Consider the following 242,165-nt stretch of genomic DNA (forward strand, 5'->3'; position numbering starts at 1 on the left):
CACATCCAAGTCAAAACAAAACTATGTCATACATATTATATATAGGCTTTGGTTCATTTAAAAAGGACTACATGTGAAAACATCCTCAAGTGGGCCTGATTGGACCCTATGGCGGCCGGTTCTGGCCCGTGGGCCACATGTTTGACACCCCTGGTTTAGAAACCAATGAGCTGTTAAAAGAAACTGTGGTGACTTATGAGAAGCAATACTCTAACTAGCAAATCATGTGTGATTTTCAGCAGCACGTGCACAAAATGGCCACCAGAGGTCCTGCTTTCCTTTAATTTTCCCGAAGAAGAGTTGAGGGTGTTTGCAGCAGCAGGAAATTCAGCTCAGTTCAGTCGTGGTTAAATGTGGGAAGCATGGATCCCTCCGCTGCAGTCTCACTTTACCTGTAACACAGAAGACAACGGACTTTGATTTGTCAGTGGGTGAGTTTGATGTCTTTTATTGTGAAAAGCTCTAGTTATAGCCTGAATAACATCAAGTTTTAGTAACTGTAGTCTCTCTTACTCAAACTAGGAATGTCAACACACCTAAATTAGTCTGACTTTAAATGTTAAAACTCTTCAGGACCTGCCTATAAAGATATGAATATTTTAAAACTTGTAACTTCTTTGAGAGAAGTTTTGCTCTCTTATAATAAACTCAAATACCTGTATCATTGAGCTACACTAGAAAATAAGTTTAAATTGATGAACATGCAACTTAATTTTTACTTGTTGCACCTTTTTTTTTTATAAACATTTCTGAAGCATAGTTGGTATTTTGTCTGTAGAAAACACTTTTCTACTATTTTTGGGTAAAATTGTCATGTTCTTCAGTGTGTACCTTTTTAATGAATTTATTTTTATTTCCATGTAGGAAACCTGCCCAAAGAAAGATTTACCTCCACAAAAAATGGCTTAATTGTGTGTGGGGGGGAAACCGTAAATGTGGGAAAGGTGTTCAGTTTTATGCTTTCTTTCCTCGGCAATCTGTTTAAGAAATCTCATATAACATCTGTCTGTTACTTGAGACTGAACCAGCTGTGGGGAAAATGTCCAGTGCACATGTGGATTTAGGGCCAGTTTTTAGGATCCAGGTTGGCAGCCTGGTTTCAGTCCGCCTTTTGGCGAACATGAAGTACTCAGCTGTCCTGACTGTGACCCGTATACCTTCCTGAGGTTCCATCTGCTGGTGTTTCACATTAAAAGCCTGAGGTTTTGTAGTGGAAAAGTGGTTTAACTGTTGCCCAACAGGAGCAGGCTGCATGTTTGAAGCCAGATGGTTGGCACTGTCAATGAGCTCAGAATGCCCATAAAGCTCTGAGGTCTGGACCTGCTCTGTCCTGTGGTTTTTTAGGTGGTTGGGCTGAGTCTGATCAAAGGTGGATTTGTGTCTGATCCCTGCTGTTTGCACCTTTTTGTCTAGGATATAGAGAAGTGACTTGAGAGGATATTTACAGCAGCACCTTTCCAAAACATACCTACTGCTGGGCTCGGCTGGTGTCTGCACACACCCTTACACACAAACTTACTCATGTTGTGATCACCTAATCCCTCTTTATCACTTCCTGCATCATCATCCGACCACTGTAATTTCTTTGCGGTTGGCTCTCAGGTATAGATTTTGAAATCTCGAGGTTGACACGGTCTAGACATCAAAGTGTGGCAGCTTGTTTTGCTGCTGGATGATTGTGGGTTTACTGCACAGGGTGTGCATGCTTCCCATTAACATGTAAAACCTCCAGTAGACCCCAGGTGATGTTTCATGAAGCAGCAGCTGCTGTTGTTGATGCTTACACGTTGTATTACCATGACAACTCATGTCCCAAAGCTGCTGCAAAAAGTGTGTATTTCCTTCCCTTGTAAGCAAAGAGTAATCTCTTCTGATGCTGAGACGATGCTGTCATTGCTCATGTCATCCTCTGGCTTCATGTTTCCCATTACAGCACACAGTGTGTCAGTAAGATGCAGCTACGACTGTGCTGACCGACAGCAGCTCAACAAGTCACAACACTGGACAGCTGACGAGGTACATCTGCATCGCAGTTTCTCCACTCACACTTGTTTCATCTCTGATAGCTTTATTTTTATGTAACCACAAGCTAGTTGTGGGGTCAGGTTGTGGTTGAGGCTGTTTGAGCGCTCTGACAGTGTTTGTGTTTGCAGCTGCAGCGTGTGAGTTGGTAACTCAGTCTCAGTGTGCCATGGGTGGACCTGCCCTGCCCCTGTGTCTGCTGCTCTGGATAGTAGGAGCGGATGTTTCCAGGACGCAAGGTATGATCTGGATTAGATTAGCGAATAATCTGACTTTAGTGGGTTCAGTTTCTCTGCTGTTAATAATTATTTTGGCAGCGGTGGGAAGTAAGTACATTTACTTAAAGGTCCACTGTGTAGGATTTAGAGGCAGATATTGGCTGAAATAGAATATAATATAGGTTTTCTTTAATGTATGATCACCTGAAAATAAGAATCGTGTCAGCCACCAACATTAGCAGCCCCTCCGCAACTAGCAGCATAAAAAAAAAAACAGATTTTTTTTTTAACATGAAACTGCTTTGCTCAGTGTTTTTACGGGTTTAAATCACCTGGTGTGTTTGTTTTGGAGAGGAAGAGACCTCTGCGGATGATTCGGCTCTTGCAAAAAACCTCCTGAACAATGAACACTGAAGGAATTCTAACCGGAAGAAGTTTCAGCTGGTTGCAATCCGTATTTCTTACCACTAGATGCCACTAAATCTCCCTAAATCTCACACGCTGTTCCTTTAAGAATGGATCTTAATAATACTTTCCGCTACTTAAAATTTCAACTACATTACCTTTTCGAAAGAAATATTGTATTTTTTACCCACTGTGTTTATCAGGCAGGGACCTGAAAGATTTACTTCAAAAGACATATCAGTGTATTGTTACAGATAGAGCCAGTGGTTTCCAGCTATTTCTGGCTTGTGAGTTCTTACAAAAAAGCAGCGTCTAGTTGGGGCTCCTTGTAATGGAGTTTCTTATGTTGTTGAATGTGGCACTTTTACTTATTTCTGGTCTGAAATCTGGTCTCTGAACTCAGGTCAGGTCATAGCTCCGGCCAGTCTCAATGCAGAGGTGGGTCGTTCCCTGCTGCTCGGCTGCAACATCACCATGGAAGCAGGCAACACAGTCCGGCAAGTGCGCTGGCTCAACAGGCACAAGAAGGTTGTCCTGGCGTACAAGCAAAGCCAGCCAATCCGCATCAGCCATCAAGGACCCAACGTGGAGCTCACCGCCTCCAACAACGATGCCAGCTACATCACCATCAAGAGGGTGCAGCCTGATGACGAGGGCTGCTACCTTTGCATCTTTGATGTTTACCCCACAGGCTCGCTGGAAGGCAGGACGTGCATCAGCGTCACTGGTCAGTCTGGAATTTTGGATAAGCAGTTTTCAGTGCTGCAGCTCACATTTGAATCTTTGTTCTTATTTGCCGCAGAGACAATTTAGGGTCACAGAGGGTGTTTGTTTTACTTGCTAGACCCCTGATGAGACAGGAAGTAGTAGGCTACAGTCTGAACCTGCAGACCACCCAGCCAGCCTTCCTGTTGTTTCTATTAAATGTGCATACACACATCCTCTTTTTATCCCAGCTCCTGCACACTACAGCATTCCTCATTTTGACGCCAGCAGAAATAAATCCACACACAGCCAACACACAATCACCTCTGTTGACTTGGTATTAATATCATGAGCATCTCTTTCGTTACAGGTAAAGTGCGCCTGGAGGGCAACAAGACAGCCGTGAGCGGGAAGCCGGCCACCCTGTCCTGCTGGTACAGCCTCCCCGAGAAGGTCAAACAGGTGCTGTGGAGGAAGACGGCTGAGCAGGGTGACACCACCAAGGTGGCCGCCTTCGCCAAGGGCGGCCACCAGTCCATAGAGGAGCAGTACAAAGGTCGGGTGACCTTGAGCCAAACGCTGGGCGACACTCAGCTGACCATTCAGGCGGTCAGGACGGAGGACGAGGCCTGCTACACCTGCGAGTTTCACACGTACCCAGATGGCACCAGAAGTGACATCGCCTGCCTCTCTGTTTATGGTGAGTGACTGTGTACTCTTTCCTCATTGTTAATCACACCGCATATGAGCCAGAATTTCAAGTGTGAATGTTTGTAGATTAGGATGCTTTATTTAGATCCTTTAATTAGTCTTTGACATGTTTAAGTGATGAAGTGCCCCTTTCGCCTTGCCAGGTGATGCAATCACAAACGAATGGTCATGTTTGATGAAGCTGTTTTGGAACCTATGACTGATGTTAGGTATTTCCAGGCATTGTTCTAAACCAGTCTTATGAAGATAGACCAATGTTGAGACGTTTCCGTTCATTCCACTCCTCCTTACTGTCATTTACTGAAAAAAATGGTGTGACTAGGGTGTTAATATCAGACGAACTCCAAGCTTTGAGCTTCCCAGATGTGTTCATCAAACTGATGGTACTATCCAGGGTTAATGGTGCATGATCCAGCATCTAAAAACGTGACATATTGCCAAAGATATACAGGTTTATGATTTAAAGGAATACTTCACCCCCCCCAATGATGTTTTGTATATCAATTACTCACCCCATGTTAGGCTGAATTTGTGAAGAACACTTTGTTTTTCTTGCATGCCTCTGGTAAAAGAAGAATCCAAAACCAGAAAAAATCTTGATGAATTAAAGTCGTAGGGGTCCACGCATAACAGCTGCAAAACTACATCAAACATCCGTTTACGTACTCTCACACAACTCGTGCAGTATAATCCGAGTCTCATTTGTCAAGTCATTCAAAACAAATGCATTTTGGCTAAAACGTTACTCTTTAAAACCAAACTGAAAATGAAATGTATCCATGCTCTCTTCAAAGCCAGACTCCATTGACAAGAACAGTAATTTTACCTCGCTGAAGATGGGAGCTGCTGGTCTACCACCGCCTCGATCAGTTAGTTTGTTACTGTGGGACTTTACTGAATTAGAACTAACCCTTTTGAAACACCCAAGTAAAATAAGACAAAAAACTAACTGGTTGAGGCAGAAGCAGATCAGAAGCTCCTGTGTTCAGTGAGGTAAAATTAGTTGTTTTTTCAAAGGAGTCTGGCTTTGAAGAGAGCATGGATAAGTTTCACAGTCAGTGTAGTTCTCCGTCGGAAATGGGTGTCTGTTTGGGAAGTACTGAGCATACAACTGGATAAATGAGACTTGGATTATTAATTGTTTGGTCGATTTTTATTTGTGTCATGCACACTTACATGTGCCCCACCCTCATGGGTTTACAAGACACCATTACAATGACATAGCAGTAACAATCAAAAGTTTAACTATTCAGTCCAGAAACAGAATAATCTGCCTTCTATCCCAGGACAGGAGAAACTCAAATAACCCCAAATAAAGTCCTTTAACAGGGAAAAATGGAAGAATCCTCAGGAAGAGCAACTGAGGAGGGATCCCAAGTGTTACGTACAGTACTGCACCACAGCATTTATAGCCAAAGCTAGTTTCCAATGGCTGTCCTCTATTGGCCTTTATACAGATACACAAAAGTCAGTAAGAAAATGCACCAAAAAGCAATATTAAATTGTGTTAGACTAATACATTTGTATTTTTATTTTTAGGGAGCATCAAAGCAGTAGAGTTCAGGCTGAATAAACTGGACAGCATTGGGATTATTTTTCAAGTGATCTTGACTTGGAGATATACTGTAGGCTGAGAGGAAGTGAGTGCTACTGTGTGTGTGTCTGTGTGTGTCAGACATAGCTCAGGAAAGGGAAGCGCCGTGTATAAACAGACCCTGAGGTGAGAGTTTCTAGTGGGTCATTAAAATACGTGTCCCTCGCCAACACTCCCTTTCCCCTCTCAAGGCGGCTACTGTGCCAGAGAGGTGTAAACCACAAAGAGCGTAACCTTTCTTCGACTTTTAGAAGTCGTAAGCAAATGTTCCAGGACTGTGAGTGGCTGCTGATCCTCCTCCATGTGTGTGTGTTTTTGGAGTGATAGTGTTTGCAGAGGGAGGGGTGTCACTGAGGGGAGAGGGGTGATTAATTTGGGAGAAAGCCCAGGGGGATGAGTGGCTCACTGTTTCCCCAGACACAAGGCCTCAGTGTGTGTCCTTCTCCCTGCTCTGCTAAACAAGCTTTGTCTCAACTGACAGGAGATCCAGACACAACCACACAGAGTTAGTAAAAGCTGCTCTGCCTCTGTTCCCTGGCGGCCCATCGGAGGACAACTTGTGTCATTGTGTCCGCGGGGGAAAGAGATTGACAGGCGATGTGCTCTGTCTCTCCATCTCCATTATAAAGGCAGAGGAACAGAACTCTGCTTTCTGTCGTCTGTGATTGGCAGCTTCAGACAGAATACAGAACGGCTGCCACAGTGTCACAAAGAAAAACAATGTTTGCTCAATTTACTGAAGAAAAAAGTAAATCATATTTACAAGCAGCCACTAAACACAATCTTTCTCTCCCCAGTTTTACCCAAACCAGAGGTGAGCCATGTGACCTCGTCCTCAGGAGTCACTGAGGCAAACTGCACCGCCCAGTCCCGACCTGCAGCAGAGATCATGTGGAACATTGGCGGGGAGAACCGAACACTCGGACCGCCCATTTCAACCTCTTACGAGCAGGGTGATGGCACAACCGTAGTGACAAGTACGCTGGTATTCCAATCGGGGCTGCTCAGTGACCTGTCTGTCAAGTGCATTGTGCACCACCCGGGTCTGGAGAAACCTCTGACACTGTCCCTCAACAAAAACGGTGAGGAGATTAGTCCTTGATCCTGTTTCAGTGGGGTGTTTTTTTTATTGGATTAAATGTTGTCAGGTTTTCGTGATTGACCAATTAACCTACACTGGTACATCTCACGTCTTATTATAGTACTGCAGTTAGAAATCTAATCCACCTCACTGATCAACAACCTTATCTTAAAGGCCCTGCACACAAGTGTTTTCACATTTTCCCGGTAGTTGAACCTTGACCTTGAAGTTTAAATGGAGGTGTGCTGGAAATGAATGTGAGAAATAAGAACAGTTTTTACACCCCTGCACCAGTGAGGTTGTCCATCAGTCCGTCCATCTGTCCGTCCCATTCTCATGAACACGATATCTCAAGAATGCCTTCAGGGAATTTTTTCAAATTTGGCACAAACCTCCACTTGAACTCAGTGATAAACTGATTCAAATTTGGTGGTGAAAAGCCAACGTCCTTGTGACCTTTGCATCCGTCTCATTCTCATGAAAGTGATATCTCCAGAAGGCCTTGAGGGAATTCCCTTAAATTTGGCACGAATGTCAACTTGGACTCAACCATGAACTGATTACATTTCGGTGGTCAAAGGTCACTGTGACCTGGTCAGTCTTGTGAACACGATATCCCAGGAACGCCTTGAGGGAATTTCCTCAAATTTGGCATGAATGTCCACTTGGACTCAACAATGAACTGATTGGAATTTGGTAGACAAAGGTCACGGTCACTGTGACCTTGCATCCATCTCATTCTCATGAAAACAATTTCTCCAAAAGGCCCTGAGGAAGTTTCCTCAAATTTGGCATGAACGTCCACTTTGACTTAACAATGAACTGATTAGACTTTGGTGGTCAAAGGTCACTGTGACCTGGTCAGTCTCATTCTCGTGTAAACAATATCCCAAGATCGCCTTGAGGGAATTTACTTAAATTTGGCGCAAACATCCACTTGGACTCAACAACATACTGATTAGATTTTGGTGGTCAAAGGTCACTCATTCTCGTGAACACAATAACCCAAGAACACCTTGATGGATTTTCTTCGAATTTGGCACAAACCTCCACTTGGACTCTATGATTAAGTGATTGGATTTTGGTGTTCAAAGTTCAAGGTCACTGTGACCTTGCATCTTCATACGTCTCATTTTCATGAAAGAAATTTCTCCAGAAAGCCTTGAGGGAGTGTCCTCAAATTTGGCACAAATGTCTCCTTGGACTCAACAATGACTTGATTAGGTGTTATTGGTCAAAGGTCCCTGTGACTTCACAAAACATGTTTTTGACCATAACTCAATAATTCGTACACTAATTATGACAAAATTTCACATAAATGTCTGCTAGGATGAAGTGATGACACTTTATATTCAAAAAGTCAAAGGTCAACTTCACGGTGACATCATAATGTATTGCGAAAACACTTTCTTGGCCGGTGTTCCATGCCATAGCTACTAAACACTAAATTGGTGACACCAGTCTTTGGTGTCCAACACATTGGTGATTGTCATGGTTATATATGATTCTGATTCTGGACAGACATGGATGTAAACTGCAACTTCACTAGTTGGTGGTGGCAAATAACCATGAGGCAATATTTTTTAGACAGACTGTAAGGGAAATGTCACTCAGCATAGGTGCAATGGTGCTCTTTGTAGTACAACAACTTAAAATTGTTAATGGATGAAATTTAGACATAAAAACTTGACAAAGCAAGCGAAATTAAGTTTAACCACAAAAAAACCCCTGCAATTAACCAGGTGGACTTATAGTGGACTCATAGTGTTTTGTTCATGATATCTGAGCTCAGATTATGTGTTGCAGCAGCACGAGCAAAAGGCCAGAAGTAAAAGTACCTACCAATGCTGTCTCGAAACATTTCCAAACTGTGTAGAAACCAGTTATATTTGCCAACTTTTGGGTGCTGAGGTGCAGCAGAAAGAAGCCTTTTGTTTTCCACATGTGTGTATTCTCAGCTATTTTAGTCACGGGTAACTGTGGCTGCTTTGATGGGGTCCTGAATCCTGTAATGTTGCGGCGTATGAGAGGGATTATTTTGCTCATAAAGTCTTTATGCTCCGACCACGTCACCTAACATATTTAGTCCAGATGTCATAAAACATAAACAGTGTTTAAATGTAAGTATGTGTTACAGTGGGTCCGGCCATGGTCATCCTCCTTTCAGTGTGCGGTGTGGCAGCGGTCCTCCTCCTGTGTCTCTGTGTTTGTCTCTGCAAGTGCTTCATCTGCACTGACGGTGAGTCCCAGCTTCACTTCCCACAGCAGTTTACTCCTTTAAGCCACGTTCACTCATCCTAAATGACTTAACAAAATGTATTTCTGTTAACATTTGTTGAAACACAATTTGATTGAATCAATCTAAAACAGAAAACAGTGCTGGTGAAGCAACAGTCTGCAGCAGCTTTATGCACCAAGGTCATGCGTGGTTTCCCAAAGGCATTTTCAGAAGTGCACAGGCTGGTTGCAAAAGACTAAATTACAGCATGTCATCAAAAATAATGCAACTGCTGTTATAAGAGTATGTGAAGGTGGATGTTTACTTTTAAGGCTGGTAGGAGTTCAGGAAAACGTGGGTGAGGAAAGTGAATGACAAGCACTTTGCGCAGTTCAGCAGCAGACTGAGGTGTAACTATAAAAACAGGCTGAGAATTTTGAGATAATAGGTCTTTTCTACGGGCTTTTCTTTAGTGCAGGATCCCTGTCATGGAGGAAAGCCCTAAGCCGATATGCAGCACATTGTTTGTCCTGTGGCCTGCTGTACTGGCAAAGTTTTGAGAGCTCTTGTCATTGTAGTGATTATGGTGAAGTAGTCACATTTTTTCTGGTTACATAAACATCCTGACACACCAAAACAACCCCAGAGAACTTGAGCAAAGACTGACTGATTAAACACTTAAAAGTTGTACTTAAAGCTGCTGTAGGCTGTGTTTTTATATTAACAATCGATCACATGACTGGGGGAACATGAAAAGGGTTGCTCACAGTGACCCCACCGAGAATTATCACCCAGCTCTGCAGTTCCTCTGCAGTTCAGTTTAGCTCATTGCTTCAATTTTCCGGGCTGTGTTGGTTCATTCTCACTGCTCTCATCAGCATCATTGCCAGGTGCACCAGTGAAAAATCCTATCCTACCAAACAAGACAAATGTAACAACTATCTGGTAAACACAATGGTGCATTTAGAGCCAGATATTGCTCTCAGGAGTTGGTGGAGACCAAAACAGAGCTAAAATAGGGTAAATATTGGACTTGTGTTCGTTGGGTGGATGAATGCTAATGTTGCTCCATATCTGCTGGATGTGTGAATAAGCAGCTGATATGTTCTCATTGGCAATATGGCAAGTCAAGTTAATTTATATAGCATATTACATACAAGTATACATTAGAAAAAAAGCGAAAAGTAAAAACAGGCAAAGATCATATGATAAAAATATATAGGATAAACACACATAAGAGGATAAGAAGGTATTACTATGAAAAGTGAATGATCAAATGTTATGGATGAACTCGTTGAAGGACATTGGGATGTATTAATCATTGACAGTGTTTCGTTTTTTAAACTTATCAGGTCCTATTGATCCCAAATAGCTAGGAGAAATTAAAATGCATTGCAACATTGGAGGAAGTGAATATGGTGATGATGATGGTACAGGGTGGAACATTTCTCAGAAAAACACTCACAAGGTCAACTAACAGGGCTCAGCGTGACTTTCCACACAGAGGTGTCGTGCTTGGTCATGTGTGATCAACACTCCCTTGACTCCTGATAACACCTTTCCCACAATCCTCTCTCGGTGTCACGGACACAGTGCGGTGCCAGCGTAATGTGGCGTGTGGACCTCTGCCCATTTCCCCCTTATCATAAATTTTCTGCCCACCGAGGAGAGACAGGGAAAACCAAAATTATCGCAGCAGTGACTGAAGCTTTGGCTGACGTTGGCGCTTGTGTCGGCCAAACTAAAGTCGTAAAGGAAGAAAAACAAAAGTGGGAGCTGATGAGTCAAGGTCAGGACGATCCCACAGCAACTCTCGATTTGGGTCTAATGTTGTTAGGTTTTTGTGTCACATGAGGCAACCAGAGTCATCCAATGATTATAGTTGATATTATTGACATAAAAAGTCACAGATTCTTCCAGAGCAATGCATTTCCTAAATAACAAAGATTAATAAGTTTCCTTTTCCTTCAGCTCCTCCTCGTCTTTGTTTTCTTGCGCGATAAGAAAGCAGAGGGCATGTACGCCCATTTTCATCCTGTCTGAAAGATGGAAACCAACTGACACATCGCTTTAATTCCCGCTTTCTTCGTCACCTCATTTTGTCGAGTTCCAAAACCAACATTCGCCCACATGGGTCGCACACAACAAAGACCTCAATCATGCAGTTGATTTAAGACTGTTTATCTTTCTCACATCTTTAGCTCATGAGACATTCAGGGACAGTCTCCTAAACACTGTACTCGCATGTGATTGATGGTGTTGTGTTGCACCAGAAGCATCTGTGGAATATTTTAGATAGATTGCAGCTGGGTCGGTGCAAAAATAGATTTTTCTCAGGGAAGAAAAAGCTCCAGTTTGCTTGCGACGTTCCACATTACTTGAAAGTATTCCCTTATTTCCAACTCCCTGGATCCTGAGCAGAATAACAAGTGGTTGTGCTGATTGTTGCGAGTTAGCAGCCAGAAGAAAAGACCCTCATTCTCTGTCTAATCCCTTTGACTGTGGTGGGGGGAGACATTATGAGCCTGGAGGAGGGAGCAGTGACAAGGAGGAACAGTGCCCAAAGTTGAGAAGCTGCCCAGCTGATAACAACACTCGACTGTACAGACGTGTACGTACTGTATTTCCCAGTCTTGGCTCGGCTGAGATGTGCCAGGAATACAGGCTTTTACTGTGATGTGATTCAGACTGCAGTTTAAGGGACGAGAGCTGTGTCCATTTTTAGACCTGACCTCATTGATCTTGACATATTTTTAATGCTTTTTATTACATCACACACAACGACTGCTTCCAGAGACTATTCTGTGAATATTACTCACACACTGGACAACGACAGGCATTCACATCTCTGGTCTCACTGGGTATGAGTGATCCAGTGTGTTAACTTGAACATTTGCATCAAATTTAACATTAATGCAGTGGCAGGTGATACACAATGAAATATGGTAGCTCCAGTTAAAGCATTGGTTCACTAAAGGTACAAAAACACCCACTTAACCCATGGGGTTTTTAGTCTTGCAGATAGTTTTGGTCTTTCATTGAAGAATTACATTCAGAATGTTCCAGAAACAGTCCTGGTTTGTGTGGATAATCCTGTTGAAGTGCTTTTTACCAAAGAATAGTCCTGATGGAAACGTCTTAAAGCCCTGAAAACTTGCTCTCCAATACTTCCAAAAAAATATTTTTCTAGAATGTTAAATATTCGTAATGAAATCAGCAAGTTCAAATTTTAGACCCAAAAAGTGTTCTTCATTCAAAAACTCAAACCCAACATCACCCGTTTTTCTTCCAGCTTCAAACCTGTAAGAGGAGCAGAGGAAAAAACATAAATATGAAAACTTCCCATATGAAATAACCAAAACTAGCTTTGGAATTTGGCAGATTTTTTTGCTTTCTTGTAGGACACATTGCTCAGAGGAAGCAGCTAACTGAAGGGAAACTTTGGTATTTTTCAACCCAGGACCCTGTTTTTCCATATTTTTGTGTCTTAAGTGATTAATAGCGCTGCAGCTGGCAGCCATGAAACAGGCTGCGGTGTAACCACATGCTGTATTTGGTGCCGTCTGTGTTAATGTCGAAAACTAAAATGAAAATTTTTCATCATCTACCTTTTTTCCATACCGAAAAGGTGATGATGACGAGCTAAAAATAGATCCTGATAAATAAGCCTAAGACAAAATCCATGCTTTATTTTTGTTGACGAGATGTGACGAAAATGTTTGTGGTGGACTATTGAACATTGAAAGACCGAATGGATTTGTGTAGTTTGTCAGTTGGAGTGGTGGCTGTTAGCAGTTAGCTCCGCTTGTTAGCTGCTGAATGGCAGCGGAGCAAGCAGCCACTGGCCACTGGACTTCACAGCTGATCCCCGTGGGACTCCACTCATTCCGGGCTGTCTCAGGAAGGTTTATGGGTTAGGTAGGAGGCTCAGTTATCTGTGAGTGTAGCTTTGCTCGAAGTTAACAGTCTGAACTCTTATGTCTGACAGGGATAAAAGTTTAGTTTTAATCACCAACTCTGTCAGACATGAGTTTAAACCTCCAGACTGTCATGTTGCAGATTAAGAATTCGAGCTTTAATTAAGTTATTTTTCTGCTTTTTAACAGTTTGTAAGTGTTCAGAAATTATTTGTATATGTAGAAAAATGTGTCTGCATGAAATGTTTATACAACTGGTCACCTTGATTCTAATTTCTGATATATTAATTAGCCTGACTGGGTTAGTTTGAAGAATAAAAAAATATATATACTGACTAAAAGTATTGACTAAAATGTCATTAATTTTCGTTGACTGAACATTTTGATTTTTCGTTGACTCATACTATGAAGGATAAAAGTGACTAAAATGTGACTAAAACTAATAAGCATTTTCTTCTTAAGACTAAATCTAAAATCACTGTCAAAATTAACATTGGTGTGCATACCATGTGACTGCTGGCGTACACTGGGCATGCATGTGCGAGTGTAAACAGGAGTTTCAAACTAGAATGGGGAATATATGCTTTTAAGTAATTTGGGTGAACTGATCATTTAAGCCACTGCTGGAGTATACTTGTTATAGACCAGAACACACCTGCAGCTCAGAGCAGTCTGCTTTCAGCGGAATTTATCTCAGTATTTATTCCCCCTTTTTTGGGGGGGCAGAAATGTGAAAACCCTTGAGTGTCTAGCAGCTGCCTGAAACTAAAACTCTATGTTGACAAATATTTAAAGTGAGTCTGAGATGTTCAGCTGCAGAGAAACCCACTGTGGACAGCCCGAGAAGTTGTGATGTCTGCGGCTGAAGCTGAACCACGAGCCGGCCACAAATAGGCTTTTGTGGTTCCTTCTGATTCAGTGGGCATAATTCAGTCTCTGCCTGCTTCAATCACAGCTGGGAAGTAAGGCCGAGGCCTGAGGTTCTTCCAGTAAAATGCTGCTGATCTATTTGTGTCTACGTTTCCATGTTTTCTTTGGTGTGGCCGGGCGGAGATGTACAGACTATAAGGTGCGGTGGTGGCGCAGCAACAAGGACAGGAAGTTAACCTCAGATAAGAGGCATTTATTCATGTTTTCAGTGGCACCTTTCAATCTGTAGCACCGCAGGAAGTACGGGGGGAGTGACCACATCCGGTTGTGAGGGCAGAGCGGAGGGGAGCACTGATTGCTCCTCAGAGATTAGAGGTCGGAAAACATGATATCCAGAATGAAAACTGAGCCGCACACCAAGTGACCAACATGATGAAAGTGACACCTGCTGCTCGTACTGCAGTTTCCTTTTTCCCAAATATTTTCTAGTGATTGATTTACCAGGTTCTCCGTCACACACTTAACTTGTCACTCTGGCTCTAATTGGTTTCTAGGCCACATGTGCCACCTCAGCTTCGGCGCTATAGGCTCAAGTCAGCCACCGCTACATAACTCACATTGCTGCCACATGTACATTGAGGCGTGGCAGGCATTAATCATGGCTGAGGAATTCCTGCAATGTTTCATTATTTTGTGCGTGTGGTCTTTTGGATGCGAGTGGGAGTTTTAGGGATACAGGCGTGTATGTGCTTGCTGTGTTTATTTTTACATTCTTGTGTGGGATTTAAATCAAGAAAATGCAACCTCTGTCTATGATGAAGAAACTCTCTGTCTTCACTGGGTGCAACTGTAGAAACAATAGGGATGTAAGAAAATACTGATACACTTGAGTATCAACATAACATTTGTGATATTGATTCTGATAAAAACTGTCAATTTTGAATTAATAGCTTACATGTTAAGATCCGTGGCAGTGGGTCATTTTGTGTTGTGTGGATAGCAGTGTTGACGTCTATCTTCAGGCATTTGACTCTTCACTCCAAAGTAACAACACATAAGCGAGTGTCTTTCAAGTACTGTTTTAAATATAAATGCAAATCCCACTGCTCTGATTGCAAACAAACTTGTTTTCTGCATGTGGTGGTGTACTGACAGTTTTCCTAAAATAAGATTTTAAAAAACATTGCATACAGCATCACAGTACACTGGAATCATAACCCCAGTACTGTGATCCGTATGAAACCACCAGATTCTTGCCAATACACAGCTTAAAGAGTTTAGAAACACCAATTACTTTGATTAATTTGAACTGCCAGCCTTAACACTTTGAGCCTGTTCACACCTGGTATGAACATGTACACAAATGGACACCACTAAATACAAATGTAAAGGACCGCATTTCAGTCAACCACTCAAACAACTTGCGTAGCTGGTCATATGTTTTACCCTAATACGTCCTGATTCATTCCTGACAAGGACTATGTCATCAATGCAGGATGTGGTGGTTATTTTGGAGACAGTGCGCTAACGCTCTGTAAGTTGCCCATTTTACGAGTTGGATGAAATGTTGTGCTATCGACATGTTGAATTCTGCTGACAGTGATATCTCTAGCTGTACTAAAACAACTGCTAATACGACAAACAAGCGAGCAGCTAGCGAGGTCCCTCTGACCTTCTGGCATAAGTGACGTAGGCAGTAACAAAATCTTAACACAACTGATCAGCTCACACAAGTGTGAGTGGCAGTGCGTCTAAGCTGTCCACTTGTGTTTGGATTACCAAAACGCTTATCCGGGGCCAGGTCGCAGGGGCAGCAGGCCAAGCAAAGCACCCCAGACGTCCCTCACCCCAGCAACACTTTCCAGCTCCTCCTGCGGGATCTTAAGGCGTTCCCAGGCCAGACAAGCAATGTCATCACTCCAGTGTGTTAAGGGGCTACACTGAAGCCTTCTACCAGTGAGATGTGTCCAGAACACCTCTAATGACCTTGATGACTCTGCAAATTTGGACTGCTAGCGAGTATCTGGTGGCCGGGCCTTGGGCTGTGGGACATGGTCAGGCTCAGCCCAAACAAATAACATGGAGTGGCCACCCTATGGGCCCACCACCCGCAGGGACAGGAAATGGGATTGGGTGCGTTGTGTGCCGGGCGGCAGGCAGGTGCAGGGCTCCAGGTGTACTCTGGGGATGCGGGTTAATACCAGGTGTAAACAGGCACTCTGCAGCAACTTGTTGGAGCTGTAATCTTCATGGTGGCTTAAGTGCAAAACATCGCAGTTCCTGTAATGGCCACTTGAGGCTGGCTCCAAGAGCAAGTCAATCACCATAGACCCCCATGTTAAATTGCCCAACTTTACAGCAGAAATAAACAGCCCGGTACAAAATATGTTTTTTGGTCTCTAGAGATGATACTCCTTAATGACAACTGTAGGGGGGTGAATTTTTATATAACTCACCAGTTTATGTTTTTTAAGGCTTAAATTACGTACACATAATTAAGGTCAGGGAAGCTTTGAGTGACAGGCTGTCTGTAAGGCAGCCTGTAACAGGGCTGCTGGCATGACTCTAGACTATTAGTCTTGTCTAGATTTATGTTTAGCACATCAATTGTATGAACAGTGGCATCATATATCTTTGACCTGGGTTTACTGTTATAAGGATAAATGGGCCAGTTTCCTATAAACCTGATGTCTAACCTTTCACCAATAAAATCTCATGGGTGTTCAGTCAGGAAAAGGCTGTCACAGCCCGGCAGGACATGCAGACTATTAAGGGAAGGATCTGTGTTGATTAATACAAAATGGGAAATGGTGGAAAGTTTTTTGGGACAAAGCCGTACAGCTAACTGTGTGTCTCTTCTCTCGTTCTGTCCAGACTGATTTGGAGGCCGACGTCACTGCTGCTTTGATGAAGGTCCAGCGGAGCTCTGAGGCTGACCTAACTGCTCATCACCGTGCCCTCCAGCTCAGCGTGCAGAGGAAGGGAACAGAGCTGTCACAGAACGGAGCCAACATGGCTGGTTCTGCTCCCATGAGCTGGGAAGATCACACATTCCTCTTGTCATTTAATACAAAGTAAACAGAACTAAAACTACATTATTTAATGCTAGATTTCACACTTAACAGTAGAAACGTTGCTTCGATGATTGATGAAATCCTTTTGATATGAGCAGAGGTTGTAGGATTTGCATCAGTATGTTTAATGGAATCATGGAGGTCCAGTTGTGTTGCTGTGTGTGTGTGTGTGTGTGTGTGTGTGTGTGTGTGTGTGTAAGGTCAGATCTTAGATGTTGAACAGAGTAATAAGTTATATATTTTTTAAAGTTTTGGTTATGTCTAGCTTGAGTACAGTTTGCTCAGTTGAAGTGTTTTTGACTTTGTTGGTTAGCTCATTATAAAAATTTTAACAAAAAATAATTATTGTAATGTTGAAATAAATCAATAAATAATTTATCAGTGCGGGATTTATTAGTTCCCATTTAAACTGACACAAACATGGCCTTAAAAACTACTTTTCCATATTGCTCAGTGAGCTCCTTAAAAGGTAACTTTGGTATTTTTCAACCTGGCCCCTATTTTCCCATGTTTTTGTGTTTAAGTGACTAATGAGAACAAGTTTTGAAATTAAAGAAGAAGACATACTTTATTGACTGATATATACACACATGCCCGAAATACACACACATGCACAGACAGGACCTATACATGCACTAAATGGAGAGATGTCAAGCGAGGTTCCTTGGATAGGCCCCCAAGCTGCTGGGGGTTCAGTGCCTTGCTGAAGGGCATTTCGACAGTGCTCAAGAAGTCAACTGGCACCTCTCCAGCTACCCGTCTGCACTCCACACACTGGGGACTTGAACTAGCAACCCTGAGATTCCCAAGCCAAGTCCCTATTGGCTGAGATACTGCTGCTGGAAAACAGACTGCATTGTAATCTCTAAGGGCAATTGAACACCATCAATTTAAGTCCATTAAAAGTGCTTGTTTTTGCCACTGACAGGCTCACATTGTTATTCTAGGTGTCTGACAACATTATGGAAAGGATCCCTACTGAGATAGACTTTTTTGCTCCAGAGTAAGATCTATTTTGTTTAACTAGAAATAGCCCCAAAATTGCTATCGCCAAACTCACCAGACCCCATTTAAACAGCAGTTTTAGAGTACATAGAGCCAGCATATTTTTGCATCTAACTGGCCGAATTAAGGGTTTATTCGAACCAAACCACAGTTGGCGAATGGTGGAACAGTGGAAATATGAACCAAGATGGCTTTTGTATGTTTTATTTTGTTTGTTGACTCTAAATGAAGTTTGTTTTGCAATGACAAAATTACGTTGTGTGTTGGTTTGCTTTGTAATAAAAAAGGTCTGTCTCTGTAGGGATCCTTTTAAAAATGTTGTCAGACACTTATTTTAACAATCTGAGCCTGTCAGTGGCAAGAAAAGCACTTTTGGTTGATGCACATTGATGGCGCACAGATGCCTGCAAGAATTACATCGCAACCAATTTCAAGAAAATGTTGTCTCCATCAGTCACTTAGACACAAATATATGGGAAAATAGGGTCCAGGCTGAAAAATACCCTTTAAATCATGGCTTCAACTCTTCTTTCTTTCTTTCTGTATGTCATTAAACTCTATCCTGGTTAGTGCACAGATGCATGTAGCAACATAGAAACTCTCTTAGGTTTGGAACTTGGCTCATGTAGGATGCCATCACTCACAGCTGATTGAGAAAATAGATTTTCAGGGCCTTTAAGGTGGCTGAAACTTCAGCTGCTGCCTGATTACAGTTGACCACCTAAATGGCCACCACAGGGTGCTACGTCACCTAAAAACCCTCTGTTTGTGGTTTTCAATGAGACAACGCTTGGTAAACTAGAAAAGAGGGATGATTAAAGGATGGCAATTCTGAGCTAAGCTTACAAGTTACAGGAAATCAAAAAGAAACGGGGGACTGAGGCTAACATGTGACTTCTAGTGAACCAGCCATAGTGTGACTCAGACTGAAGGGATGGCTGTGAGTGGGAAATAATGAAAGGTTTGTTATTTATAGCTGCTGTGTTGTGGGGGCAGAGAAGGGTGGTCGATCTGTAACGTTCATGCTCTCGGTGGTTAACACCGCCCAAACGATTCCTGTGCAGATAAACCCTGCAGCTGTAAATCACTGCATGTGTGAGAAAGTGTGTGTTTGTTTTGGAAGCGAAAGAAATTTGGAGTGTATCTGTGTGTGTGTGTGTGTGTGTGTGTGTGTGTGTGTGTGTGTTGCATTGTTGTACAGTATTTCATGACTTACGGAGCCGAACTATCAGGAGCACCAGTGTTAAAATTTAACTTATGTGAATAAATATTAATATAGGCTTACATGGGCTGTGTACAGTTAATTTTGTAGAACATCTCTATCAGGAAAAATGTATACTATTAACAATTAAACACCACTTATAGGTTATTTTACAGTAAAGTCAAATATCTGTATATAAAGATGATTATAAGGATTAAATGTCAATAAATGCCTTTCAAGTTAAAAAAAACTAAGTTACCTGCACTTTCATTTTTCTTTCTGTTTAATAACGCACAATGTGATTTTACCAAGTAGGACATGCTCCTGGATCAACATCCCATATCACATTCCTGGACCAACATTGCAATCAACCAATCACAGCCCTCTGACATCATCACTGTGCTGCTCTCGGGCTTCTTTCCAAGTTTCTTTGTGCTGCTTCAGAGCTAAGCTAGTTTAACAAATTGAAGTTAATTAAACAAAATCCTCAGTAACATTAAACAAAAACCTTATAAGATTCTTCGTCTGGCCTGTATCCTTTCATCGTCCAGGTCAATTAGACCATGATCACCATTTGGTGGTCGGTGTTTAGGGCAGTTGGTCCCTCCATCTTGCCATGACCCAGGCAGCCTTGGAGGTATCACATGGTGTTGTACAGAGCAGTTCTTGGGCATGTGTGGCAAAGGGGCGACATGGGCGGTTGTCTTTGCCTTGACACTGACCAGGTGTTGTTTGAATGATAGTGTTCTGTCAAGCTTCACACCCACATATGTGGGGAAGGGCTGGAACTGTAGTCTGACGCTATCGATCATGATGTTTAGACCTTTTAAGTCACTAAAGGGTTAGCGAATTAGCTTGTTAACTCAACTGGCTATGCTAATGAGTTAACTTGCTGATAACAGGCTAGAATATTGTTCACTAACAAAGAGTAAGGATACTAGCATTGCAAGCTAATTTGCTAACCCTGCAGTAGCTTATAAGGTGTTCGTTTAATGTTACTGAGGATTCTGTTTAATTTATTTAACTTCAGCTTAGCTCTGAAGAAGCACAAAGGAATTTTTAAAGAAGCACAGGAGCAGCACACTGACGATGTCAGAGGGCTGTGAACGCGATGTGGGATGTTGATCCAGGAGCATGTCCAACCTGGCAAAATCACGTTGTGTTTGTAGTAATCATGTCTTCAGTGTTGGAACAGTATTGACTCTTTAAGTTAGTGGATCTGAAATAAAACTTGAGACTTTATCTGCTTTTGTTTCACTGCTTATTTTTATTATCTGTGTTTTAGGGGTATATTGAGAGTAAATATCAGATATTTCTTCACAAATAACACCTTAAATTTGTAACCAATCCTCTAAACTTGCTTGGATTCTAAAGACATTGTTGGGTTGTGATGTATGTGGACTGTGGGTGGTACTGTAACCTCACCAAAACCTTTCACAATAGGAAACTCATTTCCTCCACAGCCCACTCTGGTGACTTTACCATTTCACCCTCAGACCTTGTAAGTGGCATAACGGCGTCGTTGTGCCTTTTTTTTTTTTCAATAATCTATGACTAACCCATGTAAATATTCAAAGCTTAAAATACCCTTAAATTAACACGTCTAGTTCCACAATTGTTGTTTCAGGTATTTGAGTGAGTCACTTGTGAGTCATGGATAGATTTTAGTTTCACGCCAAAACAACATCTTTTGAAAAACATTTTAAAGTAATTGTTGGCATGAAATTAAAGCACATCATGAGTTCAATCCAAAGTCCATAGGATGCAGTTGCTTTTACTGTTCCCTAAATGTTTTAGAAACCTGCCAACTTTATGGTTTAAGTCAGTACTTGCCAACCAGGGGTACCTCTGCTGTTCCCAAGACAGGTATATGTAAATACTGAGAAGTAAGCTCAAGTAATTTGCTGTTACTCCTGGACCCTAACTTAGAGAGCATGAAAACTATTACAGTAAGAAATTAAACAAAAGGGTTTTTTTGGGGAGTTTTTCCTCATCTGCTGTGAGGGACCAGAGGACAGAGGGATGTCATATGCTGTAAAGCCCTCTGAGACAAATTGTGATTTGTGATATTGGGTTTTACAAATAAAATTGAATTGAATTGAATTGAATTGAATTGAATTGAATTGAATTGAGAAGTCCAACCAGTTATCTGAAGGTTATTTTTTTCCTGCCTCTGTGCCATCAATACCCATTACAAATTTGGGTTGTATGTCCTCCTGTGCCATTCTCTTTCACACGATACCAAAAGAGCAGCTTGAGGATTTTTTTTTTTTTTTTTTAATTTGGCACAAATGTCCACTCGGACACAATGATGAACTGATTACATTTTGGTGGTCAGAGGTCAAGGTCATAGTGACCTTGCATGTGCTCATTCTCGTGAATGCAATATCTCACGAGGGCCTTGAGGGAGGTTTCTCAAATTTGGCACAAACGTCCACTTGGACTCAAAAATGAACTGATTAGAATATGGTGGTCAAAAGTCAAAGTCAATGTAACCTTGTTCACATTCTGTAAACACAATATCTCAAGGACACATTGAGGGAATTTCTTCAAATTTGGCCCATTTTAATTTAGTCAAAGGTCACTGTGACCTCACAACCCTCCATTTTTTTGGCCAAAACTCAAGAATTCATACACTTATTATAACAAAATTTCACACAAATGTTTCATAGAAGAAAATAATGAATTATGCCATTTTATATCCAAAAGGTCAAAGGTCAACTTCACTGTGACACCATAATGTTCTGCAAAGACACATCTAGCTATTACTCAACATCATATCCGAGGAACAGAAGGGGAGACATCTGGTCAAGATACATAATTGGTGACACTAATCTTGGGTGTCCACTTTGAAACTGTGCTGATTGTGTTTATGCTGCTGGAGGGAAGATGTGTGTGTACCATCCATGTTTTTACAGACACAGATGTAAACTCTAAGTGAAACTTGACTGGTTGATGGAGGCATTAAACCACAAGGCAATTATTCTAGGTTTTTGTTTTTAGCAGAAGCTAATGAACACTTGAAATAGTTAGCTTAAGAGAATACACTCAAATAATTAGCTAAAGCTTATGAATAAACATTTAAAATAGTATTATAAGTATGCTGAAAATATCATGAGCTATCATCTGAGCAGATACCTAATTATATCAACACAATGTCCCATAAAACTCCTCCCTACCTCCCTCTCTCCTCCCAAACAAAGAAGAGGTAAATCTCACTAAATTGGCCCTCTGGGCTCCCTTACATTCAAGATGGTGGCACAGATAACAAAACTGGGATATATTTATGCCTCTCATGCCTACATATCAGGTTTGGAATGTATCTGCACATGCTCCAGTTCAAATTAAAACCAGAACTTTTCCATTGATGTGAGTTTTTGAACCACGTAAAAGGCCGGACTTGTTTGTTGCCATTTTAGGCTAGCTGATTGTTGGTGTTGTACTGAAGCTCTAGAACTGTATCTGTTTCCCTCCTGTACACCAGAAATGCTCTTTGCTCTGTGCTTTTACTTAAAGATTTAGCAGATTACCTGCAGCCCCTATCAGTCAATTAAGAATGAGGAGTCAGCAGTCAATAAAACAGGGTTTTCAAGATTACCTTGAGCATACAGTCATAAATGTGCACACAAAATATTAGGCTGATTAGTCCAGTTGTATGCTAGATTAGCTGTGGAGAAATACACATACAGACTTAACCAAACACATGACTGCCTGCAGGCTTACACCCAGTGGAAATACTACATAAAAACTTCAAATGGATAATAAATAAATAGTCAGCTGGGCTAATGGTTATGACATATATAATTGGTGAATAAGCTAAAACGAATGGATAAATCAGTTTATCTGGTTAATCTTGAGTGGATTTCACAATAAAGGCACAAGTGTGTTTTTCTTTTGCCGTTTGTTGTTTATGGAGTCACACTGATGACTTTTTTCCAAACTGAATTCATCCTGTTTTGGAACTGAGCTCTGCAGTCTGAACTAAACCATTGTAACATTTTCCCCAAACTTTCATGTAAATAGACATTTTTTCCTCTCTCAGTTTCCACAAACCTCACAAAGACAGGAAAGGGTAAGTAGTTCTTTTGTTACTCGGGGGCACTTGTGGCATTTGACATATTTATTTTGAGTGTTATCAGTGATGTCATTAGAGCAAATAATTTGACTATTAATAAAAACATTGAGGCTTATCTGGAGGAAACTGTGCTAACCTTGAGTCACCTTCACAATAAAAGCCTTGTTTCCTCTTGTTTTGGTCCCGATGGGGCTTTTATGGTTTATGGAGCCAAACTTGTAGGAAATAATAATAATCTACTGCTTTGTTTCACTTAGATTATAAATGGCCAAATGCCCTTTAAATTCAGAATCCAGAGTTTTGTTTTGACTCCACTAGATGGCAACCTTCTTTAATTTGCTTTGAGGGAGAGTTATCAAGTTTTCATCTTGTCCTGTCCAGCTTTCATACTTTTTTGTGCACATTTTTTTCTCTCCCACATTCCCAGAATAACAATACTGAGAAACTAGCAACGCTGTTAAACATCTTGACATCTAAAAACAGCTTGAAACAGACTGATATATATAAAGCTCTTGCACTTCCTTGTTTGTCACTCAAAAGGGGCAACAAGTGTCTGTACCTGCATGTGTCACTTGAGGTGGTGGGCGATGCAGGGTGGGGTGTTTTTTCGAAAGTGAGCACGTCTGTGTGTGTGCAAGTGTGTGTGAATGCTTGTGCCAGATTGTGCAAGCAATGCAGCGACGTACGTCAGCTTTTAGCACTTTCAAAACCACAGAGGTAGCACATCCCACAGGCCACGCTGCTCCATGTGCTATGTGCAGCCCTGCACTGTACGGCTAACTCCCTGCTATCACTGATCCACTCTCCACGCATTTGACAAATCACTTCTGAATTGTGTTTGTGGCCATTTAAGCAGCTGCAAACTACTTTGCTTTGACACAGTGCCTGTTGCTTATTTTGTGAAGATAAGAGTCAACAGAGCATTCTCAGACAGTCAGTGTGGTTACAGCTTTGATGCCACAAAATCACTCTGAAATCAAAATGCTAAATGTAAATGTAATGTCATTGCATTCTAGGTGTCAAGCTTATTACCTGTGGAAGATTTGATTCACTTTCTAAAAGTAAAATGTTATGTTCTCAGAGACTCTCAGAGTCAACCTAAAATGATGGGTAACACTTCACTTGAAGGTATCTACATCAGAGTGACATGACACTGTCATAACTATGACATGACACAATCCTGAACCTGTCATGAACATTATGTACATGTCATAAACGTTTATGACTGCTGTCATTAAGCTTCATTCAGTTTTTCTAATGACAAGTTGACACTGTTTGGGTTGTCTTGATTATGACAACTTGATATTAATCAAAGTGACATTACCAGAAGTTGTCTTTGTCATGACAAGTTGACATTAAATTTGTTTGGGATGTCCTTATTATGACAACTTGACATTAACCAGGATGACATTACCAGAAGATGTCTTTATGTTAATGTCAAGTTGTCATAATAAAGACATCCCAGGACATCCCAAAGTGTCATGTCACCCTTATGTAGATACCACCAAGTAAAGTGTTACCAAATGATGTCTTTTAATTACCCAGTAATCCTTGTTATTGCTGTCTTTAGCCTTGTGCACTAATTCTAACCTAAAAACAAGATGTTTTTTTTGTTTGTATCATGACCTTCAGGGTTTACCTTCACATGAAATGGAGATTTTTGGTTCACTTTTCATTGACACCGTAGCTGGTTTCAGTCTGAAGTGAAATGTGCCATTTCCTGGATTCACTGTGGGAGAGAGCTGATCTTGTGATGAGGTGAATCAGAACAAAAAGAAGGGATTCCCCCTGTCTGTGTGCTCCAAACATATGCTTCAACACCTGTTTATTAAAGGTGATTCATACTGAAATGTGACAGACGCCGATTTATTGGAAATATGTGTCAAAATCACAGTGGAAAACATTCAGATGACGCAACAACATCAGGATGAAACAAATATTTGAGTTTAGTATGCGGAAACAGCTTCATGATACATTAATTGCACCTGGCATCCCTGCTTTTCATTTTAATTTTTAAACTCTGCAACACAATTTTACATTTGTGTGTATCAGTCAATAATGCACAAATTTGTGCTCATCAGTTTGCTAATCCTATCAGCTAAGCTAACATCCACCCTTGTGAATGCAGAAAGCTAATATACCATAATGTTTTATAGCCTGGTTGTTATTTACCCACTGATACTAATCGGATTTCTCAATAATCATTAGAGCGAATACGTATTTTCCAAAGGTAATATTCAGAAATGCGATATTTTTTTCTAGCCCTGCTACAGCAGCAGGATCGGGGGCGGTTATTTGTTTTGTAGTATTGTTCACACCGCCATCCAGGGGAATTTCACCCTAAGGAAATTTCCAGAGAACCTAACCACTCAGAAAGGTCACACAGATTTCCATAACTGTAAATAGTAATTTTATTCAACAAGATTTATTTTAAAGGTCCAGTATGGCCAACATGAAAATGCAAAAACTTAAATGACCCTATCTGGAGCCAGTGTTTGATTTGTCCGTTCCGGGATACTGTAGAAACAACATGGCGGACATGGCAGGGATTGCATAGGAATGCACATGATCTACTGTTGGACTCTCTGTCTTAATGTTTCCAGTCTGATGATGAGTGGGGATGTGAGTTTAGGGTTAATATTCTTCACTGTAAAACCACTTCCAGCCTTTGTTTTCATATACGTTTAAGTGACGTGTGGTTTAATTCTGCTTCCTGTTCGTCAGTTGACAGTGTGTCTGCTCCCAAATGCACAACAGATACTGTACCCAAGAAGAGACGCTACTTCAATCGATATTGAAAGAGAGCACAAAGAACAGAGGTGCAAACACACACACACGTGATTTACCTGTAAATGTGTTACACTCTGCACACACACTGGTAGATTAGGAAATTTCATTTCTGCTTTTAAACAGCTTTTTTCACAGGAAGTCAAAAGAACAAAACAGAGCCAGCAGTAATATTCAATGTTATTCACATCAGTAAACAATATAAAAAAGATGTGATTATTTTAAGGCCATAAAAAGCCAATCAATTATTCCCAAAGCATATTACATAAAAATGCATAAAGCCAAAGCTGAGCGTTGATAAACACAAACCAGGTACAAGTTACAGGTAAGAAAATCTTGGAATGAATACAATAACATGTTTTCATATTCATCATTCTGACTCAACAGACTGATTTCAAGGCACAGACATCAGCCGATCGTTTTCATGGATATGAGTGGTGTCAGCATCATGGGAGTTCTGGCGGCTCAGATCTGGTGTCTCCCTGGATCTTCCTGCACAGTTGGATTGACATCAGAAGAGGTTAGTTACTGTTCTCAGGTCCTCCGCTGCCGTTTGTAAAAATTAGAAATTCTCACCTTTACACCTCCATCTCGATGCAACATATAGAGTCAGCATTATGATGACCAACGTCACAAACCCGACAATCTGGCTCATATATATCCAGATAGGTTGAGGTTCTGGCGCCGCTGCAAAATAAAGAGGATATCAGACTCAGCATCAACACAGAGTGTAAGCCATATAATGCATATGAAACAACGACATCACTGTGAGAGAGTGAATTAAACATCAGTACAGACCAGTTTAGGTTTAATCTGCTGTGCAGAGAGGATCTCTCACCTTTGACTAAGACACTGATGTTACAGCTCACACTGCCTCCACCTTGACACTGATACACACCATAGTCGTTTCTGCGTATCATTTTAAAGATCAAATACGATATCCTTTCTTGGTTTACAAATGCCCAATCTGTACTAATGTGACTGCCACTGCTGACATTGACAGTGACACGTTTAGTTCCCACATATTTATACCAGGTGACATTTTTGTTGACTGAATTGCTGCAGAAAGCAACTATGCAGTGAATCCTGAAGTCTTGTCCAGAGACAGGTTTATAAACGGTGCTGTCTGCCACTTTAATTTTGACTTTACAGTTTGGATCATCACCTGTGAAAGGAAAAAAATGGTGACAAATTAGAGATGACCGACAGTGTGATACCAGCTGATGATCACAACAAAATATGAAAGCAGAGAAAAGTTAGCTACCCTTTTAAAAATCAGTCTGTAGGCAGGACTCAGAGAAGAATTAGATCAGAGAAATAGTTATATGTTTTTTTTTTCCATGCTGCAGCTGCAGCCATCAAACTGAAAATTCAGGTCAGCAAGTTGTGTGGTTAAAACACTTTTTTCTTTTTTTTTTTTTTGCATTTGGTTCTGTGCTACCAGAAATCTTCCAAACTAAATATGTTTAAGTTTGCATTACAGACTGTTAGAGTTTGGGTGTTGCAGATCAGGTTTGACAAAGTAGAAACAAATATATCTTCACATCAATCGGCCCGCCTGTAGAAAGATTTTAATGCTGGCTCGAAATGTTACACAGCATAAAAATTCTTCTAAAGGGAACTACATCTTTGTGTGCAGATCTTTTTAACTATTTAAACTTTTCTTACTGTTATTTTTTTTTGCTTTAAAAAGACAAACTTTTTAAAACGTCCCCTAATCTTTTTTTTATTATTATTTTTGCATTTTTAAACTTTTTTTTTAAATTACCTTTTTTAAACTTTTTTTTTTAACTTTTTTACTTTTTAAAAACTTTTTAAGTGTGAAAAAACTTTTGTTCATTTTTTAAAAAACTTGTTAACTTGTATTTTTCAAAACTTTTTTAAACTTCAGAAAGAAATATTTTACATTTTTCATTGTTTTTTTTATTTTACATTTTTTGCATTGTTTAAAATGTATTTACTTAATTAAATATTGCATTTTTTTGCTTTTTCCTTTATGTGAAGTAAATTGAAAGCAACAACATTCACATTCAATCTAGTTCATTTAATACTGCGTCGTTGAGGCTTTTGGTGTGTCTGTTCACCTGCTCTGGATTTTATGTGTAAGCTGTACTAAGTATATTTGAAACCTTTTCAGTCTTTACAACATTGAATATGAGAAACATAATGTATGATATCTGTGAATACGTTACTTACTGAAGGAGAAACAGAGGCCGTAACACAGACCTGCTCAGATTGAGAGTGAGATACGCAGATAGAAAAACATAAACTTACCATCAGCATCCAAAATGAGGTAGAGCACTGCAAAGATGGACACTTGAAAGATGTTCAGACAGTAGTTTGGTCTCATGGTGGAAACACTTCAAGAACCAGCTATCCACTTCTGTCAAACATGTATCACTGTAGGTCTGCTCTAGATATCACAGTGAATGATGTGTGGTGTACTGAACTTCCTGCTTCTAATTACGTGGTCTTTACTGTATGTGTACCCCCGTTAAACTCAGCAGATGTGTCATAGTACAGAAAAGGACATTTTAGACACACACACACACACACATACACACAGAGCTTTTTGCAACCTTTCTACATCTGAAACATTTATGTTTCCTTGGTTTTAGATTGTTTTAATGTTAAAACAGTTAAAAGTGAGTCTCAACAGTGATGCTGTCATTTCATGTTGACTGAAATCAAACCATTATAGATACACATTATGTTATCTGATTACACACACACACACACACACACACACACACACACACACACACACAAAAGATGTGATTATTTTAAGGCCATAAAAGCCAATCAATTATTAGCAAAGCATATTACATGAAAATACATAAAGCCAAAGCTGAGCATTGATAAACTCAAATCAGGTACAACTTACAAAATCTTGGAGTGAATACAATGACATGTTTTTATATTAATTATATTGACTCAGCAGACATCGGCTAATCATTTTCATAGATATGAGTGGTATGCCAGGCATCATGGGGGGGCTGGTAGCTCAGATCGGCTGCATCCCTGGATCTTCCTGCACAATAACAACATCAGAAGAGGTTAGTTACTGTTCTCAGAATCATTAGACTGAATGTGTACAGTATTATATATTTGTTCTTATTGTTTTGTGGCATTTATCGTGTTTTTTACTGTTTTATTTTTCAGATGAGACCTTCAGCAGTCTGCAGAGGTTCTCTGCTGCTGAACTACCAAAATATGCAAAAATCAGAAATTCTCACCTCCACACCTACATCTTGATGCAGCACATAGAGTCACCGATATCATGAAAATCATCTTGAGCACAACATAACAGATCATACATGACCCGAAAACTGTGATTCTTGGCGTTGCTGCAAAATAAAGAGGATATCAGACTCAGCATCAGCACAGAATGTAAGCCATATAGTGCATATGAAAATCAGTCTGTAGGAGGGACTCAGAGAATAATTAGATCAGAGAAATAGTTACATGTTTTTTTTTCATGCTGCAGCTGCAGCCATCAAACTGAAAATTCAGGTCAGCAAGTTGTGTGGTTAAAACACTTTTTTTTGTTTTTGCTGTTGGTTCTGTGCTACCTGAAATCTTCCAAATTAAATATGTTTAAGTTTGCATTACAGACTGTTAGAGTTTGGGTGTTGCAGCCATGTCTGAGATCAGGTTTGACAAAGTAGAAACAAATACATCTGTACACCAAGTAGATCCTGTTATGTTAGCTCAGAATGCTACACAGCATTGAAATCTGTCTTTGATCCAGCACCCACTCCATTAAACACTGGGTTGAAAATTTTAACCTTACTTAAATTCTTTTTGCTTTTTTTTTTTTTTTTTTACATTTTTCATACAGCTTTTTAAACTTTCTTACAGTTTCTAAATATCTTTCATTTTTCCTTTTTTTTTTAACTTGTTGAATTCTTTAAAATGTTGTATTATTAAGGTTTTTTTTATATTACCTTTTTTTTTTCTCCATTTATTAGCTCAGAGTCTGTCAGTGTCAAAGAAAGAAATCAGATTTGGGAGGAAGTGCTGACCCAAGAGGCTAAATTTAATTTAAAACAACTGCTTCAATGTATTTTATGGTGAATCTACATGTTCACACTGCTATTCTGCCATGCAGTATGTGGCCTGATTTTTTTTTAAACTTGTAATCACCATTATCCAAAAAAAAAAAAAAAAGCTTTGTGTAAGGGTTAGGCTAATATTTTCCAACAATCATCAACACATAGTCTATTAAATCCTCTTGAGGTGCAAACAAGAACTAAAATTACTGCATTAAAGCATCTAAGACCCAATTTTTTTTAACATATTGTCAGTTTAACATCCAGTCAGTGGTTTACTTTACAAAGTAAGGTTGTACATTTATGACATGGTGGCTTATGTCCTTCACTTTTTCCTTCATAGGAATTTAATGAACTGACCCAACATTCACATTTAATTTCCTTGTTGAGTTTTAATACTGCGTCGTTGAGTCTTTGGGTGTATCTGTTCACCTGTTCTGGATTTGTGAGGTATAACATTTATTTGAAACCTTCTCAGTCTTTATAATATTTCACATTTCAAAACATGATTTACCTGATTCCTGTTTGTGAATATGTTACTCAGCAAAAGAGAATCAAAGGCCAGAACAAAGCCCTGCTCAGATGGAGAGTGAGATACGCAGATAGAAAAAAACCCCAACTTACTGTCAGCATCCACAGTGGAGTAGAGCGCCGCTAAGATGGACACTTGAAAGATGTTCAGACGGTAGTTTGGTCTCATGGTGGAAACACTTCAAGAACCAGCTATCCACTTCTGTTAAACATCTATCGCTGTAGGTCTGCTCTAGATATCACAGTGAATGATGTGTGGTGTACTTAACTTCCTGCTTTTGTTTGCCATGGTCTTCAGTGTATGTGTACCCCCATTAAACTCAACATATGTGTCATAGTACAGAAGACGACATTTTAGGCATACACACACACACACACACACACACACACACACACACACACACTTTTTTTCAACCTTGCTTCATCTGAAATTCGGGGGATTTTCGAGTAAACATCTTTCCTTGGTTCAAATCAAATCAAGTTTATTTATATAGCACATTAAAAAACAACCGCAGGACACCAAAGTGCCGTAGAAAATAAAATACAAGAATAACACACAAATATATACTGTAGCAATATAAAATGTACACAAATATAAAACAGGATAAAATCGGTAAGAACAATTACATACGTAAAAAAGATTCTAAAATACTAAAATATTGAAACCACTACAGACAACCAAAGGCCATTGAAAACATGTACGTTTTAAGATTTGTCTTAAAAGTGTCAGTGAAGGGGCAGGACTTAATTGAGACTGGGAGGCTATTCCGGAGCTTTGGAGCAGCTTTCGCAAAGGCACGATCTCCATACCCACCAGCCTCGATCATGGGACAGTTAAAAGACAGTGTTTGGAGGATCTAAGAGGTCGGAAGTTGGAGTAGGGGCAGAGAAGTTCAGCAATATACCAGCCCACTTATGGCTTTAAAAACAAATAAAATCACCTTAAAATCAGTCCTGTATTTGATAGGTAGCCAGTGCAGGGACGCTAGCACTGGTGTAATACTGTCTGTTTTTCTTGCAGCAGTGAGGAGTCTCACTGCAGTGTTCTGCACCAGCTGCAAGCAATACTAAGATGACTGGCTGGCACCCAGGTACAGAGAGTTACAATAGTCCAGCCTTGAGCGGATTACTGCAGTGTTTACGTGTTTCATGTCATTGTGAGAGATGATGGACTTGAGTTTTACAACGTTTCTAAGTTGGAAATAACAGCCTCTCAACACAGTGTTGATTTGTTTGTCAAATTTGAAAGCAGAGTCGAAAATGACACCAAGACTCCTGGCATGGGTATGAACGTAAGATGTGAGTGGTCCTAAGTGGCTGACTATGCTGTTTGTGGAGTTGGGGGACCAAAAACAATAACTACTGTTTTGTGATCATTTAACTGAAGACATTTTTTTGCCTTCCAGGATTTCACATCCTGGAGGCAGTTCAGGATGGATGTGATGGAGCTGGAATCCCCTTTGGTTTAACGGAAGATAAATATATGTGTCATCAGCATAACAATGAAAAGAGACTTTGTGCTGGTGGAAAATGGAGCCTAATGGAAGCATGTACAGTGCAAATAGAATGGGCCCTAAGATGGAACCTTGAGGTACACCACAAGTGACACGGGCAGCGGAGGAGAAGTGGCCACCAATCTTAACAGAGAAAAACCTGTCTGATAAATAGGAGGCAAACCACTTGAGGGCAGTGCCCTGGATGCCAACCAGTTCTTGAAGACGGTTTAAAAATATACAATGATCAACAGTGTCAAAGGCCGCACTGAGGTCTAATAGAATTAAAATGGCACATTTACCATTAACTGAAGACAGCAGTAGGTCATGTGACACTTTGAGAAGGGCAGATTCTGTGCTGTGTCAAGCCCTAAAACCTGACTGAAATGTCTCCATGATGTCATTGTTGGCTAGATGAGACAGAAGCTGTGAGTAGACAGTTTTCTCCACTACTGTGGTCAGGAATGGGAGCTTGGAGATGGGACGAAAATTGTTTAGTACAGAGTTGTCTAGGTTTGGCTTTTTATGAGAGACTGGATAATAGTATGTTTAAAACAGGATGGTACGGTTCCATTTGTGAGAGTACTATTTACAATAAGGGAAATTGTGGCACCTACAGTCTCCAACACATCTTTAAAGAGGAGTGTAGGAACAATGTCCAAGGGGTGGGTCGTGGATTTAGTGTGTGAGATTATGTCATAAATGTTGGCCAGAGACACAGGCTGAAAGTCAGTAAAGATGGCAGAGCAGGTGGACACCAGAGAGGGATCACTGGCAGGTGATGAAATATTTGATTGAATGGGATAAATCTTTGAAGGAAAAAAGTTTTTAAAACTTGCCTGTTGTTGCTTTTTTTGCTCTTTTTACTTCTTGTTTTACCTTTTTTTTAGAGTTTGAAACTTTTTTAACTTTTGAAAATTTAAAACTTTTTTGCTTTTTTTCCCAAAACTTTTTGATTTTGAAACTTTTTTTTTCTTTTTTTTTTTTTCTTTTTTTTTTTTTACATTTATTTAACTTTTTGGAACTTTTTTAAATGTTGTCCAATAGAGTTTTTCTTTGCATTTTTAAATTACCTTTTTTTTTATTATCTCAGAGTCAGATTCAGGAGGAAGAGCCAACCCAAGAGGCTAATCTAATTTAAAGGAGCTGCTTCAAAGTATTTTATTGTGAATCTACATGCTCAAGCTGCTGTTCTGCCATGCAGTGTGAAGCCTGATTGTTTTTATTTTGTAATCACCATTTTCAGAAAAATGCTTTGTGTAAGAAGTATGGCTAATATTTTCCATCAACCATCAACACATACTCTATTAAATCCTCCTGAGGTGCAAACAAGAACTAAAATTACTGCATTAAAGCATCTGAGACCCTTTTTTTTTTTTTAACATTTTGTCAGTTTAACAGCCAGTCATTGGTTTACTTTACAAAGTAAGGTTGTACATTTATGACATGGTTACTTATGTCCTTCACTGTTTCCTTCATGGGACTTTAATGAACTGCACCAACATTCACACTTAATTTCCATGTTGAGTTTTAATACTGTGTTATTGAGATCTGTTCACCTGTTCTGGGTGTATAACATTTATTTGAAACCTTCTCAGTCTAATGAATGGTGGAGGGCCACAAGGCAACTACGCTCAGCTAGCAGTGGATCTGGTGCAGATGAGGGGGATGGGAGCACGATTGCCAGCTGTAGCGGGGTGTGTCAGTATGTCTGAGATTTGGGAAATTTTATGAGTTATTGGTTAGAAATAAGTCAGTTCAAGAATAAGAGTGATGAGATGGTGAAAAGTATGAAAGTTTTATAGCGGTCGGATGCTTTAGTTGGCAACACTCGTTGTTTGCTTCAGTGCACTCCTCAAATACCGCCACATGATAGTGATTTTGGCGTCAGATACCAGTGCAAAAAAGCACCTATCGTGATGATATGACATATCAGGTGGCATCAGCTTGTAATACCACAGAAAGGCATCAGTTTGTAATGCCACTGGCAACTACGTAATATAAAGACTTCGAGACCGCAGGCAGGAGGGGAGGTGGATGGGTCCAAAACACCCAAACCGTCACCTGGGAGCCCACTGTTAACACTCTGTGTGAGTTTTAGGCCAAACCATGATGTTTTTTTGAATCTTGACCACATGCTTTTGTTGCATAAGGAAATAAATGTCAAAACAAGGTGTTTTACCAACATTGTATGTGTATCTTGGAAAAGACTGTATGTATGTAATGAGCAGAAACTGTACATGGGGCAGCTTGAGTCCTCCAACCCATTCGACTAGTATGTACCGACCCACAGGAGCATTTCCCTAAGTTAGCGCAATGACCTACCTGGATGACAGAATAGCTTGTAAATGACTATTAATTTTAGGCACGCACGCACACACACACACACACACACACACACACACACACACACACACACACAAACAAACAAACACACACACACACACACACACACACACACACGCACCTTTTTTTCCAACCTTGGTGCGTCTGAAACTTGGGGGATTCGAGTAAACAATTGTGTTTCTTTGTTTTTAGATTGTTTTAATGAAAAAAAAAAAACAGTTATGGAAACAAATTATGTGACAAAAAAGATATGATTATTTTAAGGCCATAAAAAAGCCAATCAATTATTCCCAAAGCATATTACATGAAAATACATGAAGCCAAAGATGAGCGCTGATAAACACAAATCAGGTACAAGTTACAGGTTAGGAATTCCTGGAATGAATACAATGACATGTTTTCATATTCATCATTCTGGCGCAACAGACTGGTTTCAAGGCACAGACATCAGCTGATGGTTTTCATTGATAGGAGTAGTCAATAAAAACCAAGGCATCATGTAGACATGTATGTAGGCAAGGCATCATGGGAGGGCTGGCGGCTCAGACCGGGTGTGTCCCTGGATCCTCCTGGGCTGTAATGACATCAGAAGAGGTTAGTTACTGTTCTCAGAATCATTATAGTGTTTATAAACTATATTGTCTGTTTATTCTTATGGTTTTATGGCATGTCTCATCTGTTCTTTTACTATTTTGTTTTTCAGATGAGACCTTCAGCAGTCTGCAGAGGTCCTCTGCTACTGAACAACCAACATATGTAAAAATCAGAAATTCTCACCTCCACACCTACATTTTGCTGCAACACATAGAATCACTGACATGATGGCAAACAGGAGCCCAATAACACGTAACAGCCAGTCATCTGTCTCCACTGCAAAGTAAAGAGGATATCAGACTCAGCATCAACACAGAGTGTAAGCCATATAATGCATATGAAACAACGACATCACTGTGAGAGAGTGAATTAAGCATCAGTACAGACCAGTTTAGGTTTAATCTGCTGTGCAGAGAGGATCTCTCACCTTTGACTAAGACACTGATGTTACAGCTCACACTGCCTCCACCTTGACACTGATACACACCATAGTCGTTTCTGCGTATCTTTTTAAAGATCAAAGACTATATACTTTCTTGGTTTGCAAATGTCCAATCTGTACTAATGTGACTGCCACTGCTGATATTGACAATGACACATGTGACTGTTTTGTTGACTGAATTGCTGCAGAAAGCAACTATGCAGTGAATCTTGAAGTCTTGTCCAGAGACAGGTTTATAAACTGTGCTGTCTGCTACTTTAATTTTAACAGTTTGGATCATCACCTGTGAAAGGAAAAATCACTGAATGCATAAATTAGAAATGATCCTGACAACATATGAAAGCAGTGAGAAATTGTCTTCCCTTTTCAAAATCAGTCTGTAGGCAGGACTCAGAGAAGAATTAGATCAGAGAAATAGTTATATGTTTTTTTTTTCCATGCTGCAGCTGCAGCCATCAAACTGAAAATTCAGGTCAGCAAGTTGTGTGGTTAAAACACTTTTTTCTTTTTTTTTTTTGCATTTGGTTCTGTGCTACCAGAAATCTTCCAAACTAAATATGTTTAAGTTTGCATTACAGACTGTTAGAGTTTGGGTGTTGCAGCCATGTCTGAGATCAGGTTTGACAAAGTAGAAACAAATACATCTGTACACCAAATAGATCCTGTTATGTTAGCTCAGAATGCTACACAGCATTGAAATCTGTCTTTGATCCAGCACCCACTCCATTAAACACTGGGCTGTGCCTTTCTTTTTTTAATTTGTTATACTTTTTTTAGGTTTTCATACTATATTTTCTTTTCATTTGGCTGTTTTTTTTGAAGAAAAAACTTGATACTGTTTTTTGTTTCTTTTTGCTTTCTTTTTATAAAAACTTTTTTGTTTTAATGTTTTTACTTTTTTAAAAACTTTTTTTACTTTTTAAATATTTTATTTTAACTCTTAGTTTTTTTTACTTTTTAAACTTTTCTTAACTTTTGTTACTGTTTTTTGTTGCTCTTTTTACTTTTTATTTCAGTTTATGGTTTTTAAAACTTTTTTTTTTTTTTACTTTATTCCCTTTTTAGATTAAAAAAAGAGCCTTTCTTAACTTTTATGTTTATATATTACTTTTTTTACTTTTTAAAAAAGTTTTTGCTTTTTTAAATAACCTTTTTTATTGGCTCAGAGTCTGTCAGTGTCAAAGAAAGAGGTCAGATTTGGGAGGAAGTGCCAACCCAAGAGGCTAAATTTAATTTAAAACAACTGCTTCAATGTATTTTATGTTGAATCTACATGTTCACACTGCTGTTCTGCCATACAATGTGGCCTGATTTTTTTTTTTAACTAGTAATCACCATTATCATAAAAAATGTTTTGTGTAAGAAGTATGGCTAATATTTTCCATCGACCATCAACACATAGTCTATTAAATCCTCTTGAGGTGCAAACATCAACTAAAATTACTACATTAAAGCATCTAAGACCCAATTTTCTAACATTTTGTCAGTTTAACATCCAGTCAGTGGTTTACTTTACAAAGTAAGGTTGTACATTTATGACATGGTGGCTTATGTCCTTCACTTTTTCCTTCATAGGAATTTAATGAACTGACCCAACATTCACATTTAATTTCCTTGTTGAGTTTTAATACTGTGTCGCTGAGTCTTTGGATGTATCTGTTCACCTGTTCTGGATGTGTGAGTTATAACATTTATTTGAAACCTTCTCAGTCTTTATAATATTTCACATTTCAAAACATGATTTACCTGATTCCTGTTTGTGAATATGTTACTCAGCAAAAGAGAATCAAAGGCCAGAACAAAGCCCTGCTCAGATGGAGAGTGAGATACGCAGATAGAAAAAAACCCCAACTTACTGTCAGCATCCGCAGTGGAGTAGAGCGCCGCTAAGATGGACACTTGAAAGATGTTCAGACGGTAGTTTGGTCTCATGGTGGAAACACTTCAAGAACCAGCTATCCACTTCTGTTAAACATCTATCGCTGTGGGTCTGCTCTAGATATCACAGTGAATGACGTGTGGTGTACTGAACTTCCTGCTTTTGTTTGCCGTGGTCTTCAGTGTATGTGTACCCCCATTAAACTCAACATACATGTCATAGTATAGAAATACACAAACACACACCTTTTATCTGGGGCTAGATGCATAAACAATTTGTATGCACAAACCATGCATTCAGGAGCCACCCCCTTGCCCACTTTGCCTCCAACTTCCTCCCCCTTTTGCCCTTTCATGAATATTACAGATCATGTTGTTTGTTTGCAGTCGTAGCAGTTCATCTATTTGTACACATATTAATATGGCAGATCATAACTGAACTAACGTAGATGTGTGTCCACTCATACCTGCACTTCACTGCACTTCACACATTAAATCATGCATGTCTGTATGCATTTTATATAAAGGATATCACCCAGTCAGCACCTACACCACCTTTTGGAGAACCTCACACAGTCTGTGACATTGCACTTTCTTTTTCATTTTCTTTTCTGGTCTAATGAATGGTGGAGGGCCACAAAGCAACTACGCTCAGGGCACCCAAACAGCTAGCAGCAGATCTGGTGTGGATGAGGGGGATGGGAGCACGATCGCCAGCTGTAGCAGGATGTGTCAGTACATCTGAGATTTGGGGAATTTTTGAGTTATTGGTTAGAAATAAGTCAGTTCAAGAATAAGAGCAATGAGCTGGTGAAAAGTATGAAAGTTTGAGAGTAGTCGGATGTTTTAGTCGGCAACACTTGCTGTTTGTTTCAGTGGTTTGACCTGCCTGTTTTCATCCTCAACTCCTCAAATACCGCCACATGTCAGTGATTTTGGCGTCAGATACCAGTGCAAAAAAGCACCTACCAGCTTGTAATACCACAGAAAGACATCAGTTTGTAATGCTGCTGGCAACTACATAATATAAAGAGTTTGAGTATAGGGCAGGCAGGAGGTGAGGTGGATGGATCCAAAACATCCAAACTGTCACCTGGGAGCCCACTGTTAACACTCTAACACTCTAACTCTCACACTATGTTGGTAAAACAAGCTGTTTTACCAACATAGTATGTGTATCTTGAAAAAGACTGTATGTATGCAATTACATGTATGTAAGGCATACACACGCACACACACACACACACACACACACACACACACACACCTTTTTTTCCAACCTTGGTGCATCTGAAACTTGGGGGATTTCGAGGAAACAATTGTGTTTCTTTGTTTTTAGATTGTTTTAATGAAGGAAAAAAACAGTTATGGAAACAAATTATGTGACAAAAAAGATGTGATTATTTTAAGGCCATAAAAAAGCCAATCAATTATTCCCAAAGCATATTACATGAAAATACATGAAGCCAAAGATGAGCGCTGATAAACACAAATCAGGTACAAGTTACAGGTTAGGAATTCTTGGAATGAATACAATGACATGTTTTCATCATTCTGACGCAACAGACTGGTTTCAAGGCACAGACATCGGCTGATGGTCGGTGAGGCATCATGGGAGGGCTGGCGGCTCAGACCGGGTGTGTCCCTGGATCCTCCTGGGCTGCAATGACATCAGAAGAGGTTAATTACTGTTCTCAGAATCATTATAGTGTTTATAAACTATATTGTCTGAAATCAAACCGTTATAGATACACATTATGTTATCTGATTACACACACACACACAAAAGATGTGATTATTTTAAGGCCATAAAAGCCAATCAATTATTAGCAAAGCATATTACATGAAAATACATAAAGCCAAAGCTGAGCATTGATAAACTCAAATCAGGTACAACTTACAAAATCTTGGAGTGAATACAATGACATGTTTTTATATTAATTATAGTGACTCAGCAGACATCGGCTAATCCTTTTCATAGATATGAGTGGTATGCGAGGCATCATGGGGGGGCTGGTGGCTCAGATCGGCTGCGTCCCTGGATCTTCCTGCACAATAACAACATCAGAAGAGGTTAGTTACTGTTCTCAGAATCATTAGACTGAATGTGTACAGTATTATATATTTGTTCTTATGGTTTTATGGCATGTCTCATCTGTTTTTTTATTGTTTTGTTTTTCAGATGAGACCTTCAGCAGTCTGCAGAGGTCCTCTGCTACTGAACAACCAACATATGTAAAAATCAGAAATTCTCACCTCCACACCTACATTTTGCTGCAACACATAGAATCACCGATATGATGGAAAACACAAGCCCAAGAACACGTAACATAAATATCCAGTTATATGTTTCCGCCACTGCAAAATAAAGAGGATATCAGACTCAGCATCAACACAGAATGTAAGCCATATAATGCATATGAAACAACGATCAACAATCACTGTGAGAGAGTGAATTAAGCATCAGTACAATCCAGTTTAAGTTTAATCTTTTTTAATATTTATATACTTTTTTTTTGCCTAGTGGTTTTTTCAAAATTCCTGAAAAAACTGCGTAAAATTTCCCATTCAAAGTGATTCGAGATTGTCGAGCAATTGACGTAAAATCCCTCCTCTTTGAGGCCACATCAAATCACCATACTTTGACATAAAAACAATGATTCAAAGCTTAAACGACTCATGAGACTCTCCACTTTATCGGACCAAATGAGCATTTTGATATCTTGTACTGTTTTTAAGAAATTTCAGTTTACATAGCATTATGTTTTCAGACATTTCAGATTTTATAATGGGTGTCTGTGGGAGAGAGCTAGAGTGGTGACATCATTGCTAGAGAGTGGAAAAGCTGGAAGATCTTAAAAATTTCAAAACAAATTGTTCGCACTGCCACAGTTATCTCTTACATACACAATTTATACATCAAAACATAGGAAAATTTGTGCTGGTCGCATAAATGTGACAGTACAATCACACACACTTACGCATGTGGCTCAGTGAGCTTCCAAGCGAAGGGAGAGACACTTTTTTTTTCTCATTCACTTTCATGTAAAAAAGCTGGAAAAGAGCTAGGGGCACCAGATTTTTCTGACCTGCGACCATGGTCACATTTTTGACTCCACAACCACAAAAAAAGACATCTGTGCATTTGGGAGAATCTCCTTTCTCTAAGGGTATCCTTATGTTAATGATTGGACCCATGGTTTCGGCGTTAAAAGGAGGTGTTTGAGGAGTCACATCTCCATTAAAAGAACAGCCTGCTCTTAGCTGCTCACTGCCACTCAGTGACAGCAACATTTCCTAGTTTGTTTGTTTTTTTCTGTTTTTTTTAAATACTTTTTTCATTTAAAATTTTTCTATTGTTTTAAAGATTTTTTTTTTTTTTACTTTTTTATTTTTTTTTAAAACAGTTTTTCTTCACTGTTTTTATAGGCTCAGCATCTGTCAGTGTCAAAGGAAGTATGTAGTCTGTGCAGAGCGGAACCCCCCCCCCCCCCCACCACCACCACCACCACAAGCGGACCGTGTCATTCTTCATACTGCGTTGGCTGACTTCCTCCTTTGCTCCTGTCAGGGAGGACAGTCTAGAAATACACCTTGTATGGCTAATATTTTCCATCCACCATCTACACATACATAAAGATCCTCCTGAAGTGCAAACTAATTAAAATGACTGTATTAAAGCATCCATTTTTTTTTTTTACATTTTGTCAGTTGAACAGCCATTTATTGGTTTTATTTACTTTTTCTTTCTAAAATGAGGTTTGCTTACATTCATAGGAATGTAATGAACTGCACCAACATCCTACATTCACATTTGATTTCCTTGTTGAGTTTTGAGTCTTTCAGTGTATCTGTTCACCTGTTCTGGATGTGTGAGGTATGATAAGTTTATTCAAAACCTTCTCAGTCTTTATAACCTTTAACATCTTAAAAACATGATTTACCTGATTCCTATTCGTGACTTGTTACTCAGCAAAAGAGAGACAAAGGCCGTAACAAAGACCTGCTCAGATTGAGAGTGAGAAAAAAATCTAAAACTTACTGTCAGCATCCGCAGTGGAGAACAGCGCCGCTAACATGGACACTTGAAGGATGTTCACATGGTAGTTTGGTCTCATGGTGGAAACACTTCAAGAACCAGCTATCGACTTGTGTCTATCACTGTAGGTCTGCTGTAGATATGACAGTGAATGATGTGTGGTGTACTTAACTTCCTGCTTTTGTTTGCCATGGTCTTTGGTGTTTTGTGCGCACACACAAAACACCATCCCTGAATGTGAACAACACATGCAAGAGGATACCCAGCGCATCATATTTAGATGTGAAAGTCCACTGACAAAGCGAAGATATTTGACGGGTTGGAATGAGAATGCATTGGTTTGGAAGTTACCTGTACTCAGACGAGTTGTGCCCATTCAAGCTGGTGGGGTACTGAAAGTTTTGGCTTGTATGACATGGCTTAGTTTGCCATCCATGCTGTCAGCTGCCTGTCACTTTTGTTTTAGGCTTAACATGTTTATAGTTTTGGTAACTTGGCCTGCAAGTTAGATTAGAAAGCTCATATTCCATAAACTATTGAAGTTTCTATCATTTTTGGTTTCTGATGATGAGTGGAGAGGTGAGATTATGTTTTCTTTGTTTTCATATACGTTTATGTGATGTGTGGTTTAATTCTTCTTCCTGTTCGTCAGCTGACACTCTGTCTGCTCCCAAATGCACAACAGATACTGTACCCAAGAAGAGACGCTACTTTGATCGACATCAAAACAGAGCACAAAGAACAGAGGTGCACACACACACACACACACACACACACCAATATAGATTAAAAGACAATCACATTTAAAAAAGGGTATCTGCAGCAGATGTGTAGACACTGACTGTCACCTGTACAGGAAACAAAACTATTTACCTGTAAATGCGTTACACTCTGCACACACACACACACTGATGGATCCAGAACTTTCACTTCTGCTTTTAAACAGCTTTATTCACAGGAAGTCAGAAGCACAAAGCGGAGCCAGCAGTAATATTCAACGATATCCATGGCAGTAAACACATCTTTATGAAGAGACACATCATATTGTTAATGTAAAAAGGATTTCATTATTTTAAGGCCATGAAAACCAAATCAATAATTCACAAAGTGTACTACTTATACATGAAACCAAAACCGAGCTGTGATATGAATTATTTTGACTTCACAGATTGATCTCAAGGCACAGACATCAGGACGACTGTTCCTTTAGATCTGAGTGCTGGCAGCATCACGGGAGGGCTGGTGGTTCAGATCTCTTGTGTCCCTGGATTTTCCTGCACAGTTGGATTGACATCAGAAGAGGTTAGTTACTGTTCTCAGAATCAATATAGTTAATGTGTACTGTATTATGTATTTATTTTTATTGTTTTGTGACATTTCTCATCTATTTTTTTATGTTTTGTACCTCAGCAGACCTGCAGAGGTCTTTTGCTGCTGTATGTAAAAATCAGAAATTCCCACCTTTACATCCACATCTTGATCCAACATATATAGCTACAACTATGATGACAAACGCCATGATCCCGACAACACGGTACACACATGGCCAGAAAGTGTCCTGAGCTGTGGGACTCTCTGCAGCATAAAACAGGACATTTGAATAAGCTTCAAAGGTGCATGGATGTATGAAAAGATAATTCGTGTAAAGAAAATATTTGTTCTTGATCTATATGTACAGTGCGTGTGTTTTCTTACCTGGTTCCAAAGTCTTCCATGTACCTGTGGTGAGTTTGACATCTGAAAAGCATTCAGACAGTTAACATGTCTTCAGTCTGATTATTTTGGAAATAATAAGGGCTTCTCAATTAATAATGTAGTAGTAGTAAGAAATGGTTTCCTGCATCTGCACAGTCCAGTATAGGTTTAGTTCTGCTGTGTGTATATAAACATATGCAAACATAAGGAGTGTAGGCCACAGTGTTTGAATAACAGGATTCAGATTCATGTGGAGCAGCCATGTCCCAACATAACAAAACATATACTCTTCTTACCTGTGCTGTTCATCCCCGAAACATTGGTACGCCCATCATCATCTATAAAACAATACAGAGCAGCTGTCTTAAGTCATAATAATATGGAGATAGACATTGTCGATAGAATTTGTATTGTATTTTTTGGTAGCAGTAGATAGGGTCAGTTCAGTCCAATATAGATGTATTAAATTGTATAAAAAGTCACTCACCGTGGACAGAGACGCTGATGGTATGACTCACACTGCCTCCACTTTGACACTGATACGCACCTGAGTCGTTACTGAATATTTTTTGGAAGATCAAAAACGATATTCCTTCTGAATGGTTTACAAGTTCCCACTTCGTTTTAATGTGACTGCTGACATCGACAGGGACAGCAGTTTTCTCTTGTTTATACCAGGTGACTGTTGGTAGTGAGTTATCGCAGAGCACAACAGTGCAGTTAATCCTGAGGTCTTTTCCGATGACAGCTTCATAAACTGTGTCACGGGCCACTTTAAGATCAACATCACAGTCTGAATCTTCACCTGCAAAAGGACAGTGACACAAAGCACAGATCAGAAATGACAAAGCGATACCAGCTGATGAAGACACAACATGAAAGCAGTGAGATGTTATCTAACAATTGACAACCACAGAAATAAGTTGTATGGGTTTTATAGAGCTGCTGCTGCAGCCAGGTCACCAAGACTTGTGGAGTGTATTTGAGGTTAAAGCTCTGTTTTTGGTATTGGGTTCTGTGCTTCCCTGAAATCAGTTCAGTCCAGTTCAGTCCAGTTGTTGGACAAAGTTGGACTACCCATCACACTGATCCTGTACTAAGAGGTGGAGGTAGAAACACTGCAGTCCGTAGACAGATCGAGAGGGAATTGTCACTTTTGCTTACACACCTGCTATTTCTTAAATATCCAACTGATTGTGAGAGACAGTCTAAACACTCCAGCCTGTTCTTTTTTGTTCTGAAAATGTTGGCGCACAGCCTCGTTCTGTAGACAATCAGCGAGGTGCAGACGTTCCTCTGTATCGTTGGCAAAGAGGAAATACAGGAAGAATTGGAGCAGTGATGTGGCTACTACAGTTCTAAGGTTTAGGTACATGTCCGTATGAGTTACATACAGTTTCAACTGATAGTATTAATTGTTCAAAATTCTTGTTATTGTGGGTTAATAACGGTTAATTGTTAACATCCCTAATACAGTCTGGCATGATCTGGCTACAAATGATATGATCTTGTACTTGGTTGATATTATATATTAAGTTAGCAGATAAAAACGAGCAGCAAAATGAGGCACAAGCTTTAAATATGTTCTGTATATAGTGTTGTATTGTTTTGAATCTGCTTTCAGCCATCTTACTGATCACAGTCCTTTAAAACAAGCTAGCTGGATGGAGAGGGTGAGACAGCAGCGCCCACTTAGGAGACAGGAAGTGTATATGTCGCACTTTATATTTCATCGCCTGACTTCCTGCTTTGCTCCTGTCAGGGAGGACAGTCTCGAAAAATGCATTATATGAAGTACTGATAATATTTTCCATCCACCATCTACACACAGTTTATTAAGATCCTCTTAGGTGGAAACATGAACTAAAATCACTGCATTAATTAGTGTTAAAGACCCAATTTCTTCACATTTTGTCAGTTTAACAGCCATTCATTCATATATATTCATATTTTTTTTACAAAGTCAGGCATTTACAACATGGTCGCTCATGTCTTTCACTTTTTCCTTCATAGGAATGAAACTGACTGCAACAACATTCACATTCAATCTAATATATTTCCTAGTTGAGTTTTAATGCTGCGTCATTGAGTCTTTGGGTGTACCTGTGCGCCTGCCTATTTTAGATTTTATATGTTGGATCAGACATGTAATATTGATAATGATAATGATAATGATAATGATAATCGAAACATTTTCAGTCTTTATAACCTTGAACATTTGAAAACATGATTTATCTGATTCCTGTTTGTGAATACGTTACTTAGCGAAAGAGAATCAAAGGCCGGAACAAAGACCTGCTCACACTGAGAGTAAGCGATGTAAATAAAACAACAAAAACTTACTACCAGCTTCCAACCTGAGGAAGAGCGCTGCTAAGATGGACACTTGAAAGATGTTCAGACGGTAGATTGGTCTCATGGTGGAAACACTTCAAGAACCAGCTATCCACTTCTGTCAAACAATTATCACTGTAGGTCTGCTGTTGATATCAAAGTAAAGGACGTCTGGTATACCTCACTTCCTGCTTTTGTTTGCTGTGGTCTTAGATGTGTGCTTACCTCCATTACCCTTAACATATATTCCATATCAAAGCACAAAGAGCACACCTTTTTTTTAATCTTGGTACATCTGGCACTTTGGGGGGTTTTGAGTAAACATTTGTGTGTCTGTGGTATTAGATTGTTTATTAGAAACACTGAAATCAAACAGTCATGAATACACATTATGTTCTTTGATTGCACAAAATAATCAGATTATTAATACATTCTCCATTTCCCAGTTCAAGAAACACAATAATTCTAAAAAGGAAATTACAGAAGCTCCATAGTCATTCTTATCGTCAGAAAATGAGACAGTATTTAAGCTCCAAAAGGTTTTCCAGGTGAGTAAATTCAAGTCATGGATGTGCAACAGCACAAAGTCACAGTTTTAACCTGCGGTGAGTGCATGACACAAAACATTCAAACCAAGATCACAAACAAATGCAGATTAGTTGAAGACAGTTTGCAAAAATCCTGTGAAAAAATACATTTAGGCTACTTTTGTAGCCTGATGAGCCCCTTTCCCACTGATATGTAAGAGGATGAGGCTGATATACTTCTATATTTTTCTTATTGTCAACAAATCCTATGAAATACTAAAATCCAAAACATTAGTCTGTCTTTCAGTACTCTCTGACTCCCCATCCTGTCTGTGGCTCCGCTGGTTCTTAAAGTCCCCATGAAATGCTAGCAGAGTGCTATGCAGTTACGCACGTTTATACTTCTAGGGAGGGACTTGTCTTGGTATCCAACAGACATGTAGCCCAAATGGTGGAGGCTAGTGCTAGCTGCGCTAATTTAAAACACAGCAACAGTGCTGACAGAGGGAGGCGTAACACTGAGGCCCCCAGGAAGTGCGACAGACTTTGGCGCCAATTTCACGTAGTGGCCAAACTGTGTAACTACAATTTCATGGTCCATGATGTGATGCCATTGGACCCAAAAAGATTTTTTCCTATAGACTTACATTGTGAAAGACACATCTGTGAATGGCGGCACAGTGGAGCAGTGCTAAGTATTGTTGCCTCACAGCAAGAGGGCTCCTAATTCGAACCTAGGTTGGGGGAGCCCCTCTGTGCGGAGTTTGCTTGTTCACCCTGTGTCAGCGTGGGTTTTCTTCAGGTACTCCAGCTTCCTCCCACAGTCCAAAGACATGCAGGTTAATTGGTGACTCTAAATTGTCCGTAGGTGTGAATGTGAGTGTGAATGGTTGTCTGTCTCTATGTGTCAGCCCTGTGATAGTTTGGCGACCTGTCCAGGGTGTACCCGGCCTCTTGCCCAATGTCAGTCGGGATAGGCTCCAGCACCCCACGACCCTCAAGAGGATAAGCAGTTATTCCATAAACTACTGTTGAAATTTCTTTCATTTTTTGTTTCTGATGATGAGTGGAGAGGTGAGATTATGTTTTTTTTGTTTTAATTCTGCTTCCTGTTCATCAGCTGACACTCTGTCTGCTCCCAAATGCACAACAGATACTGTACCCAAGAAGAGACGCTACTTTGATTGACATCAAAACAGAGCACAGAGAACAGAGGTGCGCACACACACACACACACACACACACACACACACACACACACACACACACACACACACACATAGGTAGATCCAGAAATTTCACTTCTGCTTTTAAACAGCTTTATTCACAGGAAGTCAGAAGCACAAAGCGGAGTTAGCAGTAATATTTAACGATATCCATGGCAGTAAACACATCATTCTGAAGACACAGATTATATTTTTGTTAATGTTAAAAAGGATTTCATTATTTTAAGGCCATGAAAACCAAATCAATAATTCACAAAGTGTATTACTTATACATGAAACCAAAGCCAAGCTGTGATATGAATCATTTTGACTTCACAGATTGATCTCAAGGCACAGGCATCAGGACGACTGATTGTTTAGATATGAGTGGTGGCAGCATCACGGGAGGGCTGGTGGTTCAGATCTCTTGTGTCCCTGGATTTTCCTGTACATTTGGATTGACATCAGAAGAGGTTAGTTACTGTTTTTTTATGTTTTGTACCTCAGCAGACCTGCAGAGGTCTTTTGCTGCTGTATGTAAAAATTAGAAATTCCCACCTTTACATCCACATCTTGATCCAACATATATAGCTACAACTATGATGACAAACGCCATGATCCCGACAACACGGTACACATATGGCCAGAAAGTGTCCTGAGCTGCGGGACTCTCTGTAACATAAAACAGGACATTTGAATAAGCTTCAAAGGTGCATGGATGTATGAAAAGATAATTCGTATAAAGAAAATGTTTGTTCTTGATCTATATGTACAGTGCGTGTGTTTTCTTACCTGGTTCCAAAGTTGTCCGTGTACCTGTGGTGAGTTTGACATCTGAAAAGCATTCAGATTGTTTACTTGTCACAATTAAGTCTTTAATCTGATCATTTGGGAAATAATAAAGGCTTCTAAATTAATAATGCATAATAGCCTCCTGTCACTGCACATTCCAGTATAGGTTTAGTTCTACTCACCCAGGACAAAGACCTTGATGTTATGACCCACGCCACCTCCACTTCGACACTGATACACACCCGTGTCGTGTACGAGGGTTTTGTGGAAGATTAAAAACGATATCCCTTCTGAATGGTTTAAAAGTTCCCACTCTGTTGTCATGTGACTGCTCCTGGTAAAATTGACAGGGACGTCCATTATCTCTCGCTTATACCAGGTGACTGTTGGTGGTGAGTTTTTGCAGAACGTAACAGTGCAGTTAATCCTGAGGTCTTCTCCAGGGAGAGATTCATAAACTGTGTGTCGGCGCACTTTAACATTAACTTCACAGTCTGGATTTTCACCTGCAAAAGGACAATGACACACAGTACAGATCAGAAATGACTGGGACAATGTGATACCAGCTGATGATGACACAACATGAAAGCAGTGAGATGTTATCTGACAATTGTCAACCACAGAAATAGGTTGTATGGGTTTTGAAAATGCTGCTGCAGCCAGATCACCAAGGGTGGAAATCCGGGGGGACAGGGGGGACATGACCCCCCCTCCAGTAAAGCTGTCCCCCTCTAGAATAATTTGAGACACAATTAATAATTTTTGAACAATGCAGCAGTATGTATTGAAAACACAATGTAAGCGGTGCTCATTATAATTGCGCAATTATGTGCTATTTAAATCTTAAAAGATTTAGTCCCCCCCTCCCATTCCTAGTAGTGGTTTAGTCCATCCCACACTCTTTCCAGTGGGCGGGGCTAGCAGCCTTTAGTACTTGGCAGCAGTAGCAGCGTTTGGCTGGTCCCTGCTGTACCCACATCGCGGGGTAAGATGTGCACTCACACAGACACAGTTTAACTTACCCAAGTTACAACACATCCCATTTACAACAAGTTGGAGTACCATAGTACTACGGTACCTCAGGTACCACTACTGTGGGATAAGTTCAAAGTCCAATCGCTAGAGGGTGAGTGTCCATGCGCCGTCCAATAACGGCGCGCGCTGGCCAATAACGGCACGCACTGGCCACCTGGCACTCGATTTGCTGCTGCAGTGGTTTGTATCCAGTGACATTTCAGGTATTAGCTGAGCTATTGAGTATCTTTAAGCAGTGAAAGTTATTATTAATTTATTTTTACTTGTAGGGTAGATTTGTTTATATATGCTACAGTGATTTGTTTTCCACTACAGAGCTCTATGGTGCGAACATTTTACTCGCATTTGCAACTAAAAATAGTTTTTTGCGAGCAAAAGAAATCATTCAGGAGCAGCTGTGCGAGTACAGATTTTCAACCAGCAGCACAAACGAAAGGCGAATCCTGCTGGTTGTGGGTTGAACGGGGGTCACAGACACACACAGTAATGTATTCCTGTCAAATATGGCAGCCATAGTGCTCCGCGGCGCAAGATAACAGCTTACCGGCGACGGAGAAGTCCGGCTCCAGATCCAGTAATTTCCTGTTTCATTGGTGTCATGACTGCCCAAAAGTACCTGGACAGCCGAGCTGTGGTGGCACACAGGTATGTGACGTGTCAGAGGACAAACGAGCCGTTCACATTTCTCTCTTTGTGGCAGGTAACGGTCCACAAACCTCACCGCACTTTAGGGACTGTTCTTTACTTATGGAGGGACTGCTCTTTACTTGTCAGGGGAGGAGGGTGGCTGGTTGATTTTTATTGTATTTATTTATTTTATTTTGATCCCCCCTATGTTAATCACTTATTGATGCTGTTTTTGAAGTATGAATAAGTCAATAAGTAATTTATTCCATTGAAATATCATTGACATATTATAGAAAAGTGATTTATCTTTTCATAAATGACAAAAGGCACATCTGCCTCATTTTTGCTGTGGTATCGTGATACTACTCAGAACCATGATATTTTCATTGGTATCGTGCAGTGGGATCCAATTTTGGTACCGTGACAACACTATCTGCAACATTTCTCCTGCATTGTTCAAAAGCCTACTCAATAACGAATGCTGCTAAGCTAAAAGCTAATGACAATGCTTAGAGTTCAATGATAGTCAGAAAGGACAGGAGAGAAAGAAAAGGGAGAGGACAGGACAAGAGCAGTAATATTTATTTTTGTCATTCTAAAAGACTAACTGTTTGGATATTGATGTCAGAAATAGTTCAGATTTTACTGACATTTTAGATTTATTTCCAGGAAGGTTTTATCCAGGTTTACGAATTGTTTTGTCTCCAAAGGAAAGTAGCCTATTTTTACTGTTGGCTGTTCTGTCCTAGATTTTTGAGTTATTGCCTTGATATATGTTCAGTTACCCAGTAGATATCTACTTTGTTTTTAAAACAGATTTTTTCATTTCTGAGTCAAATGTTGCAGTCTCTGTCAGTCTCCAATTAAATCATCACAACTTAATGAATTTGTACATGTGTACATGTTAATTTGATTTCAAACATTTTGTTTTAAATCTGGACATGTACAGGTGGACTCAGCCAGTGCTAAGAAAGGTCCTATGCCTGCCTGTTGGAGAGATAGAGAGAAGATTAAAGCATCAAATTGCGGTAAAAGATACTGTATAAAAGACAGGCTACAACTTTTTTTCCTTGTACCCCCTGGAATTATTCTCTAAAATTTTACTGTTTATTGCCCCCCCAAAATGAGGCGCAAGCTTTAAATTTGTTGTATATATAGTGTTGTATTGTTTTGAATCTGCTTTCAGCCATCTTACTGATCACAGTCCTTCAAAACAAGCTGGTTGGATGGAGAGGGTGAGACAGCAGCGCCCACTTAGGAGACAGGAAGTGTATAGCGTCCATTTTATACCACTGGTGCAGCTTGTAGTGCATTAACCATGACTACAAAGCATCTTTGGTTACATTACCAACGTTAACTTTGGTTTCACACAGGACACTAACACCAAGTCTGCTGGATGAAAGTCCTTTGTTTGTTAGACCCATCCCCCTCACCACCACCACAGGCGGACTGTGTCGCACTTTATACTGCATTGCCTGACTTCCTTCTTTGCTCCTGTCAGGGAGGACAGTCTCAAAAAATGCATTATATATTAAGTACTGATAATATTTTCCATCCACCATCTACACACAGTTTATTAAGATCATCTTAGGTGAAAACATGAACTAAAATCACTGCATTCATTCAAGTTAAAGACCCAATTTCTTCACATTTTGTCAGCCATTCATTCATATATATTCATATTTTTTTTTACAAAGTCAGGCATTTACAACATGGTCGCTCAATGAAACTGACTGCAACTACATTCACATTCAATCTAATATATTTCCTAGTTGAGTTTTAGTCCTGTGTCATTTGGGTGTGCCTGTGCGCCTGCCTATTTTAGATTTTATATGTTGGATCAGACGTGTAATAATGATAACGATAATGATAATCGAAACATTTTCAGTCTTTATAACCTTGAACATTTGAAAACATGATTTATCTGATTCCTGTTTGTGAATACGTTACTTAGCGAAAGAGAATCAAAGGCCGGAGCAAAGACCTGCTCACACTGAGAGTGAGCGACGTAAATAGAAAAACAAAAACTTACTACCAGCTTCCAACCTGAGGAAGAGCGCTGCTAAGATGGACACTTGAAAGATGTTCAGACGGTAGATTGGTCTCATGGTGGAAACACTTCAAGAACCAGCTATCCACTTCTGTCAAACTACTATCACTGTAGGTCTGCTGTTGATATCAAAGTAAAGGACGTCAGGTATACCTCACTTCCTGCTTTCGTTTGCTGTGGTCTTAGATGTGTGCTTACCTCCATTGCCCTCAACATATATTCCATATCAAAGCACAAAGAGCACACCTTTTTTTTAACCTTGGTACATCTGGCACTTTGGGGGGTTTTGAGTAAACATTTGTGTGTCTGTGGTATTAGATTGTTTATTAGAAACACTGAAATCAAACAGTCATGGATACACATTATGTTCTTTGATTGCACAAAATAATCAGATTATTAATACATTCTCCATTTCCCAGTTCAAGAAACACAATAATTCTAAAAAAAAAGAAATAACAGAAGCTCAATAGTCATTCGTATCGTCAGAAAATGAGACAGTATTTAAGCTCCAAAAGGTTTTCCAGGAGTGACGTCACTCAACAGAGTAAATTCAAGTCATGGATGTGCAACAGCACAAAGTCACAGTTTTAACCTGCGGTGAGTGCATGACACAAAACATTCAAACCAAGATCACAAACAAACGCAGATTAGTTGAAGACAGTTTGCAAAAATCCTGTGAAAAAATACATTTAGTTTGGTCAGAGAAGGTGCTGCTTTTAGCCTCTCACACAGACTGAGGACTTTGTAGCCTGATGAGCCTTTTTCCCACTGATATGTAAGAGGATGAGGCTGATATACTTCTATATTTTTCTTATTGTCAACAAATCCTATGACATACTAAAATCCAAAACATTAGTCCCCCCCCCCCCCCCCCCCGAGACCCTCAAGAGGATGAAGCGGTTAGAAGATGAATGAATGAATGAATGAATGAATGAATGAATGAATGAACGGGGACCCTCCAAAGCTGTACCCAGTTTTCTTCATAAATCCAAGGTTACGTTTCTGTGATGCCACCATCACGCCACCTTGAGCTGGGACAGCGTTATCAGGAGATCTTTTAATTGGACACAAAATTATTATACGTCCCTGAGTGCAGGATGAATCATCAGATTTTTTTTTTTATCATTTCCAGGAAATGATAAACTCTACAATACTGTTGAAAATACCAACTAAATTACTTTTTTATTATCACTGGGCCAGATACTGGTGTGACCATCAGTGATAAAACAAGTATTTAGATTTCATGATGTCTTTAACTAAAATGGGGGCACATATATACACTTTTGTTGTTGAGAAGTAATTTCCAAAAAAAGCTGGGCACTGTAGATTTCAGCAGAAGTTACTCAGACAGCAGTAAATGGTGAATTTGTTGGGGACTATTTTCTGCTGTGGATTAATCCACATTTGGTGGTCTAGTAAGTATTTACAGCTGCAGGACTGTGTTTGTGGGATTGACTCAAAATAAATTATTGTATGTGTGAAGGAACATGTCTTGCAGTGCAAGTGGTTTTCAAGTTCATATTGAGGAATAACTTATGTCAGACAATACAGTAGGATCAGTTTTATGGGATTTGTTGACAATAAGAAAAATACAGACTATCACCGGCCTTATACTTTAACTTTACCTGTAGTTTAGTAGCTCACAAGCTCGTATGATTTGAAGAAATCTCGTACCACAGCTCCAGCGAGATTGTCAGTAACATTTCCGGGTAAACAAAAGAAGACGTTTTACTGTTTTATGATGCAAACAAGGCAACCTTATGGCTATCTGTATCAGTACCGAGTTGTCTTCAGTCCTCTGGCTGAATTGAAATAGACTGAAAACCACATGTGCTTACCCTCCTTCTCAGTTTGGCGCATTTGATACATGATGACCTCACAAATTCCCAGCAAACTTCAACTTCGGCAAAGGTCTAAGTAACCAGAGTCAAAAGTATTGGTGTGTAGGGCCTTTAAAGTATTGACCAAATGGTGGAAATGCTAATTTAGCATTAAGCAAAGTCTCATGTGGACTTGGTGGGTTGTCCATGCTGTAGCATCCTCATGGTCTGACAAAAGCGAGCTGTTTTTACCAAAGAGGGTCAGTGTATCAAATTTTAATTCTCCTCCAACATTAAGACCACATTACTCCACTTAACGCAAGCTGTCGTCCTCTTTGAAGTCACTTAATCTCATGGGTGATGGGTCTTTCACACGGATAGCCGCGTACTCTGAAGTCTCCTCCATTGGCCTCCGCGGCCGAGCAGCAGGTCTCGCTGGCACCTGATGGTTGAGCGCAGCATACACAAGAGAACTCCCCTCTTCCTCTGCCTTTTTCCTTGGTCTCCCTCTGTCCTCCTTCACCTTGCTGTAAATGCGCTCATTGTCTCTCGGTAACGGCAGCTCATTGGGTTGTGAGGGCAGTGGCTTTCTCTGAGTGGACCTCCGAGGTGGCGGTGCAGAGGGGCTTCCTCTCGGCGAGGGCTGGAAGCCGGCGTGTGGGAAGGGTTCCATGGGGATTGCAATGTACTGCAGACATCAAAAAAAGCACTCTGCAGTAAAATATTTAAAGAACTAAGAACAAGATGCAAGTTTAAAATGTAGCTTTGTCTTACCGGATTTTCAGATTGCGTCTTTTTCTTTGATTTCTCTGCATGATGACAGTTAAAAATTATTTCCTGTTTTTGGAGTCACAGTCATGTCCTATATTGCAGATTTATTCAACATCTCACCTTTACATCCGTGCATTGATACAATGGAAATAATTATCACTACAGTGACGAATGCCACAATCCCAGCACCAAAGTAGATGTACATAAACAGATCAGATGAGGTTTCAGGTTTCAAAGTGGGTGCTTCTGCGAGAAAAAGAGAAAGTCTGACTAAATATGAATGTGTTTATGTATATAAATATATATATAAACATATAGACACATAAGGAGTGTAGGCCACATTGTTTGAATAACAGGATTCAGATTCATGTGGAGCAGCCACAACATATAAACTCTTCTTACCTGTGCTGTTCATCTCCGGAACATTGCTACGCCCACCATTGTCTATAAAACAATACAGAGCAGCTGTCTTAAGTCATAATAATATGACAGGAGATAGACATTGTCGATAAAATTTGTTCATTTATTTTTTGGTAGCAGTAGATAGGGTCAGTTCAGTCCAATATAGATGTATTAAGTGGGAGAAAAGCTCACTCACCGTGGACAGAGACGCTGATGGTATGACTCACACTGCCTCCACTTTGACACTGATACGCACCTGAGTCGTTACTGAATATTTTTTGGAAGATCAAAAACGATATTCCTTCTGAATGGTTTACAAGTTCCCACTTCGTTTTAATGTGACTGCTGACATTGACAGGGACAGCAGTTTTCTCTTGTTTATACCAGGTGACTGTTGGTGGTGAGTTATCGCAGAGCGCAACAGTGCAGTTAATCCTGAGGTCTTTTCCGATGACAGCTTCATAAACTGTGTCACGGGCCACTTTAAGATCAACTTCACAGTCCTCACCTGCAAACAAAAATGACAACAAACATTAATTCATCCTTATTTTTACTACAGTTTACTGTAATGTCTTAATGTAGCAATCGTATCTGATACCAGCTCATGATGAAAGAATGAGACATTCGATCTTAAGATACACTTCAGGTGAGAGCTTAGCCCCATATGTGTTGTACAACACTCATTTTTCAAAGACGGTTTCTGCAAGTCCACCAAGTTAAAGGCTTTTTAATACCAGAGGTATTAAAGGTCCCATAAAGCAGGTTTATGTGCAACATAAATACTATGAAAGTATTAAATGCTCAATGCTCTAACTTTAAACAGGCTGCCGGCTTATGTAAAGCTGTGATGTCATGACAATACTATTGACCGAATCACTGTGACGTCCTGCTAACACTTCCTGGCAATTGATATGAAGCAAACTCAAGACCGACCCTTTTAGCCTGGCTTTTAATTGAACTGTTTTTCATTTTATTTATGTATTTTTATTTTTTAATTTTTATTTTTAAAATTGTTTCTATGATTATTGTGTATTTATTTATTTATTTTTATTTTTTTTAGCTGGCATATTCTTCTATTTCCTTATTCATTTATTTTAACCATAGACTGTATTATTTACGGATCTATTCTGAGTTTTTATCCCACCTCTGGTGTTTCCCCACTCATGATAGTGTTTCCTCAGTTCCTGTTTTTTAGTTGTGTGTGTGTGTGTGTGTGTGTGTGTGTGGGGTGGGGGGGGGGGGTTGGTGGATGGGGTGGGATTATTGTTTTTATTGTGTGAAACACTTTGTGTTGCATTCTGTTTGTATTAAAAGTGTCAATGGAGTCTGGTGGTTTTGAGATAACGGCTTCAGCTCCCTGTTGGAAAAGGCTGTGGTTTGGTTTTGGTCTACTCAGGCCACGATCACACAGAAAGCATTTTGCAGGTTGCAAACCCGAGTCGCGGCACACTACCTTTTTTTTTTTTTTTTTTTAAAAAAAAAGAGTGCCACTATTGAAGAAAAACGCTCACTGCAGCTTTTTGTTGTTGCCAGGTAGCCACTGACTCACCTCCTCATTCAAACGTTCCCATGTAATCAATCTACCATTTATTTTTTTACTTTAGTTATTTGACAGTAATTAGTATCTAGTTACTAAAATGTTCAGGCAGAGGGTACTTGCAGTAGCTATGGTTGAGGGTGAGAGGCTGTCAGCAAATAGTTTGTCGGGCACAGAGAGACAGAGATCTGTGTGGGTACATGAGACACTAAAAAAGAGGGTGGATCATAGGGAGTACCACCAGTTGGTCCAGGAGCATCACCTCAATGATGGCCGTTTCCAGGCATATTTTAGGATGACCTGGGGGCAGTGTGACAACCTGCTGTCGATCATCAGGCCATACAGCTCTGAGTATCCCGCAACCGCTACTACCAGTTTCTCCTCCATTGTTTACCAACTGTAAACTCTCAAATGAATTTTTTTCAACTCAAGGAGTTCAGAGCGCTCCGGCAAAAGTGCCACTCTGTTACAGTCATTCCCTGGCTGCAGTGACATTGCAGAGATGCTAAAAGCACAGATGTGGAAGACCTGGAAACACTGACAAATCAGAGCAAACTGAGCTTATTGGGAGGTGGTCTTAAAGAGACAGACACTGAAACAGAGCATTTCAGACAGAGGGTGAACACAGATATATTCAGGCAGACATTATGAGAAAAATAAAGTGTTTTTTGAACATTAAACCATGAAAACATGTTTTAATAGAAACCCAAAATACAAGTTTGAACCTGAAAATGAGCGTAATATGGGACCTTTAATACCTGTTGATGTAATACCAGCCAAATTATATTGCATTTTGTCAGTACTACAGTACAACTAATGAAATCAATTAATTTAATGTGATCTGGACCTGAATAAGCAGCAGAAAAATCAGTTTTCTAAAATCAACACACTCAATTGTAAATTAAATTTAAGACTTTTTAATATCCCTTAAGGCTTTTTAAGACTTTTCATGACTTGCAGATACCATGAAGAGAATAGTTTGATGAAGTTTTTAGTTAGAGGACGCCAGACATTTGGACTACACATTAGCAACCTAAAACTCTCTGAGTAAGTTAAAGAAGAAAAATTATACAAGATCAAAAGACAAGTAAACCGTACATGACTTAATACAGTGAAAACGAAAACATCTAACAGCTAATTAAACACTCCTGAAACTGACATCTCATTTTGCGATGAGTGGAAACATTATTTGCATGAGAGGGAACTGATAGTGAACCCCACCTAAAGTACGGCGTCTCTTCGTTACACCGAAATCTGCAACATTTGTTCTTGCACTTTTCATGTAATTTATGGTTTATATTGATAAACTCCTTTCAAACTCCTGGTTAACTCCACTGGTGTAACACATACATAGCCTAGAGGTAATATTTAACGTGAATGAATCTGATTTTACTTTGAACAAAGTCCATTTTTAAGTGTTGGTTGCTTTCAACTGCCAACATGAGTTGTCATTAAATAATAGCTCTTCTGCTGGCCTCAAACCACAAACAACATTGAGAGCACAATGAAACCACAGTAGCTAAAAAAGTGTGTGACACAGAGGTCAGCAGTAGTAAATAAAGTAATTCATACAGCCATTTCTCTTTTTTACACCCATTGCATGTGGCATAGACGTAGATCTTGGGCGGGGCGCAGGTGACACATTCCCCTCAATATTTAGAAAGTGTGAACATCCTACTGATAAACATTAAAGTAGCAGAGGACTTGTGTTTTGACAGTTACATTGATGCAGAAAATGCACAAACTGGTGCATAAACAATCACCAGAATGCAGGAAATTAAGTGTTTAATGCTCAAAACTTTCTGGTGGATGACGACCAAATGCCCCACTTCATATTTGTCCCCCCAAATGTCGAAATAAACCTACACTTATGGCAAACGGGGAATTATAGAAACCAGTAACACGAAGTGGGTGTAAGGCTGATAAAGCTAATGAGTATGCTCTAGACATTTTTTTGTGTCATCTTCAACATTTCTGCCTCTTTAATGTTTGCATAAAATCTCTAATTGTTTCCACTGAGCTCCTACACGCGCCAAAAACACCCTCCTGTTGTGGAAGAAATTGCCTAAAAGTAGCATTTTTAGCATCTGAAACCGAAATTATGCAGTTGTTTTGTCAGTTCCAACGACATCCATAGTACACTTTCATAATAAGATTATTTTTTGGTATGCTCAAGGAAGAATAACATGAATGTTTTACACCAAACTGAGGCACTCAATGGGTTTTGGAGATGACTTAACACCGACTTCATCTTGTAATCGCTGCCTGTATACTTATACTGCGTAGACAAGTACATGGCGCTTTAAAGTTCGTGACTTTTACAGTAATCAGGCCTCCAACCTTTACCAGAGAATCTGGATAGTGGTCACATTGCCAACTTTTTAGTAACCTGACAGACCTAGAGAGGAAGAAAAAGTAACACCACACAAATACTGAGATAGCAAAATATGCAGAAACAATAACTTACTGTCCGCATTTAAGGTGAGAAGCAGCGCTGCCAAGATGGACACCTGCAGGACGGTCCAGCAGTGGTTAGGCCTCATGATGGGAACACTCAAAAAACCTCCCGTCATCTTCTAGTTGCAGCCAATCCAAGTGGGAAATGTTCCTCCGAGCACATCATTATTAAGTTAAGTAAAACAGAGAAGTGCTGAAGCTGAGGTTGGAGCTGCTTCGCTACATGCTGCTTCCTCTTTCTACTCTCTGCTCGCTCCCTACCTTCCCCTTTAAGGTAGTGAGTGCACTGAAGGGGAGAGAAGATCGGTGGGTGGTCTTGCTTCTCTAAATGTTGCAGGTCCAATACAGGGAAACATCTCAGATCAGGGGGTTCCCACAGTTTACCATGCAGATACTGCTCCGACACAGCTACAGCAAAGATCTCATGCTTTACACCAGCCTTCCTTTCTAGCTCTTTTCATTTCCGAGTCTTGTTTCAGTCTGTGCACCTTGACAGCGACTTCATCATTTCTTGGCAGTGTCTGTGGTTCACCCTCTTCAAGCTGACTTCCTCCCCCTTCTCCCTTCCTTTCATCTTTACCTTGTGCATCTCCTGCAAGCTTGTGCGACCTTGTGCACAGCAGTGTGGCTTTAAGGGAGGATATACTGTAAGGTGCATGAAGGAGAAGATGGAGATGCTGTGGCCTCTTTTAATGGCCACTTTGTTGATGTGTGGTTGTAGGCAGCACCGTCAGCCTGTCTGTCAATGAGTCGGCCTCATTCAGGTTTTTAAGGGCGAGACAAATAGATAAGATTGAGCTGTATCATTGGAAATGTAGGAGCCACTGTTTTGGGGGCTTGTCTGAAACTGTTTTTAAATGTATCTCTTGTAAGTCCCCCAAATTATGTCCCTTTAAAACTCTGAAGAAATATGTACAGTGAAGGGAAAGTACCCAAAACTGGAAAAGACCTGCATTCAAAATGTTACCAAAGTTAAAGTGCCTAAGCAGTTGAAAAATGTAGGCCCACCTTTAACACACTGTTATATTATAATGTAGTGGCCAGGCCCTACAATGGATTTTTATGGAGAACCTTATTCTGTAGGCTTACACGCTCCCTTCAATATTTACAAAATATGTGTTTTTCTCCTTTAATAAAGACAGAAAGTAGCATTACATGTCTTTAATTTGACATTTACACCATAAACTGGTGCAGAAAATGCACAAATTGGCATAACATTTCACTAGAATGCAGAAAATTATGTGTTTGATGCTCAGATTTTTCTGGCAGAGGACCCCCAACCCCTTATTTTATCTTTGTCCCCCCCCAAGCATTAAAATGAAACCTAAACCCATGAGTAAATGTGACAATACTTCACTGTAAAAATAACCCATTACAAGTAAGTGAAAGTACAGATTTAATATCAGCGACATGTACTCAAGAATAAAAGTACTCTGAATAGATGGTGTAAAGGTGTTATAGTGTTATATATCCTATGTATATTTATCACTTATTTGGGGGCTGTTCATTACTTATTAGAGGGAAGGGGGTGGTGCAAAATAGGGGAGGTACTTTAAATAGTTTTTAAGCATTGGGAAGGAGGTTATGGTTTTAGATTTGCATAGGGGAGGGACATTTAGCTTTAAGTGGTGGTACAGTGGTGGAAAAAAGTTTTCGGACACCCCATGCATTTGTGAAATATTGCATTAAGAATCACTCTTAGGTCTTCAAGTGCAATTTCTTTTAGAACAGTCACAGCCAAAATACTAAATAAATCCTAAAAAAGCCATTAAAAACTTAAAATTGATTGGTTCCATAAAAATACATAAGAGATTTTGAGTATTGGGTCATTTTGGCACCACAATTTTTGTTGCCAAGCTTCGTGTCTACATAAAGCCAGCACATTTGAAAGTTCTTCAGACACAAAAATGGCTAAAACAAGGAACCTAACGCAGGAAACACGCCTGAAGATAAAGATTCTCAACCAGGAAGGGTACAGCTGCCGCCAGATAGCCAGGAAGTGCAGATGCAGTCCTTCAGCAGTTGGATACACTCTGCAGAAATACAGACGAACCAACAGCTTGGAAGACAAACCAAGATCTGGGTGTCCAAGGGTTTCTTCAGCAAGAAATGACCGCATCCTGATCCGCATGTGCAGGCAAAACCGCCGAATGACATCACAGGAGCTTCAGCAGCAGTGGTCAAACCGAACTGGTGTCCAGTGTCCCGACTTTTAGATCATGGCTTAAGGTCCTACAAGGCTATCAAGAAGCCCCTGATCAATGAGAGACAGAGGTTAGCCTGGCGTCGTTGGGCCCAGGCACACAAGAACTGGACAGCCAGGAATTGGAAGAAGATTTTGTGGTCAGATGAGTCCAGTTTCCAGCTTTATCTTCCTCCTACTAATGTGAGGGTACGCAGAAGGCCAGGCGAAGCATTATCTCCAGCATGTACAGTACCTACTGTCAAGCATGGTGGAGGCAGTATCATGGTTTGGGGATGCATGAGTGCTGCTGGTGTTGGTCATCTCACTGTCTGTAATGGCACATTGAACTCTACCAAGTATTGTACCATTCTCGAAACCCACATGCTCCCTTCTGCACGTGCCCTGTTCCGTTGAGGTAAAAACTGGATGTTTCAACAAGATAATGCCCCTTGCCACACATCCAAGGCCAGTAGAACTTGGCTGCAGGAGCACAGTATCCAGGTCTTAGAGTGGCCAGCTCAATCCCCGGACATGAGCCCCATTGAAAATCTGTGGTGGATTATCAAAAGATCTGTTTCAAAGCATAAACCAAAGAATTTAGAAGAATTAAAAGCAGTAATTCAAGAAGAATGGGACAAGATTACCCCTCAACAGTGTGAAAGGCTCGTGGGGAACATGCCAGCCAGGATTAGAGCTCTACTACGTGCCAATGGCAGGACTACTAAATATCAATTTGATGATGTGATGGTTTATTTATTTTTTGTTCAGTTTTGAACACATTCTCTGTTATTTGTTGACTTTGATACCGACAATGTTGAGAACTGACATATTGAAACTGTCAAGAATTTAATTTTGTTAGTTTTTCTTGTAAACAATAAACAAAAAAATAGAATTTGTATTTGTTTGTATCTGTCTAATGCAGCCACACCTTTTGAAACACAAAAAAGATTTTTTCCACAAATATTTCATAATATTTGAGATTGTGTAAAATTTTAAGGGTGTCCAAAAACTTTTTCCCACCACTGTATTTTGTATTTATTTGTATTTATTTATTTATATGTGTGGGTTCCAAGGGCATGTTTTGTTTTAATCTCCAAAACCACACCACTTATCATAACCAGAAACCGTGAAATATGGTTATTTATGGTGAAGGGAGAGTGGTGCATTTCCCCTAGTCATTAAATATTTGTAGCTCTGGGTAGGGTCATCATATATAGCTTATTAAAAAAATGAAGGCACACTGCAGCAACCCCCTTACTCTGATAAGTAAAGCTAAAGTTGCCTAGTTTATACCCTGAGTAGTTTTATCTGCAACATGTACCTCAAATCTGTACATAAACAGTACCTAATAGTTACTTTCCACCTCTGGATACTCACCTGTTGGGAGAAGACAGAAATACAAAATAACGAGTAAAAACAGGGAAAAAAGGCAATATATTGAGGGGATTTTTTGAACATGCAGACTTTTAGGGTTGCTCGTGATAAGAAGAACTTCATTGTCGTTGAGCAATAATTAATATTTTCTAGAGCAACAGCGCTGGCATGTGGCCTTCAGGGTCATTACAAGTTGTCCTTACCGCGCGATCGCCGTCCCTTTACGTAATGACGTAACCTCTACGCTTCCGACGAGCCGAAAATGGCGGAGTACCTGGCATCCATTTTCGGCACAGAAAAAGACAAGTAAGTTTTATTTAATATTAACATTAAAAGTCGTCAAACGACGAGTGTTTTATAAGGTATGTTTGCAGCGGTTTTTAACCGCACCAGCGGGGCTCAGCTTGTAGCTGCTGCGCTGCTGAATGACTCAGTCAAGCTAACATTAGCAACAGGAAGCTAACGCTCAGCTAACACATTGAATGAAACTCAGGGAAGCACCTCAGCTAACCTGCAGCTGCTGTGTTTTATGTGTTTGCATCAAAAATGTGTCAGTTTACAAAGTGTTCACTAGTATGTTGGTACACGTAAATATTATAAGCACAATATGGAGGTCATTAAATGTAAAGGCAGCGTGTAGCCTGGTTATTAATAAGCTTGTTAGCAGGCTAGCTGGCTAGCTCAGGCGGATTGTTGTGTTCCGTTTCACCAGTGGAGTGCAGCTTAATGCTTCCTGCACACAGTGAATTGTTTGCTATGCACAGAACTGAATATCGCGCGACATGACAAATTTACATTTACTGCACCAGTGTGACGAGTATTTGGAGGAGGGTTGTAGTGCCGTTTGTATAGGGGGTGGTTCGTGAAACTTAAAAACAACCGGTAATCAACAGCCAAGCAGAGGCTTCTCTTATCTAATAGGCAATACAATATTGGTGTAACTTAACTCCCAAACAATATTTAATTGATATTGTCTAGTTCTAATACTTAAAAGGGATCTTCATACAATTTCAGTATTCATATATGTTATTCCAGTGATCTACTACATTATGAAACAGGAGTAAACATGATCTTCTCTCCCAAATATAAAATAACAGAGTGCTTAAATTCAAATTAAGTCTGGAGCTGCTCCATAGACAATGAATGGTGAAAGATGTTACAGATGACACTGAGAGCACCCAGAGGAATGTTCTGAGTATGCAGGTTCATTTTCTATTTCATTAAATGAGCACATTGGGGTGTAAAAGATAAAATACACACTGTGTGGGTCCTCAGAATCAGCCTCCCATTCATAATCTGTGGAGCAGCTTCAGCTTCTGATGTCCACAAATACAGATTGAACTGTTTTTAGACCCTGTTAAGAGCACAATGGAATTCTTAATTGAGGCGGTGATCCCATTTCAGTAGGTAACATAGCTCATAAATATGTCTGGTGGTTTATATTGTAAACAAATACTGGAGAAAGACCAGAACCAACAGTGACTTGATGTGACAAACTAGTGTTGCCTGTTTATTCAAAGCCTGATATAGATATGCTTCTGTTCCATAGAGCTCCGTCGCTGTCAAGACAATATTATAAATACATCAGTGAGCCATGCGCAAGAAGTTCCCTCCTTACATGTACAAATTGTTCCGTCGAGGAATACAAATTGTATTTTATTTATTTTTTTATTTTTTTATTTAAAAATTTCAGATTTTAATTTTTCAGAGCTGTAGGGGCTCCATAGTTTTGGGAGATTTTTGAATTTTTAAAATACAAGCATTATAGGCTCTTGACCTGTTCTGCAGCCATAGATATGTTGATTTGGAAAGTCTTAAGAAACAATGATGCATTATTGGTGTGAGTCTGATGACACTTTTCCTTCTTTTCCAGGGTCAATTGTTCCTTCTATTTTAAAATTGGTGCTTGCAGACATGGAGACCGCTGCTCGAGATTGCACAACAAACCAACCTTCAGCCAGGTGAGGATCCCACCACAAGTTTTTCTACCAAAATAATGGCTCTTTATCCCATGGTCTCGTTGAATACTTGACTCTGATTGGCTGCAGGGTGTCCATTAGGTAAGGGATAATGCCTGACAAGGTGTCCATTATCAGAAATTAATGGCCGGCGTGAAGGCATGAGCCGTCTGACATGCAGACACCTCGTTGGGCATTTTCCCTAAATAAACTGCACGAACATGTAACACTTTTCTGCCTTAACAGATGAGGCGATTTTCAATTTGCCTCTCATTCACCCATTCACACGCGTACTGACACACTATTCACACAAATAATACAAAATTACATACATACAAAATTAAAGTATCCTAATCAAATAAAACAGCAGTTTTTTTCTGTTTGTTCGGATAAGACGCTGTGAAAAAAATGCTTTGGAGCTGCACCCAAGCCTGTTCTGGCATCCTGTTGGCTAAAATGTTGGTGACGTTCTAATGTAAACAAACACAAGCAATATCGTACCATATACAGGTGTGACCTAGATAATTTTTGTCAACCTCGATAAGTTCATAACCCAATTATTGTGACTCATCGAGGCACACACCCAAATCACAAGTCATGTTGCAAACTAAACCAGTGAAGACTGTGTGGAAGCTCTTAACTCATGCAGCCGATCTGTTTGAAAAAAAATGTCATATTCACTTATTAGATGAAACGCTGAATTGGGATATTGACTGTGTAATCTCTCAGACATGGTCTGCTTCATGTGGCATTAGAGTTAAAAGTGTTCATATGCACTGTAGATGAGTTACTTCAAAAGTTTGTTTTTAGTTGTTAAGTAGGAGTACTGTGTGTGCAAAATGTTGTGTTCATATTTTGCAAACCTCTGCTAATTTTCTAGTTAATGTGTCAGCAATTACTTATGGTTAAAAAAAACTGCCCTTATTCTGAAACAAAACTGTACCAGACATGTCATTATCGTAGCTTTCTCCTCAGTTTCAAGGATTTTGTACGTGCGTGACTGTCATAAAGATGTAAACAAGCTAAAATAGAGTTTGATATAATCAGAAATAGTGCACCGCTAGACATTCATCAAAGAATCCTGTCTGACCAAATGCGTTTTTGTTCTTTCCCCTGCAGACTATCTTGATTCAGAACATCTACCGTAATCCCCAGAACAGCGCACAGACGGCCGACGCTTCTCGCTGTAAGTTAAACATATGTCAGCAACCTCCCTTTGTATTACCTTGAAGTGGTGTTCACATATAACAGGTGTGAGGTGCTGCTTCAGCCCTGTTAGCTGGAGACCCAGCTGTGACCTTTTTATCTCCTAAGTATCCCAGACTAAATATTGAGTCATGCATCGGTCATTACCTAATACCAACGAAAAGCACACATGCTTCTGTTTTTCAACCTTGTGTAGCCGAGCATTCACGCCGATACACAAACAGTACATACAGCCTGTGTAGATTATGGCAGAACATCTAGAACTGTGTGTTGTTGGAGTGCGCAGTAAATACGCTGAGCCCAGTCGAGTAGAGTTGAAGCAGTACCTCGCACACAGGTAAGTGTGTAATGGGCAGCGGGGCCTTAGTGTTTTTATATTGGGCCCCATAATTGAATTATGCCTCCAGTGAATTTGAAAACATTGCATTCACTCTGCCATTGACACAAGAGGCGTTCTTTACTTCAGCATCACAAAATGACTGTTGATCCAGTGAAATGTCCTCTGTCAGCACCCTTCTTTGTCCCTTAAATAATCCACAGGTGCCGTTATATTTCATAATCAAGTCTAACAATTAGAGTTTTATTTTAATTTAGGTTGTTTTCATTTAAATGTGCCACAAATTAGGACAATTTAAAGTCTTAGGAGGTCATTCTCTTCCTTTCAGCACAGGGCTGGGCAATAAAATGATCTCAAAAGGGGATCGTGATAACATTTATGTCAATATTGATGATAAGCTTTTGACAATTTTACTCCATGCACCGAAACAATGTCTGTATACAGGACAGCTGGCAGGATGGGATCATGGGCAGCATGGGATGTTTTGACGATGTGTTACGTGTGCGACCCATCACAGGAGATTAAAAAAAGGAGCTTTTAGCAATTAGCAGCTAAGAACAGTGGTCGAAAATTATCACAAATTGGGGAAACAATGAGTTCAAGGTGCCCCTTACCCTCTGAGCAGAGGACAAGATCAGCCGCCATGTAACAAAGATGATAAATTGTTGTTGCTGGTATGTTACGCCATTGTTATAGTTTATTAAGCGCTGTCGATCCCTGTGTTCTATGTCACACTAGTTTCCGACACTGTTAAATGTAATGTCACGTCTCTTTTGATTACGCAGTGCTGGCATGCAACCTAAAATCACACACTGGGGCAGAATGATGTTGCCGTCATTTGGTCCTGTGTAAAAATGCAAATGCGGTATGAGGAAGGGACTTTGTAGCAGCCTTATAGTGCAATCTCTGTAAAACTATCATTATCCATATGTGCAACCAATCGATCAATGTGGATAATTATCGTGAGACTATTTTTGCCTTATTGTCCAGCCCTATTTCAGCCTGTTATTACATAGACAACTCTGGAGACTAATTTACCAGGGAAGGTGATCCATTATTGTGAATGAGTGAATGAGTAGCTCATTTATAGCTTAGTTGTGTTTTGCAAGGTTGTGTCCGAGCAGTAAAGTTTTAAATTAAGTTTGGTGTTTTATTTAATGCATTAATCAAAAAACAAAAAAACCCTGAAAGTTATTTTACCTTGTTTGTATAGATCATAGCCTCCTCACTCTTAATCAAATCAAAATCTTTGATCCACAATCTCTTACATTAAACGGGACTTAAATCTAGTATACACACTTAGAGCCTAAACTTGGAGCCCATTCTCAGACCTGTAATATTAAGAAACGTAAAACAAACCCTGAAAGTTGGGTAAAAGGAATGAATATCTGAAAAACAGTGAGGGCTACAGACACTGAGCTTCAACTTTATCCATCACATATTTAATTACCCAGGACTTATGATATGTGATAACAAAGGGCCGCAATTTACTGATAGAAAAATTTCTAATCAAATTTTTTTCTTCCTCAGCTCTTTATTTTGATTTATGTCACAGAAGTTTACGTTTTGTATTTCAGACCATTTCCCTCTTGAACATTTACCTTCATAACCTTCAAAACTCTGCCCAGTCTGCTGATGGTTTACACTGTAAGTTCTCCCTTCATCCGCAGGACCCTCCAGCACTGACTGCACTTAATTTACTGTATCACACCTCCCCACATATAATTTGGCTTAGTGCAGGAACATGTCCTCTAGAGATGTCTAGCACATCACATCCTTTCCTGGAGAATAGAATAACAGGCCACATGCTGTTCTGCATGTTTTCCTGGCCGAACTCACTACCTGAGTCTGTGTCGTGCAATAACGTGCACAACTTTGTGTCAGATCTTTTCATTTTGCTCTTGTAAAGCAGACGTGTTAAAAAGCTTTAAAGCTATGATTAACTTATTGTTTCTTTGTTCCTTGCATTACACTTAAAAGGGTAACCTCTGTATTTTTCAACCTGGACCCTATTTTCTCATGTTTTTGTGTCTAAGTGACTAATGGAACAACAATTTTTGAAATTGGTTGAGCACTGAGGGAGAGCACTGCAGCTAGCAGTCATAAAACAGGCTGCAATGTAATCACTCCAGGCAAATAAGCACTGTCAATTTACGTCCACTGAAAGTGTTTGTTTTTACCACAAACGGGCTCAGATTGTTGTTTTAAGTGTCTGACAACATTATGGAAATAACTTCAACAGAGATAGACCTTTTTGTTTGAGTAAGATTATTTTTGTTTAACCACAAACAGCTTTGAAATGGCTATCACCATTCAAATAAACTGTACTTTTACTGTGAATAGAGCCAGCATATTTTCACATCTAACTAAATTAAGTTTTTTTAGTTAGTAACTTAGCACTAACTTCCTGAAAAAGTTAGGAAATTAATAGCATGGTTTTCCAAGCCTGGAAATGATTTGGAATTAAAAGAATGTTTGGGAAAAAAACTTAAAACATGTTTAATGTTACACTAAATATGTCCCTGTATTACTAAATTTAAATCTAGACCTGCGTTGTGTGCTCTGTCTCTGTAGGGATCCTCTCCATAATGTTGTCAGTCACCTAAAATAATCTGAGCCTGTCAGCAAACATGCTCCAAGTGGTTACATTGCAGCCTGTTTTGCCCCTTCAGCTTCAGTGCTTCAAAAATTGTTGTGCCCATTAGTCACCTAGACACAAAAACATGGGGAAAGAGTATTCAAGTTGAAAAAACAGAAGTTTCAGTACACAATTTTTGCTTCTGAGTCATGGAAGCAGGTTTCTACTAGTGTTGTCCTCAACCTAGGAAGATGTCCTTCATGTAGTAGCCAGAGATTGTCATGAAGTAGTTGATAAGCTAGCCGTAAAAACACAACATGATGGTAATGTAGTTACACAAACAGAGGGTAAAATACTGGCAGATCATTTGAAGTAAAGCAGTTAACCAGGAGAAGGCTAAGAGGGGCCACCTGTAGTTCTTACTTTGCTTCTGTAAAATAGGTTTAGAGAGAGTAGACTGTTTCTCCGGCAACAAATAACATACAGACTCTTCATCTTTTTTGATCGATGTTTGCAGGGTGTCACTAACATAGCAAGATGTATCAGTTAGATTTGTTTGCTAAAAGCTACACGGTCCATTTGAAGACTCTTTTGCCACCAGCGTCCGCTTTGCCCTGACTGTCCCTTTGTTGACATTCTGTAGGTGCCGTCAGCGATGTGGAAATGCAGGAGCACTATGATGAGTTCTTTGAGGTGAGCGACCTTTTGTGCTGGCGTCTCGTCTTCACTCCACTTTGCACGGTGTGATGTCACTACTGCGTTATCTGCTTTTTGTTGAAACATTGCAACCAAAAGGAGCATCATGACATTGCCAAAATTTATTCAGTTTGTGCTGAGGCAAGAGTCATTTAGGAGCCAGTATGTACTCAGCTGGAATACACAACAGCTGCTTTTGCAGGTGGACAATGCCAGGTAGTATAGATAAAAAAAATAAATTATAAAAATTGTGCTTTTATTGGTATAAAAAGTAGCTATTTTCTTCATTTTATTTTCTTGTTTCTTAATTGTGACCGTGTTTTTGAGTCCTGAATATAAAGCTAAAATCTTTCTAGATAATCTGTGGATAAAACTACCTATGATGACATTGCTCAGCTTCATTTGCAATGAAAAGAAATGTGTTGCTGAACCAGGCGGTCTGTCAATACAAAGGTCATGCCAAAACATAATCTCCAAACCGTTATATAATAAACTCACCCTTCATTATAAAAGGATGTTTTAATAAGGGGTGTTGGCTGAACTGTTACAGTAACTCCACACAACAGTCACTCACTAATATGCAGTGTGTGTGAACCAGTTGCACATAATAATTGTTTATTTTCGATATCCAGCCTGTGTCTGATCATTACATCTGCAGGGTTTCACCCACAGGAAACTGGTCAGCAAACAAATGAAGCATTATTTTGATGGATTTTGCAGATACTGAGCTTTGGATATTGCATTTGGCCATATTGCAATTTCAGTAATATTTTGATTAATTGTGCAGCCCTAGAGGGAAAAAAAACTCTCCATTCCAGCAGGTGGCGGTATTCTGTATTCTTCATTCAAAAAGGGAAACCAGAGGACCAGCAGGACAGATTCAAGACGCTAGATCTTTTGTATTATAAAAGGACTACAACTTGCATGAGTGGACGAAAAAAAGAACCTTGATAAGAACCTGTCGGAGAGATAATTGTTCCTTCTGTCTCTTATTCCCGACACAGGAGGTGTTCACAGAGATGGAGGAGAAGTACGGAGAGGTGGAGGAGATGAATGTGTGTGATAACTTGGGCGACCACCTTGTCGGCAATGTCTACGTCAAGGTTGGTGATTGATCTGAAATGTATTCACAAGACAGGTGGAGCTGACACAATTGAGATTGTACGAATGGATGTGGTATGTGTGCCTCCTGTGTGCAGTTTCGCCGCGAGGAAGATGCAGAGAAAGCGGTCATGGACCTGAACAATCGGTGGTTCAACGCCCAACCCATCCACGCCGAGCTCTCCCCCGTCACTGACTTCAGGGAAGCTTGCTGCCGCCAATATGAAATGGGGTGAGTGTAATAGATGTTTTTAATATAACAAACTGTACAATATTGTGCTGAGATAGCAACTAAACAACAGTGCAAAGGGCTTAATGTAAAATGTCTTTATTGCAACTAGTGCAAAAGCGTCCTCCAATTACATAAAGTGTTTAAATAAATGTAATGAAATTTTAAGTTGGTGCAGGGCAGAGGAAATTTTGTTGATTGTCTTGCCTGCATTTTAACAGCAGCCGAGCAGAGAACTTCTGTTTTTCCTCTTGCGTTGCCCAATCAACAGATAGAAAACTAGAAAAACGGGAAATCTCAAAAGGATATTACACAGTCTGGACACTGTTCTCCACTGGCTGAAGTTTCCATGCTGACGTCCTCCTGATATTAGCAGTAATCGCCATATGAGTGCAGTTCAAAGCAGCAGTGATGAGCTAGACAGTGGGATACAGACACGCACTAGTCTCGCTCACCAGACCTTTCTCAAGAAAAGAAAGGTCTGGCTGGGCCGACTCTCACTTTGAGATTGGAGAAAAAAATGCCCCGACTGCTTGTATTTCTTTCAACCAATCACAATCATTCTGGGCGGTGCCACAGCAACGGTGCGCTTGCAAAAATATTGCCGGGGGGAAACAGGTTTTGGTGTAACACGCCCACAAAAATATCGCCTACAGGACGCGAACCATGGCAGAAAAATGGCTACGTCCCCGCAAGATCAAACACCGCAAAAGTTAGTAAAGGAAGTGTTGAAAACGGTTGAAAACTGCTACACAACCGGAGGTGGTAGGGCGGGACTTCAGCGGATGGTTCGTTCTGCCCAATGAGAGGCTGATCTATGCAGCGAACTTCTGCCCACTCAGACTAGACACGCACTAACATGCATGAACAAAAGGACCGGCAGAGAAGCTCAGATTACAACACACACAGGTCGTGTGACATCATTCTCTTCTCAGGAAGTGTTACTCCACTCTCTTTACATAGCAAATAGTTGTTTGCTGCAGTAATAGTGCTCTGAACATTCCAGCATACAGAATTTTTAACACAAATGGATTATAAAACAACTAAAAATCAATGCTTCTGCTGCTTCCGCCACACATTGTTTTACTGGAGAAGCTTTTACACTTTGTGCATCTGTGTGAAGGCAGAAAAAGATGTGTTGCAGGCAGCAGGGTAGTGAGGTGGGAAGAGAGTCAGCCCTGCAGCTATCCCAGATAAAGCTCCACTATTCATCCTGCAGCTAAGGCTGGATTACTAACCGGGTAAAGAGGGCAGTGGAGGGGCCTCGAAAGCTCCAGACTTACTGGGTGTAAACTGCTTTGTGCTCATTTAATTGCCAGCTTGTTAGGGAGTATGCACAACTGAAGCACAGTATCAAGAGACATGATAAGAGCCTGGTAGGTAAAAACGGCCATGCCAGCAGCTAGATAAAACTTCAGCTCGCACGTGTGTCCTTCAGCGAGGCACTGAAACCGTACCCAGCTGCATGGGCACCGTGTGATTTATAACATTTTGTTTTAAATGCAAGATAAACTTTGTCCTTGCAAAGTGGGAGGAAACTTGTGCCCCTCTGCTTTATGAGACTCTGTGTTTTTCCGTTGGATCAGGAGTTGTTTGCTCTGCCAGTGATAGGACCAAGTTAGTGTGAGTGTGGGGGGAGATAAAGATCAGATGTTCTGCTTGGTGGGCTGCCATGCTCCTCAGTATGTGTAACTAAGAGCCAATTTTTACTCATGGCACAGCTACACCAAATGCAAGCCAAGCAAGTGTTAACCCTTTATGTGCTGTTTGCCTACAGAGAGTGCACCCGAGGTGGCTTCTGCAACTTCATGCACTTGAAACCCATATCGCGGGAACTTCGTAGGGAGCTGTACGGCCGCCGCAGGAAAAGGTACAGATATCTTGAAACGTTTATATTCTGGGATCAGTCAGAATTTGTGGATTAATGTTTCTGACTCTCCCATCAGGCACCGCTCTCGCTCGCGTTCCCGTGAACGACGCTCCCGCTCCAGGGACCGACGGCGGGACCGGGAGAGGCCAAGACGGTCGAGGGACCGAGAGCGCTCTGGAAGATTCTGAAGGAAGCCAAGACTGACCTAATGTCCTACCAAATCCCTCCCTCCTAACCCCAGCAGTGATGACAAAGTTATTTTCTTTTTTGGTGAATTGTTGGAAGTGTTTTTCTTTTATTCCCTTTTTTTAAGACGAGCTTGTGTCGCTTTCTCAATAAAACAGATTTGTAATTCTGCACTGGCACCACTTACTTACATGAACCTAATAATTGATTACAGAGAGACCTTTTATACGTGGAAAGTGCTGATTTTTTGGTACACTTTGGTAGCATTCTTGCACAACTGTTGAATCATTAAAAAGAATTTGGGTTAATATATGAGCCTTTAAGCAAGAGTTATGAGTTTAGCTAAGCTGTGGGTCAGAATATAAAGCTACCAGCTACTGTATTATTCTGATGCTGCTGCTAAAAACAAGCACCAGTTATTTTTCAAATGCAACCCAACCTGGAGCTCCTTTTCAGTACTGTCACACATCTCTTTGTCACTGTCGTCGTCGTTAAACTGGTATAACTGGTAGTGACAGATCTGATGAGCCATTTCAGACTTGGCATCAACCACATTCATAAATAGAGTTTTAAATAAGAAATGAATGCACTTCATTATGGATGAATGCAGACAACTACGTCGCTGTAAATGTATCTACATTCCCACCTCCTCAACGTAGCTTACTGTTATGTTTATTCATTGTTGCTTTAATCACATGGTGAATGATGCAATGTTAACAGAAGTTTTATCAGCTGTGGAGCTCAAAGAGTGATAAAGCTCTGGCATGGAAAATAATTTTAGATTTGAATGACAGTTTAATTTTTTAATTAATTCTGATATTCTTTTGCATTCTGATATTTTTCAATTACATCTTACATCTTTTGATTTTGTGTTTATGTCGCTCTTCAATGTTTTATTAAGATGATTTTTTTTTTCCAGTTCCAATTTTCCGTCACTACTGGTGTGAAAAGAAACCTAAAACTACAAAAAGTGACATGAAGTGAAAATCGGGAGACTGTCCTTGATTGTCCTTCTTTTGAGTTTCATCTTATCAATGTCATTTTTTCTTACTATTTTTTCACTTAAAAAAATAGTAAGAACTAAAAGAATAGTGACATGATGTCATAGTCAAAAGATTGTGGTGAAAAAACATCAGAATGTAAATATATATATATATATAAAGAATACTAATTGTAAAAAGTCATTTTAATGGCTTGCTTTTACTTTTCATTAGAAATGTGAGTGTTTCCGGCTCGAGCTCCACAGCTGATCAGACTTCTGGTAATATTGCATCATTCACATGGTAAAAAAGAAACTTAAAGTCACCACACTTTCTGTTTAAAAAAATGGGGATATTCCATGGGGACATGGGGATATTCTTAAAGAAGAATATAGTTACACACTCTGATATGTGATATATGAAAATAAAAAATAAGAATATTGGAGAACAAAAGTTTAAAACCCCAAACTGGCATATGTTTGCCAACTTTTCCAAGACCATGTCAACAGTAATATTTATATTATGTTTATGTACATGTAATTTAATTCTGTGTGAGTGACAGTCCACGCATGAGAAGCTTTCGAGATGTCACATGTGTGAAAGGTACACGGAGTGTGTTGGGTCAATAAAAGGTAAACAGATGGGGTTGGTAACTTTAACACAGCGTTTTCCCGAACCCTTATTAAGAAATCTCTGCTCTGATTGGCCGAGCGGACCAAACAGACGCCCCCGCCGCAGCCAATCGGAGCGCGCCTTAAACTTTGACCACCTCCCCCTCCCTTAGGTCCACGTGTTTCGTCACGAATACCGCTGTCTCTCGGAAGTTGCTCACTCCGCATTGTTGTCCTGGGTACGCGTGTACATCAGGGCTGTCTGTGTTTCTGTCTTTTACAGGTCTGTGAGGCGCGTTTGAATCACAAGGTGAGTGGGAATTATTAATACAGAGGATGGAGACTGAAATAAATCATATACAGATATATGAGGGCACGTGGTGGTCTGACGTTTGATGACTGAGAGGCTGTTCTGATGCAACACCGTAACTGCGCAGTTCACATTTTTCTTGCTCCTTTTGTCTCCTAATATGTACTTTGTATTCCCGTGTATTAGCTGCTCACATTAAACCTGATAAATCTTATTTTTACGTAATTATTTTACGCTAATTCTGAAGGTTACCTTGACATTTGTACCTTTAAATCACTGCTGAATCATACATATTTTCCCTTCCCTTATTCCCTCAGTTCATTTATTTCTATAAATTAGCTGCCTTTTATTCTGCCATATAGGTTTCTGATACATTTCTACGGGATGTAATGCCTAGCAGGTGTAACGAACGATTAACTTCCCCATTATTTTAACAAGGAAGCGATGAGTCATCTGCAGTAACAGTGACGAATCAAAATCTGTGTCTAAAATCTACATTTTGTTCGACCAGGTGTCAAAAATCTAAATATATTTATCTTATTTTTGTGGAAAATCACAATTAAGGTACGAATATTTTCATTGGCGCAGGGGCGTGCGTTTCCTTTCAGCAATGTGGGGGTAAAGAGGGGGGGTCACACATTTAATTTTCTGCCTTCTGGTAAATTTTCATGCACCAGTTTGTGCCTTATCGGCATTAATTTATACTGTAAGTGGCACAAATGTACATTTTCTAAATGTCAAGGGCACCCCAGCTGGCTAGTGATGTCGTAATACATTGATATTTGGTTGAATTTATGTTGTGACGTCAGATGACCAAAAGGACAACATCTAATCCCAACGGACCCTTAATTTTTTGCATTCTGGTAAATTTTTATGCACCAATTTTTTATTTTTCGGCATCCATTTGTAGTGTAAATGGCATAAATATACATGTTCTAAATGTCAAAGGCACCCCAGCTCGCTAGTGACGTCGTAAAACATTGACATTTGGTTGGATTTAGGTTGTGATGTCGGTTGACCAAGAGGACAACATCTCATCCCAACGAACACTGGTAAATTTAATGCACCAGTATGTGCTTTTTTTCGGCATCGATTTGTCGTTAAAATGTCTTTAATTATGTCAGAATAATAGTGCTCTGCTGTTTTCATGTTTTTAGTGGGGGAGGGTGGCGCACAAATGTACACTTTTCTAAATGTCGAGGGCACCCCAGCTGGCTAGTCACATCGTAAAACGTTGCTAGGCTGACCAAAATTTCATGTCAGGCCAACGTCTAATCCCAACACCAATGTGACGTAGAATGTTGATGTGAGATGACATCGATGTTTTGTTAGTTTTAAGTTGTGTTGTAAATGAACCAAAATCCAACGTCTTCCAAACGTCTCATGCCATCGTGGTCTTGATGTACATTAATGATGTTCATTTGTAAGGTATAAAGAACAAAACCTAATGTCTGCAAAATGTTGTAATGTTAACGTCCACATGTGAAATTCTAGCGTTGTTAGACGTTTAAAATATCGTCAACCCGATATCTGACGAGTCCAACATCTTTCTGATGTCATATTAACATCCAGTGCCAGCTGGGACGTGTCCCCTGCTCGCTGCATTGGCGATTAATCTGCCAACGATCATTAATTTACTATTTTGTAAGATAAAAAAGGTTTTGCATTTTTTTCTTGTGTAGCTTCATCTTCAAAATCTGAAAACGTGTGTCTTCATTCTCTCTTGATCGACTAACTGACTAATTGATTGGTCGCCTGATCCTCTTAGCTCCACTACAGTACCTTTATCACTCCTCACTCTTTTCCCCACACATCCAATCACAGTGAGATTACACTCAATTACTTTTTAGCTCCTGACCATGTGCTTTTGGGTTTCCAGGTGTACATGCCTGCTGTTTTACATTGTGATTCTAGTGCCAGCATTCCTGGTGTTCACATTTGGCCTACCATTTGTTATGGCTGAGTGAATATCTATAGTCTGCTCTTCTTGTGCTATTGACCAGCAGATACTTTGTTGCTGGCAGAGCAGTTATCTGACCAACACTTAACCTGCTGCACAGTGATTATTGTGCTTTGAGAGCACAGAACATACCAGAGGAGATTAGAAATGCCACAAGTTAAGCAGATAACTGAGTCTGATAAGGTAAGAATATTACAGGGATTTGTCGTTAGATTGGGTTTGATGTTGCCAGGTTCGGATCAGGTGATTTGTGCACTGTATTCCCTCAGCCTGGTAGGTATTTGAGGATTTGATTTCTTGGCTTATTAAGTGTGGCTTATTAAACAAAAATTGAAGTTTTTCCTTGTTAAATCTCCTTGAAGGTTTTTACTGCCAGGCGGCCTGGGCTCAGCGCCGCATGTACTCTCACGTAGGATCACATTGCCCCTGCTGAACCCTGTAAGGCCACCAGATACCACCTACTCGTTCCCACAGTCACCACAGCAGTTGTGAAACCTTAATTAACTGTGGACTTCTAACGGCTGCACAGATCTAGTGTCAAGAATTTAAGTAACTTGTGGGCAGGAAACGAGAATAAACACGTAAAACTGGTTCCTGTGGTTACTCATTTTGTCAAGAGATAGTAATCCAGTGGATTTCATCTGTCTGATGAAAGTTAAGCAAGGAAAAAAAAAGTTTGCAGGGAGATGGAGTCTAACATTTTATTTACAAGGGTGTGACTAACTTAAAAGCAGCGCGTCTCTGGGAAGTTTTCTCTCCCATGCAGAGTTGTTTGCGTAAGAAGATGTAGTTGTTTGACTGTGTGCACATCATATGAACCCTTGGGGGTTTTAACAGCTGGCCTCGGTGTGTGCACTGCGTATTAGTGAAGGTTCATCTGCTGCTGTTTCTGCCAGACGGTGGAGAAACCTAATGGATATGTTAACAAGCTGAGAAAACATCCATGTCAGAATGTATAGGCGCTAAAGGATTGGGAGGCATCTAATTCTTTGTGTTAGGTACTCTGTAATTTTTTCAAAGCAGGGAAACCAGGGAAAAGTTTGGGGAAATTTGGGAAAAGGGGCCCCCAGATTGCCACTCCACCAACATTAATACATGTATGCAGGTTTTTTAAACATGGGAAAATCTGTTAAAAATAGGCAATAGACTACCTCTTGTCAGCCTCTGCAGCAGATGAGTATGCCTTTCTATTTATTTCTTTTACTGGTGCGTCACATTTGACGTCAGGGGCAGGTCTGAAAACAGGGTAGTAAACAGTAGAAAGCCAGTGAAAATGTTAAAGTGGTTACTTCTTTTTTATATCTCTTACTTATTTAGTCTCCGCAAACTTGGTGCAGGCTAATTTCAAACAATGTTCAATCAGTGCTTGGATGGAGGCGCACGGTAATTTGTGGCGGCCCATCATTGCATTGTGCCAGCAAAGGCTACCGATCCTAACCGATCAGAGCTGGAGCCGATGTTAGCTGGTGTTAGTGGGCTTTTTTGTCGAATATGAAAGGAGCTATGTGGGCAGATTTTGAAGCAACAACTAAAAACCCCTCTAAACTTCCTGTAAAGGCACCATACAGTGCAACCCTGCACCCCAAAAAAACCTTCATGGGGCCCTGTCTAGCTACTGTATGACAGGTGGATAGTGCCACTTAGGACAGTCGGCTGTTACCGCACCACAATAAAACAAGCTTAAATTTCTAGGCACCAGAAATGACAGAAAAATTGAAAAGAGGAAGAAAAACGACACCAGTGGTGTTGTGAGGCCGTGTTTAGCATCGCCACTGACCTCATGTCTAATTCTGTCGTCTGTAGGGCTGCACCTAACAATAATTTTCATTCGCAATGAGCCTGCAGATTATCTTGTCAATTAATCAATGTATTATTTGGTCATTATAATGCTGGAAATAGCGAGAAAAGTTCCTCACTATTGTGTTGTTGCTGCTTGATAAATAATTAAAACTATAAATCAGTTACCAAAATAGCTGCTGATTAACTTTCTGTTCAGCCGACTAATCCCGCTGCTTGTCTGCCAAAACCTGTCCAATCAGACTTGTAGTATTAATCACCCCGCAGTACTTAACTCCTGTTTAAAGCTAATGTTTAACATTTATTGACTTTTACGACATTTTACAGCTATAACAACGGAACATTAATTCATTTAAGGTTTACTTTTACAATCACAATAATCTGAGGTGGATGCACATCTGTATTGTTAGCAGTAAAAAGTAATTTGCTCTTCATGTCAATCAATCAATTTATTTGTCACATAAAATTCTATTAAATAGAATTTAATTGAAATGTTAGTTCCATTAATTTCCGCATTAAAATAAAACAACTTTAGTGCAAACAGGATTGGGCAGTCCTAGGCAGGGTCTTCATTTAGGATCCTTGTTTCCTGAGGGAAGGAGCTCTTCCTGAACCTCTAGTGTAACCAGAATAAATGACATTGTTCTTCTTTCCACATTGAATGGATGATGCAATATTTGCCAAAGCTTCATCAGCCAATGGTCCAGGCCTCTCCTCTACTCAGTTCTGTTTTCTCACGTAGCACTGACTAATTTGCACACTACTACTTTAAATGTGTGACCTTATCATGACTATGTCGAAATATTTAGTCATTAATGGTGTAGGAGTGCACATGATGAGGAGGGAGCAGTCACAATTCCAGGTAAAGGATGACAAGGCTTTGTTTGTCGGTGGTAATATGACTCAGCATTAAGGAGGAAAGGAGAGGGTTTGTTTTTCACTTGGAGCTGCTAACATGTGGTGATTTATCAGTTTAGTAAGAAATACATTTAAAGGAATAATTCACCAACGAAATAATCACGAGTGTATTAGTTATTCATTTCGTGTTACATTGAAATTATGAAGAACACTTTTTTTCTGCATGCCTTCAGGGTGAACGAAAAATCCAAAAACGTGCCAAATTCTCAGTGAATTGAAGTAAATGGGGGCCCATTTCACATCAAGTTCCACTGAAATCCCGCTTCGTAGCTCATTCTTCTCGCCAAATGCTAGTTAGCCACTTAGCACATTAACAGCATCGCCTGATGTCGAAAGAACAAATGATATTTAGAGTGCAATAGTGAACAATGACACAAACAATTTGGGCAATGTTTCTGCTGAAGAGCTCAATGGCTAAGAACAGAATATTACCGAAAACAACAAGTGTGTCACTGTCATGTCCGCTGTTTGTTTGTTTTTTTGTCATATCTCCGTTTCTGAACTCCATCTCATCTGCTGCTAATTCAACATGTGAATCAGCCAAAGAATAGTAGACAAGGGCCAACTAGCTCAAACGGTGCGGGACACATCGCAAAAACTTTGGCAACAGACGCTAACAGATGACCTGGCGCTGACCAGTGGCAGCTCGCTAGCTTGGTTCATTAGCAGTCTCAGGATACTTTAAACTAGTATGGCTTGAGCAAAAATGCATGTGTTTGGGAAGGACTGAGCACATGACTGGATAAATTAGACTTCTATACTGCCTTATTATTACTTAATATACTGCCTGAGTTGTGTGGGAGTTTGTAAACAGATGTTTGACGTAGTTTTACTGTTGTTAAATGTGAGCCTCATACAGTATGACTTCAGTTTAATCAAGATTGTTGTCTGTCTTTGGAGTCTTTGTTGACTGTGTAAGCAAGAGAGAAAAACAAAGTTTTCTTCCTAGATTCAAGGTTACATGGGGTGAAGGATGACGTGCAAATGATCATTTTATGGGTTAAGTATACCTTTAGGCACGACGAGGCTTTATTTGTTAGTGGCAACATGATGGTGCGTTAATGGAGGAAGGGAGTGGCTCTGTGTTTGTTTTCCAATGGGTGCTGCTGACGTGGTAACAAAGCACTGGAAGGAGAAATAACTTAAATGTCAGCTTTCAAATGGCTGGAGATGGCATAAAAAAATACCACAGTTTGTCACGTTAACGTATTCCTTGTGTTTTTTCTCCAGTATAAGCCATGCCGTCAGTTCCCTCAACCAAAGAGACCACGGTCAAGAGCCCCGTGTGCCCTCATGCTGCCAAGATGCTCACCCACACCAACGGAGAGGGCAAGCTCCGGGAGGGTTCGTTACCAGTGAACGGGGTTGACAAGTCGCCGCCAGCGGACACTGAGGAAGGGAACAGAACCATTCAGATCAACACAAAGAACGTCGCTACTGAGAGGAAATGGATCCGGCCTGACCTTCCCAGCCGCTGCACATGGAGCCTGGGAGCATCGAAAGCTGACTCCCCTCACACACAAGTTCCAAGGTCAGAGTGATGTTCAAATTTCAACCACTTTTGCATGGGAAACAATCGACTGTGCTGTTAAAATGTCAGCTTCAACAATGACCGCTTAAATGTGTTTGGGACTGAAAGTTGTTGTTGCACATATATAAATTATCACTTTGTTTTGAACTGGTGAGAACCAGTTTCAACAAACTCACGGGGAGTGCCACTCTTCAAACAAACATCTCATATAAGAAACAAGTGAAAACAAGTGTTGTAATCTCAAACTGTTGGTTAGAGTTGGCGAGATAATTCTTGCAGTGCATCTTCCCACACAAACATGCGGTTTCTGGATGTTTTACGGACTTTGCTGAAACATTGTTTTTGTTCCACTTTCTCCTTCCAGAACGATTGCTCCAGCCATTCTCCCAAACATCCTGCACAGGATCGGAGACACTCCCATGGTTCGCATCAACAAGATCCCCAAAGCATTTGGACTCAAATGTGAATTATGTAAGTTAACTGGCATTCAAGCCGAGACACATCCTCACATCAGACAGGTGTGACTGTTGATTACTCATAGACACTATGTAATTAAGTGAGAGGTGGGTGGAGATGTGTTATATATGTTATTGTTTGGAATTATTTCATTTTGACTGCGATCATGAATGCCACAAATAAAGGTGGTTCAGGGTCAATTGAGTTGTTTCAGCTTTCTGATCTAACTCTTATCAAAATGTCCTTTAAAGGAATACCTTATTGCTCAAATGATCTTTTCTGTATCAATTACTCACCCCGTGTTAAGTTGAATTTGTGAATAAAACTTTAAAGCCTCCGTGGTGAACGAAGAATCCAAAAAGTCATAGTGGTCTGCGTTTAAAAACAGCAAAACTATATCAAAACATCTGCTTCCAACCTCTTACACAGCTCATGCAGTATAATACAAATCTCATTCTTCCAGACGTATGATCATTACTCCCCAAACAGACAGACCTTTCTGACAGGGAACAGAACTAAAAATTAAACGTATCCATGCTCTCTTCAAACCCAGACTCCATTGACAATAACAGTAATTTTACCTTGCTGGACCCACAAGCTGCTGGTCTACCGCTGCCTTGGTCAGATTGTTTGTTTGCGTTATTGTGTGACTAATGTTGGTGATTTAAAGGTTTAGTTTGGCTTCACCAAAGTCACACAATAACACAAACAAACTAACTTATAAGGCAGAAGTAGACCAGCAGCTGCTGTGTTCTGTGTTGAAGCAGAATTACTGTTTCTGTCAATGGAGTCTGGCTTTGAAGAGAGCATAGATAAGTTTCTGTCCGATCAGTTCTTTTGCAGAAAATGTTGTCAGTTTTGGAAAGTACTGATCATACGATTGGATAAATGAGACTTTGATTATACTGAGAGTTTGTAAATGGAGGTTTTGATATAGATTCATTTATTTAAGAATTTAAATAATTCAAATAATTCAAGAAAAACTTTTCTTTAAGATTTCAACTTAACACAGGGTGAGTAGTTGATATGCAAATGGTTATTTCCGGAGTTCATTTTTCCTTTAAAGTAACAAATCTTTCTGTTGTGCATTTGCAGTGGCCAAGTGTGAGTTCTTCAATGCCGGCGGGAGCGTCAAGGACAGGATCAGCCTGCGGATGGTGGAGGACGCCGAGAGAGCTGGCATCCTCAAGCCTGGAGACACCATTATAGAGCCCACCTCTGGAAACACTGGTAATTAACTGCATGTGTTGCTATAGGGGGAGGACGGTATGTGAGGGTATGAGTGGTGTGTTGTTTATTTGGAAGCTGCAGTGTTGTAAAATTTCTATATGTGTGTGTGTTTTACAGGTATTGGACTGGCCCTGGCCGCAGCTGTGAAAGGTTACCGCTGCATCATCGTCATGCCTGAGAAAATGAGCATGGAGAAGGTGAGTTGTGTCATATTGAAAATATCACTCTGTTTCAGTGCCCTTTTTTGCATTCTTTTAAAGGAAATCAGTGTCTCACTACTTCCTCTAAATGCAGGCAACTGATGCCTTGCACTGGCATATTTTAAACGATTATTATTGGCTATATGAAGGTGAATAACAGTACGTGACCTCAGATTTTTTTGTGGTGTGTTTGTGTCCCCAAATTCTGGTTAAGGTGGTTCAGAGCATACAACTGATATGAGAAGTGCACCTGTTTCCTTCTGTTATCTGATCATTTGTATATGCAGATGGCCAAAAAAAGGCCAAAAACCACCCATTGTACTGTGAACAGCGTGTATAGTAAGTGAGGGCTATAACCGACATCACTGCTTTTTGCTATCAGCTGAGTGAGACTTTCCATTTGAAAAACAATACCAATGGACCCACCCATTGATGTTTGCTATGGAGTTATATAACATGTCTCTGTGTGCCAGTGTGGATCTGTTGTGGCATGAAGGTTTGCATATGATTTGGACAAGGCTTCTCCATTTCTAGCACGAGCAAAAGGCTTAAATCCAAATGCAAATATTATTGATCGGAGGCATTTTAAAGGCTTGACATACACAGGTTCTGGTGCTTTAATGCTGACAGTGTCAACATGTGAGTTAGGAAAACATTAGCTTACAATACTGCACAGCAGAACTAAAGTAACGTGGCATCGACAGCATTCTGTGGGTTTATATGTTGTAACGACATCGTGCAGAAACTTGTGTCAGAGGTGAAAATAGCATTTTGACTCTTAAACATTTGTATTTCAACCAAAATTTGAACTTTTGGATTTGAATGCACAAGGAACACTACTGTAAAGTTGCAGAATGATATAGAACCTCTAAAACAAATAATTAAATAATGGAGCTGCCCTTTAAACAGAAGCTGATGCAGCTGATATTTTATTTATGCTGAGTTTTATAGTTTATAACCTTTGTTATCTAAATTGAAGAAGCTTAATTATAATCTAAGGGTACTATATAACCAATAAATAGTGGACTTGGATTTGGCAGATAATCCTTTTATGACACAAATTACATGTGCCAAGGCCATTGTCTCTGCAGGTACAAAATTAAGATACGTGAAAAAAATATCTATATTTGATATATATAGATTTTAAATTTATACATTTTTCGGTTTTTGCTCTTTTTAGGTGGATGTTCTGAGAGCTCTTGGAGCCGAGATTGTCCGCACGCCCACCAGCGCTCGCTTCGATTCGCCAGAGTCTCACGTCGGCGTGGCCTGGCGCCTTAAAAACGAGATCCCCAACTCTCACATCCTGGACCAGTACCGTAACCCGAGCAACCCCCTGGCTCACTACGACACTACAGCTGAGGAGATCCTGGAGCAGTGCGACGGTGTGATTATTTTCCTCAAGAATACAAATGTACTGTCCGATTTTGTCTCCTCTTTCCAAGAACATTTTTATTCAACATTTCTCTGGAATCCTCCATTCCTAACAGGCAAAGTGGACATGCTGGTGGCAGGAGCAGGCACAGGCGGGACAATCACAGGCATCGCCCGCAAACTGAAGGAAAGATGCCCCAACATCAAAGTAAGTGTCTGTCCTGAAGTCAAACACGACAAGTCACTGTTTCTGAGATCATATGTCTGATTGTTTTGTTGTGAAGCTATGAAGCAGAGGAAGTGGAATAATGGCCTGCTGAGAGTCTCGTGTTTATGAATGGTGTGTGTTGTGTGCAGATTGTTGGTGTTGACCCAGAAGGCTCCATCCTGGCTGAGCCAGAGGAGCTTAACAAGACCGATAAGACCCAGTACGAGGTGGAGGGCATCGGGTACGACTTCATCCCCACCGTGCTCGACAGATCAGTGAGTTCTAGGGGTCTTTTTTTGTCTATACCTCCCTTTTTCTTATGTTTTCTGACTCTGCTGACTCTTGCGTTGACAAGCCGCCTCCATCCAAGCACAGTTTGAACATCATTGCAAATTGTTCAGCATCAAATTTAAGAGAGACTTACGTAGTAACATTTTCATGGGCCTCCATGCTGTTAACTACTGTTGACTAACCTGTTATCCTGCATGTTCGTGACATCAAATGTGAGACACCAGTACAATAAACATAAAGGAACACATTTTGGTGGAAAAATCGAATTATAATATGTCTTTATTTTTGTCAGGTAATCGACACCTGGTACAAGTCAGACGACGAGGAGTCCTTCAACATGTCTCGCATGCTGATGAGAGAGGAGGGCCTGCTGTGCGGTAAGTGCTCAGGGTCTCACTGACACAAGGTTGACTGAGGTTGTGAAGTCAGCTCACCATTTGCTCCTTCCCACAACAGGTGGCAGCTCTGGGACGGCCATGGCAGCGGCAGTAAAAATGGCTAAAGATCTGAAGGAGGGCCAGCGCTGTGTGGTCATCCTGCCAGACTCCATCCGCAACTACATGTGAGAATCCACACGTGTCCAATAACCAGTCTATTTCTGTAACTTGCAAAATGTGCAGGGATAAGACAGCACCAACTAGTTTGTCTGACAACTAGGGGGCAGATTATTCTCGTATTTTGGCTAACATGTTGTAAGATAATTTTAAACCTACACATCTAGTAGGAAGAGAGCAACATGGGCCTCCAATTGTTGCCCCTGTTGCCAGAAAAAGTAGTTATTTAAATCAATTTTTAAACAGCGTGCAACAAATATTTTAAATTGTTTAAAAAATAATTGAGCCAAAAAAAAATCTAAATTGTAGGAAGTTTTTGGACTTTCATGGTCGAGTCCAGGGATACTCAGCTTGCTTTGCCCAGGGGCCACTTTTGCACACTGACAAGAGGCCAGGGGCCAGTCAATAAACAAACATCAATATATTTATCAGCGGCCCTGTACAGGTCAGGTGCACGCAGGGACGTTTCAGGGATTTGAGGACATTTGGGGCTTAGCTTGGACTTCTGTCAGGAGGTCCAGGGGATTCTTCCCCCCCCCCCCTTAGATAAACAAGATCTATTTTCTGGCACCTTACTTACATTCAAGTTACAAAAACAACATAATCAATTTGTTTTCAGTTTGAATTAGAAAATGGGTTGTGGGCCACCTGGTACCCTATCACAGCAACATTTGGCTGTAAGTTGACTTTTTGCGGAGAACAAATGACTTTATACAGGAGCAAAGTTTCTTGTTTCAGTTTAGATTTTTTTTTAGCCACGTTTAGCTCCCCCATGTGGCCAATCAAGGTAATTTGATCAGCATGATAAGTCACACTGAGAAGCTGTATGGATCAAACACACAGAGCTTCTCAGGAAAGATGTGTAGTTACTGTGTGGTCTGATGATTTGAGCCACTGCTGCCCAAATAGCCTCAGAATACAGGCAGTAAAACAAAGTTAGAGGTCACTTAAGGTCATCTGGCCCTCAGATCTTTATTGTCTAAACACAGCTAAAGAAAGTTGACTTTGTTGTTGTTGTTCTTTCTTCCTTCAAGGTCCAAATTCCTGAGTGACAAATGGATGGTCCAGAAGGGCTTCCTGAGTGAGGAGGACCTCATGGTGAAAAAGCCATGGTATGTGTAATTATAGGGTGTATTCTCTTCTTCTGCAAATCTCCTGCGTGTGTGGTTTTATAAGTCCCTGTAATTTCCCTCTGTCTGTCAGGTGGTGGAACCTGAAGCTGCAGGGTTTGAACGTATCCGCCCCGCTCACCGTCCTGCCTTCCGTCTCCTGCCAGCGGACCATCCGGATCCTCAAGGAGAAGGGCTTCGACCAGGCGCCCGTGGTGGATGAGGCTGGGTCAGTGTCACGCTCAAATACTACGTGTCTGGGTCCTTTAATTGTAGCGCTGCTCAGCACCTTGTGCTCTGCAGAGACTTTAACCTTAACCTGTGTGTGTGTGTGTGTGTGCAGGTTAATCCTGGGCATGGTGACTCTCGGGAACATGCTGGCCTGTATTCTGGCAGGGAAGATCAAGCTGTCGGACCCGGTCAGCAAAGTGCTCTACAAGCAGTTCAAACAGGTGAGACACTTAAACAGATCGGGGTTTTTGCTCTTCTATTCAAGGAGATGTGGAAAGGTGTGAAAGTGATGCACTTGGATGTGTACTGGCTGAAACTGAGGACTAAGCTCTTAAATCTGATTGGCTGACAGCAGCAGCCAATGAGATAAACCAGTTCAGGGGAGGATCTCCAGGTGAAAAGGCTTGACTAAAGGGATTTTGGCAAGTCGGGTGTGAAACAAGACAAAGTCCAGTTGCAGTGTTTTGACTGGAGTTTGTCCAAAACAGATTGTAAAACCAGTTGGTTATAAAAACATTCAGCCAAGCAGTAGTTAAAGATTCAGTTGTGAGAACAGTTTTATGACTTAATGGACTCCTTAAGTTGTTATCTTTATGTTCTTCTTAGATCCGCCTGACTGATAATTTGGGAAAATTATCCCGCATTCTGGAGACTGACCACTTTGCCCTGGTGGTACATGAACAGATCCAATGTAAGTACATTTTCACACTGTCAGATACACACACTCTTCCATAATTCTTGTGCTCTTATTTGCCGTTGCTCCCAGTGCATCTTTCTTTGTCCCAAAAATCTGATAAGCTCACTGACTATGTTGACATGCACACTAATATTCCACTATTATTTTGAATATGAATGAAATAGGGATTCTGTGTCCGCACGGTCAAACAACTCAGCCATCAATGGAAACTTTCAAAAAATCCTATAGTAATGCAAGGAAACAAAATGGCAGGAAAACAGAGTCTGCACACAAGACTATGGTTACATAAATACTTTCTTGAATTAGTACTGATGCGACGCATCAGACCATTTTTTCCGTCGTATGCATGATCTCTTGTCCTGCAGCTAGTCGTAGTCGTCTGGGCGTGCATGCTTTTGTGAACTTAAGTAAGAAGCAAAATGGCACACGCGGCTCCAGCTGTTCCACTTCTCCATATTTTGACAAGATAAACGACATGTTAGGGCACACAAATCAACGTATGCACAGCTGCATGTGAAGGGGAATATAAGTGGAATATTCCTTTATTAACTATGCTTGTCTGCAAAATTGTAACTTTAGCTCCCCCTGGTGGTATCACAGAGAAACACACTGTTGCGGACAGCGGTCATTCTAAAATCAAAAATCATTCTAAATGCTAAGATTTGCAACATTTGATTTATTTAATGTGACTCACATTCACAGTCAGACAGCAATCCGGGGGGGGGGGTGTCAATGTCTATCTCAAGGACACAATATTGACTGCTTTAGCCCGATTATGAACCCAGGACCTTTCCACACCCACATTTTTATGATAACATCGGTCTCTCAGTGAGCTGACTGATCATTCCTCTCTGATACAAGAGTGTCAAAGTCCAGCAGAATATCTCTGAATATGTACATTATATAAACAGTTGCTTTAATTGTTTATATTTCATTGATTATCAGTGTTAGATAGGAAATCAGCAAACTTAATCTCTAGATTTGAACATGAAGTAACAACCTGGTCTTATCTCACAGTTAACTGAATTTATTCTCAGTCTGCAGGACTTAGAAGCATTTCCTCCTCTCTGCAGCAGCTCTATTGTAGTAACCCCTGAGGTGGTGTGCCAGGGGATCAAATCTGGACACTGACCTACAAATATTGTGTAATTGTTTTTATACACACTTTATGAAGTCAATGGCCAAGGTTGATTTTGTTTACACTGCACAAAAATTCTTCACATAGCAAAGGTGGAACTGCGTCATTGTTGTGCAGGTCAAAGTAAATCAAGTCCAGAGTCAAGTCTCAAGTCCTAAACTTTGAGTTTCAAGTCCTCAACAAGTCATAATGCCATTTTAATAACACAAATATATTACATTTACTTTACTACCATTACTTTGAGCAAGTATTTTAAAGTCAAACGGCTCAAGTCCAAGTGAAATCACGGGTCACTGGTGTTTAAGTTGAATTGCAAATCCTTTTTGATTTTGTCATGTAGTCTAAAGTTATCAAATTTGTGACTCGAGTCCAAGTCATGTGACCCGAGACCACACCTCTATCACATAGCAGCTTTAAATATTGAATTTGCAGCTCCACTTATTATAAAAGCAAAATAAAGCTTTTGGAAATGAAACCGGTGACAAGTCCTCGAGCAGGTCGTCATTCTCTGCAAACACTCACTGCCATCCTCTTCCTCCACCAGACTTGACGGACGGCTCTCCGACTCTGAAGCAGATGGTGTTCGGCGTGGTGACGGCCGTCGACCTGCTCAACTTTGTCACAGGCCGAGAAAGGAGGGAACGATCCATGTCGGAGTCCACCGACGAGCTGAACTGAAGCATGCAGTACTCACTTGTACATTACTTACACTATCATAAACACAATGATGAGTTTAGTGTCTGAATGATGGAGAAAAATAATCTTGTGAAGTTTTTGATTGAGGTTAGCTCTTTTTAAGATACTTGTTCCTTTTTTGTATGTTTGAGTCTTAAGGTATGATAAGCAAGGTATGTGGCGCCAGTATGTTTGATAGGGTTACTTATTTTATGAAGCAGTTGATTATTACTTATGATATTTGCTTTTAGAGCTCAAAGCAAATCTTTTATAAGTTTGTGAATTGTAGAAAGATTTTTGTTTTGTGTCAGAGTCTCAAATAGAGACTTCTGTCTTTTATTTGTCTGAAAAGTGCAGATTGTTCCACCGTGGCCTTGTGTACCAATCAAACGTTGGATGTAAGACATAGAATAGTATAAAAGCAACATTTGTCTCATTTGTGAAGATTAGATGAGTAGAGAGCTGCTGTATATAAACATATTATCTTTCCAGTGCTGCTCATCATGTGCTACTTTTTCATTTGTGTATTTGTACACAAAAAAAAAAGAAATCCATGCAGTGTAATCAAATTTCTTGAAAGAAATTGTGGTGTGGTTTTTTTTTCCTTTTCCTTTTTCAACACAGCGCTTGTTGTGTAACTGTAAAGACGTCTTGACTATTTAATCTTAGCTCTGTTTGAAAGAAACATTTTGTATCGCATCATTTTTCCTTAATTAATGTGTATGATCAAATAAAGTTAAAATGCTTAAAATTGCTTACAGCCCATTAGCTTAAGAGTGTTTTTATTCAATAGGTTTTTGCACCTAAATTGCACAGAGCACTATTTTATGTAGAAATATGTCAGAAATATAAAAGAAATTAAAATATAAAGGGACATATTTAGCTGCAAAAACAATTTTCACGCTACAGCGACATTTAAAAACATTCAAACATTAACCTCATTTTATTTTAGCCATCTTTTTAACTAAGTCTTGTAACTTTAAGGGACTACAAGATGACCAGAAGGATAAGACATATGAGGAAAAAAGAATAAAACTGAATTTGCTAAGTGCTTTGACAAACAAAGCAAAGCAGAAGCAAGAAACTCCAGAGGCCAAGGTAACAATAGAAACCAAACACTACTGCCAAACAGCCCAGACAAAAATTAATATGCAAAAACATATTAGATTGAAGACAGATGATAATGATAAAAAGAAAAAAAAAAACGTTAAAAAAACACCAATTAAGTAAATACAAAAAATGACAAAAGTAGCAAATACAAAATATAAATAACAATATATAATACACATCTATGCATAATATAATAATATACAATAATGTATATAAACAATAAATAAAATATGACATCACATAAAAGCAGGTCTATAAAAATGGGTTTAAGAAGTGATTTAAAAGAAGTTACTGATGCTGCAAAAGACTTCTATTTCTGTTCCTCGAAATTATGTTTATTTTTAGCACCTTTTTCTGCTGTTTATTTTTACTTATGTATTTTTTTATATTTATTATTTCTACTATTATTTATTACAGTAAAAAATATTCATGTTTTATTATTATTATTAATTTTTTTTGTCCACTTCAGACCTCTTATTATCCTACTAACAAAAAATACTGTTAAGGTGATTATGAATCACCTTAATCATGTAAATATAGTGCAATATAATTGTATATATCATATAAATAGCATGTAAATCATCCTTAAAACATAATGACAATCGTATTAATTAATTAATTCATATGTATGTATTTTGCGGTTATTAACATTAGAATGACCCTCTAAGAGCTCCGTTAATCATTTTTCCAAGTTTATACAATGGGCCGTGAACGCAGATATTAACAGTCATTAACGCGCTGTGTTTGTGTCTGCCATGTGGTTTGTGTCGCACGTAATGAGTCACTTATAGCACCGTCTCTGCGGGGCTTCATTTGAGGCAATCTGTTTTAATTGCGGAGCTCAGACTCCGCCCTAACAATCTCTCCTCCGGTGCACGCCGGGTTGGGAAAGGAGCAGTTGGCAGTATCCAATCAGCGCTGTCAGTGCTAGTTGTTGACCGTGGCGATGTAGCTGCTACGAGCGAGGCTAGACAGGCAGTATGGCGGAGGAGGGCTGTGTGTACGAGTTAGAGGGGCTCGACAAACAATTGCAGAGTTTGTTGCGCCGCTACTCAAGTGATGAACTGCGGACCGATAGTAAAGCGTTCTGCTCTGACTTTAGCAAGGTAAGGAGCCGTGGCTGAAGTTGGTGACAGGCTTGTTGTCGAAGACAAGAGCATGTATGTTAGCCGACTCCCCTCCCCCAGAACTGGCCGCTACACGGCTAGCATTAGCGGTTAGGCTCGTTAGCATCTAGCTAACGAGCCGTAGTCGCTTTTAAAACAAATATATCACCGTAACGCCTGTTAAACATTATGTCAAATAACGCAGTCTCATATTTAAGTGATGTTATCGAAGCGTCCAAGACAGTAAATCAGTCATATTTTAATAATGGTTGGTCAGTGTTCAGCTAGCAAGCTAACTGCTAATCGTTTGAGCCAGTTAGCCTAGAAATTGCCTTCAAGTTAGCTTAGTTACTCCGCTGCATGTTTACCGAACTGGCAACTGAACAACTTTTTGCACGTCTTCAACGCGTTTGGTAATTATATAACAAGCTAGCAATTTAGCAGATATTAGCTAACCTCTAACTTAAAATTGTTATGCAATTAACAAAATTAGCCTGCGTTATGAATCACTTGCTACAAAGCCAGACTTCGGAAATGGCAAAGTTATACGTCTTAACCAGCAACAGGACATGTAACTGCAAATGTACCTTTGCAGGGATACATAACATCATTTCAGGTATCACAAAATGACTTCACATCCTGAATATTTTATAGTACCATGAAACTAGGCAAAACATATAACGAAAAGGTGCATTTGAATGTCAGTTGTCTGTGATTATCAGTATATCTGTGATGGTTATTGAAGAGAGTCATAAGCAGTGTGCTAAACCTAAGTGCTAACATTGGAAAACAGTCAGTTTCCTGTTAACACATCCAATATATCATTTCTTATTTAGCTGCAGAGCTATTGCCCATCCAAACTGTAAATTTGAGGTTGAGCCTTTTGAATCATATAACCTGCGAAACTGTTGTGATGCTTCATTATCTACGGCATTGTAATTTAGTAGAAAACTAGTGATTGGACAAAGGCCTGGGAGCAACATTGTTGACATTCAAAGGATTCCAGTGGTGTACAAGAGTGATGTCTTGGGTCTTCACCATTAGAGGGCAATGTAAGCACACTGTATTCCAGGGATTTGACAGGTCAGCTGTGAGAATCTGTAAAGGAGCACTACATGTCCCATTTTGGTTGTGCACTGTAGTGTCATGTTATAAGGTATCTATAAGGAATAGGTAAGCTATAAGGGATCTTGGGATCTTGAAAGACCAACTTATAATACACTCTAGATTCAAGTAGGGCATGAATAAGATCAGCAGATTTTTGTAAGTAGACTTAACTGTGTAAGGAGTGTTTATGTTTTCTTTCTTTTATATATGTGGAATATGATGTGACAGAGGATACACATGTTCCTGTCAGTTACTGAGAATCACACCCACAGCAGGTTACCAGTTGTCCCACACCTGTGCACATGAAATGGGAATATCTATTTAAAATCAGTGTCGTAAAAAATGGTGTAAATATGTGTTAGTACAACCAATAATTTGTTGTGCTGAGCAAGAGCAATGTGTGGGATCTCCCTTGCAAGACTCAAGAGAAAATTTTCAACCCACCTGCATCTGGGATAGCTGGGTGTGCGAATATCTCCCTTATTAACAGGCTGTGCATTGTAGCAAAGGTGTGTTAATGGGGAAAGCTGCAGATGTACCAGGTTCTCCATCACTCCATCAATATAATAAAAGATGTGGCTCAGCCATGCTGATTATCCCCATGTATTAGGTGCTGTTGGGGTAATGGATGAGTTAGGCAGCAGTCTGTTTTCTCTCGTCTTAATTTAATGTTATCTAGATATTAGTATTGTCACGATACTAGAATGTCCAACTTCAATACAACACCTTGAAAAATATCGATTTTTGAATACCGTGGGAAAGTACTGACACTGAGGGCATACTGTCATTAAAAGATGAAAATAACAAAGCTATAACGTGTCAAAGGCTTTTCTTGGTTAGTAGCTGAGAACAGCAGAATGACTGCAGTGAATATTCACAATAAGGAGGAGCAGGAAAGTGTAGCTGCTGCCAGTATCAAGTGTGGGAAAATATGAAAACTGTTTGTGATATTCAGAATTGGCATTTATTGATTAATCGCTGTTTTTGACAACACTGCTAGGTATTGGTTGTATGGCTGCAAGGGGTAGGGCTCCAAGGTCCTAAAATGTATTGTATTGTCTAATCAACACTCCAAATTCCAAAGGTGTTAGATTACAAAACAGAGAAAAACAGGAAATCAAAGTATTTGAAGGCTGAAAACAGAATTCTTGTGGCAGCACCAAATGGTTTGTATTGGTAACACTGGGTAAATGTCACTGGCATGAGCCTTGTTTCTGTTGTGTCACCATCATGCTAGCCTCACATAGCCAGACCTGACTCATGCTGTGCCAGTGCTGGAGAAAGGACTGACTGAGCCCATCATAATCCTGCAATAAGGGTAAAAATGCTGTGGTTGTCTGTATTTCTATAAACCATCACAGTTGTTTTGGGTGGTGCTAAGCCCAGGTTGCAGTGATGGAAACTTGTTTTGGTGGAGAGGTGAGTACTTGCATTTAAAGGTCTACATCCTCACAAAAGAAAGTGATGCAAAAAAAACCCATTAAAAGATGTTTTAATGTGTTGGTTGCAGGCTCCAAGGTTGTTGTTGCTTCTTGCATCGTGCTAAAACAACATGTGAGATAGATCTGGCTATGTGAGAGTAGCATCATACCTGCAACTGCAGTTAACATAACTGCAGACTTAAACATGCTAAAGAGCACAAACTGTTAATTGTCCTTGTAATCTTGTCTCTGTTTTGTCTTCCCTCTGTGCAGCTGGTGGAAGAGTATGCCTCTCGCTGGCAGGTGCCGCTGCCTCAGCTCAGGATCCTTGAGATAAGTCTCTGCCACTTCACTCGAGCCTCCACCTTCTTCACACCAAACTGTGATCACGTGCTCCACACACTCAGCAGTCTGGCTTTGTAAGTAAACAAAGACCCCTCCTTTGACTCGCTGCTTTTAAACAACTGCAGTGACAATAAATCAGATGAAAGCAATGACACTTAAGTGTTGTGATTTAGAGCTGTTTTCCAAAGAGATTATCTGTAACTGTACTTGTGTTTGCTAAACAGTATTCCAACTTACACGGCAACATATATGTGTTGTTGCAGTCACTTCCTCACAGTGAAGGAGTCAGGTGGAAGCTTGTGGTTTCCAGCCACACACGCATTATTGTCACTTAGACTTGCTGCACCAGTTATGACCATGTTACTGCTGATGGGAATACACCTCTTTAAACAACTAGGTGAATTTGCAATAGCATCTCACTTTGAGGAAGACAGTAGGCTGGAATTACATTTTACCGTTGTTTTGTGGTTTCTGCTTTCTCAAGTTTTGCTTCACAGCCAAGTTTCACATCAGTTTAATTGTGAATCAGTGAATGGAACCCTTTATTGCCCTTTAGGGAAGTGTCCTTGCACAATGTGCCCTTGAAAAAGCACACATAATTCATCAGACATCACACACCCCCAGGAAAAAAAACATGAGACATTGATAAGACAAGGCATTAACTCTATATACTTACACACAAGTATTATGTAATAACCACAGGAAAAAATCCTTTTAAATCACTTACAGTTCACTTGCCACTGTCATTGAGATGGAGACTTAAACTTTCAAATCTATTACATACAGAAAACAATAAGAATATTCATATATAAGTCAAATAAAACCTTTGTTTTTATACATTTAGTCGTCCACCTCTGAAATAGTCTTGTATATCTGGGGACAGTTGCTGGCAACTTTTATGGGATTTAAAGTTGATTATGTTTGTTGGCTCAACCAACCACATTTGTGAGCCAGGAAAACCCCCTGGCATGCTGCCAGCTGTTGACCTTACTCCATCCATGAACCCTCCATCCTCCATCTTGTCTCCCCCGGGGTTTCCCAAAGCTTCTCAATTAAGTGAATTCCTGTGCCTCTCTCACAGTTTGTGCTTTTACAACCATGCAAATAATTGAATTTCTATGAATACTCAGATTAAAGTTGTAAAGATTCTGTGTGAAAATGTGTATGCATATGTGGAAGCTAAACCATTTTGATCTCCTCATAGGAGCATTTTTGAGTTGTTGCTGTTCATTGACCAGAAGGACTTCCATCAGGAGCCGCTGAAACAATTCACTGTTACATTCCAGGTGAGCATGAAGTGCAGATCATGTTCTTAATAGAACAGTGTTTTTTATTTTGCGCTGTACGTGTTTGGATTATTGTAATACAGGATTTTGGTGCTCTTAATTGAAATATTAGTGCTTTAAGAAGCTCCTTTTGTCCTCATGCCCTCTCAGGAATGTCACAACTTGGCCCTCGCGAGGCATCAGAATGTTCACTTACTTCAGGTGGAGCGTTTGGTTCAAGGCGGTGGGCCTTGGGCCGGCGCAGCCTTACAGGCAATCCTCAGTGAGTCCAGTTTACCTCAGAGTGAAGGTAGGTAACATAGTTGTAATATGTCCAACACTGACTAATTGAGTTGGCAAAGTGTTTTTATGTCTCATGTTGAGGCATAAATCAAAGCTGTAGACTCCAGTTTGTAGCCAAATTGGACTCCTCCTCCTCCAAAGTGCAGTTTATCGGAAAACCTTTGCTTGAAATAGTTTGTCTTCATTGATTGTTCCTTGTAATTCCTGCTAATCTCTTCAGCAGTAACAAAGTAAACTCAAACCTTATCTCTGTCCTCTGGTGTCTTTACTGTTCCTTAGTGGATGGGTACATCAGCTCTGAGCTGCCGGTGTTCTTTGAGCTCCGGGTGCGCTACCTCTTATCCTGTGAGCGGGTCAGCGAGGCTATGTCCCTGGCTAAGTGTTGTGCTCAGCATCCCACTGCAGGGCAGCACTTGTTCTTCCTCCAGGTCTACCTCACGTGGCTTTGCAAAACTTCACAGCATGACCGCCTACATAAAGAGGTGGGTGGGGTGACTGAATACAGAAGACTAGTGTCTTTCAGTCAAATGGCGAGAATTTTAGCTTCAGTCTGTTTTAATCGTTGTTGCTTAGCTACCACACAATTATACCAATATTTTATGTGTGAGACCTATATTTGGCCGAAACTAATGCTTCCATTGTCCTGATTTTCAGGTGGCTGAATTTAATGGAAAAGATGCAATTCACATCATCTGTAGTTTGGAGTGTGAGGAAAAGGATGAGTTGCTACTCGCCCTCAGCAGAGCCTTCCTCTCTCAGCAGCTCCGCAGGGGAGACATGTACTATTTGTGGTAAGTAAATCTGATGCTAATTTAATGAGAAGTCATTTTTAACACCAACAAAGGCCTCCCCATTTAAGTAAGCATTACAGGCCCAAACACACTAAAAGCAAGAATGGATGTGCCACAGAGATCTCTATTTGAGAAGCCTAGGATGTTACATAAGGCAGGAGGGCCACTGTTGGGTGCCTGCTTCTGCTACTTTTATTCACTGGTTGGCAACATAACACCAGTAAAAGCCACTGTGAGCCAGCCATAACGTTCCCCTTTTAATTTTTTCTTCCAGGTGGGTGAAAGTCACTTAAAGGTCGAGTGTGTAGGATTTAGGGGTAAATATTGGTAGAAATTGCAAGTAACGCAATAAGTATGATTACTTTAGTGTATACTCGTCTGACAATAAGAACGATTGTGTTTTCATTACTTTAGAATGAGCTGTTTAAATCTACATTGGGAGCAGGTCCTCATTCACGTAGTCTGCCATGTTGCACTACCATGTTTCTACAGTAGCCCAGCACGACTGAACCAGATACTTGCTCTAGACTGGGGCCAGAGTCTCTCACTGCAGCCTGTTTTGTACAGTGAATGCTGGACGGAGCACTGAGTGACAGTAACCTCGCCCGCATTTAAAAGTACAGTTTGTGGTGGAAATGCTAGGGTCTAGATACAGTGTCTGAAGGGCCCTTTCAGTTCCAAAGGTACCATACTGAAAATGTTTGGTGGAAACGGGGCTTAAATGTTCATGATGATACGGGGTCGGTCTGTTATGCTAACATAACTGCCAAGGGTCTAAACTTTTATTTTTTTCCTATTTTTAGTATCTAAAATGTGGCAACACAATGGTTAAGATCTATAGTAGAACAGCTGTGAGCAGTGGTAGTTGCTTTCGTTCAGCATTGCAGAATTACACTAGTGTTGTTCATAAAGTTTTAAGCTAAGCTAACAGAGCTAATGTCAGCTGTTGCCCAGAAGTGCCACTCTGTCTCTCAGTCCCTCCTCTTTGTCTCACTGCCTTTGGTCACTGGGTCCTCTTTTGGCAATATAAAATCAGGTTACAGGAGGGGCATCACAGCAGTTTGACGTGCCTCATGAAGCTTTTGGTGCGTGTTCAAGTCACTTAAAACAACAGGTGTACTTTAAAAGGCATGCATCAGGAGCTTTCAGTGCATTTAGACCTTATGAACAATGTTTAACCCTTTTCTTTGCAGTGATCTTGTCTTCATATGGAGTAAACTTCACAGTCGGTTGAATACGTCCAAGCAAGCTCTGCTCGAGGATAGTCATCAGCTGATGCTCTCTGCCACCAATGTCAACTCAATCTTCCCATTCATCAGAGCCATACTTCAGGAGGTGAGACACATTTGAACTGCAGTGCATTATTTTAATTTCCATACATTTGCTAAGATGTTAAGATTTGAATTGATTCAGCCTTTGTTTGTATCTCACTAGCTTGGTGAAGATGGTGTCCAGTTCTGTGTGGAGCTTTGTGCTAATGCCCTGGGGTCTTGCTTTCCCTGTGATGTCATAACCAAGTCCCTGATCTACAAAACCATTGCTGGCCTGCTTCCCAATGACCTGGAGGTTTGCAGGGCATGTGCTCTTCTTGTCTTCTTCCTCGAACGCACTGTTGAGACATACAAGATGGTGTACCTTCTTTACATGCATCCAGATCAGGAGTACCATGTGGAGTACAGCCCAATCCCAAATCATGTTCGCTTTGAAACCCTGCAGGTAGAGCACCTTTTTAATAAATCATGACAGAAGAGGCACTGTTTTGGACTCTTTGTCAGTTAAGATATGCATTGTTGCTTGGGTTTTTCCATATTGAAGTACCAAAACATTTTCTTTTTCTTTTCTCTTCTCAGGTCTTGAAAAAGGACCTGTATTTTGACCCAGAGTTTTGGAATCTCATTGCTTTGCGGACCAACTGTTTGAAGCTGATGAGTGAGAAGGTGGTCAGTGCTGCCCTTGAAGAGATCATGGAGGACAAATGGATCCTGAGCTATTGCACCAAAGAACCTGTTTCCCGATCAAGCACATCAGTATGTCAGAGAGGACGTAAAGGGGTGGCAGCTAAAAAGCGGCACCTCAAAGATGACAGCCATCATAAAGAGGACACTGCATCCAAGAGACTTAAGGTGGGTCAAGGCAAAACACAACTAAATGTTGACCACACTGGAAAGAGGAAAGGCAACCAAGGGGCACAACCTTTGAAGGATGCATCATCCAAGCCTTTGAGGCGTTCATTTTGGCAGCTAGACAGACTGCAGGACAATGGTGAACTGAGGCGCACTACTCGACTCTCAGAGAAGAACCCGCCAAAACGGAGGATTAGAAAACCCAGGTGGCTTCTGGAAGACTCGGGAACTCTTGGAGAGAATAATGTTCTTCCAAACATCAAAAAGCATGGGTTGAGACATCAAAAGCACCATCGGTCCTCTGTCATGAAGAGGCCTCATAGTGGTGAGCTCAAGAACAATGCAAAACACAAACCTTCAATAAATTTGCATTTAATGGCAAGGGAAAACAACAGCAAGCCCCAGAAAGGATGTTCTTTGGACTCTGTTAAACCAGCTGCCTTGCCACAGGTAATTCTTGAGCTCTCCCTTCCAGACAATGAACTCATGGGAACATTTACTGAGGACTCTTGCAGCAGACAGAGAAGTATCCCTCAAGTGCTCCTTTACAGACCTACGGTGAAGATTCCTGTCACATCACAACCTGTAAAGACTGTACATCGCAAAGAGGTGATTCTTAGAGCGCGGGATGCAACTATGCTCATACAACAGTTGCACTGTTATACTCGACGGCAAAAAGGAAAAGGTAACATGTCGAATATTCAAGGCTCAGTATCAACAATCACACGTTCCTCCGTGCAAGGAAGTCCTCCAGTAGAGCCAGAGAAAGAGTGCTGTGAAAGGCCTGCTGCTGAGATGAAAGGTGGCGTTGCCTCTCAGACACGAGCAGCAACTGAAGTCACAAGATCCCCAGTTTTAGAAAAAGTCCCTCAGGCTCGGACTACAAAAGCAGCCTCTAGAAAGACATTTTCAGGAGGAGAGCTTTCTGAAAAATCTGCTGCTGAGATGAAAGCTACCAAAGCGTCACAGAAAACAGTAGCAACTGAAGGTACAGAAACTCCAACTTTGGATAAGGTCCTGCAAGCACAGTCCATAGCTGCAGCAAGGGAGCTTTGCGAAGAGTCTGCTGTTGAGATGAAAGTCACTATTGCATCAACAGCAGCAAAAGTGACTCAATCTCCAGGTTTAGATGAGGTCTCTAAAGCTGTTAAAGACACTTCAAAAACCACAACTTCAGCTGAGGTCATGCAAACCGGAACTGTGGACAACAATCAGATGGTAGCTACTGATAAAACCTGTCCAGTCTCAAGTATGACCAACATTTCAAACACTGGAGCTGCTGATCCCACAGCGTCACAGTCTCAAGATGTTCCTAGAGATGGTATGCAAGAACTGAAGTCACTACCCTCTCAGGCTGAAACTGGCAAAAATCCGGTAGCTCAGGCCACAGCAGACATTCCAGAGGTGCTCACCACTGTCAGCAAGAACATTTCTGAGGTGGACATCACAGATGTGTCACCCAAACTCACAAAAGGAAATGTGTCTTCTGAAAATGACTCAGGTGGGGAAACTACTTATACACTTAAAGATCAGGACAGTATAAATGACATATCTGCTCTGACTTTAGTAACAGAAATGGTTACTGAACTTGAACCTGAGGCACTTAGTCGAGATCAGGAAAATCACAAACAGCCAGTTCCAGAGGACGGTGCTTCTAATGAGTCAACAGCAAGAAGTGAATCTAAAGTTCCTCGCAAACGCACTACCTCCAGCTGCTCTGTAGTAGCTGATGTGCAAGGGAAGAAAGAAGCAACTCAGGATATCGATCAAGAAACACCTGAAAACAGTGAACTACCGCAATCAGAGGAATCCAAGTTGGAATACTGTTGTACCTTCTGCAACAAGGACTTTAAGGGAAGTCGCGTAGTTGCACATGCTATGTTCCATTATCGTAAAGACGAGTGCATGTTCTGTGGGATGATCTTCAAAGATGACCTCTTGGCCATGATGCACCTGTCTGACCATATTGAGAAGCTAAAGAAGATCAAAGAGTCAACTGGTAACAGAGCTCAAGAAAAGTCAGTCTCTGGGGCCAAAGACATTTTCACACCTAAGACTTGCGCCAAAGCAAAGACCTCAACTGTGTCTTCTGGGCGCCGTTCTAGTGGGAGGCTGAAGAAATCTACTGACTCTTCCAAATCTGTAAGCCTTCCAGATTCAACACCATCTGGATCTAGAACGTTAAGATCCAATGAAGAGCCTGTAGATAGTCAGTCTTTACATGAAAAGAGACAACATCCATCAAAGCACCTTAATAGCAAAACTCCTGTTCACAAGGTGAATGGACATATTGGCAAAAAGAAAGGGCTTGGCAGACCACGAAAGGACACATTTAACTCAGAAGCTAAGCAGCCTCCTTCACAGCAGATCTCTAAAGAAAGAACAAATAATAGAGCCGAGCATTCCAGGTTGCAAAAAAACAAAGATAAAGAGATGAATTCCTCTGCAACTTCAGTGCAGGTAGATTCTTCCGCTCATCATAAAATGAAGGAGATGGAATCTCAGCGGGTCCCGAAGACAACCACAAAGCAAAGTGGGAAAGTTGCTGAGGAGAAAAATGTTGAGCCGCAAGAGAAACTCTGCTGTCCTGCAGAGGGTTGTTCGTGGTTTACAGACCTGTCAAAGAACCGTGTTGCACTCCTTTACCACGCTCTTGAAGAGCACTATGGTGAGGTCAAACCTCTAAAACTGGCGTTCCATGTAGGAAACAACAAATGTAGTAGTTGCATGAGGGTTATGTGGAGTTTCAAACATTTTCAACACCACGTTGAAAGACACAGACTCACTCCGCGGCATCCTTGCCTTCATCAGGGGTGTTCTGCGAGGTTCAAAACTGGAATGGAAATGAGACGCCATGCCAGGAGGCACAGTCCGCTGCAGGCAGTGTGCTGCCTCCCTGGTTGTTCGCAGCTATTTATTTGTCTTTGGGCACTGAACCTTCACGAAAGAGAGCACTATGCTTCCAAATCTTCTAAACCAGATAAGTATACAAATGAGCAAACAGGTGACAAACATGATAACACACCGGATGGGAAGAAAAGGACCGATCATAAGCCAAAAGATGCAACTGCTACCACTACTGAAAAGACTGTGAGTGAAAAGGCTGTTCGTAAATTGAGAGAAGCTACACATAACTCATCAACAGAGAAACATGTCCAGGCTCCTCCTCCCACCACTGTCAGTGCGTCTCTGTTGAAAGAGAGAAAAGAGTCACATGTCTTGAAGAATCTCTCTAATAAGGACACATCCACACAGTCAGTCAGCCCTAATCTGAGATTAAGGCAAACATTACGAAAAGGAACAAATACAATGAAAAGTGACAGAGTCATCTCATCGTCATTGTTAAAACACAATATCAGAGTGCGGCATAAGTTCAAGAAAAAGCAGGTCAACGTGAACACAAAGTTTCCAAAAAGAAGAGGGCGTCCTCCCAAGTCAAAGGAAACGGTGCATGATGAAAACAAGACCACAGGTCAAAACAATCAGGCTGTTATAATAAAAACTGCTCGGCGTGGTCGCCCTCCAAAAGCAGCAGAGACATCAAATATGACAAACGCAAAACAAAAAAAGGAAAAGAGTCAGCTGGTCCAAGATGTAGTCAAAACTACGGAAACATCAATCAGTGAACCAAGGTCTAAGAAATCAATGAACAGGCAGGTGAAGAAGAATCATGTCAAACATAAGTGGATTTCACGTGGTTCCTCTTCAGCTAAGGTGTCAGCTGACAGTTTAAATCAGTCAGTCAGCTCAACCTCAGCAGACAAAACACAGAAGGTAACAGCTGACCAAATGAAGAAACAGCATAAAGTGAAAAAACGCTCCACTCCTAAAGAAAACAGTAGTCAACCAGCTTCCTCAGACTCCAGCAAGTCAAAGAAACCCACGGTTACAGATAACGAAGCCAGCACAAAGATTGTTAAGAAAAAATGTCCTCTCAAAGAACCAGAGCCTGCCTTGAAAAAACCTGCCAAGCCGACATCTGATGTCCCACAAGTCGAGGCCAAAGCAGCTCCAGCTGTAGAAAGTTCTGCCGATGAGGGAAAAACCAAGGCAGAAGACACCAATTCAACACATAGCAGCTCGGGTAATGCTGTGCCTGCTGTCCCCACGAACAGTTCAGATGTGATAACTGCACCACCCACCATCTCAGGAGAGAAAACACAGAAGGTAACTTCAAAGAAATTACACATAAAAAAAGAAGGAAAGAAAGAAAAGAGTACGGCTTCTTCAGACTCAGGCAAGACAAATAAGAAGCACAAAGATATTAATAAAAAAAGGGACAAGAAAACACTCGAGGGAGGGCGGCCATGCAAAGATCCAAGCAAACCACCTGCTTTGAAAAAGAAAGCTACGTCAAAATCTTCAGACCAACAAGTGAAGGCTAAAGCAACAGCAGTAGTAGAGGGCTCTTTTGATGTGGACGGAAAAGCAAAAGAAGGAACAGATGCAACAGTCAGCAGCTCTGGTTCCTCCACCCCTCCTGCCACAGATAGTGGCTCAAATGAAACAACCTCGCAACTCACTGCCCCAGAAGAGAGCACGGAGAAAGGAATAAAAAAGGAAAAATCCAAGAAATCTCATGTCAAAAAAGACTCGGACCCCAACAAGGCAAATAAGAAGCGCAAGAATGTTCAAAAAGAAGGTGACACAAAGATTGTCAAGAAAAAATGCAAAGTTCAGCCTAAGGTGGAGAGCTCTGTAGGTGAAGACGGAAAAACTGTAGTGGAAACAAAACCAGTTAACAGCTCTGGTCACTCTCCAACAATGAACGGACAAGCAGCAAGTGAAGATGCAAAATCGACAGTGTTGATAAACACTCTTGCAGAGTATGGCAAGAAGCCATACATGCGTCCACCACCCACAGCATACCTGGATGAGAAGTACATCACCATGCCAAAACGAAGGAAGCAGCTGTCGTTCCTCCCGTTGTTTCAGAGAAACCCGGCTCCTCAGGAGAGCTGTGTTATGACAGCTCCGCAGAGACATCGATGTGCCAACTGTTTTGCTACGTTCAACAGTGCTGAGGAGCTGCAGAGTCATCAGCAACTGCAGAAGTGCTCAAACGTCTTTGGATTCGACTCGGATGAAGAGGGTGAGTCATTGTTGGTGGAAAGTTTAGCAAGTTGAAATCTAAAGCAGATTAAAGCATATATAGATACAAGATTCATATAAAAAGTACTGAGATTTGTGTCAATATGTGCATATGAGATTATTTACAATACTAAAATTTTAGATATAAATCACTCAGTACGTTTTCATGCACAGTTAAGTCGAGATACAGTTATAGCTCAACTAGGCAATTTAATTAGACTGCTGTCCTAGTCCCAGTATACGAACATGGGAGGGGAGTCGATCTATTGACTAAGGTATGTCCGACTCCACTACGATAGGTGGCAGTATGCCCCCTTACAGCTTGTCAGTATCGGACCTTTTTCTGGTTAAGCTATTTCGTCACAAACCAAACAGTCAACAAACAAGTTAGCTACAGTTAGCTAGTGGCAAATTGGTACCCTGGTAGACAAGTTTCACAACTGTTCACATTTGGTACGTCCAAAAATGCTCGGCCCTAGATTTAGAATTCACAATGTTGTCACTGCTTTTTTCTTCTGTTATGCATTTAATGCTATTTGACTTCCGGGTCAAAGCCTGAGGCAGACACTGTGGAGCATGGGCAGAGCACCTCGGCCAGCTTGGATGATTGACTGTATACATGCAGGAGTAATTCAACTCCCAATTGCACTTTGAGAAATAAGATTAAGTACGATTTCAGTTAGACTTACTTGTTTACATGTATTTTGAAAGTCTGGTTTTAGTCATACTAACACAATAAATTGTTTTTCTGATTGTTAACACTAAAAAAAAAAAAATCACTTTACTAACTTTAATCAAGCCTTAATAGAGTGCCTTAGGGGTGACATTTTTTATGTAGGCCGACACAGAGGTTAGCATCGCCCTGGTTCCTGAACAAATGTTTATGATACTTACATGTTCATCAGAAGTAAAAAACTAACATCAAGCTATAAACGAACTACACCATGGTGGCATGATGAAACATCGCCACCACAAGGCTGTAAAGCAGTGTTTGGCATGATGATCTTCTGTAGTCTCATTTAGCCACTTGTCAGGGACTGCCTTTCTTAAGACACATAAAAGCGTCACAATTTGCGAGTGGGGTATTTACTGATGTGTTTTATGTCGAAGAACAAAACATAAAACTCTCCTCAGCTTGTGTTAACTGCAGACCTTATTTCAGGCATCTAACCAAAAACTCATTCAAATACCATATTGACTTCAAGATGAGGGAGCCAGGAGTGCTAAAATGCTGACTCATGTCCAGATTTTAGGAGTCATTCCTGGAGCACTCTCAGTCCCTCCAGGAATGTGTGGGCTTTTTAGGGGGATTTAAAATTTTTTCTTAATCTCGTGTGGGTGAGATAGTAACTTACATGTACAACATATTTACCTTGTATGCCAAAAAAAGAAAAAAATCACCTTTAAGGACCTTAGGGGCTCTGTAGAAAATTCCAAAAATAGTTGTGTTTTATATACATGTATGATAATTTTTAATAGTTGTGAAACAAGATAAGTCATTCCTACGGGATAGAAAGTCCCAAAAGTAGTTGCTTTTTTTTTTTATAAGTCATTAAAAATCTAAGTCAAAAGATAAAATTACTACCCTAATCGTAACCGCTCTGTTCTGAGTTTGAGATTTATACCACACTAAAGTTACCACCGAACATGCATATTTAATCTAACTCTGCTTGATTCAGCATGTGTAACAATAGATCTGGATGCAACAGCCTCTGTTGTGATGATTTGTCTTTTCTCTGGGTGTGTTTTGCTGTTGAAAATATTGGTGTTTGTGCCGAATTTACGGTGATAGGTTGAATTTGAGTTACTGTTGCAGTTGTGACATCACCACATCCTGGAAGGGCTGCACACTGCAACACAATCTGTAGAGGATATTCTGTTAAAGTTGTGTAGTCTTTAAGTATAATACAACCCTCACCTTCTGAATGTAATTTCAAGAAAAGGAAAGTTTTACAAACTCCTTTATTCTCTCTTTTTTCCTGTTTCAGGCAGCACTTGAACATTTCCAATTGAGTCCAAGTGAATTGACGTTTTGGATGCATGACAAACTGACCTGTGGACCTGCGTGGAGCCCCCAAACAGATCATACCTCACTGGATCAGTGCTCTCTGGATGACCTGTTCATTACTGTGGGCAACGACTGGTGCGTCTGGAGACTTGGAACTGAAGGGGTTAGCTGACATTTCAGTGCAGCATGTGCCTGTAGCGCAAGGCCCCGGGGAGCGGCCAGAACACAAAAAATAGCCAATCAATAAAAGACATCTGAACTGAATCTCAGTCACTGTTAGCGGAACAGCTAGTACTGAAGTGCCTGCTCTGGAACCGCTGTGCTGTTTCCAGCTGCTTCACCTGGAATGGAGATTAAGGATTGTGGTTTAAAGACTGGACTTTTGAAAGCTGTGAAAAAAAAAAAAAAAAAACTGACGCAAGACAACAAGGCTGCTCCTGCTATCACTCGGACCCATATTTTTCACGTCACTAAGCCATATTATGCCATTTTTTTTTTTTGCTTTTTGCACTCTTCTCACAAGATTTATCAGTTAATTTCTGCTTAAACTCTCAAAGGGATGGGGATTGTACGATGAATGAAGCATCTAAAAATCATGCTTTTTTAAAACATCCCTAGGTTACATCTAATTTTCTAAACTTTGAAAAGTTGTGAGATTGCTGTATCAGAGTCTTCTTTGGGAAAATGTTATGTATAATTCTTGTTTAAATACTAATTGTAGTTCTTCTACAGAGTTCCCTATGGGCTTGAGTAAGACTGTGCTTGTCCTCACCATCAGTATACAGTAGAGGGCAGTGTGCACCAATCTCTTCATTATGTTAACAGATTGCTTTTTTCCTCTTGCAGAACACAAGATGTTACTTGCTCGTTTTTGCAACAGACTGATTTCTACCTACAAAACTGCTCTGCTGTATTTATCACTGGACAGGCTCACATCCATCATGTTGAATTTCCTTTAGCAATAAGTACGACCTACCACAAAATGTGCCAGTATCCGCCTCATATTGTGTTGGATTCTGTCACCAGTCATGTTCTGCCTATTATAATTATGTCAGTGGAACAACTGACACTCTGGCTTATATTATATTTTCTCACTTACACATAGATTTTATCTTTTACTGAACTGTCCAAGACCATAGAAACATTGTGATTTCTCTTCTAGGCTGTCTCTTTCTTTTGGAGAGAAAGTTGTAAACAGCCACAGTTTTAAGTGTTACCGGGCGGCCGCACCAGTTTTTCATGAGCAGCAGCAGGTTATATTTATTTATGTTTTATTTTCTATCTTTTGTAAATATTTGAAGAGTTTCGATGGCTTATTATATAAGGGGGTGTTGGAGCCGGGTTTATATTTTGTTCTTGAGGTTAAAATAAAACTTATTTGAAATGGCATCTATTCTGTTCTATTCTGTTGCACCAGAGACTGGCGTGTTTTCATCAGAGGAATGAGCAATTTATTCCAGAAGTAGGAAATAAAATGTTTTAGTGCCTTGGCAACAGATAAGACGCAGTAGTGTTGGGTTGCAGAGGAGAAGAGAATATTGAATTTTGTAGACCTGATCACTCATAAAGATAAATCCTTACCTTTGCCAACCTTTAGTCTGTTACCTTAACTATACTAAAGCTAGCATCCAACATGCCAGACTACTTCAAAGGCAAAACCAGAAAGGGCAACCCAGTTGCCAAATGTGTGTAAGCCAGCACTAAAAGGTTCCACGTTTTCATGTCTGTGCCAGAGGTTGCCATGGCAGGAGGCATTATGTTTTGGGGTTGTCTGTCTGTCCGCCCCATGCCGGGGAACACAATGTCTCAAAAACTCCATGAGGGAGTTTTCAGATTTGGCATAAATGTCCACTTGGACTCAGTGATGAACTAGTTGGATTTTGGTAGTCAAAAGCCGAAGTCATTGTGACCTTGTGTCTTATTTTCATGACCTTGAGTGAATATCCTCAAATTTAGCACAAACGTCCACTTGGACTCGAAAGGACTGATTTAAATTTTGATAACATTTTCCTGATTTGAAAAGGAGCTGAACTCATTATAGCTGGCAACATGAACACATTTTCAAGCCTTATAATGAAGTAAATCCTGTTTCTTCTGTCAGTAGAGCAGCCAAAGTGGATAATAATCCTGCTGAGACTCAGTCAGTTGTATTATTTCTTAATTTGGCACAGTTGTTGATGTTCACACGCGTTGTACTAAAACAGTCCGAGATTAATTACGTGTCAGGTAGCTGAGGATTCCTGTTGCTGATGACTGCAATAACCGCTCAGTCATTAATCACTGTAATCATGCACTGTAATGAGCCAGTGATGCAGACAGATCAGACAGTCGAGTGATGAGGCAGTTCGGCAGGCAGACGGTCACAAGGGCCAGACAGAAAGGCGATCTCTTTGTTTTCCATTTGAGTCAATATTGTTTATTGTGGTAGACGAAGACAGAGGAAGAGAGAGAGACTGCCGGAGAAGAGGGAGAGGAAGAAACAGGAGACCACAGGAAGAGTCAAGTTCCCATCCACAGGTGTGTGTCTTTGTGTTTCTGTGTGTCCACGTAAGAGCTGGAGGGACTTTTCATTGGTTCGTTGTTTGAAACATGGCCAAAATGCATTTCTTATCCTCTACTTGCCAGAGTTAACATGCAATAGGTGCAGCGACACATTTTAAACTATAATTGTATTTAAGACTGTATTGAATAGTTTGAAGTGCTGAAGCTTCATTCAATAATGATTCATTCTGTTTCAACCCATATTTCTGCACAGTTGTAGGTAAAGAATGGGCCACACTAATATTTTAAGTACTATACTTTACTCATTAAAGAAAGTACAGCAAATACGACTGAACATTTAAAGTGAGACTGCAACTTTTAAAGTAAAATAAAATGTTCTTCCTTTTATAAATGAGAAGTGGAATTTATGGGCCATAAATGTATCATTTCTCAATTCATTCAGCCTTAGCTGGTCTATTAACAAGGTTATAGGGGCTAATGTTAGCAAACAAGAAACCAAGGATAATGTAGTTAATGTTAGTTAATTGAACATATAGTGGCTAATGCAAATGCTAGCAAACTTTAGATATTGGGGGGGCGGGGGGTAATTTTATCAAATATAAGGTATGGCCATTTATGTTTGCAACTTTTCGATATGGGAGTTAATGTTACCAACTCTAAGATGTGTGAGCTAATTCTAGCAAATTTCAGAGTTAATGTTAGCAACTTTTAGATATGGTGGCCAATGTTTGCAACTTTAAGATTTGGGAGTTAATGTTTGCAAATTTTAGATATGGGAACTAATGTCTGTAAATTTTAGATAGGAGAGTTGATGCTTGCAACTTATGGGAGCTAATGTTAGCAGCTTTAAGATGTGAGAGCTAATGTTTGAAACTTTTATATATGGTGGCTAATGTTAGCAGCTTTAAGATGTGGGAGCTAATGTTAATGAATTTTAGATATAGGAGCTAAGGTTAGCAAGTTTAAGATATGGGAGTTAATGTTTGCACCTTAAGATATGGGAGCTAATATTAGCAAAGTTTAGATAACATTAAATATTGCTGTGTAACTGACATTACTGAGTCAGTTTATGGATGTTTTGGCTCTTCTGTAATTGTACTTTTCTTTTTTTTTTCTTTTTTTTTTTTTCTTTTTTTTTTTTTTTTTGTATTTTTGGTATGACCGTAACACATGGTAGCTTATGTTTGCCTGTATGGAAGCACACTTTACCAACTGGGTAGGCTGATGTTTGCTCACCGTATGAATGTGAAGCCAAACCCTGTTGTTTTTTTCCAGACCTAACCATGTGCTTTTGTTGTTGAATGAAAAAACTGTCAAATCACTGTGTTGTACTACATTTATTTTGAAAGAGACTGTATGCAAACTATACATTTCCTTTGAAAATGGAAGTGTATTTTGAAAAGACCCAATGTATGCAACAGGCTGACATTGACACTGTGTTCCAGAATGTCAACAACAGAAGCACCCAGGCAACGTTGCACGTTACGTAGACGAGGAACGTTCACAACCAAGCAGCGATATGTGACGAGGCTGGAGTGAGAATGTGTAGGCTAAACAGTAGTTCTGGAAACAGTAGCATAGCATTAATCTCATAATTAATGTGTAGCCATGGTCAGCAAAAGTTATAGTGTTGCTTTAAATGAAACTATGGCGTACAATTTAATTATTGTTGTATGAGTTTAGTTTGTGGCTAAAATTTTGAATGTTTTGACTATAACATACAGCAGATGCTTTTTGCAGCCTGTTTTCCAGAGGTTGTAGCTGCCTGTATACCCTATTAATATATAATATTTAACACTAACAAAACAGGGACACAAACCATCAGTCTGGCAAGGCTTTTAATCAGTACTTCAAATTAACTCCTTTAAATATTTAATAGTAGCATGGTCAAGAATTTGTTATTCTCTACATATAGCACAAACACTAGTCATTTTACACTGCAGTGTATCTTCATCCTAACATTAAATGTCTTTTTGAGCCCATGTTGTTGTTGTTTTTTTAATTTTTTTTATTTATTTTTTTTATTTTAAAGCTGTAGCCTATAGCCCAAAAGAACTGTTAAAATTAAATTTGCAGTGCAGGCAAAATTGACAATTAAAAACAAATCAAATTCTCCATAATGATTCAAACTGCTGCAGTACAAAGACATGAAATAGTTATATCACTTAAATACAGTATTTTACAACTACATGATTCCGTCTTCAAAATATCAGTTTTAAATATGAAAAAAAAGATTTAAATATTTACAAATAATATTAGTTAGAGTGTGTAGAATTAAATTACTAGAAGATCCAGAGCTGTACCCAAGTGTTACCATCAACTATGATGGATTCAACCTCGTATGAGTGAAATCTTCAAAGAGCAGCGCTAGAGTAGAGGCAAGTAGAAACTGGAGGATATAATAGCTGTTTGGGAGTGTTTGAAGTTGCGTTTAATTAAACAGGATCTGGCATTAAACCCTTTCTCTTTTGGAAGGAATGCGAAGGCTGACGGCACCAGTTAAGACTTTTATGTAAAAAGACATTTTTATCTGTTACAAGAGCCTCACTCTGTCCCTTTCAGTATAGACGCTACAATCTAAAGCTAGTGCCACCAAAACACACGCTCATTATTTCCATCTCTGCCACAAGAGGGAATATAAGGCCTGGCAACATCACATTACATGATTCCTGCAAAATAAATCCTTCAACCCCTTAAACATCTCATGTCTGAAGCCTGCCAAAGTGCCTACAGGTATTTAATCTAAAAAAAGCATGTCTGGAATTTGGTATGTTATTATTTTATCACTCTTTCCATTTCACACAGTCATGAGTGGTGTCTCTGCAGCAGGTCCGTGGTTGAATATCTTGCTCGAACACGTTGCAGCGGTGAAAAGCGCTGGCTCAGAGTCTGATTGGTCCATCCTGCACTTGCTGTCATGCTTTCAGGCAGCTGTGATTGGTGTTGATAGGGTACCACAGAGTCAAATATCTCTTCATTTTCTCTTTGGCTGACATTACTCCACTCTTATGAGTTTTACTGATGGCTCTTTGGCCTTATTGTCTGACTGGGAATCACTCCCGTCGTCCTCCAAGTGCTGCTGTTGTAATCCAGTACATGCAAATGTTGGGTCCAGCTTCCTGTCAAGAGGCACTTCCTCCTTATTGCCCTTTGTTTTCAGGCCCAAAAGGTTTGTTCGCCTTGTGTTGAAGGGTAACACCTGCAGTCTTTCTCCTCTGTCTGCCTGTGTTTGGTTAATTCCACTCAGGTCTCATGTAGTTGGGGATGCACTGGCAGACTTGGTGGCTGTAGTAAAAACCAGCCTGGCACACACGTCTTGGCTTTCTGCAAGGCAACCTGTAACAGCTGGACAGAAGGACGAAGAAGGAAGGAGATGGGAAGGGAAAGCCAGAAAAAACAAGATCAAGAGAAGGATGGGAAGTAGGAAAAAAAATGCAGAAAATTAGAGAGAAAAAGCAGCGAGAGGAAAAAGTGAGCATAAAAGGAAGATTAAAAGGGGGAGTGAAAGAAAGATTATTGAGAGAAGGGTGGAGGGAAAGAAAGGGTGAGGTTGAGATGAGAAGAAATAAAAAAGGAGACACAGGGGAGATTATACTCGCTTGGCAAAAAATACTGTCAACTATTCAGATCTTCACATCCTCTTTGGATAAACCACTGATCCAAGTTTTGCTTTTTTGTGTGCATCAAACGATTCTGTGCGTGAGAAAAAGAGGGAGTATATCTCCAGAGAGGGAAGAATATGGCCAAACTCTGGGAACTCTCATCTTCAGAATCACAGTAGGTGTATTGTCTTGTGTGCACCACCTTCTGTGACCAGATGTTGTATCAAACTTAAAAAAATTTGCGAAAACAGTGAAAAGAATGATGGGAAAAAAGTAAAAGTATTCTGCATACTTGAATACTAACATCCCTTACTGTATTAAAGAGCTGGTTTTGGTTGCACCATTGACTATAATATCTGTATCTCTATATACAGCCTGTGGGTTGCACCAGCTCTTTAAAATGCTTGTCATTCCAGGAGATACATTTTGCTGAAATAAAAATGACTGAAGTGCGATAACCAGACTGAAAAAAATATCTCATTAAATAAAACAGATGTTTAATTTTCTTTTGGGGATATAATTTGAAATTAAAAAAGGTAATACATTGCAATACATCGCTATAATCTGCACATTGCAACATGTTTAAAATCACAATATTGTATTGTGACTTAAGTATTGTGACAATATTATATCATAGGACCTCAGGTGATTCCCACCCCTACTCACTAGTATCAAAGTAGTGATTTGATAGAGCGGTTAGCCCCATTAAAACTTAGAAGAAAGAAGTGTTCCTGCCCATAGAGCAAGCACATTACAGGCTTCCACTGGCCAAGTCAACTACCTCCGTTTTACCGCTTTGCTAAACTGAATGGGGATAAAATTATTAAATTGTGCGATGCTTCTAGACTTTCCAAATATCGGACCAAATGGATTTTGCGGGGGTTGTGACGCTCGTAAAAGGTGTGTCCACTGATTTATTCTCGCTCTTGCTATTGTGAGTCTATGGGAAGAAGTCTTTTCAGGCACAGTGGCGTCATGTGATGGGCTCGGGAGGTGTAATTCCACTGTTTGGCCACTGTGAAAGTTAGCTTCAACACCTGGCGTGCTTCCTTGGGGTCTGGATGGAACCTGTTTTAATTAGGAGGGTAATTAATTAGGGTTTCCTTCTGTACGTACTTACGAACATCTGTCTGTCCCATTCTCATGAATGCGATATCTCAAGAACACCTCAAGGGAATATCTCCAAACTCACTCAGATTTTGGTGATCAAATGTCAAGGTCAGTCTGGCGTTAAAGAACATGTTTTTGGCCATAACTCAAGAATTCAAACACAAATTATGATGAGAGAGAGGCCAGCTTTGATTATAAGGATCAGCTGGGCAGGTGAGCTCCTTTGTCTGCAAAGTGTGGCCTGCAGGGAGAGACAAGCCAGGCAAATGTTTGAGCATCAATGCATAGATGACTGCAGAGACGCTACTTGTATGTGTGCTTTTGATTGGTAATGATTAATTTGATCTGCACAGGTAAAATATATGTTTGTGAGATGTGCTGTTATTAGGGAAAGTGATCAATCCATTAATAGTCATTCACTCATTCATTCATTCATTGTGGTGCAGGTTATTTTTTGGGTTTGTGTGATGGCATCTCATCAGGTTAAAATGTTTGTTCACCTCATGTTGTGTGTGGTGGCTTAAGATGGTTTAGTTTGTTAATTCTGTTGATGGATTAAATTTGATTAGTTTAATAGCATAATCTATAGTTCAATGGTGTATATATACATTTAAAGGTTTAAGTTTGATTAAGATTTGATTTGTTTCACACTTTTTAAGATGAGTTAGTTTAAGAAACTGTGTATGTCCGTGAACTTTCCCACATGTGTAAAGCCACAATTACAAATCACTCATATCAAAGCTCATGTCTGCCTGTGTGTTTTTCCCTTTCACTCCATCTGTCACTGAGCCTGCCCGCCTGTCTGATCGCTGCTCTGTTCACTGTCATCAAGTTCACCCAGTCTCCCTGTCTGTCTCCCTGCAGGCCTCTTGGGTCAGAGGGAGGTTGATCTCTCGCATGCTAGCTGTGGGAACCGCGACACGCATGCAATGCACACACACACGCAGCTGAGACCGCGGTCGAATGTTTTGGACGCCCTGTGTCCATAAAAGGTCATACAGAAACATGTGAGCTAAAGAAAATGGAGGAAGAAAGTTTTTCTTTTTGGAGTTTGGAATGTATGACATGTCCATTGAGAGTTTGCGTGCTTTCTCCCCCTCTGACTGCCTGTCTCTCAAAGCTGCGGTTCTCACTGTGTCCTCACTCCCTTTCTCTTGTAGAGATCCCAGGGTGAAGACTTGTGAGGGTACCCCAAGGGCCAACAAGGCTGAGCGCAGCAGACAGGACCAGTTTACCCAGTATAAGCCACCAGTTCAGGTGAACATGATGAACTGATGTGCAGAAATGCTGCATTTGAATTAGCAAAAATGGGAAGCAAATTGAAGTTACTGTAACACGGGAACTGTCATGCCCTTACAGTTCCAAAACACTGTGTTAGAGCTTTAAAGAGTAAACTTACCACAGACCACAGATTGGTTTACCAGGTAACAAGCAGGGATCATCAAAACACACAATCATGTGAGAAAGCTTGCCAGTAAAACCTGCTTTAAATCAGTCGTGCTAATGCAGTTTTGTCATTTTTGCCAAGTTGTACGTTTTCAGACAGGATGTACTGATCAAAGTCATCACTGTCCAAGAGATCAGGACCTTCTTTGGCCCTCAAGCCAATGTTACATCACCTGCTCCATACCGCGAACAATATTTCATGCTCCCTTAGAGCTCTTTATAAGGAGTTTGAGTGTGTTCTTTGCCACCTTTGGCCATCAGTGCTTTCATGTAATGCAGTGAGGCTGTTGGTATTATGAACAAATGCAGTGGAGCTAAAGGATTATGGACTGTGGCTTTACATTAGGTCATGAATTTTTTACTTTTATTTTATGCAACTGTGGAAGTGGGAAAAGAGGAAGTGATAACACCAGTGAATTTCTTTGACGCAGGCTTAGAAACCACACTGACAATTGAAATTAAGTTTTCAGGCAGCATATCCATAGGCGTATATTTCAGGAGGGATGCAGGGGATATGTCTCCTTCAATATTTAGAATATGTGCATTTGTCTTCCCCCCATTAAAGACATATAAGTAGCAAAAGACTTTTATTTTGACAAAATTAAAGACATTTCCACCATAAACTGATGCCTATAAGTTCACCAGAATGCTGGAAATTAAGAGTTTAATGTTCAAAATATTCCGGGGGAGGAAGTTCCCCCCCTTTTCTGATGTACTGTCCAAGTATGACTGAACAAAGGGGAAGTAGAATCACTGATGTCAAATCGCAACCAGTGCCACATCCAGCTTCTATAAATGCAAAAATATAGATTAGAAATAATAATGCTCCAAATTTAGGCTAAATTTTGTCAAAGAGAAACCTGGCATTTCCGTTTTTAAAAGGGTCCCTTGAACTCTCACTTGAAGATGTCAGAATGAAAATGATCTATGGGTACCCACAAGTCTCCTCTTAACTTGAGAAGGCCTGTTTCCAGTAATTGTTTTGTTCCTTACAATCAATAAACTCCTTCAAAATAAAATTTGAGCACAGCGTTAGTTCAGGCAGGACATGATTTCAAGCTCAGTTCACATCAGAGCTACATGGCTGATCTCAAACAGCCCAATCAACTGATAGAAGGGAGTTGATGCAACCAATTGGCAAATCTCATTCAGGACGCCCTATATAAACTGCTGCTGGCCTTACTGCTTCCTCTGCAAGCTGCTTTGAAACCCACCTCCCCTCCACCCCAGCTCCTCCTTTTCATGCTGTGTCTGACTTATCAATGTCATTTCTGTTTGTCATTGATGCTGCTCTGCTCTGTTCCCGGGGATCTTTGCTGCTGCACATGGAAGGGCAGGGAGGTGTGCTCTCTCTGCCTTAAGGCTTTCCATGTAGGCGCGTGGAAGGGCGGAGAGGTGTGTTCTCTCCGCCTTGCGCTTCCATGTAGGGCGCGTGGAAGAGGCTTTCTGCACAGGCCTAGGAAAGGCAGAGAGGCCCCAGAACAGAGCCATACCACAAAATATAACGCTGCACATGGAAATAGTTTTCTTTAACTAAAGTGGTCCTGATAAAAATGTATGTTTTGTCTTTTTAAAGAAGAAAACAACCAGCTTATTTCCAGTGGCCCCATCTGGCCACCCCTATGAAATATTTCTGGGGACACCACTGCTGCAGAGCTGAGAAGTTCAGTGTTATGCTCAAGGACACTTTAGCAGGATGGACACTTGCTTGAATTTAGGCTTTAAAACCACAACAAGGACAGACTCCCGGCCCTCTGGTACACCTACCTGCAAGAGTTGGGGTTAAACCTCTTGCCCTGCCGCAGACACGACTGCGGACTCTCTCTGCACTGACACAGGCAGGTGTCGGGGTTCAGGGGCTGGTTCCCGGGACACTCCGCAGCACACACACAGCCACACAGCTCCTCATCCCACCGCTGGCCCGTTGGGCACCACTTCCCCTCACCTTGACCTTCACACTGGCATTCACCTGAGAGAGGAAAGAATTCATGAATTAAGACCAAACCTTATCAGATATTACACTGTGCACATCAGTCAGTGTTGTCAAGCTAAGTATTAGTTAGTCAGGTTCTGACTTGTTCGATATTTGCATAAAGGCCTACTTCCCAAAAGTTCCCCCTATCTGTGTTTATCCTGTCTGGCTCTGTCTTGCCTGGTTACTTTCAGAATGACGCCACTCTTCTGAGCAGGTAGGTGTTTACAGTAAATTAATCGGGTGCTACAGGAAAAATAGATTGTATTGTTGTAGAGAAGTACATTCAGGTTTTCTCCGGTTTCCCCTCATACTCATCTATTCTGTCTTTACATCTTCAAAAAATCCCGGGCTTCGTCTTGTCACTTTGGGGTTTTTATTCTCGTTCAAACAACAGTACAGGGTTAAATATTTTCAGTAACTGAAACTCTCTTACAGGTGTTGTGGTCCAGTTTCCAGCCTGGATCGCAGCTGTCCTCGGTGAGTCCATTACGACAAACACACTCGCAGGTGGACTCGTGTAGAACCCTGTTGGGTCCACAGAGAGCCAGCAGGCCTGAGTCCAGCCCCTCTGGAAGAGAAAAAGTAAAGGAAGGTATTTAGTTGTATGTACATCTTTGTCTTGTCTGTCTGCAGCCACACCACTTATACATGGCAGTCAACTGTCTGTAATCATTCAGACTCTTTCCCATCTGTATCTATTTTCAGTCAGTGTGATAAGTACGGTTTGTTTATTATTAGCAAAAGAAGTAGCTAGAGAAGGAAGGCACTGGAGTTCACTACATGATTGTACAAGTAACATGCCACAAAGACACTTTCGCTTCTCAGGTTACAGTTGAATAAACATTCCCTCGGGGGGAAGTCGTTTCGGATCATTTTATTTACCACTCAGACATCATCTTTATCATCATCCTTTGGCAGTGGTGGTGGAGTTTTTGAAAACATTTCTTTACCATCATTTGGCTCACATCCCAGAACCTGCTCGGGGCGCGTTTAAGTTCTAGCCACATTTTGAATGACTTTGCATTCTCACTCAGAGCTGGGAGCTCTGTTCACTAATTACAGACAAGTCGACAATATCTACTTTTTAAAAACACACTTTTAAAATAAAAGCATGTTTCTTTAATAAGATTTGTGCACTTCACATTGCAGGGTAGGTTACACTGTGCAGGTTTTAGACTCCTGCTAAAACTCTGCAGCAGGTGAGTTCCACTTCTATCAGTGAAAATACCTGGTGCTGTTGAAGTCTCTGCTGTTTTGTGTCAGATGTCCCGTCCTAAACCTGCTGTACTATTAAAACACTTTACAGATGAGGTAAATCCTGTTTTTTAACGCAGCATGCTGTTCGATTTAGACTGACATCCTGGTTTACATTACATTTGCTATAAATTCTTCCAAAATACTCTGTTTTCTAGCATTTGATGAGTGCAAAGGCTGTTCTTTATTTGTTTAAAGACGTGTTTCACCACCGAGAGGATGGCCCTTTAATGATACTTTTAAAATTAGTGCTACATGACCAGAGAAAATAGAGAAAAAGGAGGCTTTTGCACAAGAGGGAGAAAGCCTACAACTCCTAGCAGTGGTGGCCTTAGCACATTTGGTGCCTGTACTGTACTGATAAACGCTCCTGCTGGTGGATGATGTAGTGGGAACAAGTCCTTTTGAAACAATCTTGCATTACAGTTTAACAGTGAGCTAAAATATGTTTCTGAAAACTTTTGAGATGAGAAAACGGCAACTCAGTAACAGAATCTTGATTTATATTTGATCAGCGCTGCCTAGTTTAACCGTTTGATCTGAGTTTTTTCAGCCTCTGTTTTCACTGTGCAGGAAGCAGTATGGTGCCCACTTCTTGTTCACATTTAGCTGTATTACAGCTAAACATGACACTAAATATGTTTCTAAAAACATTGCAGGTGAGTAATAGGCAATATAGTAACTTAATTTCAATATGTATTTGAGTACCGTCTGGTTTTGCCTAGAATGGATTTTGGTCTGAGTTTGAGTTTACTCTTTGTTCCAGTGGTGGCGGCATGGGTGGCGGGCAACATGAAAATGTGAAAAGCAGAGACTGTAGTTCGAGCAATAGCCCAAGAGCCTACAAAACTCCATTTGGAATTTTGTTGGGGGGCGAGCAGGGATATCTCGGCACTGGTTAGATGGAGGACTACCTACTTTGTTTTGACACAGAGCTGGTTGAAAATCGGCAAAGTACCCTTTAAGTATTGGATAAGAACCCAAAATAGAGCCAGCCTGACTGATTTTCTGCTGGATCCTACAACAGCGGTTCACAACCTTTTTGGCTTGTGACCTCCTTTAAAATGCAGCAGTTTCTCTTCAAGACTTATTTGGTGGATATGAGAGCCCCGATGAGCTGCAAGTGTTCAGTATTTCACAGAAAACAAGCAAAAATTTGAGATCCATTTGTTAAACTATTTATCTTAAAGTCTCAAGGGTCATCTTAAAGGATTACTTCACCCACAAAATGACCATTTGTATATCAATCACTCATCATGTGTTATATTGAATTCATGAAGAAAACTTGGTTTTTCTTGCACACCTCTACGGTGAACAAAGAATCTAAAAAATACTAAAAATGGAGAAACTTCTTGATGAATTGAGGTCATAGGGGTCCATTTTTTAACAGCAGCAAAACTGTATCAAAACATTAAATTCTCACACAGCTGGTGTCACATAATCCAAGTCTCATTTATCCAGTCTAATGCTCAGCACTTTACAAACACATGCATTTTTGCGAAAACCTCCTAGTTAAAACATTTCCGCATCCCACAAACGGAAGTAGTATGCCTGGGGAAGTGCGTGCATTTGAACTCTGCTCACTGGAATGCACGAGCAGAGTTCAAACACATGTGCACTCCCTGACATAAATGTGGCTTCCCATGACTTCATGAATTTTCTCAGATTTGGGACTTTCTTTGAGAAGTACTGAGCAGACGACTGGATAAATGAGACTTGGATTACAGTGCACGAGTTGTGTGAGAGTTTGTAAACAAATGTTTTGACTTCTATGACTTCAATTCATGATTAATATTTGCCTTTTTTGGATTCTCCACAGGAAAAACAAAGTTTTCTCAATGAATTCAGTGTAACACAGGATGAGTAATGGATATCCAAATGATCCTTTCATGAGTAAAGTATTCCTTTAACTGAATAATTTGACCAGCATGACTCATGCACACTTACCTGTCTCTCTCTCAGAGTAGTTTATGGCCTCTGTAGAGACACACACACAGTTCACTGGATCCCATAATGCCCCGGAGGCACAGGGAAGTTCAGGTGGGGAACACCTGTACAGACGCACATGATATAAATGCATGGATACAGGACAAATGATTCAGATATGTTTGTAAACACACACACACACATCACTCCTTGCTCTCACTCACAGGTGATCTGTCGCAGCTCGTCTTATGATGGAGTGGAGCGGCCGCTTGGAAAGGCATTCACACGAGGTGTGGTTGACAAAGGTTACCATGACAACGGTACGATCCATCCTGGGCGGGGAGAGTTCCATCAACTGGCAGGAGGACAGATTGAGGTTAGAATTATGTATGTGTGTGTGTGTGTGTGTGTGTGTGTGTGTGTGTGTGAACAAAACTGTAGCTTGTGGAAGAAATTTAATTTTCCTCGTCTTTTCTTCTGCTGCTTTCGTTGCAGCATTATGGTTATGATTTAGTGTTACGGCTGATGTGTAGAGGTTGACGTAATGATTCCAAGATTGAGCAACTGTGCGTGACTGTATTGTATTGACTTGGTGTCCAGTTGTAGCCAAAGGCTGTCCCACTGCAGTAGGGCGGGTTGTGATACACATGAGCTCGTAATACAGCTCAGTAGATTGGTTTCTGTCCTCTTTCCTGAAGCGGTTTGAGGTGTGAGAACACAAAATACCAACACGATCTTGTAATGTGAGTGAGTGTTAAATAATTAGAGTGCTAAAAAGTGTCTGACTTTCAAATAAACAGCTCAGAGACAGGAAAGGATCCAGCTGCACCACTTACTGTCTTGTTGACAAGCGCGTGACTTGTGTTGGTGCAGTAAAAGGCCTCGTTGGTGCAGCAGCCGCCGCACCGATGCAGCGCCACACAGCGAGGGAGGTAGAATTGACTGGTGGATTCTGGGTATTCCTTGGCGACCTCAACACACACCTCTCTGGGCTGGCATGAGGTCCGCTGGATCTCCTCTAAGATGACTGAAAACACATGTGATTGAGTAACTGAATCTGAATACAAGAGAGCTTTGCGGTCTTAATGTATCTGTTATTAGAGGTTCTGAGGTGACGGCAGGAAATCATCAACTAATAATGTGTCTGATTTTTATTTTCCAGTGTTCTTTCCAACGTGTACCACCTACTTTTGTCTGTCTCCGGTGCAGTTAAATCTGTCTAGCTTTCTAACAAGTGTTGAAGACTGACCCAATAAAGAGATCATTAAAAAGTCTTAATATTTCAGGCAATCACAACTAATTTACTGGCCTGTATTTTGTAGTAAGTATCTAAGCGTTTACCTCCCAGAGTCCCGTCCACTTTGAAAAGCGCCTCCTCCCTTGGCTGACCCCACAGATCCTCATTGTCAGAGTGGACCAAAGGGCTCGCTGAGGAGGTGGAAAAAGAGGGGGCAGAGGAGGCTTGCCATGTTTTCCTCCTCAGGCAGTGCTGAAGCAAATTGTATTCGGGGTACAGAAGCTGTAACAGCTGATCCACACTCGTCACTGACTCCAAACTGGGCTGGTCATCTGACAACACAGGAGCCTGGAAGATAGGAAAGTGTCGTAACAGATCAATGTGGCTTTAATAACACAGTATATCCTCAGTTTGAGTTCTTCGTGAGTTGCCAGAAAGCTTCTTATTTGTCAACAACATCGCTAAGAGGGGGGAAACAAGGGTTAAAGCATCTATAATAGATAAAGTGTACGCTATATTTAGAGTATGTTCACCACTTTACCTTTCTGCCTTTCCATCAGACAGCCCTTTACGACAGGGAAGCCATTAATGGTTTCAGTTCCACATCTATTTTCTCGTCAAAATCACCAGACTCCATTTACAAAAACAGTAATTTTACCTTGCTGAACACAGAAGTTGTTGGTCTACCACTGCCTCGATCTGTGAGTTCGTTTTGTTATTATGTGACTTTGGCGAATCCGAACTAACCACTTCATATGCCATAATCACACAACAACAACAACAAACTAACTGATCGAAGCAGCAGTCGTCCAGCAGCTCCTGTTTTCAGCGATGATAAGTCATTGTTTTTCTCAATGGAGTCTTGCTTTGAAGAGAGTGAGGTAACGGCTTCAGTTCCCTGTTGGAAAATGCTGTCTGATGATTGTTTTAGGTGGCTAAAATACGTTTTGCTGTGGCCCCCATTCACAGCAGTACATTGCTTGGCTTCTGTGCCTTTACCCCTGCCTGCTTCTCCAAACTGTAGGCGTACCGACCACCATCTACTGTAGGTAATACACTGACTATGGGTAAGTACCTCATACAACCCCACTTCCAAAAAACTGAACTGTTTCTTTAAGGAGACAATAAATGCAGGCAAAAAAAGGCATTTGGCTCTTATGTCACAAAATTGAGGCCCATGTCCCATTGAATATAATAAACATTAAAATTGCTTCACTTTTTATATTTTAAAATGTTAGAATCGAGTCATTTGTTGCGAGTGTTAAGGAAAACTATTACATATTGTAGAATTTACTGTGTCAGCTTTGCTGGTTTGAGTTGGATAAACAGTGAATACCTCAGCTACCAATGTGTTGTAACATGTTGCTGTTGGCTACTGTTAGTTATTATGTGTCCTCTCCTCACCTACACGCACATCCTTGCCTTTGAGCACCAAAAAGAAGCTGCAAACTCTGCGTTTTCTTTGTGCGTTAGTATTGCTGTTCTTGCTCTTTTTTTGTGGTTCACTTTAAGGCAATGGGATAAAATTGGAGGATACCTGCTCGACTGCTGCAGCGCTCTTGAGCAAGACGCTGTAGTCTGACCCAGTTTAAAATGGGGTTCAGTAACTGAAGAGGACTGTAAGTTCTTTTGGTTGCTTTATCAATTTTTGGGTTTTCCTGGTACCCTTCCTTAATGTGCCCTCCATTACAAGTTAAACCACCACCTTCGAGTCTCAAACGTAAGAGCTTCTGAGGAGTCCTTAAATGCAGCATTAGGCCTGCATAAACAAACCAAACAGCTCAGCCAACACCCTCATTATTATTATTATTATTATTATTGTACAGAGAGAGCTTTATGTGGTGGACCAGGTCTATGCAGGAAATCTCAGTTTACAGTAGCTCTGTAAACCATTCCCGCTGTGAGTCATCCCCATAATGATTTTTCTGCCGTCACGATAGATGACTCTGCTCCACTCCGTAGAGACACAGAGAAAAGATAAAAGGTTAATTGTGTATCAGAGTGGCTGCTATGTCATCTGTGGGGACTGAATGTCAGCTTGGAGTCGGGTGTTTGAGTATCACATATTAATTCTTCCTCTGGGGAGCGAGTGTGGTTGTTTAGTTTCTCACGCTGAGAAGGAGCAGGCTGGTGCGGCTGGTGTTACCGAACAGAAACCAGATCTCTGTTGTTATCTTTCCATTTATCTCTTTCTGTCTGTCTGCCTCTCCCTCCTTTCATGTGTCTTTCTAGCCATCTCAGAGGCCTGTGTCTCGACATATGTGTGACCTGTGAATATGAAATTAGCTATCTACTCTTAAAATGCTTCCAAAACAAGAATTGTATTGAAACAAGATCATATAGAATACTGAGAGACTGAGAAGCAGTAGCTGTTAGAGGTGTGTGGAATAGAGTCACGTGACTTGGACTTGAGTCAGCCTCAAGTCACAAATTTGATGACTTTGGGCTCAACTTGACAAAATTTGAAAAGACTTGCAAGTCAACGTGGACTTCAGCACCAAAAGTTGGTTTTCCATCCAAATGTAGTGCAAATTTTAACTGAACTTTCAGAACATTGGCGAAAGAAAATATGAATTTTTGCTCTTTTCCATCCACTACTGTTATGTGAATATTGGGGAGTTGATTCATCGATAAGAGCAGCAATGGATGTATAATAACAGAGAGCACACCGGACAATGCAAAAAAAGAGTTTGAATGACTAATACTAGTTGAGTTTTGGTAAGAGCCCAAGTGCACAAGCATGTTCGGAGCCATCGAGAAAAAAGATTAAGAGAGCTTGCAGTGGCCTATACCAGTGGTTTTCAAACTGTTCATGCCCAAGGCACACCAAGCAGCAAGCCAAAATCTCAAGGCACACCTGTATTTATATCTGTGAGAATTACGGTAGCTTCTATAACGTGCCTTATCACTGTTTTTTTTTTTTTTTTTTTTTTTTTTAATTTGTCAGTGTTGGCAATCAGTTGATGCCTAAATTGATATGTGCTTAAAAAGAGTTGGATGGAAATGCACCTGCAGACTTGTGACTCCACTTTGATTTGAGTGTTTTAACATAAAAATACTTAATATCTTCCCCCAAGCCTGAAGATTAAAAGTATTTCATTTAAAATGTGTGCCATGAATTAATTTATTTCCTTTCATTTAAGTTCACTTGGACCTGTTTAAAAAATATAAATTTTGAAAAGGATTCCTAATTTGTTTTAGTTTAATATATTTTTTTTTACATTGTTGTTAAAATGGAATTACATTTGGTTTTAAGCGCATAGACTTATTTTGGACTCGAAACTCAAAGTTTAGGACTTGGGATGTGACTGAAGTGCAAAGACTTGAGACTTACTTGTGACTTGCAAAACAGTAACTTGGTCCCACCTCTAACAGCCATGCTCTGTGAGGCTGTGAAGCAGTGCTTTAAGCTAAAAGCTAACATCAGCATGTTCAGTGACAGTCATGCTGATGTTTAGCAGGTGTAATGTTTAACATGTTCACTGTCTCTGTTTAGCATTTCAGCATGCTAACATTTGCTGCTGAGGCTGATGGAAATGTCCTAAATTACTTTTAGAGTAAAGCAGAGGCTACAATTGTGGATTTACACATGTAACTATTATTGGACAGATTTTAATATTTGAGCTCAGCCACTTCACTACTGGAGCCTCCATAAGACTGTCAGACATGACTGTTGGCAGTGCAGAGACACAATCTCTAGATAATGTTGATGGACAGTTGTAACTTTGACTTAGAGAACTGACTGCTCTTCTTTCTGTCATGGTCTTTTGCTCTTCCTCTCACTCTCCACTGAGTTGTTAAGTGATCACATGACATGAGGTCATCGCTGTGGGACCATGAAGTCATGATGGACCAATGACCAGTGCTCTAGGCTCCAGCATTAGATACTGCTGGCACACAGACACACGCACATGCACACACCCATGCTTTAACCCCTAACTCTTTCCATCAGTTTAAACATGTTATGTCTGAAGCTAATGGACAAACACACTATTTTATTTAATCTGTTTTACATGTGATGACTGGCTTATCCCATCAGAGTATGTCATTCATTCATTCATTCAGTTCCAAGAGGATCAACAACGTTTTTAACAAGAAGAAAGCTTTCAGCTCAACCTCAGAGACACTTCCACAGAAGAACCTCAGAGTTTCCTGGTTGGATCGTAAACAGCATTTACAGTAAAGACAGCTGAAACCAAAAGATGTTTATCCTGGCAATGCTTGGAACGACGTCACAGAAACAAGCTGTAACTTTACACATGGAGCTGGCATTATGTAACAAAATCTGTGTGTCATAATTTCATGTGAGGAACTGATTTTAGGAGCTGGGGCTGAAATGAAAAACTCCCTTTAATTGATTGCATTTCAGCCTTTGGATAATTACTACTACTGGGAGTGTTTTACCAGGTAATTTTATTAAAATTTTAATGTAAATTTAAAAATAAAAAACGACACAAATCGTGCAAGAGATGATAGGATGAACCCATTACACAGAGATGGTTACACTTGTGACCTTATCTAAGCTGTCCTGTCTGTCTGAACTCTTAGTATCACACTGCATACCTCTCTGAATGAAAATATTATCACTCCGCCGCAGCAGTAAGGCTTTAGACCGGCTCATAGTACAATCATTGCTGCAGCTGGTGTTGTGGATGACATTATTAACTCTCTTGGTAAAAAACAACAGTGTGCTGCAGGCCTCATAGATCCATCTGAGGCTCTTGATACTGTTGATCATTATGTTTTGCTAAATGAGCTGCTCTGCATTGGTTTGAATTATTCTTACACCTGGTTTAAATTATATCTGTCTGGTGTGGACTGCTGTGGCCAGTAGTTTAATATTAGTTTCCACATGGTTGATTTAAAGTGTTCCACAAGGATAGTCTCGGAGCCCATTAGCGATTAGTCTGACACATGCATTTATAAAGAGAACTGGATACAGTGTTCCTATGAAAGGTGCTTAGCGGTGCATAAAGCCAAAATAAATTCACCTCTCTGAGTCTTCTACTTTGTTGGGCCCATAGAGCAAGTACGCTAGAGACTTTGCCAATCGAGTAGCTAACTTCCAGTTTAGCCTTTAGCTAAACTGAATTGGGATAAAATGATTTAATCCTGCAGCTCTTCCAGACTTTCAAAATACTACCAGACCAAATGTATTAAATCTTGATAGTCAAACAAGTCGTTTTGTGGGGGCTGTGACACTCAATTTTTTTTCCCACTGATCTACAGACACTCCTATTGTAAGTCTTTTTGGCCCAATGGCATCACGTGATGGACCTGGAAATCATAATTACACACTTTAGTCGCTATGTCACAATGGCTCCATAGTCCAGGACACATCCTTGGGGCTTGGTCGAACCATGATAAGCCTCTGGTAGCATCAGCCAATATTTTGGGGTTGTGGTGTAGCCAGCTGATTTCCAGGCCAAGACTTTGTTCCGTGTGCTGATCATTTTCAGCTAGATCTCTATAAACTGATATCTGCATATGAATGCAGATGAATAAAAAAACAAGCTTATATAAAGCTAAATTGTTGTCAGACAATAGCTGATGGGTTTCGAGATTTAATTTCAGCCAATGCATTCCACCTCATTTGCTCTGCACATGAACTCTTCATCTGCTGCTAAAACATGATTGGTCAACACTCCATAATACAAATGGAAACTAGAATGCTTTGGATACCAAAATCTTGTCCCAGTCTTGTTACCAACAGATTCTGCCTTCATATGCAGATGTCCGTTCACAGTGATTACACAAGGATCTTTTTTGAAACCTACATTTCAATGTCCGTTTTTATGCTGATGATACCACCTTGTATGCCATCAGCTCTACCGCAAAACAGATTACAGGCTGCTTTTGTCTTTACATCATTTTGTAATCAATTCAAAGCTTGTTCTAAACTCCAAAAAGACTAAGCCTGTGTTTGAAATTCTTTACTAACATGCTATATAGTATGCTAAAACACTATTTAAGGTTTTTTAGTAAGTCTGAAACCTTGGTATGAAACCAACAGTATGTAGCTAGCATAGTATTTCCGGTGGAATATTACAGTATGCAAACATTAGGCGAGTAAATTCATAACAGACAATTGACACTGATCATGACAGCTTTGTGAGCCCAATTTTGACATCACATTTTACGGCCCTGTCATCTCCACCTGCAAAGCACTGCACAGAAAGCTAGCATAGCATCAGCTAACTCAGCTCAGTAGACCAGCACCACAGCTAGAGACAAAAATAAATGATTGTTTGATAATTCACTGTAACTGAGCGTGTCAGACCCGTCGGCAACATCAAGTGTCAGTTTGTAGCTTCATGTCACTAGCTTCCATTGGAAATGACTTGTAGCCTGTTGCTGATTCTCTCCTAGTTGCAAACACAGCATCAGATTTCACTTGGGTAGGTGAAGCACCACAACTAGAGACAAAAACATATGATTGGTCGACAATTCACCGTGATTGTAGCGCATCACACCTGTGGGCAATGTCAGGTGTCAGGTGTCAATTTGTAGCTTCATGTCACTAGCATCCGTTGAAAATTAATTGTAGCCTGTTGATGTTTCGCTCCTTGTGGAAACACAGTGTAGGATTTCACCTTGGTAATATATTTTAAAGATTAATTTTAAATGGCTTGCAGAGCTGAGGTTGGCACGGGTTACCATGGTTACACGTCTCCAACAGGCATGGAGGCTTTCAGGAAGTGACATACTAAATTACAGCTCCTTGAGTCTGACAAAATACATGCTACTGCATATTCACACAAAAATTTAAAAACTCTTGTTCCACACCTCGCTCAAAAGGTCCAAATTGGATTCTTGTACCAGAACAAATTAGAAAAAACAACATACAATCCTCTGTGTACTGGATTATAGATATCCTGTCTGCTCATGCTGCTGCCACTACCATTAAATCACAAGATGGATTACTGTGTGACTGAACTGTCTTGTTGTGATGTTTTATATACAGGCTTTGTTTGTCAGGTCTCTCTTGTAAAAGAGCTCTTAATCTTAATGAGACTTCCTGAATAAACAGAGCTTAATGTAAGAGGTATTGTCTCATCTGGTGTTTGAATGATGGTGGAGAGTGTACTGTGTAACATGCTGCTCCAGAATCTTAATGTGGTGACTGTGAAGGCCATAGTGTGTGATTCAAATGATTTTATGTATAGCAGCGTCTGCATCTGTTATTTTTCTGTTGTAGACATTTACAAGCTGTAGAATTTGGCGAAACAAATGAGTTTTTATAGATGGCTGATATATTAGATGTCTCACCTCAGTGCCCATGTCTCCAGGTTGGTAATAGTCCGTATAGTCTTGTCCTGAGCACAAACTGCTGATATTAAGAATCCATAGGAGCAAAGCTGGTATCCACATAGTGAGGAGATGGAGAGGAGAGAGGAGAGAGGAGGAGAGGAGATATCAGGGCAGAGGAGGAGGAAGTTGATTTAAAACTGGGTGTAAAGTGAAAGGAAGGAAGGAGGAGAGGAGGAAAAGGAGGAGCAGGAGGGTATCACAGACTCGGCAGGTATCTCTTTGCTCCGTGTTTCATTCTATCCTGGGACGAAGTTGCTCTTCCGGCGCAGGTTGTTTGAATTTGGGAAACCAGCTGAATAAAACATGATGAGGAGATCTTTTCTTCGGCCTGTCGAACACAGCTCCTTTATCCTTTTCTTTCACATCAGAGGAAGTCTTCCCTCTTGTCCTGCTGCGTCTCCATTCTGTTGATGTCAGGTGTCTGTTTGCCCTTTATCTCCTCAGTTTTTCTTGACCTTCAACTTGAATTATCCCACAATCTGACTCTTTTATCCGCTGACTCTCTCTCCGTCTTTCCAGCCTTGGTCGTCCTCGTCACACTTTTGCACCTCCTCGCTTTCTTTATCTATATTTTCCCTTCACACAACAGCTGTGCTCTTCCCTCCCTCTCTCAGATTATCCCTGCCTCTTTATCTGTCTCCCGTTTCTTCCTCATGAACCTCCGGGGCAAAGCTCTGTCTGTCTCTCTCTGGACTTTTTTTTTTTTTTTTTTTTTTTGCAGCTTTCTAAATCTGTCACAACTTTTTCTGTCAGGCTGCCTGATCCTTGGAAAAGCATCAAAGGGAGACAGAGAGAAAAAACGAGGGGAGAGCTTATTCCAAATCCTGTTTCCAAATGAGAAAAAGGTTTTAAAAAGTGTCCAGCTTTTGGTATTAAGTTCCTGTCCAAACAGAGTGTGTCCTGCTCACAGACGTCCTGGTGGAGTGAATGAGAAAAAATACAAGAATGGAAGGATTGTATCTTGTGGGCGGGGTGAAGGATTTGAGAGATTCGTGCGTTATAACTGATTATACTGGCACACTTCTTTTTTTTCCCCCCCAGAAATTGCAGGCTACATAGTGTCTGCAGAAGCAGGCAGCGCCGTGGCACTGACACGCTTCCTTTTAACACATGCCATCATCCTCCTTTTATGTGATCTAAATTCACTGGAGAGGTTATTTCTGCTCCTTGTAACTTCTCAGAAAGACATTCATTCAAGGCAAACAGAGGTTATAAAATCAAATTACACTCACATGCTCCTTATCGCTTCACCCTTTATCACAGATTTGTTATCTTGACGTCTTTCCGCCTTTGTAATTCCTCATAATGGCAGCAGCTGCCGCCGAGACTTAAAAAATGTGTGAGTTCAGTAGCAGCCACTGGTGATGAATATGTGAGTTGCTTAACTGCAGCTCTAAGTGCCTTTTTATGAGCTGCTAATACCTTCGCTGTCTCTCCCTCTCTGCTGTTTCTGCTTCATGTCAGCTGTCGCCAGCTCCTGCGAGTTTCTCCTCAGCTCAGCAAGCACCAACGTCGAGACTGGTCTGTGTGTGTGAGAAATAAAACCCCGAAATTGGCCCCACACCTGCAGCTCCAAACACCTTTCCTGCCTTTGCTCCTTCACGCTGTCTCCCTCCCTCCCCCTCTCACCTCTTTTCTTGTTCTTTCTCCTTCTAGTTTGCCGTTCAAGGTCCTAAAAATGACAAACTTTAAATACCTCCTTAACTCTACTGCCCTAAGGCTGTGGGCTGTGTGTCTGTGTGTCATGAAGGATGAGGATGAAAAGGGGAGGGCAAGAAAAGGTGAATAGCAGCAGGAGCTTTGTCTAAATTATATCTTTTCCCCCCCTGTCTCAGGGCAAAGCAGTTACAGACAACTGTCATATAAATTATGGGGAAGATGGACACAGACTGACGGGAAAGGAAGAAGTAGTAGAGCAGACAGGAGGCCGACGACGACGAGGAAGGAGAAAGAGGTGTGTCTGGGAATGAGAAAACATCCGATTTTTGCGACCAGTCACCACCAGCCTTTTCAAGGATTAAAGACGCACACCCCCGCACATACACACACATACACACACACACGGTGGCAAGTGTCTGCTTGCAGTACGCTTTATGTGTTGAAATCCGTGCAACCGTATTCCACATTCCAGTCATTGCTTTCTCCATTTCATCATGTGAGCTCAGAGCGTAGCATTACAGATGAAAGAGAGGGAAGCTTATCAGATGGTAATGCCAGGATTGATCCTGTTCTATGGATGTTTAAGGAAACCAAGAAACCAAGAGGCTCTCTGATATTTTTGACATTTCATTTTCATGTTTAAGAAGAGAAAATAAATCACCTGCCGCTTGAAAATGAACTCTGAGTACATGTGAGAAGGCATTTGTCTAAGAGTAAAGGATTAACTGTTTCCTTAGGGGGTAAAGGGGAGAATTTAAAGGGACAGTTCATCCCCCAAATCAAAAGCACATATTTCTCCTCTTACCTGTAGTGCTGTTTGTCAGTCGAGATAGTTTTAGTGTGAGCTGTAGAGTGTTGGAGATATCGGCCGTAGAATTGTCTGCCTTCTCTTGAACAAATGGCACTTGGCTTGTGGTGCTCAAAGTGCCAAAAAAATACATTTGAAAAACTCAACAGCAATGTCTCTTTCCAGAAATCATGACCTGGTTACTCAAGATAATCCACAGACCTTGTTGTGAGCAGTTTCATGTAGGAACTATTTTCTTTCTACTGAACCACATCCACCACCCATATCATTGTGCAGAAGGAAGAGTGCATCTACTGCTAGCTCACCTCGCACCACTGAGCTAGCTAACATTACAGCTCAACCAAGAAGGAAGCCATTAATGTTTACAACTCATGCTGTCACGAGCACGAGCCTCTTGTCTATGAGTAGATGCACACTTCCTTTTTCACAGTGATACAAAGTTTGTGTTAAATCATTAGACTTAAGAACGGGAAATTATACATTTGCGCTAGTCATAAGGTTAGTAGTGCATTTTGACAACGAGAAACTTGTGAACTGTCCCTGAGTAGCAACACCAACTCATCTTATACTTAAACATCTCACCTGGAAAGTGAGAACTGGTTTTTAACTTCTTAAATCTTTCCCATAAGAAATACCCTTAAAATTATAATTGAAAAACTAAAACCAATACTGAAACTAATAAAAACTAAACAAAAATTTTAACAATTTTAATCAATAAAAACTAAACTTAAACAAGCAAACAAACTCTGGAAACTAACTGAAACTCAATTGAAATGTAAAAAAAAAAAAATGAAATAAAAAATTTGCAAAATACAAACTATATGGGAAACCATACTGTTGTAATATTAATAACACAATTTGTCATTGCTCTCTGAAACAGTTTTATTTTTTTTATTTTTCCACATTTCCTTTTCCAGTCATTAGCCCAACACCAACACCCAAATAAATTATCTTTAATAAATTATTATCTTCCTAAAACTAAAGGCTCTTAAAGTGCTTTCAGGTTTTGAACAACATCAACAATCATTGCTGTATTTCTAATGGGTTGGCTTTAATGTAGAAAATTAAAAAAAACACAAAAATATATAAAATTATATTTAAGCTGAACAGACTGGGTGACAAATGGCCTGAAATGTTACATCTGCACAGTATCACAGTCAGCAGATGTGCATTTAAAGGCGAAGCAAACTACAACATGTAACATTATTTGTGGCTCAGTTTCTCTCTTCCCCCTGTCGTCCTTGCTCGCCTTCGTCTGTTTATCCAGCGTCGTTCCTCTGTCACAAAATCCTGTGCCCTGCAGTAGATAGAGTGCCCTTTGCACCAGACACTGAGGGAGTCCACACAGCAGCGCCATTGTGCTCCATAATTGTGGAAAACCTCTTCCTCTTTTTTTCAGCAGTAATGGCATCCTCTGCTGCTACTGAGCTGATGCTGACTGAACTGGAGGCTCTTCACTGGGTTTGTCTGTGCTGGTCTTCGTGTTCTCAACTTTTAGCCCTGGTTTCGCCAGCGTGCTGTAAATAGTCATGGCCTGAGGGCAGGAGAGCAGGATGTTAAGTGTTATCGCCATACAGCAATAGTTAAAGGGATAGTTCGGATTTTTAAAGTGAAGTTGTATGATGTACCTATCCATACTCAGTGCATTATATACAGTAGATGGCGGTTAACGGACGCTGAGTTTGGAGAAGCAGGCAGGAGTACTGACACAGAAGCGAAGCAATGCACTGCTGCGGACAGCCATTTTCAATGCAGAACACAGGAGCTGCTGGTCTACAGCTGCTTCGATCAGTTACACCCTTTCTCCACCCAAATTAGTGCATGTACGCAGGTTTTTTCAACATCGGAGCAACTGTTAAAAATAGGTAACAGACTGCTTCCCATTTCCAATCCATCCGGTCCAGAGCCATGTACGGTTTCAGTGTTACTTATTCAGTCTCTCTTTCAAACTCGGTGCTGACTAAATTTTGGGTGCTGTCGGACGGAGATAGATGGTATTTTATGGCGGTGTGATATTGCATTGTGCCAGGAAAGGAGCTAAAATTAGAGTGTCCACCCGGGTGTCATATTTCCATCACTAAAGATGAGGGGTTAGGTGACTAAAATACATTTTGCTGCTGCCCCCATCCACATGAGTACATTGCCTAGCTTCTGTGGTGGTACTCCAGCCTGCTTCTCCAAACTGAGGGCACACTGACCGCCACCTACTGTAGGTAACACACACCCCACACTTCAATAAATCCGTTCAAATAAGTAATATTTAATGACGAAATCATACCAAATAATGACCCTAATCCAAGATTTATAATATATTTTGAGGACAAATTCATTTTCAGAGTAAATTCCAAAGCTTATTAGTGGGCAGAAACCAGTATACCTGTGTGACCATTCCACTAACATCCCCAGTGTTGGCGGGCAGCAGCACAGTGTTGGACTCTTTGGCGAGTTTGGAGAAAGCAGAGACGTACTGTTCAGCAAGACTAAGTGAGGCTGCAGCATTTCCGTTCTGTCAGGAGTGAAACCAAAATGATGGTTACTGAAAGATGCTGGGAATAACGTCTCCAAATAACTCTGGATCATTTCTAATCCTTTAATAACAAATGAACCTGTCGAATGTACTTCATACCTGTTCAGCCAGAGCCGCTGACAGCAGACGAATCGCCTTGGATTTAGCTTCTGCTCTAGCTAACACAGCCTGGGCCTCACCTGGAGGCACACGGCATGTTTTGGATTTACAGAATATTGTTGGCTTTAACTCTCCTTTTTTAACATTCCATTAGATTCTCTTGTGCTCCAAACTGTTTGCATGTTTGACTGGTTTAAAGTCTGAGTCCTTGTGTTGTGTTGTAACGCAGTCTGCAGGCACGTAATTAAATGCTTTGTGGATTTAGTGTAATGACGGCCTAAGTCCTACGTTAACAAGACCTTCAATTACATACGTGATCACATGGTTCATGCATGTCAGCGAGTCAATGGAAAATCCCAGTTAAACAGTTGCTTTTCTTTAAATCAAAAGTAAAATGCACAAACCGGCTGCTCTGTTTATCTGCTCAGTCTTCTCTCCCTCTGAGGCCAGGATGAGGGCTTGCTTGTGACCCTCTGCGATGTTGATGCCCGCTTCCCGTGTCCCCTCAGACTCCAGCACTGTGGCTCTCTTCCTGCGCTCGGCCTCCACCTACACAGGAAACAATGTGCAAAGAAGGATGTCAAATATTTCTCCTCCAGGGAAACAAAATAATCCGAAAATCACCCAGTGTGGGTGAGACAATTTTCATAGCTCTGATGTGTAGTCACAGTCTCTGATTGTCTCACTGTTTATATTCATACATACTAGACATGGGACCATATGGAAATTTCATGTCACAATTTTCCTAGCCAAAATAATTATGATTCATGATATTATCCCTAAAATCATCAAAATATGATTAAAACTCTTGAATGTACAATATGAAATTTTCTGCTGTAAGGACTCAATCAGAACAATAAAAAAACAGAGCAATGCTATCGTTGCAGTCAGTTTCTCCCAGTGTTCATCAATTATGAGGTTTTTACCAGGAGCCGAATTAACTGCAGAAGTCTCTTCCTTTCCAAAACCAGCAGATCAGGTGATTTAAAATGGTAAAAACACTGAATACAGTGGTTTCATGTTAAAAATAAGTGTTTCTCCAATGCTGTTCGGCAAGGCAGGGTCTGGAGATGAGCTGCCTCTAACATTCGCTCAGCTTGTTTCTCTGTTCAATGACTTAAATCTGTCCTCCGGTTAACATAGTTAAGGACAACCAAGATCTAAAAAGTGTATTATAAAAACGTGGCTTAAAACAGAATGATAAGTCAATTTACGACAGCTTCTGGCAGACAACCACTGACGGGCAATGGCGACAAAATATCATGGATTGTGTCGTTGATTAAAGTTACAGATTTTTGGGGGGTTTGTTAGAAACGTTACGGGTAATGTAAGTGGTCTAACTGTTTGAAGATATTTTAATGCAGAAAAGTTTTGTATTATATATTTAAAATGGCACTAAAACATACTGGAATCACTTAACCTTCCATTTTGTGAAGAAACAAACACTTTTCTGGCATCACAGATAGAACACACATCTTTTTTTTGGTAAACAAAAAAAAAAAAACACTAAAAAAAATCTACCAAAGCCAGGCTTTTCAGCAATTTAAAATGACATCATATCTTTTAAACACAATAATGGGTCACGAGCAGTTTATTGTGAGTGTTTTTCATCACAGTCAGCGATAAAACCACAGATGTTTACAATACAATACTACAACCCTGATTCCAAAGAAGTTGGGACACCGTGTAAAACATAAATAAAAATGATTTGCAAATCCTTCTTGAAACATATTCAGCTGAATACAGTATAAAGACTAACTTAAAGACATTTAATGTTCAAACTGATAAACTTTGTTTTTTGTACATATACACTCATATACACTGCAGCACCTTCCAAAAAAGTTGTAACAGGTGCATGTTTCCCTCTGTGTTACATCCAGTTTCATTGAAAACACTCAGTAAGTGTTTGGGAACTGAGGACAATGATAGTTGAAGTTTTGAATGTGAAATTTCTTCCTGAAGATTCACAAGCAGGCCCCCCCAAACTCTTCAAGATTTAAAGACTGTCTGTGTGGAGGAGTGGGCCAAAATCCCACAAGCTGCATTGCAAACAAAAGCTTCTCCAGGTATTAGATAAACTTCAGTTGGCGTGTTCGATACTTTTTCCCCCTGTCATTCCACTTCACTGCACATCATTTTTATGGACTGATTTATTTATTATTGTAGTTTTATTTTTTATTTTAATATCAATGTCTGGTCTAAACCTCTGTGAAGCCATCCATCCATTTTCAACCATTTATCTGAAGCTGGGTTGTGAGGGCTGCAGGCCGAGTAAAGCATTCCAGACATCCCTCTCCCCCTGAGGCATTCTCAGGCCAGCGTGTTCTGGATCTGCACCGGGGCCTCCTACCAGTGGGATGTGCCCAGAACACCCCTAACAGCAGGCACCCAGGAGGCATCCTGATCAGATGCCCAAACTACCTCCACTGACCCTTTTGACACGAAGGAGCAGGGGTTCTGATCAGAGCTCCATGAGCTTACCCTATCTCTAAGACTGAGCCTGATCACCCTTCTGAGAAAACTCATTTTGGCTGCTTGTATCCTCGATCTCATTCTTTCAGTCACTACCCAGAGCTCATGACCATAGGTGAGGGTTGGGACGTAGGTGGACCAGTAAATCGAAAGACTGATGTCTTGATTACGTATTACCCCCACTTTATGATTTGCAAATCATTGCATTCTGCTTTTAGGTGCATTTTAAAGAGCATCCCAATGTTTTTGGAATCAGGGTTGTACTATGGTAACCTGAGAACAAGATAGTACTGTAAAGAATATTACAAAATGCAGCATAAAACAGAAAGTTGGCCATTATGTGTGTCTGACCTGCATCTGCATTGACTCTTTAACACGAGGTGGAACTTGTATGTCTTTGATTTCGTATCGCAGGCAGCGGATCCCCCACTCGTCTGACGCCTGGTTGATGGAGTGGACGATGTTGGAATTGAGAGACTCCCTTTCCTTTAAAAACCAGAGAGACAGCAGCAGGTTTAAGGTACATGCCTTCATCATCATTTTGTTGCAGTGTAACACACACCAAGGCAGTGCAGCTGTTTCTTACCCTGAATACTTTATCCAGGGTGAGTTTGCCCAGTTCTGAACGCATTGTGGTTTGTGCGAGCTGAGTCACAGCATATTCTGGATCCTCTACACCATAACTAGCCTGGAGAGACACACAACTCGTCAGTCTCTGTGTGGATCAGTTAATGGATAAGCCAACTAAGTGGCGCCACCTGCTGGCAAAACATAGAACTCATTCAATGCCACAAACCAGTGTTCATATGTCAGAGTACTTTTGGGTGCCTTCTTTTTACCAGCATACCTTATATGGATCTAAGATTTTCAAATAGAGGACTCCATCAATTTGCAGAGTCACGTTATCTGTGTAAAGACAGAGAACACATCAGTTCATTTAGCAGTGAAGATGGTTAATTAAACCGATAAGCACGACTGTCAGGTTCCTATGCAGTATGGTAAAATATGGAATTTAATTTGAGTAATTTTTAGGTCTAGATAAACATGGTAAAATAAGAGTATGGAAAAGTATTTATGTTTCCAGACTATTGCCCCTTTTGTTTTCTAAAAATCAGAATTTCTAAAAATAAATTGATCGTACAAGCAGAGTTTGTATATGACCACCTACGACCAAATTAGTTCAAAAAGAAAATGCAGCAATCTCTTTGAACTGCATATATACATAGCATCACAAATAACCAAATATTGAGCTTGTATGAACATTTGTGAGTTATGAAGTGATGTAGTCATCAGAAAAGACTTTTTTTCTGTGAAAGGAAACCTTAATAGCTGTGTTCACTGTCGTTTCCATGAACACAGTGACAAAACAAGGCTCCACAGACACTGTGAAAAATAAATTATTTAACTTTTTCCACATATTTTTGGTTCTTATTGATAAAGAGACGTGGAATGTCGTCCGACTTTCTGCCCAGGACTGAAATGCCACAGTGGGTGAATGCAAGGGTGCAAGGACTGGTTTTTATCATCAGATGTCAAAAATGGTCTGGAAATTGCAGTCCAGATTTGGAATTATGAAATTCTGGAGTGGAAAACTTTGTAGGAACCCTGTATTGTTTACGGAATTTGTTGCCTTCACTTTTTCCAAGAATGCAATGGAAAAGAACATACCTAGGGTCACAGCTGACTGTTCAGGGATGTCAATAACAATCTCCTTAAGGCTTTGAACATAACGAATTTGATCAAGTATGGGGATGAGGAAGTTCAGTCCCTATAAGACAGGACAAAAAAAGTGCTAAATGTTCATTAATATACACCTAGATGATTTGTGGTCACAAAGAGATAGATATTATTGAAGCTAAAATAAGTACCGGCTCTAACATGCGGTGAAAGCGACCCATCCTCTCGACCACCCAGGCCTCCTGCTGCGGGACAAACAGGACCACAGTGTTCATGGGTAAGCGAGATGCCCATCGTTGCTGGGTCAGCGTCATGCACAGTCTGGGGACAGCATGCTGGGAGATCGAGAGACACAAATCAGTTAATCTGTTGCAGTGGCACAGCAGCCCTTCTTCCCTGGCGTGCTGAGGAGGTTCAACATGGACTCCAGGATACTCTGCAACTTCTACAGGTGCACCATCGAGACTATCCTGAATGCCTGCATCACCGCCTGGTATGGCATTTGCACTACCCTCAGCTGTAAGGCTCTACAGAGGACTTCTACACCCAGCAGTGCAGAAACAAGCCATAAGGATGACCAGAGACCCAGATCAAGCCAGCCACAAACTGTCCAGCTTGCAGTCATCTGACAGACAGTCCCACACCACCAGGCTCCTGGACAGCTTCATCCCTTAGGCTGTAAGACTGATTTAATTTTAGTTTCAGCCTTTTTATTTTATATTTTACTTTGGTGACTTCATGACATGTTTGTTTCATTCTCCTCGTGTTTTAAATGTGTTTATCTTTATTGTCCAGCACTTTGTAACTGTGTTTTGAAAGATGATATATAGACAAAGTTAAGCAGTGGAAGTGCAGTGCAAAAATAAAACAAGGTTTAGATACATTATTTATCCGTAGGATATGTGCGCATTATAACAGACCAATTAAATAACACCTGTAATCACTGTCACACCTGTTCACACCTGCTGATTACGGGGTCACCTGTGGACTAACAGTATACTGCATTACAACCAGGGAGGAATGGCCACCTTAGCAACAGCTACTGCTAGCTAGCTCCGGTTCCCACAGGTAACATTGTCTGTTTATGTCATGGAGACACCGCTGTGCTTATTAATATAAATGCACATAAGCTTAAACATCAGATGCTTCCAGCTGAATGACCTGGCTAATAATTAGTAACTGCCGGCTAAAGTTAGCAAGAAGCTAGTTAGCCAACTTATCACAGACAGGCTGTTAGCGCCTGATAAACAGTGTCTTTACCTTAAAAACGGCCCCACCGCCTCGACACAATGTCCGCAACATGTTTATATAAACGTAGCTAAATGTTATATAAAGTTATACAGACATTTGAAGGTTAAAAGTCACGTCATTTGATAGATAAGCTGTCCCCATTGCTTTAGATAGCGTTAGCCATTAATGTTATGGTGCAACACCGCCCCCTGCTGCTCCGGATGGCGGCACTGCAGCTCAGTGTGCTTTGAATGAAACTGAGATTTATGCTAGTGACACGACAGTGACTGTACAGGGAAACTTTGACTCCTAATGGTATCATGGCAGGCTTTACGATTATTTTTCATTATTATAATATGCTCATAGTGATAATCTAGTATATGTTTTAAGGGACTTATTAGGGCTGCATGATACGCAAATAAAAATCATTGACTGGAATCATATTTTCACTGGAAAAAAATATAAAAGTTCTAATTATGGATTTTTTTCTGGGGCCTGTATCAAGCAAGCATAATTATTACCTTATGTCGGGACTATTATTTTCACGCCAGGGTGTCTCTGTAGCACCACAGAGCCTCATTTATAATGCTCCGTTGGGACCAATTTTACCTTTCAGAATAAAAATGAAACAGAAATGAAAATGTATAATACACACATTAGATTTAAAACGATATTTAAACTAAATATGATTAACAAATATCAAGGATGAACCCCAAAGTGTACATGAAATGTGTTCGGGGTATTTGGGCAGACAGTAGGCCTATATAATGTACATATACTTTAGTTATGTCAGTTTCTTATTCTTCTGTATAGTTTAAAGGGAGCTCAGAAAAACAACAAATGTTAAAATAGTAGGTATAATAAGTTAAGGCTTCAGCTGACACCTTTTTGGTCCTGTTTTGTTACTATAATGCCAAAAAATGCATTAACTTAATGTTTGTGTCTATCAACCAGGATATTTGTGTTTTATAAGTTGGAAAATGACTGAAAAAAATGCAGCTTGATATTGCACTTGGCCATAATGTGATTTTGTTAATATTTCTATTAATTGTGCAGCTCCAGACTGCACCAAATAAACCTGGCACTAAAATAAACCTCAGAAAAAAATTCAAAAGCCCTGCTTTCTTAATAAACTTGTGGGTATTTATATTTTTCCATTGCAAATACAATTTAATAAGCATTTATCTCATTCATTGTGATTTACAACACCTGAGGAACCCAGCTTTACAGGTAAGCCTATGGATTACTAATAATGTTGTTACTGTAGTGCCAGTTTTTGCATGGGAGTAATTTAAATGTCAAACAGGATCAGAGCATGACAGAGTGAAAATTGCAGGCTTTTATTTTCACTTTTTCATTTGACAGCATGTTTAATGCAACAAGAATTAAATCATGCCAGAATTAATAAGGCACACTGATGTTTAGCTTCAAAGAAAAGCAGGCCATTAAATCTTTGATAGAAAATAGAAAATATCATCATTTATCATTTATACAGTGCTTATGTTACAACGTGCTTTTAAACACTTTAAAAGTTGTGCAGCTTTGGTGAAAATGGAACTACACATGAGAGAGTAACATAGGAAAAAAGAAAATAGTGATAGTTTTTTTTATAAACAATAAATCATACAGACTGTAAATCCTCTAGAAGACATGATGCTGGATGTAAACCCAACTAAGGTCATGAGGAAGTTCAGAAACTAAAGTCATTATTCTGCTTAATGGCATTGTATACACTTATCACATACTGAATCACAATTAGCATTATTTGTGAAGCTCTGATAATATATTCATGTGGTTTTCTTTGTGCATCTTGTCATTGGGCAGTAAACCTATACAGTATTACCACTGTGCGACATCCAGTGAGTAATTGTGCATTTCCACGTGCATAAGTGAGTCACATATAAACAGTATTAAAGCTTCATCACACATACATTATGTATTCATTGTTTGTGACTGTCAGGCAGCATATTTTTACACTGCCAATTACACAGATGATAAACTGAGATCTTGCCAAAGCTCCTATATGATGAAAATATGCTTTGTATTATTGACCATTATTTTATGTTTCAATATTTTTATATTAAATGTTTTTCTGCAGCATGTGTGACGAAACGAGAAACTCTGCAGCTGAGGCCACTGGTATACTGAATACACGGTGAGTCTGGCCAGACAGCATACACACACACACACACACACACACACACACACACACACTCACATATACACAGGTGTTACAGACAGCATGTTTCATTCGTGCTGAAAAGGGACCAAGCACTGGTGATTTAATCTACAGGATCTTGATCTCCCGGGAGTGAGGCTGCAGTATTTTCAGTGTGAAGATGAGTTTGATAGCTTTTCTAAACCAGGGGTAGAACAGAGCATAAATCAGAGGGTTTGCACAGGAGTTCAACAACATGATCCAAGACAACACTGCAAAGTATGACAAGCTCGTGGAGGTGTCCCCACCTGCTAGAGCGGGATAGTAATACGGGCAGAAGCACAATAGAAACACAGCTATCACAATGCCAAGAGTCCTGGCTGCCTTCCTCTCTGATTTTTTAGCGGTTGGAGCTGCAGTGCCAGCGGTAGCAGCAGTCTGCAGCCGAATGACACGCATCTGAGAGATGGCAACCACAAACACCCTCATATAGAGAACAACCATGACAGTACAGGGCCCGACAAATGTAAAAAAGAGATCAACAGTTCCTGAGGTGTGGCTGATGACCACCACACACTCCCCGTGGCAGGAGCTGAACCTGTCTGGCTGCCCTAAGTGTCCTATTAGGATACACCCGTTGTAGAGAAGAGAGCAGGCCCAGCATAAACAGATTGATATTTGAACTCTGTGCAGGGTGATCTTAGAGGAATAGAGCAGTGGGTCACAGATAGCCAGATAACGATCTATGGATATGAGCACCATGCTGCCCACAGAGGCAGAGAGCATGCAGTAAGAAACATAAGGAGTCAGAGCACACAGCAGCCTCCCCAGCAGCCAGCACGTCTCCATGTAGCGCAGGCCCTCGATGGGCATCACCAGCAGCCCCACCACCAGGTCGGACACAGCCAGAGACAGGAGCAGGGTGTTGGTCGCGGTGTGGAGCTGCCGGAAGTGGGAGATGGAGATGATGACGAGCAGGTTGAGAGTCACAGTGAGCAGAGAGACAAAGGCCAGCAGGGTGTAGAGCAGAGCAGTGTCAGAGCGAGGGCGCAGCAGACGCCTGCAGGAGGAGTTGAGGTTGGGGAAGCAGAGCAGAGGGCCCTCTGTGCTGTCCATCAGGGAGGAGGGAACAGATTGAACTCCCCATCAGACAGTTGTTTTATCCTTATCAAACCCGCCCTCCCAGCTGTTCCAAACACCTGATGAATGATGCAACCTCTCGCCCTTTTCATCACTGTCGTCACTTCTCCCTCTTCCCCCCTGCAATTTGTTTTTTATTCATTATTTACTTTTGATATTTTAGATTTGATTTATTTATTTGCACAATTAAACAATGCAGCAGAAATACAACAAAAGATGAGGTGAGTTTTGCAGCTGCGATTTAAGAAAAGACATCTCACCTCAATAAGCATTATAAGCAGATACAAAAGTCACATCATCAAAATGAACAAAGTAAACAAGCAAACATAAAATCACAAGCAAACATAAAAATAAGCAACATAAATCAAGCAAAAACAACATAGATACATACAGTAAGATTTAATAAGCTCAAATAGTGTCGTTCATCAGACAGCACTTAAAGCTATACTTCAAATTCCTGAGTGTGGTACAGTAGACTGTAATTTGAATATAGCTGCTCCATAACTGAACCTGTAGCAGCAAACAAGATACAGAAATATCTAAATTCTAACAACCACTTAATATTGAAATTTAAACACCACTGAATTCATAGCATTGAAATATTTTATTTTGGAAACCATGTATCTGAAACAATTTGTTCTAAATTCAGCTATCTGAAATTATAATTTGAAATTTTTTGATTTGCAATTTCAAAAGCTTAATTTAAAAACAAAAACAAAACAAAACATATATTATCACCCTATCGCCCTCTTAGGGTGGTGTCTGTGTCATCCTCAAGCTCGGGTCCTCTACCAGAGGCCTGAGAGTTTGAGGGTTCTGCGCAGTATCTTAGCTGTTCCTAGGACTGCACACTTCTGTCCACACATCTTGGAATCTGCCAGAGCCACTCTCCCAGTTTGGGGGTCACTGCCCCGAGTGCTCCTACTGCCACGGGGACCACGTCAACTTCGACCTTCGACCACATCTGTTCTAGTTCTGGTGTTTGTCAACCACCATTATGTCCGGTTGGTTATCAAGCAGCTGTTTGTCAGTCTGGAAGCTGAAGTCCCACAAGATCTTAGCCTGGTTGTTGGTGTGTCCCATCAGGATTTGGGTACTTAGAGTCCACACTGGGTGCAGATGTTCCTGTACACTATCCCAGCCACTTGGTTGTGCCTCTCCATGTACACTGATCCTGCCTGCATTTTACACCCCGCCACTATGTGCTGGATCGTCTCAGGCGCATCCTTGCACAGCCTGCACCTTGGGTGTGATCTGCTGTGGTAGACCCTGGCCTCTGTGGCCCTTGTGCTTAGGGCCTGTTCTTGTGCTGCGATGATTAGTGTCTCTGTGCCGTCTGTCAGTCCAGCATTCTCCAACCACTGGTAGGTCTTCTTGATATCAGCCACTTCCGCTATCTGACGGTGGTATGTCTATGTGGAGGCTTATCCCTCCATGTTGTTTGCTCCTCCACTTCTTTGCTCTCATCAGGTTTCTGTTGTCTGAGGCATTCACGTAGCAGCTCATCCTTTGGAGCCATCTTCTTGATGTATTCCTGGATTTTGGATGTTTCATCCTGGATAGTGGCTCTGATACTCACTAGTCCTTGGCCTCCCTCTTTCCGCTTAGTGTATAGCCTCAGGGCGCTGGACTTGGGGTGGAACCATCCATGCATGGTGAGGAGCTTTTTTGTCTTGATATCTGTGGCTTCCATCGCCTCCTTTGGCCAGCCTATGATCCCAGCTGGGTATTTGATGACTGGCATTGCGTACCTGCTGATGGCTCTGACCTTGTTCTGACCATTCAGCTGACTTCTCAGGACTCGCCTTACTCTCTGGAGGTATTTGATTGTGGTGGACTTCTTGCGGCCTCCTCATGATTTCCATTAGTCTGCGGGATCCCAAGGTACTTGTGGCTGTCCTGGATATCTCCTATGTTGCCCTCTGGTAGGTCAACTCCTTCAGTTCTGATCATCTTAGACACTTGTCCAATCCGAATGACATCCCTATGTCCTTGCTGTAGATCCTGTTGGTGTGGATCAGTGAGTTGATTTCTCACTCATTCTTGGCGTACAGCTTGCTGACATCCATGTAGAGCAGGTGATTGATTGTTACTCCACTTTGTAATCGGTATCCATAGCCAGTCTTCTTGATGAATTGACTGAGGGGATTCAAGCCTATGCAGAACAGCAGTGGTGACAGTGCATCCCCTTGGTATATGCCGCATTTGATGTTGACTTGGTCAATTGGCTTTGAGTTGCCTTTAAAAAAAAAAAAAAAAAAAAACTAGATTGAGGCTAAAATTAAATAATCAAATTCAAATCTCAAAATTCTAATTAAAAAATATGTAAATACAGCACTGGTCAAATTTCATTGGTCAAATTCAGATCCAAAAATTCAAGTCAAAGAATATCATTTTTAATTCTAAAACACTGATTTGGGGATTTTAAATTTGGGAATATTGAAATAAATATCAGCTTTTGAAATCGGAAATCAAGAAATTCTTTCTAAATCAAAGTCAGCTTTGGCAGTAAGTACAGAGAAATTAGTATGTGAGAGAAATAAATCGGTATTATCGGCAGAAGTACTGGGAGGAGTGTCACCATGGAGGGTGACGCTACAGCTAGGTCCTTGATATAAATAAGGAATAGTTGAGGTCCTGTAATAGATCCCTGTGGGACTCCACCTATTGTTTTGGCCCCATCAGATGTCCATCCATTAATGTTAACAAACTGTTGTTGATTATGAGTGTAACATAAAGACATATGTCCAATAAAGCAATAATATAACAATTTCTGGAGTTAGATATCATGATTAAAAGTGTTGAAAGCTTTGGAAATGTCAAGAAATATTCCTAAAGCATATCTGTTGCCATTTAAAGGAGTGTGAATTTTGTCAACCAGTTAAAACAAAGCCATATCTGCAGAGTAGGTTTTCCTAAATCCATACTGCTGTCCATACAGGATGTTTTATAATTATATTGTAAACCAGTTTCACCAAAATCCTCGAAAAACAAGCAAAGACAGAAACTGGACAGTAGTTTTTAAATGACCTTCCATCTCCGGATTTAAACACAGGTAGAATTTTAGCAGTTTTAATCTCACTTGGTACTGTTCCAATTTCCAGAGATTTAGCAAGTAGACAGGTCAATGGCCTGAGAATAAAGGGACTAATTTGACAATCAGACCAGATCTGTCATCATCATGACCGCCTGCTAAATCTCTCATATTAGCAATAATGTCTGTGATTTCCCTCTCAATAGGACAAGCCTATATTTATTACTGCATTGACCTCATGTTCATTTGTGTTTAGCTTTAGGTGTGTATTGGGTTTGGGTTTGTATAGCATGTGTTAGCAACAAGGCGGCCTATTTTTTCCATTGCAAAGGTATAAACAAAAAATGCTGATCAGATTTTATGCACTGTAGCCACTAATCAAAGCACCAAAAGGCTCAAACGGTTATTTAAAAGCAGCTAAAAGCATTGAATGGACAAATCTAAATGGAATACAACATCACAAAAGGCAGATAAATATCCAAAATTGTCAGTGTGCATTATTAGATTTTATATTTTGCGTTTACTCCACACTATGCAAACATGGTCTTGAGTCAATAAAAAAGTCCACCAAGCTTACTGTAAAGAAAAAAAAGATGCAATTTGTAATCAAATTACTTTGACAGAAGCATTTACCAAATACAATTCAAAGGGATGTACTGTTAATGCCCCACTAAAAGTGTGGAGTTATTGGCAACTTTTCTCAGCAGTGTTTGAGTAAAGAGAGGTGCATCGTTTTTATTATGTTAAACAGAGAGAAGTTTGAGCTCAGTTTTCTTGTTTTCAGTGTCACAGAAGACATTTGAGCTGACGTGTCTGTAATATAGAAGTGTCCATTAATGCATAATTAGGTAGCATTTGATCAGAATTAATTGGTCATGTTTTGGTTTTGCTGAATAAAGAGGCATTGATCATCCTCTGGAATCAACTGTAGTCTCAACTGTTAGGAGTGCGGCGACGCCTCCATGTTGCTACGGCCACAATGTGCATGCTGTGTGAGTGCGGGACAATGCAGCAGGTTTGCTGATATTTATTTATCAAGAAAGTGAATACTTGTTCATCAAATCCATTCCTGACAGTTAAATACTTTCACAGATATATACCAAAAGAACAACCTCGTAAAAATCACATTGCTCCACCTCTCTTATGTATTGTTAGTTGGGCCTGTTGGAGAGGAGGATGTGTGTTTTATTTTCTTATTGTTCGGCTTTCTTCTATTTCAAATTAATGTTTTTTTATCAGGCTCAAACATTTTGGAACCATTTCCTAATCACTGTAGCTGCCAAATCAGTAAGTCTTTGGACATTTATATCTAATGTGACTTTAAATTAATTTTTTGGCAGTTTGCTGCATGTTGGTAGAAACAGACGGTAATTTCCAGCAAGGAAAAAATTGCATTTGAAAGCAGTTAAATTAAACATGGCAGAGATTAAGCACAACATCAGTCTGGTTCTTTTTAACAGCACAGCAGGCAAGACGAGTGCACAAAAGCTACATATAGTGATCACAAGAGACTAAACCACGAAGACTTAACAGGATCTGTGCAATACAAAGAAGCCTAATGACAGGTCTGTTAAATTATGTGTACATTTATTATACCGTAACACAATCAAAGAGTGTACAGACATCATACATGTTGTTTGTGCTCATATTTACATGAACTTTTCATATGATTTGTTGGTGCTTGTGACATTCTGGAAAGCAAGACAGAATATAGCTAATATGTCAATATACAGCATTTCAGTCAAGGTCATTTGCTTCAAGAAGGCACATAATGCTCTTCACTCAGATATGAGGTGTGTGTTCATGTGTGTGTGACAAACTTAGGAACTCTGTGCTTGAGGCCACTGTAGAGTGTTTCTGTGTTTCTGCAGCAGGACAGTCTGGTTTCCAAAGTTTCCTAAACACTGAAAAATGACAGTTAACAGATCATTTCAGCCCTGCCTACAGTAATTTATCTTCCCTGGAGTGAGGCTGCAGTATCCTGAGGGTGAAGATGACTTTGATAGCTTTTCTAAACCAGGGGTAAAACAGAGCATAAATCAGAGGGTTTGCACAGGAGTTCAACATCATGATCCAAGACAACAGAGCATAGTAAGACAAGCTCGTGGAGGTGTCCTCTCCTGCTAGAGAGGGATAGTAAAACGGGCAGAAGCACAATAGAAACACAGCTATCACAATGCCAAGAGTCCTGGCTGCCTTCCTCTCTGATTTTTTAGCGGTTGGAGCTGCAGTGCCAGCGGTAGCAGCAGTCTGCAGCTGAATGACACGCATCTGAGAGATGGCAACCACAAACACCCTCATATAGAGAACAACCATGACAGTACAGGGCCCGACAAATGTAAAAAAGAGATCAACAGTTCCTGAGGTGTGGCTGATGACCACCACACACTCCCCGTGGCAGGAGCTGAACCTGTCTGGCTGCCCTAAGTGTCCCATTAGGATACACCCGTTGTAGAGAAGAGAGCAGGCCCAGCATAAACAGATTGATATTTGAACTCTGTGCAGGGTGATCTTAGAGGAATAGAGCAGTGGGTCACAGATAGCCAGATAACGATCTATGGATATTTGCACCATGCTGCCCACAGAGGCAGAGAGCATGCAGTAAGAAACATAAGGAGTCAGAGCACACAGCAGCCTCCCCAGCAGCCAGCACGTCTCCATGTAGCGCAGGCCCTCGATGGGCATCACCAGCAGCCCCACCACCAGGTCGGACACAGCCAGAGACAGGAGCAGGGTGTTGGTCGCGGTGTGGAGCTGTCGGAAGTGGGAGATGGAGATGATGACGAGCAGGTTGAGAGTCACAGTGAGCAGAGAGACAAAGGCCAGCAGGGTGTAGAGCAGAGCAGAGCAGTCTCAGAGCGAGGGCGCAGCAGACGCCTGCAGGAGGAGTTGAGGTTGGGGAAGCAGAGCAGAGGGCCATCTGTGCTGTCCATCAGGGAGGAGGGAACAGATTAAACTCCCCATCAGACAGTTGTTTTATCCTTATCAAACCGGCCCTCCCAGCTGTTCCAAACACCTGATGAATGATGCAACCTCTCGCCCTCTTCACTGTCGTCACTTCTCCCTCTTCCCCCCTGCAATTTGTTTTTTATTCATCATTTACTTTTGATATTTTAGATTTGATTTATTTATTTGCACAATTAAACAATGCAGCAGAAATACAACAAAAGATGAGACGAGTTTTGCAGCTGCGATTTAAGAAAAGACATCTCACCTCAATAAGCATTATAAGCAGATACAAAAGTCACATCATTAAAATGAACAAAGTAAACAAGCAAACATAAAATCAAAAGCAAACATAAAAATAAGCAACATAAATCAAGCAAAAACAACATAGATACAGTAAGATTTATTCAGCTCAAATAGTGTGGTTCATCAGACAGCACTTAAAGCTATACTTCAAATTCCTGAGTGTGGTACAGTAGACTGTAATTTGAATATAGCTGCTCCATAGCTGAACCTGTAGCAGCAAACAAGATACAGAAATATCTAAATTCTAACAACCACTTAATATTGAAATTTAAACACCACTGAATTCATAGCATTGAAATATTTTATTTTGGAAACCATGTATCTGAAACAATTTGTTCTAAATTCAGCTATCTGAAATTATAATTTGAAATTCCTTGATTTGCAGTTTCAAAAGATGAATTTAAAAACCAAAACAAAACATATATTATCACCCTCTTAGAGTGGTGTCTGTGTCATCCTCAAGCTTGGGTCCTCTTTCAGAGGCCTGAGAGTTTGAGGGTTCTGCGCAGTATCTTAGCTGTTCCTAGGACTGCACACTTCTGTCCACACATCTTGGAATCTGCCAGAGCCACTCTCCCAGTTCGGGGGTCACTGCCCTGAGTGCTCCTACTGCCACGGGGACAACGTCAACTTTGACCTTCCACATCTGTTCCAACTGTTCTTTCAACCTTTGATACTTCTCCACCTTTTCGTGTTCCTTCTGTCTGATGTTGCCGTCGGCTGGTATCGCCACATCTACCACCACTGACCTCTTCCGGTATTTGTCAACCATCATTATGCCAGCAGCTGTTTGTCAGTCTGGAGGCTGAAGTCCCACAGGATCTTAGCCCTGTTGTTCTCAACCACCACTGGTGGTGTGTCCCATTGGGATTTGGGTACTTAGAGTCCACACTGGGTGCGGATGTTCCTGTACACTATCCCAGCCACTTGGTTGTGCCTCTCCATGTACGCTGATCCTGCCTGCATTTTACACCCCGCCACTATGTGCTGAACTGTCTCAGGGGCATCCTTGCACAGCCTGCACCTTGGGTGTGATCTGCTGTGGTAGACCCTGGCCTCTGTGGCCCTTGTGCTTAGGAGCTGTTCTTGTGCTGCGATGATTAGTGTCTCTGTGCCGTCTGTCAGTCCAGCATTCTCCAACCACTGGTAGGTCTTCTTGATATCACCCACGTCCTCTATCTGACAGTGGTATGTCTATGTGGAGGCTTATCCCTCCATGTTGTTTGCCCCTCCACTTCTTTGCTCTCATCAGGTTTCTGTTGTCTGAGGCATTCACGTAGCAGCTCATCCTTTTGGGCCATCTTCTTGATGTATTCCTGGATTTTGGATGTTTCATCCTGGATAGTGGCTCTGATACTCACTAGTCCTTGGCCTCCCTCTTTCCGCTTAGTGTATAGCCTCAGGGCACTGGACTTGGGGTGGAACCATCCATGCATGGTATAGGAGCCAAATATGTTTTTGGGAGGTTTTGCGTTTATCTGTGTAATTCACTGTGTGGGCATTGGGGGGCACTGTACCGTCACCTGGTGAGTTCAGGTATTTTAGGATGTGACCTCACTATGATCACCAGGTGTTTGACCCGGAAGGGCAAAAGGTTTTTGACCGCTGTGGCGCTAACTGCCGGTGTTTTCTTTGTTTGAGTTGTCAATAAATCCGAATTATAATGCACCAGAAGACCAGCATCCGGACTCTTTTACTGAGCATCAAGAACAGTAACGTTAGGGTGAGAAACCAGTAAGTTAGCGAGGCGCGTCAACCAGGTTACTCTGGGTCAAGCATCTCAGTAGCTAGTGTAAGACTTAGCTCCTTTAACACATGGTGAGGAGCTTTCTTGTCTTGATATCTGTGGCTTCCATCTCCTCCTTTGGCCAGCCTATGATCCCAGCTGGGTATCTGATGACTGGCATTGCGTACCTGCTGATGGCTCTGACCTTGTTTTGACCATTTAGCTGACTTCTCAGGACTTGCCTTACTCTTTAGAGATATTTGATTGTGGTGGACTTCTTGCGGCCTCCTCATGATTTCCATTAGCCTGCGGGATGTTGCCGTCTGGTAGGTCAACTCCTTCAGTTCTGATCATCTTAGACTCTTGTCTAATCTGAATGACATCCCTATGTCCTTGCTGTAGATCCTGTTGCTGTGGATCGGTGAGTTGATTTCTCGCTCATTCTAGGCATACAGCTTGCTGACATCCATGTACAGCGGGTGGTTGATTGTTGCCCCACTTCATAATCAGTATCCATAGCCAGTCTTCTTGCCTATGCAGAACAGCAGTGGTGACAGTGCATCCCCTTGGTATATGCCGCACTTGATATTGACTTGGTCAATCGGCTTTGAGTTGGCCTCTTAAAAAGAATTAGATTGAGGCTGCTAAAATTAAATGGTCAAATTCAATTCTCAAAATTCAAATGAAAAAATATGCAAATAGAGCCCTGGTCAAATTTCATAGGTCAAATTCAGATCCAAAAATTCAAGTAAAAAAAAAAAAAATGCTTTTTTTAGTTCTATAACATGGATTTGGGGATTTTAAATTTGGGAATATTGAAATAAATTTCAGCTTTTGGAATCGGAAATCAAGAAATTCTTTCTAAATCAGAGTTAGCTTTGGCAATAAGTACAGAGAAATTAGTATGTGAGAGAAATAAATTGGAATTATCGGCAGAAGTACTGGGAGGAGTGTCACCATGGAGGGTGACGCTACAGCCAGGTCCTTGATATAAATAAGGTATAGTAGAGGTCCTGTAATAGATCCCTGTGGGACTCCACCTGTTGTTTTGGCCCCATCAGATGTCCATCCATTAATGTTAACAAACTGTTGTTGATTATGAGTGTAATTTAAAGAAATATGTCCAAAAAAGCAGTAATATAACAATTACTGGAGTTAGATATCATGATTGTTTTTAGATATGTCAAGAAATATTCCTAAAGCATATCTGTTGCTATTTAAAGGAGTGTGAATTTTGTCAACCAGTTAAAACAAAGCCATATCTGCAGAGTAAGTTTTCCTAAATCAACACTGTTGTCCGTACAGGATGTTTTATAATTATATTGTAAACAATTTTCACCAAAATCCTCGAAAAACAAGCAAAGACAGAAACTGGACAGTAGTTTTTAAATGACCTTCCATCTCCGGATTTAAACACAGGTAGAATTTTAGCAATTTTAACCTCACTGTTCCAATATCCAGAGATTTAGCAAGTACACAGGTCAATGGCCTGAGAATAAAGGGACTAATTTGACAATCAGACCAGATCTAACCTCATCATGACTGCCTGCTGAATCTCTCATATTAGCAATGGTGTCTGTGATTTCCCTTTCCATTGCAAAGGTACAAAAAAAAAATGCTGTTCAGTGTACATCTTTAACTACCCCAAAACTGATCAGATTTTATGCACTATAGCCACTAATCAAAGCACCAAAAGGCTCAGACGGTATCCAAATATCCAACATTGTCAGTGTGCATTATTAGATTTTATATTTTGCTTTTACTCCACACTATGCAAACATGGTCTTGAGTCAATAAAAAAGTCCACCAAGCTTACTGTAAAGAAAAAAAAGATGCAATTTGTAATAAGATTACTTTGACACAAGCATTTACCAAATAAAATTCAAAGGGATGTACTGTTAATGCCCCTCTAAAAGTGTGGAGTTATTGGCAACTTTTCTCAGCAGTGTTTGAGTAAAGAGAGGTGCATCGTTTTTATTATGTTAAATAGTCTGAGCTCAGTTTTCTTGTTTTCAGTGTCACAGAAGACATTTGAGCTGACGTGTCTGTAATATAGAAGTGTCCATTAATGCATAATTAGGTAGCATTTGATCAGAATTAATTGGTCATGTTTTGGTTTTGCTGAATAAAGAGGCATTGATCATCTTCTGGAATCAACTGAAGTCTCCACTGTTAGGAGTGCGGAGACGCCTCCATGTTGCTACAGTCACAATGTGCATGCTGTGTGAGTGCGGGACAATGCAGCAGGTTTGCTGATATTTATTTATCAAGAAAGTGAATACTTGTTCATCAAATCCGTTCTTGACAGTTAAATACTTTTACAGATTTATACCAAAAGAACAACCTCGTAAAAATCACATTTCTCCACCTCTCTTATGTATTGTTAGTTGGGCCTGTTGGAGAGGAGGATGTGTGTTTCATTTTGTTATTATTCGGCTTTCTTCCATTTCAAATTGCTGTTTTTTATCAGGCTCAAACGTTTTGTAACCATTTCCTAATCACTGTAGCTGCCAAATCAGTAAGTCTTTGGACATTTATATCTAATGTGACTTTAAATTAATTTTTTGGCAGTTTGCTGCATGTTGGTGGTAGAAACAGACGGTAATTTCCAGCAAGGAAAAAATTGCATTTGAAAGCAGTTAAATTAAACATGGCAGAGATTAAGCACAACATCAGTCTGGTTCTTTTTAACAGCACAGCAGGCAAGACGAGTGCACAAAAGCTACATATAGTGATCACAAGAGACTAAACCACAAAGACTTAACAGGATCTGAGCAATACAAAGAAGCCTAATGACAGGTCTGTTAAATTATGTGTACATTTATTATACTGTAACACAATCAAAGAGTGTACAGACATCATACATGTTGTTTGTGCTCATATTTACATGAACTTTTCATATGATTTGTTGGTGCTTGTGACATTCTGGAAAGCAAGACAGAATGTAGCTAATATGTCAATATACAGCATTTCAGTCAAGGTCATTTGCTTCAAGAAGGCACATAATGCTCTTCACTCAGATATGAGGTGTGTGTTCATGTGTGTGAGACAAACTTAGGAACTCTGTGCTTGAGGCCACTGTAGAGTGTTTCTGTGTTTCTGCAGCAGGACAGTCTGGTTTCCAAAGTTTCCTAAACACTGAAAAATGACAGTTAACAGATCATTTCAGCCCTGCCTACAGTAATTTATCCTCCCTGGAGTGAGGCTGCAGTATCCTGAGGGTGAAGATGAGTTTGATAGCTTTTCTAAACCAGGGGTAAAACAGAGCATAAATCAGAGGGTTTGCACAGGAGTTCAACAACATGATCCAAGACAACAGAGCATAGTAAGACAAGCTTGTGGAGGTGTCTTCTCCTGCTAGAGCGGGATAGTAATACGGGCAGAAGCACAATAGAAACACAGCTATCACAATGCCAAGAGTCCTGGCTGCCTTCCTCTCTGATTTTTTAGCGGTTGGAGCTGCAGTGCCAGCGGTAGCAGCAGTCTGCAGCTGAATGACACGCATCTGAGAGATGGCAACCACAAAAACCCTCATATAGAGAACAACCATGACAGTACAGGGCCCGACAAATGAGACGAAGAGATCTAGCGTGCCTGAGGTGTGGCTGATGACCACCACACACTCCCCGTGGCAGGAGCTGAACCTGTCTGGCTGCCCTAAGTGTCCTATTAGGATACACCCGTTGTAGAGAAGAGAGCAGGCCCAGCATAAACAGATTGATATTTGAACTCTGTGCAGGGTGATCTTAGAGGAATAGAGCAGTGGGTCACAGATAGCCAGATAACGGTCTATGGATATGAGCACCATGTTGCCCACAGAGGCAGAGAGCATGCAGTAAGAAACATAAGGAGTCAGAGCACACAGCAGCCTCCCCAGCAGCCAGCACGTCTCCATGTAGCGCAGGCCCTCGATGGGCATCACCAGCAGCCCCACCACCAGGTCGGACACAGCCAGAGACAGGAGCAGGGTGTTGGTCGCGGTGTGGAGCTGTCGGAAGTGGGAGATGGAGATGATGACGAGCAGGTTGAGAGTCACAGTGAGCAGAGAGACGAAGGCCAGCAGGGTGTAGAGCAGAGCAGTGTCAGAGCGAGGGCGCAGCAGACGCCTGCAGGAGGAGTTGAGGTTGGGGAAGCAGAGCAGAGGGCCCTCTGTGCTGTCCATCACGGGGGAGGGAACAGATTGAACTCCCCATCAGACAGTTGATTTATCCTTATCAAACCCGCCCTCCCAGCTGTTCCAAACACCTGATGAATGATGCAACCTCTCGCCCTCTTCATCATTTTCGTCACTTCTCCATCTTCCCCCCTGCAATTTGCTTTTTATTCATCATTTACTTTTGATATTTTAAATTTGATTCACTTATTTGCACAATTAAACAATGCAGCAGAAATACAACAAAAGATGAGGTGAGTTTTGCAGCTGCGATTTAAGAAAAGACATCTCACCTCAATAAGCATTATAAGCAGATACCAAAGTCACATCATCAAAATGAACAAAGTAAACAAACAAGCAAACATAAAATCAAAAGCAAACATAAAAATAAGCAACATAAATCAAGCAAAAACAACATAGATACAGTAAGATTTATTCAGCTCAAATAGTGTGGTTCATCAGACAGCACTTAAAGCTATACTTCAAATTCCTGAGTGTGGTACAGTAGACTGTAATTTGAATATAGCTGCTCCATAGCTGAACCTGTAGCAGCAAACAAGATACAGAAATATCTAAATTCTAACAACCACTTAATATTGAAATTTAAACACCACTGAATTCATAGCATTGAAATATTTTATTTTGGAAACCATGTATCTGAAACAATTTGTTCTAAATTCAGCTATCTGAAATTATAATTTGAAATTCCTTGATTTGCAGTTTCAAAAGATGAATTTAAAAACCAAAACAAAACATATATTATCACCCTATCGCCCTCTTAGGGTGGTGTCTGTGTCATCCTCAAGCTCGGGTCCTCTTTCAGAGGCCTGAGAGTTTGAGGGTTCTGCGCAGTATCTTAGCTGTTCCTAGGACTGCACACTTCTGTCCACACATCTTGGAATCTGCCAGAGCCACTCTCCCAGTTTGGGGGTCACTGCCCTGGGTGCTCCTACTGCCACGGGGACCACGTCAACTTTGACCTTCCACATCTGCTCCAGCTGTTCTTTCAACCCTTGATACTTCTCCACCTTTTTATGTTCCTTCTGTCTGATGTTGCCGTCGGCTGGTATCGCCACATCTACCACCACTGACCTCTTCTGGTGTTTGTCAACCACCATTATGCCAGCAGCTGTTTGTCAGTCTGGAAGCTGAAGTCCCACAGGATCTTAGCCCTGTTGTTCTCAACCACCGCTGGTGGTGTGTCCCATTGGGATTTGGGTACTTAGAGTCCACACTGGGTGCAGATGTTCCTGTACACTATCCCAGCCACTTGGTTGTGCCTCTCCATGTACGCTGATCCTGCCTGCATTTTACACCCCGCCACTATGTGCTGAACTGTCTCAGGCGCATCCTTGCACAGCCTGCACCTTGGGTGTGATCTGCTGTGGTAGACCCTGGCCTCTATGGCCCTTGTGCTTAGGGCCTGTTCTTGTGCTGCGATGATTAGTGTCTCTGTGCCGTCTGTCAGTCCAGCATTCTCCAACCACTGGTAGGTCTTCTTGATATCAGCCACTTCCGCTATCTGACAGTGGTATGTCTATGTGGAGGCTTATCCCTCCATGTTGTTTGCCCCTCCACTTCTTTGCTCTCATCAGGTTTCTGTTGTCTGAGGCATTCACTTAGCAGCTCATCCTTTTGGGCCATCTTCTTGATGTATTCCTGGATTTTGGATGTTTCATCCTGGATAGTGGCTCTGATACTCACTAGTCCTTGGCCTCCCTCTTTCTGCTTAGTGTATAGCCTCAGGGCGCTGGACTTGGGGTGGAACCATCCATGCATGGTGAGGAGCTTTCTTGTCTTGATATCTGTGGCTTCCATCACCTCCTTTGGCCAGCCTATGATCCCAGCTGGGTATCTGATGACTGGCATTGTACATGTACTTAGTTATGTCAGTTTCTTATTCTTCTGTATAGTTTAAAGGGAGCTCAGAAAAACAACAAATGTTAAAATAGTAGGTATAATAAGTTAAGGCTTCAGCCGACACCTTTTTGGTCATGTTTTGTTATTATAATGCCAAAAAAATGCATTAACTTAATGTTTGTGTATTGTCTATCAACCAGGATATTTGTGTTTTATAAGTTGGAAAATGATATTTGGAGAGTGTATCATCCAGATAGGAAACGGTTTACTTTTTTCTCAGCTAGACATCGAACATACTCCAGAATTGATTATATTTTGATATCAGCTAAGATTACTTATTTGGTGCAGAAGACAGAAATTTTATACATGTCCATTTCTGACCATCATGCTAATTTATGCACATTAGAATTTTTTAATACTCCAACTCGGGCCCCCAGATGGAGATTTAATTTAACATTATTACAGAATGAAAAGTATTGTGAACAGTTTCGATTAGCTTTACGTGAATTCTTGGATCTCAATGAGAATTCTGTGAACGATGTAAGGTTCTTATGGGATGCTACCAAAGGTTTCATTCGAAATAATACTATAGCATTTGCTTCTGGTCTCAATAAGACAAATCTTAAAAAAATCACAGATCTAGAGCATATTCAAGCAAGACTGATTGCAGAGCAGCAGAATAATTTTGATCCTGAAAATGAAATTGAATTATCCAAAGTAAAAGCAGAATTAAATGGGCTACTTACATGAAGAGCTGCGTTTCTCGTTCACAGAGCGAGGCAAAAAGAATATTTGGATGGAAGTCGCCCTAGTTTTCTGTTAGCTAGCAAAATACGTGAAAATGATCGACTGGCTGATATTTCTCTAGTTATGTCCGATGATGGTGTTCTACTGTATGACCCATTACTAATTAATCGTGACTTTCAACATTTTTATATGAAACTATATTCTTCAAAAGAACAGTGTACAAAATATAATTTTGACCTTTTTGTTGAAGGGATTAATATACCCACTCTTTCCAGTGAGGACGCAAGATTATTAGATTCTCCTATAACGTTAGATGAATTATATGCTGCATTGAAAGAGATGAACCGAGGAAAATCACCGGGGTTGGATGGTATCCCCCCTGAGGTGTATCTAAATTTTTGGCATGAATTGGGTCCTCTATTATTACATATGATACAAACATCTATACATAAAGGTGAATTCAATAGAAATGTGAATACCGCAATTATCTCTGTCTTGCATAAGAAAAGTAAAGATCTTAAATTGTGCTCAAATTGGCATCCCTTATCCCTCATTAATTGTGATATCAAATTGTATGCAAAAATTCTAGCACGTCATCTTGAGAGAGTATTGCCGATGCTGGTTCACCCGGACCAAACGGGTTTTGTTAAGCGCAGATTATCTGCGGACAACATAAGGCGTCTCCTCCACATTATACATTTTAGTCAGACGATATCATCACCATGTGCAGTTTTATCCGTTGACGCAGAAAAAGCCTTTGACCGGCTTCAGTGGTCATATTTGTGGTACACACTGCAGCATATGGGATTTGGAAAAATCAATGTTCCCCACAGTTCGCCATTGCTCAGGGTACCCGTCAGGGGTGTCCTGTGTCAGCACTTCTATTTGTCTTATCCCTTGAGCCGCTAGCCCAAAAAATACGAAATTCGCAAGAGCTGGAGGGAATAACAGTAAAAGACACAATTCACAAGACATCTTTATATGCAGACGATTTGATAATCTATCTTGACCAGGTACCAACTTCTCTTCCAATTGTTTTAAATATATTGAATGAATTTGGTTCTATTTCTGGTTATAAGATCAATTTGGGAAAGTCTTCTTTGCTGCCCTTAAATGCGGCGATGAAGAGTATTAACACAAATTCTCTTTCAGGAATACCAGTAGTGTCTAAGTTTAGATATTTGGGACTTGACATTTATTCTTTCTTGGACAAAACAGTGATGAAAAATTACAAAAAACTTTCAAATTCTATTATAGAGGACTTAAGTAAGTGGTCAAAACTAACAATATCATTAGCAGCTAGAATTTCTATCATAAAAATGAATTTACTTCCTTGGATTATCTTTTTCTCTAGTATGTTACAAATGCCCCCATTAGCAGGTTATTGGAATAAATTACAGAACCTTGTATCAAAGTTTATATGGAAAGGACAAAAACCAAGGATTAAATTTAAAGTTCTTCAGCGTGATAATAGATCAGGCGGCTTAAATGTCCCAAATTTTGAATTGTATTATTTATCTTTTATGCTTCGTTCACTGGCAAAGTGGTTCGAAGAGGAGTTAAAGACGCCCTGGGTCCAATTAGAAAAACATATCATATCACCATATATTTTTAAAGATGTTCTTTTTTCAGGTCTATCATATAAGCAATGTAGTACTAAATTTGGACCAATAATAGGACATTCGATTCATACTTGGCAGCATTGTGTAAAGATAGGCCATTGGGAAACAAAGTGGCATGCAGACATGCCAGTATTTAATAATAATATTTTACAAATAGGTGGAAAACCCATACAGTTCCCAAAGTGGAAAAATAGTGGTATTCATGTTCTCTCAGATATCTATAATAATGATGGCCCACGGTCATTTCAAGATCTGAAAGACATTTTTAATTTACCGGGGTCTTCCTTCTTTTTTTATTTACAATTGCGCACGGCCATGCGTACATATGGGGTACCATGGACCCAGCCAGTACCTATTCACCCATTGGTTGAAATAATTAAACGTTATAAACATGGTAGGGACTTTGTGTCCTACTTGTATAAAAAAAATTCAACAACAGCTGAGCTTTCCATTGGGTATCGTTGCTGTGTGGAACATAGATCTTAAAAGCTATGAACAGAATATAGATTGGAAGAGAGTCTGGAATAACATTCCACTCACTTCATGTAACTATAAACATCAGTTGCTTAATTATAAAGTAATTCATAGGTATTATTTATTCCCAAGAAAGCGTTCCCTATTTAAACTGACCTCAAGCCCAATATGTCCATTATGCTCTCAAAGGAAAATTGGAACATATATACATATGCTATGGGAATGTCCGGTGGTTAATACCTTCTGGATTCAAGTAACAAGAACTTTATCAAATATATTGGAATTAACTATACCCTTCCTTCCAAATATTATCTTATTGAATGATGATTCTTCACTTGTTCTATCAAGCCATCAAAGAAAGACTCTTTTTTGTGGATTAAATGCAGCAAAAGAAATAGTAGTAATGAGATGGAAACGTCCACAAGATTTAAATATACGTTACTGGCAGTCATCATTTTATTGTAATCTTTCCATAGAAGTGGCAATAGGTAGAATAAGGGACATTAAAACTGATGTAACAGAAGCTCTTCTTCTAATAATGGAAGAATTGAAATCACAATAACTAGTTTGTGTAGAGATTATTGATGTCTATCTATGCTCCTATATGGTGTACGCCTAAATGATATGAATATGTCATCTCTTATACATGTAATGTGAATAATGTTGTATGTTGTATATGTTGTGTTTTTTTTTTTTTGTTTGTTTGTTTTTTTAAATTGGGGGTACACTTGGAATATACATTGAATCGTTATGAACAATTTATTCAGTTTAAGACCAGAATCTTTGTTCCATTGAGAGCTGGTTTTAAAACACATATTTAAATCAATGCAAAATATAGGGATGAGTTTTTCTTCATTTTACTTCATTTTATTTTACTTATTATGAATGTATATACATGTATGTATCTGTGTATTTGTAGATATATACATATATGGATTCATGTATGGGTGTGTGTGTATGTAGATACTTATTCTTATATTTTGTTTTGATTAGTTAATCTAATGATCTCTTTTTTTTTTTTTTCCTCAATGTTTAAACTCAGGCCACAGGGGGTGGGGGTGGGGGTGGGGGGGTAAAGAGTAGGGTTTAAACTATTGTTTGGATTATAGGAGGATAAGTGAAGGTATATTTACATTTTGAGTATTGCTCCAATTTATTTTTGTATTGCTTTTCATCTAATTTACATAAATACACTATATGCTTAATGTATTTGTGGATACCCTCAAGTACAGATGTAGATATGGCATGTATTGTCAATACTGTATTTGTCAGTTGTAGTGTATCCTCCATGATGAAAACAAAAAGAAAAAAACAATAAAAATTTGGTCACAAAAAAAATATAAGTTGGAAAATGACTGAAAAAAATGCAGCTTGATATTGCACTTGGCCATAATATGATTTTGTTAATATTTCTATTAATTGTGCAGCTCCAGACTGCACCAAATAAACCTGGCACTTAAATAAACCTCAGAAAAAAATTCAAAAGCCCTGCTTTCTTAATAAACTTGCAGGTATTCATATTTTTCCATTACAAATGCAATTTAATAAGCATTTATCTCATTCATTGTGATTTACAGGCTTGTTTCATACCAACACCTGAGGAACCCAGCTTTACAGGTAAGCCTATGGATTACTAATAATGTTGTTACTGTAGTGCCAGTTTTTGCATGGGAGTAATTTAAATGTCAGACAGAATCAGAGCATGACAGAGTGAAAATTGCAGGCTTTTATTTTCACTTTTTCATTTGACAGCATGTTTAATACAACAAGAATTAAATCATGCCAGAATTAATAAGGCACACTGATGTTTAGCTTCAAAGAAAAGCAGGCCATTAAATCTTTGATAGAAAATAGAAAATATCATCATTTATCATTTATACAGTGTTTATGTTACAAAGTGCTTTTAAACACTTTAAAAGTTGTGCAGCTTTGGTGAAAATGGAACTACACATGAGAGAGTAACATAGGAAAAAAGAAAATAGTGATAGTTGTTTTTTTTTATAAACAATAAATCATACAGACTGTAAATCCTCTAGAAGACATGATGCTGGATGTAAACCCAACTAAGGTCATGAGGAAGTTCAGAAACTAAAGTCATTATTCTGCTTAATGGCATTGTATACACTTATCACATACTGAATCACAATTAGCATTATTTGTGAAGCTCTGATAATATATTCATGTGGTTTTCTTTGTGCATCTTGTCATTGGGCAGTAAACCTATACAGTATTACCACTGTGCGACATCCAGTGAGTAATTGTGCATTTCCACGTGCATAAGTGAGTCACATATAAACAGTATTAAAGCTTCATCACACATACATTATGTATTCATTGTTTGTGACTGTCAGGCAGCATATTTTTACACTGCCAATTACACAGATGATAAACTGAGATCTTGCCAAAGCTCCTATATGATGAAAATATGCTTTGTATTATTGACCATTATTTTATGTTTCAATATTTTTCATTCATTTTATGTGCAGAAATGTTTTTCTGCAGCATGTGTGATGAAACGAGAAACTCTGCAGCTGAGGCCACTGGTATACTGAATACACGGTGAGTCTGGCCAGACAGCACACACACACACGCACACACACTCACATATACACAGGTGTTACAGACAGCATGTTTCATTCGTGCTGAAAAGGGACCAAGCACTGGTGATTTAATCTACAGGATCTTGATCTCCCGGGAGTGAGGCTGCAGTATTTTCAGTGTGAAGATGAGTTTGATAGATTTTCTAAACCAGGGGTAGAACAGAGCATAAATCAGAGGGTTTGCACAGGAGTTCAACAACGAGATCCAAGACAACACTGCAAAGTATGACAAGCTCGTGGAGGTGTCTTCGCCTGCTAGAGCGGGATAGTAATACGGGCAGAAGCACAATAGAAACACAGCTATCACAATGCCAAGAGTCCTGGCTGCCTTCCTCTCTGATTTTTTAGCGGTTGGAGCTGCAGTGCCAGCGGTAGCAGCAGTCTGCAGCTGAATGACACGCATCTGAGAGATGGCAACCACAAACACCTTCATATAGAGAACAACCATGACAGTACAGGGCCCGACAAATGAGACGAAGAGATCTAGCGTGCCTGAGGTGTGGCTGATGACCACCACACACTCCCCGTGGCAGGAGCTGAACCTGTCTGGCTGCCCTAAGTGTCCCATTAGGATACACCCGTTGTAGAGAAGAGAGCAGGCCCAGCATAAACAGATTGATATTTGAACTCTGTGCAGGGTGATCTTAGAGGAATAGAGCAGTGGGTCACAGATAGCCAGATAACGATCTATGGATATGAGCACCATGTTGCCCACAGAGGCAGAAAACATGCAGTAAGAAACATAAGGAGTCAGAGCACACAGCAGCCTCCCCAGCAGCCAGCACGTCTCCATGTACCACAGGCCCTCGATGGGCATCACCAGCAGCCCCACCACCAGGTCGGACACAGCCAGAGACAGGAGCAGGGTGTTGGTCGCGGTGTGGAGCTGCCGGAAGTAGGAGATGGAGATGATGACGAGCAGGTTGAGATTCACAGTGAGCAGAGAGACGAAGGCCAGCAGGGTGTAGAGCAGAGCAGTCTCAGAGCGAGGGCGCAGCAGACGCCTGCAGGAGGAGTTGAGGTTGGGGAAGCAGAGCAGAGGACCCTCTGTGCTGTCCATCAGGGAGGAGGGAACAGATTAAACTCCCCATCAGACAGTTGATTTATCCTTATCAAACCCGCCCTCCCAGCTGTTCCAAACACCTGATGAATGATGCAACCTCTCGCCCTCTTCATCACTGTCGTCACTTCTCCCTCTTCCCCCCTGCAATTTGTTTTTTATTCATCATTTACTTTTGATATGTTAAATTTGATTCATTTATTTGCACAATTAAACAATGCAGCAGAAATACAACAAAAGATGAGGTGAGTTTTGCAGCTGCGATTTAAGAAACATCCTAGAGGCTTATTAAAGACATCTCACCTCAATAAGCATTATCAGCAGATACAAAAGTCACATCATCAACTAAAGTAAACAAACAAGCAAACATAAAAATAAGCAACATAAATCCAGCAAAACCATAAGATAGATATAGTAAGATTTAATCAGCTCAAACAGTGTGTTTCATCAGACAGGACTTAAGCCTATACTTCAAAGTGTGGTACAGTAGACTGTAATTTGAATATAGCTGTTCCATAGCTGAACCTATAGCAGCACATAAGATACAGAAACATTTGAATTCTAACAACCACTTAATATTGAAATTTAAACACCACTGAATTCATGGCATTGAAATATTTTACTTTGGAAACCATGTATCTGAAACAATTTGTTCTAAATTCAGCAATTTCAAAAGCTTAATTAAAAAAAAAACAAACATATATTACATTATCACCCTCTCACCCTCTTAGGGTGGTATCTGTGTCATCCTCAAGCTCGGGTCCTCTACCAGAAGCCTCGGAGTTTGAGGGCTCTGCACACTTCTGGGCTGAAGCTTCAGATGTTAATCCTGGAATCTGCCAGAGCCACTCTCCCAGTTTGGGGGTCACTGCCCCGAGTGCTCCTACTGCCACGGGGACCATGTCAACTTCGACCTCCGACCACATCTGTTCTAGTTCTGGTGTTTGTCAACCACCATTATGTCCGGTTGGTTATCAAGCAGCTGTTTGTCAGTCTGGAAGCTGAAGTCCCACAAGATCTTAGCCTGGTTGTTGGTGTGTCCCATCAGGATTTGGGTACTTAGAGTCCATACTGGGTGCAGATGTTCCTGTACACTATCCCAGCCACTTGGTTGTGCCTCTCCATGTACACTGATCCTGCCTACATCTTACACCCTGCCACTATGTGCTGGATCATCTCAGGCGCATCCTTGCACAGCCTGCACCTTGGGTGTGATCTGCTGTGGTAGACCCTGGCCTCTGTGGCCCTTGTGCTTAGGGACTGTTCTTGTGCTGCGATGATTAGTGTCTCTGTGCCGTCTGTCAGTCCAGCATTCTCCAACCACTGGTAGGTCTTCTTGATATCAGCCACTTCCGCTATCTGACAGTGGTATGTCTGTGTGGAGGCTTATCCCTCCATGTTGTTTGCTCCTCCACTTCTTTGCTCTCATCAGGTTTCTGTTGTCTGAGGCATTCACGTAGCAGCTCATCCTTTGGAGCCATCTTCTTGATGTATTCCTGGATTTTGGATGTTTCATCCTGGATAGTGGCTCTGATACTCACTAGTCCTTGGCCTCCCTCTTTCCGCTTAGTGTATAGCCTCAGGAAGCTGGACTTGGGGTGGAACCATCCATGCATGGTGAGGAGCTTTTTTGTCTTGATATCTGTGGCTTCCATCGCCTCCTTTGGCCAGCCTATGATCCCAGCTGGGTATCTGATGACTGGCATTGCGTACCTGCTGATGGCTCTGACCTTGTTCTGACCATTCAGCTGACTTCTCAGGACTCGCCTTACTCTCTGGAGGTATTTGATTGTGGTGGACTTCTTGCAGCCTCCTCATGATTTCCATTAGCCTGCGGGATCCCAAGGTACTTGTGGCTGTCCTGGATATCTCCTATGTTGCCCTCTGGTAGGTCAACTCCTTCAGTTCTGATCATCTTAGACACTTGTCCAATCCGAATGACATCCCTATGTCCTTCCTGTAGATCCTGTTGGTGTGGATCAGTGAGTTGATTTCTCACTCATTCTTGGCATACAGCTTGCTGACTTTCATGTAGAGCAGGTGATTGATTGTTACTCCACTTTGTAATCGGTATCCATAGCCAGTCTTCTTGATGAATTGACTGAGGGGATTCAAGCCTATGCAGAACAGCAGTGGTGACAGTGCATCCCCTTGGTATATGCCGCATTTGATGTTGACTTGGTCAATCGGCTTTGAGTTGCCTTTAAAAAAAAAAAAAACTAGATTGAGGCTAAAATTAAATAATCAAATTCAAATCTCAAAATTCTAATTAAAAAATATGTAAATAGAGCACTGCTCAAATTTAATAGGTCAAATTCAGATCCAAAAATTCAAGTCAAAAAATATATTTTTTTAATTCTAAAACATGGATTTGGGGATTTTAAATTTGGGAATATTGAAATAAATTTCAGCTTTTGAAATCGGAAATCAAGAAATTCTTTCGAAATCAAAGTCAGCTTTGGCAGTAAGTACAGAGAAATTAGTATGTGAGAGAAATAAATCGGTATTATCGGCAGAAGTACTGGGAGGAGTGTCACCATGGAGGGTGACACTACAGCTAGGTCCTTGATATAAATAAGGTATAGTAGAGGTCCTGTAATAGATCCCTGTGGGACTCCGCCTGTTATTTTGGCCCCATCAGATGTCCATCCATTAATGTTAACAAACTGTTGTTGATTATGAGTGTAACTTAAAGACATATGTCCAATAAAGCAATAATATAACAATTACTGGAGTTAGATATCATGATTAAAAGTGTTGAAAGCTTTGGAAATGTCAAGAAATATTCCTAAAGCATATCTGTTGCCATTTAAAGGAGTGTGAATTTTGTCAACCAGTTAAAACAAAGCCATATCTGCAGAGTAGGTTTTCCTAAATCCATACTGCTGTCCATACAGGATGTTTTATAATTATATTGTAAACCAGTTTCACCAAAATCTTTGAAGAACAAGCAAAGACAGAAACAGGACAGAAGTTGTTGAATGAACTTCCATCTCCGGATTTAAACACAGGTAGAATTTTAGCAGTTTTAATCTCACTTGGTACTGTTCCAATTTCCAGAGATTTAGCAAGTAGACAGGTCAATGGCCTGAGAATAAAGGGACTAATTTGATCATCAGACCAGATCTGACACCATCATGACCGCCTGCTAAATCTCTCATATTAGCAGTAATGTCTGTGATTTCCCTCTCAATAGGACAAGCCTATATTTATTACTGCATTGACCTCATGTTCATTTGTGTTTAGCTTTAGGTGTGTATTGGGTTTGGGTTTGTATAGCATGTGTTAGCAACAAAGCGGCCGATTTTTTCCATTGCAAAGGTATAAACAAAAAATGCTGATCAGATTTTATGCACTGTAGCCACTAATCAAAGCACCAAAAGGCTCAAACGGTTATTTAAAAGCAGCTAAAAGCATTGAATGGACAAATCTAAATGGAATACAACATCACAAAAGACAGATAAATATCCAAAATTGTCAGTGTGCATTATTAGATTTTATATTTTGCGTTTACTCCACACTATGCAAACATGGTCTTGAGTCAATAAAAAAGTCCACCAAGCTTACTGTAAAGAAAAAAAAGATGCAATTTGTAATCAGATTACTTTGACAGAAGCATTTACCAAATAAAATTCAAAGGGATGTACTGTTAACGCCCCTCTAAAAGTGTGGAGTTATTGGCAACTTTTCTCAGCAGTGTTTGAGTAAAGAGAGGTGCATTGTTTTTATTATGTTAAACAGAGAGAAGTTTGAGCTCAGTTTTCTTGTTTTCAGTGTCACAGAAGACATTTGAGCTGACGTGTCTGTAGTATAGAAGTTTCCATTAATGCATAATTAGGCAGCATTTGATCAGAATTAATTGGTCATGTTTTGGTTTTGCTGAATAAAGAGGCATTGATCATCTTCTGGAATCAACTGTAGTCTCAACTGTTAGGAGTGCAGCGACGCCTCCATGTTGCTACAGCCACAATGTGCATGCTGTGTGAGTGCGGGACAATGCAGCAGGTTTGCTGATATTTATTTATCAAGAAAGTGAATACTTGTTCATCAAATCCATTCCTGACAGTTTAATACTTTTACAGATTTATACCAAAAGAACGACCTCGTAAAAATCACATTTCTCCACCTCTCTTATGTATTGTTAGTTGGGCCTGTTGGAGAGGAGGATGTGTGTTTTATTTTGTTATTATTCGGCTTTCTTCCATTTCAAATTAATGTTTTTTATCAGACTCAAATGTTTTGTAACCATTTCCTAATCACTGTAGCTGCCAAATCAGTAAGTCTTTGGACATTTATATCTAATGTGACTTTAAATTATTTTTTTGGCAGTTTGCTGCATGGTGGCAGAAACAGACGGTAATTTCCAGCAAGGAAAGAATTGCATTTGAAAGCAGTTAAATTAAACATGGCAGAGATTAAGCACAACATCGATCTGGTTCTTTTTAACAGCACAGCAGGCAAGACGAGTGCACAAAAGCTACATATAGTGATCACAAGAGACTAAACCACAAAGACTTAACAGGATCTGTGCAATACAAAGAAGCCTAATGACAGGTCTGTTAAATTATGTGTACATTTATTATACTGTAACACAATCAAAGAGTGTACAGACATCATACATGTTGTTTGTGCTCATATTTACATGAACTTTTCATATGATTTGTTGGTGCTTGTGACATTCTGGAAAGCAAGACAGAATATAGCTAATATGTCAATATACAGCATTTCAGTCAAGGTCAATTAGCAGTAATTTGCTTCAAGAAGGCACATAATGCTCTTCACTCAGATATGAGGTGTGTGTTCATGTGTGTGTGACAAACTTAGGAACTCTGTGCTTGAGGCCACTGTAGAGTGTTTCTGTGTTTCTGCAGCAGGACAGTCTGGTTTCCAAAGTTTCCTAAACACTGAAAAATGACAGTTAACAGATCATTTCAGCCCTGCCTACAGTAATTTATCCTCCCTGGAGTGAGGCTGCAGTATCCTGAGGGTGAAGATGAGTTTGATAGCTTTTCTAAACCAGGGGTAGAACAGAGCATAAATCAGAGGGTTTGCACAGGAGTTCAACAACATGATCCAAGACAACAGAGCATAGTAAGACAAGCTTGTGGAGGTGTCTTCTCCTGCTAGAGCCGGATAGTAATACGGGCAGAAGCACAATAGAAACACAGCTATCACAATGCCAAGAGTCCTGGCTGCCTTCCTCTGATTTTTTAGCGGTTGGAGCTGCAGTGCCAGCGGTAGCAGCAGTCTGCAGCCGAATGACACGCATCTGAGAGATGGCAACCACAAACACCCTCATATAGAGAACAACCATGACAGTACAGGGCCCGACAAATGTAAAAAAGAGATCAACAGTTCCTGAGGTGTGGCTGATGACCACCACACACTCCCCGTGGCAGGAGCTGAACCTGTCTGGCTGCCCTAAGTGTCCTATTAGGATACACCCGTTGTAGAGAAGAGAGCAGGCCCAGCATAAACAGATTGATATTTGAACTCTGTGCAGGGTGATCTTAGAGGAATAGAGCAGTGGGTCACAGATAGCCAGATAACGGTCTATGGATATTTGCACCATGCTGCCCACAGAGGCAGAGAGCATGCAGTAAGAAACATAAGGAGTCAGAGCACACAGCAGCCTCCCCAGCAGCCAGCACGTCTCTATGTAGCGCAGGCCCTCGATGGGCATCCCCAGCAGCCCCACCACCAGGTCGGACACAGCCAGAGACAGGAGCAGGGTGTTGGTCGCGGTGTGGAGCTGCCGGAAGTGGGAGATGGAGATGATGACGAGCAGGTTGAGAGTCACAGTGAGCAGAGAGACGAAGGCCAGCAGGGTGTAGAGCAGAGCAGTGTCAGAGCGAGGGTGCAGCAGACGCCTGCAGGAGGAGTTGAGGTTGGGGAAGCAGAGCAGAGGGCCCTCTGTGCTGTCCATCAGGGAGGAGGTGGGGTCAAGAGAAACGATTAAACTGTCTGCTAGACTGTTAATTTATCCTCCAACACTGCCCTCCCATTTTTCCAATACCTGGAAGAGATGTTGTCACTTTCACTTTTACATTCTTAATAAAGTTTAACCAGTAACTTTTAGGTTACCAGGACAAGATCTTTTTAGCTGGTGTATATGTTCCTGTCGAGCTCTTTAACTTATCATGCAGGAAGACTCCTTAAACCCAGTCCGACTGCTTGCAGAGTTTCAGAACATTCTTTCACAGGACCTTTAATAGAGGCAGAAATGAGTCCTGAAACTCAAAAACGAATTAGCATTTTTGATCTCTTGGTTCTGGTGTCTTGAAGGCAATGGGTCTCGAATGAACGATTAGATTTTGGTGGTCAAGAGTCAAGGTCCCTGTGACCATAGTTCTAGAATTCATACGCTAATTATCACAAATCTTTACACAAATGAGGATAAAATCATGAAGTGATGACATTTTAAATCCAAAAAGTCAAAGATCAACTTCACTGCGACATCTGCAAAAACACTTTTTTGACCATTATTCTATTCCGTATCTCAGGGACAGAAGAGGAGACGCTTGGTCAGATACTGAATTGGTGGCACTAAACTTGGGTGTCCACCTTGAAACTGATGTGTGTGAAGCATCCATGTTTTAGAGTTTGAAGCTTCTTTGCAGCAAAATCCACATTTGAGGCGTTGTCAGCTGTCATGACTACATGAGTTTGGACACACATGGATGTAAACTGAAACTTGACCGGTTTGTGGAGGCAAACAACCGTGAAGCTGGTTACTTCTGGCAATTGCATTTACACTTCAGAAATCATAAAAGTCATATTCATTTGTGCAGATTATCTTGCTGAACAAATGTGTTTTTATCAAAAACTTTTTTTTGCCACAGAGCTAATTTTATAAAATCCCAGAGGCTATTTGGACGATGCTAGGTTGGCCTGCGGAAAAACGTCATCCCTACAGCGCTTTATGACCAGATTTTGTTTTGTTCAAATGAGCCAATAAGTTTGCAGTTCTAAATATTAGTCATTCATAAACAGTGTTTGGTGCCACACTTAAGAGCCACCAAACATTGCACAAATCTTAGCTACACACACAACACTTTGTTGAAAATGTATTCAAGACAGTAAAGCCTTTCACTTACTTATTTGTCTTAATCCTTCATATATCTTTTTTTTTTTTTTTTTTTTAACTCACAGTTGGATCCAAACTCTTCAACCCATAGAAAGTGGCAGTGCTGATCGTGCTGGCCCTTTGACTTCATTCTCCAATATGCAGTTACTGCAGCTTGAGCTCCACATCTCTTTGAAGGCCGAGGACAATCAGACCACCATCTACGAATAGATCTGCAATTGAGAGGGTCATCGTATCTAGAATATCTGCCAGCTACTCAGGATTATACAGAAGCATGATGCATTCAGATGCATTCAGAATGTAAAGGTTTGCCTAGTTTTTCTGAATTACCAAGATTATCTTTCATTCAGAAAAATAATAGCAGAATCTTTGAAAATTTATCTCATAATTCTGAGATAAAGTCCATTTTTTAGAGACGGTTCCCGTCCTATCTAGCTCAGTTTTGACAGTTTAATGTTCAACCAACAATGGCTAAGCAGAATTTTCAATCATAAGATTTAAGTCTAAAACCAGGTAAAGGACCTTTAAAGTTTAATTTTCCCCCCAAGGCATGACAGGAGAACAGGAGACTGCAAGAAATGAAAAAATAAAAATCTGCTCCAAGCTTCAAAACTTTTTTGAGACTTTTTCTGAGCTTCACCGAGTTCATTAAGTGTAGCTGTTTGACCTGTTTACATCCTTACAGTTTATTTTCTTAACACCTCAGATTGGCCTGGTGCCTCGGTGGTTTGGAAGTGTTACTTTAGAGTCAGAGGGGCACCAGCTCCGCTAATGAGGAACACTTTGAGATGTTAATCTGTGCTTGTTTTGCTGTCGGGTGAGAAGCTGTAATTTGACCTCAGAGGTATTACTCTGTGTGTCTGTATGCATAGTTACATGTGTTGCATCATGTATTAGCCCTGCAGTAATGTACAGCAGAGATCAGCAGTTATGTTCATGGAAACATGAACATATTGCTTCATTTTGGATCATCTGAAGTTTGTTTAAAGATTTTTTTGAAAGCCCTGAGAACACGGTGTTACAGTAGTCAACTCTGCTGGAGATAAAAGCAGGAATGAGTTTTTCAGTGTCGTCTTTAGATAAATGAGGTCACACACGGGCAATGTTTCGAAGATGGATAAATGCCTTTTTGGTGATGTTTCTCACTTGGGGTTCAAAAGCACAGGTCATAGTCAAAGATGACCAAGGTTCCTTAATTCATGCTTTTTGTTCAGAGCCAGCTTTTGTAAGATTTGTGTGTGTCTAGAGGCAATTTAGAGTCCACAACTATTGTCAGCAAAAAGATCTCCCTCTTTTTTAATGTGATACAAGTGGTCAAAATGTCTGACTTTTATTCCTATAATTGCACAGATTCTGGATCCTTAGTGTTGGAGGGAATATTTGGAGTTTCTTCAAGTGTCTGAGGTGGAACAGTATGCAACCCCCAGGTCAGGCTGCCAGTAACGTGGACACCATGGGACTTGAAGCTATCCACCCTCTACACTGAGGCCCTGTTGACATTAAGGCCCTTGCTTCTTCCAAAAGTCAACTATCAGTTCCTGACTTGGCAATAAAATGTATTTTTTATGTGTCTTTTTTATTGTTTACATGTTAATTTAGTCCAAACCAGATTATAGGTGAAGACACACTTTTGTCTGGATGAGATTGATCACAGGATGTGTAGCAGAAAGGTAGCTCAGTGTGATGAACAGATCTTTGTAATTCCTTCAGTTCCATGATCAAGTCCAAACACTGAACCCATTTGTAGTTGTTTATAAGAAAGTTGTTGAAGGACTTGTTTTTGGGGCAGACATATCTAGAAAGAAAATAACAAACTGTCTTGTAGAGTGTTCAGTCCAACAGTCTAATGTGTTTTGGGCACCTCTGAACACTCAGAGGAAAGACAGAATAGCTGTCTAATTCAATAGCTCATGGTGTTCGAGAACTGTTTGGAGATTCTGATGTTGTGGGTTCAATACTAGTTGACACTAAGTGAATTTTGAATGCCTTTGTCCAAATGAAGTGTGTGATTTTTCTCTGTATATTTCCATCTGATGCTTGGACTGCCATGAAATGTAATACTGGTATTCATGTCCCCCTCAGGGATGTTGATAGGTTAGAGTTTAAGCCTGTGTCTTGAAAGCAGAGAGCCTGTCTTCTGAACAGCTGTCTCCAATTAATTCCTCTTACTAGGACACCTGTTAAACCCGAGAGTCCCCCAACTTTGAGAGCGACTTTGCAAGCACAGTGTGAAGCAATACACTGATCACGAAGAATATAGTCAATCAATCAATCAATTTTATTTATAAAGCCCAATATCACAAATCACAATTTGCCTCACAGGGCTTTACAGCATACGACATCCCTCTGTCCTTAAGACCCTCACAGCGGATAAGGAAAAACTCCCCAAAAAAAACCCTTTAACGGGGAAAAAAACGGTAGAAACCTCAGGAAGAGCAACTGAGGAGGGATCCCTCTTCCAGGACGGACAGACGTGCAATAGATGTCGTACAGAACAGATCAGCATAATAAATTAACAGTAATCCATATGAGAGAGAGAGAGAGAGAGAGAGAGATGCAGGTAATGACAGTATCTTACAACAACATTAATGAAAGTAATAATATTATAGTTCTGGTTACTGCAGTACAATATGTTGAAAGTATGTATTAATACCTGGCAGTATGCATGTGTGACAATAATCATATGTGTATAATAACAGAAAAAGTATGACTAATGACTGATGATGGCAGCAGCAGCAGGAGGCATCTGGCGGGACCACGGCAGCAGCACAACCACACATGTCACGCTGTCCAGGCACCGCTGTGATATGAGTTAATCTGAGAGACAGTGGAGCACAAAGGCTCCGGAGAAGAAGCCGAGTTAGTGACATCCAGAATGGCCGGGTTAGCTAGATGCAGTAATAGGATACGAGAGAGAGAAGGAGAGAAGGGGCCCGGTGTATTATAGAGGGGTCCTCTGGCAGACTAGGCTTAAGTCAGCCTAACTAGGGGCTGGTACAGGACAAGCCTGAGCCAGCCCTAACTATAAGCTTTATCAAAGAGGAAAGTCTTAAGTCTAGTCTTAAATGTGGAGACGGTGTCTGCCTCCCGGACCGTAACAGGAAGATGATTCCACAGGAGAGGAGCCTGATAGCTGAAGGCTCTGGCTCCTGATCTACTTTTGGAGACTTTAGGGACCACGAGTAACCCTGCGTTCTCAGAGCGCAGTGTTCTGGTGGGATAATATGGCACTATGAGCTCTCTAAGATATGACGGAGCTTGACCATTTAGAGCTTTATAAGTTAACAGTAGGATTTTAAATTCAATTCTGGATTTTACAGGGAGCCAGTGCAGAGAAGCTAAAACAGGAGAGATATGATCGCATTTCTTAGTTCCTGTTAGTACACGTGCTGCTGCATTCTGAATTAGCTGGAGAGTTTTTAAGGACTTACTAGAGCTACCTGATAATAGAGAGTTACAGTAATCCAGCCTTGAGGTAACAAAAGCGTGGACCAATTTATAGTGATGTTGCACATCAAATTTAACAGCAGAACCTCGGCTACACGGCTGTAAAAACCCTTTTTATGTGCCCCAAACACAGCTCAAACAACAACTAAATAAACAACAACAACTAACTCCAACAACTCCATACAGCACCGATATCCCGACCCACTCGATATATTTCGGGCTCTAACTCGACCACACATTATTCAGAACACATGCCGTTCATCTCCACACGTATGCACCAAAGCACTCTACCAAACACCATCAAAGAGCTACAGGCCAAAGAACAACAACAACAGAAATGTTTTCACCAAAATGTATTTGTAGTATCTCTCTTACTTTGTTATTTTTGCTGTGAAAAGTGCATTCTGCTGTACAATCACACTAAGTTCCCGTTTTACCGGATGTGGTGCGTCATTCAAATGAGTCTGGGCGGAAAAACTTGCTCCGGGGGAACCAAAACAATGACCACTCACAGCAGCAGACATCGCCCCACAATGCGTTCTGCTGACTCTGATTGGCTTACAGTGCTGTCATTCTCGTTTTGGCTCTAATGAATCAAACGAGGTGTCAATCACTCAAATTGGCCAAGCCGTCGTGGAGATGCAGGCCTCCAAAGCACAGAATAGAAACTCAGGTTCAAATGTAGTAGGCGTGTATTGGTCAGTTTGGAGTGGGAAATAAGAGGAAAAAAAATGAAACGGACAGTTGTATGTGTATATCCTAAACATCAGTAGGGATTTACAGAAACAAAAAATGAAAGATATAGGATTGTACATGACAAAAATCACATGCAAACATCTTGCAATTTTGGAGAGCTCACCTGAATTTTCTGTATTAAAACCTCTCTAATATTGTTCTGCTTCACTTCAGTCAACCTTTGCAGAGTTAATGTTCACATATTGTACTATGATTTGATAGAGGTCTAGAGCTGCTGCTGCATCATTCCAAAGGGATATGCTTTTTTTTGTGTGCCATCTTCATTTACTCTTCACATATAACACATATACTGATATTTACACATCTTAACAAATCTCACAAGTGTTCCCTTTACCATGACACCAAAAGTATTCAAATAGACCTTGTGGTTGCAGAGATATTGTCATTTCATTATGGATATGCAGTTTAACAGGTGACTTTTGAGTGCCTTTGTCCAAAATAGGGGCTGAAAATCTTCAACTTTTAGGACAAACTAGTTTTTGACATTTTTTAGGACATACTATACTGTGACTTTTAGGATATACTATACTATGACTTTTTGACATTTTTTAGGACATCCCACACTGACTTTTTATTTTACTTTTTTAGGGCATACTACACTGTGATTTTTAGACTTTTAGGACAACTATAACTTTTTTGCACTTTTTAGGACATAATAGACTATGTATTTTTTCTAGGACATATACTTTTTTGACCTTTTTTTTAGGATATACCACAGTGATTTTTTTTAAACTTTTTTTTAGGACGTACTATAATATGATTTTTAAAAAAGGACATACTATGCTTTGACGTTTTCTTTACACAGCTCAGGCTGTAAGAGGACTTGTTGGAAATCCAGAGTTCGCTGGTTCGGTCCTTATCAAGGCTCAGTGAATTTTAAAGGCTGCTGTCCAGAGGAGAGAGTGAAAGGCTTTGTGAAACACAATGGAGGTGTGAGTTGGAGTAGCTCAGGCTGTTAAAGATCTGCGTGGAGAGCCTGAGTCTAAAGGATCAATCCTTATCCAGGGCAGGTGAATTTTAATGTCCAACGCCCAAAATGAAAAGGTTAAATGGACCCGGAGAAAAGATATATGTACAGCAGCATCTTAACTCAGTGGTTGAGGCTACTGCTCTTGGTGCAGGAGACTGAGGTTCAAATCTGTTTAGGCTGATGGTTTCATTCTTATCCAGGGCAGGTGAAATTTAAAGTCCAATGCCCAAATGAAAAGGTTAAATGCGCCCGGAGAAAAGTTGTATGTGTAGCAGCAGCTTAACTCAGTGGGTAAGACTACTGGCCTTGGTGTGGGAGACTGGGGTTCAAATCTGGTCAGGTTGATGGGTTCATTCTTATCCTGGGCAGGTGAAATTTAAAGTCCAATGCCCAAATGAAAAGGTTAAATGCGCCTGGAGAAAAGATGATATGTGTAGCAGCAGGATAGCTCAGTGGGTAAGACTACTGGCCTTGGTGTGGGAGACTGGGATTCAAATCTGGTCAGGTTGATGGTTTCATTCTTATCCTGGGCAGGTGAAATTTAAAGTCCAATGCCCAAGTGAAAAGGTTAAATGCGCCCGGAGAAAAGTTGTATGTGTAGCAGCAGCTTAACTCAGTGGGTAAGACTACTGGCCTTGGTGTGGGAGACTGGGGTTCAAATCTGGTCAGGTTGATGGGTTCATTCTTATCCTGGGCAGGTGAAATTTAAAGTCCAATGCCCAAATGAAAAGGTTAAATGCGCCCGGAGAAAAGTTGTATGTGTAGCAGCAGCTTAACTCAGTGGGTAAGACTACTGGCCTTGGTGTGGGAGACTGGGGTTCAAATCTGGTCAGGTTGATGGGTTCATTCTTATCCTGGGCAGGTGAAATTTAAAGTCCAATGCCCAAATGAAAAGGTTAAATGCGCCCGGAGAAAAGATGATATGTGTAGCAGCAGGATAGCTCAGTGGGTAAGACTACTGGCCTTAGTGCGGGGGACTGGGGTTCACATCCAATGCTACCAATTGCACGTCATGCCACGGCAAGGGGGAGCCAGGACGCCAGGAAAAAGTGGGGATGTCATCATCATCCCCACATTAATTAACATTATTTGGGTAATCTAATAGGATGTAGGGTAGGCAGGAAGGTGATAAGAACTTGTGAAAAGGTGGCTAGGACTTGAGAAAAGGCAGCTAGGAATGGGCAATAGTAGGGTAGGCAGGGAGGTGCCTAGGGCTTTGGAATAGGAAAGGTAGCTGGGAATAGGATAATGTAAGTATCAGTGGTTTGGTTCATTTGGTAGAAAGAAAGAAAACAAACAAAAAAAGTAAGTTAAATGAAAGTAATAAAGTAAAAAAAATGAGTTAAATGAAAAAAAAAAAAAAAATCTCAAGTAGTTGATGATGATGATATTTTTTCTACTGCCTACCTTTCCTATATTCACAGTCCTTGCCACCTTCTGATTACTTTCCAGCTCTCTGATTACTTTTCCCAGCTTCCTGCCTACCTTTCCTATTACCACAGTCCTTGCCACCTTTCTGATGACTTTTTTTCCCAGCTTCCTGCCTACCTTTTTATAATAATATTACTTCATGTGGGGATGATGATGATATTTTTTTCCAGCTTCCTGCCTACCTTTCCTATCCTATTCCACAGTCCTTGCCACCTTTCTGATTACTTTTTTCCAGCTCTCTGATTACTTTTTCCCAGCTTCCTGCCTACCTTTCCTATTCCCCAGTCCTTGCCACCTTTCTGATGACTTTTTTCCCCAGCTTCCTGCCTACCTCTTTATAATAATATTACTTCATGTGGGGATGATGATGACATTTTTTTCCAGCTTCCTGCCTACCTTTCCTATCCTATTCCACAGTCCTTGCCACCTTTCTGATTACTTTTTTCCAGCTCTCTGATTACTTTTTCCCAGCTTCCTGCCTACCTTTCCTATTCCCCAGTCCTTGCCACCTTTCTGATGACTTTTTTCCCAGCTTCCTGCCTACCTTTCCTATTCCCCAGTCCTTGCCACCTTTCCTTTCTGATGACTTTTTTCCCAGCTTCCTGCCTACCTTTCCTATTCCCCAGTCCTTGCCACCTTTCCTTTCTGATGACTTTTTTCCCAGCTTCCTGCCTACCTTTCCTATCCTATTCCACAGTCCTTGCCACCTTTCTGATTACTTTTTTCCAGCTCTCTGATTACTTTTTCCCAGCTTCCTGCCTACCTTTCCTATTCCCCAGTCCTTGCCACCTTTCTGATGACTTTTTTCCCCAGCTTCCTGCCTACCTTTCCTATTCCCCAGTCCTAGCTAACTTCCTGCCTACCTATTTATAACAATATTACTTCATGTGGGGATGATGATGACATCCCCACTTTTTCCTGGCGTCCTGGCTCCCCCTTGCCGTGGCATGACGTGCAATTGGTAGCATTGGATTTGAACCCCAGTCTCCCGCATTAAGGCCAGTAGTCTTATCCACTGAGCTATCCTGCTGCTACACAAATCATCTTTTCTCCAGGCGCATTTAACCTTTTCATTTGGGCATTGGACTTTAAATTTCACCTTCCCAGGATAAGAATGAACCCATCAACCTGACCAGATTTGAACCCCAGTCGCCCACACCAAGGCCAGTAGTCTTACCCACTGAGTTAAGCTGCTGCGACACATACAACTTTTCTCCGGGCGCATTTAACCTTTTCCTTTGGACGTTGGTCTTTAAATTTCACCTGCCCTGGATAGGATCAAAGCATCAACCTGACCAGATTTGAACCCCAGTCTCCCGCTCTAAGGCCAGTAGTCTTACTCACTGAGTTATCCTGCTGCTACACATATCAACTTTTCTCCGGGTCCATTTAACCTTTTCATTTGAGTGTTGGACTTTAAAATTCACCTGCCCTGGATAAGGCTCAAACCATCAGCCTTAGAATCTCAAAGTAGATCTTTAACAGCCTGAGCTATTCCTCCTTGCTCTTTCACTGTGTTTCACAGGGCCTTTCACTTATTCTCTCTGGACAGCGGCCTTTAAAATTCACCTGCCCTTGATAAGGATCAAACCATCAACCTCATGCTCTTCAAGCAGCGCTTTAACAGCCTGAGCTATTCTACCGCTCTCTTCCACTGTGTTTCACAAATCCTTTCACTCTCTCCTCTGAACAGCAGCTTTTAAAACTCACCTAGCCCCGATAAGGACCGAAACAACACATTCCAGCCTGAGCTATCAGTCCAGAGTAGGAATGGGAATTGATAGGATCTTATTGATATCAATGCCATAATCGATTCTGCTTATCGATCCGATTCTTTATCAATTCCCTTTTCAGTTCCTCCTGTGAATTAATGATATCACTTCCTGTTGTTTGTAACCCAAGACATGTGCTTTCATAATGTTTTATTATGAACCTTAACCTACCAGAATGCTGGCTCCTCCACTGTGGAGAAAGGGTGCAAACCTTTCACAATACATTTTGTTTGTGCTTGATGACACTCATCTAGCTTGTCTTGAGGCATTTTGCCCTTTGCAGCAAGTGTGAATGGGGTTTGCTGGCTAAATGGAGGGGGAGGACGTGGAGCTGGGGAAGCGACACTGCAAGCGAGAAATACTCAGTCCACTGCTATCATCTAAAATGGAACAAATGAAAGAATATCTGTACGGCATTTGTTTTCATCTACTTCAAATAACGTTATAGAATCTGTCATTGAATGCATTGTGCTATCGTTAACATGGGACAGGACATACATACCGTCACTGGCACTGCTCTGCTGAGACTTTGTTGCAGCTGCATTCGTTGACCAGAGATTGTCGAACACATGGCACTCTTGATATTTAATGCCACGCGACGACAAATGTTTCAGCATATTGGTGGTGTTTCCGCCCATGTATGTAATTACGGTGCTGTATAAATTGCATGTCACGTTGTTAGTCTTTTTTGGTGAAGTGAAGCCACGCCTTCTGTCTCTCCGCCATTATGTCTTCTTTGTTGTTGAACGTGCTGCTGACTGACAAATGTAGATTCGGCGTAATGAAAAGAATTGATAAGGGAATCGTTAAGCATAAAGGCTAAAGATGTCGATGAATTCAACCAGTTGGAACCTGTTCTCGATTCCCATCCCTAGTCCAGAGACACTTTGTCTGTGTTCCATATAACTTTTAACTTTCTCCTTCAGACATCAGCTTTCAAAACAGACTGCCTGTCACCTTAGAATTTATGGGGTGCCGTTTGTAAAGTGTCTCACGCTGAAAATAACATCAACATTTTGCCACATTTAGCTTCAAACAATGTTTAAAAAAGTATTGTGAATTTTTTAACGTCACCTTTTACCACATTTACAGCAATATTTGTTAACTTAGAAATATATTAAATAGTTAAATCTAAATATTAAATGTGGCACCTAAATGTTAAATGTTAAATCTAAATATTAAATCTAAATGCTAAATCTAAATTTAAATCTAAATGTTAAATCTAAATATTAAATCTAAATCTAAATCTAAATGTTAAATCTAAATGCTAAATATAAAAATAAATATAAATGTTAAATCTAAATATTAAATCTAAATATAAATATAAATGTTAAATCTAAATGTTTTGTGTGAAACTAAATATTTAGCTAATATGCAAATTCACACTGCCGGTCACCGGAAATACCAAAATAAAAGCTCGAGATGGTCAGACTTTGTAGAATCAAATAACGAATTAAAACCAACTTATCGGGGGAAATGAACACTTGAATATACATAAGCGTGATAATAACTACCTAAAATAACAAGAAACGTGTTTGGAGAAATTTTATTTGACGTGTACTTTGAGTTGTTGTTAGTGTCCCAATCATGTTGTAACTAAGACATCCACTGGAAAAAATATTTTCTTCACGGACCGTTTAGAGTTAATGAGTCATTACAGACACCGCTAACGGGGCTAACAGCTAACAGTTAGCCCCGCTAATCTACGACAACCATGTTATTAATTTCAGACCGTGATAGTAATGTTTGTTCAGTCATTGTGTTTATAGACTTTACAAACACCAGATTAGTCTAAACGGTGATACAGTGACGTGAAAAACGTGAGATGTGCATATATATATGTTGCTAAACTCCGCTGGTTTTCTACCCGGAAGTATTTGTAAACAACAAGGTGATTCCCTCGGAAGGGACACTAACAACTCAAAGTACACATCAAATAAAATTTCTCCAAACACGTTTCTTGTTATTTTAGGTAGTTATTATCACGCTAATGTATGTTCAAGTGTTCATTTCCCCCGATAAGTTAGTTTTAATTCGTTATTTGATTCTATAAACAGTCTGACCATCTCGAGCTTTTATTTTGGTACTTCCGGTGACCGGCAGTGTAAATTTGCATATTAGCTAAATATTTAGTTTCACCCAAAACATTTAGATTTAACATTTAGATTTAGATTTAGATTTAATATTTAGATTTAACATTTATATTTATATTTATATTTAGCATTTAGATTTAACATTTAGATTTAGATTTAGATTTAATATTTAGATTTAGATTTAGCATTTAGATTTAGATTTAATATTTAGATTTAACATTTAACATTTAGGTGCCACATTTAATATTTAGATTTAACTATTTAATATATTTCTAAGTTAACAAATATTGCTGTAAATGTGGTAAAAGGTGACGTTAAAAAAATCACAATACTTTTTTAAACATTGTTTGAAGCTAAATGTGGCAAAATGTTGATGTTATTTTCAGCGTGAGACACTTTACAAACGGCACCCCATAAGAATTGAACCCTGATCCTCTAAACTTCAAACCAGTCCTAGCTCCTTGAGCTAATGAACTGGAATAACTTGAAGACTCCCCCTTGAAGATTTTCTCTTGCACCTTTAGACAAGGCGTTCAGTGTTCACTGAGCCCCAGTTGGAATCTAACACAAATTATTTAATATGCTGCTGTAAAACAACTGTCTTGCTAGATACTTCTGCTCGTCAACAAGTCCCTTAACAAGGACTGAGTCAGTAAACCATGACCAGTGTCACACACACTATGCTTTCATTCTACTTGTGTTCATGAGAAGAATCAGTTTATTTCATTGAGCTACAGCTTAGAACTACATAAAGTGTTTTCCAAATAAATTCCTTACACAAGAACAAAATGCCAACTCTTCAGTTCAGGGTTTGAACTTGAACGCGGAACTTCAGATATTACAAAGACATGTTATCACCATGAGCTACCTTACCGCTACACATACTGTGATGTAAACCTCATCCAAAGAAAAGTTCATCTTCACCTTTAATCTGGTTTGGACTTAATTCACATGTAAACAATAAAAGATAAATCAACCACATTTATTTGTTGATGTTTTCAGCAGCAGTTAATAAATTGACACAGTGAGTAAATTTTATTGCCATGTTGCTATTGCCTTCTCTGCTTGTGGGTGGTGACAACTTCCCAAACACCATTTAAAGGTGTGCACATAGACAGGGCAGAAAATAAAAAACATTATATAGTTAGGTACAGACTGAGGGGTTGAATCATACACTCAGCTGCCTTTTCGCAGTTTATTATTAGGTTCACTGTACACCTGTCTGGAATAAATATGACCTAACATGGAAGTTGGGATATCAACAGTTTCTGTTAGCACTGTCAACAGTGTCGGCAATGTTAGTGGTGCTAACATGGTTAACAATGCTAAAGTGGGTTTGTGGCACTGGGGAGGCCAGAGGGTGGCCGCCATGTTTCCATAGCAATGTCGTCCTGCCACCAGGAAGGCGATACCAGCGGTGATTCTGAATGAGCAGCACTTCTAGCAAGCTCCCACCAAACCTGGCTTGTGCACCATGCAGAGTGGAAATGGTGTTTGGGAAACATAATGTAGCAGCAGTTGAACATTTTGAGAGTAAACCCATGATCCAAAAACCACAGAGAACGCTTTCTAGAGGACTCACCAATATCCTATCGCTTTCTATGATGGTGTTTAGACGATGAGCGATGGTCAGCACGGTGCACTCATTGAACTTTTCCCGTAAGGTTCTCTGAATCAGTTCATCTGTCCTGCAGAGAGACATGGTACACACATTAAAGAAATGCATTTTACAACCGGAGCCACACACACTTTCTTGCAAACAAAAACCCTATGAGGAGGGAAAAAAGCAGTACTACCACACAAATTTTTCGCTCTCTACAATGACTGCCAGTGAGGTGAGCTGTGTCAGCAGGGCCTGGGGTCCACAATAGCAGTGGCTTCATCAGTGATGAGGATGCAGTTCTTCCTCAGGATGGCTCTGGCCAGACACACCAGCTGCCTCTGGCCCACGCTGAAGTTGGAGCCCGACTCAGCTAAAACTGTCTCCAACTTCCCAGGCAGCTCCTCTATCACAGACTTCAGCTGCACCTGTGGGGAACACAGAGTGAGCGTCTGTCCCTAAACTCTCTTTAAAGAACTAGATTATTTTGGACAAGCCTTATTGTTATTTTGCTCAATCCATCTGAAAAAGGCAGCCATTTTTGAAAGTTAAACCTGCTCATGTTGAAGTTTAAAACATGCATCTGCATCCTGACACAGCAGGCCACGTAGTCATCAAAGAAGATTCTCCCCCCTTTGTTGTAGTGCCTGATGATTGTACTCAGAGCCTGAGGACTGATGCAGTAGCCTGATATAGGAGGGAAAAATGTCAGACTTATCTTTTTGTCATTTCAACAGTGTCCATGAGAGATACCAATGTTTCAAAAGAGCTCCTTAACACAACTAAAGCTCCAAAAATATACAAAACCTCACTCTGTCTGCATTTGCTACGTCTCTGCTGACATTACATTATCACATGAGCATGATGTGTCACAGTGAGTAAAAACACAACTCACATTAATTCTCTCATTCGACTGCAAACAAGCTTCACACCTCCCTCTGTATTCAGCCTGTAAAACAGGGGCTATATTCAAATTCTATGCAAACTAAGTTAAATGACTTTGTTAATGTTTGCATATAAGACTTTGAAGCAGTTTGTTCATGTGTCTTCAAGCTGTCTCTCAACAGCTGATTGTTGCTGACACCTTGCTGTCAGAGATGCTTTGTGGTTAAATTATTTCATTTCTCCATTAGCGTTATCGATTTAAAGTTCTTTATGGCAGGTTGGTGCAGTGAAAAGAGGAACATTAAATCTTTCTGAACACTCATATATTTTCAGTTATGTTTTTAGAACATGGACGTCCTGGTTTCCAGACAGTTTAACGTCCTCTAACTATTCAGAGACATACATCACTGGACAAACACCTCACTGTCACAAATAAGAATCAGGGGCAACAAAAACATGAAGTGAAAAGAAGTGAAACCAGTCGTGACATTAACACATCTGTTTAATAAACAAAACAAAAATAAATGAACATAAACAGTCAGAGAACAATTATTAAATCTACAACATTAGATCATTAGAAACACCATGGACATACTGCACAGCACATCCTGATAATCAAGTGTTTGACAAGGATTAGTTACATCGATGTAAAACAACCTTTTTTTATGTGTGTGTGTAATACTGTGATAACATAACAAGTGAAAACAAGTGCAGAAACATATAAACAGAGAGAAGACAACAACAAAAACCACCTGACCCACATACAGTCAGCACTTTACCACAATTACAACTACATGATGTGTCCAGACAGAAAAAAACAGAGTCAAGTGCAAAATTAAGAACACACAGAAAATATTATGCAGAAAATAACATCATGTGTGTTATTTAATATGTTAGCTGTAAATTAAACTTTATAGCTGCATACAGTTATAGTTATATACAAATGTGCTGTGTGCACGCACTTGGGCTCATGTGAACGTTTTCCTCCTCACAAAGCACACTAGATGGCGCTGTAACCTCACAGGACATTTCCTTGTTGTCATCAAAACACATGAGCTTGTATTCTGGTCATCTGCCTGTTAGATTAGTTTGAATCAAAGCTTTACTGTTGCACTGTGTTGCAGTCACTGTGACTCTGAGTTACAGTGAAGTTACCTGCTTCAGAGCTCTACATGTGACTGTTGAAGCTCCAGGGAGCTGCTTTCTTCAAGTTCGTTTTTTGGCGTGACAGTGTTGTGGTGCAGGTAAAAACAGCTGTCACCTTGCTATCAGAGATGATTCTTTTGGGGAGCCATTTTCTTTCTTTACCCAGGAGACATCCTATTACGCACCTCGTTCTTTTTACTCATTAAAGGTGTTTTGGGCCTTCAGATAAAAACAAGATATAAGTCAGTTTCCAAATCACTCTGAACAACAGTGATGACAAACATACTCAGAATACACAAAGGTTGATGAAATGTTAAGTGCATCACAACTTAGTAGCCTAGTTCAAATCCTCTGATTCACTACCAACATTTCAATTGATGGACTAAATTAAGTAAAACAAGTCTGATTATCGGGGCGGCACGGTGGTGTGGTGGTTAGCACTCTCGCCTCACAGCAAGACGGTTGCCGGCTCGATCCCAGGCGTGGGAGCCCTTCTGTGCGGAGTTTGCATGTTCTCCCGGTGTCAGTGTGGGTTCTCTCCGGGCACTCCAGCTTCCTCCCACAGTCCAAAGACATGCAGATTGGAGACTAGGTTAATTGGTAACTCTAAATTGTCCGTAGGTGTGAATGTGAGCGTGAATGGTTGTTTGTCTCTATGTGTCAGCCCTGCGATAGTCTGGCGACCTGTCCAGGGTGTACCCTGCCTCTCGCCCGATGTCAGCTGGGATAGGCTCCAGCCCCGTGACCCTCAAGAGGATGAAGCGGTTAGAAGATGAATGAATGAAGTCTGATTATCAAGTTAGCAAGTTGATAGGTAGGAAAGTGAAGTCCAAAATAGAGCGAAGACGATTACATCACTTTTGCAAAGAAGCAATAAAAACAAAAATGTACAAGTGAAAAATTATTAAAGTTTCTTACTCTTTGGTTGTTTTTTGTGGTGTCTTGTTCTCCTCAGAGTCTCCGTGTGACACACTGAAGGATTTAAGAAAAGTCAGTGCTGAGCAAACATTTATTTATGAGGTTTTATCTGCAGAGATCTCAATCAGTCGTTAACCATATTAATTGTGAGTCACTGGCATTACAACAAGACAGGTGTTTGAAATCACCTGTTCTGATGTTTCCTTATAAGCAGGATGATGATGATGACTGCAGCAGCAACACAAACACAGGACACCACGACCAACACAGTGATCAAAGTGACTGTGAGAAGAGAGGAAAATTAGTAACACTCAACATTCATAAAGCAACTACAGATCAAATGGTGAGACTGACATGAGACCACATAAAGGTTCACTGACTGAGATCACTGTTATCAGAGCCAGATTCCTCATCAACACCTGGAAAAAGAAACTCAAACATAAGAACCATAAAGTGTTTATCAGTCTATCAGTCAGTATCTTCTCAAGTGTTTCTCACCATCAGCAGACGACAGTGTGACTCAGGAATCATGGTAAACACCTCTATCTGAGGACCAGAGAGCACTCGCACTGCACATCCAACCTGTGCGCTGTTGTCATGGAGACGGGGCAGCACGGCTGTAGCGGTGACAGTGACTGTAGCGTTGGTGTTGGTGACACTGGTAGAGTTGTAGTGAGGGACAGTCAGTGTTACTGTGGGAGCAGGTCGACCTGTGGCCGAGCAGGACACAACTGCCTCTTCAGGAGAGTTTGATTCTCTGACATGTAGAACGGGTTCATGCAGCTCTGCACACACCACACATTTAAAAACATCACATCAAGTTTTTACAGGACAGACTTTAAGGATGATGGAGATGTCTTTAATAACACTGTAAGGTTCTTACCATAGAGTTGGAGGCAGGTTGAACCAGTCAGAGCTCCATCAGGGTAGGTGCTGTACAGACACTGATAGCATCCTTCATCTTCCTCCGTCACCCTCCTGATAACTATGGAGTTGTTCTGCAGTCCAGCATATTTAAATTCCACTTTGTCCTGAAAACCATCATTCACTTTCTGACCAAAGTATTTGGTGTAAGATGCGACATTCTGCTCCTTGTCAGGTAAAATTTTCTGCCATGTGACTTGAAGAACATCTTTAGGTTGCATCAGCTGACAGTTTAAAGAGCCTCTTCTCCCACTGCTGCCATCACAGTCTGCTGAGTCTCTATCACAGCTGCTAGACCTGCAGGGAGGAAATGAACAGTTAAAGATTTGGGGTTGGAGCTGGTTGATATGAAACTGTCAACACACGGTCTGTTTGTTATTACTTACTCAAAATGATCAGCAGTGATCAATTCTGATCTATTTCAGTGATAAGTGTTTGCTTTACAAAGTATGACAGGCTGCAGGTGAAGCACCCCACTTTGTTATGTAAACCATCAAATGAACAGTGTTGTGATGCATTTCTTTTTGAGCTGCTCTCATGGTAACTGGTGATGATGGCTTAAATAACAATTTGTGTGAAATACAAAACACTGACACACAAAATCTGACTCACATGAATGAAGTCGTTACAAAGACATCAGTTTCTGACATTATACTTTTTGTCATGTTAAGCTGTGAAGAGAAAAGCTTTAACAAGTCATTTTCCTTTTTTATAATGACATTACACAACTTTAAGGATGAATATGTCCCTAATATAACACTGTAAGGTTCTTACCATAGAGTTGGAGGCAGGGTAGGTGTTAAATAAACAGTGATAGCTCTGAAACCCTGTATTAACAGCGCGCGACATGTTGTTATCCCCCTTTTTACCGCACAGTGGAAAAGTCTGGTCCAAGTCAGTTTAAGAGACACTCACATAATACTTTGGTTGGTTTCCGTCAGCATTATCATGAAGGTCAGAGAAGATTCAGAGTAAACAGAGTAGTGTTAGATATTGTTGTTAGCTGTGTGATACAATAAATAACCGTAGATGATCATTAAAAAATCCCATACATGACAGGAAGTTACAAAAAGCTAATTTTATTTAAAATGAAATTAACAAAGATAAAACAAATACAGCTGTATTGTTTTACAAATGCACCTGAACAACAATTAATACAGGTAAAACAATACTTTTACATGACATTACAGATGTTACAAAGTACTTGGTTGAGAAACAGGCTATATAAAAACACACTTTGATGTAAGATATGATCTCCTAACCATGAAATGGAGCTGACAAAGGTCACTTCAGAGATATGTGACTTACTTCACTGTCAAATATTTAACATTCCTTAAATAAAGGAATAATATACAAACAATATGAAAACACCTGAAAATGATTATCAAACGCTATTAAAAAGATCATATAAACATGGAATGGTATAAAAATGTAAAAACACTTTCTTACTGTATGTTCAAGTCTCACAGTCTGAGTGCTGCCACAACAGTCTTGAATGTTATTCTGTCTGACATATTAGAGGACATTATTCAAAATTAAGTTTTCTTGTTGCTGGAGATGGCGGTGTTGGCTGGTCACTTGTCTGATCTTTCTCAGGAGGTGTCCGCTGTCTGACCTGCTGGATGTCCTGCATGGCTACAAGTGTTCCGTCCCTTGAAGTAGAAGAAGACACTCATATTATTACATCACACCATACTTATTTTGAATGACAGTGTAAAGACACGATTAGACACAAATTTCCACCGGGCGGTGCAATGGACGCGACACAAAATACGCAAATTAAGAGGTGCGAATTAAGCAAGAAATAAGATTTCACATCATACACTTATTTAAGACAGTTTAAAAATATGAACTTTGAGTTATTTGCATTTATGAAGAGAGTCAACACAAAATATTTTAGTGTTCAAATTAACGCAAGTAACGCAATGTCTGTGAATTATATGTAAGGTCAATGTAAGACGCAAATTCCCGCCGGGGCTATGCGATGGACATGACGCAAAATACGTGAATATGAAGGTGCACATAAAGCGAGAAGCGTGATTTTGGGTCAAGCTCTTATTTGTGAGAGGTCAAGCATTCTAGCGTTCAAACTTGCGCAAGTAACGCAACGTGAAAATTCATTTCATGTTTGGTGCGATCACAACATAAAATTGCGTTAACTAATGAAGCAGGAAGCGCGATTTTGTGTCATACACTTATTTGCAAGAGTTGAAAAATTGGAACTTCATCGACCAATTCATGCTGTGACAGCCAGTCAGCATTGAGATCCTGGGGAAAAACCAATGGGGATGTACAATGATGAGGACGTACCGACGGAAGTTCATTCATCAATTCAGCCATTTCATGTGCGTATGAAGTGAGTTATTCATGTGTATGAAGTGAGTCAACACAAAATATTCTAGCGATCATACTCGCACAAGTAGTGCAACGTGAAAATTTGCATCACGTTTGGTGTAAACACATCATAACAACAGTAGGAAAGTGTCTCACTCTTCAGTGTCTGTGGTTGTTCTTAGTGGCTTCTTCTTCTCCTCAGAGTCTCTGTGTGACACACTGAAGGATTTAAGAAAAGTCAGTGCTGAACCAACATTTATTTGTGAGTTTTGTTTGAAAAGATCTCAGTCAATCTTTATTATATTAACTGTGAGACACTGGTGTTACAACAAGACAGGTGTTTAAAGTTTAAAATTACCTGTCATGATGTTTTCTTTTAGGCAGGATGTTGATGATGACTGCAGCAGCAACACAAACACAGGACACCACGACCAATACAGTGATCAAAGTGACATCTGTGAGAAGAGAGGAAAGTTAGTAACACTCAACATTCACAAAGCAACTACAGATGAAATGGTGAGACTGACATGAGACCACATAAAGGTTCACTTACTGACGCCGAGGTGTTTCTCACCATCAGCAGACGACAGTGTGACCTCAGGAATCATGGTAAACACCTCTATCTGAGGTTTATCAGTCTATCAGTCAGTATCTTCTCAAGTGTTTCTCACCATCAGCAGACGACAGTGTGACTCAGGAATCATGGTAAACACCTCTATCTGAGGACCAGAGAGCACTCGCACTGCACATCCAACCTGTGCGCTGTTGTCATGGAGACGGGGCAGCACGGCTGTAGCGGTGACAGTGACTGTAGCGTTGGTGTTGGTGACACTGGTAGAGTTGTAGTGAGGACAGTCAGTGTTACTGTGGGAGCAGGTCGACCTGAGCAGGACACAACTGCCTCTTCAGGAGAGTTTGATTCTCTGACATGTAGAACGGGTTCATGCAGCTCTGCACACACCACACATTTAAAAACATCACATCAAGTTTTACAGGACAGACTTTAAGGATGATGGAGATGTCTTTAATAACACTGTAAGGTTCTTACCATAGAGTTGGAGGCAGGTTGAACCAGTCAGAGCTCCATCAGGGTAGGTGCTGTACAGACACTGATAGCATCCTTCATCTTCCTCCGTCACCCTCCTGATAACTATGGAGTTGTTCTGCAGTCCAGCATATTTAAATTCCACTTTGTCCTGAAAACCATCATTCACTTTCTGACCAAAGTATTTGGTGTAAGATGCGACATTCTGCTCCTTGTCAGGTAAAATTTTCTGCCATGTGACTTGAAGAACATCTTTAGGTTGCATCAGCTGACAGTTTAAAAGAGCCTCTTCTCCCACTGCTGCCATCACAGTCTGCTGAGTCTCTATCACAGCTGCTAGACCTGCAGGGAGGAAATGAACAGTTAAAGATTTGGGGTTGGAGCTGGTTGATATGAAACTGTCAACACACGGTCTGTTTGTTATTACTTACTCAAAATGATCAGCAGTGATCAATTCTGATCTATTTCAGTGATAAGTGTTTGCTTTACAAAGTATGACAGGCTGCAGGTGAAGCACCCCACTTTGTTATGTAAACCATCAAATGAACAGTGTTGTGATGCATTTCTTTTTGAGCTGCTCTCATGGTAACTGGTGATGATGGCTTAAATAACAATTTGTGTGAAATACAAAACACTGACACACTAAATCTGACTCACATGAATGAAGTCGTTACAAAGACATCAGTTTCTGACATTATACTTTTTGTCATGTTAAGCTGTGAAGAGAAAAGCTTTAACAAGTCATTTTCCTTTTTTATAATGACATTACACAACTTTAAGGATGAATATGTCCCTAATATAACACTGTAAGGTTCTTACCATAGAGTTGGAGGCAGGGTAGGTGTTAAACAGTGATAGCTCTGAAACCCTGTATTAACAGCGACATGTTGTTATCCCCCTTTTTACCGCACAGTGGAAAAGTCTGGTCCAAGACAGTTGAAGAGACACTCACATATACTTTGGTTGGTTTCCGTCAGCATTATCATGAATGTCAGAGAAGATTCAGAGTAAACAGAGTAGTGTTAGATATTGTTGTTAGCTGTGTGATACAATAAATAACCGTAGATGATCATTAGAAATCCCATATATGACAGGAAGTTACAAAAAACAAACTTTATTTAAAATGAAATTAACAAAGATAAAACAAATACAGCTGTATTGTTTTACAAACGCACCTGAACAACAATTAATACATGTAAAACAATACTTTTACATTACAGATGTTACAAAGTACTTGGTTGAGAAACAGGCTATATAAAAACACACTTTGATGTAAGATATGATCTCCTAACCATGAAATGGAGCTGACAAAGGTCACTTCAGAGATATGTGACTTACTTCACTGTCAAATATTTAACATTCCTTAAATAAAGGAATAATATACAAACAATATGAAAACACCTGAAAATGATTATCAAACGCTATTAAAAAGATCATATAAACATGGAATGGTATAAAAATGTAAAAACACTTTCTTACTGTATGTTCAGGTCTCACAGTCTGAGTGCTGCCACAACAGTCTTGAATGTTATTCTGTCTGACATATTAGAGGACATTATTCAAAATTAAGTTTTCTTGTTGCTGGAGATGGCGGTGTTGGCTGGTCACTTGTCCGATCTTTCTCAGGAGGTGTCCGTCGTCTGACCTGCTGGATGTCCTGCATGGCTACAAGTGTTCTGTCCCTTGAAGTAGAAGAAGACACTCACATTATTACATCACACCATACTTATTTTGAATGACAGTGTAAAGACACGATTAGACACAAATTTCCACCGGGCGGTGCAATGGACGCGACACAAAATACGCAAATTAAGAGGTGCGAATTAAGCGAGAAGTGCGGTCTCACGTCATACACTAATTTAAGACAGTTCAAAAATACGAACTTTGAGTAATTTACATTTATGAAGAGAGTCAACACAAAATATTTTAGTGTTCAAATTAACGCAAGTAACGCGATGTCCGTGAATTATATGTAAGGTCAATGTAAGACGCAAATTCCCGCCGGGGCTATGCGATGGACATGACGCGAAGTACGTGAATATGAAGGTGCACATGAAGCGCGAAGCGTGATTTTGGGTCAAATGCTTATTTGTGAGAGGTCAAGCATTCTAACGTTCAAACTTGCGCAAGTAACGCAACGCGAAAATTCATTTCATGTTTGGTGCGATCACAACATAAAATTGCGTTAACTAATGAAGCAGGAAGCACGATTTTGCGTCATCAAGAGTTGAAAAATTGGAACTTCGTTGACCAATTCATGCTGTGACAGCCAGTCAGCATTGAGATCCTGTGGGGACGTATGATGATGAGGACGTACCGACAGCAGTTCATTCATCAATTCAGCAATTTCATGTGTGTATTAAATGAGTCAACACAAAATATTCTAGCGATCAAACTCGCATGGGTAGTGCAACATGAAAATTTGCATCGCTTTTGGTGTGAATAAAACATAAGTCATAGCAACAGTAGGAAAGTGTCTCACTCTTCAGTGTCTTTGGTTGTTCTTCGTGGTGTCCTGTTCTCCTCAGAGTCTCTGTGTGACACACTGAAGGATTTAAGAAAAGTCAGTGCTGAACCAACATTTATTTGTGAGTTTTGTTTGAAAAGATCTCAGTCAATCTTTATTATATTAACTGTGAGACACTGGTGTTACAACAAGACAGGTGTTTAAAGTTTAAAATTACCTGTCATGATGTTTTCTTTTAGGCAGGATGTTGATGATGACTGCAGCAGCAACACAAACACAGGACACCACGACCAACACAGTGATCAAAGTGACATCTGTGAGAAGAGAGGAAAATTAGTAACACTCAACATTCACAAAGCAACTACAGATGAAACGGTGAGACTGACACGAGACCACATAAAGGTTCACTTACTGACGCCGAGGTGTTTCTCACCATCAGCAGACGACAGTGTGACCTCAGGAATCATGGTAAACACCTCTATCTGAGGACCAGAGAGCACTCGCACTGCACATCCAACCTGTGTGCTGTTGCCATGGAGACGAGGCAGCACGGCTGTGGCGGTGACAGTGACTGTAGCGTTGCTGTTGGTGACACTGGTAGAGTTGTAGTGAGGGACAGTCAGTGTTACTGTGGGAGCAGGTCGACCTGTGGCCGAGCAGGACACAACTGCCTCTTCAGGAGAGTTTGATTCTCTGACATGTAGAACGGGTTCATGCAGCTCTGCACACACCACACATTTAAAAACATCACATCAAGTTTTTACAGGACAGACTTTAAGGATGATGGAGATGTCTTTAATAACACTGTAAGGTTCTTACCATAGAGTTGGAGGCAGGTTGAACCAGTGAGAGCTCCGTCAGGGTAGGTGTTAAACAAACAGTGATAGCATCCTTCATCTTCCTCCGTCACCCTCCTGATAACTATGGAGCTGTTCTGCAGTCCAGCATATTTAAACTCCACTTTATCTCTAAAGTCAGGATTCACTTTCTTACCAAAGTATTCGCTGTAAGATGCGACATTCTGCTCCTTGTCAGGTAAAATTTTCTGCCATGTGACTTGAACAACATCTTTAGGTTGCATCAGCTGACAGTTTAAAAGAGCGTCTTCTCCCACTGCTGCCATCACAGTCTGCTGAGTCTCTATCACAGCTGCTAGACCTGCAGGGAGGACAGTAGAGTGTGTGATACTCCACAGAATTCACTCTATTGGGCAAAACATGTTTAAAACAGGATTCTTATCAGAAATCTGCATTGCACACAAAATATTTACAATATATATGTTACAGGTACTGGTTATATTAATATTATGAGTACTGAAATTCATATTGAAACACTGACACATCTGAATCTGACTGCCAGTCCCTAATAAATCCCAATCCCAGGTAATTTATAAAGGTTCTAAAGTTTCTGGTCTGTGTTTAAATTTGAAAAAAATGTGAACTATTATCTCTTTATCCTTGTGCTGAATCCATCCCTGTTCAAACTGAAAGAAAATACCTTGGTATAAATTTATCTAACGATAGCAATAAAAGAGAACAAACAAACAGAAGAAAAAATAGATAATATGAGGAAATCCCTTAATCATTGGCTCTTAAGAGATCTTTCTATTTTGGGCAGAATCCTGTTGTCAAAAGCAGAAGGTATATCTAAACTATCATTTGTTTAGTTTAATTTAAATGTTTAATTTAAATGCTCGGCTTCCTTTGAAACACATGATACAAAGCACTCTTACATATTCACATGTGGTTATTAAGTTGCCTGAAATAAAGATTGGTGAAGTGTGTGTTAGTGATAAGAAATGTAATAACAAAGTCATTTGTAATGTTTTGAAATGCAAATTGTTTTCTGATTTTAAAGTACCATCAAAAGTAAGAAAAATCGATAATGGGAACATTTTAATTAATAAATGTTTCAATGATCTTGAAGGGACAATTTCACCTAAAGTAAAAGACGTTCAGTTTAGAATTGTGAACAATGTTTATCCAGCTGCTGAAACTTTACAAAAAAAATTCATTTTGAAGTAAATCCTTGTGTTTTTTGTTCAAGAGAACCTGAAACTGTTGAGCATTTATTTTGATCCTGTCCAGTCACATGGCAGTTTGGGCAGAATCTTTACAGCTGGTTAAACATTGGCACTGATAATCCTTCTTTTGATTTTTACCAGATTATGATTTACATGGATGGTCTCCCAAGGAAGATGTCACATATGGTGAACATAATTATTATCATGGGTAAATATCATATACACAATTGCAAATGGAAAAACTGTAAACCCTCCATATTTTGCTTTAAAAATGAACTGAAGAATTATTTATCGTCCATTAAGATATTATCTAAAACTAATCAGTCCCTTAAAGCCACCCCCCCAAAGTGTTTTCTTTGTTGTCTGTTCATCTTTTGTCTTTTTTTTCCTCTTGTAATGCTGACTGCTTCAGATCGAGTTTTGTATCGTTTTGTATAGCCTACAAGCAACTGTTTCCAATGAAGATTTTGTGATGTAGAAATTGTTGTTCAATAAAAAAGGAAAAAAGAAAAAAGACTCACATCTGAACAAAGGAAATGTATGACTGACCAGTTCTAAACTGTATTACAGTTTAAGTTGTCTCTATGTGCAGCAGGTTAACACAGTAAACTCTTTACTTACCTTTCTGAACGAGTCCCAACGCACAAATTAAATATATAATTGCATGTTGTATCATTTTACCACATGCTGTAGTTCCCGCTCACATTTCAAAGTCAATGGGACTACCAGTCGTCAGTAAACGGAAGCTGCGCGCGCAGGTGTCCACAGGTAACTTCCAGGTAAGTTGGTCGCGTGGGTGTCATATTAACACCTACTTACAGACAGTGTAGCGACCAATCCTTAGTAAAAAAAAAATAATGAGGGCCTTTGATATAACAAAATACTGTTATTTTTAGTTTATTAAGACTTTAAACTGTGACACAGTCTAAACAGCTCGGGGCGGCCACCCCCCCGTTACCACCGCAATGGTACATCCGGGTCAATCAGGGACACAATTCTTCTGTGTATTTTTTAATCGATGTCGTGGCGGTTTTTTAATTCAATCATTAACAGACTTTTATATGCCATCGTCGAAAAATACTCGGTGCACAGAACAAATGATTCAAATCAACATTTCTGTCAAACATCATGTCAGAGGATCATTGTGTTAAATTATTTTAATTCTCCATTTAGCGTGATTGATTCAGAGTTCAGGCTGGTGCAGTAAAAAGAGATTAAAGATAAATAGTTTCTGTTTGCTCTCATTTATTTTCAGATATGTTTTGAAGACAAGATGGACGTCTTGGTTTTTCACCCTTGTTTCTGTGTCCCAGGAGGTTTATTTAAACAACCATCACTGGACAAACAAGACTTCACTGTCATATATATTTATATGTATGAAGGAAATAATTCAATGTTTTTGGTCTGATTCTGTTGTTCAGCTGGTTACTTACCTATATGTGAGGCATAGGTGTAGATTTAGGGCGTGCACGTCCCCTCAAAATGTGCATTTGCTCCGCCCAATGAAAACATTTAAGACTTTTGTTTTGACAAAAATAAAACATTTCCACCATAGATCAGTGCATAAAGATACACCAGAATGCAGGAAATTAAGTGTTAAACGCCCCAAATTCCCTGCTGGAGGACCCCAAACCCTGCTCCATATGTCCCCTCCAACAATGAAACAAATCTTACTCCCTTGATATCAGGAGCGTTACTTCCTCTAGATATTATCCACGACAATGAAAACATTATACAGAAGTGAAACCACTCATAACATTAAAACAGTTTTATTAACCGAGCCAAAATAAATACATGACGGTAAAGAGTCAGAAGACAAGTTGTTGAAAACATAACTAAAACATTAGATCATGAGAAACTGTGGTGAAACACTATAAACATAATGCACAGCACAGGTTAATAATACAGTGTTTGACAGATGAGTTATCACATGGATGTGAAACAATTATAATACAGTCGCATGACACCACAGTTACAACCATATGTTGTGTCATTCATTCATTCATTCATTTATTCATAATGAATAAAAGACTCACCCTACCCCTCTGTGCAGAGTTTGCATGTTCTCCCTGTGTCAGCGTGAGTTTTCTTCAGGTACTCCAGCTTCCTCCCACAGTCCAAAGACATGCAGGTTAATTGGTGACTCTAATTGTAGGTGTGAATGTGAGTGTGAATGGTTGTCTGTCTCTATGTGTCAGCCCTGTGGCTTGCCAAGATACTTCAGACTGAAGGAGCCGGGGATTGAACCTGCTCTCACCTCCTGAGCTACATGATGTTCTCCAGACTATCACACAGAGATCACAGAGGTCTTTCCAGAGACATGCTGCACTGAGTTTTAGCTTACCTCACTGTCAAAGAATTTGTGACCTTTTTAAAAACCTTCATTTGTTTCACATTTCTTGAACAAACAAACAACATACAAATTAAACCCTTCAAAATGATTATCAAATGCTATTAAAAGATCATATATAGATGGAGTGGTATAAGAACTATAAAACGTTCTTTGGAAAACACTTTTTTCAGTTTATGTTCGGGTTTGACTGTCTTAGTACTGGCACTGCAGTCTTGAAGGTTATTCTGTGTCACTTAATTGTTGACCTGGTTCCAAAAGAAGTTGTCTTGCTGTTGAAGATGACGGCTTTGGGTTGTCACTTGTCTCATTTCTCTCAGGAGTTGTCTCTTGTCCTATCTGCTTGTTGTCCTTCTTGCCTACCAGTGTGTGGGCCCTTGAGACAGAAAAAGACTCAAATTATTACATTACACATATTTCTATAAGTGAATTCCTCTGAACAACAGAGGAATAAACATGCTGACTGTGAGTTCACAATAATGACAAGTTATAAGGACAAGTTGGGAGGAAAATGACTTCTAAAATAAACAGAGTGAAGAACATCTAAATGTATTTAGAGAAATAAACATGTGTAAGTCATAACAACAGCGTAAGTGTCTCACTCTTCAGTGTCTTTGGTTGTTCTTTGTGGTGTCTTGTTCTCTTCAGAGTCTCTGTGTGACACACTGAAGGATTTAAGAAAAGTCAGTGCTGAACAAACATTTATTTGTGGGTTTTGTTTGAAGAGATCTCAGTCAATCATTATTATATTAACTGTGAGACACTGGTGTTACAACAAGACAGGTGGTTAGTTAAAAGTCTAAAATTACCCATTCCAGTATTTTCTTATAAGCAGGATGGTGATGACTGCAGCAGCAACACAAACACAGGACACCACAACCAATACAGTGATCAAAGTGACATCTGTGAGAAGAGAGGAAAATTAGTAACACTCAACATTCATAAAGCAACTACCAATCAAATGGTGAGACTGACATGAGACCACATAAAGGTTCACGTAGTGAAATCACCTTTGTCAGACGCAGATTCCTCTTTGGACCTTTGGTGTTTCTCACCATCAGCAGACGACAGTGTGACCTCAGGAATCATGGTAAACACCTCTATCTGAGGACCAGAGAGCACTCGCACTGCACATCCAACCTGTGTGCTGTTGCCATGGAGACGAGGCAGCACGGCTGTAGCGGTGACAGTGACTGTAGCGTTGGTGTTGGTGACACTGGTAGAGTTGTAAGGTTCTTACCAGAGAGTTGGAGGCATGTTCTAGCTATGAAAGCTCCGTCAGGGTAGGTGCTGTACAGACACTGATAGCATCCTTCATCTTCCTCCGTCACCCTCCTGATAACTATGGAGCTGTTCTGCAGTCCAGCATATTTAAACTCCACTTTGTCCTGAAAACCATCATTCACTTCTGACCAAAGTATTTGTTGTAAGATGCAAGATTCTGCTCCTTGTCAGGTAAAATTTTCTGCCATGACACTTGAAGAACATCTTTAGGTCGCATCAGCTGACAGTTTAAAAGAGCCTCTTCTCCCACTGCTGCCATCACAGTCTGCTGAGTCTCTATCACAGCTGCTAGACCTGCAGGGAGGAAATGAACTGACAGTTATGAGGGAAACAACTGTGTGTGTGTGCGTTTTGTGGAAAAGACCCCAAAATATAGTACATTTATTTTTCTTCCGCGTTTCAGGAAGACATTATTACAGACTGTAAATTATATTTCCTACCTTTTTGACAGAGCCCCGACACAAAACGGAGACACAGGACTGCACCGTTAGTCATGTTGTTGCTAAAAGAGCGGTTAAAATTCAAAGCTGCAGGTGAGGAGGTCGGTTAAACCATTGTCTCTGTGCGTGGGCGTCACTATAAAAATTACGATGCAAAGGTGATCTCTGGAGTTAACAAACGCCTGTAAGTATTTCACTTATCGTTTAATGAAATGTCCAATAAAGTGGTGACTTTGTCAATGTTGCTATTTCGCTCTGAAACCCTGTGTTAACAGCGCGCGACGTGTTATTGTCCCCCTTTTTTACCGCACAGTGGAACAGTCCAGTCCAAGTCAGTTAAAGAGACACTCACCTTGATTTTCCGTCACCATTATCATGAATGTCAGAGAAGACTCAGACAAACAGTGGTGTTAGATATTGTTGCAGCTGTATGTGTTAGTGTGATACAATAAAGTAACCACAGCTGATCATTAAAAAAAATCCCATATTGACCGGAAGTCACAAAAACCAACTTTATTTAAAATGAAATTAACAAAGATAAAACAAATACAGCTGTATTGTTTTACAAATGCACCTGAACAACAATTAATACAGGTAAAACAATACTTTTACATTACATTACACACGTCACAGAGTACTTGGTTGAGGAGCCAATATAAAAAAAAAACACACTTTGATTTAAGATATGATCTCCTGACCATGAATTGGAGCCGATAAAGGTCACTTCAGGGATATGTGACTCACCTCACTGTCAAATATTTAACACAATTTAAATGTGAATTTGAATGTTTAAACAATGTGAAAACACCTGAAAATGATTATCAAATGCTATTAAAAAGATCATATAAACATGGAATGGTATAAAAATATAAAAACACTTTCTTACTGTATGTTCAGGTCTCACAGTCTGAGTAGCCTACTGCCACTACAGTCTTGAATGTTATTCTGTCTGACATATTAGAGGACATTATTCAAAAGTAAGTTTTCTTGTTGCTGGAGATGGCGGTGTTGGCTGGTCACTTGTCTGATCTTTCTCAGAAGTTGTCCGTTGTCTGACCTGCTGGATGTCCTGCATGACTATAATTGTTCTGTCCCTTGAAGTAGAAGAAGACACTCACATTATTACATTACACCATACTTATTTTGAATGACAATGTAAAGACGCGATTAGACAAAAATTCCCGCCAGGCGGTGCAATGGACACGATGCAAAATACGCAAATTAAGCAGCACGAATTAAGCAAGAAGTGTGGTCTCACGTCATACACTAATTTAAGACAGTTTAAAAATATGAACTTTGAGTTATTTGCATTTATGAAGCGAGTCAACACAAAATATTCTCGTGTTCAAATTAACTCAAGTAATGTGACGTCCTTGAATTATATGTAAGATCAATGTAAGACGCAAAATCCCGCCAGGCTGTGCGATGGACATGATGCTAAATACGTGCATATAAAGGTGTGAATGAAGCGAGAAGCGTGATTTTGCGTCATGCGCTTATTTGCGAGAGGTCAAGCATTCTAGCGTTCGAACACGAAAATTCATTTCGCGTTTGGTGTGAACACAACGTAAAATTGCGTTCACGCCAGGCGCGAATAAAACTACTCACGCAAGTGAATTGTATGTAAGGTTAATGTAAAGACGTGATTAGACACAAATTCCTGACAGGCGTTATGATGGACACAACGTGAAATACATGTATATAACAGCATGTCAGGAAGCGCGATTTTGCGTCATATGCTTCTTTGCGAGTGTTGAAAAATCTGAACATAAGCGACCAATTCACGCTGCATTAGCCAGTCAGCACTGAGATCCTCCAAGGACGTATGATGCCGAGGACTTACCAGCACAAGTTCATTCATTGATTCAGTGATTACACATATGTCATCTATGATGTGAGTTATTCACATGTATGAAGCGAGTCACCACAAAATATTCCGGCGTTCAAACTCATTCGAGTAATGCGATGCAAAAATTCACATTGTGTTTTGCAAATAAAACTATTCGCACGAGTGAATTACAGGTAACATCAATGTAAAGACGCAGTTAAATGTGAAATCTTGTCAGGAGGCGTGATGGATATGAAGTTAATATACGTGAATACAGTGGCGCGAATGAAGCGAGAAGTGTGATTTTGCATCATAGACTTATTTGCGACAGTTGAAAATTGAAAAATGAAGCGAGTCACCACAAAATATTCTAGCGTCCAAACTCAGACAAGTAACGGAATGCAAAAATTGGCATTGAGTTTGGTGTGGCCAGAACATAAGTCATAACAACAGTAGGGAAGTGTCTCACTCTTCAGTGTCTGTGGTTCTTCTTCGTGGCTTCTTCTTCTCCTCAGAGTCTCTGTGTGACAGCCTGAAGGATTTAAGAAAAGTCAGTGCTGAACAAACATTTATTTGTGGGGTTTGTCTGAAAAGATCTCAGTCAATCATTATTATATTAACTGTGAGACACTGGTGTTACAACAAGACAGGTGTTTAAAGTTTAAAATCACCTTTTCTGATGTTTCCTTATAAGCAGGATGATGATGATGACTGCAGCAGCAACACAAACACAGGACACCACGACCAACACAGTGATCAAAGTGACATCTGTGAGAAGAGAGGAAAATTAGTAACACTCAACATTCACAAAGCAACTACAGATCAAATGGTGAGACTGACATGAGAACACATAAAGGTTCACTTAGTGAGATCACTGTTATCAGACGCAGATTCCTCATCAAAACCTGGAAAAAGAAACTCAAACATCAGAACCATAAAGTATTTATCAGTCTATCAGTCAGTATCTTCTTAAGTGTTTCTCACCATCAGCAGACGACAGTGTGACCTCAGGAATCATGGTAAACACCTCTACCTGAGGACCAGAGAGCACTCGCACTGCACATCCAACCTGTGCGCTGTTGCCATGGAGACGGGGCAGCACGGCTGTGGCGGTGACAGTGACTGTAGCGTTGGTGTTGGTGACACTGGTAGAGTTGTAGTGAGGGACAGTCAGTGTTACTGTGGGAGCAGGTCGACCTGTGGCCGAGCAGGACACAACTGCCTCTTCAGGAGAGTTTGATTCTCTGACATGTAGAACAGGTTCATGCAGCTCTGCACACACCACACATTTAAAAACATCACATCAAGTTTTTACAGGACAGACTTTAAGGATGATGGAGATGTCTTTAATAACACTGTAAGGTTCTTACCATAGAGTTGGAGGCAGGTTGAACCAGTCAGAGCTCCGTCAGGGTAGGTGTTAAACAAACAGTGATAGCATCCTTCATCTTCCTCCGTCACCCTCCTGATAACTATGGAACAGTTCTGCAGTCCAGCATATTTAAACTCCACTTTATCTCTAAAGTCAGGATTCACTTTCTCACCAAAGTATTCGGTGTAAGTAGCGATATTCTGCTCCTTGTCGGGTAAAATTTTCTGCCATGTGACTTGAAGAACATCTTTAGGTTGCATCAGCTGACAGTGTAAAAGAGCCTCTTCTCCCACTGCTGCCATCACAGTCTGCTGAGTCTCTATCACAGCTGCTAGACCTGCAGGGAGGACAGTTCATACAGTCCATGAAACTCCACAGATTCACTTTACTGGACAAAACATGTCTTATATGGAGTTTGAATCAGAAAACTGGATTTATACACACATTTTACAGTATATAATTCACTGGTACTGTTGTTCCAGTGTACAGCCTAAATTTGGCAATAACACTCCACCATTAAGCTCAACAACAAGTAAGCTCATCTGACGTAAAACCACACTGCCTCCCTCCAATTCTTTGCCAGACTTGGGTCCACTAACTCCCCGGAGCGGGCAGAGAATTGTTTTCCCACTTCCAGGCATCATTATCATTGTTAAATAAAGATTATGTCCCCCACGTTGCATCTCTGGTAATTAATTTGAACAAAAAAAAAAAAAAAAAGACCTGCAGTTTGAGGCTGCATGTGAAGGGAGATTGGCAATTTAGAATTCCATGTTTTTTCTGTGCATATGACAATAAACTTCTTACATCTTGAAATGTACTGTACATACTAGGAACCCTCTGGTGCTGGCAGGTATAAACCTCCCTGCAGGGTGCACTTGGGAGCATTTTCGAATTTTTTTTATTAATTTATTTATTTACGTTTTGCATCAGCACATATGCAGAAATACACAAATAGATAAAAAAAAGAAAATAACATGCAAAAAATGAACAACACAGCAGTTACACAGCTGTGGTAAAGAGAAATAAATCAAATACAGGCCTGTACTGTATAAGATATGAGAAAGACAGATTTATGTATCACTTCCTCATCTGTCTGATAGACTCACACTGAACCAAGGAAATGCATGACTGCACTGTTGCTCAATACTGTACTACAAAATATGCGGAAGTTCAAGTTTTGTGTTTTTTTTCTTTGTCCATAAGAGTCTTTTAGTTTAAGTTGTCTCTATGTGCAGCAGGTTTACACAGTGGGCCTACACTCGGCTTCTCACCTTTCTGAATGAGTCCCAGCGCATAAATTAAATATATTACTCCATGTATCATTTTACCACATAGCCACTGTCGCACATTTCTTTCTTGCTGCTTCTTCTTCCTCTTCTTCTTCTGCGGCTGAATCCAAATGTCCGCACTTCACCGCACTCGCAGACTCGCGGACTTTGCGGGCGCGTTGACGGGAAGTCCGGGAGTGCTTAGGGCTGTCCAAACCCACAATTCATTCAGTCCACAAGAGGCCTCAAGCGGACCTTCTGGGTTCATCCCAAAACCAATTCTCATATCCACGCTTCCCTCACTTGCGCCTCTTCCTCGCGTCTCAGCTCCGCCCCCGTTGGACACGGGGGGGAGATGCGGGGATGAGACGCGAAGACATGAAGAAATGAGACGTCCTTTCCTACAGAAGCTGCGTTCTGTACTTATCATCTGTCCTGTGTCCTGCTCAGAGTCACACAGTGTCTTTATATGATTTAGCCTATTCATTATTTGCATCTGTATTTATTGGTATTATGAGTGACTGTGAGTTCATTATTTAATAGCCCAGATTATGATCATGGTGTTTCAGGGAAAATTAAAATTCTGTAACTCATCAACCCGAGCTCAGGAATGATCAGCCTCAGTGTGACTGAACGGAAAAGGCGATCATGGATGTAAAAGTGTTTGTTGCTGACAGACAGACTCTTTGATTGTATCCATAATTAAAGCTGATGACGGAAATAACAGATGGTGAAGAGAAAAACGGACGTGACGTTTGAATTTTTTCTCTCTTTTGCTTTCTGTGTCATTGTCCAACCAAATCTTTTACTGTCCCTTTCCTCCTTTTCCCAACAAGATTTTAAAGTGAGTTGTGTTGGATGATCTTGAAACGTCCTCTAACTATCAAGAGACATACATCACTGGACAAATACCTCACTGTCATTAATAAGAATCAGGGGCAACAACAACATGAAGTGATCAGAAGTGAAACCACTGAACATACAGCTGTTTTATAAACAAAACAAAAATAAACTAGCAGATGGAGTCAGATAATAGATTAATAAATCTACAACATTAGAAACACCTTGCACATAATCAATCAATCAATCAAACTCTATTTGTATAGCAGTTTTCATACATTAAAAATGCAGCACAAAGTGCTTCACAGAATAAAAACAAACAAAAATAATACATACATATTGAAAACCTGCTCCTCCCACCCCCACATATAAACACACACACACACACACACACACACACACACACAGTCAATATAGTCAATAACATGGCTGGGCACTGAGGAACCAGGTGAGGAAAGAACCACCTATGGGGAGCCATCCACACTGAGAGGCGCTACAGCCCACGGCCACAGGGAGCGCCGCCACAGAGACCACCCCGACCCAGACAGACCGGGGTGGACTCCACACATGGTGTGGAGATTAGGAAAAATTCAAGAGTTAAAGATTAAAATAATATTAATAATAATAAATAAATAAATAAATGAAGATTTAGAAACTAAAATGCATAAAGATTTAAAAATAATTCATTTAAAAGCATTAGAAAGTAAAAAGAACATATAATAGAAGAATTAAAAGAGTAAAAGAAATCAGTTAAAAGCTAAATTAAAAAGGTGAGTCTTGAGCCTCCTTTTAAAAACATCAACAGTCTCTGCAGTCCTGATGCTCTCCGGCAGGCTGTTCCATAAGTGAGGGCCATAATGGCTGAATGCAGCCTCCCCGTGGGTTTTTGTTCTAAATCTTGGAACAATTAAAAGGCCGGTGCCGGAGGACCTCAGGATCCGCGAGGGTTGATATGATAAAAGCAGGTCAGATAAATAAGATGGCCCAAGGCTGTTAAGACATTTAAAAACTAATAAAAGATCCTTAAAATCGATCCTGAAACACACGGGAAGCCAATGCAGCGATTGTAAAACTGGTGAAATGTGCTCCCGCCCTCTGGTCCTCGTCAGCACTTGTAACGGCCAAATGTGACGTAGCTGTGTGTCTTTGTATACACATGTCCAGCCGATGTAGTTTTCAATAATCCACTCGACGTCCATGTAAAGTTGGAAAAAACGAAAAACTTTTATTCCACAAGTGTCACAAAAAATTATCCACAGAATTGGCCTTCTTAATTAAAACTATACAGGACAGGACACGGTATGAAAACCGTGTGTCTCTACAGCTACTCTAGGTTCCACTAATTGCCCAGCTCCACAGCCCTCCGAGAAGCCTGTGTGTGAGGCTGCTGTCTCTTAAAGCTACAGTACCCAAGTTTCAAAACTCACTGAAATAGCTAATTCTAGACAGAAAGGATTAACAAATAATCAAATTCAATGAAACATACTTACTTATACATGACATTTAGGCCATTACTGAACTTCCAAACTCAAAGCTTCAATATAAAATGTATATATTAGAATAATGTAAGGAAAAAATAAGAAAATCAGCAAACTTAAACTTGCCTCATACAGCACTCATGCGGCTGAGTTTTGGAGTAGCTGCAGGTTAGAGATGGTCTTTTTGGGAAGACCAGACAGCAGGGCATTACAGTAATCTAAACGACAAGAGATAAAAGCATGCATCAGCACCTCCGTGTTAGCCTGAGAGAGAAACGGACGGACTCTGGCTATATTATTAAGATGATAAAAACCTGTCTTTGTTACATTTTTGATGTGTGGAATAAAACTAAGCTCAGAGTCAAAAATGACGCCCAGGTTCTTTACACATTGTGAAGGTTTAAAATCTTCTAGTTTTGGTAAAAGTTTCTCTCTCTGGCCTTCAGGAACAATAATTAAAACCTCTGTTTTGTCCTGGTTGAGCTGTAGGAAATTCACTGCCATCCATGACTTGATATCTAAAATGCAGTTAAAAAAGGTATCAATTGGCCCTGTGTCATCAGGAGACACGGCGATGTACAGCTGTGTGTCATCTGCGTAACTGTGGAAGCTGATGCCGTGCCTCCTGATGACGTCCCCAAGGGGAAGCATGTATAGATTAAAAAGAATTGGACCTAAAATTGACCCTTGGGGCACCCCACACCTAATTTCATGCGTTCTGGAGGAACATGTATCCATACTTACAGAGAAACAACGATCTGTGAGATAAGAGCTGAACCAGTTAAAAACAGTACCAGAGAGGCCCACCAGGTTTCTGAGTCTGTTTAATAAAATGTGGTGATCTACTGTATCAAAGGCGGTGCTTAGATCCAGTAGTACCAAGACTATGAGTTTTTGTGAATCAACATTCAACCTGATATCATTTAAAATCTTTAAAAGGGCTGTCTCGGTACTGTGGTTCATCCTAAAACCAGACTGATATTTCTCTAAAATACTGTTTCTTTTTAAAAAATCATTTACTTGGTTAAAAACCAGTTTTTCTAAAATCTTACTTAAAAACGGTAAGTTGGATACAGGTCGGTAATTATTAAAAATGTTGGGATCTAAATTACTCTTCTTCAGAAGGGGCTTCACCACTGCCGTTTGGAAGGCAGCGGGGAAGACACACGTCTGAACAGAGTAATTCACTATATTTAAAATATGTTCCTCAAAGAATCCATAAAATGTCTTTAAAAGTGACGTGGGAATTGGATCTAAAAGGCAAGTTGTTGGGTTTACCTGGGAGAAAGTGTCCTTGCATCAACCAGGACAAAACTCTCCAGTGTTTCCTCAGGTAAAAGCAATGATCCAGGTGTGTTAAAAATTACATTCTGTTGGGATAAAAGACTGGACCTAATATCATCGATTTTACTTCTGAAATGGTCTGCAAAGTCCTCGCAGAGGGCATCTGTTGATAAGTTGGATGGTTTATTAAAATTGGTGCTGGTTAAAAGATCGAAGGTGGAGAAAAGAAATTTGGGGTTGTTTTTATGATCGGAAATGAGTTTTGAAAAGTGGGATATTCTTGCAGCCACTTCAGAAGTTAGGTAGCGTTTCCTCACCATTCTCACTGGGGCCTCCTGATGGCTAAAACTGGTGATGTTAAAATACACACAGTGGTCAGACACAGCCAGGTCAACAACAGAGGACACACCAGTGGACAGGCCATAGGTTATGACCAGGTCCAGGGTGTGCCCTCTGTTGTGAGTTGACTGTGTGACATGCTGTTTAAAATCCATGCAGGTTAAAAGGTTTAAAAATTCTCTGGACATTGGATCCGAGGTATTATCAACATGTAAATTAAAATCACCAGTTATTAAAATTCTGTTATAGGTGGTGTGTATGATTGTTAATAGTTCTGAAAAATCAGTGATAAAAGAGGTGGAATGGTGGGGTGGTCTGTAAACTGTGACACAAAGAATAGGAGGGCTGCCAATGATACTCAAATGATGAGTAGCTGTTAAAAGAAACTTCAGTAGAGTGCAGTGAATTTTTAGTGACTGAAGCAGTTCCGCCTCCTTTTTTTTACCCCCCCTAGTAGAAAATAAAAAATTAAAATTTGGTGGGCAGGCCTCGGTGAGAACAACAGGTGTGTCAGTGCCAAGCCGTGTCTCTGTTAAAAGAATACTGTCCAACGTGTTATCTAAAATCAGGTCATTTATGATAAAAGTTTTATTTAAAAGAGAGCACACGTTCAGCACGGCCAGGTTAATGTCTGTGGAACATGCGCTCATCATCACAATGTGGTGAGTGTGGAGCACGTGTGAGGGGAACTAAGTTTTTGGGGTTGCTATTGGTCCATGGTGAAAATGTTCTGTTAAATCTGTTTGAAATTCTGACTGGGATGGATGTGGATGTGGGAATGGGTTGGGGATGAACCAAAGAGGAAAGCAGGGGGGCGTGTGCTTCCAATGTACGTCAGTCACATGGGGCACACTGAACAGCCTGCTGAATGTTAGCCGCTAACATGCGGCTGCCCAGCCTGCTAGGGTGAAGCCCGTCAGCCCTGAAAAAAGAGGACCGGTTCCAAAATAAGTTAAAATTGTCGATAAAAGTGAAACCATAGGTGCTACAGGCAGCCTGGACCCATGAATTGAGGGAGAGTAGCCGACTGAAGCGTTCTGCAGGGGACCGCTGATAAAGACCGACTTAGCACAGTTTTTTAAAAGGTTAAAAAGAGCAACAAAATCCATTTTTGTCTGCTCTGATTGCCGGCGGGCCGTGTCGTTTGAGCCCAAATGGAAAATCAGCCGATTTATGGAGGAAGGGAGTGAATGAAGCAGTTCTGGAAGTTTGTCAACGATGACGGAAGTGTGGCTCCAGGAAAGCAGTGAGTTGTGGCGTTGAAAAAACGAATATTCCTCATGATGCTGTCTCCAAACAACACGGTGGAAGGAGGGAAAAGAGGACGAAGAGGAACACGATGGGGATTGGGTGACTCACATGAGGCAGGTGGATGGTCCATGCTGCGTGACCGGGGGGGCAGGAGCGGCGGCGACTCGGCGGTCCCGGTCCCGGCCCCGGCCCCGGCAGGAGCAGCGCCATCCCGGCTGTGGGAGAGGAGTCCCCCGGAGCGTCTCCGTACAGCCTCCTTTAGGAGCCTCCGACACGCCGCGGAAGCCGATGTCCGGGATGGGAGTCGATGGTCGGGTCCTGCAGCCCTCCGGTCCACAGGTGCCAGCGAGGAAGACGCGGATCCAGCCGTGTAGGGCGCTGCAGGTGTACCACCGGCCGGCGGAGAGGGAGCCACAGCACCGTTAGACGCCGAGGCCGACTCCTCCAAGCGGGGAGCGGCTGGAACAACACCAGTCGGCGGGCAAGGAGCCGCAGCGGCAGCGTCTGCAGTGCCAGCGTCTGGATCTCCGTCCGATGCCATGGCGCTGTAGCGGTTTGACAGGCTGAGGCGCGGAGGTGAGGCAGCACAGCCAGGGCCTCTTTTACCCCTGCCGACCGCCTCCACCCAAGACCACCGGCGACTCGGTGTTGAGCTGGAGGACGGTGGAGGCCAAGCGCTGGGATCCCAGTGCACCGTGTCCTGGAGGGCCGCCGTGAGTGAGGCGATCTGGAGCGACTGTTCATGAGCCACCTCCTGGAGGGCGGTCAGCATGGAGGATTTGATGTTTAGCTCACCAGAGAGCCGGCGAATGTCCTCTTTCAGGTCAGAAATCTTTTAGTCTGCTTTTACAAGCTGGGGGTCCACATCGGCGTGCATAGATGTAGCCATATATAGGCTATGAACAGTTAAAGTACAGTTAAGTACAGTAAATGAACAGTTAAAGATTTGGGGTTGGAGCTGGTTGATATGAAACTGTCAACACACGGTCTGTTTGTTATTACTTACTCAAAATGATCAGAAGTGATCGATTCTGATCTATTTCAGTGATAAGTGTTTGCTTTTTAAAATATGACAGGCTGCAGGTGAAGCACCTCACTTTGTTATGTAAACCATCAAATGAACAGTGTTGTGATGCGTTTCTTTTTGAGCTGCTCTCATGGTAACTGGTGATGATGGCTTCAGTGCATCAGTGGTTAGTCGTGGTGACCACAGATGTTGAAACCAGGAAGAGAAATGGTCTGTTTTCATGAGAACCTTGGCCCCGTCCAAATACCCAAACTTGCGGTCTGATGCACACTTTCGGAAGGGGTGCATTAAGGGTGCAGGTTTGCACCCCTTGATAACAACAGAAGACAATTGGGACACCCTACGCACTTCTGCCCTTAGTGGGAGCGCGCAATTGAGGGGCACAAGGGCGCAAGTGCAAATGATTTACCTATAAACAGTCTGCAGCATGCTGGAGTCAATAATGTTTATGTCTAAGACTACTGTACTTTATCAATGCATTTAAAATATTTGCCAGCATGGATACACATTTTGCTACCTATATTCTGCACACAGACTAAATATGTTCACTTGAAGTTGACTGAGCTTCAAACTTGAGCCTCAACCATTAAACATAAGCAGGTAACTTCTCTCTCTTACCTTTCTGAAAGGCTCCAAATACAAAAAGCAGAAGTATAACTGCACAGTGTGCCATCCTTCTTGCATGTGGCAGTTTTAACTCGGTTACAGATGGAAACATAAAATGCAAAACCTCAATCAGTTGTTTATTTTGTGATGTAATTTGCTCTGAAAGTGCAAAATAAACAGCGTAGTCCGCATCCCACCAGAAAGAGAAACAGCCTTCTTTGTCAGTCACATAGCGCGAGTGTTATCTCACTTACTCTTCTTTGGGGTTTCATTAAAGGTAACTGAGATCCTGTCACTGTGTCACGCCTCCCCGTAATGAAACACTAGAATAATAGAACTGAAATAACTTCAAAAAACAGGACACAAGCACCACCATTTGTCCAGAAACATTATGGTCAGAGAGCGTAAAAGAAACAGTTTGTATGAAATACAAACACCCCCCCCCACATCCACATCCACAATCTTTCATGTATGTTGCCCATGAATTTCTGTGTGATTCTTTCCTTTGAGTTAGCCTAATTAAATACCTACCTTCTTATTATTAAAGATGACGGCTTTGGGTTGTCACTTGTCTCATTTCTCTTAGGGTGTCCATTGTCTGATCTGCTTGTTGTTCTTCTTGCCTACAGGTGTGTGAGCCCTTGAGACAGAGAAAGACTCAGATTATTACATTACACATATTTCTAAAAGTGAATTCCTCTGAACAACAGAGGAATAAACATGCTGACTGTGAGTTCACAATCATGACTTCATGTACAAATATTCATTTATAGGGACAAGTTGACAGGAAAATAAATTCTCAAATAGAGTGCAGAGTGCAGAACATCTAAATTTATTTAGAGTAATAAATATGTGTAATAGGGCTGTACGATATATCATTTTAACATCGCCATCGTGATGTGCACATGTGCAATAGTCACATCGCAGGACATGCACTGTTTTTTTCTCTTTTTTAGAACATGTAAACTTGTTTTGCTTCAGAAAAGCAGCTCTGAAGAGAGCTCTTTGCTCCGCTCGCCTCTCTGAGCACGCAGCAGCCCCTCCCCGTCTCATACACACACTGAAAATGAAAAATGAGCAACATGCAAGAGTGAGAAACGGTAAAGGAGGATTTATGCCTGGTACACACTACACAACTTTTCTGCCCGTTCTGAAAGTCACTATGTCACATTACACGATTTTGGAGTCATAAAATCGTGCCATGACTTTGCCGACAGACATGACACACTACACGATGGTACACACCAATTATCCCCGGTCGTCTTTCACGTCGTGCGTGATGTCATCGTGTTATTCTTGTCCTATTTTTATTACTTTTACTATTATTTCAGGCACTGTGTCTGTTCATGTGCCAGCCGACATGTTGTTGTAGTCACCTAAAAGCGTCAGCAGATGGCAGGAGCTACATTTGAAGTACCATACGCAAACATACAAGTTACTGTATCCTCCACAAACAAGTTCCTACAAATGTTTCACAATAAAAGCCTATTTAGAAAATGGAGGGATTCTCTCAGCTGAGGTTATAAGGGGCTTTTTATATATATATTTTATTGATTTTAGTTTTCAAAACGCAAAAGGAAACAGAAAAACGAAACAAAAGAACAGAAAAAAAAACAAACAAACATACAAACAAGCAAACAAACAAGCATGACAGCACCTGAATCACAAATCATACCAAAATGGCAGCATCGACAATATACATCACAGGACAAGCATAGTACAAAAGAAAAATTTACTCCATTCCTGTGTTAGGTCACAAGTTTTCAAGTAAAAGGGGGTTGATGAGAAGGTACATTCTTAAAATAAAATTACAAAATCATAAGGGGCTTTTAATCTGAAACAAATACAACAAGTGTTGAGTTTGAAATGACAGCGTGAAGCATTAAAATTATCAAGGCAACGGGAGTGGATAAAAAGTAAAAATATAAATACACAGAGGGATTAATGAATAACGGACCGTATAAAATGTAGTCTGTTTCACATGAAGCTGGTAGCCTCTGCAGTTGTGGTCAGTCAAAGCCCCGCCATTATTTTTTAATTTTCTTACTTTAAGTTACTTTAAGGTGAAAATTCTTGTATTTCTGAATATCACAATGTCTACTGCAACAATAAATAAATAAAAATAAATAATTTTAAAAAAAATCACATCAGTTTTTTCCATTATCGTGCAGCCCTAATGTGTAAGTCATAACAACAGTAGGGAAGTGTCTCACTCTTACATTTCTGTTGTTTTTTGTGGTGTCCTGTTCTCCTCAGAGTCTCTGTGTGAGAGACTGAAGGATTTAAGAAAAGTCAGTGCTGAACAAATGTTTATTCTAAATAGATCTCAATCATTATTATATTAACTGTGAGACACTGGTGTTACAACAAGACAGGTGTTTAAAGTTTAAAATCACCTGTCATGATGTTTCCTTATAAGCAGGATGATGATGACTGCAGCAGCAACACGAACACAGGACACCACGACCAACACAGTGATACAAGTGACATCTGTGAGAAGAGAGGAAAATTAGTAACACTCAACATTCATAAAGCAACTACAGATCAAATGGTGAGACTGACATGAGACCACATAAAGGTTCACTTACTGACGCTGAGGTGTTTCTCACCATCAGCAGACGACAGTGTGACCTCAGGAATCATGGTAAACACCTCTATCTGAGGACCAGAGAGCACTCGCACTGCACATCCAACCTGTGTGCTGTTGCCATGGAGACGAGGCAACACGGCTATAGCGGTGACAGTGACTGTAGCGTTGGTGTTGGTGACACTGGTAGAGTTGTAGTGAGGGACAGTCAGTGTTACTGTGGGAGCAGGTCGACCTGTGGCCGAGCAGGACACAACTGCCTCTTCAGGAGAGTTTGATTCTCTGACATGTAGAACGGGTTCATGCAGCTCTGCACACACCACACATTTAAAAACATCACATCAAGTTTTTACAGGCCAGACTTTAAGGATGGTGGGGATGTCTTTAATAACACTGTAAGGTTCTTACCATAGAGTTGGAGGCAGGTTGAACCAGTGAGAGCTCTGTCAGGGTAGGAGTTAAACAGTGATAGCATCCTTCATCTTCCTCCGTCACCCTCCTGATAACTATGGAGCTGTTCTGCAGTCCAGCATATTTAAATTTCTAAAGTCAGGATTCACTTTCTGACCATAATATTCGGTGTAAGTAGTGACATTCTGCTCCCTCTAAGGTAAAACTTTGTGCCTTGAGACATCAGCTGACAGTTTAAAAGAGCCTCTTCTCCCACTGCTGCCATCACAGTCTGCTGAGGCCCAACTCCAGTCCGATCCCTTACAGACTCATTGACTTAGAAGCGCGTTCATGTGAAGTGCGAGAGTGTGTGAGGGCTGTCCCATTGTCAAATCGTCAAGTCAGTGAGTCAGTGAGTGAGCCCTTTATGCCCCCTTACCGTAGGTCAGCATCGATGCGGACTTATGGTTAGGAAATTACCCACAGTTCATAGCGCTGTGACGTCAAATACAGGGGTTGCCCTCGGAACACCGGAAGTAACACGGTTGGCAGATATGCAAACATTAACGTTATGGAAAGAGAGCGAAAAAACAGATAAAGAATGAAACATTACATAAACAAGAATTTAAGACGGTACATAAACACACATGAAGTCAGAGGAATACCAGTGGTTATATTCCACACACAAATAATATATATCTATATAGATAGATAGATAGCCTAGATCTATTTATCTATCTATCTATAGATATATATAGATATATATTCTTTGTGTGTGGAATATATGATGACAATAACCAATAAATGATCACGCCCAGAGCCACCAATGTTAACAACATTTTGTAGAGAGGGGCAGAGCTGCCAAGCTCACGCTTTGAGTGTGACAGTCACGCAATTTAACCCATTCTCACACCACACGCCACACTTGACATTTCTCACGCTTGTATTTCCCCATTCAATGCTCTATATTTATTTTTTTATGATAATAACCTTTGGTCATCGCGGCTTGCCGTAGTTCGAGTAACTCTGATTGACTGACCGAGATAACCAATCCCAGACCAATCCATCAGTCCTCTGTGCCTAAATCTAACCAACCACGGAAGGCACCACGCAATATAAACCAATCAGAAGCAACGTAAGGCAGGTCTTGGCGTTTCTAACTTTCTTTCACACACAACAGCGCCGACATTTAAAACCCACTCGACGTTCTCCTGCTTGCTAGAAGACGGACGGTAGGTAACTACCCAATTTTGTTCACTGTTGATTCGCTGTTTCTCCTTGAGTTTCCTAGTTAATATGTACTGTTTTAAGGCTGCTATAAGTCTATCATTGTCCTGTATTTGTTGCAGAGCTTTGTAACATTTATTTGCCTCTTCTCTTGGTCAGTTCACAGTTGAAAAAGAGACTCGTTAGTCTCAATGTGTGTGTGTGTGTGTGTGTGTGTGTGTCAGAGTTACAGACTTGTAAATATCAATTTAGACCCCCCTAAAGCAGTGTTTCTCAAAATTCTAAATTTCAAGGGCTATCCTTAACTCTGACAGTGTACAAATGGAACCAAATGGACCCCAATGGGTCCATTTGGTTCCATTTGTACACTGTCAGAGTTACAGACCTTGTAAGGGTCAATTTAGACCCCCCTAAAGGAACCCACAGAGTCCCTGGAATCCACTTTGAGAACCACTGTAAAACTAGCATTAGGAGGCCACAGTGCAGGGAGAGCCGCTGGCATGGAGGTGAGGACATCAGTCTTAAGGTATAAATCAACGTTAAAACAGGCCAAATTGATGTTAAAAAAGGCCAATTTTTTTCCGAACGCGTCATGACACTAAAGTCTCACTCTTGTCATTTTCTGAAACTTGGCAGCCCTGAGAGGGGGATAAGTGCTGTCCCATTCCTATTTGTAGCATCCGGAGCCCTTTCAGACTCTCACACTCAATCACTTACAGCTGACGTCAGTTAAGTCAGTGAGGGTTCAGGGCTTGAGTCTTCAGGGGCCGGATTGGAATTGGGCCTGAGTGTCTATCACAGCTGCTAGACCTGCAGGGAGGAAATGAACTGACAGTTATGAGGGAAACAACTGTTGTGCGTGTTGTGGAAAAGACCCCGAAATATAGTACATTTATTTTTCTTCCGAGTTTCAGGAAGACATTATTACAGACTGTAAATTATATTTCCTGCCTTTTTGACAGAGCCCCGACACAAAAAGGAAACACAGGACTGCACCGTTAGCCATGTTGTTGCCAAAAGAGCGGTTAAGATTCAAAGCTGCAGGTGAGCAGGTCGGTTAAACCATTGTCTCTGTGCGTGGATGTCACTATAAAAATTCACGATGTAAAGGTGATCTCTGGAGTTAACAAACGCCTGTAAGTATTTCACTTATCGTTTAATGAAATGTCCAACAAAGTGGTGACTTTGTCAATGTTGCTATTTTGCTCTGAAACCCTGTGTTAACAGCGCGCGACGTGTTGTTATTCCCCTTTTTACCGCACAGTGGAACAGTCCAGTCCAAGTCAGTTGAAGAGACACTCACATATACTTTGGTTGGTTTCCGTCACCATTATCATGAATGTCAGAGAAAATTCAGAGTAAACAGAGTGGTGTTAGATATTGTTGCTAGCTGTGTGATACAATAAAGTAACCACAGATAATCATTAAAAAATCCTATATATGACAGGAAGTTACAAAAAACAAACTTTATTTAAAATGAAATTAACAAAGATAAAACAAATACAGCTGTACTGTTTTACAAACGCACCTGAACAACAATTAATACATGTAAAACAATACTTTTACATTACATTACAGATGTTACAAAGTACTTGGTTGAGAAACCAATATATAAAAACACATTTTGATGTAAGATATGATCTCCTGACCATGAAATGGAGCTGACAAAGGTCACTTCAGAGATATGTGGCTCACCTCACTGTCAAATATTTAACATTCCTTAAATAAAGGAATAATATACAAACAATATGAAAACACCTGAAAATGATTATCAAATGCTATTAAAAAGATCATATAAACATGGAATGGTATAAAAATGTAAAAACACTTTCTCACTGTATGTTCAGGTCTCACAGTCTGAGTACTGCCACTACAGTCTTGAATGTTATTCTGTCTGACATATTAGAGGACATTATTCAAAATTAAGTTTTCTTGTTGCTGGAGATGGCGGTGTTGGCTGGTCACTTGTCCGATCTTTCTCAGGAGGTGTCCGCTGTCTGACCTGCTGGATGTCCTGCATGGCTACAAGTGTTCTGTCCCTTGAAGTAAAAGAAGACACTCATATTATTACATTACACCATACTTATTTTGAATGACAATGTAAAGATGCGATTAGACACAAATTTCCGCCGGGCGGAACAATGGATGTGACACAAAATACGCAAATTAAGCAGCACGAATTAAGCGAGAAGTGCGGTCTCACGTCATACACTAACTTAAGACAGTTTAAAAATATGAACTTTGAGTTATTTGCATTTATGAAGAGAGTCAACACAAAATATTTTAGTGTTCAAATTAACGCAAGTAACGCAATGTCCGTGAATTATATGTAAGGTCAATGTACTGTGTAATTCCCGCCAGGGCTATGCAATGGACATGATGCGAAATACGTGAATATGAAGGTGCACATGAAGCGAGAAGCGTGATTTTGGGTCAAGCTCTTATTTGCGAGAGGTCAAGCATTCTAGCGTTCAAACTTGCGCAAGTAACGCAAAGCGAAAATTAATTTCATGTTTGGTGCAATCACAACATAAAATTGCGTTAACGCCAGACGCGAATAAAACTATAACTATACTGAATTGTATGTAAGGTCAATGTAAAGACCTGATTAGACGCAAATTCCTGACAGGCAGCGCAATGGACACATCGTGAAATACGCAAATATAGCCGCGCAAATGAAGCAGGAAGCGCGATTTTGCGTCATACACTTATTTGCAAGAGTTGAAAAATTGGAACTTCATTGACCAATTCATGCTGTGACAGCCAGTCAGCATTGAGATCCTGTGGGGACGTATGAGTCAACAGAAGCGAGTCAACACAAAATATTCTAGCGATCAAACTCGCACAAGTAGTGCAACGCGAACATTTGTACCACGTTTGCTGTAAACACATCATAACAACAGTAGGAAAGTGTCTCACTCTTCAGCATCTTTGGTTGTTCTTCGTGGCTTCTTCTTCTCCTCAGAGTCTCTGTGTGACACACTGAAGGATTTAATAAAAGTCAGTGCTGAACAAACATTTATTTGTGGGTTTTGTCTGAAAAGATCTCAGTCAGTCATTATTATATTAACTGTGAGACACTGGTGTTACAACAAGACAGGTGTTTAAAGTTTAAAATGACCTGTTCTGATGTTTCCTTACAAGCAGGATGATGATGATGACTGCAGCAGCAACACAAACACAGGACACCACGACCAACACAGTGATCAAAGTGACATCTGTGAGAAGAGAGGAAAATTAGTAACACTCAACATTCATAAAGCAACTACAGATCAAATGGTGAGACTGACATGAGACCACATAAAGGTTCACTTACTGTGATCACTGTTATCAGAGCCAGATTCCTCATCAACACCTGGAAAAAAAACCTCAAACATAAGAACCATAAAGTGTTTATCAGTCTATCAGTCAGTATCTTCTCAAGTGTTTCTCACCATCAGCAGACGACAGTGTGACCTCAGGAATCATGGTAAACACCTCTATCTGAGGACCAGAGAGCACTCGCACTGCACATCCAACCTGTGTGCTGTTGCCATGGAGACGAGGCAGCACGGCTGTAGCGGTGACAGTGACTGTAGCGTTGGTGTTGGTGACACTGGTAGAGTTGTAGTGAGGGACAGTCAGTGTTACTGTGGGAGCAGGTCGACCTGTGGCCGAGCAGGACACAACTGCCTCTTCAGGAGAGTTTGATTCTCTGACATGTAGAACGGGTTCATGCAGCTCTGCACACACCACACATTTAAAAACATCACATCAAGTTTTTACAGGCCAGACTTTAAGGATGATGGAGATGTCTTTAATAACACTGTAAGGTTCTTACCATAGAGTTGGAGGCAGGTTGAACCAGTCAGAGCTCCGTCAGGGTAGGAGTTAAACAAACAGTGATAGCATCCTTCATCTTCCTCCGTCACCCTCCTGATAACTATGGAGCTGTTCTGCAGTCCAGCATATTTAAACTCCACTTTATCTCTAAAGTCAGGATTCACTTTCTCACCAAAGTATTTGGTGTAAGTAGCGACATTCTGCTCCTTGTCAGGTAAAATTTTCTGCCATGTGACTTGAACAACATCTTTAGGTTGCATCAGCTGACAGTTTAAAAGAGCCTCTTCTCCCACTGCTGCCATCACAGTCTGCTGAGTCTCTATCACAGCTGCTAGACCTGCAGGGAGGACAGTTCATACAGTCCATGAAACTCCACAGATTCACTTTACTGGACAAAACATGTCTTATATGGGGTTTGAATCAGAAAACCGGATTGCACACACATTTTACAGTATATAGTTCACTGGTACTGTTGTTCCAGTGTTCAGCCTAAATTTGGCAATAAAACTCCACCATTAAGCTCAACAACAAGTAAGCTCATCTGACGTAACACACGTACCACACTGCCTCCCTCCAATTCTTTGCCAGACTTGGGTCCACTAACTCCCCGGAGCGGGCAAAGACAGACGAATTGTTTTCCCACTTCCAGGCATCATTATCATTTTTAAATAAAGATTATGTCCCCCACGTTGCATCTCTGGTAATTATTTAGAAAAAAAAAAAGACCTGCAGTTTGAGGCTGCATGTGAAGGGAGATTGGCAATTTAGAATTCCATGTTTTTTCTGTGCATATGACAATAAACTTCTTACATCTTGAAATGTACTGTACATACTAGGAATCCTCTGGTGCTGGCAGGTATAAACCTCCCTGCAGGGTGCACTTGGGAGCATTTTCTAAATTATTTATTCATTTATTTATTTCCGTTTTGTATCAGCACATATGCAGAAATACACAAATAGAAAAAAAAAGAAAAGAAAATAACATCAAATATAAAAAAAAATAAAAAGATGCGGAAGGGGTGCCCTTTGCTCCACATGATTACCTGCCCTGCAAAACATGTTTCCATAGACCTACTGCAATAGTGTGAACCGCAGGAACTACAATGAACAACACAGCAGTTACACAGCTGTGGTAAAGAGAAATAAATCAAATACAGGCCTGTACTGTATAAGATATGAGAAAGACAGATTTATGTATCACTTCCTCATCTGTCTGATAGACTCACACTATGGGATGCCGTTTGTAAAGTGTCTCACGCTGAAAATAACATCAACATTTTGCCACATTTAGCTTCAAACAATGTTTGAAAAAGTATTGTGAATTTTTTAACGTCACCTTTTACCACATTTACAGCAATATTTGTTAACTTAGAAATATATTAAATAGTTAAATCTAAATATTAAATGTGGCACCTAAATGTTAAATCTAAATATTAAATCTAAATGCTAAATATGAATATAAATCTAAATGTTAAATCTAAATGCTAAATATAAATCTAAATGTTAAATGTTAAATCTAAAATGTTCTGAGTGAAACTAAATATTTAGCTAATATGCAAATTCACACTGCCGGTCACCGGAAGTACCAAAATAAAAGCTCGAGATGGTCAGACTGTGTTTATAGAATCAAATAACGAATTAAAACCAACTTATCGGGGGAAATGAACACTTGAACATACATTAGCGTGATAATAACTACCTAAAATAACAAGCTCCGTTACCGTAACCGTCAACTCTTAGCCCCGTTAGCAGTGTCTGTAATGACTCAGTAACTCTTAAACGGTCCGTGAAAAAAATATTTTTTCCAGCGGATATCTTAGTTACAACGTGACTGACCTAGCAAAACAGTTTTGTGTTGCTATGTGTGGTATTTGTTCAGTTTTGGGAAATCACGATGTCTAGAAAGCATCAGTGGCTGCAGCAGCAGCAAAGCTATCAGGACGTCATCTGTTAAAAGCCTCCAGTTGTCGGATATGACATGAAACTACTCCAGTTAGCTCAATCATGTTGTAACTAAGACGTCCGCTGGAAAAAATATTTTTTTCACAGACCGTTTAGAGTTAATGGGTCATTACAGACACCGCTAACGGGGCTAACAGCCAACGGTTATTTGATTCTATAAACACAGTCTGATCATCTCGAGCTTTTATTTTGGTACTTCCAGTGACCGGCAGTGTGAATTTGCATATTAGCTAAATATTTAGTTTCACCCAGAACATTTAGATTTAATATTTAATTTAACATTTAGATTTATATTTAGCATTTAGATTTAACATTTAGATTTATATTTAGCATTTAGATTTAGATTCATATTTAATATTTAGATTTAACATTTATATTTATATTTATATTTAGCATTTAGATTTAACATTTAGATTTAGTATTTAGATTTAGATTTAATATTTAGATTTAGACTTAGCATTTAGATTTAACATTTAGATTTAGATTTAATATTTAAATTTAACATTTAGGTGCCACATTTAATATTTAGATTTAACTATTTAATATATTTCTAAGTTAACAAATATTGCTGTAATGTGGTAAAAGGTGACGTTAAAAAATTGACAACACTTTTTTAAACATTGAAGTTAAATGTGGCAAAATGTTGATGTTATTTTCAGCGTGAGACACTTTACAAACGGCACCCCATACTCACACTGAACCAAGGAAATGCATGACTGCACTGTTGCTCAATACTGTACTACAAAATAGTATTTTGTTTTTTTTCTTTGTCCATGAGAGTCTTTTAGTTTAAGTTGTCTCTATGTGCAGCAGGTTCACACAGTATACTCGGCTACTCACCTTTCTGAAAGAGTTCCAACGCATAAATTAAATATATTACTCCATGTAGAACTATCATTTTTACCACATAGCTACTGTAGCTCCCGCTCACATGTCTTTCTTGCCGCTGCTTCTTCTTCCTCTTCTTCTTCTGCGGCTGAATCCAAATGTCCGCACTTCACCGCACTTGCAGACTCGCGGACTTTGCGGGCGCGTTGACGGGAAGTCCGGGAGTGCTTAGGGCTGTCCAAACCCACAATTCATTCAGTCCACAAGAAGCCTCCAGCGGACTTTCTGGGTTCATCCCAAAACCAATTCTCGCATCCACGCTTCCCTCACTTGCGCCTCTTCCTCGCGTCTCAGCTCCGCCCTCGTAGGACACGGGGGGGAGGGGGGGGGGGGGGGGGGGGTAACTCCTCAACCTGAGCTCAGGAATGATCAGCCTCAGTGTGACTAAATGGAAAAGGCAATCACTGATGTGAAAGTGTTTGTTGCTGACAGACAGACTCTTTGATTTCCTCCCATCATTTGTGCCACCTACTCTTCAATCTTTGTTCAATTATGCTCTTGATTTCTGATTTACTAACATTAACTGTCAAATCAATGTATTTATTTTTTGTTGCCTCCTTTGCAGCCTTATCTGCCATGTCATTCCCTTTAACTCCAATGTGTGCTGGTACCCATAAAACACCACTGTAGTCCCCATCATTTGAATTCTGTATAGTGTTTGTTGTACCTCTATCAAAATATCTGGTCTGCTGCGTGAATGACTGTGCTGTAAACTGACTAATGCTGAACTTGAATCTGAACAAATAATGGTCTTACATCTTCAATCCACTGTACTGCTAACAATATCGCAATCATTTCCCCTGTATAAACGGACACTTCCTCACTGATCCTTTTTCCGACTGTGATATGAAACTCTGGGACAATAAAAGCTACTCCTGACTTAACTGAATCCTGTGATGCATCTGTGTTTATCTGGATGTAACTGTTATAGTCATCAATGTATGCCTGTATGGTACATGAGTTACAAACAAACTCTCTATCCTTGTTCTCTTTTAATAATTTAAAATCTACTGTGGCATTCGGACGTATCCAAGGTGGTATCACTGGCAATGGTACTGTGGGACTAATGTTGAAATGTGCTATTTAATTTCTTTTGCTTTCTGTGTCATTGTCCAACCAAAGCTTTTACTGTCCCTTTCCCCCTTTTCCCAGCAAGGTTTTTAAAGTGAGTTGTGTTGGATGATCTTTACTGTGACCCTGTAAATTAACCCAATAATTCAATGATAACTGTAGCCTCCTCAGTTATGTTTTTAGAACATGGACGCCTTGGTTTCCAGACAGTTTAACGTCCTCTAACTATCCAGAGACATACATCACTGGACAAACACCTCACTGTCACAAATAAGAATCAGGGGCAACAAAAACATGAAGTGAACAGAAGTGAAACCACTCATGACATTAACACATCTGTTTAATAAACAAAACAAAAATAAACTAGCAGATGGAGTAAAAAAAAAGACAAAAAAACCCCCACCTGACCCACATACAGTCAACACTTTACCACAATTACAACTACATAATGTGTCCAGACAGAAAAAAACAGAGTCAAGTGCAAAATAAAGAACACACAGAAAATATTATGCAGAAAATAACATCATGTGTGTTATTTAATATGTTAACTGTAGATTAAACTTTATAGCTGCATACAGTTATAGTTATATACAAATGTGCTGTGTGCACGCACTTGGGCTCATGTGAACGTCTTCCTCCTCACAAAGCACACTAGATGGCGCTATAACCTCACAGGACATTTCCTTGTTGTCATCAAAACACATGAGCTTGTATTCTGGTCATCTGCCTGTTAGATTAGTTTGAATCAAAGCTTTACTGTTGCACTGTGTTGCAGTCACTGTGACTCTGAGTTAGAGTGAAGTTACCTGCTTCAGAGCTCTACATGTGACTGTTGAAGCTCCAGGGAGCTGCTTTCTTCAAGTTCGTTTTTTGGCGTGACAGTGTTGTGGCAAAGGTAAAAACAGCTGTCACCTTGCTATCAGAGATGATTCTTTTGGTGAGCCATTTTCTTTCTTTACCCAGGAGACATCCTATTACGCACCTTGTTCTTTTTACTCATTAAAGGTGTTTTGGACCTTCAGATAAAAACAAGATATGTCAGTTTCCAAATCACTCTGAACAACAGTGATGATAAACATACAAAAAGTAAAGTGCATCACAATTAAGCCGAGTTCAATATTTGTGAGTTTTTATCTGTAATGATCTCAATCAGTCGTTAACCATATTAATTGTGAGTCACTGGCATTACAACAAGACAGGTGTTTGAAATCACCTGTTCTGATGTTTCCTTATAAGCAGGATGATGATGATGACTGCAGCAGCAACACAAACACAGGACACCACGACCAACACAGTGATCAAAGTGACATCTGTGAGAAGAGAGGAAAATTAGTAACACTCAGCATTCATAAAGCAACTCCAGATGAAATGGTGAGACTGACATGAGACCACATAAAGGTTCACTTAGTGACGCCGAGGTGTTTCTCACCATCAGCAGACGACAGTGTGACCTCAGGAATCATGGTAAACACCTCTATCTGAGGACCAGAGAGCACTCGCACTGCACATCCAACCTGTGTGCTGTTGCCATGGAGACGAGGCAGCACGGCTGTGGCGGTGACAGTGACTGTAGCGTTGGTGTTGGTGACACTGGTAGAGTTGTAGTGAGGGACAGTCAGTGTTACTGTGGGAGCAGGTCGACCTGTGGCCGAGCAGGACACAACTGCCTCTTCAGGAGAGTTTGATTCTCTGACATGTAGAACGGGTTCATGCAGCTCTGCACACACCACACATTTAAAAACATCACATCAAGTTTTTACAGGCCAGACTTTAAGGATGATGGAGATGTCTTTAATAACACTGTAAGGTTCTTACCATAGAGTTGGAGGCAGGTTGAACCAGTGAGAGCTCCGTCAGGGTAGGTGTTAAACAAACAGTGATAGCATCCTTCATCTTCCTCCGTCACCCTCCTGATAACTATGGAGCTGTTCTGCAGTCCAGCATATTTAAACTCCACTTTATCTCTAAAGTCAGGATTCACTTTCTCACCAAAGTGTTTACTGAACGAAGCAAGATTCTGCTCCCCCTCAGGTAAAACTTTCTCCCATGTGATGAGAACAACATCTTTAGGTTGCATCAGCTGACAGTTTAAAAGAGCCTCTTCTCCCACTGCTGCCATCACAGTCTGCTGAGTCTCTATCACAGCTGCTAGACCTACAGGGAGGACAGGTCACAGTGTGTTTGATATGTAATGAGCTGCATTGACTGGTCATTGGGTAACCAATGCAAAAGTATTTTCAAATGAACCCCCTAAAACAAAACATAATTTCGCAACTACAACAAACATACAAGAGTCACACAGCTGTGCTTTCAGATTTAAGAGAAATAAAAACCAGTCTGATATAAAATGACTGTTTCATCTTCTTCCTCACCTTTGTGAAAGACTGCCAACACACAAAGGAGAAGGAGGACTGCACAGAGGGCCATCTTTGCTACATAGCGAACCTTCCACCAAACTTTAAGGGAAAGTTGTCATTGTTCATTGTCACAGTAAAAAGCAGCAGATCCCTAGAAAACAAGAAAAATTAAGCCTTGACATCAAATTCTATCTAAAGACTGCTATTTAAGAATCAGTGGTCAGAGTAACATACCAATTTGTTATGCTGTTTAGTAGCTATGATGAATATAAAGTTGGATAAAGTCTGACTGTGAATAAAATACAGAACATACTCTTGGATTTTCAGTAAAATTCTTCCCAGCCCTTTAAAGAGACTACATTAGCCTATGAATTATATTGGTGACAAGGAAAAACAGGCTGGACTCCTGAACTTACCTTTAAACAGCAAACCAGTCAGTGTTGTACAGAGAGCACAGTTTTAACTTCAACTACACAACTAGTAACATTTTTGTGTGATAAGACGACAGCCCACAAAAACACAAACGGGTATGTGAAGTGGAAAAGTGTGCGTCACAGTTGGTAATAGTTTATATTTAACTATGCACAATATAATTTATTCCTGTCATTACTGTTAGTAGAAGACACGGTAACAGTGGCAGCAGCAATTCATAGTTTAATGAGTAACATCAAAACATCACAGTTCTCTAAGTACCTGAGAATTTATTGACCTCTGAAATTAACCTGAGACGCTCAGTTTGGTCACAAAATGTTTTTCTCCCACAACTGTTGATATATACTGGCATATTTACACTTTCACATAATCGTTCCTCATCACCACACTTTATGTGACATGAAAACCAGTACAAACTGTGTAATATTGTCAGGAGGAAAAGACAAGATGATGTGAAGTATCAGTATAATTTGAGATTTGGTCATTTTCTTAGTGTTAGGACACAAAAACATGCTAAAAATTACCTGTGACCTAACAAAAAGAAAAAAACAAAAAAAGAAAAAAAACATTGCATTTTGTCCAAAAAGAGCAAAATCAATCATTACTATATTATGATGGCATTATGGTAATGACTGCAGCAGCAACACAAACACAGGACACCACGACCAACACAGTGATCAAAGTGACATCTGTGAGAAGACAGGAAAATTAGTAACACTCAACATTCATGATTTCAGCATATTACCTTGAGCCCGTTGAACCCCTTTTCCAGCCAGTTAGCTTTTTGGTTCAAATTGTCAAGAGACTGTTAAAAAAGGCGAGAGACAGTAAAACTGATTAATTATATTTAATTGAGAAAATAAATTATTAATGTAAAATAATAATTCCGGGGCACAGAGCCAGGGATCAGGGATCAATGACGAACCTGTATTTAGTCAAAAAGGAGAATATTCATCTAAGATTGTTTATATACGTAAAATATGAATAATCAAATAGGTTAAAAGGCGTGACCCCGAGCACTGACCGTCTCAGCCAGCTGTTGGTACAACAACAATGCACAAATAACCACAGAGGACTGCTCTGGTAAAGTCACAAATGTTTATTAAGGCAGTAACTGATCAACACTCGACTATTATTACCACACTAGTCTCTATATACAGACTCTACATTCAGGGACTGTATCACACCAATAACAAACTAATTGTAGTAAATCAAACCAAGCAAGTGGACCTGTGTGTGTGCGTGTGTGTGTATGTGTGTGTTTGGGAGCTCCCTTACAGCAACTTATGTGCAAAGAGTCAGGGAGGATTTAGCCTGACTCCGTCTAGATCCGGCTGGTCTCGTCCAATAGGGAGCAGGGATTGAATTTTGGGAGTGAATTACACCTAGGTGTAACTTACATAACGCGTTCCAATTTGCTGTGTAGGTGTAGAATATCAGAACTCGTTTTTTTCCATGGAGAGCAAAGTGCAGGAGGCTACAATGGTCTGACCAGACTGGAACAGGTTTCCGTTTCAGTCTAAAGTGCTATAACATGCTGGTATTAACAGGTCAGGTGCTTTAGCAAAGCTATTCTTCAAACTTCACTGCAGAGACAGAAGATAAGTCTGATGTCTCAACAGTTTCTCAGTGAATGTGAGTAAACATTGACCTTCAGTGGCCTCGTGGTGCAGCTTCTTCTAATAATCTGCTGCTGACATCGAGTCACACCTGGGAACAAATCAATCTGAACAAAAGGCACTGTCATTGAAATGGAGCCGATGAAGGTCTTTTCAGGGATATAATACACAAATAATGTGAAAACACCTGAAAATGATTATCAAATGCTATTAAAAAGATCATATAAACATGAAATGGTATAAAAATGTAAAAACACATTTTCTCACTGTATGTTCAGGTCTCACAGTCTGAGTACTGACACTACAGTCTGTCTGACATATTAGAGGACATTTGCTGGAGATGGCGGTGTTGGCTTGTCCCTTGTCTGATTTTTCTCAGTAGGTGTCTGTCGTCTGACCTGCATGGCTACAAGTACTCCGTTCCTTGAAGTAGAAGAAGACATTCACATTATTACATTACACCATACTTAAGTTTATAACTGAATTCCTCTGAACAACAGAGGAATAAACATGCTGACTGTGAGTTCATAAGAATGACTTCATGTACAAATATCCACGTATAAGGACAAGTTGGTAGTTGGCAGGAAAATAAACTCTCAAATAAACAGAGGACAGAAATCATTTAGTGAAGAATTATTTATGTTTAATTCATAACAACAGTAGGAAAGTGTCTCACTCTTCAGTGTCTTTGGTTGTTCTTCGTGGCTTCTTCTCCTCAGAGTCTCTGTGTGACACACTGAAGGATTTAAGAAAAGTCAGTGCTGAACAAACATTTATTTGTGGGGTTTGTCTGAAAAGATCTCAGTCAATCATTATTATATTAACTGTGAGACACTGGTGTTACAACAAGACAGGTGATTAAAGTTTAAAATCACCTGTTCTGATGTTTCCTTATAAGCAGGATGATGATGACTGCAGCAGCAACACAAACACAGGACACCACGACCAACACAGTGATCCAAGTGACATCTGTGAGAAGAGAGGAAAGTTAGTAACACTCAACATTCATAAAGCAACTACAGATCAAATGGTGAGACTGACACGAGACCACATAAAAGGTAACGCCGAGGTGTTTCTCACCATCAGCAGACGACAGCGTGACCTCAGGAATCATGGTTAACACCTCTATCTGAGGACCAGAGAGCACTCGCACTGCACATCCAACCTGTGTGCTGTTGCCATGGAGACGAGGCAGCACGGCTGTAGCGGTGACAGTGACTGTAGCGTTGGTGTTGGTGACACTGGTAGAGTTGTAGTGAGGGACAGTCAGTGTTACTGTGGGAGCAGGTCGACCTGTGGCCGAGCAGGACACAACTGCCTCTTCAGGAGAGTTTGATTCTCTGACATGTAGAACGGGTTCATGCAGCTCTGCACACACCACACATTTAAAAACATCACATCAAGTTTTTACAGGACAGACTTTAAGGATGATGGAGATGTCTTTAATAACACTGTAAGGTTCTTACCATAGAGTTGGAGGCAGGTTGAACCAGTCAGAGCTCTATCAGGGTGGATTTTAAACACACAGTGATAGCATCCTTCATCTTCCTCCGTCACCCTCCTGATAACTATGGAACAGTTCTGCAGTCCAGCATATTTAAACTCCATTTTATCTCTAAAGTCAGGATTTACATCCCTAACAAAGTATTTGTTGTAAGATGCAAGATTCTTCACCCTCTCAGGTAAAACTTTCTGCCATCTAATTTGAAGAACATCTTTAGGTTGCATCAGCTGACAGTTTAAAAGAGCGTCTTCTCCCACTGCTGCCATCACAGTCTGCTGAGTCTCTATCACAGCTGCTAGACCTGCAGGGAGGACAGTTCATACAGTCCATGAAACTCCACAGATTCACTTTACTGGACAAAACATGTCTTATATGGGGTTTGAATCAGAAAACTGGATTTATACTAGGGCTGTGCATCTTCACTGGTCTCCCGATTCGATTCGATTACGATTATCCTGTTAACGATTCGATTCGATTCGATTCCACGATGTATCACGATGCACTGCATTCTTAATTTCCTATATTACTGAGCATGGTTACTTTTTTAATCAATTAATACAAGCAGTCAGATAAATATGAACTCCCTTCTTTATTAGAAAGTGCTTCAGGATTACCGGTAAGTAACATCGATGTCTTAATAAACCAAAATAAATGAATTAAATTAAATAAAACAAATACTTCTGCAGGCCAGCTGCAACCTTTAGCAACTGTCCTGTACTCAAAAAAGGACACTGAATGTCTTGAATGTGGCAAGCATCAGAAATATGACTTGAGTCTGAACAAAGCAAGCAACAGCAGTATTTCTAACAGTAAATACTAAAATAGCATCAATAAAGCACAGTGTACTTCTTCTTCAAAAACATAAATAACATAAACACAAATAACATAAATGTCAATGTATGAACAGCAAATTAGGCTTTAAACCAAAATAAATTGTAGAAGCCTAGTAGCCAACTACCTATAATCTTTGTGTGAAAATGGTCATCCTCCCTAAACCACACATAAATCTGTCTTCTACTGTAAAACAGGGTACTTCCTGAATGTGGCAAACATCACAATGTGTCTGAACACAACAAACCACAGGTAGCAATGAACTACTAGTTTATACAGTGTAGTGTACTGTTTATGATATCAAAAATGTTAACAGAAGCTCCTAATATTAAATCCAATTGTAAACTGAAATAAAGAGTATAGGCCTAGCCTACCCATTGTGTGGAAATGGTCAATCCTCAAAACAAAGCATTCTAGTGCTGTAATCTACAAAAAGGTTTTCAAATAGCAGCACTGGACACAGGGCACTTCCTGAATGTGCCAAATATCACAAACATGGCTCACTGATCAGCATTTGGGAATTTGTAGGTTCTTCTGTAAGAACACCAGTTGATCCACATGTTCTGGCTTGAGAGCACTTCTCTTTGCAGTGACAACATCTCCTGCAGTGGAGAAAACTCGCTCTGCAGACACGCTTGTGCCTGGGATACACAAGTACCGCTTTGACAGCTGAGAGACGAGGAAATGTGACCTCCTGGACACGCCACCAGTTTAAAGGATCCTCAGTTAGAGGGAGAGCTGGGGCTTTACAGTATCTCTCCATTTCCTCTTCAGCCCTGGCATAGGGGGTCTTTGGTTCTACTGTACCTTCAGTGTCAGTGAAGGACTGTCCCAGCAAACTCACAAGCAGTGATGATGGGGCCTTTCTTTTGGGAGCAGAGGGGCTGTCCTCTGTGGGTCTCTCTTCTTCCAGAGTCCCCATTCCCCCAGGCGCTTCATCCACTTCTGTCCTCCTGAGTGTCCTCTCATCCTTGGTTTGAACAAAAGAACACAAAAAAGAAAAGTGCATTAAACTAACAGTTAGCACTTATTCTGTCAAGCTCACATTTATTAAGATAATTTTTTTCTGTCTTATAAAAACTTTCACTCTTTGTAACTACTATTAATACTATTATGAGCATTTTAAGTTTGTTTTAATAAATTTTACATGAAACCTGGTAAAATTACCTCCAAAGATGCAGCCTCCTCGGTCACTCCTCTGTAGATCTCTCTCTTCTGACATCAGTGTGGTTGCATCCTTCATTGGCTTTAATGCACTCACAGCGTCCTCTGCATTTGACACATCTGTTTCATTGAGAGTGCAGAGGTCTGACTGTCCTCTCCTCACCTCTGGAGACAGCAAGGTGGCACAGATTGCAGGTTATTGCTCCAAGAACCTCTCGACCATGCCGTATGCACTGTTCCACCTTGTGGCAATATCAGTTAGCAGCTTATGATTTTTCAGGCCCAGACATTTCTGTTTCACTTTCAAAGTGTGGTTCGCTATAGTGCTGCGGTGGAATAATGTTGTTATCCGTCGCACTCTGCCCAGAAGCCTGGAGAGCGTGGACACCTGAAGCGCCCTCTGGGACGCGAGATTCAGCTTATGGGCAAAGCATTTCACATGAGGGAATTTTCCGACTTGAGCTGCAACAATCATATTAGACGCGTTGTCTGTCACCAGCACTACATCTTTCTCTGACAGCTGCCATTCTTCCACAACATGAGACAGCAGCTCGGCCAGATGAGCACCTGTGTGAGACTCGTACACGGCTCTCGTTTGCAGCACGTGCGACAAAATCTGCCAGTCCTCGTTAACGTAATGCACCGTTACTGTTAAATAAGACTCGGTCGCAACAGACGTCCAGGAATCACATGTTATGGCTACTCGACTAGCTTGGCTCATTGACGCCATTACCTGGCCTTTAGTTTCATTGTAGACTTTGTCTGTGAAGTGGCTACGTGAAGGAAGCTTATACCGTGGCTCCAGCGTCTTCAACAGGTGGCGAAACCCGGAGTTTTCCACAACCGAATAAGGCCGTAGATCCTTAGCTATGAAAGCCGCCACAGACTGGGTGATTCTTTTAGCTTTCTCAGCATTCGGCGGCAAAATTGACAGTTTTTCATCAATTCTTGGCTGAGCTGGATCCGGTCTTTCCTTCACGGTGGCAGGCGTTAGCTTCTCGGAGTGAAAACGGCTAACGTGATTCCTCAAGTTAGTTGTATTTCCAAGATATTTAATTTTTGTGTGACAGACTTTACACACAGCGTGCGTCTTGTCCAGTTCGTGCTTCCCGGTAATTTCATAAAATCCGAAATGTGCCCAGATGTCCGCTTTCAAAATACTAGGTGCGTTTTTTATTACTGGCTCTCGATGAGTTTCGTCTGCCTCCGCCATATTGCACTGATGTTGTTCTCCCACAATTCAATGCGATGTTACTATGACGACGTTATTTTGAAATCGACAACTTTATTAACCAGTCGCGACCGGAAAATCAAGCAGCAACGTGAGGATGCTATAATCGATTATGCTCAGTCAGTGCATCGATGCACAATCGTCCATATCCGCACCGCGATGCATCGTAGAAATGATTAATTTCAACACCCCTAATTTATACACACATTTTACAGTATATAATTCACTGGTACTGTTGTTCCAGTTGCCTAAATTTGGCAATAACACGCTATGCTAGGTCACTAGCTCCCCGGTGCGGGCAGAGACAGACGAATTGTCTTCTCACTTCCAGGCATCATTATAATTTTTAAATAAAGATTATATCCCCCACGTTGCATCTCTGGTAATTATTTTGAACAAATAAAATGACCTGCAGTTTGGGGCTGCGGTGTGTAAAGAGTGCAGAGGAGGAGAGGAAGAGCGCTCAGGTGTACGCATCTGTTCAGTGGAATTCTCTGAGAATATCTAAAGCTTATTTAGAAGAGCATTATAAGAATAAACGCGTGACTATTTAAAACAGGAAGGCGGAGAAGACAATGAGAAGAGGAGGAGGAAAAATTGAGAAGAGGAGAATAAAGAGGAGAGGAAGCTGAGGAAATTTGGTGTAGGACCTATGCCCGTTACTTGCTGCTACTTGAGATGTTTCACCCGGCGTCACCTGTCTGACACACAGCTTGAATAAATGTCCATTTCCTCATCTTAAAAAAATATCAATACAGCGCCACCCAGTGTACATACATGGTAAATACAATGAATGTCTGCTGACTATTTTGCATGCCAACCAATGTCCTCAGCCATGCTCAATCTTATTTTTTCTTCTTAAAATCTACCTTTGATTGAAGGTAGACTTTATTACTGTTTTTGTGTGAAGGGAGATTGGCAATTTAGAATTCCATTGTATGGTGTAAACCATTGAGTTTTTTTTCTGTGCATATGACAATAAACTTCTTACATCTTGACAAGACTCAAGGTCAAGAGGGTATAGGTCAAGAGCAGGTATAAACCTCCCTGCAGGGCGCACTTGTAAGCATTAAAAAAAAACAACCATTTATTTATTTACTTTTTGCATCAGCACATATGCAGAAATACACAAATAGATAAAAATAAAACATCAAATAAAAATAAAAAGATGCGGAAGGGGTGCCCTGTTCTCCACATGAGTACCTGCCCTGCAAAACGTGTTTGCACACTGCAATAGTGTGAACCGCCGAAACTACAATGAACAACACAGCAGTTACACAGCTGTGGTAAAGAGAAATAAATCAAATACAGGCCTGTACTGTATAAAATATGAGAAAGACAGATTTATGTATCACTTCCTCATCTTTCTGAAAGACTCACACCGAGCACAGGAAATGCATGACTGCCTGGGGACACATTTTTACTTCTTACTGTACTGTATCTACTGTCAATATGCGGAAGTTGTCTCTATGTGCAGCAGGTTTACACAGTTTTCTCTGCTACTTACCTTTCTGAATGAGTCCCAAAGCACAAATTAAAAATATAACTGCATGTTGTGGCATATTTCGGCATAATGTAGCTCCCGCTGACATCTGAAAGTCTTTCTTGCTTACTTTTGTTTAAGTTTTAATGGCAGCTTTCATGTGCTTTACCGCCACCTACTGGACCGGAGTGTGGCGGAAACAAAAAAAGGACTAAGTTCTCTCTGTTATTCCTGTTACTCTTAATTAAATAAATAGAGGTTTATGAATATTCCTTGTTGTCTTTCTAAGTACATTCCCTCATGAAATACTGTGCTTTTCTTCATTTAGTCCTGTTATTAATTGCTTTCCTACTTCTTCATATCTGCTGTAATCCCATTGTACATGTCAGGAGGCAGCGTGCACATCCCCTCAATATGTGCATTTGCTCCCCCCAGTAAAAACATTAAAGACTTTTATTCTGAAATAAATAAAGACATTTCCACCATAGACTGGTGCATAAAAAAATCAAGTGTTTGATGCCGCAAAATTTTACTCTGGAGGACCCCAAACCCTGCTTCACATGTTTGCCCCAACATTGAAACAAAACCTAGGCCCTTGATGTCAGGAGTGTTACTTCCTCTAGATATAATCCAGGACATGAAAAACATTATTCACAAGTGAAACCACTCATAACAAGTAAACATCACAGTTTAATTAACTGAGCAAAAATAAATACATTTAAGTAAAGAGAATAAATTAAAACATAATGCACAGCACAGGTTAATAATACAGTGTTTGACAGAGCAACAAATAAACATTGAACACTAAAGTGCAAAACTGCAAGAAAAGTGCAACATTCCTAACACACTTATATATCATGTCTATTTTGTAATATGTCTCGTATAATTTAAAGTTTATAGATAAATATACATATAGTTTGATACAGCCTAAATACGCTGATCTGGATTAAAGTCATCACTGATCACTGATTGCTTCACATGTCAACTTCATTGATCACTTCATAAATAGTTCGAATTTGTTGTGCAAACAATTTCAATCTATTGTATTCCTTGGTTAGACTTGGGCTCATCTTCCTCCTCCTTTCTCTAGTTCCTGACAAAGCACACTAGATGGCGGTCTAGCCCCATACAACATTTCCTTGTCATCAAAACACATCAGCTTGTATTCTGGTCATCTGCCTGTTAGATTATCTTGAATCAAACCTTTACTATTGCACTGTGTTGCAGTCACTGTGACTCTGAGTTAGAGTGAAGTTACCTGCTTCAGAGCTCTACATGTGATTAAATCAACTCAAATATAGACTCTTTGTAAACCATGTATTTGTGTCCATATGTCAGAATCAAAAACTGGTCACTGTTGTTGCATTGTCACATTCTACAAAGCCCAAAATATGCTTTGCTTTTAGCTCCAAAAAGTTAAAGTGCTGAGCATTGAAATGAAAAAGAAATGGTTATTTTGAAAGCTGCTGGTGGAATCTTGGACACCAGCTTTTAGCTTAACTCACTGTTATACCTCTAAACTTTTGATGCCAAAAAAGCAGATTTTTATAATGCTTGCATGCTTGAATGTTAGCTGTGTCAAATTCCAGAAGCTCGTTAAACGTCACTTCTTCTGGTACCCTTTAACCTGCCAGGAAGAGAGGAAAGTTAATTATATTTTACCCATGGGGAGAATTATGCCACAGGTACATTAACAAATGTCTTTGTGTCAAATATCTTACCTTTTTCGCTTCATTGCAGCAGCAGCAATGATGAAGCAAATAAACATCACTGCAGCAATCACGAGTGCAATCCCTGATGACGACAGTGTTTTCCCTGGAGACACACACCTCGAGGTTAGTCATACAAGTAGAATTCCCCAGAAGAGGTAGGGGAAATTTTCAAGGTGACATTCTTACTTTTACATGCTAATAATTCATTTCCCTGATCTGTCAGATGACCTCCCCAGAGAGCAAAAGACCCGACTCATATTACTGTGATATGAGTTACTTTTGTGCATGAAATGCAGCTGGAAGTGAAAGTGAAACCAAATCTGATTTTAATGAGTCACTGCACTGCTGACGCACACAGAGACCAAAAGTCTGTTTACTGTTTGTACGTAGTCAGACTCAGATCACTGAAGTGCATTCACTGAGCATTTCCCAGACCAGACAATAGCGAATTGAGTTCTTGGTTCAGCGGAAGTATTTCTGAGAAGTTACACAACCAGGCTACTTATAGTAATTGTATCACTTCTCAGACATACTTGTATTGCGATTGACCACAAAGCTAATCATAATACGATTACTAATGGTTAATTAGTCGGCTAACTGGCACACCAAAAATAAAATGTTGAAACTTGTTTGTTCCTGGTCAACACTGTGGGAAAGGTGTGGTGCAATGTGCCTTCCCTTCCAGTCAGTTGGCATAATAACTGTAAACACATTGCTGGGAATGTCTAGGAAGTTCATCTTATGTTATAGGCTGGTAACTTCAAAAAGCAAACACACTACAGCTACACCCTTACAAATAAAGGTGCTTATTAGAACCATTTAGAGTTCCTTGGCTTGTTCCCATGGGAGAACCCCTTTTTGGTTCCTTGATGAACCTTTTTAAAAGGCAGCACCTCGAACCTTTTCAGAGGGTCCTACATAGAGTGCAACATAAAGGATTATACCTAGAATAATGTGTGAAAGGTTCCACCCAGAACCCCCCAATACACCATTTCCACCAAATTAGCTCTGGTTCTTGAACCGGTACTGTTAAGGATTCTTGGAGCAATCAAGCGACCATGTTTCCACCAGTTTTGAGTGGAATTATTTTAATCAAGGATGTGTCATCAATGGAGAGCATTGTACATATTACAAAGTTTTCATCTTAAACCTACCAAGGGGAGCTCTTGTATTAGTAATTGACTACATTACCCATAGATCTCTCCCCCTCTACACATGGTTTTAGATTAACATGTCAGTCTGGGGCCCAAGGAACCACCTCCAGAAGCCTTGGGTCACAACACTAATGGTTCACAATCACGTTTTTCAGGTTGTTCTCAAGCACTATTCCTATGTATACCTATGAAAAGTAATGCACCAAAATTCGTATCAAACCCATATTATAATGAGCCAGTAATTTGGGAAGGCTGCGATCACATTACCAATTCACTGATGGGCACAAAGAAGGAAGTAACCCACATAACAAGGCAGGTTGGGGGTTTGGATGGGTCACAAAACACAGGACTTTACCCCAAGAGACTTTGTGCATCCTTGGATGGTAAAGGAATTTGCAAGTGCTTGTAGCTTTCATTAGACGGTTAGGTTTAGGCAAGAAGAGTGGGATCAGTTAGGACTATAGGGTAAGAATGTCAAGGAAAGCCAATCAGAGGCGGAGTAGGAGTCACTCCTTCACTAGCCTAGAACTCTGAGTTATTTGAAGGTACATCATCAAAATATTACTTTTTCTTAACCTAATCAAAGTGACTGTGCTTGCCTAAATCCCACATACGTACATTATTAAATAACTTTAGATTTCATACGTATTGTCATTCATAGGGCGCTGATTTGTAATATATCGTATGAACTGCTGTATGAGGAAACATCGCATTTTTAGGGGGTGGAGATTTTGTGTGACCACCACCACTACGGTCTTTACTATTTCAATGGTGCAGTAGGGTTTGGAGCCAAAACTCAGTTCAAATTAGAAGCGAATACGAAATGCCGTAGGTACCGTAAAAACCGCATGGCATGAAATGATTCTAAAGATATTAACTATAGCAGAACGCAAGTAAAATGAATGGATTAAAGGGATTCCAGATACATCTTCATCTAAAAATACCATTTAAGACATGCGTAAACATTTAAATATTTTAGGGTGGGGATCTTTAACACCTTTTTTTTTTTTTTTGGTAAAAAAAAAAAAAAAAAGGTTCTTGAGAAGCAAATGGTTCTGGGTAGACCCTTGGCTCTTCAGGAGGAACACTTTTGGAACCCTTATTTCTAAGAGTGTACACAATTACACATTTTTTTTTGTCTATACAAAACAATTGACATGCATACCTTCCGTCTTCCTCGGAGGTAAAGAGAACAGGATCATCTCCCGCCTTTGTCCATTGTTCAGCACACAGTCCACCTGTCCCTTCCACTCTGGAGGTACTTGCAGAGTCAGGTTGCTGCTGCTGGTAAAGGTGTGGTCACTGTTTGTTACTGTAGTAGGCTGCACTGGTTCTGATTCGGTGGCAGGAGGTGAGAATTCCCACCGAATGGTCGGAGCTGGTTTACCTGTAGCAGAGCAGCTGAACACGACCTCCGTGTCTTCTTCCTCAGGCTCACTGGAGGCATGCACAGCTGTTTTCACCTCGGATATGCCTTAACAGAGAATTGAAACTGGTCATTTGGAGGGTTTCAATCAGCAAAAACAATGTTTAATGTTTATTCTTTGAAATCTGTCTATTTCTAGAATTCCTACTCGATGCAAATTTGCTGCAATTTACCTTGCACCGTGAGGCAAGTCTGTTTTCGTTTGGACCCATCAGGATACACATTGAATGAGCAAATATAACAGCTTTCATCCCCCCAGGTTACATTCTTCAGGATAATGGATGTTGACTGGAGAGACGCCTCTGTGAAGATCACTTTGCCCCTGTAAGGCTGATTTACTTGCTGTCCAAACCGCTTGCTGTAGGTCGCCAAATTCTCAATGGAGTCGTCCTTGAAAAGCCTCTGCCACGTGACCTGGAGGACACCTGTTGGAAATGGTAATCATCCAATCAACACATTTACTCAAGTACAAGTCTGAGGTACTTGTATTTTACTTGAATATTTTATTATATGGTTAGTTACCAAACAACACTAATGAAGTATAGCTGCAATGATTGATTCGTCAGTTGGCAGAAAATTAATTGGCCACTATTTTGATAATCACCGATGTCATTTTTCATACAAATACATTTTGTGGTTCCATCTTTTAAAATGTAAGGATCTGCGGCTTTTACTTTCAAATATTTTAATCATTTGGATTTATTTTTTAATACTTTTGAGGTCAAGGTGTCACTATAGGCTCTGGTTAACATTGTCATGACATTTTATGTAATTTATACAAACTTAACAACCAGTTGAATGGGGAACATATTCAACAGATTAATCCATCATAAAAAATATCATTAGTTGTAGTCTGATTAACAAAATGGATACAAACCCACTCCATCTCAACCAACTACCACATCAAAATTCCTTCTTTTACATCAATACATCAGTAATAATAATCTAATGAAATAATATATGATTGTTTAACAGGGGCTGTATTTTTGCAGAGCACTTTTATTTGTAATACGTTTTTTCTGATTATATACTTTAATTAAGCTACATTTCAATGCAGACTTAAGCTGTGATGGAGTATTTTTGCTACTTTTACTTGTTTTGTTTACTTCCACCACCACTGGTCACATCTTCACAATAAAAACTGGCATTTAAAGAGACCAAAGAAAGCTTCCGCACCTGCTGTGTTGGCTGCTGTGCACCTGTAGTGCGCTTCCCCACCGTAGTCAGCTGTTTTATTTCCATAATTAGTGATCTGCGACGTGCAGGCTGAAAATAAAAACAGCTGAATTTCAGTGAATGCATGACGAAAAGTAAAACAACCTTTTGTTATGCTTCAGTAGATTAGTTTAATAAAATGTCTTTCCAAGCCCTTTGAATGTAATTAATAATTTAATTTAAAGGAGCTGCATGTGACATTCAGAGCATAACTTGAATTCAGAGTCTGAGTCAGGATTGTCTGCACTCGGCTCTCAACATGGAGGTCCCTGATCAAGGGTCAGCCGCAACAGCTCTGTGCTTGGCTGTCTTTCACTCCAAAGTCGTCAAAATCCGGTGCTTGGGCAGTGACTTGCAGTGTCAGATACATACGAAAAAAGGTGTCCTTTAATGTCAAAAATTGGAAATTTGCCGTGTTTCTTTTGAAAGAGACTGGATGTAAACGTTAAATTTCCTGTGAATACGGAAGTGTATTTTGAAAGAAGACAATGCATGTAACAAACCGAACTTGATACAGCGCCCCAGAACGTCACCAAGCAACGCACACAGGGTACCTTGCAGGCCGTATGTGAACATGAACAGCCCGTGACCAAACGTCAATATGTGACAAGGTTGGAGTGAGAATGTCAATCAATGCTCTGAATGTCACATGCTTTCTTAACACAATGATAATAATAATGATATTACAAATAGATTTAATTTAGGCAACATGATAATCTGACTGCAAGGCTGGAGTCTATTCTGTAATATAAAAAAAAAAACCTACAGCAGTGACTATAGAATGGCTCGCTCTCACCTGTGAGTGTCACTTACCTTTAAACAGCAGACCGGTGAGTATCAGGATCCACATCATCTTCTTCTACAGCTCTACAGACAACACTTTCAGTTTAAGCCTCTGACGTGCTTTTAAAGGGCGGCCTCAGTGCTTCAATGATAATGAAACTGATAGGTTGCAGAGAGAGGGAGGAGAGAGACAGAGAGAGGGTAGGGTTTTTCTAGAGAGCCTGCCAGCAACACATTGATTATATCATCTGGGGATTTATGGAATGAATTAATGCCTTAAAGGAAATGTATCAACAGAGAGAAGTCCTTAAGTGTCAGGCTGTAGATGAATAGATATTTACACAATATGAAAACAGACTATATTTATAATGCTGGACATTCAGGGTTAAACATACTGATAATTCATGAGAGAGTGAATATTTTATTAGTCAATTTGACTAATAATAATAATAATAATAATAACTTTAATTTATATAGTGCCTTTCAAGAAACCCAAGGTCACTTTACAATACTACTGTAGTAAAAGCTGAGGTCGCATTGAATGAGTAAGTCTGACTACTTTTTCTTCCTTTTTGAAACTCACACTTATTTCTAATTATTACCTTGAAGTCCAGTAAACTGCGCACTTACTGTACAACTCTTCTGTATTTACAACACCTCCAGTAATTTTAGTTGGTCAAGAAATTCCAGAAACCGAAGCAGAAGTCCCCATACTGCGCACACTGTGGCCTCTGGTGTTTTGAGGTTTGCTACGTGAATTTTATTCAGATTCTCATCATGGTAAGTGTGATAACACACATGTGATGCTTGACATTTGTTGCTCCAATTGACTTAAAGCGACACAGGAAAGTCCACCCCTCGAGAAGATGGTAAATATTGTACTTGTGTGATACAAGATGATAAATATTTAGTCTAAACAAATGTCAAAGGCAGAGCACATACTGTATCTTCATCTTCTAACCGCTTCATCCTCTTGAGGGTCGCGGGGGGGCTGGAGCCTATCCCAGCTACATCGGGCGAGAGGCGGGGTACACCCTGGACAGGTCGCCAGACTATCGCAGGGCTGACACATAGAGACAGACAACCATTCACGCTCACATTCACACCTACGGACAATTTAGAGTTATCAGTTAACCTAGTCCCCAATCTGCATGTCTTTGGACTGTGGGAGGAAGCCGGAGTGCCCGGAGAGAACCCACGCTGACACGGGGAGAACATGCAAACTCCGCACAGAAGGGCTCCCACGCCCGGGATCGAACCGGCAACCCTCTTGCTGTGAGGCGAGAGTGCTAACCACCACACCACCGTGCCGCCCACATACTGTATCATTCATTCAAATTCATGTCAGGTCTTGAAAGTCTTAATATCCCATTATGGCTCATATTACCATTACCACTGTTAATTGCCCATCCTCAGTTTTACCACATTAGTTTGAGGGTAGTTTCCGGCCAATAATTGCAAATGTCCCACAGTGGGAAACATGTGTGGTGTGGGATTACTGCAAACAGAAAACAAACAAGATGAGGCCAGGCCGCTGAAAATCTTGGGGTGGCACACCACAAAAAAAAACCATGACTGAATTTTAGGGATTTGATCATGCTCTTTTAGCTTGTTATGTCAATATGGAGAGGTAAGGAGTCGCACACTGCAGACTGTTGTTGCACCCAAATATGTACATATCTCACGGACTTTGAAAGGCTGTGATCATGTGACCAATGCGCTGACCGCAGTAAGCAAAGCAGCTGCAAATGCTTGGTAGGAGGCAGGTAGGGGTGGTGGATAGCTGAGCCGGAAAGAGCCTCCCACGCAAAGAGGAACCTTTTGTGGCAGTATGATATGTTATTTTATCAACAACGTAGTGTGCTGGTATGTTTAGTATGCAAGTGACGTTAGGTGATGCTACATCATGTTACTGACAACCGTACTTACTGTAAGCCAAACCATGATGGGGTTTTTTTCTACTTTTGTTGCCTAAACCAAAAATGAAGTTGCACCTACAATTTAAGTTTATTTTGAAAAGAGACTGTATGCATATACAAGTGGAAACTGTACATTTCCTGTGCAAACAAAAGGGTATTTTGAAAAGACATAATGCATGTAGTGAGTGTTAATTGACACATCATCCCTGAACATCCAAAACTGACACATAAGGGGTGCCTGGGGTGTCATATTTTGACCTGTAGGTCCACTAACAAAGCGGCTGCTGGATGAGTTGGGATGCCTTACGTTATCTAATTTCACAAGACAACACAAACCTTGCGCCAGGCTAAAAAAGCACCACAGCCTCTTAAAGACAGTAGTATCGGCCTACAATAATTTTCGCCAGAGGGCTCCAGTGGAGGGGCCAGCAATTGTATCAGGGTGTCTGGCCTCACCCTTGGGGGCACAACTGCTGTCTGAGGATGCCTCATCATGGCTGTGGGTTAGGCCACTTGGAAGTATGACAATCCTATTGTACAGGGGGGATTCAGTTTTTGGTAAACCATGTTTCACTTCAATTTTTTTTCAAATGACAAAATCTCATTCCCTTAAATTGTATGATGTCATATCCAGGATTCCTCATAATGCTATGACAGCATGCCACTCCTATGCTTTCCAGTCATATCCAGTACACAAGGAATTTTTTGTAATCATAAAACTGGAATCTTATCTTCAGGAAATCTGTCAAAGGCCTGTTGTTGGTGCAATGCTGTATTGTCACTAGAAACTTTGGTTTGAAGCAGGATATACAACACAGCTCAGAGGTTGTGAACCCAGGATGTTACATGCAAAACCCCTTCATGCCTCTGCAGGGGCGTAGCACCACATTCAGGGCCCAATACACAAGCAGTCTCTGAGGGCCCCCTGCCCTTGTCTCTCTCACGCACCTTTTGATTTTTGTTTTTGTTTTTACAAAGTCAGTTTTTATTTTTTCCGCTTTTGTTTCTTTCTTTCTCGTCTTTTTTGGAACCTGGATTTCCCTTGGTGATACACATGATGGTGTATGTTGGTGGTCCAGCAGCATAACGAGCTTGACTCAGCTCTGCTTGTGTTTAGAGAGGGGTGCAGGGGTGGACTAAACCATTTTGCACCTTTAAGGGGTCAGAGGGGCCTCAGAGAGCTTCAACTATTTTTTATACAAAGTTCAGTCTCAACCAATCCTAATTAACTTTTGGTATTTATTATTTGGAAATAAAAAAAACTACAAACAAAACCAGACTTCTCACTCTACACTTTTTGAAGGGTCCCACTGGGACCATTAGTCCCACTTTTCCCCATACTATAATTCTACCCTGTGCCTCTGAAGGTTTGCTGCACAGGTTACAACAGCACATGAGGGTTATATCTCTTGTGTAATCTTGTTTACAAAATAACATTAAGGGGAAGTCACGGAAGGATAATTCCTCTTAAGTATGGTCCTGGAAAGAACCTAACTGCTCTTTGAAGGGTTTACTTCATGTTACAGTCTGGGAAACATCATGTTTACAAGACGATGGACAAAATGCCTTACACTGATTGATATTCAGTATTCTTTCAGTATTGAACTGCCCTCAATCATCAATCATTCATTTTCAATATGACATTTACTGATGCTATAAAACCATTAAAAGCCATTAAGACTACAAATCTCCATAGCAGCAAAGCTCAAGGGTTGATTGTACATAAAGGTGGGTTACACATGGACTTCATCCTGTAATACGCAGTATGATGCAACAGTTACAAGGTGTCCTGGATATTTAGGGCTCCTCTGTAGCAGCCGGTTTTATTTTGGAAACTCAAAAAACCCAAACCCAACTATGATCTACATCTGGAAATTACCTGTGCTACCTGACATCCTGACACCTGTAATTCTATACCAGGAAAGCACAGCTTGCGGCTTGTGGTTCACCAACCAACAGTAACATGTGACAATATTAAAGCGCCTGCCTTGTGATCTAGATTTAACCAGAAAGCTTCTGTTATTATTTTAGTTCCACTTCTCTTTATTTGAAACTTATCTACATGCAGCAGCTGCAGATACTCACAGCCCGCTGGTCAGTAGTAAATGAATGTAAGATTAATTTCAGAGTGCGGTTTTATATGTAAGAAAGAATTTCGGGACATTCTATTAAGTATTTAACACAATGAAATGTACAAAATTTGGGTGAGCATTTCTATGGCAAGCCCGGTATTCATGGTAAATGAAGATAATATGTTGTTAAGGTACTTCTGAACTGCCTTTGAATCCTCCTCTCACCCTAGCAAAGAGCAGCCTGACCTGGCCTTATATCTACCTCCTATCTGCTAAGGCTAACCCACACTGGCTGGCTCTACATGATTGTTCATCAGGTTCTTCAAGTTAGCAACCCTGTGGTATGACAAATTTTAAACGAGTTATGTCCTTGACTTGTCTTGCCAAAGAAAATAGGATTCCAATAAGTCTTGTGTGAGTCTGAGGCTTTGACAAAAAAAAAAAAAAACAACTAAAAAATACTAAAGTGATTCTTGCATTTTCCGGTTGTATAAATGTGAATCCTCGATACCGGATAAACTAAACGTTTTAACATCTTGTCAGCAATGTGCCTCATACATCTACGGCCTGGCGCCTTCTCCTAAAATTTGCTGTATCTCAATAGCAATGGTTAAGCTTGAGTCTCTGAAATGAGGCCAGGTATTGATTCCAAATCCAAAAAAGAAAACGTTTCGGAGGAAAATAGAGAATTTCATAGCAAGTGGACAGATTTGTTCGCTTTCACCACTAACGCTGCAAAGTTTAAGTTCCAAATATTCATTAACAGCCCACTGCAGAGTAGCTACTTTGTTGTAGAATACAGTAATGGATGCTCATTTAGACATATTAGGAATGGGTTTAAAAGAATAGTTTCATCAAGAAAAATGCGGAAAAATCAGGCTTGAACAAAAATCTTTAAGAGGTGGCCGAGAGACGTTGAGACAGTTGTAAACAAAAATTAATGGATCAAGGAATGAGATGGATCTGCTTCTCCACATGCCAACACGACCAGTTGTGTGACATTTCAGACTGAGCGGAGACTAGTAACGAGTTCAACTACTTCAGCCACATATAGATTAAATAGGCTGTGTTGCCGTAACTATAAGGCACAAATACGTATTGTGGCTCCAGGCAGATTTTTTTAACATCTTTTTGGCCAAAAATGGCTCCTTTGATAGTAAAGGTTGCTGACGCCTGGTCTACAGCATCACTGGCTAACATCAATATCTAACACCATG

The 242,165-nt window shown here is 40.4% G+C and overlaps 20 protein-coding genes, 3 long non-coding RNA genes and 2 pseudogenes across 35 annotated transcripts; 6 read left to right on the forward strand and 19 right to left on the reverse strand.

The window, feature by feature from the left end:
- The first annotated feature begins 330 nt into the window (after positions 1 to 330).
- LOC125885221 (OX-2 membrane glycoprotein-like) lies at positions 331 to 17,193 on the forward strand. Its single transcript, XM_049570771.1, has 8 exons — positions 331 to 431; positions 1,934 to 2,016; positions 2,154 to 2,261; positions 3,049 to 3,372; positions 3,721 to 4,050; positions 6,453 to 6,737; positions 8,874 to 8,975; positions 16,616 to 17,193. Exons 3-8 carry the CDS (start codon positions 2,192 to 2,194, stop codon positions 16,618 to 16,620), a joined length of 1,116 nt encoding a protein of 371 aa, XP_049426728.1. The 5' UTR covers positions 331 to 431; positions 1,934 to 2,016; positions 2,154 to 2,191; the 3' UTR covers positions 16,621 to 17,193.
- Positions 17,194 to 25,483: 8,290 nt separating this feature from the next.
- On the reverse strand, positions 25,484 to 28,332 carry LOC125885222 (uncharacterized). Its single transcript, XM_049570772.1, has 4 exons — positions 28,158 to 28,332; positions 26,722 to 27,048; positions 26,460 to 26,570; positions 25,484 to 26,375 (listed from the first exon to the last, which is right to left on the reverse strand). Exons 1-4 carry the CDS (start codon positions 28,231 to 28,233, stop codon positions 26,278 to 26,280), a joined length of 612 nt encoding a protein of 203 aa, XP_049426729.1. The 5' UTR covers positions 28,234 to 28,332; the 3' UTR covers positions 25,484 to 26,277.
- A 6,219-nt stretch (positions 28,333 to 34,551) lies between these two features.
- On the reverse strand, positions 34,552 to 41,401 carry LOC125885223 (uncharacterized). 2 transcript variants are annotated; one of them, XR_007448829.1, is made up of 4 exons: positions 41,262 to 41,401; positions 39,476 to 39,577; positions 39,121 to 39,267; positions 34,552 to 34,879 (listed from the first exon to the last, which is right to left on the reverse strand). It is a non-coding gene; the product is annotated as an uncharacterized LOC125885223 (long non-coding RNA). The 2 variants fall into 2 exon arrangements; XR_007448828.1 differs by lacking the exon at positions 34,552 to 34,879 and adding an exon at positions 38,580 to 38,879.
- A 1,063-nt stretch (positions 41,402 to 42,464) lies between these two features.
- LOC125885265 (uncharacterized) lies at positions 42,465 to 45,372 on the reverse strand. The gene is made up of 6 exons (XM_049570815.1): positions 45,297 to 45,372; positions 43,441 to 43,758; positions 43,250 to 43,291; positions 42,954 to 42,995; positions 42,720 to 42,833; positions 42,465 to 42,532 (listed from the first exon to the last, which is right to left on the reverse strand). The coding sequence occupies exons 1-6, from the start codon at positions 45,370 to 45,372 to the stop codon at positions 42,465 to 42,467; spliced, it is 660 nt and encodes a 219-aa protein (XP_049426772.1).
- A 1,775-nt stretch (positions 45,373 to 47,147) lies between these two features.
- LOC125885224 (uncharacterized) lies at positions 47,148 to 52,375 on the reverse strand. The gene is made up of 5 exons (XM_049570773.1): positions 51,506 to 52,375; positions 47,994 to 48,317; positions 47,812 to 47,853; positions 47,578 to 47,691; positions 47,148 to 47,464 (listed from the first exon to the last, which is right to left on the reverse strand). The coding sequence occupies exons 1-5, from the start codon at positions 51,579 to 51,581 to the stop codon at positions 47,397 to 47,399; spliced, it is 624 nt and encodes a 207-aa protein (XP_049426730.1). The 5' UTR covers positions 51,582 to 52,375; the 3' UTR covers positions 47,148 to 47,396.
- A 47-nt stretch (positions 52,376 to 52,422) lies between these two features.
- LOC125885226 (uncharacterized) lies at positions 52,423 to 59,013 on the reverse strand. Of its 2 annotated transcripts, none has more exons than XM_049570775.1 (6): positions 58,521 to 59,013; positions 54,713 to 55,024; positions 54,517 to 54,558; positions 54,235 to 54,357; positions 54,118 to 54,152; positions 52,423 to 54,031 (listed from the first exon to the last, which is right to left on the reverse strand). In XM_049570775.1, the coding sequence occupies exons 1-6, from the start codon at positions 58,624 to 58,626 to the stop codon at positions 53,657 to 53,659; spliced, it is 993 nt and encodes a 330-aa protein (XP_049426732.1). In that variant the 5' UTR covers positions 58,627 to 59,013; the 3' UTR covers positions 52,423 to 53,656. The 2 variants fall into 2 exon arrangements, with proteins under 2 accessions (XP_049426732.1, XP_049426731.1); XM_049570774.1 differs by having other exon boundaries at positions 54,235 to 54,360; positions 58,521 to 59,012.
- A 3,213-nt stretch (positions 59,014 to 62,226) lies between these two features.
- LOC125885228 (splicing factor U2AF 35 kDa subunit-like) lies at positions 62,227 to 72,401 on the forward strand. Its single transcript, XM_049570778.1, has 8 exons — positions 62,227 to 62,375; positions 63,943 to 64,030; positions 65,147 to 65,213; positions 68,792 to 68,841; positions 69,849 to 69,947; positions 70,044 to 70,177; positions 71,952 to 72,044; positions 72,121 to 72,401. The coding sequence occupies exons 1-8, from the start codon at positions 62,332 to 62,334 to the stop codon at positions 72,230 to 72,232; spliced, it is 687 nt and encodes a 228-aa protein (XP_049426735.1). The 5' UTR covers positions 62,227 to 62,331; the 3' UTR covers positions 72,233 to 72,401.
- A 1,586-nt stretch (positions 72,402 to 73,987) lies between these two features.
- Positions 73,988 to 89,263, forward strand: LOC125885227 (cystathionine beta-synthase-like). Its single transcript, XM_049570776.1, has 15 exons — positions 73,988 to 74,131; positions 80,037 to 80,337; positions 80,702 to 80,808; positions 81,889 to 82,023; positions 82,141 to 82,220; positions 83,404 to 83,608; positions 83,714 to 83,805; positions 83,955 to 84,080; positions 84,389 to 84,473; positions 84,553 to 84,658; positions 85,685 to 85,762; positions 85,854 to 85,988; positions 86,103 to 86,211; positions 86,597 to 86,681; positions 88,370 to 89,263. Exons 2-15 carry the CDS (start codon positions 80,045 to 80,047, stop codon positions 88,501 to 88,503), a joined length of 1,770 nt encoding a protein of 589 aa, XP_049426733.1. The 5' UTR covers positions 73,988 to 74,131; positions 80,037 to 80,044; the 3' UTR covers positions 88,504 to 89,263.
- A 1,264-nt stretch (positions 89,264 to 90,527) lies between these two features.
- LOC125885229 (uncharacterized) lies at positions 90,528 to 106,559 on the forward strand. Its single transcript, XM_049570779.1, has 10 exons — positions 90,528 to 90,716; positions 93,518 to 93,663; positions 94,794 to 94,875; positions 95,026 to 95,164; positions 95,437 to 95,639; positions 95,812 to 95,948; positions 97,142 to 97,283; positions 97,383 to 97,664; positions 97,799 to 103,163; positions 105,151 to 106,559. The coding sequence occupies exons 1-10, from the start codon at positions 90,591 to 90,593 to the stop codon at positions 105,159 to 105,161; spliced, it is 6,633 nt and encodes a 2,210-aa protein (XP_049426736.1). The 5' UTR covers positions 90,528 to 90,590; the 3' UTR covers positions 105,162 to 106,559.
- Positions 106,560 to 108,861: 2,302 nt separating this feature from the next.
- LOC125885230 (vascular endothelial growth factor C-like) lies at positions 108,862 to 129,062 on the reverse strand. Its single transcript, XM_049570780.1, has 9 exons — positions 128,766 to 129,062; positions 127,492 to 128,448; positions 120,327 to 120,570; positions 119,822 to 120,012; positions 119,210 to 119,340; positions 119,007 to 119,110; positions 116,239 to 116,373; positions 115,598 to 115,799; positions 108,862 to 111,017 (listed from the first exon to the last, which is right to left on the reverse strand). Exons 2-9 carry the CDS (start codon positions 127,591 to 127,593, stop codon positions 110,906 to 110,908), a joined length of 1,221 nt encoding a protein of 406 aa, XP_049426737.1. The 5' UTR covers positions 127,594 to 128,448; positions 128,766 to 129,062; the 3' UTR covers positions 108,862 to 110,905.
- A 1,813-nt stretch (positions 129,063 to 130,875) lies between these two features.
- On the reverse strand, positions 130,876 to 138,322 carry LOC125885231 (stomatin-like protein 2, mitochondrial). Its single transcript, XM_049570781.1, has 10 exons — positions 138,036 to 138,322; positions 136,967 to 137,110; positions 136,767 to 136,866; positions 135,946 to 136,004; positions 135,685 to 135,786; positions 135,450 to 135,584; positions 133,031 to 133,175; positions 132,627 to 132,706; positions 132,378 to 132,506; positions 130,876 to 131,534 (listed from the first exon to the last, which is right to left on the reverse strand). The coding sequence occupies exons 1-10, from the start codon at positions 138,075 to 138,077 to the stop codon at positions 131,421 to 131,423; spliced, it is 1,050 nt and encodes a 349-aa protein (XP_049426738.1). The 5' UTR covers positions 138,078 to 138,322; the 3' UTR covers positions 130,876 to 131,420.
- Positions 137,616 to 170,441, forward strand: LOC125885238 (uncharacterized). Of its 7 annotated transcripts, XR_007448835.1 has the most exons (7): positions 137,617 to 137,843; positions 140,104 to 140,160; positions 159,749 to 159,788; positions 160,387 to 160,451; positions 160,658 to 160,730; positions 168,984 to 169,224; positions 170,269 to 170,441. It is a non-coding gene; the product is annotated as an uncharacterized LOC125885238 (long non-coding RNA). The 7 variants fall into 7 exon arrangements; XR_007448830.1 differs by lacking the exon at positions 170,269 to 170,441 and having other exon boundaries at positions 137,616 to 137,843; positions 168,984 to 169,507; XR_007448834.1 differs by lacking the exon at positions 170,269 to 170,441 and having other exon boundaries at positions 137,620 to 137,843; positions 160,674 to 160,730; positions 168,984 to 169,507.
- On the reverse strand, positions 140,293 to 141,279 carry LOC125885234 (trace amine-associated receptor 13c-like). The gene has a single exon (XM_049570782.1). It carries the CDS (start codon positions 141,277 to 141,279, stop codon positions 140,293 to 140,295), a length of 987 nt encoding a protein of 328 aa, XP_049426739.1.
- Positions 146,279 to 147,270, reverse strand: LOC125885232 (trace amine-associated receptor 13c-like; annotated as a pseudogene).
- On the reverse strand, positions 152,491 to 153,477 carry LOC125885236 (trace amine-associated receptor 13c-like). The gene has a single exon (XM_049570783.1). It carries the CDS (start codon positions 153,475 to 153,477, stop codon positions 152,491 to 152,493), a length of 987 nt encoding a protein of 328 aa, XP_049426740.1.
- On the reverse strand, positions 160,845 to 161,831 carry LOC125885237 (trace amine-associated receptor 13c-like). The gene has a single exon (XM_049570784.1). It carries the CDS (start codon positions 161,829 to 161,831, stop codon positions 160,845 to 160,847), a length of 987 nt encoding a protein of 328 aa, XP_049426741.1.
- Positions 166,773 to 167,757, reverse strand: LOC125885233 (trace amine-associated receptor 13c-like; annotated as a pseudogene).
- Positions 170,442 to 180,186: 9,745 nt separating the features above from the next.
- Positions 180,187 to 182,844, reverse strand: LOC125885266 (ATP-binding cassette sub-family C member 4-like). The gene is made up of 5 exons (XM_049570817.1): positions 182,835 to 182,844; positions 181,583 to 181,674; positions 181,243 to 181,415; positions 180,970 to 181,075; positions 180,187 to 180,216 (listed from the first exon to the last, which is right to left on the reverse strand). Exons 1-5 carry the CDS (start codon positions 182,842 to 182,844, stop codon positions 180,187 to 180,189), a joined length of 411 nt encoding a protein of 136 aa, XP_049426774.1.
- A 1,575-nt stretch (positions 182,845 to 184,419) lies between these two features.
- LOC125885267 (OX-2 membrane glycoprotein-like) lies at positions 184,420 to 184,981 on the reverse strand. Its single transcript, XM_049570818.1, is given in 3 exon segments — positions 184,420 to 184,721; positions 184,820 to 184,948; positions 184,951 to 184,981. Coding segments are annotated over 3 exon segments (462 nt in total).
- Positions 184,982 to 185,918: 937 nt separating this feature from the next.
- On the reverse strand, positions 185,919 to 193,450 carry LOC125885241 (OX-2 membrane glycoprotein-like). Of its 2 annotated transcripts, none has more exons than XM_049570791.1 (6): positions 193,351 to 193,450; positions 191,526 to 191,864; positions 191,140 to 191,427; positions 190,924 to 191,020; positions 190,722 to 190,784; positions 185,919 to 186,512 (listed from the first exon to the last, which is right to left on the reverse strand). In XM_049570791.1, the coding sequence occupies exons 1-6, from the start codon at positions 193,403 to 193,405 to the stop codon at positions 186,386 to 186,388; spliced, it is 969 nt and encodes a 322-aa protein (XP_049426748.1). In that variant the 5' UTR covers positions 193,406 to 193,450; the 3' UTR covers positions 185,919 to 186,385. The 2 variants fall into 2 exon arrangements, with proteins under 2 accessions (XP_049426748.1, XP_049426747.1); XM_049570790.1 differs by having other exon boundaries at positions 191,119 to 191,427.
- LOC125885244 (uncharacterized) lies at positions 191,454 to 227,059 on the forward strand. The gene is made up of 3 exons (XR_007448838.1): positions 191,454 to 191,572; positions 216,171 to 216,378; positions 226,176 to 227,059. It is a non-coding gene; the product is annotated as an uncharacterized LOC125885244 (long non-coding RNA).
- Positions 194,766 to 222,948, reverse strand: LOC125885239 (OX-2 membrane glycoprotein-like). Of its 2 annotated transcripts, none has more exons than XM_049570787.1 (8): positions 222,820 to 222,948; positions 222,419 to 222,554; positions 216,124 to 216,462; positions 215,738 to 216,025; positions 215,620 to 215,658; positions 215,425 to 215,521; positions 195,682 to 195,744; positions 194,766 to 195,455 (listed from the first exon to the last, which is right to left on the reverse strand). In XM_049570787.1, exons 2-8 carry the CDS (start codon positions 222,471 to 222,473, stop codon positions 195,302 to 195,304), a joined length of 1,035 nt encoding a protein of 344 aa, XP_049426744.1. In that variant the 5' UTR covers positions 222,474 to 222,554; positions 222,820 to 222,948; the 3' UTR covers positions 194,766 to 195,301. The 2 variants fall into 2 exon arrangements, with proteins under 2 accessions (XP_049426744.1, XP_049426743.1); XM_049570786.1 differs by lacking the exons at positions 215,738 to 216,025; positions 216,124 to 216,462 and adding exons at positions 221,476 to 221,763; positions 221,862 to 222,200.
- On the reverse strand, positions 197,302 to 219,275 carry LOC125885243 (OX-2 membrane glycoprotein-like). Its single transcript, XM_049570792.1, has 6 exons — positions 218,928 to 219,275; positions 200,002 to 200,340; positions 199,616 to 199,903; positions 199,303 to 199,399; positions 199,101 to 199,163; positions 197,302 to 197,897 (listed from the first exon to the last, which is right to left on the reverse strand). The coding sequence occupies exons 1-6, from the start codon at positions 218,983 to 218,985 to the stop codon at positions 197,771 to 197,773; spliced, it is 972 nt and encodes a 323-aa protein (XP_049426749.1). The 5' UTR covers positions 218,986 to 219,275; the 3' UTR covers positions 197,302 to 197,770.
- Positions 223,321 to 230,783, reverse strand: LOC125885240 (OX-2 membrane glycoprotein-like). 3 transcript variants are annotated; one of them, XM_049570788.1, is made up of 6 exons: positions 230,692 to 230,783; positions 225,921 to 226,259; positions 225,535 to 225,822; positions 225,330 to 225,423; positions 225,131 to 225,190; positions 223,920 to 224,877 (listed from the first exon to the last, which is right to left on the reverse strand). In XM_049570788.1, the coding sequence occupies exons 1-6, from the start codon at positions 230,774 to 230,776 to the stop codon at positions 224,775 to 224,777; spliced, it is 969 nt and encodes a 322-aa protein (XP_049426745.1). In that variant the 5' UTR covers positions 230,777 to 230,783; the 3' UTR covers positions 223,920 to 224,774. The 3 variants fall into 3 exon arrangements, 2 of the variants coding, with proteins under 2 accessions (XP_049426746.1, XP_049426745.1); XM_049570789.1 differs by lacking the exons at positions 223,920 to 224,877; positions 225,131 to 225,190; positions 225,330 to 225,423 and adding an exon at positions 223,321 to 223,524; XR_007448837.1 differs by lacking the exons at positions 223,920 to 224,877; positions 225,131 to 225,190; positions 225,330 to 225,423; positions 225,535 to 225,822; positions 230,692 to 230,783 and adding exons at positions 227,634 to 227,759; positions 227,957 to 229,379 and having other exon boundaries at positions 226,157 to 226,259.
- Positions 230,784 to 231,337: 554 nt separating this feature from the next.
- LOC125885159 (OX-2 membrane glycoprotein-like) lies at positions 231,338 to 237,089 on the reverse strand. Its single transcript, XM_049570655.1, has 6 exons — positions 236,988 to 237,089; positions 236,136 to 236,225; positions 235,133 to 235,384; positions 234,699 to 235,007; positions 232,389 to 232,482; positions 231,338 to 232,294 (listed from the first exon to the last, which is right to left on the reverse strand). The coding sequence occupies exons 1-6, from the start codon at positions 237,025 to 237,027 to the stop codon at positions 232,264 to 232,266; spliced, it is 816 nt and encodes a 271-aa protein (XP_049426612.1). The 5' UTR covers positions 237,028 to 237,089; the 3' UTR covers positions 231,338 to 232,263.
- Between the last annotated feature and the right edge of the window lie 5,076 nt (positions 237,090 to 242,165).

This window comes from Epinephelus fuscoguttatus, linkage group LG24, assembly GCF_011397635.1.
Source record: "Epinephelus fuscoguttatus linkage group LG24, E.fuscoguttatus.final_Chr_v1".
Taxonomy (NCBI): domain Eukaryota; kingdom Metazoa; phylum Chordata; class Actinopteri; order Perciformes; family Serranidae; genus Epinephelus; species Epinephelus fuscoguttatus.

Coding starts and splice junctions, on each gene's coding strand:
- LOC125885221 (XM_049570771.1), top strand. CDS start 2,192: ATGGGTGGACCTGCCCTGCCCCTGTGTCTGCTGCTCTGGATAGTAGGA. Junction 4,051..6,452: donor CGCCTGCCTCTCTGTTTATG/GTGAGTGACTGT, acceptor TTCTCTCCCCAG/TTTTACCCAAACCAGAGGTG. Junction 6,738..8,873: donor ACTGTCCCTCAACAAAAACG/GTGAGGAGATTA, acceptor TATGTGTTACAG/TGGGTCCGGCCATGGTCATC.
- LOC125885222 (XM_049570772.1), bottom strand. CDS start 28,233: ATGAGACCAAACTACTGTCTGAACATCTTTCAAGTGTCCATCTTTGCA. Junction 27,049..28,157: donor CCTCATTTTGGATGCTGATG/GTAAGTTTATGT, acceptor TTCCTTTCACAG/GTGATGATCCAAACTGTAAA. Junction 26,571..26,721: donor CATCAGTGTCTTAGTCAAAG/GTGAGAGATCCT, acceptor TTTATTTTGCAG/CGGCGCCAGAACCTCAACCT.
- LOC125885265 (XM_049570815.1), bottom strand. CDS start 45,372: ATGAGACCAATCTACCGTCTGAACATCTTTCAAGTGTCCATCTTAGCA. Junction 42,996..43,249: donor TTCGGGGATGAACAGCACAG/GTAAGAAGAGTA, acceptor AATGCTTTTCAG/ATGTCAAACTCACCACAGGT. Junction 42,834..42,953: donor ATGGAAGACTTTGGAACCAG/GTAAGAAAACAC, acceptor TTTATGCTGCAG/AGAGTCCCACAGCTCAGGAC.
- LOC125885224 (XM_049570773.1), bottom strand. CDS start 51,581: ATGAGACCAATCTACCGTCTGAACATCTTTCAAGTGTCCATCTTAGCA. Junction 48,318..51,505: donor CCTCAGGTTGGAAGCTGGTA/GTAAGTTTTTGT, acceptor GTCCTTTTGCAG/GTGAAAATCCAGACTGTGAA. Junction 47,854..47,993: donor CATCAAGGTCTTTGTCCTGG/GTGAGTAGAACT, acceptor AATGCTTTTCAG/ATGTCAAACTCACCACAGGT.
- LOC125885226 (XM_049570774.1), bottom strand. CDS start 58,626: ATGACGGGAGGTTTTTTGAGTGTTCCCATCATGAGGCCTAACCACTGC. Junction 54,559..54,712: donor CATCAGCGTCTCTGTCCACG/GTGAGTGAGCTT, acceptor ATTGTTTTATAG/ACAATGGTGGGCGTAGCAAT. Junction 54,153..54,234: donor ATCAATGCACGGATGTAAAG/GTGAGATGTTGA, acceptor GTCATCATGCAG/AGAAATCAAAGAAAAAGACG.
- LOC125885228 (XM_049570778.1), top strand. CDS start 62,332: ATGGCGGAGTACCTGGCATCCATTTTCGGCACAGAAAAAGACAA. Junction 68,842..69,848: donor ACTATGATGAGTTCTTTGAG/GTGAGCGACCTT, acceptor TTCCCGACACAG/GAGGTGTTCACAGAGATGGA. Junction 70,178..71,951: donor TGCCGCCAATATGAAATGGG/GTGAGTGTAATA, acceptor GTTTGCCTACAG/AGAGTGCACCCGAGGTGGCT.
- LOC125885227 (XM_049570776.1), top strand. CDS start 80,045: ATGCCGTCAGTTCCCTCAACCAAAGAGACCACGGTCAAGAGCCCCGTG. Junction 83,806..83,954: donor AAAGATGCCCCAACATCAAA/GTAAGTGTCTGT, acceptor TGTTGTGTGCAG/ATTGTTGGTGTTGACCCAGA. Junction 86,212..86,596: donor TCTACAAGCAGTTCAAACAG/GTGAGACACTTA, acceptor TGTTCTTCTTAG/ATCCGCCTGACTGATAATTT.
- LOC125885229 (XM_049570779.1), top strand. CDS start 90,591: ATGGCGGAGGAGGGCTGTGTGTACGAGTTAGAGGGGCTCGACAAACAA. Junction 94,876..95,025: donor AATTCACTGTTACATTCCAG/GTGAGCATGAAG, acceptor ATGCCCTCTCAG/GAATGTCACAACTTGGCCCT. Junction 97,284..97,382: donor TCAGAGCCATACTTCAGGAG/GTGAGACACATT, acceptor GTATCTCACTAG/CTTGGTGAAGATGGTGTCCA.
- LOC125885230 (XM_049570780.1), bottom strand. CDS start 127,593: ATGTGGATACCAGCTTTGCTCCTATGGATTCTTAATATCAGCAGTTTG. Junction 120,571..127,491: donor CTGGAGACATGGGCACTGAG/GTGAGACATCTA, acceptor CCTATCTTCCAG/GCTCCTGTGTTGTCAGATGA. Junction 111,018..115,597: donor TTTAACCCCAACTCTTGCAG/GTAGGTGTACCA, acceptor CCTTCTGTCCAG/CTGTTACAGGTTGCCTTGCA.
- LOC125885231 (XM_049570781.1), bottom strand. CDS start 138,077: ATGTTGCGGACATTGTGTCGAGGCGGTGGGGCCGTTTTTAAG. Junction 136,867..136,966: donor TTCACCGCATGTTAGAGCCG/GTACTTATTTTA, acceptor CCTGTCTTATAG/GGACTGAACTTCCTCATCCC. Junction 131,535..132,377: donor TTAGTGGAATGGTCACACAG/GTATACTGGTTT, acceptor TCCTGCCCTCAG/GCCATGACTATTTACAGCAC.
- LOC125885234 (XM_049570782.1), bottom strand. CDS start 141,279: ATGGACAGCACAGAGGGCCCTCTGCTCTGCTTCCCCAACCTCAACTCC.
- LOC125885236 (XM_049570783.1), bottom strand. CDS start 153,477: ATGGACAGCACAGAGGGCCCTCTGCTCTGCTTCCCCAACCTCAACTCC.
- LOC125885237 (XM_049570784.1), bottom strand. CDS start 161,831: ATGGACAGCACAGAGGGTCCTCTGCTCTGCTTCCCCAACCTCAACTCC.
- LOC125885266 (XM_049570817.1), bottom strand. Junction 181,416..181,582: donor ATGACTACGTGGCCTGCTGT/GTCAGGATGCAG, acceptor TGTTCCCCACAG/GTGCAGCTGAAGTCTGTGAT. Junction 181,076..181,242: donor ACTGCTATTGTGGACCCCAG/GCCCTGCTGACA, acceptor GTCTCTCTGCAG/GACAGATGAACTGATTCAGA.
- LOC125885241 (XM_049570790.1), bottom strand. CDS start 193,405: ATGATACAACATGCAATTATATATTTAATTTGTGCGTTGGGACTCGTT. Junction 191,865..193,350: donor GTTGGGACTCGTTCAGAAAG/GTAAGTAAAGAG, acceptor TCCTCCCTGCAG/GTCTAGCAGCTGTGATAGAG. Junction 186,513..190,721: donor ACAACCAAAGACACTGAAGA/GTGAGACACTTT, acceptor TTCTACTTCAAG/GGACGGAACACTTGTAGCCA.
- LOC125885243 (XM_049570792.1), bottom strand. CDS start 218,985: ATGATAGTTCTACATGGAGTAATATATTTAATTTATGCGTTGGAACTC. Junction 199,400..199,615: donor CACACTGTCGTCTGCTGATG/GTGAGAAACACT, acceptor CTCTTCTCACAG/ATGTCACTTTGATCACTGTG. Junction 197,898..199,100: donor AGAACCACAGACACTGAAGA/GTGAGACACTTC, acceptor TTCTACTTCAAG/GGACAGAACAATTATAGTCA.
- LOC125885239 (XM_049570787.1), bottom strand. CDS start 222,473: ATGGCCCTCTGTGCAGTCCTCCTTCTCCTTTGTGTGTTGGCAGTCTTT. Junction 215,659..215,737: donor CACACTGTCGTCTGCTGATG/GTGAGAAACACT, acceptor TTTTTTTTCCAG/GTGTTGATGAGGAATCTGGC. Junction 195,745..215,424: donor GTAAGGAAACATCAGAACAG/GTCATTTTAAAC, acceptor TAAATCCTTCAG/TGTGTCACACAGAGACTCTG.
- LOC125885240 (XM_049570788.1), bottom strand. CDS start 230,776: ATGTCAGCGGGAGCTACATTATGCCGAAATATGCCACAACATGCAGTT. Junction 226,260..230,691: donor TTTGGGACTCATTCAGAAAG/GTAAGTAGCAGA, acceptor TCCTCCCTGCAG/GTCTAGCAGCTGTGATAGAG. Junction 225,424..225,534: donor CACGCTGTCGTCTGCTGATG/GTGAGAAACACC, acceptor CTCTTCTCACAG/ATGTCACTTGGATCACTGTG.
- LOC125885159 (XM_049570655.1), bottom strand. CDS start 237,027: ATGATGTGGATCCTGATACTCACCGGTCTGCTGTTTAAAG. Junction 236,226..236,987: donor CACCGGTCTGCTGTTTAAAG/GTAAGTGACACT, acceptor TTTTATTTTCAG/CCTGCACGTCGCAGATCACT. Junction 232,483..234,698: donor ACCTCCGAGGAAGACGGAAG/GTATGCATGTCA, acceptor GTGTGTCTCCAG/GGAAAACACTGTCGTCATCA.